The sequence below is a fragment of the Artemia sp. Qi Xiang Cuo genome, chromosome 7, assembly GCF_049724085.1.
Source record: "Artemia sp. Qi Xiang Cuo chromosome 7, ASM4972408v1, whole genome shotgun sequence".
NCBI lineage: Eukaryota > Metazoa > Arthropoda > Branchiopoda > Anostraca > Artemiidae > Artemia > Artemia sp. Qi Xiang Cuo.
Genome location: NC_142800.1, coordinates 37,359,291 through 37,647,648, shown reverse-complemented (window position 1 = coordinate 37,647,648; position 288,358 = coordinate 37,359,291). Strand labels below are relative to the sequence as shown.

At 35.2% G+C, this 288,358-nt stretch overlaps 3 protein-coding genes and 1 pseudogene across 7 annotated transcripts in view; 3 read left to right on the top strand and 1 right to left on the bottom strand.

Annotated features, from left to right (window-relative positions):
- Positions 1-109,577, bottom strand: part of LOC148950238 (cullin-5-like) — a 141,334-nt gene extending 31,757 nt beyond the window's left edge. The window contains exons 1-11 of the mRNA XM_089091519.1: positions 109,442-109,577; positions 88,029-88,267; positions 80,433-80,624; positions 65,722-65,863; positions 56,937-57,148; positions 48,221-48,445; positions 39,890-40,057; positions 35,695-35,951; positions 34,251-34,363; positions 18,938-19,131; positions 8,921-9,082 (exon numbers count right to left, since the gene is read on the bottom strand). Coding sequence (XP_088947645.1) covers positions 8,921-9,082; positions 18,938-19,131; positions 34,251-34,363; positions 35,695-35,951; positions 39,890-40,057; positions 48,221-48,445; positions 56,937-57,148; positions 65,722-65,863; positions 80,433-80,624; positions 88,029-88,267; positions 109,442-109,469 — 1,932 coding nt within the window. The 5' untranslated portion in view covers positions 109,470-109,577. The remainder of the gene's footprint in view (positions 1-8,920; positions 9,083-18,937; positions 19,132-34,250; positions 34,364-35,694; positions 35,952-39,889; positions 40,058-48,220; positions 48,446-56,936; positions 57,149-65,721; positions 65,864-80,432; positions 80,625-88,028; positions 88,268-109,441) is intronic.
- Positions 109,578-124,385: 14,808 nt separating this feature from the next.
- On the top strand, positions 124,386-270,401 carry LOC148950237 (DNA repair protein RAD51 homolog A-like). Of its 5 annotated transcripts, none has more exons than XM_089092254.1 (7): positions 124,386-124,427; positions 243,064-243,201; positions 246,939-247,148; positions 256,319-256,527; positions 258,699-258,828; positions 263,708-263,829; positions 270,179-270,401. In XM_089092254.1, exons 1-7 carry the CDS (start codon positions 124,401-124,403, stop codon positions 270,300-270,302), a joined length of 960 nt encoding a protein of 319 aa, XP_088948380.1. In that variant the 5' UTR covers positions 124,386-124,400; the 3' UTR covers positions 270,303-270,401. The 5 variants fall into 5 exon arrangements, with proteins under 5 accessions (XP_088948380.1, XP_088948384.1, XP_088948383.1 ...); XM_089092258.1 differs by lacking the exon at positions 124,386-124,427 and adding an exon at positions 232,417-232,435; XM_089092257.1 differs by lacking the exon at positions 124,386-124,427 and adding an exon at positions 238,224-238,351.
- Positions 270,402-287,350: 16,949 nt separating this feature from the next.
- Positions 287,351-287,878, top strand: LOC148950236 (NEDD8-conjugating enzyme Ubc12 pseudogene; annotated as a pseudogene).
- Positions 287,879-288,065: 187 nt separating this feature from the next.
- LOC148950235 (uncharacterized) overlaps positions 288,066-288,358 on the top strand; it is a 10,482-nt gene continuing 10,189 nt past the window's right edge. The window contains exon 1 of the mRNA XM_089091810.1: positions 288,066-288,155. Within this exon, the coding sequence (XP_088947936.1) occupies positions 288,066-288,155 (90 nt within the window). The remainder of the gene's footprint in view (positions 288,156-288,358) is intronic.

The window sequence follows — 288,358 nt, the reverse complement described above, 5'->3', positions numbered from 1 at the left end:
CTCTCTCTCTCTCTCTCTACCTCTCTTTCTCTGTACCTATATGTCTGAGCGGCTGTTTGCTTGTCTCTCTCTCTGTACCTATGTGTCTGAGTATGTGTTTGCTTGTCTCATTCTTTGTGTGTTTGTGTGTCTAACTTTGTGTGTTTGTAGGTGGTTTCTGTCTCTCCCTCTGTCTGTACCAGTGTGTCTGAGTTGATGTTTTGCTTATTTCTCTCATTCTTTGCCTTTGTGTCTGAACAAGTATTTCCTTGTCTCTGTGTCTGTCTTTGTGTGTTTGTACGTGTTTTCGACTCTCACTCTATCTGTGCCTGTTTGTCTGAGCGGTTGTTTGCTTGTCTCTCTCTCTCTCTGTGCGTCTGAGTGGGTGCCTGCTTGTCTCTGTGTGTTTGTATGTCTGACTCTGTGTGTTTGTATGTGTTTTTGTCTATCTCTCTCTATGCTTATGTGTCTGAGTCGCTGTTTGCTTGTCTCTCTTTCTCTCTGTACTTGTGTGTCTGAGCGGGTGTTTGCTTGTCTCTGTGTCTGTCTTTGTTTGTTTGTGTGTCTGACTTTGTGTGTTTGTAGGTGTCTTGTCTCTCTCTCTCTTTCTTTAAATGCCTGTGTGTCTGAGCGAATGTTTGCTTGTCTCTCTCTCTATGCCTGTGTGTCTAATCGGGTGCTTCCTTGTCTCTGTGTCTGTCTGACTCGGTGTGTTTGTATACGTTTTTTGAGTCTCTCTCTCTGCTTGTGTGTTTGAGCAGCTGTTTGCTTCTCTCTCTCTCTATCTCTGTGCCTGTGTGTCTGAGCGGCTGTTTGCTAGTCTCTCTCTCTCTTTGTGCCTGTGTGTCAGAGCGGGATGTTTGCTTGTCTTTGTGTGTTTGTATCTCTCTCTTTACCCATGTGTCTGAGCGGATGTTTGCTTGTCTCTCCCTCTGTACCTATGTGTCTGAACAGGTGTTTGCTTGTCTCTTTCTTTGGGTGTTTGTGCGTCTGACTCTGTGTTTGTATTTGTTTCTCTCTCTCTCTGTACCTGTGTGTCTGAGTGGGTGTTTGCTTGTCTCTATGTCTGTCTTTGTATGGGTTTTTTGCCTCAGTATCTTTCTCTGTGCCTGGGTTTCCTGGCGGATGTTTGATTGTCTCTCTCTCTTTCTGTGTATCTGAGCGGGTATTTGCTTGTCTCTGTCTTTGTGTGTCTGACTGTGTATTTGTAGATGTTTCTCTCTTTCTCTCTCTCTAGAGGGAGAGCCTGTGTGTCTGAACGACTATTTGGTTGTCGCTCTCTGTGCCTGAGTGTCTGAGCGGGTTTTCGCTTGTCTCTGTGTGTTTGTGAATTTGACTATATGTTTGTAACGTGATTTGTTTCTCTCTCTCTCTCTCTCTCTCTCTCTCTCTCTGTCTCTGTCTCTCTCTCTCTCTCTCTCTCTCTCTCTCTCTCTCTCTCTCTCTCTCTCTCTCTCTCTCTCTCTCTCTGTTTGTCTGAGCGGGTATTTGCTTGTCTCTCTCTCTCTCTGTGCGTCTGAGTGGGTGCTTGCTTGTCTCTGTGTGTTTTTATGTCCTACTCTTTGTGTTTGTATGTGTTTTTCCTCTATCTCTCACTGTGCTTGTGTGCCTGAGCCGCTGTTTGTTTGCCTCTCTCTGTCGGTACTTGTGTGTCTGAGCGGGTGTTTGCTTGTCTCTGTGTCTTTCTTTGTGTGTCTGACTCTGTGTGTGTATGTATTTTTGTCTCTCTCTCTCTTATTCTGTACCTGTGTGGCTGGGTAGATATTTGCTGTCCCCGTGTCTCTCTTTGCGTGTTTGTGTGACACTTGTAGGTCTCTCTCTCTCTCTCTCTCTCTCTCTCTCTCTCTATGCCTGTTTATCTGACCGGCTGTTTGCCTGTCTCTCTCTCTCTGTACCTGTGTGTCTGAGCGGGTGTTTGCTTGTCTCTGTGTCTTTCTTTGTGTGTCTGACTCTGTGGGTCTGTATGTGTTTTTTTTTCTCTCTCTCTCACTCTGTACCTGTGTGACTGGGTAGATATTTGCTGTCACTGTGTCTCTCTTTGCGTGTTTGTGTGTCTAGCTCTGTGTGTTTGCAGGTGTATTTGTCGTTCTCGATCTCTCCCTTTCTTTGCCTATGTGTCTGAATCTTTGGGTTTGCATGTGTTTTGTCTTTCTCACTCTTGTGTTTGAGTCTCTGACTCTGTGTTTGTAGGTGTATTCTGTTTTCCCCTCTTTCTGTGCGTGTTTGTCTGAGTTGATGTTTTCTTATCTATCTCATTCTGTGCCTGTGTGTCTGAGCAGGTATATCCTTGTCTCTGTCTTTGTGAGTCTGACTCTGTGTGTTTGTATGTGTTTTTTACTCTCTTTCTCTCTGTACCTGTGTGCTTGAGCGGATGTTTGTTTGTTTCTGCGTCTGTCTTTGTGTGTTTGTATGTCTGACTGTGCGTTTGTATGTCTTTTTTTTTCTCTCTTTTTCTCTCTTTCTACCTGTATATCTGAGGGGCTGTTTGCTTGTCTCTCTCTCTCTGTACCTGTGTGTCTGAGCGGGTGCTTGCTTGTCTCTGTGTCTGTCTTTGTGTGTGTTTGAATGTGTTTTTGTCTCTCTCACTCTCTCTGTACCTGTGTGACTGAGCAGATATTTGCCTGTCCCCGTGTCAATATTTGCGTGTTTGACTCTGTGTGTTTGTAGGTGTATTTGTCTCTCTCTCTCTCTCTCTCTCTGGGCCTGTGTGTCTGAGCGGGTGTTTGCTTGTCTCTCCCTCTGTACCTGTGTTTCTGAGCGGGTGTTTGCTTGTCTCTGTGTCTTTCTTTGTGTGCCTGACTCTGTGTTTGTATGTGTTTTTGTCTCTCTCTCACTCTGTACCTGTTTGACTGGGCAGATATTTGCTGTCCCAGTGTCTCTCTTTGCGTGTGTCTGACTCTGTGTGTTTGTAGGTGTATTTGTCTTTCTCTCTCCCTCTCTTTGCCTATGTGTCTGAGCAGGTGTTTGCTTGTCTCCATGTCTGTCTTTGTGTGTTTATGTTTCATAATCTTTGGGTTTGTACACGTTTTGTCTTTCTCACTCGTGTGTTTGTGTGTCTGACTCTGTGTTTGTAGGTGTTTTCTGTCTCTCCCTCTTTCTATGCGTGTGTGTCTGAGTTGAAGTTTGCTTATCACTCTCATTCTGTGCCTGCGTGTCTGAGCGGTTATTTCTTTGTCTCTGTCTTTGTGTGTATGACTCTGTGTGTTTGTATGTGTTTTGACTCTCTCTCTCTCTGTGCCTGTGTGTCTGAGCGGCTGTTTGCTTGCATTTCTCTTTCTCTCTATGTATCTGTGTGTCTGACCGGGATGTATGCTTATCTCTGTATCTGTCTTTGTGTGGTTGTTTGTATTTCTCTCTCTCTGTCTCTCTCTATGTACCTCTGTGCCTGAGGGATATGTTTGCTTATCTCTGTATCTGTCTTTGTGTGTTTGTATCTCTCTCTGTACCCATGTGTCTGAGCGTACGTTTGCTCGTCTCTCTCTCTCTCTACCTGTGTATCTGAGAAGGTGATTGCTTGTATCTTTCTTTGTTTTTCACAAAACAAGCTTTCCAAAGGAAAGCAAAGAGCTCCATTAAACCAAAAATAAGCAGAAATAAAGTCAAATCATCTTCCAAACATAAAACTACCACAAATCACTATTAATAAATAAATGGAAGCAGCACCAAAAAAGATTACAATAAGTAAACGAGTCAAAGTCAAAACGAGCAAAAATTAACATGAGAAGGGCTGACAGCTCCCATGCCTTCTGGGGTATTGACAAACCGAATATCTCAAGAGTCACATTTACTGGACCGTTCTACTTATCTAAAAAAAAAAATGCTTGATTAACAATTTTGACTGGATATGTTTGGAAAATGAATGGACTTGGAAGGAGAGCTGGGTGCCCTTCAATATTTTTTTACTCTTAAAAAGGGCACCAGAACGTTTATTTTCCAATCGAATAATCTCCTTTAAAAGTTTCAATGATATTTTTAGCTATTTTATAGAGCGGCGCTGCCTATGATATTGGTTATATGCCCTTTTGAAAACCTGTATGCAGATTATTTTGTCGTTTAATTGAAGCTTCCCCTAAACGTTCCCTAAAAGTTTTACCGCACCACTCTTAGCGTCATTAGTTACAATAACTGTAGTGGTAGCATTATAAGTATACACATAGTGCCTTCTGGCTAGTTCAAAATCCGGCACAACTTACCCTTAAGGGTTTAACTTAATACTGTAAGCGGTACTTGAGATATTTCTTTGTCTCCTTTTGGAAATTTACATGCTTATAGATCATTTTGATTTAGTTTAACATCCGCCATAATATTCTTTGGCAGAATCATCTCAAGATTCTTATCTTGCATAGTAGCAATAGTTTTAGTAGCATTAGTAGCAGTATGCACATACTACCTTTTGTTTTTTCAACATCCCCTCCAACATTCACTGAAAGTTTTAACTTTATTCTATCAACAGTTCCTGAAACATTTCTGATACGTCCTCTTGACAACCTGTCTGGGCATAGTGTGTTTCAATTTAGTTTCATAGAGTTTCAAGATTTCCCAAATTTTTCACTTTAATACCCTTAGTTTTAGTAGAAGTAGTAGCAGAAGATTTAATAGTAGTAGCCTTAGCTTTAGTGGCAGTAGTAGCAGTAGAAGTAGCAATAATAGTATGTGTAGAAGCAGTAGCATTAGGATGAAAATATTTTCTTTAGGTTACTTAGATATCCTCCACAACAAGCCCTTTTATTTTCAACTTCAAGCACCAAACTGTTCAGAAGTTATTGCTGTTACGTCTTTTTTACAAACCTCATACGGACAGTGTGTTATGAATCAGTTCACCTTCATCCCTCAAAATTCCATGAAAATTTTGACTTGATACCCTCAGGCCTAGTTGTAATAGTAGTCAAAGTAGCAGTATTGGTATTACTAGATAATTTCAAAACCACTCTGCTTTTCTATGACGATAAATAAAAGTTCAAATAGGGATAAATCATTTTAATAGACAGTGATAAATTTATCACTGTCTATTAAAAGGATTTATCCCTATTTGAAACTTTTCATTTATGGTATTACTAGTAGTAGTATTAACAGTAATATTGGTAGTACTAATAGAAGCAGTAGAATTAATACATTCCCTTGTGATTTAGTTCAAATTTCCCCTTAATATTGTAAATGGAGTAGTGTGGTAGAAGAAGTAGCGGTAGTTGTAGCAGTAGTGGTAGCATGCAAATATTGCCTTTTTGATCATCTCTCTCATCATTTCCTGAAAGTACCAAATTAATACAGCCTTTCAAAAATCCAAATACAAAACCTTTTGAAAATCCAAATGCACGCAACGTGTTTTGATTTAGTTAAACAATCCCCTCAACATTCTCTGAAGTCTCACCTGAATGCCCTTCGTCTTTTTTGAAAGTAAAGTTCAAATATTCATAGCTTTTTAAAAAAACATATACTATGCAAACAATTAAACAATTAGTTAACTTACACCCCTTGCCCTGAGGACTGTGGGGAGGTTGACATCCCCACAGACATAATTAATCGACCTTTCAACAATAGCTCTTTCAAATAGCTCTTTTAAAATTTTAATCGGATCTGTTTAGGAAATAAAAGACTTGGGGAGGGGGCTGGTTGCCCACCATTCATTTTTACTCTTAAAAAGGGCGTAAAACCTAGAACTTCCGACTTCTATTCAATTGAGCCCCATCCGATCCAAAGTTTATTGCGACCACCCTTTCCATAGAATTTTGTAAGCCCCAAGGCATAATTTACAACCCTTGCCCCTGGGCTCTGTGGGGTTGTGCACACCCTGATGGCATTGTTATATGCTCTTTGGAATAATGTGAATAGAATGGCTACATCACAATTTCGATCAGATATGGTTGGGGGAAAAAGGGTGCCAGGACGGGGGAAAGGGCTTTTGCCGTCTATCACCTGTGACTCTTAAAAGGCAGCTATAACTTTATATTTCCAATTAAATGAGCCTCTTCTAAAGTTCACATGACGACATCTTCAATAAAAACCTTACATGCCCCAGGGCGTAACTTACAACCCTTGCTCCCTGACTCTGTGGGGTTGTGTCAACCCTGAAGGCCTTTCAATATAATCTTTCAAACTATTTTTTTTTATCAAATGGCTATCTGAAATTTCTATCGGCAACAATTGAGGAAAAAAGGACGTGACCGGGGGGAGGGGGGTAGTTGCCGTCCAATCACTTTGACTCTTGAAAAGGGAATTTGAACTTCTGATTCCCAAACTAATGAGCCCCCTCCAAAGTTTATACGAACACTCTTTCCATAAAAACTTATATGCCTCTGAGACATAACTTACAACCCTTGCTCTGCGGGCTGTGGGGGTGGGGGTGGTTGTCATCCTCAAAGACGTAATTAATGGACATTTCAACTACGTTGGACAAAATGGCTATCTAAAAATTTTGATTGGAAGTGTTTAGAGAAATGATTGGCGTAGGGGGCCTGGTTGCCCTCGAATAACTATTGACTGTTAAAAAGGGCACTAAAACTCGCATTTTCCAATCGAATGAGTCCCTTTTGAAGTTTTTACGGCAATTCCTTCTAAACGAAGTGCGCTGGTCTGAAAAGAACTTAAAAAGCCATAAAAAAATGAAATAAAAATAATACATTGTGCCCAATTCGCTCTTTACTTAGGCAGTGCTATTGCCCTGCCTATGATAAAGCTAAGAATTGAAACTTTAAATCTCTGACAATAAACTTCCTGAAATCTATACCCTTTTTTAAGTCACTATCAAACCCATTATGCTAGTTGAACATGTTACAATGCTTGGTGTCACAATCTCCAATATTTTTAAGTACAAAATGCATGCTTCCGTCAATAGTCTTAAGCCTGCACTCATTGTTTACTGCTATCTCATTGCTTAAAGATACTGCTATCATTGCTTAAAAATTATGTATAGATTTGATTGCCCAAGGATGTATTCCCTCCGCCCTTACTTATCCTTTGTTGGGTCCTTATCAGGAAATGGATGCACAGCTTGAAAGTCGCATCTCTCCAGTAGCTTCTGGTCAATCAAGAAGTACTTGCTTAGGATCATTTACAAAGAGAGTAGAATCTCATACCCTTTATTCCTTAATTACGCACACTTTACAACCTTAAAAAAAGGATGCACTGTAATTGTTTGCGCGGTGCTAAGTCCACCACGTCTATCACCTACACTGCTGGCCTTTCGCCTAGTTTTAAAGGCTCTGTCTCACCCGTTTAGCCTCCCCTTTCCCAACATGGTGACCAAACCATCCTGTTTCCGAGAGGTCTCAAATGAGTTTCATCCCCTTTATCACATTCTGAAACGTGGGTACAAGTCAAAACTTAGCTTTACATTCACATTGGAGGATTTTTTCAAAAGTTATTTCTATATTTTTCAAAAATAAACATTTTTTTAAACAAAGCGTCGTCATTCAATTTTATTTTAGTGTAATATATTTTGACAAAACATAATTTAAAAGTAATTTAAATGAAACAATCAGGTCATTAGAACAATCAACGAGGAATAAAAAAGAAATAAAAGGTCTTACAAACAATAGGTCTGAGTCGATCACAAGAATACTACTATGTTTAAAGTTGCAATACAGAATTACAGTCTAGAAATAGGAAAATTAGGTCTACCTCTTAACCCCGACGTTAGAAAGAAAACGGTTGCCACGACAAATGTAATTTTCAAGCTTTTAAATCAGAACATCGACGAACAATGTAATGTGAAGAAAATATTTGGTTTCCAGTACGAGAAACCAAATTGTTTCAAACAGTCATACACAGGAATCGACATTACAGGAAAAGATTTTGAGAGACTAAATAGATGGATTTTCGGAGGCGTCCACCACTACTGAGAAGCACCAACCTTCTACACTAAAGTGCCAGAACTCACTAGAAATTTAGTTGGCAGATATCTAAGTTCAAGGAGACAATAATCATGAAATTCAGACTAGACCTTTACAGCCCAGGCGCTTGCAGGATTCCAAGCTTTATTGTTCGGGGATTTTTTTTCAATCATAAGAAGAACGTTCTTCGTCCCCTACGCGGAAGAAGAAAGCTTAAGGATCATGTAAAAAGTGTTTATGAGTAAGTGTTTTTTCAGCGATGAACCTAAATTCTGCAGCATTCAATAAATTGAATATAGAAGCACTCAGAAAACCGTGACCTTAGGAGCTCCTTGAACAGTCAGGTTTTGATGTAATCAGATTATTTTCTATAAAGACCAGCATATTTTCTGCTTTTCTAGTGGATGTTGTTCAAACACATATTGTGGGGAATTCTATAGCCCCCTGACTGGAGTGGGCCAAATCAAATAATTATTTCAATTTGATAACTAATTAATTCATTTCGTAAATAGAAAATTAGACTTTATGCTTGATTACCAACCATAAGCATAACCACAAATTTCCATCATATATTTATAAAAAAAAAAAGAAAAAAAAGAAAAAAAAAGAAAAAAAAAGAAGAAACAATACCAACAGAAAAAATCTATATAAATGAAAGAGAATATCTATATAAATCTATATAAAGTTTTATTATATAAATCTATCTAAATCCATCTATATAAATTAAAGGGAATGGAAAGTATGTCATTTTCTAACATCAACCTAGAATTCCATGCACCCCTCCTTGTGCAAAAGGTATTTTTCCAAAAGATTATTTTCAAATCTAGTTAATAACGAGAAAAGTTAATAATACTAATCTAGTTAATAATAAAGTAGCATTCCAGTCTATTTTTAAAGAGGGACAAAGACCATGTTACAAAATTCAAAAAGACACACAAAAAAAAACACAAACGTACCGATCTACGTGCTAAAAGTCTACTTTGCTAGCTGGCCATTATAACTTTCTGTTTAAAAAGAAATTCTAGTATAGTATAAATTTCTGTTTTTTCCAGATCCAATTTTTGATGGCACAGATGGAAATATTAAAAAAGGAAGAAAAAGTAGATTATTACCCATAAAGTTTTCCGCAATTCAGCATTAGTTAATCCTGTTATAGATTGCAGGGTTCCAAAGGATACATTTTTTTCCTGTGTTTCATTCCAAGCAGATAACACTACCATTTGAAACGTAGTTACATCCAAGTCATACTCGCCAGTTTCATTAGTAAAACGTATCTGAAAGAAATAAACTGCTATTTTTTTCTATAAAGTCACACATTACGGAATAAATAAAAACACATCGATCTCGCCAATGAAAAATTCTATGTGTCATGCCGTCAAGACACAAATACATTGAAAAACGAGAGAGCCAGTTTTCCTAGTTAGTTGCTGACAAGACCACCATTTTATCATTAATCATCAATATACCGACAGAGGTTAGCCGCAATTTGAAAATTTAATTCACGTATTTTAATTATTATTTTCTGTCTCCCTTCAGATGGCAGCAAAGAGAAAAAGAACATACCAAGACGAATTCCTTAATTACGGTTTTACACAAATGGAAGACAATAGTACAATAAAACCACAGTGTGTTGTATGTATGAAGAAACTGACTTCAGAATCTTTCAAGAAAAGTCAGTTGAAGAAACATTTAGATAATTTGCATTCACACCTGTCTTCCAAACCGCGAGAATACTTTGCAAATTTAGAAATATCTGTTAAAGGACAAAGATTGAATAGCAACTTGTTTGGTATATTTTGATCAGCGTTCAGCATCAAGGGCTAGCTTTGAAGTAGCTTTGAAGGTTGATTGTTCGAAATAAGAAACCATTCACTATTGGTAAAGATTTGGTTATACCAGCTGCTGTAAAAATGGCAGAGATTATGTGTGGTCAAAAAGAAGTGAAGAAACTGAATTCAGTGCCCTTGTCTTCGAGAATTGTGAAAGAAAAAATTTCTATATTAGCAGAAAATGTGAAGGAACAGGTTATTTTCGCATTAAAATAGGCTAGATATTTTGCTATTCAGCTTGATGAGACAACTGATTTTAGTAGCAATTCGCAGCTAATGGTATATGTTCGTAACAAAGGTGCAGATAATTTTGAAGAGGAATTGCTGTTTTGTTCTCCTTTCGAGTTGCGATCTCGTGGAATTGATGTCTATAATAAAGTAAATGAATACTTCAATGCGCAAAGTTTAAAATGGGAAAACTGTATTTCTGTATCTTTGGATGGAGCTCCGGCTATGCCGGGTCATATAATTTTTCAGTTTTCATAAAAGAAAAATAACGCAAATATTGAAGTTACTCACTGTATGATCCATCGCCGGGCCTTAATGGTCAAATATTTAGAACATACACTAGAAGCCGTCATGCATGATGTCATCAAGATTGTAAATTTTATCAAGGGACATGCACTAAACACGCGGCTATTTCGTGGATTATGTCAGGACGGCGAAGCCGAATATACGGACTTACTATATTATACAGAAGTTAAGTGGCTCTCTCGCCGAATTGTACTAAATCGAGTATGGACTCTCAAAACAGAAGTCAAAATTTTATGGTTGATCAAAAAAATATTCTCGCAGATAAGTCTTTAAAAACTTTTCCTGGGTTGCATATTTCGCATATTTTTAAAGGTATAAATATATTAAACAAAGAACTGCGATGAAAGAATATTAATATCATTTCAGCGAGAAAAATAGTGTCAGCGTTTCGATTAAAGCTGCAGCATTGGAGACAGAAAGTAGAACAGAACAAGATAGCTTCCTTTCCAAGGTTAGCTTTGTTTTTGGAAGACTGCGACAACATTAATTTTGCTGACATCAAGGATACAATCGTATGACATCTTATTGAAAACAGAAAGCAGAATTCAGATTACTTTCCAGATCTTGATACACGTACAGTCAGTTGGATTGTAGATCCTTTTAAATGTGAAATTGCTTTGATACTAGAAAAACCTTCGGATTTGGCTGACGCAATACTTGAACTTCGATCCTGTAGTCTTTTTGAATGTCAAAAGTGGCAAAGGTTTTCAAAATTGAACATGAAGAGGCGGTTAAAAAATTGCTGCCAATTGGGACAAAATATTTGTGCGAACAAGGCTTTTCCAACCTAATGAACATAAACATCTGAAGTTTCTGAACATCTGAGTTACTTGTCTTTTCGAGCAAAAATTACTATATATTTACTTCGAATGATAAAATTAAAAATTTTATCAAAAAAAATCAACATTTGAAAAAGTAGAGTAGAAAAAAACTAGTTTGAAAGGTTCCCAGTGTCGACAAATTTACAATCGAGAGAAATTATTGCATAACTTTTATTATAAAATCTACTGTAGATCACCTAAAAACACTAGAAAAACAGTTTCATACACTTTATATCAAAATATTGATTTCAAAAAGGCAGCTTGGATTCAAAGTTCGTTTAGGATTATATATATATATATATATATATATATATATATATATATATATATATATATATATATATATATATATATATATATATATATATATATATATATATATATATATACATATATTATATATATATATATTATATATATACATATATATATATATATATATATATATATATATATATATATATATATATATATATATATATATATATATATATATATATATATATATATATATATATATATATATATATATATATATATATATATATATATATATATATATATATATATATATATATATATATATATATATATATATATATATATATATATATATGTTTAATGTTATCTAATAAATAAATCCTCAAAAGATATTCATTTATCTTTCATTTAAATTTATATGGGGTCGCTAGGAAACTCGCAATCATAAATGAAAAAAGTTTAAGAAGCCCTGACCTAGACAAGAAAACGTGACAAGACCAACCCTATTAGCTAAGTTATGAAGAACAAATATATAAAGTAGAATACTTTCGTCAGCAACAATTACGACGAGTCGAAAAAAAATAAAAGAATAAAGAAATATATGGTTTGAAGATAAGCGGTAGCAAGAAATAAAACTACTCAAAAACAAGGATGGAGAACAAAGAAATATACGGCTAAAAGATCTGCCCCACAGCAAGAACAAAAAAATATGAGGTTAAAAGATAAGCGGCAGTGAGAATTACAAGCAGTTGCGAGAAAGCGAGAATCAGACCGTGTCAAAAATGTAGTGAAAAACAAAGAATTTTTCCACTTCCGATTTAGACTTACAGTTCCAGATGACATTCGATGGTGCCAATGGAGCTTACGCTTAGGGTCTCTTAGGTGAAAAAAATCTTCTACTTTAGGCAAAACTCTGTCTAGTTCTTGGGGGATAGATAGAGGAACTCTCACCCCTGTCCAATATTCTCGGTAGATTCGGTCATCCCAAGCAACTGGATTCAAAATACAGTATAGCACACATTTAGCACACTACTACTGCACTGCACTACATTCTAGTGTACATTATAGCACACATTTAGCACACTACTACTGCACTGCACTACATTTTGGTGTACATTATAGCACACATTTATATCATGTACATCATCAGTACATCATGACCTCATGACCGTACATCATGACCTAATGATCGTACATCATGACCTCATGATCGTACATCATGACCTCATGATCGTACATCATAACCTCATGATCGTACATCATGACCTCATGATCGTACATCATGACCTCATGATCGTACATCATGACCTCATGACCGTACATCATGACCTCATGATCATACACCATGACCTCATGATCGTACATCATGACCTCATGATCGTACATCATGACCTCATGATCTTACATCATGACCTCATGATCGTACATCATGACCTCATGATCGTACCTAAGACCTTAGGTCCTCCTGTGCTCCTAGAGGCACATGGGACCTCCAAGAAGAGTCACTAGTCTGTCCTCAAGTACGCCACAGCGCACAAGTCTTCCCAAATCGGGTTGTCTTTCCAATCAAATGAGCCTGTTTTGAAGTTTCTACGACAACGCCTTCTATAAAAACCTTATATGCCCCCAGGGCATAACTTAAAACCCTTGTCCTGAGGGGTGTGGGGGAGTGTCCTCCTCAAAAACATATTTTCTATCTGGAAATCAACTACGCTGAACAAAATGGCTATCTCAAAATGTTGATTGGATGTATTTTGGGAAATAATGAGCGTGGGGGGGGGGGGGTGGCTAGTTGACCTCCAGCCACTTTCAACTATTGAAAAGGGCACTAGAACTCTCGATTTCCAATCGAATGAGCCACCTTTGAAGTTTCTACAACGACCCCTTCCATATGAAGTGCCTCTGGAAAAAATAAATAAATAATAAAACATTGGAGCCGTATGGCCTTTACTATAGGCAACGCTACAGCGTTGCCTCTGATCTCAAGGTTCTTAGGACTGCAACACCAATAGCAACTTTTTGACTGAGATGTTTGATGGTAAAACACCAAGACTGTCGTTTCCAAGGTATTATTTATGGTGAAAAGACGTTAAAAAATGCATTAAAAATGTCCTTTTAGTAACCTTTTAACCTTTTCCATCAAAATCTGTGTCTATTGAAAAACCTTTTATATTTCACAAAAAACCTGGGATGGTGACAACAGTGTCAGCCAATCTAATGTGCAATCGAAAAGCCTCACCACAGGTGCCTCCAGTGTTGCCGGAAGGTTATACAAAAATAAGCCAGAGCGTTTGAAAAATAAGCCAAAAATAAGTCAGAGCCTTTGAAAACACAAACAAAATAAACCAGACAGATTTCTGCCCCAATAAGCCAGAAACAATATCAATAAGCGAGAAATCAACCCAGAGCCCTTGAAATAACAAGCCAAAAATAAGCCAGACAACGTTTTGCCCCAAATCAAATACTATTTTACCCTGCTATGCTTTGACGTAAAAAGAACCATTTTGTGTGATCCACCGAATTAGAAAGCAGATCAAATCTTTCGTTTATTTGCACATAAAGTTATATTTACTCTGTTTGCATATGTAACAGTGTATCATCTGTTTTTTTTCTATTGAATATTTACAAAAAAACCTTGAAAATTCAAACAATAAACTATCAAAAAAGTAAATGGGTTGTATTATCTAGAGCTGAACTGAAAGAGAGGCTGAGATAGCTAGAGCATGTTTTGTGGACAATAGACAAACAAAGATTATCATCTGAGGCAAGAAGAAAAACAGGTCATCTATTAATGAGATTAATTGAAAAAAAATTCCACAAAATAAGTTCTTCAAAGAAAAGTAATGGTCTCCATTAAACCAAAAATGAGCAAAAACAGAATGTGTAAAAATACATATGAATGTCCATTGTCAGTGTAATATACATGAGCTGATATTTATTCCTTAAAATCTTAATAATGTTTGATTTATTGAAGTTATAAAGTGAAAACAAAAGAAAAAAAAATCAGCAAAGTGTAAATTATGCTCTGGCCTTGGGAAGGCATAGGGGTTTTGAGCCGTACTAATGTTAATTTCTGATCTTTTTCAGTTTGACTCGGTTATTTATTGTAATTTCTGTTTGCTTTGGTTTCATTTATTTAGTTTTTTCAGAAAAAAAAAATAGTTTAAATCTTTTAAGTTTTTCTTTAAGAATTTAAAGTTTGGTCTGCTATTTTTATGCTGAAGAAAATTTTTCAACAATTTTGATACAACATCAGATGTTTTAATTCTTGCTATAGATTTTGAAAAATCTGGACACAAATAATAGTGTTTAATTTAGTTTTATATTTCCTCTAGTTGACCTGAAAAATAAAACTTGATACTATTCGCAAAAAATCTATCTATGCTCTTTGAAAGCTTGGATACACTTACATTCTTTTGATTTAGTTAAATGTTAAGAGCAGAATTAGTAAAGGAAGTAGCCCCGAAATTTTGAACATAATATCCTTAGTCGTTCTTGGGATACTGCTGAGATATCTTATTAGCAATCAGCATACGCAGAGTGCTTTTTTATTTAATCTTTAGGCAGCATTTAGTTTTTAAACACAATTGGCAAATTACATGACTGTGGGGGGTTGACCTACCCAATGGCCCTAGACATACAGTTACAAAACCGTTCCGCTATTCTGAACAAAATGGCTGTCTTAAATTTTGATTGGAAGGGTTTGGAAAATTATGAGCTAAAGAGGAGGGCTGATTGCCCTCCAGTCACTTTTGACTCTTAAAAAGGGCACTATAACTTTGAATTTCCATCAAATTAGCTCATTTAAAATATCAATGTTATCACTTTCTATGATAGAGCACCACTTCCTATGATATTGATTATATGCTCTTTTAATACTTGCATGCGTATATTTTTTTTGTTTAATTGAAACTCCCCCTGAACTGTGTGTGTGGCTGTGTGTGTGGGGGGGGGGGGGTCATCTTTCAGGACCTAATTTCCAAAACTTTCCACTACATTGAATAAAATGGCTATCTAAAAATGATGATTGGATGTGTTTGGAGAAAAGGTCGGCGTGAGAGGGGGGTTAGTTGCCCTCAAATCACTTTCGAATATTAAAAAAGGCACTAGCTCTTTGAATTTCCAATCGGAAGAGCTCTTTTACAAGTTTCTACGACAAAGATTTTAATAAAAACTTATATGCCCCCATGGCATAAGTTATTACCCTTGCCCTGAAGACTGTGGGAGGACTATCCTGCTTCAAAGGTATAGTCCTGAACTATAAACTGCGTGAAACAAAATGGCTATCTCAAAATTTTGATTGGATGTGTTTAGGGAAATGGTGGTCGTGGAAGGGGTGTTAGTTGCCTTCAATTCAGTTTCAAATATTAAAAAGGCCACTAGCCATTTCAATTATAGAATCGAATGGGCCTTTTTTGAAGTTTCTACGACAACGCGTTCTATAAAAACCTCATATTCCTCTAGGGTATAACTTACAACCCTTGCCCAGAGGGATGTGGGGGGGGGGGGGTTGTTGTCATCATCAAAGACCTAATCTCCAGAACTTTCAACTACGTTGAACAAAATGCCTATTTTAAAATTTTTATTGGATGTTTGGGGGAAAGGTGGGCGTGAGGGGGGGGGGGGGTTATTTACCCGCCAATCACTTTCGACTAAAAAAAAGGGCACTAGCCCTTTTAATTTCCAAACGAATGAGCCTTTTTTGAAGTTTCTACGGCAATGCTTTCTATAAAAAACCTTATAAGCCCCCAGGGCATAACTTATAACCCTTCCCCTGAGGGCTTGGGGGGGGGGGGGCTCCTCCAAAACATAATTCCTATCTGAGAATCAAGCATGCTGAACAAAATTGCTATTAAAAATTTTGATTGGATGTGTTTGGGAAAAAGATGGGCGTGAGAAGGGGGTTTAGTTGCCCTCCAATCACTTTCGACCATTAAAAAGGGCACTAGCCCTTTGAATTTTCAAACGAATGAGCCTTTTTTGAAGTGCCTACGACAACGCTTTCTATGAAAACCTTAAATGCCCCCCCCCCCCCCAGGGCAGAACTTACAACCCTTGCCCTGAGGGCTGTTGGGGGGGGGGGTTCTCCTCAAAAACATGATTCCTATCTGGGAATCAACTACGCTAAACAAAATGGCTATCTAAAAATTTAGATAGCCATTTAAAACATCAAAATACGCAAAGAATATGTAATCAATCAATTTTTTTTTGTCAATCCAAATTATTGTGTTGCTACACATTTTTCCCCTTGATCATCCTTACTTGTAATCATTTGTTTATTAGATGATATATTTTTCTATCTTTCTTTTTTCCCTTTTGCTTTTATTTGGCCTTTTTCAGGGTGCAAATGGCATGATTGTTTTGAGACCCTTAAAACTTTTAATATTGAAAACCGAGTGCAGCCATCAACCTTCAACCATCAACCTTCCTTTCCCTTACTTTGAAAACTAATGTGAAAATTTGTACTCTTTAATATGTTATGAGTATTTGACAATCAATAATAAAATATGTGACAATTAAACTAAAACAAAATTAAAACAGTCATAACATCATTATTGAAGGAAGTTCAGTAAAGATTTAAAAATATAACAGACAAAAAACAAGTTCAATTGATTCTGAAAAAAAAAAAAAAAAATAGGAGCCTGTTGTTAATGCAAGTCGCTTTTTTTTAAAAGCTAAACCAAAAGGTATTTTTACAAAAGTTCATTGGAATTAAATATTTGTTTTTTTGCTGTTATATTTCATATCATTTTTACTTAAATTTGTGTTTAATGTGATTAGTAGGTATTCTCCTAAATCTCTATTTAAAGAAGTATAATTATTTAACTTAAGTCTTATTATGTTGCCTCTCAAACATAATAAAAAGGTTTAAACAATTCTTTATCATTTCAGAATAAAACACAGCTTGACTGAACATATTTTACATATTCGTGTTTTTTTCATTCTGCTGCTAGTTTCTAACACTCCCTTATGAAAGGTATTTTCTGTCCTGATTTTCTCTGTTATAAGATAATTTGGTCATATCTTCCAAGGAACCTGATTTACATCTTCAGCTGCAAGATGCTTGTTTAATTTATCCATATTTTGCATAAATCAGTTAATTTGAATATTTTTGAATTCCAGAATGGGAATCATCAAACCATTTTGGGTTTTAAATTTTGCTCCCTAGGAGCTGACTGTGGGATCTAAGATCATTGCTGTTACTGAAAACTCCTTGCACTGCTGCACACATCCTGGAAGAACGAAATTCCCCAAAATTCTGAAACTTCCCATAAACTCTAAAGCTCCTTCTGGAAAATTTCCCATCCTTTTTGAAGTTTCTGCTTTCTCCACCTCTCAGCCTCCAGTAAAAAGTATTTTAGGTCACTTTGTAACCCTTTTATTGCCTTTTCAATGACAAACTACTTTTCTCTTTCTCACTTATTGTAGTCCTCTACAACTGTTCTAAAAAGACTCTGGTGCTGCCTGAAGGCATGTCGAAGCTATCTGAGAATAATTTCATTGTTGACACACCTAAGGGGGCTCCAAATATTCTTTTTTAAAGATCAGTGATTGAAATCTCATCATTCTTGATAAGTTTTGATAAGCATTATACCCAGGCCGCATAAAGTATTGCAGCAACTGTGACCATTGGTCACAGCTGTGATCAACCAGTGTTACAGTATATCAGAGGGGGAAAATTTTATCAAAAAAAATCAATATTTGAAAAAGTAGAGTAGAAAAAAACTAGTTTGAAAGGTTCCCAGTGTCGACAAATTTACAATCGAGAGAAATTATTGCATAACTTTTATTATAAAATCTACTGTAGATCACCTAAAAACACTAGAAAAACAGTTTCATACACTTTATATCAAAATATTGATTTCAAAAAGGCAGCTTGGATTCAAAGTTCGTTTAGGATTATATATATATATATATATATATATATATATATATATATATATATATATATATATATATATATATATATATATATATATATATATATATATATATATATATATATATATATATATATATATATATATATATATATATATATATATATATATATATATATACATATATTATATATATATATATACATATATATATATATATATATATATATATATATATATATATATATATATATATATATATATATATATATATATATATATATATATATATATATATATATATATATATATATATATATATATATATATGTTTAATGTTATCTAATAAATAAATCCTCAAAAGATATTCATTTATCTTTCATTTAAATTTATATGGGGTCGCCAGGAAACTCGCAATCATAAATGAAAAAAGTTTAAGAAGCCCTGACCTAGACAAGAAAACGTGACAAGACCAACCCTATTAGCTAAGTTATGAAGAACAAATATATAAAGTAGAATACTTTCGTCAGCAACAATTACGACGAGTCGAAAAAAAAATAAAAGAATAAAGAAATATATGGTTTGAAGATAAGCGGTAGCAAGAAATAAAACTACTCAAAAACAAGGATGGAGAACAAAGAAATATACGGCTAAAAGATCTGCCCCACAGCAAGAACAAAAAATATGAGGTTAAAAGATAAGCGGCAGTGAGAATTACAAGCAGTTGCGAGAAAGCGAGAATCAGACCGTGTCAAAAATGTAGTGAAAAACAAAGAATTTTTCCACTTCCGATTTAGACTTACAGTTCCAGATGACATTCGATGGTGCCAATGGAGCTTACGCTTAGGGTCTCTTAGGTGAAAAAAATCTTCTACTTTAGGCAAAACTCTGTCTAGTTCTTGGGGGATAGATAGAGGAACTCTCACCCCTGTCCAATATTCTCGGTAGATTCGGTCATCCCAAGCAACTGGATTCAAAATTTTCACATTGATCATACCTAACAAAAAGGATAAAAGATGAAACTAAGGACATATGTCATTAAATACCTGAGGTCGTTCCGGTTTGTATTTATTTGAAAATCAGGGAGTGGTATATCCCACCCAGAAAATTGCTTACGCTGTCTTCTAGAATAAATATGAAGGACAAAAAATATAGCTATTTTTTTCCAATTTATCAAAAATCTGGCAAGATGTATCTTATGTGTAAAGACAAATTCTAAAAATATAAGTGGTTGGGTAAAGTGAAAAACATTTAAAAAAAAACAGCGATCAAAATTGAACTTTTTCACCTAAATTTATAAAACATTACAGAACATAGAAAAACATCAGATATCGGCAAACGTCATTTAAGCTAAACACAATTAAATACTACCCAGGCCATTAAACAAAACGTCATTTAAAATAAACATTCCTAAGGTTACTCAGGAGTCTAAAATTTAGCAAATACATATTTTAAATAATACAGTGAGACTTTCTGACATCATAGATTATTAACTTACTAACTGTTACAAATTCCACTGATCACTACTCACAGTATAAAAAAAAACTCTCTTGCTGATTTTTTTTTTATTCCAGCAGTGTCAACATCAATACTACACATAGTAACAGGGGTCGAAGAGACAAAACGTAATGAAAGTAGGGATTTTTAAAATTAGAGTATTGTATGGACTTCTTGTGAGGTCAGAAAAGGGGCTATATTAGGGAGCAATTTTAATACAATATAACACCCACCAATGAGCACCACCTCCGTTCTAACGAGGTGGGATAAATCTTCCCCTACACTGCCCGTCATTTCTTCCTTAGTTATCAGACATAATTTCGATGAAAGCAATGAGCAAACATTTCTATATCTGAATCTAACCAGATATATCTGCTGTGGCTTATAATGTACATTGTTATACATGGTAAGATTTCAATCTAGCAAAACCACTTCCACGCCTAAAAAAAAGCACTTTGGAGGTAGTTCGGTCGTGTGGTTGTCCTTTAAGTCTCAACTAGATCTCGATATCGCTCTAAAGCATGGCATCAAAATTGATTATTCGCTTTTCCGGGTGTCAACTCCCCTAAACTGACCCAAGCAGTGCTATAAATGCCAAGGCTTTGAACATTTTGCGCGTGAATGTATGAACGATCTTAAATGTGGTAAATGTGCCGGGCCCCATATTAATAGCCATGATAATGCATGCTCAGCCTCTATTGTGAAATGCGCAAATTGTGGTGGAAATCACAGAAGCAACAGCTTCTCCTATGCCATTCTGAAGAGCCGTATGCCTGTCGGTGTTTCGAGCACTCAAGCTTGAGGCTGATACCCCCCCCCCCCACAGATATGAACCTTTGCACCGAACTTTACAGTGTAAACCTGTATTTTCAGAACATAAATGAAGCAAGAGATCAGTTAATAATTCTATCCGAAATATTAAAGTCATTCAAAATAGTGTGTATAGTAGAGCACCAGTTAAGTGGCGTTAATAGTAATCAATTGGAAGTTTCTTGTGAACACGAGTTCTTCATCCGTCCTGCGAAAATCACAGGAAATCACTAGTTTACCATGGTCCCAGATCTTATTATCATCACTTCCGAAAGATCTAACTGTGGCAACGAATAGCAGAAATTACATTTATGTTCATAATTCAGGTAGTGTGGCAAATTTGGACTTTATAATCTCAGATATTGAATCATTAAAAAAGTCTCTTGTTAAAGTATCGGATGAAATGTTGATTAGTGATCATTCTTACCTTGAAGTGTTTGTTGTTTTAATTGTTTTTTGTCATATGCGTTGTAGTCCGAAATGGTTTCAGAAACAGCTATGGGATATAATAGACGTAAACTTATGTCAATGCGTATTAGATGATATTCTCAGTAGAATTAGAATTTCTTTTCACCTCCTATCAGTCTCAAAAATTTCATTCGTTGGAACTAGATATGTATTATGCTGAAATAGTTCATGCTATGAAAGTTACGGCTTCCGTTGCGGTTCCTGTTATTAGAGTTCGTAAAAATACACAAAAGAAGGGATGGTCTGTTATACCTGGGTTGAATGAAGTAAAAGAGAAATATCGGCTATGGTATCATATTTAGGATCAGTGCGACCGACCGAGAAATGGACCCCTTTTCCAAATAGTTAAATCAACAAAAAAGAAGTGTCTAATGTTAGTGGCAACATGGAAGAAACAACAAGTAAAAGATATATCAACCAAAATTAGCAATAATCCAAAGTTACTTTTTAAAGAGGTTAATAGATTAACGCAATCACCAGCTGATTTATCCGGCCAAATTTCACTGGACCAATAGTATGGACATTTTATTTCAGTATTTTCGTCCAACCCATCATCAAATGAATTGAGTTATCGTGAATTGTTATATAAGCATTTTTCTCCGTTGAACCCATATAAAAACATAGTTTGCTTTTCCCCATCTTCGGTTTTGATTCAAATAAGATCACTAAAATGTGGGAAGTCCCCAGTTCCAGATGGTTTGTTATCAGAGGACCTTTTGTATGGTACTACAAAACTACTAGAACATCTTATGTTATTATATCAAGTAATTGTAATCCAGCATTATGTCCCTTCTTTGATGGGAGAAGGTAAAGTACTTTGTATATGCAAGAAGGGTAAGGATCCTTCACAATGTTCATCATATAACACTTTGCTCTGATATTAGTAAATTATTTGAAAATATTTTACTCCCATATTTATCAACAAAATATGATGTGGGGGACCATCAGTTGGGTTTTCGAAGTGGCGTAGGGTTCAAAATGCACACGCAATATTTCTAGAAATATTGGAACACCATCATAATTTAAAAAACAACTATTTGTGTGCAGAGTTGATATTTCAAAAGCATTTGATAGTATGTTGCATAACCACGCTTTTTTATTACAGTTGCGTAATGGAGTGAACCCATTTATAAGCCAGTGTTTGACGGGATGGTATGGTAATTCATCTGTGAGAATTTTTTTGGGAGGGCAACTTTCAGACCGTATTTCTTTACGTCGTGGAGTAAAACAAGGGTCACTTCCTAGCCCCGTTATATTTAATAACGAATTTAGAATAGCCACACTGTACCTACCCCTATATGTGATTGACAGTATCAACATTAGCCACTTGTCGTATGCTCATGATATTTTGTTATTTTTGGACAATTTCATATCACTACAGAATGCAATTAATATATTACCTTCACATCTATGGGAGACAGGATTAGAGATTTAACCTACTAAAACAGAATTCCTAATGGCAGATAATAACAGTGATTTCCAGCATCATTCAATTGGGGTGGGATCTATTAATATCTTTAATAATGATTCCATTAAATACCTTGGCTTGCCTTTTGGCCCAACAATTAAAGCTATGCGGGAGTTGGAGTTATCGTCTGTACTGGGAAAACTTGTGGCCTGCTAGTCAGGGTGAAAGGTCGTTTTGATAAACAAACACTTGCTATAATTTATAATTCAATGTTTGCACCTCGTGTATTTTTCATTGTTTCATTTTTGAAGTTTTTAAGTAAAAGTGATAAAAAGCATATCTGCATTTACTTTTTCCAGTTCTGTAAATATTTTCTTGGAATTCCACCATGGTTCAAAAATAGGTATATTATTCGAAAATTCGGAATATTTGATATTACTGTTAAAATGGATCAACAATACAACTGATTTCTTAGACGATCTAGAGAAAATAGAATAAATTTCCCCCCTTAATTGTCTCGTTTAATGGAAAAATAGTTCTGTCGAGATTGCATTTAATAAAACAGCTATTTATGTGTTATGTATTATGAGTGTTTTTAGTGTTATGGACTAATGAGCTATCATAAGCTATTTATTATATATTCATGAGTTATTGAGTATTATGAGCTACTTTTTGTCGTCCTTTTTGTTAGAAGTGTAATTTTATATTTTCAGTTTTCTTTTCATTTATTTCCTATACTCCTCTGTGTACATCATGTATGTATAGAGGGCATAAATAAATTATTATTATTATTATTATTATAGCTACTTCAGATATAATATAAATTAAGAGAAAATAGAGTATATGAGGGGGCAGTATATTAGCCCAATAGTTAAGCTGCCTCTTTGGTAAATTCTTTAAAGCATTCTATATCTACTCTTTTTTCTTTTACAGTTGCTATAACTTTCCAAACAGTTGCTTTCAGGCCTTTATACTTTTCACATTCAGCTTTTATAGCATTTAGTTACCTGTTACCTGAGTTACCTGTTAGCATTCAGACAGTGGAGGTCTCCGGGTGTGAAATGAATTTGGATTAGCTACGTCACTTGCCCAAAGAACGCTGCTTGGATAAACAATTTGGATAATAAGTTTTGACTAATTGTGACTGCTTAAAGTGGGCCCTAAGTAATATCTGGATATTATAAATTACGGTCCCTTGCGAGTAAGTCTCCTTTCATGACTTTTTAAGGATTTTCAAAATTATGTGGCATTATTATTGAAAAATCAGAGATGGGTACATCACTAGCAAAACAGCATGTTGACCGGCGAATGGATGAGTTAACTGCTACGATTTCGATGCTAAAACATCGAAACCTTATTTTTTATGAAAATAAGGTGTTAAAATAAGGTGTTGAAGACAGAAAATAAGCTGTTAAAATTGGAACTGATTAAGGTGAAATCGTCTGCACTTCGAGTGGATTTACAAACACGGAGAAACAATATTCTGCCTCACGGGATCGATACGCCAAATGAATCTGAAAATCTTCGTGATACAGTAAAAAATTTCTTCGGAAAAAACTCGGGATTGCAGATCCTGATCAAATAGGTATCAGTGTTGCGTATAGTGTCAAAAAATTCACCGCGTCTGATGATGGTGTTGGCCCTAGTCTGCGGAGCGGTAGGAAAAATACAATTGAGCCTATTTTCGTGCAGCTCAAGAATTATGATCACTCATTGATTCTTAAAGAATGTGGTAAACTAAAGAAAACGGGCTATAGCGTGCCAACTGACTTACCTGCTGAATTAGGAAAGCGAAGAAAGGAATTATTGGCTCTCGGTTACAAGCTAAAAAATGCAAAGGGAGCAGAGAAGGTCAGTGAGACTCGTGAGGTCCAGCGTAACGTGAAACTCTGGCTGGAGACAAAAAAGTCAAAAAGCTCACAGCAGTGGTTTAAATACGATGATGACTGTTTCAATCCGATAAAACTGTTTGCCAAAAACGACCCAGAGGAGGTTGTCTCTGACAAGCAGTTTTGTCATTTTATTGTTTTTTTCCGATATTTAATTTTTATGTACATGATATCGTGAGAAGTTTTTTGAATTATTGTTGAAGCCGCACAGTAATTCTGTTTTAAGTTGTATGACAGTGAAGGATGTAAAGCGAAAATTTTGTTTTCTTCTTTTTTTGTTTCATATTTGTTCAATTTTCTTTTCTCTTTTTTCATGTTCCCAAAATTCAAGGTATCTAGTTGGTTTTTGTTTCCTTTCAGTGTTCCATAAAGAAGTTCAATTGGGTATGTTCATTGTTTTTGACTCCTTGCTCTTCTGGAATTTTCATGACAGACCGTCGATTGCAGTAGGTAAGAGATGACTCTTTCTTCAGCTTCATCCCCGAGAGGTATCAGAGATTTTGATATAGATAGACTAAAGACTTTAGAAGAGTCTTATTTAAATCTCAAGCTTACTTTTGATCAAGAAATTAGTCAAGAAAATGATTTCCATTTGTTTGATGATAAAATTTTCCTAAAAGTAAATATGTAATTTCTAATTTAATTACTGGGAGGTCTTCCGATTCTCAACTTTCGGTATTTCATTTAAACTGCCAAGGACTGTATTCCTCATTTTCTGATCTAGAGTCGACATGTCGGGAGATTAGACCAGATTGTATAGGTCTATGTGAAACATTTATTACACAAAAAACCGAAAGCCTTTTGGATATTCCAGGCTACACTAGCCATTTTCTCCACAGAAAACAGATGAAAAGGGGTGGTATAGCAATTTATATCCGTGACACACACACGGTTCAAATTAGGCAAGACCTTACGCGAAATACTGAAGTAATTTTCGAGTCGTTGTTCCTAGAAGTATGGCTGTCCCCAAATAAAAAATTTATTGTGGGTGAAATTTATCGTTCTCCGTCAGGGTCAACGTCTCAGTTTATGGAACATATGGCTCGAGTTCTGGAGCTAGCAAAGTGTCAAACAAATGAGCTTATTCTCATGGGATATTTTAATATTAACCTCAGTATTCCGCTAACGGCCGAAGGAGCAGATTTTCTAAATAATATGGCAGGTTCAGGCCTATATCCTGCTTTTACGATCCCGACACGGGCTACTGAGAGTACGTATTCACTTATCGACAACATATTCAGCTCCTTGCTCACAGAGTCGGTGGCAGTCCTCGTCAGCGACACATCAGACCACTTCCCCATTCATGCAACACTCGGCTTTTCAGAACCAGCTAAAATAAGGTCCCGAATCAACCCTATGTTACCGATTATATGTTTAACAGAGAAAAACTTGAAGAATTTAAAACAGGAACTAGAGCAATTAAACTGGGATAACGTAATGGAGATTCAAGATGTAAACGAAGCATTTGGGTCATTTCACTCGACGTTCTTGGATGTATACAGTAGATGTTGCGTGACAAACCCGAGAACTAATAAACGAAAAAAAGACCAGCCAATTAGCCCCTGGATGACGGATGGTCTTCTAGCCTGTGTGAATAAGACAAACCACCTTTGGGGAGAGTAGAGACGCTTTCCAAGCTTAGCGCGGCTAGAGGAGTATGAGCAATACAGGAAAGTCCTTCGGACTGTGTTACAAAGAGCAAAGCGTGGCTACCTGCACCAAAAGCTGACAGAAAGTGGGAAGGATGGTTGAAAAGTTTGGCAAATTGTCAACTCGGTTCTACAGCCAACCACAAAGTCTTCCACATTGCCAGCGAAATTGGTCATGAATGATGAAGAAATTACTGAACCTGCACAGGTTGCCGCATCGCTGAGTACATTTTTCGCAAATATCGGCGATACCACAGCAAATTCCGTCGGGATACCATCTAAACCATACAAAGAATACCTTGGCCCGAAGCGTATGAAATCAATGGCAGTGAGTCCTGTAACACTAGGTGAGCTCGAATTACTTATAAAAAATTTGAAGGGCTCTTCTGCTTCAGGTTTCGACCTGGTCCACACAAAGGCACTGAAAGCAGTAGTGACGACCATTGCTGAGTCACTAACTTACCTTGTAAATCTTTCATTAGATAAAGGTGTCTTTCCTGAAATGTTAAAAAAGGCAAAAATAATACCTCTTCACAAAGTTGGAAATCATAGAGACACATAAAATTGTAGACCAATCTAAATCTTATCTGTTTTCTCGAAAGTCTTTGAAACGCCAATGAAAAACCAGCTTTACCAATATTTAGAGGCCAAAGGCTTTTTTAACACCCGCCAATTCGGGTTTAGGGCTGGCCATTCAACCGAAGATGCCCTTACTTCACTAAGTTTATTCGTAAACAGAATCCTAGATTCGGGTGCTTTACCTGCAGCAGTGCTTCTAGATATTAAGAAAGTGTTTGATAGCATGCACCACGAAATATTACTAGGAAAGCTGGATCATATTGGAGTTCGTGGCCAAGTCCTAGATTGGTTTAAGTCTTACCTAGAAAATCGTCGAATGTACACAGGAAATGACCATACAAATGATGTCGTAGTTAACTGCGGGGTGCCACAGGACTCTAAATTGGGACCGGTATTGTTTCTTGCTCATGTAAATGATCTTCAGCAAGTACTGACTCTTGCAAGTCGTAGCCCTTATTGCTGCAAACTATGTCACCCACAAACGACACCGGGGTCTATAATAGAAGCCGAGGACGAACTAACGGCATTTGCGGATGATTCACTTATGGCAAGCTCAGAATGGAACATCAAGTCTTTCAAAACGAAGCTACAAGAAATTCTTGAAGAAACGTACCTGTGGATGGACGCAAATCGTCTGGTCATCAACATTGACAAATCGAGTGTTTTATTTTTTTCACGTATAGATTCGCTGGCTCCTGATGTGATTGGTATTGAAACCTCTCATGGACTTATCAAGAGACCAGAAAAAGGACACGTTCGTTACCGAGGGGTTTAAATCGACGAAAACCTCTCGTTCAGACACCACATAGCAAGTGTCGAGACGATGCTTTCAAGGAACCTTGGAATCTTGACAAAACTCAGTCACCATTTCCCTAAAAAAATACTGATCCTGATTTACAATACAGTTATCAAGCCTCACATTCAATATTGCTCTACGGTTTGGCAATCTAATTTCAAGACACATTTACAGAGACTAAACTCAGTTCAAAATAAAGCTCTTCAAATTTTAGGCCCAGCACCGAACAGACTATCAATGGCATCACTTTACAGACTATCTTGCACCGTTTTTTGTTTTAAATATTTTTCAGGAACACTTCCATCATCATTTAAAGGCTTATTCACACTAGCATCACAAATCCATAGTTTAAATACACGATCTTCATCGTGTATTTATATACCCCCGACACCGACAGCTAGGTCAGAATTTTCTCCTAGAATTGCGTGTGCTAGAGAGTGGAATGCACTTCCGCAAGAGCTGAAGTCATATAGATCTCTCGGCTCCTTTAAAAAGAATGTGAAAAAATATCTAAAAGATTAAATATTTATTTACTAGATTTATTTTATTATTATTATGTTTAGAATTTTTTGATATTGTTATTATTTATCATATTTTAGTTTGATACTTCAAGGGGTGTGAGCGGAGGAGAAGTTGTATTAAATTTATAGTTTTTTTTTATGGTGGTTCGGGGTGGAAATTGGAGAGGACAGGAGGCCACGCTGTATTTAGAGTGTGCAATTATTACGGGCCCAAACGTGCATCAATGCACAAGGAACTGAGTTAACTGTATTTTTATATATTTTTTTAAAAACCCATATTGAACTTGAACTTTGCTACCCGTGCTCCAGCCAAGTCTTTTGACTTCAATGTGATCTAGTTTATTAGTCGCTTCTTCCAAAAGTTGTCTGAAACTTGTTTTCGGTACTTACAGTTCTACATTTATTTCTATCCGCATCGCTTTCCAGTGTAGCTACATATTCTTTTTCATATTAGAGTTGTTTTTTTTAAATGAACGACATACTTCTTCTTCACGCCACTTCTTTCTCTTTTCCTCATTGGGCAGTTCAACTTTCTTGGTAACTAAACTTTCCAGCTATTTCTCATCTACTGATTCAGCAAACCTTGTATGATAAATAATCTCAGAAGAGATGGTATACAATTGAGCTTTCCCTCGTTACAGCATCTTTGTATTTTGAAGGTCAGTTTGGCATTCAGAGTTCTCTTCAGCCTCAACATCTGATACTGGTTAAGTGCATGTTTTGATTCGAAGAAACCACATTCTACAGTTAAACTTCCATGTAAAATAATGGAACAAGCATATATGACACAGGTAATTCACCTTGAATGTTTCACCCTTACTCACATTTCTTAGCTATTTCATTATGGTTCAATGTTCCACATTCAAAACATTTAGACACAGACAGACAATCATAGGCAGCACAATCACACTCCCTAAGGAAACAACGATGTTGACACAAAGTATTATTTTTTTTTTAGTTTTAGACCAGGGTACTTCGTATAGAAGGAGTTGTCATAAAAACTTCAAAAAGGGCTCATTCGATTGGAAATTAGAGTGGCTAGTGCCCTTTCTAATAGTCGAAAGTGAATGGAAGGCTACTAACACCCCTTCCACGCCCACCATTTATAAGTTATGCAGGGTTATAAGTTATGCCCTGGGGGCATATAAGGTTTTCATAGAAAGCGTTGCCGTAGAAACTTCAAAAGGGGCTCATTCGATTGGAATTTGAGATGGCTAGTGCCCTTTTTAATAGTCGAAAGTGATTGGAAGGCAACTAAAACCCCTTCCACGCCCACCATTTATCCAAATACATCCACTCAAAATTTTGAGATAGCCATTTTATTCAAAATAATTGAAAGTTCTGGAAATTAGGTCTTTGAGGATGATAGCCCTCTCAGAGCCCTCAGGGCAAAGGTTGTAAGTTATACCCTGGGGGCTTGTTTTTTTTTTTACAGAAAGTGTTGTCGTAGAAACTTTAAAAAGGGCTGATTTGATTGGAAATTGAAAGGGATAGTGCCCTTTTTAATAGCCGAAAGTGAATGGAAAGCAACTAACCCCATCTCACGACCACCATTTCCCCAAACAGATTCAATTAAAATTTTGAGATAGTCATTTTGTTCAACGTAGTAGAAAGTTTTGGAAATTAGATTGTTAAGGATGCCCTCAGGGCAAGGGTTATAAGTTATACCCTGGGGCCATATAAGATTTTTAATGAAAGCTTTGTCATAGAAACTTGAAAAAGAGCGTATTCGATTGTAAATTCAAAGGGCTAGTGCCCCTTGTAATAGCCGAAAGTGTTTGGAAGGCACCAAACCCCCCTCTCACGCCGACCTCTTCCCCAAACACATACAATCAAAATTTATAGATATCCATTTTGTTCAACGTAGTAGAAAGTTTTGGAAATTAGGTTGTTAAGGGTTAAAATCCCCCCCCCACAGCCCTCAGGGCAAAGATTGTGAGTTACACCCTGGGGGCTTATAAGGTTTTTTTTCATAGAAAGTGTTGTCGTAGAAACTTGAAAAAGGCTGATTGGATTGGAAATTGAAAGGACTAGTGCTCTTTTTAATAGTCAAAAGTGAATGGAGAGCAACTAACCCTCTCTCAAGCCCACCATTTCCCCAAACACATTCAATTGAAATTTTGAGATAGCCATTTTGTTAAACATAGTTGAAAGTTCTGGAAATTATGATTTTGAGGATGAAAACCCCCCCAAACCCCTAAGGGCAAGGGTTGTAAGTTATGCCCTGGGAGCATATAAGGTTTTTATAGAAAGCATTTTCGTAGAGACTTCAAAAAGGGCTCAATCGATTGGAAATTGATAGAGCTAGTGCCCTTTTTAATAGTCGAAAGTGATTGGAGGGCAACTAAACCCCTCTTAAGCTCACCATTTCCCCAAACACATACATTCAAAATTTTGAGATAGCCATTTTGTTCAACGTAGATGAAAGCTCTGGAAATCAGGTCTTTGAGGATGACACTTCCCCCATAGCCCTCTGGGCTAATGTTGCATGTTATATCCTGGGGGTATATAAGTTTGTTTTCTTATAAAAAAATGTTGTCGCAGAAACTTCAAAAAAGGCTCATTGAATCGGAAATTGAAAGGGCGAGTGCCCTTTTCAACATGGCAATTAGATACTTATTGGACGGCAGATAACCTCCCTCTCACGCTCACCATTTTCCAAAACACATCCAATCAAAATTTTGAGATAGTCATTTTTTACAACATAGTTGAAAATTCTCGATATTACGTCTTTGAGGATGATCAACCCCCCCCCCGCACACACCCCTCAAGGCAAGGGTTGTAAGTTACACCCTGGGGGCATATAAGGTTTTTATAGAGCGTTGTCATAGAAAATTTGGAAACTTCGAAGGGCTAGTACCCTTTTTATTAGTCAAAAGTGATGGGAGGAAAACTAACACCCCTCCCACGCCCACCATTTCCCCAAAAACATCCAATAAAATTTTGAGATAGCCGTTCAACGTAGTTGAAAAATCTGAAAATTATGTCTTTGAGGATGACACTCCCCCCACAACCCTCAGCGCAAGGGTTGTAAGTTATGCCCTAGGGGCATATAAGGTTTTATAGAAAGCGTTGTCGTAGAAACTTCAAAAAAGGGCTCATTCAATTGGAAATTGAAAGTGCAAGTGCCCTATTTAATGGTCGAAAGTGTTTGGAGGGCAAATAACGCCCCTCTCAAGCCTACCGTTTCCCCAAACACATCCATCAAAATTTTAAGATAGACATTTTGTTCAACGTAGTTGAAAGTTCTTGAAATTAGGTCTTTGCCCTCGTTGTCATGGAACTTCAAAAAGGACTCATTCAATTGGTAATTGAGAGGGCTAGTGCCCTTATTAATAGTCAAAAGCGATCGGAGGGTGGATGCCCCCCCCGTACCCATCACTTCCTCGAACACTTCCGATCAACATTTTGACAGACCAATTTTGTCTAACGTAGTTGCAGGGTCTAGAAGTTATGTGTTGGAGGATGACAACCCCCCAGAGCCCCCAAGGCTAAGGTTACCTTTTATGACCTGGAGGCATATGTTGTCTCATAGAAAGTATTCTTGTAAAAACTTCAAAAAGGGCTCTTTTGATTGGAAATTGAGAGGGATATTGCCCTTTTTAATAGTTGAAAGTAATCAGAAGGAGAATCGCTCCCCCCCCCCCAAAACCCATCATTTCCCCAAAAATTTCCGATCAACATCTTGATATATCCATTTTGTTTAACATAGTGGAAAGGTCTGGAAATTATGTCTTTGAGGATGACAACCCTCCCCCCATAGCCCTCATGACACGGGTAATAAGTTATACCCTTGAGGCATATAACGTTTTTATAGAAAGTACTGTCGTAAAAGCTTCAAAAAGGGCTCATTCGATTGGAAATTGAGAGGACTAGTGCCCTTTTTATTAGTCGAAAGTGATCAGAGGGCAAATGTCAAAAACACTCCCTAAACCCTTCTAATCAAAATTTTGATATAGCCATTTTGTGAAGCCTATCAGCAAGGCCTGGAAATTATGTCTTTGAGGATAACAAATTTCCCCAATATTCAGACCCAGTGTTGTGATTAGTGCCCTGGGGACACATAAGGTTTTTATTCAAAACGAGCTTATATGGATTTTGTAGGTGGCTTGTCCAATTGTAAGTCACATTATTTATAGCTCTTCTTATGATTCTACGGGACCGCAAGATAGCCACCCTCTCACCCCTATACACACGTTTTTATTGTCCCGAAATGCGTCTAATAGAAATTTTGAGATAGCCATTCTATTCAAATAGTCTAAATATCATATAACAAGGCTTTTGGGTTTTAAAACAAACCCCAGAGATTAGGGGCAAGGTTTGTAAGTTAGGCCAAGGGGGTATTAAAGGTTTTTATGGAAGGGATGGTTGTTTAACTTCAGAAGAGGTTCAGTCTTTCTCCCTGAAAAAGACTATGTCAATATAAAACGAACAGAAATTAAACAAAAAAACTTTTTGCCCAAAATAAGTTTTTAAAAAAAAAGTAAAGACTCTATTAAACCAAAAATGAACAAAAATAGAATAAAATAATCTACCAAGCATACAACTACCACAAATCAGTATCAATAAATAAATGAAACCCAAAACAAACAGAAATTAAAATAAGTCAAAATCAAAACGAGCAGAAATTAATCTGAGTAGGGTTCTAAATCCTATGCTTTCTAAAAGCCAGAATATAATTTGTACTTCACTGAATTCTTTTAAATGTTTTCACTTATAACTTTAAGAAAACAAAAAGTAATCAAGATTTTGAGAAATAAATATCAGCATATGTATATTTGATTGACAATGCACATTTTTTTCAGTAAATTCAATTGAATTTTTTTCAGTAAAGTACAAATTATATTCTGCTTTTAGAAATCATAAGGTTTAGAACCCTACTCAGATTAATTTCTGTTCGTTTTGAGTTTGATTTATTTTAATTTCTGTTTGTTTTAGGTTTTATTTATTTATTGATACTGATTTGTGGTAGTTGTATGCTTGGTAGATTATTTGTTTCTATTTTCGTTCATTTTTGGTTTAATGGAGTTCTTTACTTTTTTTTTGAAAAACTTATTTTGTGGAAAAAGTTTTTTTGATTAATAGCAGAATAAAAGGATATTCGAGACACAAAAACCACCACCTAAGCAAATTACTTCATAATACGAGAACGATGGCATTTTGGGTAGTTACGAACCAATCAAATAGCAATAAAAACTACAAACCAAGAATGTAAAGTATTGGCACAGTGAAAATAAGGACTTTAAGGGCTTAATTCAGAAACAGACAGTTTTAAGGAAAAGTGGGACTTTCGGGACCATTATACATACCATGTAATAGCAACGATAAGCTTATCTTAAGCCTAATAGCGCAAAATAACAACAGGCAAGACTTTCTTGCCTAGACAAACAGGTGGCTTCCAATCACAAGCAAAAATTGCGTTCACCCACTACGATTCAAGTAAAGCATATAGGCCAGTTTCATGCCCGAATCCAAAATATCAGTTGCCCACTCCAAGTGCAGTGAACATATGGCTATAATTTTTTGGCCCAAACTCTTCTTGCGAAGACAGATAGGTGATTTCCTATATTCAGCCAAAATCTCTGTCGCCCACTGCAATTCCAGTGGACTTTCGTCCAAAACTCCTTTGCCTAAGTATATAAGCCTCTTTTTAGCATTCAATAATACATATACAAACAAATAAAATTTGTGTTAATCTTCACCCCCCCCCCCTACCAAAAAAAAGTTAGATTATTAGCCTTTTTTCACCACTTCATCAACATGTTTACAAACCTGATCAATTTTCTCAAATTGTCAGGTCCACTGATCAAATTGTAGGTCCACATTATCAAAGGAACTAACTTATAATTTGGCTAATTGATGAAGTGTACAAATGATTTGACCAGGAACTGCCAAATACATTGGTTTTATTAAACTTTAAATACATTTAAGGGTTTGTAACCTGTAAAAAATCAAAATTGTAAGGAACTTCTCAATTTAACTGACTTAAAGTTCTGTTTAAAGTGCTTTTGTGTAAAGAGCCTTTTGTTTACAGTTCTACAGCTTTTGAAAATTGTATTTTTCCTCATTAGTGTTAATTTAATTTCATTCTTAATCACCGTTTTTTGAATTTAATGATAGTTAAACAAATTTCCTAAATATATGATAGAAATTTATTTATCTTGTGAGTACATCCTTGCTCAAAAGAAAATAAGATAAAAATAAAAACGCTCTAATTTGCTCTACTAATCTAGACGTTATTTATGCCACACACTGTGTTTCTCTTCCTTTTTTTTAAGCCGTAGCTTCATTTTGTCACTCCGAATTTCTAATTTAGTTCATTGATGAAATAGGCTTACAATCTGATCAAGTTTTAAAACATAGTAAAAGCTGCTTACAAGAAACGCGAGAAAGCACTGAAAGACACACGCTTGCATGGGATCTTAGGGATGATTAAAAACTAAATTTCTTCCCATTTCAAATCAAATACACAAAACAGTTTGATAGAAACTTAACTTACCAGTGGCAACCACGTCCTTGAATTTGTCATTCAAAGTGCAAGAAACTTTGATGTCTTGTATCATCCCAGTACACTCATTAAAAAAATATGCAGGTATATCTGCTTCTTTTAACCTACAAACAATATACCCTTAGTCAAATATTAAATCAGAAAGTAATTTTTACAAAAATACAAATAATACAAGTTTGGTGTCTGATTACTCAGTCCTTTAGTGTTCAATAAACCTTACCAGTGTCAATACTACAAAAATAAAAAGAGAGAGAGAAATCAAAATGAGCATAGCGATGACCTGTTGATTACAAAGACTTGGCTCACAAGGAAACTAGAACAACACCATATTTCTTAACTAGGCATAATCTAAAATTATTTATAACTAAAGAATTCAATTTTTGAAGGAAAAGACCTCCACATACAGTTATGCAGTTTCCTGTAGTAGCAGGTACTAAATAAAAAAAAAAGAAAGCGAGTAGACAATCAGTTGGAAAAAAGCTAAATGAAAAGAGCTTAAAAAGTGTAGCTTTCTGTTGATATTTTATTTGTCTTTGGGAATTAACGAATCGTTAATGTTTAAATTTTAAGACAAGAAAATGTTGCATAATCTAAATATTGATCATTGCTTGTTTACTTCCAGCGCAGTATCACAGATGAAAATGTTATTAAACTCTCAAAAATGTGTGATTTCCCTTAAGTCTTCGTAATTTTGAAACAGCCAAAGAGAAAGTGGAAAAAAAAGTTTTCAGAATGAACAGATCTAAGATGAGTCCAAATTGGAAAAAAGTCCCTAGTACTCTAAAGTAAATTTTGAGTAAATTCAATCCATCTTGGCAAATTATTCTTGTGCAAACATAGCCATTAATGTTACTCAGAGCTGAGAATGAATAACGGTATATAAAGCTAACTTAGGTAGATAATTTATACGAAGAACAAGTAGCAATTTAGACCTTGTCTTAGAACTTAGTTCCAGTGGTTTCACCAAAAAAAAGTGCTTTGTCATCCCTCTTTCTCGCTTTCAGAAAGATTACAAAAACGGAACTAATTAATATTATAATTGTTTTTAGAATATATTTGGCAACTCGAAAAAAAAAACCAATGCCAAAAACTAATAATAGAATTAGAACTTGCCAAATCAGAAAAAGCTATAGCTTTACGCAATGTCCCAAGGATCACCAAAAAAAGCGAACAGAATAAAAGAAAAACATAGAGCCATAAACTACAAGCACACCTATAATAAGCAAACACACTTAATATCAAAATACCAACCCAAACCTATAAATAAGCAAAAGAAGAGAAAAATTACTACCTTTCCCCAAAATATTAGAGTTAAATTTTTTCAGAGTTTTGTTTAACGAAAATATCACCCTCTTTTACTGAAATTCTTGATGACAGTGATAATCTTAGTTTATTAAAAATAGCAATGCAGTCCCATATACATAATACAACTCACCACTTAACCATATTTTCCTCTTTATCAGAGTCTGCAGAAGTATCCAACACGAGTCTCCTCGTTAAATATGCTCTATAATAACCCATAAAAACATCTCGATTCTGTGAATACTTCAGTACGAGTAGAACATCTTTGAGCCGGCTATCAACTTCATCTGAGGTAAGCCTCTTGCTAAGTGGGGTTTTTCTTAGTAACATATCACAATAATCTGCTAGAAGCTCTGGACAACGAAATGCAGGCAACCTTGTTGTTGCTCCCTATGATAGCACATAAATTATTGAGTTTTGGATGCTCAGAGTGGAATTAAGCTAATTTTTGAAAATAACTTAGAAATAAGAATTTTAGACGCAAAGATGCACCAGCTCAGGTACTGAAGGCCCAATTGTAGTCAGACCCAAACAAAGCAAATTTATTTTCTATTATACCAGAATAAAACTACTATACCAAAGTAAATATAGCTATTTCCACAAGGCGTCATAAAGAGACGTTTATAACAGTATCTTTGGCGTTCTAAAAATACTGTTTAGCGCCTCTTAGAGCGCTGTTATATTGAATGTTTCAGCAATATTTTGCCTGAAGCATAATCTATTTTGCTTGCAATTTTTCAACACTAGGATTAGCCAAATAAAAGCTCTACATTTAACTTTCAACATTAAAAAAAAACAACAAAAAACCAAGGAATATCAAGACTGGTTTGCACACATATTGCCAACTAATGTGCCACCTTATTGTAAAACACTGTAATTAATTCTTTCCTTCTCAACATTATTATTTATTTATTTATTTTTTCTTATAGGATATAAGATCTTTTCTCCTTTTTTCTTTCGTGCTGTTTTTATTTCTTTTCAATGTTAAATATTTCTTTTCAAATTATACATAAGGTTTTGGAGGGAAACTGTATTTTTGTTTATTTTTTCAATTTTTTTTTCTGCGCTAGTATAAACAGTAGATATATTTAGCATAGCGGTGGCGTAGGGCCTTGGAATGTTCCTTTACCATTTTGTCTATTCGACTTACCTGTACTAATCTAATCTTAGACTAGACGAGAGGGTGATTTTGAGGCTCAATAAGCATAAGCATTGTCATTGACTGACAATAGAAATGGGGCAACATCATCAATACTGTGTTTCGTAAATGGATACACTGTCTTATTTTTGTCCTAATGCGGGATTTTATTCTATGTAAACAAGCATAAAAGTTTTCATACATTGTCTTTGCTTTACATTTGCAGGGCTAAAAAACAGCCATGGTTTAAAATTAAACCCTGGAATCTCTTCTGATGCATCATATGCGGTTAATTAAGTTACATCTGAACCCTTTCTGACAAACCTGTTGTGTCTGGTTCAGTTGGAGACCTTTCCTTAAGGAATGGAGGGCCTTTCCATGCCTATTCTTGTACCTCTATTCTCCGCAATCATCGGTGCTTCGTGCGCCGTATTTCGCGAACTCTGCTCAAGTTACTATCTTCAGTCAACCGGGTAACATTTGTGGCTACACCTTTCACCTTCAGTGACTCCTGTTGAGTGTCTTCATTTTATCTATTATGTTGTTCTTTTTCTGTCCAACCCTCTCGTCAAGTGCTTTAGTCACAAACTTTAGTTCTTTGTCTTTCCTTTGCTTGTGATGCTGCACAACTACCTTAGTATTCGGGTTGGATTTAACAAGGGTAATTTATTCCTTATTGGGTCCCATAAAATGTCATATTCTCAAAGCGTGTCACTTCTAAATCAAACAAGATTGGTAGCTTCTTACACACAATTGTCCTGAAAAAAATTTCTGTGTTCCCAAGACTAAATTGGGCGGGAGGGGGGGGGGCATTATCCTAAAATAAAATGTTCTTGTTCCTACCCACGTCTCTACGGTCAGTTAAGACTTTCATTTATGTATTGTTTCCTATTTGATTATTATGGTATAAATTCTCGAATTTTTAGTGATATATGTTTATTAGTACTACTAGCACTACAAATATTACTAACACTTATGATAACTAACACCACTAGTGTTACCACTAACGCCATTAATGATACACTTAATTTAGTTCTAATTACTAAATACTGTTTCTTAGTTTTAAAATTAATGGTTGAACCATTTTCTCATTTTCTCTAGTTTTAATAGACAAAATTCAATAGAAAATACTAAAACTCTTACTAATTTGAAAACACGCTTTAAGCAAAATTTTGATTTTCTCCTCTGCCAACCCATTTTGAATTTGATTTAAAACCTTATCTTATCTACTCAACTCAGTTTTTGTCTGCCATCATGTGTAATAAAGTAAATATGGTTATAACCACTAGGCGTGATAAAAGGGACCTTTGCAAGGGGTGAGACTTGGGACCTCTGTCGTCGCCCAAGGTTAGGTAGTTAATAACTATGGGTAGCACTTAAGTAGAAAGGTAGCCAAACTAACTAATACGTCTCTACTGAGCTTAGAGAGGACAGATATTAAATATTGATTACTTTTAGTTGATTCTAGACAGCCTTACAGAGTAAAGGGCACAGTGACCCAACAGATTATCACGACAATACATACTAGTAAACAATATAATGATGTACACTTACATTAACCCAAAGCAATCCAAAAATCTAGTGGTGATCAAAATTTAAAAGACCCAACAGTTAAAGATCCCACTTATCAGTAAGTCAGGCTTATATACTATATCCCTGAGCCAAGTATCCTGTTTCAAGCAGGAAAGTAGGTATTTAAAAATTCAATAACTTCCTGATATATCCTGAAAGCTTTTGGTTAATATGATTATTTCACAAATCTTTATTTTAGTAAACATAATTATTGGACAGCTTTATAATATGCATTTGTAGTCTATTAATTTATTTCATTAAAATCAACTTCTTACTCGATATGGTCAACCCACGACAAAACTTTCCAAGTTAATGTTGATTTCTTGATTATAACAAGGCATTTTTTTTCTAAGTAATACTTTCAAATCTTAGGATATATATTAAATACTCATAAGCTACATCTAAATCTTTAATAAATAGACAACCATATGGCTTTCTCCTGTGATGAATAAAATAAATGAATAGTAAATAGTAAAAACACCATAAACTATTGGTAATTTAGAAAAATGTTGGCAAAGCAAGCACATAATATTTTAGGATGATTTACTCCTTACGATGCATCAGGCACCTTTGACATTCCTGGCAATACTAAGCATTATATATGAAATTGTAATAAGTCCCATCACATTCTGAACAAAAGGCAAAACATGCTGAAAAAAAGAGACGTAGTTAGGTTTCAGTACCAAGAGAAAATGTCTCTTCCCCACTCCCCATCCACCACAATCCCTACCATAGTGTAGGTAAAGTAAAGCTCAAGTTTACCAACCCTTACCCCCGAATATTGGCTGCGTCCAGGAACAATCGTATCCCCTTGTCTCTCTCTGGCTACGTCATTAAGAGAATTATTAGATTTTTTTTCAGTGAAATACAATATTATCTTTTTACGATTTCACAGTTTCCACTGATTTGGAATATTTTAAGACAATTGGAAACAATTTCTACTTTATTGATTAGAGGCCGAGTTCACAAGACAGCCATAATGTATTGATACGTTTTAGAATTACCACAATTGTTATGCCAAGAACGCAAAAAACCTAATAATAAAACAACCACAATATAACATTATGAATAAAGCATAATGATGTGCACCCGATACCACAATTAATCTATTAAAACACAAAACCGACGCTTTCAAAAGGAGACTAGCACGGATATTACTTGATGACATCAAAACTTTCAATCGTAATACCATCCAAAGCAAAGTAGAAAGTGGTTAACTTGAAGCACAAACGCACATATTCATTACTTCAGCTGTATAAAGAAAAAAAATTATCTAGTAAATAAAAAAAAACAAAAAAATAAATTATATACCAAATAAGTCTCCAAAAAAACAAAACAAAATTACATACACTTTTCTTTAGCAAGGAACGGAGGGGGGAGTGGATAAGCAAGAGGGGGATCACAAACCAGTTTATGTACATTCCTGACCAAGGATATTTTTCCTTTCCATTTCTTTTAACATACTCCTTTGAGTAGATATAGAATTGTTCACCTTTGAGGACCTAAATCTTTAGCAGCATTCACACCCACCGAAGAAATTAGACAGGGCATTCTAAAAGAATTTTGAAAATGTTGAGGCAGTCACAATCCTAATCACTCCGGTTCAAAATTCACTTACTTGTGAAGAAGGAAGATCAAAGGAAAATAAAGAAGTATCATTCACAACTTTCTTAAAAGCTTTGTCTCTTGTAGTTAAAATTCTTGGATTTCCATTAAAAGCATCATTCAAAAGCTTACTGAATCGACGAAATAGAAAAAGAAGTAGTTCCACAAATTTTTCGGGGTCCTGAAAACAAAATAAAAATTCCTAAAGTCAAATATAGTTGCAGCTTTCAAATAATATTAATTAAGCGTCACTTCAATACACACCTCTGATATTGCTTTTTAAGCAGCCAGATTAAACAGAATGAATAAAATAATAATTTTACTTCTGTGGTATTTCGATTGAGAAAAAATAAAAAAGTCTTTCTCGGTGCGATTTCTAACAAGGGTGGAATGACAAGCATAGGTTTCATTTCTAAATTCGTATTTAATTCAAAATAAAAAAAATTAACAAACAAAGTATTTTGGCTTGTTCAAAAGTTTTTTTAACACGTTATCATATGGTCACCTGAACAATGAAACTTTTAAACTTAAAACCAACTAATCCAGAAAATTCTTTTACTACTACCCTTGTCTATTTCACAACCAATCGTACGAATTAAATGACAAAACACAGATGAAAAACAAAACAAACAACAACAACAATAAAGCAGAAAGGTAATGTCGATATTTAACCCAATAACCATGACAGGCAGCCATGAAAGGGAATAACAATGACGGTAACACGAAACACAATTATGCTCATAGAAGCGCAAAGATTTCCCCACAGCTTCTGTTAGGTGACAGATCAACCCACAAAAAAAATTATAGTAAATACAATTAAAAATGAACAGGAAAAAATACTAATAAAGGCAGTGGCCATTAAATAAAAAAAAGAAGAAAGCACATAACTGGATGGAGACTACATATAGATTGGCCCCGCGAAAAATACCCCCCCCCCCGTGCGGAAAACAACCCCCGCGCGGCTGGTTGGTCTCCAGTCCCTCTGTACTTTGAAAAAAGGACTAGAACTCTCAATTTCTGATCTAATGAGCACGCTCTGAGGTTTCTGCGACCTTGAGGTGAAGGTCTGGATGAGGAAGGAGCTGTAAGGAATAAGTTCTGCTCATTTCGGGGTTTAATGTTATTCTTTATTTTCATAAACAGCGGAGACCAGAAATATTCCCAGAAATAATAAGGGAGTAGATATCAATTTCACGTTTATATGCGTTTTTAAAAGTTTCTTTTGTATCCCCCCCCCAAAAAAAACCTTTACTGGAAAATACCCTTTTTCTGGCTGAAAATACCCCCCCCCCCTCCTCGGGGGAAATACCCCGAAGAAGTTTTTTAGAACAACTCCTTCTATACGAAGTGCCCTGGTCTGAAAAAAAAACTATTTTTTTTTTCTATGAAAAAGACTATGTTAATAAAAAATAAACAGAAATTAATTTAAAAAAACTTTTTTCACGAAACAAGTTTGTCAAAGAAGAGTAAAGAGCTCCATTAGGGCAAAAATGAGTAGAAATAAATTCAAATAATTCTTTAAGCGTAAAACTACCGCAAATCGCCATCAATAAATAAATTAAACCCAAAACGAACAGATATTTCAATAAATACCGAGTCAAACTGAAGCAAAAATGAGAGCAAAAATTAACATGAGTAGGGCTGACGACCCCCACGCCTTCTAAAGACCAGAACATAATATGCAAAGCCAAATATGCTTTCAAAGGAATGCTAAACATTCTAAAACTTTTTGGTGTCATATGTTTTTAGCTGAATTTGGATGAATTTTTGCCTACATTGTTTTCGAATTCTTTTGTTTTAGGAGGTCTGAATTGATCGGAAGCCATGCATACAATTCCCGAAGCTCTAGAATATGCTGCCCAACGATATAATAGTCAAATACTGTACTGGCTTGTTAATAAAATGAGGGGGAACAGTCAATTTGGAATTGGCCGAGTTAGATAGGTATGGGGCCAAGTCCAAGATAGGTTAGATAGTTATGATAAGGAAAGAATTAATGAGAGATGGGTATATCATCTTGAGAATGTCCTAAGCCGTGATAAAGTAATAGGGAAAGATATAGAAAAGAATGAAAAACATTGTGATACTTTGGTTGTGCAGGAAGATCTATTTAGCGAGGAAGAATTAGTAACAACATTAAAAAGATAAAAAAAACAAGGCCCAAGGTGCTGATAGTGTGGTAAATAAGTTTTTTAAATTAATATCGTGGTTATGAGGTTAGAAATAACCTCAGCTCCCGAAGTTAGAAGCATCTAGTGATTTTAGGAAAACTATAACTAAACCCTTTAATAAGAAAAGAGATATGAGTGAGTATGGTAACTATTGACGAATTAGCCTGGCTTCTGTAGGTAGCAAATTATTTAGTAATATGATGTAGATAAAGTTTTAAGAGATGAACAGTGTGGTATTAGGAAGGGTAGAGGATGTGTCGATTAAATTTTCACTCTAAGATTAATAATTGAGAAGTGCCAGAAAGGTAACTCTGCCAATGACAGAAGTGCCAATGAGCAACCTCCCAAGTTTGTGCAACCACCCACTCCCTAAAAATCCTATATGTTAATAATGGGTAACTAGTATAATTTATAGCCCTTGTCTTGAAAGCTGTTATAAGGTTGGGGAGGTTGTCGTCCACAAAGCTGAAATTAATGGACCTTTCAACTATGCTGCACAAAATGACTATCTCAAGTTTTTGATAGGATGTGTTTGGGGAAATGATAAGGGTGGGGTAGGGAGCTGGTTGCCCTTAAATTACTTTTGCCTCTTGAAAAGAACACTAGAACTTTCAAGGTCAAATCGAATGAGCCCTTTTCGAAGTTTCTACGACAACTCCTTCTATGCGAAAGGCCCTGGTCAGAAGCCCAAGAAGAAAAAAATATACTATAAGACAACATCGTGCCAACTATTGCACTGCCTATGATTATTTTGATAGACTTGGTTCTAAGGAGCAAAGGAAATGCAATGGAATAACGCGAAATTAATTGGGAAGTAAAACTCTCCTAGATTTTGATTTTGGTGATGATCTAAGCATCCTAGATAAAAATATTGGCAAAATAAAAAAAACTTGAAAGTTTAGAGGGTTAAGAATGAGAAAATAGGTTTGAAAATCAATGTTGATGTGGTAAAGCGGTTTTATGGTTACGAGTTTAAGGTGAAGCTGTGGTTGATACCTTTATTTCTCCCTTTGTAGGGGAGATAAACTATTTCCTTAAGGTATTTACACTTTGTTAGTGGGCCAGATGCTATGATCTAAATAAGGGAATGTATCAGCTGGATATCTTTAAATGATTTTGCTAAGTTTGCAAGGAGGATGGCTATAGCACAGTATTTTCATTCAGTCGACATGCGCTAGTATGGGTTTTGATAATATATATTTTTTGCTGGGACTGGTAGTCCCAGGGAGACAACAAGTATCAAAAATCTAATATAAGATATAATTCAATAAGATACTTAGACACTTACAATAATCCGACAATATTCCAAGGTATTTCTAAATCAACGGACCAGAGATTAGTCTGGCATAAAATTAATCTGTCAGATCACGTTCCCATAAAATATTTCTCTTATACATTTTGTCAACCACACCTTATCAGGTCCAACTGACGCACATAGCTAAGAAGTGGTGATTTCTCAATTTCCTATTAAGCATACACCTGCCAGGATATGTTCCTTATCTTAATAAAAAGTGGTATTTCTAAACTTTGTATGTCCGTCTTAATATTTTACTTAATTCCAAATTGACTTAATTAGAAAGCGTCCCCACATTAAGAAGACTAAGTCGCTAAGAATAGGAATAAATGACCGTGAAGAGGTGATGTTGGAAAACAAGAAGATCGATGAAGTGAACACCTGACTTACCTGACTTAGCTAGTACTATTAGTAAAGAGAGATGGTAAATTGAAGACATCAAGAGCAGAATAGCCAAGGCCTAGGGTGTTTTTTGTGTTTTTTTTTTTTTTTACTGAAAAAGTTTGGAAAAATAAGTTTGTAAACAAATATTAAAACTTGGGACTCTTGGGACCTTTGAATCCTTTTTATCAGATAGATTACCTTTAATTTCAATATTTCAACCACGAGCTCAGCTATTATCATGAAACGCCTGGAAAAAATTGCTAACTAATCCAGGTTTGAATAATATACAGGCTACCTGTGACTCATAAGAGTGAAGCTTAGGCTTCAAAGGATACCGGGAACATTTTAAATGTAAATTTAAGTCCTCCCTTCATTGTGCCATTGGTTGGAGCAAGAGGTAGGCAAAGACCTCCGCGTGGGAGGAAGACACCCTGTGTTTTTGTTTCATTTTAATTTTCAGTTCTTGCTATGAGTTCACTGTAGATTTCTGTCTACTGTGCTATGAGTTTTGATATGATTTGTAAGCTTTGTTTTATTTTCTACAACTGACTTCTTTTTGATTAGCCTAGGTAAATACTAGAGTCTAGAGAATGACTAAGATTAAATAACCTAGGTAAATACTAGAGTCTAGAGAATGACTAAGATTAAATAAGTTCGGCATAGAAAAGGAGGCCTATGCCAAGCGAGATATCTTTCCTAAAAGAAAGTATGAGGATTTTTGTATCTTTACGCCTGTTGCCCTTAGCGTGGCGTCTTGGGCAAATTATCGTGGGGCTTACATACAACGAGAGGTAAACTTCCCAAATCCCAACCGGTTGTCAGAAAATGGCAAGGGCAGAACGATTAGATTTCCGTGGGGTGTTAAAATTGATAGCGGAAGCTTATTGTCTAACCAAGGCCAGTAGTGGCATCAATTTGACTCTGACACATGCTGGTACCACCAGATTACCCTGGTGGCGATAGATATCTCCAATTGGAGGAGGAGCAAAAGAACACCTCCCCAATAGAGACACTATAGTAGTAGAGGTGATAGGCGTCTCCCCAGAAAATCCCCCATATTTACCCTGGATAACTTCAGATGTTCGTTAGAAGGGAAATTGAAAGTTTTACTTACCTGTTTAAGCCTGAGGCAATGCTAAAGCTTTGTCTATAGTATAGAGGCATAAGGCTTCAATTTTTTATTATTTATTATTTCTCTAGAGACACTTCATATGGGATATTCAAAGAAACTTGGGGAGGAAGGGGGCGGGCTCATTCGATTGCAGACTGAAAGTTCTAGTAACCTTTTTAGAAGTTCGAAATGATTGAAGAACCTTTTTTTTTCAAAGCAGTTAAAAAGTCAAATAATCATACCTTTGGTTGAGACCCCCACCCCAGCCCTGGGACAAAAGCTGTACGTTATGCAAGTTTCTCATTGTTACTATGTAAGGTTTTTATGAAAAGGGCGGTCATATAAACTTTGTTGAGGCTAATTCAATTAGAAATTGAAAGTTCCAGTGCCCTTTTTAAGATTCAAAAGTGATTGGAGAGTAACCATTCCCCCTCTCCAATGTCCTTTTCCCCAAACGCATTCGATAATTATTTTTTTGACACTCAGTTTATTCTAAATACTTCTAAGGCCACATAACCAGGGCTCCCGGGTTGAAACCTCCATCTCCCGCAGCCCCTGGTGCAAGGGCAGAGGGTATTACGATAAAAATTTCAGGACATGAAGAGGGGGGGGAGTATTTTAAAGTGGATGGAGATCAGCCAGTTTCTCTCCAATGCACACTTTAACTGTCTTTCCTCCAAAAAATTCGATCAAAATTTTGAAATAGTAATCTTGTTCAAAATAGTCAAATAACTATGCCTCTAGTGATAGCATAATAGTCCCCAGCTTTGGAGAGGAATGGCAAACACAATCAAAACATACTATTTGCATCTAGTTACCAAAAGAGCATATCAGCAATATCTAAGGAACGGTTGAGGGTATTAAGTTTATACGAACACGTTGAGCCTTCAGATAAATACATAACTAGTTTTAAGGAGGTGAAGGTAGAAATTGATATTCAATTGCTCTTGATTTCCGAGAATATTTTGTGTCCATACTTTTATTGTGAAAGTAAAAAGCAGCATTGAACTCCAAAATGAGCAAGATTTATTCTGTATGAGGGCGGCTGCCCCAAACCCATCCCTAACCTCCCCTTATGGTCGTAGGAACCTCGAAGAATGCTCTTTCGACTGGAAATTGAGAGTGCTAGTCATTTTTTGTAAGTCAAAAGAGCAATGATGCATATCAGCTCCTGTCCTAAGACTGTTTTCAATATTTGGCTCTTTTTTTTGCCCCTTAGGAGATCTGATCGACGTTTTAAGACACCTAATTTGTAATTTTTCTAGGGTTGCTCAATTTTGCGTGTGTGAAAATTTTCCAGGAGGCTAATTCTGCAGGATAAGATTTACAATATGTAAAATTTTATGCGAGGGCGGGGGGAATTTATCGTGCGATAAATTTTACGCAGGAGGATTTTCTGCAGGAAAAATTTTCTGGGGGGGGGGGCACCGGCTACCAGTGGTAAGAGGGCTATGTATGGTTCTAAATAGTGGGTACTAGGAAAGACGGATGAGGATTTGTTACACATTATCCAGAGAAATTTTCACGGATTGTTTGGGGTATTTGAGTTACTGTATCTCTGACACTAAGCTGTACAACAAAAATATGGTTCCATCCGTCTTTATAGAGCTATAGTTCGAGAAAGGTTGAGATGGTTTGAACACATTCTGCAAATGAAGGATGACATATACCCAAAGATTGTCCTCTTCGGCCAACAGTCTAGAACACAACGAAAAGCAACCTCCCAACCCACCATGGGTTGGGGAGGATGTCATAAGGATAAATTTAACGGAAATGGGAGCTTCTTGGAACAGTGTAAAGTAAGAAGCACTGAATAAATTGGGATGGAGGAGTGTGTGTACGTATGCTGGCAACAGGCAGCTTGGTTCTACAGTGAGTTGGTAGAAGAACTAGAAATCAGATTAGAAAAGTGAATTAAAGAGTCAAATGACTTTAAGTAGGTCATTTAATACTACGTAATTGAAATTGAGATAGCAATGACAAGAATTTCACAAAATTGCCAGGTTATTTAATCTGTTTGCAATCGGTTAAATATGTCACATACCAACGCTATACAGACTGATTCTATCATCACGTTTCTCTATTGCTATTATAAATCACACTATTTATACATAAAAGAAGATAAGATTGATAATTCAACCACCTAATCCAGATAGCTCAGTTGTTTAATGGGAATTGAATTAAGTCAACTTTGTAATAATTCAAAAATTTTCTAAAGTAACTATAAACTTTACGTTATATCTTATTTAGTATAAACACTTTTTTAACATAGGCTTACTGCTATCATTCGATCACCACAGAAAATAAAAGATATATGTATAAATGAATGAATAACCCAGTATAAATGAATAGATGTATAAATGAATAACCCAGTCCTTCTTATATGGTAAATTAGTATAAAAAAGAAGTTTATCGTCGGTGCACTGAAATGTATCCGGGCGTAGACAAACCAAAGAAAACCACAGGGATAAGAATCCCACAGTTGAAATCACTGGGAATAAACCAGGGTATTTCAGTTTAATTTTGCTCACGAAAATAACCTCCAAGAAGCAAGTCGAGTTTATCCGCAGGAGAATGATCCATAGAATAAAAAATAGCATAAAAAATATGTTCCAGGTTTTAAAATATAGCTCTTTTAAATCAAAATATAAAGAGTTGGAAATTTTCTTCTCAAAGAGGGAAGTACTGCAGTAAGATGACAATTCTATTTAAAATTTGATTTTAATAAAAATAAATTAAAAGAAAAAAACACAAGATACTAAGTTTTAACCACTTACTAAGATAAGAAGCTTCTGAAAAGATCCACAAAAATAGCCATATATCCTGGGCTCCAGGCTATGTGCAGGGTGGAAAAGGAAATTTAAAAATACCATCTCCTTGCTGTAGCACAGGTGTGGCTGGGCATATCATATAGAGGCAATTTTTGAATCCAGCTGTGGCGCTTGTTTTTCTTGAGATACTTTTGACTGCTGATATGTAAAAAATCTTTGTATTACTTTGAGCAATGTATGTGTCTGTATTTTCTTGGGGTTTTAAGTTCTATTAGGAAAATATTCCCGGTTCCAAGTTTTGTCAAACACTCGTATCTTGTACCATTGTTGTTTAAGTCCATTAAACGTAATCAATAATGGATGTCCCGTCTTCTTGTGTAGCCCAGAAAGAACCGTCTCTTTTAATTAGTTCAGGCCAACCAAAAATTAGGATGCTACCATAGTTATAAGTCACCCTATCGAATCAACCCAGTTATCCGCTTACCCCCTCTGGGGGCTATGGTATCTACTTCACCTTACCACACAGGACCCTCCTCTGTAATTATTAAATACACCAATTTCCATTTACTTATTTAAGGAATAATAACAGTAAACTATGGATTAACTTAGATACCTGATTCATTTCGCTTGCATTTTTCTTCATCCATAAAAGCCCAGATTTCAACATATGATCTTCTAAGTCTGGTAGCATATGGTCCGTTCCTCTAAGTTCATGTTTGCTAAGCAAGAAGAGTAATCGAAATTCTTCCGTTTCAATGTGGCTTGATAGATATTGGCATTCAGATGAAATCGTTCCTTTAAATGGACTTACTAATACATCCATGCAACAATTATGAAGCTAGAAATCAAAATCAATATAAATTATATTGATTAACAAAACCATTTACAAGTTTCACACAACACATTCAAGCATTTGTTTAAATGATAATAATAATAGACACAATAACACTATTAAATAAAACTATAATAAACAAAACACGAATAAAATATTAATCTTCATCTAAGTAAAGAACGACGTGGTCGGTCACAATGTTGTTTTTTTTTTCTTTTTTTTTTTTTGTATAGACACGGGCGCTTAGAAGGAGTTGTCGTATAAACTTAAAAAAGAAATCATTCGATCGGAAATTGAGAGGCTAGTGCATATAGGCTACTTATAGAAATGGTGGTCGTATAAACTTCGGAAGGGGCTCATTGGATTGGTAATAAGAAGTTTTAGTACCCCATTTAAGAGTCGAAATGATTGGAGGGTAGATACCTCCCCCACACACACGCGTCCCATTTTCACAAAATACATCGGATGAAAATTTCAGATGGCCATTTGTTGTCGTAGAAACTTCGAAATGGGCTTGTTCGATTGGAAATTGAGGGCTAGTGCCCTCTTTAATAGTCAAGTGACTGGAGGCCCTCCCACACCCATCATTTCCCCAAACACATCCAATCATTTGAGATAGTCTTTTGGTTCAGCGTAGTTGAATGGTCCGAAAATGGCGTTTTGAGGATGACGACCCCCCCCCCACCCCCACAAAGCCCCCAGGGCAAGGGTTATAAGCTATGCACCTAGGGCATATAAGGTTCTGATGGAAAGGTTCATTGTACGAAATTCGGAGGGGGCTCATTGGATTAGAAATCAGAAGTTCTAGTGCTCTTTTAAAGAGTCAAAGTGATATGAGGGCAGCTAACACCCCTCCCCCCACACATCGTATTTTCCCCAAATGCATCTGATAGGAATTTTGAGATAGGTGTTTGTTCAAAAATAGTACAAAGATCAACTAACAGGGCCTTTGGAATTGACCAAGCCACCAGAATCTGGGGGTAAGGGTTGCGAGCTATACACTGGGGGCATATAAGGTTTTTATAGAAAGGGTGATCGCATGAACTTTAAAGGAGGCTCATTTAATTGCAAATGCATAATTCTAATTCCCTTTTAAGAGTCAAACGTGATGGAGGGAAACTAGCCCCTCCCCTCCCTGACATTCTGTATTCCCCAAAACGCATTCGATCTAAATTGAGATACCCACTTTCTTACAAATAGTACAAAGTGCATATAATAATGTTTTCAGGCTGGACACAGCCCCAAGAGCCGAGCGGAATGGGTTGTAAGTTATGATCAGGGGCATATAAGATTTGAATGAAACGGGTGGTCGTATAAACGTTGGATCAGATGGGGTACATTTGATTAGAAGTTGAAAGTTTTAGTGCCCTTTTCAAGAATCAAAAATGCATGGAGGACAATCAACCTCCCTCAACCCTATCATCATAGGCAGCGCAATAGCGCTGCCAAAGTAAAGAACGATGTTGGCACATTGTATTGTTTTCCTTTTTAAACCAGGGCACTTCGTATCGAAGGAGTTATCGTAGAAAATTATAAAAGGGCTCATTCCATTGGAAAATTTAAAGGGCTAGTGCTCTTTTTAACAGTCAAAAGTTATTGAAGGGCAACTAGGCGCCCTCCTACGCCCACCATTTCCCCATAACACATAAAATAAAAATTTTGAGATAGCCATTTTATTCAACATAGTTTAAAGGTTTGTAGATTATGCCTTTGAGGATGACAACCCCCCACAGCCCTCGAGGCAAAAGTTGTAATTTATGCCCTGGGTGACTATAAGGTTTTATAGAGAGTTGTCGAAGAAACTTCAAACATTCGATTGGCTCATTCGATTGGGAAATTGAGAGGGCTAGTGCCCTTTGTAATAGTCGAAAGTGATTGGAAGGCAACTAATCCCCCTCCCACGTCCACCCTTTCCCCAAACAAATCCAATCAAAATTTGAAATAGCCATATTGTGAAACGTAGTTGAAAGGCCCAGAATATATGTCTTTGAGGATGACCCCCCCCACCCACAGCCCTCAGGGCAAAGGTTGTAATTTATGCTCTGGAGGCATATAGGGTTTTTATATAAAGCGTTGTCGTAGAAACTTCAAAATGGCTCATTTGATTGGAAATTGATAGGGCTAGTACCCTCTGCATTATTAATAGCCGAAGGCGATTGGAAGGAGAATCCCCCCCCCCTACCACCATATTTCAAAACATTTTTGATCAATATTTTGTCATTGCCATTTTGTTTAAAGTAGTTAAAAAGGTTTGGAGATTATGTCTTTAAGGAAGACATCCCCCCCCCCACAGCCCTCAAAACAACGGTTGTAAGTTATGCTCTTGGGGCATATAAGGTTTTTATAGAAAACACTGTCGTAGAAACTTCAAAAAGTCCTCATTCAATTGAAAATTGAAAGGGGTAGTGCCTCTTTTAATAGTCAAAAGCGATTGGAGAGCAACTAAAACCCGTACTATGGCCAACATTTCCCCATGCACTTGCAATGAAAATTTCGAGATAGCCATTTTGTTCAACGTATCCGAGAGGTCCGGAAATTATGTCTTTGAGGATAACAAAAACCCCCAGCCCTTAGGGCAAAGGTTATAAGTTATGTCTGGGGGGTATATAAGGTTTTTATAGAAAGCCTGGTCATATAAACTTCGGAAGGGGCTCATTTGATTGGTTATCAAAAGCTCTATTCCTTTTTTTAGCAGTCGAAGTAATCAGAGGGAAATATTTGTTTCAGCGGTAAAAGTAAAGAGAAGAAAAAGAGAGAAAAGAGATATTAAACGGAGCTACAATGAAGTAATGCAGTCAAAGATGGTGGACACTGGAGTCTAAATCAGATTTAACGATGAGTTATGATTTTGCGCGAACGAAAAAATTGAGAAAAGTGAAAAAAACAAATAAATGCAAAAAGAGACAAAATTTGGAAATTCAACATGCAGTGGCGAAAAATAAAAAAATTTTGGATGGGCTGTGCCTTAATCACATAAATAAAATGGAGAAAAATAAAATGTTTGATGGGCTATTCCTTGATAAAATAAATAATAGGGGGAAAAAAGAAGTCAAAGACCCATAGGGAATAAAACAAGATGGTTATAAAAAAGAGAGGAATGACCTACAACGGGTTGGGGGACAGTTGAAAGATATTGAATGTCGAATCGGATTGGAAAAACTTAAGGAATCTGAGATTAGTATTATCAATCCAAAAGATATGTCAATCCTTTATGAGGGGGAGGAATTCCTTGGGGAAGATCCCCTGCGGGAAGTCACGAAAGATAGCCCTTTTCCTCAATGCACAACTGGCGGACAAGTTGTGATCCCTTTACCGAGGTTTTGCCTCTCTAATTTGGAGTCCCTAGGGGATATTCTCTCCCAGTCGTTTCATACTTCACCCAAAACTTTGTCCAGTAGCCCAATTCATAGTTTTTACTCTTCATGGGAATTGACAATTATTTCCGGCAAACCATATTCACTATCTAAGTTTCATCTTCAATTAGCATCAACGCATATTCTTCATTTAATTATCCCAGGGGAGGGAACCCAGAAAAAAGGCAATTCATGGTTCGCTCAAAATTTTACTTCATTCCCAGTACCCTTATCTTTTTCACAGGCCTGTATATTTTCGGCCTTAGATTATTTGAAATTATGCCAAGGGGCTTTTTTTAATTTACTTTTTTAGTGAGATGTGGGGTTGTTTCTAAATATGGAAATTAAGAGCCTAATGCAGCCAACTTTTCACGGTGGCTGGCATCATCAAATGTACCGGAAACTGACTCTCGGCTGCTCTCAAATGCGATTTTATGACATCGAGACAATTTTTGTTTTTGTTTGGGCCGCGCATATCGAATTTCTATAAACCGGGGGAGCTTCTACTTTCAAAACCTAATGCGGATGTTATACAATCTAGACGTTTGTGGTTCTACACTAGAGATATGTTGATGACGACTGATCCAGAGACAAGCAGTGAAAGTAGTAGCACAGACACTGGTAGAAGAGAGAAGGCAAATGGATTTTGTGAAGTTGAAGTTATGTGTTTATGTTTGTAAGGGTGGACCAAGGTAGCGCGTGGGCGGTCATTTATCTTGCAGGGGGAGGTGTTGGGGTTCCACCTCTGTTTATTTTCTTTTAAGATAAATGACCTGGTTTTGTTCCGTAATTACATTTGCTTAGATTTACCTATAACACAAAACGAGCAGAAATTAATATGAGTAGGATTCTAAACCCCAAGCTTTCTAAAAGCCAGAGGTATAATGTACTTTATTGAAAAAAATTCAAACGAATTTACTGAAAAAAATCTGCATTGTCAGTGTCATTTATCAAAAAATGAAAAAATATTTGCAGAAAAAAATCTGCAAATATCATATGAGAATATTTATTCCTTAAAATCTTAATTGATTTTTGATTTCTTAAGTTAGAAAAGTGTAAAAATTTATAAAAAAAGGTCAATAAAGTACCAATTATATTCTGGCTTTTAGAAAGCATGGGGTTTAGAACCCTACTCGTATTAATTTCTGCTTGTTTTGAGTTTGACTCTTATTTATTTTAATTTCTGTTTGTTTTGGGTTTCCTTTATCTATTGATACTGATCTGTGGTAGTTGTATTCTTGGTAGATTATTTGATTTTTTTTTTTGTTCATTTTGGTTTAATATGGTTCTTTATTTAAAAAAAAAAAACTTATTTTGCTGAAACAGTTTTTTTAATTAATTTCTATTCGTTTTATATTGACTTAGTTTTTTTCAGGAAGAAAGACTGAACCTCTTCTAAAATTAAACAGCCATCACTTCAATAAAAACCTTAAATACCCTCTGGGCATAGCTTACAACCCTTGATCCTAATCTCTAGGAATTGTTTCAACCCCAAAAGACTTGTTATATGATATTTACACCATTTTAATAGAATAGCTATCTCAAAATTTCTATTAGATACATTTCGGGACAATACGACGTGTGTGTTTAGGGGGAGAGGGGTAGCTACCTTCCGATCACTTTGACTCTTAAAAAAAAACTAGAGCGTTCGATTACCAATCCAATGAGCCCCCTCCGAAGTTTATAAGACCAAGCTTTCTATAAAAAACCTTATATGTCCCGCGGAATAACTTACAACCCTTACCCTGAGGACTGAGGGCATTGTTATCCTCAAAGATATAATTTTCAGACCGTTCTGATAAGGTTTGGGGAAATTATGGGCGTGAGGAGGGGGGGAGGGAATTTGCCCTTTGATTACTTTCGACTAATAAAAAAGGCACTAGTTATCTCAATTTTCAATCAAATGAGTCTTTTTTGAAGCTTCTACGACAAAATTTTCTATAAAAACATTACATGCCCTAAGGGCATAACTTACGACCCTTGTCCTGAGGGCTATAGGGAAAGGATTGTCATCCTCAAAGAAATAATTTCCAGACCTTTCAACTACGTTGACAAAATGGCCATATCAAAATGTTGGGCGGAAATATTTGGAGAAATGAGGGAGGTGGGGGGGGGGATTCTCCCTCCGAATACTTTCAACTATTAAAAAGGGTAATAGCCCTTTTAATTTCCAATCGAATGAGCCCATTAGACAAAGCTTTCTGTAAAAACATTATATACCTCTAGGGCAAAACTTACAACCTTAGCCCTGAGGGCTGCGGGGGGGGGGGGTTGTCATAATCAAAGAAATAATTTCTATAACGTTCAACTACTTTCAACACAATGGCTATCTCGAAATTTTGATTGGACCTGTTTGGGAAATGGCGGGGGTGAGACGGGGGTTATTCACCCTCCAATCACTTTTGACTATTAAAAAGGGCACTAGTCCTCTCTATTTCCAATTGAATGAGCCCCTTTAAAGTTTCTACGACAAAGCTATCTATAAAAACCTTATAAGCCCCAGGACAGAACTTACAACCTTTGCCCTGGGGGCTCTGAGGGGTTTGTCATCCTCAAACACATAATTTCTAGAACTTTCAACTACGTTGAACAAAATGTCTATCTCAAACAACCTTTGCCCTGAGGGCTCTGGGGGGGGGGGGGTTGTCATCCTCAAAAACCAAGTTTCCAAACGTTAAACTACATTGAACAAAATGGCTATCTAAAAATTTTGATTGGATGTGTTCAGGAAAAGGTGGGCGTGAGAGGAGGGTTAGTTACCCTCCAATCACTTTCGACTATTAAAATGGGCACTAGCCCTTTGAATTTCAAATCAAATGAGCCCTTTTTCAACTTTCCACGACAAAGCTTTCAATAAAAACTTATATGCGCCCGGGCATATTTTATACATCTTGCCACGAAGACTGTGGGGGGAGTATCCAGCTCAAAGATGTAATTTCCAGAACTTTCAACTAGTTTGAGCAAAATGGCTGTCTCAAACTTTTAATTGGATGTGTTTGGGGAAAAGGTGGGGGTAAGATGGGGGTTAGTTGCCCTCCAATCACTTTTGGTTATCAAAAAGGGCACTAGCCCTTTGAATTTCCAATTGAAAGAGCCCTTTTTCAAGTTTCTACGACAAACCTTTTAATTAAAACCTTATATCCCCCCTATGGCATAATTTAAAACCTTAGACCTGAGGGTTCTGGGAGATTATCATCCTCAAAGACCTAATTTCCAGAACTTATAACTATGTTGAACAAAATGGCTATCTGAAACTTTTGATTGGATATATTCGGGGAAATGGTGGATGTGAGGGGGGGTTACTTGCCCTCTAATCACTTTTGACTATAAAAAAGGGCACTAGCCCTATAAGCTTCCAACCGAATGAGTCTTTTTTCAAGTTTCTATGACAAAATTTTCAATAAAAACCTTATATGCCCCCAGAGCATAACTTATAACCGTTGCCCTGAAGACTGTGGGGGAAGTGTCCTGCTCAAAGGTACAATTTCCAGAACTTTCAACAAAATAGCTATCTCAAAATTTTGATTGAATGTGTTTGGAGAAATGGTTGATGTGGAAGAGGTTTTAGTTACCTTCCAATCCCTTTCGACTATTATAAAGGGCACTAGCCCTTTCAATTTCCAATCGAATGGGCCATTTTTGAAGTTTCTATGACAAAACTTTCTACAAAAACCTGATTTACTCCCAGAGCATAACTTACAACCCTTGCTTTGAGGGCTGTGGGTGGGGGGTTACCGTCGTCAAAAACCTAATTTCTAGAACTTTCAACCTCGTTGAACAAAATGGCTATCTTAAAATTTTTAATGATTGTGTTTGGGGAAAAATTGGGCATGAGAGGGGGGTTAGTTGCCCTCCAATCACCAACCACCTTCGACTATTAAAAAGGGCACTGACCCATTGAATTTCCAATCCAATGAGCCATTTTTGAAGTTTCTACGACACAGCTTTCTATAAAACCTTATATGCCCCCAGGCCAAAACTTACATCCCTTACCCTGAGGGCTGTGGGGAGTGTCCTCCTCAAAAATATAATTTCCATCTGGAAATCAACTACGTTGAACAAAACGGCTATCTCAAAATTTTGATTGGAGGAGTTTGGGGAAATGGTGGGCGTGGAAGGGGTGTTAGTTGCCTCCCAATCACGTTTGACTATAAAAAGGGCACTAGCCACTCCAATTTCCAATCGAATGAGCCCTTTTTGAAGTATCTACGATAACTCCTTCGATACGAAGTGCCCTGGTCTAAACGAAAAAAAAAATACATTGGGCCAACATCGTTCTTTACTTAGGCAGCGCTACTGCGGTGCCTATGAAAATAGTTTTTAAATTGAGAATTTTAAGCAATATGGCTACAAATGTTTGAATTCTTTTGAAGAAGATTCCATCGCTTTAGCCAGGAACCAATCATTTCAAACTGGTATTTGGATAGCTTTAAACGTCGTATGAGATTTTTAAGACCTTCTTGAAACAATAAATGAGGATCAGCGAAGAACTTAACTGAAAAAATTGTTTCATCAAAATCTTTTTTTTTTTTTACTAACTTCCATCAGAATCTGAGTTCTCTTCCTCTAATATCTCATATGGCTTTGGCATAAATACTTCATAGTTTAAAACTGGTTTCATTGTAGACTGCAAACTAGGGTACGCCACTTTATGTCCTTGCGTAATCCCTTTAATGCTTGTTCAGCAGAAGTAAGAATCAGAGGATTAATCTTTGGGTTCCCTCTAAATTATAAGGATAGCAAATAGTAAGTGATATCCATGAGGTGAGAAGCCCACTACACGTTAAAATCAAACCATATAAGGGGCCAAAGCCCTTGTTTGGTACCCCACTTTACACCCAAAATAAATTATATAGCAAATATTTACTAATAGAGTGAGGGTTTCACATTTGAAACATTAACACCACTTCACTACATACACAACAAAAGTTGTTAGGGGAATTTAAGCATATTCTAGGCATTTTTTCAACTAACATGGAATTAAAAGAAATGAATTTTTAAATATATAGTATTCTATGATCCAAATATAAAGCACTCAAAATTACGTGTTTACTGGTTTATTGTTATCTCACTAACTGATATCGTTCTAATTAGCGCACGCTACCCAAAATATCAAGAGGCAAAAACATGTTGACCAGCATTACCTTCATCTGGCTCACAGGTTCCAAGTATTTGCTTGCTCTCTGCTCTTCTTCTTTGAGTTTGGTGTATGCATACTTAATATATTCTCGGCTTCCATTCTCTGAAAGGTAGCTTCCAGCCTGCCGTAGGTAAAAGCTTCGAGTAGAGTCAATATAGGCTTTTTCGAAATGTCTGTAGAGTTGAAGCTGATCACGAGCGTTTAAACACAAATTTACTAAAATAAATTCAATCAATAAATCACAGAACCTTAAGGCTGTTTGGTATGGACTACCAATATTATATATAAAAACAAACATATTATATATATATATATATATATATATATATATATATATATATATATATATATATATATACATATTTATATACATATATATATATATATATATATATATATATATATATATATATATATATATATATATATATATATATATATATATATATATATATATATATATATATATATATATATATATATATATATATATATATATATATATATATATATATAAAAATAACGATATATAAGCCCTTTTAGCCTTTTTCTATTGAGATCAAATAGGTATGAGGCTCTGAAATGGAACTGTTAAGGCATCAGCCATTTTTTCAAGTCTTTTTGACATTGAACAATAATTTACAGACCCCTTTCATCTTCTCCCATCGAGATTGAATTGGTACGAGCCTCTGAAATGGAACTACTAGGACATTAACCATTCCTCTAAGTCTTACTGACGAGTCCTTTTGGTGGATATTCTGTTAACTTGCACCTAGAGTTATCAAGTCGTGGTAACGAACTGTTTGATAACCGGCTCAATGGTAACCGAAACTCTAAAAAACGGAATTTTGATACCAATAGATACATCAAAAGAATCAAATTTTAATTCTGATTTCAAACAAATAAGTTTCATCAAGTTTAATCTTACCCATCAAAAGTTACGCGCCTAAGAAAATTTGGCTGATTTTAGAAAAAAGGGGGAAAGACCCCCTAAAAGTTATAAAACCTTAATGAAAATCACACCATCATCTTCAGCGTATCAGAAAACCCTACTGTAGAGGTTTCTAGCTCCTATCTACAAAAATGTGGAATTTCAATTCGCTCTTTACGCTAAAGTTTTTTATTGTTTTAAAAAATTAAGTTGTGAGACAGAGTCAAACTTTAGCGTAAAGAGCGAGGCGTTGAGGAGGGGACAGCCCCTTTCATATACGGAATAATTTCTGTTTGTTTTAAGTTTTAATCTCGCTCCTTTAAGGGTCCTCTGATGAAAACTTATTTGTCAAGTTTACACTTACTTTCTCGACAATGAGAGCTTTTCATGGTTATTATTTGTAATGGTATTTCACATGAAAAAAACATTAAAAAAAAAGTTGTTTTTTTTAATCGTAGTTTTACTAATTTGATGCTAGATTTTTCCATCATCTGAGGAGCCGCCCCTTGGCCTCGTGCTATTTTCATATTTTTAAGCATTTGAATTGGTTGATTCCAACACCCTAATTCATTTATCACTGAATAAATTTGAAGTAGACCCTATCTTAGGAAATTTTATATATGTTTTTCTTTCAAATAGATCCCAAGCAGTAAAATACAAAATATTCTCCCTGAACCCTTCCATAATTAGCGTGGAATTTCTCAAGGAACCTTGGTAGGACTACTCTTATATGTAGTATTGATTTGGTAGGATTCCCTCAAAGGTGTTAATTTGTGGATGACCTGCTGATCTTTGAAGTCTGTCATAGAACTATCAAAAATGCCCCATCAAAATCCTACCCATGTTTTGGATAAAGCTAAGAATTTACATATGAAAGTAAATCCCCCTAAATCAAATATAATGACAATAAAGTTATTAAAATTCTTAAAATCCCCTCCCATTTTCTTAGACCCTATCCCACCCAAAATGCTAATGAAACATGCTTAACTCCTCGGTGTCTCAAACTTCTAACAATCTTAAGTAGGACATGCATATTTCAAGAATTCTGGACTCTCCAGGCAAAGGATAGTCACAATTAAATATTTTTTTAAGTGAATTAAACTGGTAGATTAACTTTGAAATAGCCAAATGTTGACAACATTTTCACTGTGAACAAAAAAGAAATCTTTGCTGGGCCATTAAAGCTGAGAGAAAGTGGGCCATTCCAGATAGCGTTTATAGAGAGACCATATCATACATTATATTATAGAGACCTAGGTCACACGATTACACTCCATATGATCATCCAATTTTGTCCCTATGCTTTAGGCAATTTTCCAGTTTTTTGCTTGCATTAGCTGGATAGTGTTTTATACATTTAAAAAAGTTGAAGAGAAATGAAGAAATAAAGAAAAAGAATAGGAATTTCGAGTCCACCAGGATCCGCCCACAAGTATTCCCCAAGTATTTCGATACGTGTCGAATTGGGTCCTGACTTACGTCGAAAAAGGAAACTTTTTTTCTGTCGAACTTGTAGGTGAAGACGCTCCAGTTTAAGAAAATCGGATTTTTGTACCCTTTTCTGATAAAACTTCAAACTTCTAATCAAACAGTTAGATTTGCAGATGTTTTTCCTACATATTGAAACCCTTTTCAAACCATAAGTCTTTAAATTAAGCCTTCTGGAATAGAAAGTGTTTTTTTTTTGTCAAAAAATGTCGAATCATCGGTACCTTCACCCTCTTGAGAGGAGAGGATGAGGTTTAAAATAGTAAAACTAGAAATCATCATCAACCGTAAATTTATGTAGAGAAATTTACTAAAAATAGGTGATATACTGCCACCAGTCGACTCAAAAAGCTGAATAGTAAATTTTTGTTTAACTAATGAACTATATAAATAGCTTAGATTGAAGGTTTAATTTATCCAATTTGGCTTTCTTTATATTTGAAAGAAAAACAGATTGAAAAAGAAGTAACCATTGATGAAAACGTATCACATTACAGGTAAACAAAACTGAATTCATAGTTACAAATAAACAGATATTGAAAAACCCTATTTCATTAAGTTTAAAGTAGCATTGAATTTTTAAAAGTTGCAATGAAAAAAGAAAAAAAATCGATATGAAAGTTAATCTTTTTTAATTTCTACAAAATGGTAGACAAAATGTGTCAACAATAAAAAGAGAAGGAAGATTGCAAATTCATGGACGATTAAAGATCGCATTGATCTAATGCCATACATATATTTCGACAGTTGTTGCATAACTCTGATTTCAACAAGTTGCTATATGTCTTACAGAAGACATGTACCACTGAGATCCCTGTTTTCTATCAGTTATTTGTATAGTTTGGGCTCATACCTCTGGGGCTGCACTTATCATGTCACCCCCAGAAGCTTTTTGGGTATTTCAACAATTTTGATTAAAATCAGTATGTAAAAATTTTAGTCTAGGGCCATTTGGGATAGAAAAGGAGGCGTGTTGAAAGGGTGGTAGAGTACATAATTTCATCTACATCCTGAGGGGGGGAGGGGGAGGGGGGGGGGCATTTTCTCAAATCAAGTGAAAATGACAGAAAAAACTGCGACATGAGCGATAAAGTACCACAAAGGTAAAGATATACTGAAGAAAACTGGCCCATTTCTGTGGATGCTTGAATCATGCAGACTTATCTTAGTTTTGGCAAATTTTTCGAAGAAACTCAATTTCAGCTAAAGGGGGGGGGGGCAATCTGAGGTCTGGAAGGGTCAGTCCCTCCTCCTTCTCCATAGCAAATTACGCCCCTGGTGGTAGACTCTCCTTCAATTAGTTTCTATCCTAGGACTCTGGAACACTAGGACTCTTGGTTAGGGTCAAAAAATCCCTGCTCGTTTTAGGATTTGTCTATTACCTTAAATGAGGAAATTTTGATTCAAATGGGTACGTACAAATTTTAGTCTAAGGCCATGTGGGGAAGGAAACGAGGAGCGTTGAACGGGTGGCAGACTCCCCTTCCATTAGTTTCAATCTCCAAGAAGAACACTAGAACTCTTGGTTAGAGTAAAATATGCCTTCCTCCAAGTTTTTACGACCATATCCATTCTGTAGGGCAAGACTGGAGAAAAATAAGCATAAATTACTGCAAAACGAGTTTGGTAACTGAACACTCCTTTCTCACCCATAAGTCTTCTTACGCCCATTTAAGAGATTTCGGTAAAGAAAACATTGAATTACAAAGCTTTCCAGGATTTAACCATAGGGAGCACAATAGCGCTGCCTAAGTAAAGAGCGATGTAGGCACAATGCATTGTTGTTGTTTGTTTTTTTTGTAGACCATGGCACTTTGCATAGAAGGAGTTGTCGTTCAAACTTCACGCCCTTTGCATCTGACCGAAATTTTGACAGCCATATATGAGCATAAAATTCGGATTTGGCTCATTCATTTGGAAATGAGAAGTCCTAATGTGCTTTTTAAAAGTCAAAAGTGATAGGAGGGCAACAAGCCCCAACTTGGGTCTTTTTTCCCCAAATACATCCTATAGAAATTTTGAAAATAATTTTGTTCAAAATAGTCTAAATGTCGTATAACAAGGCCTTCGGAGTTGGAACAACCCCTCAAAATCTGGGGGCAAGGGTTTTAAGTTATGCCCCAAAAGCACATAAGGTTTTTACGCAAGGCATGGTCCTATAAGCTTTAGAGGAGGCTCATTTAATTGAAAATAGAAAGGTTTAGGTTTCTTTTAATAGTCAAAAGTGATAGAGGACAACTAGCCCCCCCCCCTCACCCCTGAGAGCCTCTTTTACCAAAATGTATCTTATTGAAATTATGAGATAACCATTTTTTAAAAATGGTCCAAAGATCATATAACAAAGACTCGAGGGTTGAGACAACCCACCAGAGCCCAGAGGCAAGGGTTGTATGTTATGCCCGGGAAGCATACAAAATTTTTATTGAATCGGTGGTCGTAATAAACTTTGGATAAGCCTCATTTGATTGGATATTGGAAGTTATAGAGCTCTTTTCAAGACTCAAAAGGGAAATGAAGGCGACCACCCCCCACCCCCCTCACGCCCATTATTTTCCAAAACAAACATCCTATTAAAATTTTCCAGACATCTATTTTCTTCGGCATTGTTAAAAGATTAGCAATTAGGTCTTTGGGGAAGTTAACCCCTTCACAGCGCAGAAGGCAAGGGCTATAAGTTTGGCAATTCGTTCACTGTTTACATATAGTATTAAAAGATTAGCAATTAGGTCTTTGGGGAAGTTAACCCCTTCACAGCGCAGGAGGCAAGGGCTATAAGTTTGGCAATTCGTTCACTGTTTACATATAGTATATGTTATTGAGAAAGGTGTGCATGTTTGGCCTTTACTTTCCAAAAAGACAAGGGCAGTCAGTTGAGCCTTTCAGATAAATATCATTGAAACCTTTAAAGGAGGTAATTCCATTCAAAATGAAAAGTTCTGGTGTCGTTTTTAAGAGTAAACAGAGATTGGAGGGCAAGAAGCCCTCCTTCCAAGCCCATCCATTTTCCAAACACATCCAGTCAAAATTTTGAGACAGCCATTTTGTTCAGTAGAGTAGAATGGTTCAGCAGCTATGTCTCTAGGGATATTGGGTATGCCAACGCCCCGCAATTATGCAATTGACCCATTATTCTTTAAGATTAAAATATTGCCATATAGAATAACCATATTGCTTTAAAATATTAATTTAAAAACTTTTCCACAAAAAAAAGGTTTTCCATTAATCCATAAGTGAGCAGAAATAAAGGCAAATAATCTTCCAAAAGTAAAACTACCAAACATCACCATCAATAAATAAATGAAACTGAAAACGAACAGAAATTACAATAAATGGCCCAGTCAAACTCAAAACGAGAAAAAGTTAACATGAGTAGGGCTGACAATCTCCATCCCTTCTCAAGACCAGACCAAAACATAATTTTCATTTTGCTGAGAAAAAAATTACACTACAGTCATTTTTACTTTTTTTACTTCAATAAATGAAAAATTATTAAAACTTTAAGGAATAAATGTCTATATGTATATTAAACTGAAAATCCACGGTCATTTTCTTTTCATTTTTCAGTAAGTTCAAATTATGATCTGGTCTTGAGAAGAGATGGGGGTTGGCAGCTCTACTCATGTTAAGTTTTACTCGTTTTGAGTTTGACTCTGTCATTTATTGTAATTTCTGTTCGTTTTGAATTTCATTTATTTATTGATGGTGATTTTTGATAATTTTACGCTTGGAAAATTATTTGACTTTATTTCTGCTCATTTATGTCTTAATTATGGCTCGTGGCGTTTATGGCTCTTTACTTTTCCTTGAAAAACTTGTTGTGTAGAAAGGTTTTAAAACTAATATTTTGATAAAAAAAATATTCAGTTTTTTTCATTAATTATTTCGTCTTCTTAATCAAAGCAGCATTCAGGATTTTGTTCAGGAAGGGAAAGGCATTATTATAGTGGGAAAGGGATGGGTCAAGCCTGCTACCCCTTTCCCCTGTACACGGCCTTCATATTGATTATTATAGTAATTCCATATTATTTTTACTTTTTGACGATGTTTTGAGAAACTAAGTCCATTTTTCAAAGTATATATAGTTTTTAATCATACAAAAACAACACATTCTCCTCGAAAATGCTACAGGCGGTGAAAAGAGGCGGGGGAATGCAAAACTTTTTTTGTAGAAATTTCTGTTTGTTTGAAGCTTGACTTAGTGTACATTTTAACTTCTACTCGCTTTAGGATTTATTCATTTACTTAAATAAGTATATGTTATCTTTCTGTTTGATGTTATTTTTAATTTTAGTTTAAGTCTGTTTTTGTTTTAATTTTGAATGAGTGTGGGATTTAATTTCTGCTCAGCTAAGTTTTAATAAAGGACATTTACAGTTTTTTGAAGAAATTTCACAGTAATTTTTGGTTTAAAATTAATTTTCGTTCGCTTCCTATAGCTATACTATGGAATTCTGCTTTCGATAGATATATTATGAAATTTCTGCTTTATGAAATTGCTTTCTATTAATATATTATAAAATAAATTGTCTTATATAAAAACTCTGAATTTTGGTAATAAACGCTAACTCTCTATTATGTCTCTGCCTGACGAGTTTGATTTGGTTTCACTTCACCCTAGTACAGAAAATGCCATAAAGGCGACAATTGAATAACAAACTGAGAAGAAAATAATATTCACAAATTCGAATCGATGAATGATGGAAATCCTAACAACCCAGAAAACTGGCAAAAATCCCTAGAAAAAACCCCAAAACCTTGAATAAAAGTTTACCTCTAGAAACCTTCAAAACCCCATTATAGGCAGGAAAACTCTAAAGTGGAGGCACTGGCTAAGACGGACAATTTTTTATTGATTCATGCAGTTTAAACGAAAAAAATTGGAACAATTTATCATCCTTTGGCGGCTTGCTTGTATGCTTTTTGGATAAGAGTTCATTTTGATTCGCTACTGATTTTATTCTATAATGTATTTAATCATTCTTTGTAATTAAATTTGTGCACATGAGGTTAAGTATATAGTCAACCAAGTTCATGTTTAAAAATACATTATTGTTAGAATTTCCTTTAATTTTTAATACTTCACGGACAATTTGTTTAATTTCTAGGTCAGTGCCAATTAAAACTGTTTCGACATATAATACAGAATGGAGGGCGTTATCAAAACGAAATTGCGCAGAGCTGAATAAAAAAATATTCGACTATTATCAGACTTATAATGCTTTTGTTTAATTTCTTAGTAAATATTCATGTGTTTTACCAACGTAATAATTTCTGTAATTACCCGGCATTTCATGTGCCCCACTTTGATGAGTAGCTGGTGATAATCCTTACTAGATTGAAGGATATCCTTAATAATTGAATTGTTTTTTTAAATAGCAGAAAAATTCATTTCTATGCAAACTATTTTCACTTTTGTAGTAATACTTGGTGTTTAAGGATGGTAAACAGTGTTTGTGAGTTAATCGAATCTTCTAAAGATAAAAGACTTATAGGACTTTCTGGGAATATCTATCTAAGCTTTGGGCAATTACAGTACTGACGAGAGAGATAGGTAGCCATTTCCAAAAATATGCTATAACGAAATTCAAACATTCCTTTCGAGCAATGATCAGATTAGGTATTAAAAATTCGATTCACAAAGAATATTACCACATCTCTTTTAACCGTGTATCATGGTTAGACTTGAAGTGATATCTATTAATCTGTGTAAGTTTTCTGTAAACTGTAAAATCAAGCTTAATGACGCTACATATAATAAAAATTTCTAGAAATGGTACTTTAATTTCATTTCTGTCTCTACAAGAAATCTTTGGTTTCTATCGTAAGTGTTCAGATGATATAGAAAACCTTTCAGCTTATCTTCAGCATAATTCTAAACTGTGTGACATAGTTCATGCAACGTCCCAAAAACACATGCTTAAGAAAATACGAATTAGGTGTCCAATTTTCAAGATCTTGGAAGAAAATATTTATACAAGCAAACCTAATAGAGGGACTCCCATAGAAAGATCCTGAATTTGTTGTTAATAATAATCTTGAAACATGGTATATTTGTAACATACTTTAATCAAGTTCATTAGAACATCAATGTCTAGCCCTAGTGCTGACTCTTAGATGAGACAGCCTGCTAATTAATTTCAAGTTTATGTTGCAATAAGCGCTCCGGTTCAGAAACATCAATGTGTATATTATGTAGATATAATTATGTCAAAGTGAAAACAATATGCAAATAAGATACGTCAATAAAATGGCTTTGGAGCTTCCTAATCCTAACTGTACCGGGTTTTACTTTGATGCAACATATTAAATCTGACTTAAACCAAATTACTGGATAAAAGTAACCAGATGAAGAGAGATCAAAATCACTTACCAAAAGATTCCCGAACTGCAATAACTAGACTAGAGCTAAACTTCTCATTGCATCGTTCCTTATAGACTATATCCATAGCTGCATCTAGTAATTCCTGTTTCATTGATGAAAAAATTATTTCCTTCCAAGTACATAATAGCAACTGAAAAATAGAAGCAATAAATTACAAGACTAGTGAAACTAGTACCATGTTCAAGAAAATTTGCTTCAGAATCTATGGTTGTTACAAAGTAAAAATGCATATCTGATTCTAAAACCCTTAAGGTAGAAAAGCATATACTACCTTTCGAAGCCATTCAAGACCTACTTTTCCATAGACGGTTCATCAAGTGAGTTAGACTGAGTGTTTTTACAAGCTAGTAACGAGCCAATTCAAACAGATTTTTTTGCGTTGAAACAAGAGGAGGACAGTTATCGTCAATTTCAGAAGAAACTGAGGAATTTCTGAAAACTATTTGAGGTATGAAGATCTATCGCTTCTAAAAGGTTTGAATCTCACTGTGAAATCGTGGGAGTTACACTTAGTTCTGCAGTCGTTTTGTTGAGAAATTTGATAAAAGTGGATCCAAAGACTTATTTTGAACATTTTGTGAACCTGATATACATGTAAGAAAAGAAGAAAACGTCCGATTGTCATCTATGTCCAAAAATTCTAGAGTGAATCTTCAGCTGATCAAGTCAGAGCAGCACCCCAACGCTATGGGTAGACTCTGAGCAAGCATAAAGCAATTTTTAAAGGGAATGATTTTATCAAGGTAGGCAAAAGCTGAGCGTAAGCACTTGTGCCGTCAAAACCCACATCCAACAAGCGGTTATGACAAACAAAAAAAAGAAGCTTTTTGTCTCCAATAATGGCGACTCATTTTTATTTTATCACAATGATAACCATGCCGCTTCAAACTTTCCAAGAAAAATTCAAACGACGAAGACGGCAGAAAGTAAATGGAGGAGCCTCGACCAACAAATAGTCACAGACACCATCTCCAGGCATCAGCTTGCAGAAAAGGCAAGAAAAAAGAAGACGAAACGTGAAAGACACAGTATATAGATTTCTTGCAAGATCTGTTTGAGTCAAAAAGCAAGTAGAAAGAGAAAAGGAGATAAAGTGATTAGAAAAAAAGTAATTAATGCAGCAAAGGACAAAATGATCTTAAGAAAATACTGCTTTCAAAATAGGAAGTCTAAATGTAAATTGTCTAAAGCAAGAGAGTCGGCAAAAAATGTTGCTAGATTTTCTAAAACAAGTAACCTGGACATTTTGTGCATCTAGGGGAGGCACAAAAAGGGACTACGAATGTGAAGCTACTTTAAGAGAAAGGTTATCAGTTGTATCAGTAGACCTGGGACTTCACAACGATTTTGTTCTTCGAAGAAGAAGAAGTGCTTAAAGAATAAATAAAATGAGCTTAAAGTGTGAAACAGATGGGGAAGTGGGTAATCACACTGGTAAAAATACAGGTATCATTTAGAAATTTAAACAAATGAAAATATAGCAAAACACGGGTAATATTTTTAAAAAGACAGCAGATAAAAACGCAAGCTTTAATAATGAAAAATCCAATTATTTCAGCGTCATATCTGGAAAACCTTTAACACAAAAAAAGTGAGAAGAAACTATCCTGCACTAAACATAATAAAAACATAGATAATAGTGCAAACGCTATACAAAAGGGAAAGTAACAAAGAAAAATCACACTATTTTGGTCTTTTAGTACGGTATAAAAGTTTTTCGCTACATTATGGCACAATTATTTTGAAAAACGTTAAAAAGTGCTCAAAAGGGTGAACCTAGAAGGATACCTTGAACTATCGAACATCTCACTGCAGAATCAGTAATGGTATTGGTGATATCGACTGTGCATTACAGAAGAAAGACGTCAAATACAAAAGCAAGAGAGAAGAAAAAAGGGGCATCATACATGTGTATTGAGGCCAGAGGGCCAAGCAGTATATTTAGGATTTACTGCAACCTAGATCTAATAAAAATGTGTCAAAGCTTAAATTGGTCCTCTCAAATTTGAGCCAGAAAGCGTCGTTCCCTGAACCCCCCAAAAACAAGCGTCTTGGATATGAAATCCAAATCGGCTGTGATAAATAAAAGTAAGACATACACCATTTTTGTAACTTTTCAGGAGAGCCAAAAAACAGAAAAAAGTTTGTTGGTTGTGGTCACTTTTAAGGATGAAACTAATGGTGACAAAGGGAACATATTCTAAACCAAATTTTTATGTCCTTTTCAGTGGTATAAATTCAATTGAAATATTCCTAGCGAATTCAAATTTATTCCATTTTATGACGTATATCCTCTTTTTCCTATAGAGTAAGTTATTCTTCTTCTGTCAAAGCATTCTGAGTGAATTCAAAATTAATTCATTTTTGGCGTATGTCTCCTTTTTTCTTGACAAGAAAGAAGACAAATGCCATAATAGCTTCATAAGATAATCCTCTTCAAACAACACTGCGGTATGTCTCTATTTTATTTTTGTAACAGTACAAGATAGTACAATTCTAACTACACCATTCGATTCCTCGTTCTAAGTTTACCCACGACACGTACATAAATCATTTCCCACCAAAATGACATATATCGCATTTTTAATTATCACAGCCAAAATATATTACATGAGGAACAGATTAGAGGAAAAATTTAAAGCATAGTAAAAGAACTGCATGAATCGGGGGAAGCTTGCGTGGAAAGAACAGACGCAGGTCAGTTCTGGACTCAGTTTATTTTTTTCTTTTTTAAAGGTATTTTATTAGAAATCTTTAAAAGCAACAGAAAATGGATAAAAAAAACCCTCAAAAACTCTACCTATGCTGGGTGTTATCGGGTCTAAGGGAGGAAATGAATCATGGCCCAAGTATCTGACACGAATATGATGAAGTCAAACGTTCAAAAGAAGAATAGAAGTTGAAAACTTGCAACATTACAAGAGTTAGGAACAGACAGTGGTTTCATAAGTCAGTTTTTCGTACATAACCCAATTTGCAATTGAAATTTACCCGAAGGAGAATTAAAACTTGGCAAAAATTTATTTTTGGATTCAATATAAAAGACTGATATTTATTTTAGCGAAGATATTTATATTCGGGGAAAATTTCTCTCGATTTTGGTTATGGTTCATTGGAATACTTAAAACTTAATTTCTAACATAACTACTTTCTTTTCAAAACACAAGACTTAAATGAGATATTGCGGAATGGGTAATTGTTGTTTGCATTAATAATTTGCTTTTGTTCCATGAGGTTGTACAATCATGCAAGGACACTCTTTCATTCGCTCCACTACACGTCTTTTGCAACATTAATACAGGAATTAATTCTCTCCTTTTTAGCGGTATTTTTTATTATTCAAATAGCTTGCTATTTCCTATCATTATTAACTTTTTCACTCTTAAATATTTAATATTGGTTGAAATATATATCTTAAATTAGCTTCTGGTGAATGGTCTATCAATCAGAATCTTTTTCGTAGATTATTTTATTTTTATTTTCATTACCTGACCACAAGAACTGGTTGTGTCAATAGCCCCAGAGCTATACAAAAGTCACGCTGGTCGACGAAAACAGAGTTACTGAAATTCCAGAAATAGCCACAAACCAAGAGCAAACACTACAAGAAACTGTTTCCATTAATAAGAGTCTAAAGAACTCCTACTAGGATATACAACAGCAAATTACTTCAGTTTCTAGGCTACAAAACAGGCTACAGAAAAAAATATACCCGACAATAAGTAAAAAAATCGTTAGAGATGAAGCAGAAGCGACATACCCACTAAAAACAACAACAAAGCGTTGGCAGGGGTCCTTGGGTTTAACTATGAATATTAAAAGCTTAAGTGGAGTGAAATCAGGGTCGTACCCAGGAGATGGGAGGTTCAGGGGTTTGAACCCCCCCCCCCCCCAAAAAAAAATGTTTGTCCAACTAGTAAGATCAAATATGATCAAAATGAAAAGTGTACCATTGGAACAGCATGGTCAAAAGCTTCTTTTTTGACCTTGAAAGGGAAATTACAGTCCCCCTCCTTGAAAAACAAGGAAAATCACTTTTTTTGCATCGGTAGCACTGATCCGTCTCCTTTTTTTCTGTTTTTTTCCAGGCCTAGCGGGTTACCAGAACATCATAGAGAGATGCTTAATGGCTCATTCAAAAGTTATTTCTAATATCTACGTGCTTTTTATGAATTCCACCATGTGCAAGTGCCATATGGCACTTTTTGTACCATTTCTCAAGAGGTGGCATTAGCAGGTTACCAGAACATCATAGAGAGATGCTTAAATGGCTCATTCAAAATCTATTTCTAATATCTACGTGCTTTTTATGAATTCCACCATGTGCAAGTGCCATATGGCACTAAAATGGCGCTTTTTGTACCATTTCTCAAGGGTTGTTATTAGCAGGTTACCAGAACATCGTAGACATATTTTTTATAGCTCATATAAAAGATATTGCTCATATTTACGTTCTTCCCATGAAATCCACCATCTGCAAGTTCCAAATGGCACTTTTTGTGCAATGTCTCAAGTGAAAAAACTGGGGCTATTAGGCTAGCAGAACTTATAAGAGTTTATATTTAATGGCTTATTTGAAGCTATTGTTCATATCTACGTGCTTTTTTTTATCAATTCTACCATTCGTAATTGTGATATAGCACTGAAAACAACACTTTTGGTGCCACTGCTTAAGTGGAAAAGCTCTGAAGTACAAAACAGGCGCTATTGTAATAGTTATGTTCCAGAACCCTTAACTGGAGGCTTACAAGAACCCCTCCCGTACACTCCCTCTCCCAGCACCCTTAGTAAATTTTATAAATCTTCTGCTCATCAGTAAGCTACTGAAACATTAGCAGGTTACTAAACCATCGTAGATAGATGTTTAATGGCTCAATTAAAAGCTATTGCTTATATTTACTAGGTTTTTACAAATTCTACAATCTATTAGATTTCAATGTTAACAAGTTTCTGGGGAGAATTTGCAATAGACCCTGTGTCATGGTTGAAGCATTAGCTGCAACCTAGTAAAAAGTGAACCACAGCCCACAGCAACTACAAGTTAAAAAACATTAAAACGGTCTTTTTCTTTCTTTTTTTTCCAGGCCTAGCGGGTTACTAGATCATCATAGAGAGAAGCTTAAGAGCTCGTTCAAAAGCTATTTCTCATATATACGTGGTTTATATAAATTCCGCCATCTGCATTTGCCATATGGCACGAAAACGACGCTTTTTTTGCCGTTTCTCAAGGGGTGGGGCTTACCAGAACATCATAGATAGATTTTTGATAGTTTATATAAGAAATATATTTACGTTCTTTCTATAAATTCCACCATCTGAAAGTTTCAAATGGCACTAAAAACGGCACTTTTAGTCCCATGTCTCAAGTGGAAAAGCTGGGACTAGTGGGCTACCAGAACTTTTTAGAGTGATGTTTAATGGCTCATTTGAAAACTTTTATTCATATTTACGCGCTTTTTATTAATTCTACCATTCGTAAGTAGTGAGCACTGACAACAACACTTTGGTGCCACTTCTTAAATGGAAAATCTTGGAAGTATACAACAGTACCATTGTAATAATTATGGTCCAAAACCCTTAACTGGAGGTTTGCAAGATCACCTCCCGCATGTTCTTCCTCCAGGCCCCCTTAATAAGCTACGCAATTAAAGTCCTACAAACACTAATATATTCAATTACATTATTAGAGGCGTGGATCACTTAGTGCAGCGTTGGACTTCAGATTAGATTATCATGCGTTCGATTTCAGGTTGGATTTTTTTTTTTTCAATCATGGTTTGTCCCTTCTTTTTATTACTTTTCAGATAATCCACTATTTTTGCAAATGGTATGCACTCATTTCTTAAAGCATATCCCGGGAAGGTTTATTTTATACCTATTAATCATATCTACGTGCTTTTTATCAATATTATCATCCATAAGTGCCATATAGCACTAAAAATGGCATTTTTGGTGCCACTTCTTAAGTGGAAGAGTTTGGAAGCATAAAACGGCACTATTGCAATAATTTTGGTCTAAAGCTCTTAACTCCAGTACCCTCTTAGTAAGTTTTATAAATCACCTACTTATCTTAAAAGTAAAAGATTATTGCAAAAACAAATGAACTAAAACTAAAAACTTTTCAACTAGAAATTAAACAAAAATTTAGCTTGAATGATCAACAGTTTTGAATTGAACCTTCAAACTTCAATCTGCGATGAAGCCTGTGCGCTAGTTTTGATGGCAGTAACTGAGGGGAAAAATCGTCCTTGCCCCCTTTGTTTTATGGTCCTTGCTAAGTTTTGAAAAACACCCATTTTTGGTCATTTCATTGGAAAAGGTAAATTTTTCCTTTGAAAAAAATGGGGGAAACAACCGAAAAAGCACTTTGTGGGAATGTGCTATCAAGTCAAATTTATAAAAAGAGATTAGGTATAAATATAAGCTTTTAAATGAGCCCTTAAAAAGCATTCTTTTGTTACAGTAGCTTTCTAGTTTCTGCTAGTCAGTAGGCGATTCATAAAGCCGTCTTCATTATGGCTTTTTCAGGCAAAGTCAGCCGAGTAAAAGTAGCTTTTGATCATCAAAAAACAAACTTTCCCGAAAAACATGTATTGTTTTGTGAAGTTTGGATAATGTACTTTATGTTATAGACTGAAAATTTTTCGTAGCTGTCAAGATTGTTACAGTATTTTCTAGAGGTGTCTTATCTTCTCTAGATCGGTAATTTAAAAATTATTTTAAAATAAGTTTTCAACTGAAACTAAGGAGTGACATTAAAACTTAAAACAAGCATACATTACTCCGTATAAATAAAAAAGATGATAGCAGCGTTGTTTCTACATTAAATTTTAATCAAAAACGGAGAAAGATTAATTTAAAAAAAACTAAGTTTTTCTGAGGGACGTAAAGAGCAAAGTTGAAGCTTGAAACAAACAAAAATTATTACTTCACAGCCTATCTAATGTATATCAATAAAACTAATACAGATAAACAAACTAATTATGTTTCCCTATGTTTCTAGGATTATAGAAAATTAGCACTTTACTGAAAACACAAAATAACATAGAAGTTTTGGTACAATGAAAGCAAACCAATTAAAGATACTTTTTACAGAATAAAAATATTATCAATCTCTTTTAAGATAAAGCAACAATCAATTTTAGGATTACTGTTTTATTTTATTTTTTCCGTTTAATATGGTATCATTTCTGCACAATGGCTCAGTTCAATGGCTAGCTCTGGTTTTGGTTCTGAAAAGGACAAGTCCTGATTAGTTTGTACACAAGTTCGAAGTAAAACCATCTTGATAGTATTAGGACTATAGACTAGTTTTAGAATTTGTATCATAGTTTGAAATTCACTGCTGTATAGGAGAAATAACCAGATTTCCAGAGTTCATATCATGTCTTATTTGATCCTCTTTTCAAGTAATACTAAAGCATATTTATTACAATTTAAGATTGTATATTACTCACTGTTAGTATTAAAGGTTGCGAGACGAAAATACAGCCTGATAAATCAGTCAACCATTTCTGTATGCTGTTGAGTTAATTTATGGCTATCAAAAAAATATTTAATTTTACACAAATATTTTTAAGCTGATTTTAGTTGTATACTGAAAGTTACTGATGTCACAACTGGTGTAAGACTATGGAAAGCTTTACAGTTTAGTTTATTGTTGTCAGGCTACGTACTCACTTTTGACTCCAAAGCCAATATTCCTGTTTCTTATACTTCGACTTTTGTGTTTTCAGTAAAGCGCTAGTTTTCTATTATCCTAGAAACATAGAGAAACATAATGTGTTTGTTTATCTGTGTTAGTTTTATTGATATACATTAGATAGGCTGTGAAGTAATAATTTGTGTCTGTTTTTAAGTTTCAACTTCGCACTTTACTTCCCTCGGAAAAACTTATTTTTTTAAAATTAATAAGTATCAGCGTATGGTCTAAAGATCCGGAAAAACAGTGCAGCAAAAAGAATGACGGAAAACCAGTAGGGAGAACAAAAAGAGGGAAAGACAATCAATTCTTGACGCTTCTCAGAGCTTCCATCCTTAGCAAAAAAGAACAATTGAAAATGTATTAGATTGAAATCTACATGCCCTATTTTGCGTACACATAGTGAAGCGATATGACTCCCTAATATCATTGATTTTGTGGACATTAGAGCGATGTTCAGTCAATAATTACTCAGCCCAGAAAAAGTATTTTTTTAAAAAGATTTCGGAAAAGTTGTATATGTCAATACAAATTGTGTGACGCTGTTATTTTACATTGTTTCTATTGTCAAATTACATAAAAACCTTAGCCAATACATCAATAGAGCTATGCGGAGATTTGTTTGAACAAAGAGACTTCAAAGTTAAAGTCCAAAATACAATATTTCCCTGTCAAGCCTGGTGGAGTCTAGGTGCCACACTCCAGAGTAATATGCATGTCACTCTTCCTCAGAAATATTGGTGAAATTGTGTAAAAATAGGAAAAAAAGTAGACAAAAATCTAAGCCTTCTGTGGTGGATAGTCAGCCCTGAGGCACACAAGAGAGTTGGGAAGACTGAGAAGCAAATTCGGAAAAGGAAAACTAAAGAAAGTATCGAAAATCGTTTTCAAAAGTTACGAACAACTATATCATAGGGCAAGAGAAAAGAAAACGTTCCTTGATAAACAGATGCCTTTAAAAAAAATCCAGTGAGTTGCTATTTAGTTACAAACAAAAGGAGTTTGTGTAATGTAGGGTTCATGAAATCCCATGCTTTAGTAAAACAATTAGTCACTTATTGGAAACATAAACGTAGCCTTGTTTAGACCCCGGGACCGCGCCGGTGGATCGACTGAACGCCGCCGACGTGCGGTCGGGTCTAACACCGCCGATGTGTCGTAACACCACCCACGCGCCGCAGGCGCGCCGCCACTTGCAGAGGCGGTGGCGTTCGGTCGACTTTAAATTGATTTTGAAGCAATTCTTTATTGCGTCAACCACAAAGTCGGAGCTTTTCCTTCTCGTGTGGTTTGTATTTCGATTTTCCTGATTAGAAATCTAGCAGGGCTTGTACTATCCCCGAATTTTTGGGTATTTCCCCAAAAGTCTATGCGTCACCAGGAAAAAAAAATTGGTTCCCCGAAAATCACGCAATCACGGTGCCACCCCAAGCGATTTATCACCAGTGACTTTCCCTGCCAAATATTACTTTGCATACCATAATTCTTCACTACTCTCTTGTCCATTTATTACTTTGCGTCTCTTTTGTTACTTTGCGTAAAAACCAAACAGATGCAATATGCAATTGCAAATATTGCAATATACACAGTTCTTCATATGTTGACAAAAAAAAGTATCGTCTTTATGAAATGAGTTTAAATCATTCCGAATGCAATTTCCCAATCGCTATTTCTTACATCATTCGTAGTCAAGAAATTTATTTTCAAGTTGAATAGAATTATAGAACGCATTCACTACTATACAGCTTCAGCCTTCAGTTGTATTTTGAAATTGACAGCCGACAAATTGTTTCTACAGATGAATTGTAAGTTTGCAGATTTTTTTTTTTTGCTATTTTTATATAAGATTTTATTAATTTTTAATTCTCAATTGTTGAACGCCTTATAGAAAATCAAATCTTCTTTCTAAAACATTTTTACTCCCCCCCCCCAAAAAAAAAACCTTCTATTGAGACAAAATTTATCTATAGCCTAAGCTATTTACAAGGTTGGAGAATTAAAGATTGAACCGGAAGTTACCCCAAACATATGAGTCATAAATAAATTGTAAATTATTGCCAATAGGGGGCTATCATTTTTAAATGATAAAACCTCATTTTTTTTTATTTAAAGTAGGGATACAAAAAAGATAATTATTTTTTTCATTTAAAGTGGAGACAGAAGAAAATGATATCAAGCTCCCTGGGAAACCATTGAAATATTTTGATAGACCCAGGGCCCTCCATTAGGACTTGTTCATTATCTTGGGTATTTTGCGATTTCTCATAGGCTTCTGGCCTAATTTGGCTTTTGTGTGTGCTCCCTTTTAATCAGATTCTTTGGATCTTATTGAATGCCACGGTGAATCTATGACTCAGTTTTCCAATAATTTGAAGTATATCTGAATAATTTCGACATCTTATTGTTGTCTATGTACCCCTTTACTCATACCCTCAATTTTTTCAATTTTTTTTTTTTTTATTGAAAGCAGGGATGCCAAAAAGTTGAAAAGTTGACAAAAATTAACAAGATTTTCGTGAGTTATACTTGATACGGCACTTGCACGGTTTTATCGTCCAAAGGGAGAGGGACATATGTGTCCAACCCGTTTTTTCTTTTTGATGAAACGGTTTTACTTTGAAAATATTCATTCATAAGTACCAGGCAGATCCATACTAAAACGAATTCGTGTGACGAGAGCGATATCGATATCCCACCTAACTTTGCGCTCGAGTGACAATGGCGCCTTTGGTCCAGTGCCCAAGTTACATTAAAAGGCCAGGTCATAATAAAAGCTTTCAATTTCGGAGGTTCAAGGAGGAGTCTTTGACAGTCTTATGACCTCAGGGTACTAGATGTTGCAACGTTCTTACGCATCTACAGTGGTTTAAAAAATTCGATCACCCCACAAATGATTACCAAAAATATGCACAAATACAACAAATATAACATTTGGAATACACTTTTTTCAAAGCTTTGAAGAAAAGCAAAAAAGGCTAAATAGCCCTAACTACACTTGAAAGCTATTTTAAAATGAAACTATTTGGGGATTTCCATGGAAATGACCATAGCAGAAGCTTGGAGCCTGGGTGGGGATCAAAGAGGAGTCTTTCAGTATTTTGACCACAGGTGACTTATTGTTGCGACTTTCTCAAATTTGGTAATTTTTGTGAGCATTTGGAAATCAAAGCTTAAACTCAATAACTGATACTAAGTGTCCTAACATTTTGCTTGGATTAAAAGTGACGAACTAGGACGAAAACCTCAACATCTTTCTGGATCTACTTCAGTCTGCGTATTATTTCATTTAATTCCATTTAAAACGGACGAGCTTTTCATTTTTTACCTAAGAAAATAGCTGGCACTTCATTTTTCTTCATACCGAATAAACCATTAAGTGGTTTTTGCTTCATTGTAATTGAAGTGTTCTCATGTGAAGTGTTGATCATGTATTTTTCAATTTGATAAATTTACTCCTTTTAGATATAGTTTATAATTTGACTGATATTAGGTATTTATCAGTTTATAATTTGGAATGAATCCCCAAAAGAAAAAATAAATAATATCCAAAAGAGCAGCCAAAACCAATAAAAAAGCAGCAGTTCAGCGTTAGCCTACATGACATATATTCTATAAAGAAGCCAAAAAAAACTTTAAAATGTATTTTTTTAATTGTTATTAAAAACCAGTTTTTAATACAAGAAGGCTTTTCAGAATCCAAAAGAGCAAAAAAAAAAAAAAAAAAACAATCAGTCGCCCATTTCAACTTTTTAAAGGTGATAAAACAGATATAGGCAAAGGGCATTATGAAAAAATTAAGCTTCTAAGCTCAAAGTTACATTCAAAATTTTTACCCAGATAGGCTAACTGACGAATTTTGTGATACGGTATTTGAAGTTTTGTAGGCAGTAATGCTCGATGAAAAAAACTACTAATTTTGATAATTAGTTATGTTAAGAATACATAGCTAATAGATACTTCAACTACTCGTATTATGCAAGGGTTCTGAAACGCCACAGCCATTTCGTTTCTACCAGATTTCTTCTTCTCTTGATGAATAACGAAGAAGACCAGTTTCCAGCCAGCGACTTGTGAATTTTTGAACTCACGAATAGGCTCGAATCTGTTGTAAATTTAAGCTGTGATTTGAGAAAGACTGATAAAAACATTAGTGTTTGCGGTCAACATTAATCGCACCGGCGGCGTGCCGCCGACATCTTACCGGTGGCGCGGCGCGCTGTTTTTGGCTCCGCCGCCGGTCTTCCCTCATCGGCGCGGCACCGGGGTCTAGTCTTGTTCAATGTTTGCAGATGGAGTGATTGACGGACTGATACACGAGTTGATTCATCACTGCTCGAACAGCAGATTAACTATGAGACAATTAGAAATACCAGAAAGTGAGGGAGTGAATACGAGGTCTGTAGAAGAAATGAAGACACCTCTATAGCCATTTTTCTTTGTCAAAGACAAATCAAAAGAGAATGCGTTGTGTTTATAAGTGACAAATGTTAACATACATGTGTAAAAAATACCTAAACAAAAAAAGGGGAATGAAGATTCCTTCGGCGAACGCTTGGATTGAAAGTTGTGTGGAAGATTTGAGGAAGAGTTTAATATGAAGAGAGAGACGTGGAAAGAATGAGTAAAATTGTTTTTTACAACGGAAATATTAAAATAAGGATTACAACTTGTAAATAGTAACATAATACAGGCATTGAGATAAACTTGAAAAAAAAGGATTGCTTTAAAAATTTTTATCGTTGTTGCTTATTCTTTGAACTTCGTATAGCCAAAAAGTACTAAGAAGAATTTGACAATCTAATTATAAGTAATTCAAAAGAGGAACATAATGGATCGTCTAGGATATTGCAAAGGTGCAAAATTCTACCACGCTTAGTTTTGATAAGGGTTGTGAGAAGATTGGATGGATGATTGATGTTGTATAGTTGATGGAGAAAAATTAGGCCTTAAAAAAATAAATTAGTTTTCATATACTATGGAAATACGTTCATGGTGAGAGAGGTGCCCAATAGCGTAAATTGAAGTAGCATAGTTTACCATGTTTTAGCTAATTATTTTTGGAAACCAAAACTTTAATAAAAATTAACTGAACATTTGATGTTAGTTTAGGAGACATTAAAATTAACATAAATTGAAGCAAAACGTATTATTATGTCACCAAGTGGCGAGAAGGTGTTGTTTTTAATCTAAACGAATATTTTAGAAAATAAAACTTCAAATGCTCGAATGCAGATCATTAGGATGGTTGGCTACCTTTCACAAGGATAAGCACTATCAATCGTTTGCAATTTTTCGTTGAATTTTTTGTTGTAGCTGCTGCTAGTTATAACAATTTATTTTTTGTTTGACTTGTAAAAACTCAGGAAGGGGTTTAACTTTTAAAATGCCGCGAGTTTGGAAAGCATTGAAGATACCGTGAGTTTGATTCAACAAAGTCCCACAATACATCTGAATTTCAGATGACATGAGAGGCGGAATAATGTCCATTCTTATGCAGCAAGTTCAAGTTAAATTCATAATTCTTAACTTTGAGCGAAAGGACTAAATGGTAGTCCATATACCCTTACATAAATTTTAGAACTGGAACTTTGTACAGAAGATCAGAAAAAAATCATGTGAGTGATCTTATATTTATGAGCAAACTTCAACAGCATAAATTAACATTAGGGCACATTTCAAGAGCATAGATCAACAATTCCAGAAAATTAACAAAATAAACCATCAAATGAGACAAGATCAAGAAGGCAACCTGAAAATGTATATTCACGATGGGTGAAAATAAACAACCTAGACCGTCAAAAGTAACCAGACAAACCCAAGCAGCTAAAGCAAAGGACATTGAAAACATATTTGAAGTAATGATAAACAAAAATGAAAAACAAAAAAATTTACAGTTAGAATACTCGCAAAAACGACAATTACAACAAGTTAAAACAAAAGTGAAGAACGAAGAAATATACGATTACAAGAAATGTGATAGGCAGGATGAGAACGAATCAAAAATCAAACTAAAGAACAAAGAAGGCCTTTTTAGGAGTTTCATAGTACCTAGAGAACAAAAACGTTACATAACCATTGCTCAAAATGAATAAACTGACCCATCAAATGAGACAAGATCAAGAGGACGACCTGAGAAATATAAATTCACTGGTAAAAATGAACAACCTAGATCATCAAATGTGACAAGACCAATCTGAGCAGCTAAGGTACAGGGCATTGAAAAACGTCTGAAGAAATGATAAACGATAACACATAATGAAAAACAAAGAACTATGTGATTAGAATACTTAAGAAAACGACAATTACAACGAGTCAGAAACGAAACTGAATAACAAAGAAATATACCGATAAATGATAAGTGGCAGTAAAATTACCACGAGTCAAAAACAAAAGTTTAGGACAAGAAAAAATGCGGTAACAATACATGCCACAACGAGGATCAGATCGAATAAAATATGAAAATGAAGAAAAAAGAAATATATGGTTAGAAGACACGTAACAGCAAGGACAAAGAAATGTGCACTTAGAAGATAAGCTGCAGCGATAATTACAAGCGACAGTGAGGATCAGAATATGTTAAAATGAAGGTGAAGAACAAAGAATGGGGTAGTTAGCAGAAAACGAAAGTGAGTACCGTATTGGAACTTTTCAAAGATAAAAGGAAAGAACAAGGAATTGTGTTTTTAGAAGACAAGCGAAAGCGAGGGGCGAAAAATTGATAACACAACTAGAAATTAATTGACACATAAGTAAGAGACGTTGTGATTGATTTTGTACAAATAAATTGTGAGACATTGATTTTATTTCTCCGTTTATCGGGTTCTTTTCATTTTAAAAAATACAAAATCAAATTGAATTTTTATTTTTCCTTATTTCACATTATCATATAATAGTCAAGGATAAATCTCCCGAACGGCCATATTTCTATAGTAAATTATTTACTTAAAATAAAAGAACTTTATATAACGTAACTGATAGATTGATCTCCAGTACTTACTCTTTTCACCATACCTGACGGGAAAGGTTGTTCTTTTTGAGAATTAGTATTTCTTTGTTTACTCAAGGTAAGTAAAAACGTATCCAGTCCGTCAAAAGAAAGTTGTAAATAATAGCATTGTGTCCAAAATCTTGTCCATTCACAGGTGTAAGAATTTAAAAGATCTTCCTCATCCTGATGCTGAAGTATCCTCTACAAATAAAAATTTATACGAGAGAGATATAGATTTTTTCTTAGTAGGAGGGGGGGGGGGAGAAAAATGTATATTTTGCCAACCTCCGACACACTGTGAGCATTACAATTTCCGTTTAGAAAGAAAGGTGAATTCATTTTCCTATATAATAACAATAACCATTTCTATTACATTTATAGCATTTACTAAAAAGGCTGTTTTTATCAACTCAAAATTTACTTCCCGAACTTTTGAAAGATGCAAGATATTAAAAATTGAAAAAGAACTTAACTCTTTCAAATATGGCCAATGCCCTAAGCCTAGTTGAATGGAAGAGGGTAAATATAATAGAACGTGAGTAGTGGCGGGAAAATTTACACAGAAGTGGCACCTGAGGCTCTGTTTGCATATACCCTAAACCTCATTTACATATTCCATAAACCTTATTTACATATACCATAAACCTCATTTCCTGTCAGGACAGGAAATGAGTCTTTGTACTCATTTCCTGTCAGGACATGATTAACATATATTCGACCTTCACTGAATAAGAGAAATGACCAGTTATTATAATACCTAATATTCAGTAATCACATGACAATTATATAAATTACTTTTTATTTGGGCTGAATGAAAGTGGTCTTATGACACGCGGTTGGGTAAAGTAAACCGGACACATTTTATAATATGAACCAAATATTAATAAATCAAAACGCGACAAATCTGCTACCCCTTGTTCATGACAAGCGCTTCGGTAAAGTAAACCGGCGAACTTATGTTCCCCAATGAATCAATTGCTATGGCATTTTTTGGAGGAAACTTATGGTCATTCATGTCCCACCTCCATGGGACCCCAAATATGCCTCCCCATCTTCCCTATTTTTTACTTAGAATTTGTTTTGGGACTTAAAATTTTTTCGGGGACTCAGAATTCTTTGGACTTAGAACTTTTTGGAACTCTGAATTTTTTTTTTAGACTTAAAATTTTGGGAATTAGATTTTTGGATAAAAAAAACATAAGAAAAAAAGGGATATCAGATTTGTCGCTTTTTGATTAATTAACATGCGGTTCGTATTTTAAAATAAGTCTGGTTTACTTTAACCAAGTGCGTGTCATAAGACCAGTTTCATTCAACCAAAAAAAAAAAATTATTCATATAATTCTGATGGGATTACTGAGCAATAATATTATAATAATCAGTCATTCCTCTTATTCAGTGAAGGTAGAATATATGTTAATCATGTCCTAAACGGAATATGATGCTAATGAGGTTTATGGTATATGCAAACGAGGTTTAGGGTATATGCAAATAGAGCCTCAGGCACCCCTTCTGTGTAAATTAACCCACCGCTACTACCGTGAACCATAAAGTTTACAAGATATTTACGAATATTACAATTACAATATAAAACACAAGAATAAAATCAGAAAGGGCAAAATCAGAAATGGATTTATCATTCTTTCTTACAAAATAGTGTTCTTTTCAGGAATGAAGAAGGATACAAAGACTATTTGAATTGGTGTTTTTTTCCTTAAAGTACGACTTTTCTAGGTTTTCTTTTGGCCGACTGGTTACCCACTCTCACAAATCATGCACACCCAATAGCACGTTCCAAGCTTGGCGGAACTGTGCCAAGCGTGATGGAACTAATTCCAGAATTTTACGTTGATTTTCGTCCATGAAATTCTCCCAATTTGAAAATGTTAGTAAATTTCCCTAAAGTTAAACTTCGCAAAGCTTGCCAGAACTTTTTTTTCCACATTGCCTCGCTGTTAACATTAAGAGGTAAAACGAAGACCAGAGGAGTTTTTGAGAATTTTCATAGATCATTTTTTTCTGAATGATATTCTAATGCCATTGGAAAGAACGACCATTGAATGCCTAGGTGTTTAGACTAAGATGTGGAGCCAAGACCAAAGGAGTTTTTTTTTAGATTTTTCTTAAGCCAGAGTTTATTTTTTTTTAATGAAATTCTAATAGCATGGGAAAGAACAACTATTGATTGCCTTGTTGTTTACGCTTATAGGTGAAACCAAGACCAGAGAGGTGAAAGCAAGACCAGGAGTTTTTTATTGAAATTCTTCATAGGGTAACAGATACAGTTAAAACTTGTGTATGACCCCTAGATCGAATAAGCGCCAGTCAGACAAATAAACGCACAAAGATAGACACAGAGACAAGTAAAGACCCACTCAGACTCACAGGCACAGAAAGAGACAAAAACAAATACAAACACACAGAGTCAGACGCACAGAAAAAGACACAGAGAGAAGCAAACACCCACCCAGAAACAGGGGCAGAGAGAGAGACACGAGCAAATAGTCACTCAGACAAACAGAGCAAACAGAGAGAGAAAAAGAGAGAGAGAGAGAGAAAGAGATAGATACGACCACTTGATCCATAAACCCTTATATGCCCCCTGGAAATAACTTACAACTTTTGAGCCCAGGATCGGGGGACTGTGACAACTCTAGAGGCATTGTTATATCATACATAAACAATTTTCAACAAAAAGGTTATCTCAAAATTTTAATCGAATTTATTTGGGGGAAAAGGGTCTCCTCCGAAGTTTAAGGAAGTACCCAATCAAAAGTCTTGGAATAAATACCTAATTTCCCAGGAACATTACTTACAACGCTTGCCCCCAGGTTCTGGCGAATTCTGTCAACTCCAGTTTAGATCTTTGATCTCTTATGAACAAAATGGCCATCTTAAAAAATCGATCGGATACATTTGGGGAAAAGAAGGCGTGAGCGGGAGGGGGGTAATTTTCTTCCGATAACTTTTGACTCTTAAAAAGGGAACTAAAACGGTCAATTTCTAATGATTTGAGTCTCCTCCGAAGTTTGTACGACCTTCGGAGGGTTCAATGCTTTATTATTCATTTATTATTTTTACCCAGAGGCACTCCGTATAGAAGGAGTTTATTTTTTTCCCGGACGCACTTCGTATGGAAGGTGTATGACCTTCGGGTTCCATAAAAACTTTAAAAGTCCCCGAGGCATAACTTGCCCCAAAGCTCTGGGGGTTGTGTCAGCCCTTAAGTTTTCGTTATCTGATCTTTGAGCTATTTTTAACAAAAAGACTATTTCAAAACTTTGATCAGATACATTTGCGGGAAAGAGGCAAGAGGGAGGGGGGACTAGTAGCCATCTGATTACTTTCAACTCTTAAAAAGGAAATCCACTAGAACTTCCAATGGAATGTGCCCCCTCCAAAGTTTAAACGACTACCCCTTCCATACAACGGGCCTCTGGAGAAAAAATTGTAAATAAATAAATAATAAGGAATTGAAGCCTTATGGCCTTTATTAACGTTGCCTCTGATCTTTAAACAAGCAACTGTGTATGTATCCATGCATAAATTTTTCCTTGCAAACGGTTCCATGTTTTCCCACCAATATTAATGGGGATTCTGTATGATGTATTGACGCTATCAAAGATTCATCATCACCTTGGGAAAAAATAATTTCCCCCCAAGCCACGCCCAATCTCAATCGGTTTTTTTTTGTACCAGAAAACTGTTATTCAGCTGTTTTAGTATATATATATATATATAGAGAGAGAGAGAAAAAAAAAAAAAAAAAAAAAAAAAAAAAAAAATCAAAAAAAAAAGAGATTAAAAGAGGAAAATAAATAATGAAAAAAAGAGAGAGAGAGAGAGAGAGAGAGAGAGAGAGAGACACACACACACACACACACACACACACACAACACACACACACACACACACACACACACACACACACACACACACACACACACACACACACACACACACACACACACACACACACACATATATATATATATAGTACCCAGAGCCCGATGGCTTCGCCACCAGGCCCCGGCACTCGGCAGGCTTTAATATAGATTCTCACAGTCGCTTGTCTTCTAAACGCACACATTTTGAGCCTTTACTTCATGTCAGGATGTCCAAAAGGACCTTAAACTAGAAGTGGTGCATTTGTAAAAATGTATTTTTTTTTTTTTTTATTAGACCTTTAACTTTTGCCTCGGCTTGTCTTTTGTCATCATGAAAGACATATCGCCGAACCTTTGTTTCTTTCAATTGCTCAGATGGTGGGACAAAAACTTCTTTTTCTTCCAACGATTTATCTAGTCAAGGTTTTTGATTTTCAAAGGCATGGAAGGCATCGACGACCACCTTTGTTTCTTCTAATTGTTCAGGTGGTGGGACAAAAACTTCGTGTTTTGTCTTGGCTTGTCTTTTGTCATTATGAAAAACGTATCACCGAACCTTTTGTTTCTTTTAATTGTTCAGTTGGTGGGACAAAACTTCTTTTTCTTCCAGTGATTTATCTAGTCCATATTTTGATTTTCAAACGTAGAGTAGGTATTGATGACCTTATCTATATTAAAATCCAAAACCCAATCATCATTGCTATCATTTTCAATTTGTTTGGTTCATTACACCTTGGCTTATCTTTTGTCATTATGAAATACGTGTTGTCGAACCTTTGTTTTCTAACAAAGCTATGGAGCACACAGCAGGCTTCTATACATAGATTATCACTGTCGGTTGTCTTCTAAATGCAGACAATTTGAGCCTTTTCTTGCTGTCATGACGTCCAAATGGACCTTAAACTTTTGTCTCAGCTTGTCTTTTGTCATTATGAAAGACATATCGCCGAACCTTTGTTTCTTTTAATTGTTCAGGTGGTGGTACAAAAAATTCTTCTTTTGCTTTGGCTTGTCTTTTGTCATTATGAAAGAAATATCGCCGAACCTTTCTTTCTTTTAATTGTTCAGTCGATAGGTAAAAACACTTTTTTCCAATGATTTTTATAGTCCAGGTTTTTGATTTTACAAGGTATGGAAGGTATCGACGACCACCTTTGTTTCTTTTAATTGTTCAAGTGGTGAGACAAAAACTTCTTCTTTTGCTTTGGTCTGTGTTTTGTCATTATGAAAGACATATCACCGAACCTTTGTTTCTTGTAATTGTTCAGACGGTGGGAAAAAACTCTTTTCTTCCAACAATTTATCCAGTCCATATTTTTGATTTTCAAAGCTATGGTAGGTATTGATTACCTTATCCATGACAAAATCCAAAACCCAACCATCATTGCTATCATTTTCAATTTGATTGCTTGGTTACAAATCGGCTTATTTTTCCTCATTATGAAATACATATCGCCGAACGTTAGTTTTTATTTAACAAAGGTACGATAGCCATTAATAACCTTATCCATGTCAAAACCTCAAACCAAATCATCATCGCTTTCATTTTTAATTTTGACACGTTTTGATTTTCACTGTCCAGGTTGATTGACATTGACTCCTGCTCTTCATTTTCATTTTTGACTCCCTCACTTGTTCGGTATCGTATGGCTTCTAACCGCATGTGTCTTTGCCCATCATTTTCATTTTTAACACAAACTCTAATTGTCGTTTTCGCATATCTTCTAACCGCTCGTGTCTTAGCTCTTCATTTTCATTTTTGACACATTTTTGGATAATGATTACTTCAGAAAATTTAGCAATGGCATTTGCTTTAGCTGCCCGTATTGGTGTTGTCGTAATTGATTGTCCAGGTTGTCAAATTTCACATCTTATCATGTTTGATAGTTCAGTTTTTGGTTCCAAAGAATCATCATTTATAGTAACTGCAACTGCAAATTTTCGTTTTTTGGGCCTTTCAACAGACATCATATTATATAAATAACTGTTGCATTGGACACTCAACAATCTTTTTTATGCTATGCATGACATCATATGCGAAAATACTTATATGATGTCATAAGAAATTGCTTATATGATGTAATAACATAGTACATGACGTCATTTGCCAAAAACCAAAATTAAGGATATTAACGATTTTTCTCAGACTTCTGACCTATCTAGATCAGTTTTTTATGCAAGAATACCCCAAGATGCCAATTTCCCGAAAAATATGGAGCTGTTTTTGATGACATACATACATAACCACTTGTCTTTTGTCATTATAAAATACATATTACCGAAACTTTTTTTTTTTTAAACAAAGGTATGGTAGGCGTTGATAACCTTATCCATGTCAAAATCCCAAACCCAATCCTCATCACTATCATTTTGAATTTTGTCATGTTTTGATACTTCTTGTCCAGGTTGGTCTTCATTTTCATTTTTGAATTTCTCAAATGCTCGGTGTCGCATGTCTTCTAACCGCCTGTACCTTTGCTTTTCATGTTTTACTCGCTCTCATGCTCGGTGTCGAATACCTTCTAACCGCGTATGTCTTTGTCTTTTCATTTTCATTTTTTAAACGCTCTAATTGTCGTTTTCGCGAATCTTCTAATCGCCCGTGTTTTTGCTCTTCATTTTCATTTTTAACACATTTTTTGTTTTTGATTACTTCAGACAATTTAGCAATGGCCTATGCTTAAGCTGCCGGTAAGGTGTTGTCGCAATTGCTGGTCCAAGTATTCATTTTTAGGCCTTCTTAACAGCTTTATTTAGTGGGTTACGTTCAAACCTATAAGCCTTATTCATGTATCGAGTTATTTTTATAAAAAACAAAAACAAAAAAACAAACTAATTTCAAAATTGTGAGGTATTTTACTAGTTTGAATTAAAACATGAAAATTGTAGCTCAGACACCATAAATATTTTTGCCAAACTTTCGCATGCATGAAAATCTCCTATTTTTCCACATAAGTGCGACTAGTGTGAATGACGTCATTCACATAAATATCTACCCCCCTAAATTAAGGCTCTTAACGAATTTTCTCAGACTTCTGACCTATCTAGATCGTTTTTTTAATGCCAGAATATCCCAAGATACCAATTTTCTTGGAAAAATATGGAGCTGTTTTTGAGAACATCGATATATATATATATACACACACACACACACACACACACACACACACACACACACACACACACACACACACACACACACACACACACACACACACACACACACACACACACACACACACACACACACACACACACACACACACACACACACACACACACACACACACACACACACACACACACACACACACACACACACACACACACACACACACACACACACACACACACACACACACACACACACACACACACACACACACACACACACACACACACACACACACACACACACACACACACACACACACACACACACACACACACACACACACACACACACACACACACACACACACACACACACACACACACACACACACACACACACACACACACACACAATTGCTCACTTATAAAGATAGTATTCATTTAGACACACAAGTATTGCTCGTTTAATTGACAGGAAAGTTGAATTATAATAATTACCACAAGTTCGGTGGGGACCGTTCAATACTTCGTTCCATACAAATTAATATATCCTATGTACCTTTATACAGGATATACTTGCACAAGATATTAAATATATTCATACCTTTTCTGCCTCTCTAATAAATAGAATGAATTCTTCTTGAAGAGAAGTGTACATTTTATCTGTAAAATTTTTCATTTCATCAACGTCAGCAACTAGTTTATACCATTCTGGTTCTGATACACTTTCTTGTCTAAGAAGCTTTGAGACTGTAGGCTGCATTTCTTCAAGCCACCTTTTTTTAAAAAGCAATGCCTCGGCTTGAGCATTTCCGGTGATCATTTTTGCCATGGGTATACTCCCTGTAAAATAATTAAAAATAAATACCAAAGCTATTCTATCCTGTTGTAGGATTGTAAATTTCTTTCAGATACATTTCGAGAAAATACGATGCGAGTGTGTGTGGGGAGAGAGGCTACCTGCCCTTCGATCACTTTGACTCTTAAAAAGAGCAAAATAACTTCTGATTACCAATCAAATGAGCCCCCTCCAAAATTATATACGACCACCCCTTCTATAAAAATAACTTATATGCCCCAGGGCATAGCTTACAACCCTTGTCCTAAGGGCTAAGAGGGTTGTCATCCTCAAAAACATAATTTCTGGACCTTTCAACTACCCTGAACAAAATGGCTATGTCAAAATTTTGATCAGACGTGCTTGGGGAAATGATTGGTATGGGGAGGACTGGTTGCCTTCCAATTACTTTTGACTGTTAAAAAGGGCACTAGAACTTTTATTACCGATACAATGAGCTTCCTCCAAGGTTTATACGACCACCCTTTCTATAAGAACCATACATGCCCCCAAGGCATAACTTACAACCCTTGCCCTGAGGGCTGTTGGGGTTGTCATCCTTAAATATATAATTTCCTGACCTTTAAACTACGCTGAACAAAATGGATATCTCAAAATTTTGATTGGATGTGTTAGTGGAAATGATTGGCGTGAAGGTGGGGGTTGGTGGCCCTCTAGTTACTTTTGACTATTTGAGGGCATTAGCCTTCTCAATTTCCAATCAAATGAGCTCTTTTCGAAGTTTCTGCAAAAACTTCTACAGTAAGAAAGTTCCCTGGTCTAAAACACACACATACAAACAACACAAATATAGTACATTGACCCCACATCGCTCTTTACTTAGGTAGCGCTATTGCGCTACAAGCCAACTGCCTATGATAAAGTTCAAACACGCATACCTTTCTCAATAACAGATACTATATGTGAGTAGAGAACGAATTGCCTTACTTACTTACCTGAGAACTGTGAGGAGGTTGACATCCCCAAAGACATAATTACTGGACCTTTCAATATTGCTGAACAAAATTTTTCTTTTAAAATTTTGATTGGGATTGTTTTGGGGAATGATAGGCTTGTAGAGGAGGGGCTGGCTGACCTTCATTCACTTTTAACTCATAAAAAAGGGCACTAGATCTTCCGACATCCAACGAATGAGACCAATCCGATCCGAGGTTTATGCGACCCGCTGTTCCATAAAAACAATCTATATCGGGGGAATAACTTACAACCCATGCCTCCGGGGCTCTTGAGGGTTTTGTCGACTCTGAAGCCATTGTTATATGCTCTTTAGACTATTGTGAACAAAATGGCAATCTCAAAATTTTGATCGGATGCGTTTGGGGAAAAGAGTGTGTCAGGAAAGGGGGGGGGGTAGTTGCCCTTCGTCAGTTTCGACTCTTAAAAGGGAACTAGAACTATACATTACCAATCAAACGAACTTCCTCTAAAGTTCACACAACCATAAAAAGCTTATATGTCCCCGGGGCATAACGAACAATTCTTGCCCCCAGACTCTGGGGGGGGGGGGTTGTGTCAAACCAAAGGTCTTGTTATGTGATATTTGGACTGCCATTGAACAAACAAATATCTCAAAATTTCCATCGGATGCATTTGGGGAAAATAGACCATAAGGGGGGGGGGTCTAGTTGCCCTCCGATCATTTTCACTCTTAAAAAGGGTACTAAAATTTCTCAGCTCCAATCCTGTGAGCCCCTAACGAAGTTTATACCACCACCCTTTCCATTTAAACCTAATATGTCTCAAGGACATAATTTAGAACCCTTGCCCTGAAAGCTGCGAGAGAGAGGGTTGCAATCTCCAAATACACAATTAATGGACCTTTACACTACGCTGATCAAAATGGCTATCTGAAAGTTATTGGTTAAGTTTGAGGGAATGATTGGCATGGGAAAAAGATGGGTAGCTGCCATCAGATCACTTTGACTCTTAAAAAGGGCACTTTAACTTCTGATTACCAATCCAATAAGCCCCCTCCTAAGCTTGTACGAGTAAAACTAATGCCCACAGGGCATAACTTACAACCCTTGCCGAGAGGGTTGTGGGGGGAGGGGGTTGATCCACAGAGACATAATTTTCAGACCTTTTAACTACAATAAAAACAATAGTTATCTCAAAATTCTTATTGGATATATCTGGGAGAATGATAGGCGTGAGGGGGGTAGCCTCCCTCCAATCCCTTTGACTATTAAAAAGGGCACTAAAACTTCTGATTTCCAATTGAATGAGCCCCCTTCGAAGCTTATATGACGACCCTTACTGTAAAAACCTTATTTACTCCCAGGGTATAAGTAGTGGCCCAGGTTCTGCTCCGGGACGAGATCGTATAAAGCGACCAGAACAAGATATCTAGTACCCCAGAGCTTACAAGACCTGCCAGACAGGTTTCTGGGGGCCAGCTACACCCTTTTCTGGACCAACTTAGACAGGTTTCTGGAGTCGACACTCAAGTCGGTCAAATTTCTGCCTTAATATATACAAACTGTACACCACTTAGGCTAAGTTCGATATCCTATAAAAAAAAAAAAAATGTCTATCTTGGCTAAGGGATAATATATTCAATATTTTAGTATACAATACAGGTACAAATTACAATTTTGTACAGATGAAAAAAACTCTTTTAACGAGTCAAATAGATTATTTGCTTTTTGATTAATTATTTGCACTGATAGTGATATGGAGAATTCGAAGAGAATGCTTGTGAGTAAATGTTTTCTTACGTTATAATAAAAAAAAAAAAACATTCTGTGATGCTATTAAGGCATGTCTCAATGCCTTGAAACGAACAAAAATCACCACAAACAAGAGTTTGGGTATGACCTCCTACTCTCACTGCAAGAGTCTAAAACCTACTGCGTCATTGGCGCTTTACTGAAAACCAATTTTACGACAAATATTTTCTTTTATGCTTCATATTGAAATTAAACATTAAAATTATAGTAGCATTTTGAACTGATGAGGTTTCAGCAATTAAAATCATTATGAATCAAATATTCAGTTTAATTTATTAGCTCTTTTCAAAGTTGATAAAGACGAATATAGTTTCTCTACAAACACGTGTTTGGATACTGCTCCTTTCCTAACTGTAAATAAAAACCAAAGGCCTACTGCGTAATGGCGCTTAACTGAAAAAGGGATTATATTACAAATATTTTCTTTTTCAGTTCTTACAGTATTGAAAGTAAAAATACAATTACAGTGAAATAAATTCTTGAACTGATGGATCTTTCAACAATTAATATCATTATACATCAAATATTTAATTTGATGTTGATTATACTTTCCAAGACTGTTCAAGACGCAAATAGTTTACAGTAAAGCGCCAATGACGCAGTAGATTTTAGACTTTTACAGTGAGAGAAAGAGGTCATATCCAAACTCTTGTTTGTGGTGATTTTTGTTAAATTCAAGCTTGATTTGCATATTCAATTTAAGTTTGGCTCGTTTTAAGATTTATTTATTAATTTACATTAATATCTATTGTATATTTGTTTGCACTGATTGTTTATTTAATTTCTGTTTGTTTTAAGTTTCATTTATACTTCAATAGGAAATATTTTTTTTCGTTTTAAGCTTGATATTTATATTCAATCTAAGCATTACTCGCTTTAAGATCTATTTATTCATTTATATTATTACTTGCTGTATGTTTTTGTTATCATTGTTTATCATTTTGCTATCTAATTTCTCTTCGTTTTGGTTTTCATATATTCATTAATAGTAATTTCTGGCCGTTTTGAGTTTGAATTTTAAAAGGTATTTGTATCTGCTGAGATTAAGTTTAAAATGGCTTTTACTTTTCTTTGAAACACTTATTTTTCGGAAAGTTTTTTTTTAATTAATTTTTGTACGTTTTTGATTGCAAAAAATTCCAAGTTTTTAAAAATTCTTTACCTCAAAATCAAACTTTAAAAAAAAAATCAAATATTCATCAAAGTAACAAAATTGATATCAAAGTAACAATATCAAAGTGAAAAAATGGGTTTGTGTCAACCTTGGGTTTTTATTATCTGATGTTTGAACTATTTTTAACAAAATTGCTAGCTCAAAATTTTTATCGGATGGATTTGGAAAAAAAGAGGCTTGGGGGGACTAGATTACGCTTCGGTCTCTTTTGACTCTTTAAAAGTGAACTAGAACTTTCTATTTACAATCAAATGAGCCCTCTATGAAGTTTATACGAGCATCCCTTCTATAAGAACCATATATATCCCCAGAGTATAACTTACAACGCCTATCCCTGGATCCTGGGGAGTTGTGTCGACCCTGGAGTTTTAATATCTTATGGTTGAACTATTTTTAAGAAAATGGTCACCTGAAATTTTTATCAGATGGGTTTATCCATCCGATATACCCAAAGGCATGGAGAGCGGGAGGGGCTAGTTGTCCTCTGATCTTTTTTCACTCTGAGAAAATGAACTAACACTTTTAATTTCCATTCAAATGAACCCTCTCTGAAGTTTATACGAGCATACCTTCCATAAGAACATATATACCCCCAGAACAAAACTTTAGCTTAAAGAGCGAGGTATTGACTAGAGGGCGAACCCCCTAATATACGTATTAAAAATATATGGATATAGAAGTTTGTTACGTAAGTTAATTCGTAAGCAACGTATAATAAAAATGTTCGCAAATAAAATTAAACAACTTTCGAGAAAGCCATTTAACCAAATAAAAGTAAAATTAATATACAATTTGTTTTTAATTATTCATGTACGGTGAGCCAAAATCAAAACCTCCAATAATGCAAAAACGTTCAAAAATTAAATAAAAAAAAACAAGTCTTTTTTTTACTGAAAGTAAGGAGCAAAATTAAAACTTAAAACGAACAGAAATTATTCCATATATGAAAAGGGCTGTCCCCTCTTCAACGCCTTGCTCTTTCCGCTAAAGTTAGACTATTTCTCACAACTCTATTTTTTAAAAAAATAAAAAACTCTAGCGTAAAGAGCGAGGCGTTGAGGAGGGGACAGCCCCTTTCATATACAGAATAATTTCTGTTCGTTTTAAGTTTTAATGTTGCTCCTTACTTTCAGTTAAAAAAGTTTTTTTTTTTTTAATTTAATTTTTACAAAGAGTGACTACATTGACCTAGTTGTTCACTTTGAAAAAGCTTCAATTTGTATGGTTAAGAAATAAAAAGCTGTCAAATCTGTATTTGGTATTCAAAATTAAATTTAAATATCAACATTATTCAGGAATATTCAGAACTTACAAACTTTTTCAATAACGGCCGGAGCTAGAAATTTTTATTTGCATTTCTTAATCTTAGTTTTTATGCTTTTCTTTAAACTTGGCTTCAATACTTTTCTTTGAAAATGCTTTAATTTAAATGCAAAATGATGATAGTGTTAAATAATGTCCATCTACAATTCAGCATTGCTATACAGAAATACATGCTAGGGATTCCTATTTTTTAAGTACGGTATGCTGCTTTTGTGTCTTTTTCTGTAATTACTTTATTTTTCTTCATATTTATATACTTTTACTGTACATGACATACTTTTTCATTACTTTTCAGAAAATATTTTTCTCTAAGCATTGCAACCCATCAAAATCAGACAGAGGGTAGTAAAATATTGACTTGTTTTTCATTTCATGAGATGTAATTAAACAAATAAAAATATGTTCATACTAAAAGTAGAGAGCAACTTTAAAACCTAAAACAAACTGAAATTATCCTGTATAAAAAACAGTCCCTTCCTCAACTCCTTTCTCATTATGCTTAAGTTTTTTAAGTTTTTAAGTTTTTTCTTAAGTGCTTTGAAGAACCTTCTTTTTCCAATTCAATGACCCTTTTGTTTCAGTAAGCGTTCCATCATAATTGCTATTGCTTTTAGGTTTCAAATCTGCTCCTTACTTTTACTTGAAAAAATTGTTTCATTTAGTACTACCCAACTTTTCCAGTTTTCCAGCTCAAAAATTAAATTGTTGGATTGCAATTTAAATTTTGGACAAAATTTTTTGCACCAGAATTTTGGGTGGACAAAGAGGTATTATTGTTCATATGGATGGATATTCTGCGTGATTCTTGATGTTCCGTGTGACTGAAGCCATCACAACCTTTAAAATAGGATTCACTGATCAATAAATACATTAAATACATACGTTTAAATAGGCCTACATAGGAATACTTCATATAAATAGAAAAAAATAAATACTACCATTTAAAGTTCGTAAAAACATAAAAACGTAAAATTTTATGCTACATAGAGAAATATATTCTAACTCCCTCCCCCTACTTTGTGCTACATTTTGGGTGTTAAGATCTGCTCTGTTAGGCATCTTCCCTCACCACCTAAAAAATTACTGATACACCCCCCCCCCCTCATGATAGCTTATCTGCAATTACAAATCACTAAACCAAATTTTATTAAAAAAAAAAAATGTGAATCAACTTTGTTTCCATTAGGGCCTACTCCCACCATGCAGCCTCTGCAACTTGGAAGCACAAAATATTTTTATTTGTGTTTGGTTTTAAATCAATTGACTTAACAAAATTTCAAATTGATTGCAAATTTGTCCTCTTTGGGGAAAAGTTGCAGTTTGGTGTCATAAAATGGCAGGAAACAACACTTTCCCATGGCAAAATTTTTATGGTTACTTAAAGAGGAACTTTTCATTTATGTTTGAATAAGCTCTCTCCCATTTTTCTAGGACCTTTGATTTCATACAATCATCCCTGGGTAATACAAAAACAAATAAACCTGCAATCACAATTTGTCTTCTTAAAAAAAATTAAAAAAATGCAAAATTCCGCACTTCGTAGAGTGCAGTTTGAAAGCAGGGTTTTATGATGTAATAAATCTAATAAAGTATTTTCACTAAGATTACTTACCTTTACAAATACCCCAAGGAATACAATAAAAATAAGTAAACGTGTATCCGCAATCTTTCTTCTGAATTTTTTTTTTTTATTATAAAATTTCACATTTTGTGGATTGAGGCCTCTATGGTAGGGTTCTCTGATACGATGAATCTATTGAAGCAATGTTAACTATTTGTTTTATTTTTCTAGGGATGATTGTACCAAATCAAAGGTTCTTGACTCGATACAATCATCCAATTTGTAGATTAAAGCTTGAAACCTCTATGGCAGGGTTCTTTTATATGATGAATCTATTAAAGCAATTTTCACTAAGACTTCTTGCTTTTTAGGGGCTGATTTGCTCCTTTTTTTGAAAATCAGGCAAATTTTCTGAGATTTGCAGCTTATGGCAGGTAAAAAGAATTGAATGAATTTGATGTATTTAGAATCAGCATAAAAAGCCAATTCTGTTGAGCCAAATGTCATAAAAATTTATTTTACCTTTGGTAAATAATGACCCTAACTGCCCCTTATTTGCAATTTGTTATAACAGACAGTTTGATTAGATTATCATGTGATAAACAGTTTTATTTGAACCTATTCATTTCATTCAGTTGAATTTGAGTATTGAAAGAAAGAAGATCAATTTGACAGCTGAGTGATAAGTTCATAGGCTACTTAGTTTTTCTTTTGTTATTCTCTAAATTGTTTTCCAATGTCCGAAGATATAAGGGCTTTCAGCTTAAAGGAGAGGATTGTCCTGCTATAAAAGAGGTATATTTTACATGACCATTATAAATTCAAAAGATGGTATCTATGCAGGCAGGGTGATTTTTGAGTATGGGCCCTTATGAATGTGGAGGTCTCGGCAAAATTGCTCTCTAAGAGATTTTCAGATCTTTGAAATCATTTAATCAAATGAAGATAAATAAAACTTCCATGAATGAAAGCAGAGCCTAAACTAAGCCATTAGAAGCCATTTTTAAGTTCATATATCCATTTCTTCTGTAGCCAATTCTAAAACTTACGAAATTGCATAAAGACTAGTCTACACCCGTTTTAATCTTGCGAAACAATAAATCTTTCCATAATTATGGTATGAGTCTGATTTTCTTGTACTCTAGGGTTTGGACATAATGGATTAAGATTAAATGCATAATAATTAAATATACTGTTAATTAAATGAATTGATCCATTTGCCAGGAATCCCCACCTTTTAAAATTTTGCTGAGTTGTGTTCTGTTTTGTATGTAAATTTAGGTATTTTTTTTTTAGAATTTTTTCAAATGTATTTAACAACAAACTTAATAAAAAAAAAAGAAATGCATTCTAAAATATACCCTACTCAAATGCCCCCCACCCATTACTGCTTTCTGGTGTCTTGCCCACTCCCAGAAAATTTTTCTGCAGGCATCGTTGGCCTCTACATTCAATAGCTACTTTTGGGATCAATTCCATTTTGAGCCTTTAAAGGGGCTAAAACTGCCAATAGTGACCAAAAGTTAAAAAAATGATTAAAAAAAAAATGCTATCTATCAAGAAAAAATTGTCAATTCTAGCTGATTCAGGAAAGGTGATTATTATTTTCATTAGTATTAATAGTAAAATGCTATTTTTATAACAAGTTTAATTGAATTTTTAAAAAGAGACAGAACCCCTTGAAAAAGATATCACAGCAAAACAAAAAGTAAACTGCTGGAATCAACCTAGCTGAAAACCTTGAATAGGAAACTAACAGCCCACACATTGAACAAAAAAGAAAATCCCATTCTTTAAAAGGGTAGCACTGATATATCCTTTTTTCTGCTGCTAACAGGGCACTGAAACATCATAGAGGGCTGTTTAAGGCCTTGTTTAAATGTTAATTTTTATGATAAATATTTATATTAACAGGGTATTCAGATAGCTAAGACAGAAACATAGAGTCGTTTTGAGTCAGAATTTCATCTTGAATCCAAATACAACATGCATTTCTGTTTCAAATTCAATTTTAAGCCCTTATGGACCCTCATATATGATACCTTTTTATTTCATTTTAGATACAGCTTATATACCAGTGTTAGTGGAAATCTTATAAAAACTGGTTTACGTGTAAATTGTATTGATGGTGACAAAATCAAAAATCAATAAATGCATGGGAAATACGTAATATGTGCTATAAAGTTGGGCAAGGTTATAAAGGATAGGTCAAGTTACGTAACTGTTATCCCCACTTAGAAATGAGTCCTCACCCTTTCATGATTGCTGATCTTCAATTGCACATAATTAAACTTAATTTTATCATAGGCAGCGTGCTAGCGCTGTCTAAGTAAAGAACAATGTGGCCAAAATGTGTTTTTTTTTTCTTCTTCGAAAGGCACTTCGTATCGAAGGAGTTGTCATAGAAACATCGAAAAGGGCTCATTCGATTGGAAATTGGAGTGGCTAGCGCCCTTTTTAATAGTCAAAAGTGATTAGAAGGCAATTAGACCCCCCCCCACACCCATCACTCCCCCAAACACATCCAAGCAAAATTTTGAGATAGCCCTTTTGTTCAGCGTAGTTGATTTCCAGATAGAAAATATGTTTTTGAGGAGGAAACTCCCCCAAAACCCCCGGGCAAGGGTTTTAAGTTATTCCCTGAAGGCATTTAAGAACGATGTTGGCACAATGTACTATGTATTATTTTTTTTTCTTTAGAGAAGGGCACTTCATATGGAAGGGGTCGTCGTAGAAACTTCAAAAGGAGCTCATTCGATTGGAAATTGAGAGTTCTAGTGCCCTTTTCAATAGTCGAAAGTGATTGGAGGGCAACTAGCCCCCCCCCCCATCATTCCCCCAAACACATCCAATGAAAATTTTGACAAACAACAAAAGTACGAAGAACAATAGGGAAATCTTTTTGCAAGACAGTGGAGATAATTTGAATGAATATTTCGGCCCTATGTCCAAGAGCCGTCCTCAGCAAGACAAAAATATATGAAAGAAAAAAGACTCACAACAACATGCAACCAATAAAACCAAAAATCAAAAAATTTTCAAAGCAGTCCTAGCATCCTTACTTCAGCGAAGTTCAACCAGGACTCTTTTAGTCCTGTTTTTTTCTAGAGTTTTCTAGAGCCAGAACAAAATTTGCACTTTACTGAAAAAATACAAACGAATGCCCATTGTCAGTTTAATATAGATATACTGATATTTAGTAATCAAAATGTTAATATTATTTGATTTATTAAAGTTAAAGTAAAAACATTTATATTTTTTCAGTAAAGTGCAAATTTTGTTCTGGCCTTGGGAAGCCATAGGGGTTTTGTGACCAACTTATGTTAATTTATGCTCGTTTTGAGTTTGACTCGGTTGATTATTGTAATTTCTGTTTGTTTTGGGTTTTATTTATTTATCGATGCTGATTTGTGGTTGTTTCATGCTTGGTAGAATATTTGATTTTATTTTTGCTCATGTTTTGTTTAATAGAGTTCTTTACTTTTCTTTGAAAAACTTATTTTGTGGAAATTTTTTTGAATTAATCAAACACAATGAGAATCAACTTCGTTAAATCCAGTACTGCCAGCATGCAGCATTACTGCCTCTGTAAATGGGAAGCACAAAATAAAGTTTTTTTGGTGCTTTTAAATCAATTAACTTTTCAGAATTTTTAAATTGATTGCAAATGTATCCTCTTTGGGGCAAACTTGCAGTTTGGTGCCATAAAATGACAGAAAACAACATTTTCCCAAGGCAAAATATTCATGGTCGCTTAAAAGAGGTTTTAGTTCATGTTGGAATAAGCTCTTTCCCAATTACCCAGGATTTTTGACCTTATACAATACCCATGCAAAAATAAACAAAAAACATAGAATAACAATCTGCCTCCTTGAAAAAAAAACAAGGAAAATACAACTTTTTGTACATTGCAGCTTGAAACATCTTTAGCAGGGTTTGTTGATGTGATGAATTAAATAAAACAAGTTTCACAAGATTACCTGCTTTTACGAAAACCCTTACCTAGGAATAAAACAAAATCAAACAAACATCCATCCACAATCTTTTTTCTGAAAAAAAAAATCCACATTTTGTAAAGTGGAACTTAAAACCTCTTAGGTAAAATTCTCTGATATGATGAATCTAATAAAGAAATATCACTAATTCATTTATTAGCAATATCTAATAAATAAATCACTAAGCAATCTTAGTGGAAATTTCCACTAAGATTGCTTGTTTTGGGGTGGGGGGAGGTTGTTTTGCAGTAGTTTTTTTTCAGGCAAAGTTTCAAAGATTTGTGGCTTTTCATAGGTAACAATGAATTGAATGGATAATATATATTTGTAATCAGCCCAAAAAGCCAATTCTGTTGATGTGTCAATTGTCATCGAAATTCTGTTTTTAGTTTTGGTGAATAATGACCCTAATTACCCCTTATTTGTAGTTTGCTATAACAGACTATTTGATTAGATTATCTTGTGAGAAACAGTTTTATTTGAAACTATGCATTTCATTCACTTGAATTTGAGTACTGAAAAAAAGAGGGTCAACTTGAAAGCTAAATTGTTGATTTCAATTTAGTTTTCTTTTGCTATTCTGTAACTTTTTCTCCAAATATTCAAAGCTATAAAGGATTTCAGTTCAAGAGGGAGAATTATCTGATTATAAAAGAGGCATATTTTACATGGCCATTATAAAATCAACACATGGTATATATATACAGGCAGGGTGATTTTTAAGTATGTGCTTTAGGAATGTGAAGATCTTGGCAAAATTTCACTTTAAGGGCTTTTGAGATCCTAGAATTCAGTTGATCAAAGGAAGATAAATGAAACTTCTAGCGATGAAAAAAGAGCCTAAAATATCCCATTGGAAGCCAATTTAAAGTTCATATCTCTACTCCTTCTGTATCCAATTCTAAGGCTAAGAAAATTGCATAGAGACCCATCTACATTTTTTGCATCTTGGGCATCAATAAAACTTTTAATAATTTTTGTTTGAGTCTGATTTACTTTTACTCTAGGGCTTGGGCAGAGTGGATTATGATTCAATGCACAATAATTAAATATAGGGTAAAGGCACCAATGAATTGAGAGTGCAATTTTGGAACCACTGTAAAAAAAATTCCTCCAAAACAGGATAACTCTGCTTGGTCATAACTTGGAACACCTTCTCTTGTAGTTGTTGTTACATTTTGACAATACAAAACGTGGAGACTATATCCAATACATCCATATAACAAAAGAATATTCAATTCAATCAATTCCTTGTTTTTGACACAAAATGAGCTCCTAACAATTTTTTAGCTATGCAATGTTCTAACTGTCATTACTTGGTTATTTCTTTGTAAAAACAAAGTAGAGATCAGCACCAATGCATCAAGATACATCTGATCTTCTCTAAAATGTAGGCACATTGGCCTTTTCTTGATATTCAATAAAAAAACAGGTTTTTTTTAACTGAAAGTTAGGAATGACGTTAAAACTTAAAACGAACAGAAATTATTCCTTATATGAAAGGGGCTGTCCCCTCCTTAACGCCTCGCTCTTTACGCTAGAGTATTTTATTGTTTAAAAAATAGAGTTGTGAGAAAGTCAAACTTTAGCGTAAAGACCGAGGCGTTAAGGAGGGGACAGCCCCTTTCATATAAGAAATAATTTCTGTTCGTTTTAAGTTTTAACGTTGTTCCTTACTTTCAGTTAAAAAACTTATTTTTTTTTATTTAATTTTGGAACGTTTTTGAATAAATGCAGCTTTTGATCTTGGCTCACCGTACATGAATAATTAAACTAAAATTTGAATATTAATTTACTTTTATTTGGTTAAATGGCTTTCTCGAAACTTGTTTAATTTTATTTACAAACGTTTTTATTAGTAATAAATATACATAACTTACGAATCAACTTACATGACGAACTTCTATCTTCATATATTTTTAATACGTATATTAGGAGGTTCGCCCCCTAGTCAATACCTTGCTATTTAAGCTAGAGTTCGAGTTTTATTCCAATTCTTTAAAAATGACCGCTTAATCAGAAAGGCCGTTAATTAGAATAAATAGCTCTTATGAAAGTACTAAAAAATCTTTGGCTTAAAGAGCAAGGTATTGACTAGGGGGTGAACCCAATCATATATGTAATATTTTCTGTTTGTTTAAAGTTTTGATGATGCTGCTGTTGTAGCTGAAAAACTTGTTTTTTTATATTTAATTTCTGATCTTTTTTAAATAATGCTGGTAAGTCCAGCGTCCCCTTCATAGCAATGTGCCTTCCCCCATGAAAAGATCCTCCCATATAACCCCGACCAACCCCCCCCCCCACTACCAGAAAAAATTTCCCATGAAAACATCGGTATACTTCCCAATAACCAATACTATATGTTAAAATTGGGTAAAGTTCATAACTTTCTGCCCTCCCCCCAAGAACTTCGGAGTATTAAGTCATCCTAAAAGACATACTTATAATATTTTCGAACATGCTGAACAAAATGGCTATCTCAAAATTTTGATCAGATGACTTTGGGAAAAATATGAGCATGGGAGAGGGCCTAGTAGCCCTCCATTTTTTTGGTCTCTTAAAAAGGGCACTAGAACTTTTAATTCCATTCCAATGGGCCCTCTTACGATATTCTAGGACCACTGGGTTGATACAATCACCCCTGGGAAAAAAAACAACAAATAAACATGCACCTGTGATCTTTCTTCTGGCTAAAAAGGCAAAATTCCACATTTTTGTAGATAGGAGCTTGAAACCTCTACAGTAAGGTTCTCTGATATGCTGAATATGATGGTGTGATTTTCATTCAGGTTCTATAGCTTTTAGGAGGTCTTTCCCCCTTTTTCGAAAGTCAGCCAAATTTTCTTAGGTGCGTAACTTTTGATGGGTCAAACTAAATCTGACGAAACTTGTATATTTGAAATCAGCATTAAAATCTAATTCTTTTGATGTATCTATTTGTATCAAAATACCGTTTTCTAGTGTTTCAGTTACCATTGAGCTCGGTTGCTGCTTACTTACAGTTTGTTACCACAAACTGTTTGAAAAATTAAGTTAAAATGGCAGCTAATATTATAGGGCTGTTTTTTAGCACTAAAATTTTGCCTTTCTGCAAAGATTATTGTTTTTCAACTCATCTTTGTTTTAAGATATTACAGCTCACTGATGTTGGCAAAAAGTGTGAAGAACACCAATTTTCTGCCATATAGAACAATGATGAGAGAACTTTGAGGATATACTTATCATTGTTATCAGACCACTGATCAGAGCAGAATGATGAACGACGTTTGCATAAAAACAGCAAAAGATAAAAGATTTTCATTCAAAGATTTCACTTTTTAGCATTTTATGACAAAAGACATAAAATCTTAGCACATTGATGAGTGAAAAAACGGCCCTTATATTGACAAAACCATGTTCCAAGTATCGAAAATTCTTGTATGATGAAGTGGAATACCAGACCAAGTAAAAATGTTCCTTTATCAAAATTTAACTGTAGATATTGGCTTCTATTATCAGATTAATTTCTTTTGAAAATATCTTGTAGTAACCTTGTTGAAATTTTTGATAGACAGCAACAGACCCTGTCAAAATACAGGTGACTCCATCAAAACTTCACTAAACATTTAAAACAGATGAGAAACAATTGGTGTTGAAATTCAAGGGTCATATGAGGAACTGCTGCTTAGCCTCATATTATGTTCATATTTTTAAGCATTTGACTTGGTTGATCAAAACACCCTAATTCATATATCACTGATTAAATTTGAAGTAGACCCTCTCTTAGTAAATTTTATAAATGTTTTCTTTCAAATAGATCCCAAGCTGTAAAATACAAAATATTCTCTCCAAACCTCTCCATAATTAGCATAGAATTTTTCAAGGAACCTTGTTAGGACCACTTGTATATGTAGTATTGATTGATAAAATTGGTAAGATACCGTCAAAGGTGTTAATATGTAGGCGACCTGCTGACCCTTGAAGTATGTCATAGAACTATCAAAAATGACCCTGTCAAAATTCAATGTATGTGCTCAAACTACTCAGGGAAATGGATCCAAACAAATAGATCCAAAACCCGATGGTATAGCAGCCAGGTGGCTGAAGATTGCTGCTGAAGAACTTGCAGAGCCACTTACTCCCCTGTTTTATACATCCCTACAGCACGGTATAGTCCCAGTTAAATGGAAACAAGGTAATGTTGTGCCCATACATAAGAACGGGGACAAATGCAGTGCCTCTAACTACAGGCCAATAAACCTAACTTCCCAGCTCTCCAAGATTATGGAAAAATTAGTCCACAACAAGATATGAATTTTGTACCTGAAAATCAATTGATTGGTGCAGCACAGTTTGGCTTCATGCCAAGAAGCAACTGCACAAATCAGCTCCTGGAAGTTTTGGATATGTGGACAACAGCCCTGGAAAGTGGTCTGAGTATTCTGGTGGTTCTGTTTGATGTTGAAAAGGCCGTTGACAAAGTCCCCCATAGCACCCTACTCTCACGACTTCATACCTTTGGTAAACGTGAGCAGATGATTTTGCGGATATCTTCCTTTCTACTTGATCATAGCCAGATTGTTAAAGTGGAAGACACATTGTCACCAAAAGCTAGTATACCAAGTGGCATCGTCCAGGGGAGCGTAATAGGGCCACTACTCTTCATCCTCCACATAAATAACATAACTGAAGGTATCATCAGCCGCATCAAGCTCTTTGCAGACAACACAAGGTTTTTCAGGCCAGTGGCAAAACAAGAAGATGTAACCATCCTGTAGAGTGACATTAAAATGTTGAATAGGAAACTTGAGAGCCTACGATTAAGCTTCAATGCTAAAAAGTGCAAGACATCATGGATTGGGCCCAAGCCAAAAAACATTGATGACACCCTTACATTAGCAAAAACAAACACTGTCTCAGTCATATCAAACACTGATTGTGAAAGAGAGTTGGGGATCTTTATAGACTCAGGGCTGAAATTCCACCAACACACAGATCTCATTACAAATAAGGCAAACAGGCTGGTTGGTCTAATCAGGCAGTCTTTCAGGCATTTAGACACTAAAACCTTCACCAGACTCTACAAAGCCCTTGTGCAATCAACCATTGAGTATGGAAACATACTCTGGAGCCCCATATACATTAGAAATGCTATCAAAATCAAGGTGCAGAGGCATGCCTCCAAACAACTCCCTGGACTAAAAGAAATGCCATATGAAGAGTGCCTGAAACAAATGAAGCAGCCAAGCCTAAACTATAGAAGAAAAAGAGGGTACCTGATCCAGATTTACAAATCAAGAAAGGACCTAGATAGAACAAAGCAAATTCTTCTGTAGTCAGACTAATGTCTATACTAGGGGTAATTCTCCAAAAATCCAGAAACAAACAGCATCAACTAGACAGAGATCTTCTTTCTGGTCAGTTAGAGCAGTTAAAGACTGAAACTTGTTACCCAAAGAAGCAGTGTCAGCACCAACTCTAAACAGCTTCAAAAACCATCTTGACAAGCATCTACAGAAAGAAGTGTTTATTCATAATACATAACATATAAAAGGGATATGACTTTGTGCACTACGTTGAGCCAAGATTAGAGAGTGCCACAGCTGGATATGATATCCTAGTAAGAGGCACCATTCCTGTAAGTTATCCAATGGTCAAATATTGACAACACTTTCATTATGAACAACAAAGAAAACTTTGCTGTGCAAAAAAAGCTGAGAGGAAGTAGGCCATTCCAGATAGCATTTACAAGAGACCTATATCACACTATTATATCACACATTATATTATAGAGACCCAGGTCACACAATTACACTCCATAAGATCATCCAATTTTGTCCCAATACTTGAGGCAATTTTTCATTTGTTTGCTTCCACTACCTGACTAGTGCACAAGGATCTGCCCACAAGTATTCCCCAAGTATTTTGACACAGGTCAAATTGGGTTCCAACTTACATCAAAAACAGGTAGCTTTTTTGTTATGTCAACTTTGTAGGTAAAAATGCTCCAATTTAAGAAAATCAGAGTTTTGTACCCTTTTCTGATAAAACTTCAAACTTCTAATCAAACAGTTAGATTTGTGGATGTTTTTCTACATACTGAAACCCTTTTCAAGCCAAATCTTTAAATTAAGCCTTCCAGAGTAGAAAAAGTATTTTTTCTATAAAAACTGTGGAATGATTGGTACCTATACCCTATTATATATTAAATGTAACAAAGTTACTCCTAAGAAATATATTCCTATATCCCTCATCCATCACTGTTATTCTGGAGTCTGCCCCCTCCCACTCCCTGGCAATTTTTCTGCAGACACCTATAGCCAGGAAAAAAGTAGATACATCACTTGGATCTTTTTTATAATGTTTCTAAATTCAATAGTAACTCTTTGGGCAAGTTCTATTAAGTGGCTGATCCAGGGGAGCAAGGGGGGCACACGCCCCCCTAGCGTAGTCTAAAGTAGTGTAATTTACTTAGTTAACTCAAGTTTGCGTTAATTAAACTTGCTCCTAACGCAAGTTTATTGGATCAACCTATTTTGCGCCCCTCCCCCTATGATTTTTTTTGAATCAACCTATTTTGTGCCCCCCCCCCCTAAATAAAATCCTGGATCCTTCCCTGGTTGTATTTTGAGCTCTTAGTGGGGCTAAAAAAAAGCCATAGCAAACAAAAGTTAAAAAACAATTCAGCAAGAAAAAACTCAAGCTAATTCAGGAGTGGTGATAATTGTTTCATTAGTATAAATAATAAAATGTTATTTTTAGAACTAATTTAAGGGAATTTTTTAAAAGAGACTTAAACCCCTTGTAAAAGGTATTGCAAAAACAAACCTTGGTTAGCAAAACAAAATGATCACAGTTCAAATCACCCTTGATAAAAACCTTGAACTGGAAACTAACAGCCCTCACCTTGAAGAAAAAGGAAAATCCTTTTTTTGAATGGGCAGCACTGATACATCCTCTTTTTTGTTGAAAACCAGGCACTAAAACATCATAGAGGGCTGTTTAAGGCCTTGTTTAAATAACAATTTTTATGATAAATATTTGTTTGAACAGAGCATTCATACAGCAAAGAATCAAACATACCTGTAGAATCAAAATATCATCCTGAATGCAAATATAACATTCATTTCTGTTGCAAAAACAATTTTAAGTCCTAAGGAGCCCCCTCAAAGATGATAACTTTTTACCTCTAAACTGAATTGACAGTGATGAAATCATGAATCAATAAATGCATGGTAAATATATAATATGGGCTATAAATTTTGGTAAGATTATAAAGGGTTGGTTAAGTTAGTTTAAAATTGAATTTGCAATGGAAACAGATGTCATGTTTGGATTCAGGATAAATTCTGATTCTATAGGTGAGTTTATTTCCTAGGAGTTTGAATACTTCATTAATATTTAGGTTAGTCTTATTAAGATACTTATATGTTATAGCAACCAAACTCAAGAAGTTTTATCTGTTTAAAACTGGTTTCTCTGTGTGTACTTGGAGATAGTCAGCTTAGCCTGAGCAAAATATATTACTAGAATTGTAGGCATCAGACTTTGGCTGCACTACCATGACTTTTGTCTTCTTCCAGTTAATGGATACAAATACATTTGGTAAAATTCTACTTTAGCTAATTTTTGCTATCTTTGAAAGGGGTTAGGTTATGAAACTAAAACTATCAGGGATGGGTCTAAAAACTACAGTATGTTCCTGGGAAGTATTTTGAAGTACCTATTTCCACTCCTTCTCTCTCTTGAGGGAAGTGACCTTTGACAATCTTTGTGTTATGAAAGTGAAACCTTGCAAAACAGATCTTCTGCTTAAATGAAGCACAAGAAAACTGTTTTCAGCTTCACAACTTTGCTCAGTCCCAATTTATGAGGTTTCAAAGATATGCAAATACATTTCCTAAATTTTGAGAAAAAAACACATTGATATAACTTAAGATTCTACTCAAATAACAAGAATTGAATTTTCAAAACTGAAACCAGAGAAAAAGAAAATGATAACTGAAACTTAATGTTAAATTTTGTTGTATCAAAATTTTAATAGGTATAGACCAGTCAAGTAGGCAAATTTGTAAAACTTGGAGATCAAAAGAAGGTTGGTAATGTTTATGTTAATGGACTATTCATGTAACTAAGAAACAAACTTACCTTTACAGTCAGAAGTGCATCCTGAATCCAATTTTAACATTCATCTTCCTTGGAAATGAACCTTTCCCCAACCATATACTGTATATACCAATTCAAGGCATATATTTGTACATTAGAAAGGGGGCAGTAAAGTTCATTTCTGATGCAAATGAATCTTAAATCTGGATTCACAATGCAATTTTGACTATGGAGGTAAGTTTGAACTGTACCCACACCACCTCTCTTTAATGTGCAAATATATACCCTGAATTGGTATATATAAGGGTGGTGGTAAGATTCATTGCCAATGCAAATGCACATTAAACTTGGATTCAGGATGCAATTCTGACTATAGAGGTAAGTCTATTTCTTAGCTACCTGAATAGTCCTTTAATATAAACATTACGTACCCAAGGAGGTTAATATGGAGGCTTGGTAATACCTTCCCACAGTATGTTTTTGGCCCTGGATTCATTACTGAATGTTTCATTTTTGTAACCTAACCTCTTTCCAAGATAGCAAAAAGTAGCTAAACTACAATTTGACCATACAATTTAATATAGGCCTATACCAATATAGTTGGTTGGGTTTTTAAAATAATATATTCTGGGCAGCCTGCCTTCTAAAATTCTCTGTTGTATTTTCCATAGTTTTATTACTAAAGTAGGCTATTTTATTTTCATCATGTATTTCAGACTTCACTTCTTTGGTGTGGTTGCTATGACAGGTAAGCACCCTTATTAATCTTTTAGTCTAAATCAAAGTTTTGACTTTAAAACAAAGTCTAAAAACTAGGCTACAGACAAGGTAAAAAGTTTCCTTTTGAGGCATCATTAAAGGCTCTACATTGAATTTGCCACAGAAGCAATTACTGAATCTGGAAAGACCATAAAAAGGTACCACTTTGCTCCTAGCTAAATTATACAAATAGGTAAATTTTTACCAAATCAGATTATTGAGTTACAAATAAACTGAATACACCACTTGAAGCCTTTTTTATGCTCTTTACAAATATAATAATTGTTTTTGTTAGAAATAAATTTTGGTCCCCACCCCTATATAGAGGCCTACCAATTCAGGGTGTATATTTGCATGGTAAAATTATACTTTAGCTACTTTTGGCTATATTGGAAACGGGTTAGGTTAGGGACATAAAAATTACTAAAACTTTCAGGGATGGGTCTACAGGCTGAAATGTGTCCTGGGAAGGTATTTTGAAGTACCTACCTCCACTCCTTCTCTCTCTAGAGGGCCTTGACCTTTGATGACCTTTAAGAATCTGTATTATAAAAGTGGAACCTTGCAAAATAGATCTACCACAAAAATGAGTAGTGCAACCAAGTTGTTTTCAGCTTTACAACTTTGCTCAATCCCAATTCATAAGTTTTTAAAGATAGCCTATGCAAATACATTTCCTAAATAAAAAAAAACAACAAAAAAACCATTGAAATGGTTTAAATTCTACTCAAATAACAGGAATTATAGCCTATTTTCAGAACTAAAACCAGAGAAAAAGAAACAGATAACTCAAAATTAAGGTAAAATATTGTTTTGTCAAAATTTCAATAGGTAGCCTATAGACCTGTTATGTAGGCAAATTTCAGGACCCTCTAGAGGGAGAAGGAGTGGAGGTAGGTACTTCAAAATACCTTCCCGGGACATACTTTAACCTGTAGACCCATCCCTGAAAGTTTTATTTTTTTAACCTAACCCCTTTCCAAGATAGCCAAAAGTAGCTAAAGTAGAATTTTACCATTTGCACATTAGGGGGCTAGGGGAAAGTTTAAACTTACCTCTCATTTGCATCAGAAATAAAATTTACCCATACCCCCCTAATGTGCAAATATATACCCTGAATTGTATAAATAAGGGTGGGGGTAAAATTCATTTATGACAAAAATGATCAGGGTAAGAGACCCAGTAGTTGGCCACCTGCCTATTCTCTGACAGAATGTAACTAACAGGGAACCTACCTCTAGGCTAATGTGCTTAGAAAGTTTTTAGAAGGCAGGTGTCTAGTGTAATAGGCAGGTGTCTAGAGGTAGGTTCCCTGTTAGTTACATTCTGTCAGAGAATAGGCAGGTGGCCAACTAGCCTACTGGGTGTCTTACCCTATTATATTTGTAAAGAGCATAAACAAAGGAGTTGAGTGGTATATTCACTTTATTTGTAACTCAATAATTTGGTAAAAATTTACCAATAGGCCAATATAGGCTAGGCTACATATTTTTTCTGAGCAAGCCTATAATAGGCTAGGCTATAGGCCTAACCTTGTCCTCTTGTATCTATATATGCCATGAACCACCAAAATTAGATACGTAAGGAGCAGTTGAATTCTGCTTATTTTGCTAGCCTGGATTTATAGATATATCCTTTGAAGTTAGAAATATAGTCAATATAGGCCAGTTCCAATAGCCGACCATTTAAATTTAAAAAACTTTAAATTTTTAGCTCAAATTACGGTTGCCAATAGCTGCGTTCGTTTTCGTCGTTCTATGGAAATCTAATCTTCGGTTTTACAATTAAGCCGTTTGTTTTCGCCGTTCATTGAAATGTCTCGCTTATAAGCCGTTCTTTGAAATGCCGTTCTTTGAAATGCCGTTCTTCGTTCTTAGTACCGTCGTTCTTAGAATGACGAACTGAGCCTCATACTCCGTTCAACAACTTTAGTTTTACTTTTGGGCGCCAAGTTTTAAGATAAAAAAAACATGACAGAAAACATGTTTATTGATATTTAATTTTGTAGATTTTGTTGATATTTAATAATCAAAGAAATGGCTTAGGCAGGTGTCCACTCTCCTAGATTTTCACCCTCCATGATTTCGAACCATAATTTTTATAATTTTCGCTGTATTCAGTCGAAAAATAGCTTTTCTTTATTTTCATTAAGAAATGTCCTTTTTGTATTTTCATAGAAAAAAAAATCTAAAACAAACAATGTTCACCCTATAGATGTTTACAAAACACTCTATGCCTCCCGCTCCCCAAAAAAATGCTCGTGAATTCTCCACAATCTAAATTTTGTTTATTAAAAGGATCTGTCAGTAGAAAGGGGGTCCGACTCGTGACAGCACACCATATATGGACATAGAGTCCCTAGGGAGAACACTAACTCGTGACATGACCACGTGGTTTATTGTTTTCTCACTGAGAATGAAAAAACAGAATTTTTCTCACTTGAAAAAACAAGAATTTTCTCACATTTATGGTTGTTTCTTGGATGGTTATGTGTGTTGGTCAATTTATTTGATGTTTTTCTCTGATGTCAACATCAATTCATGTATGTTTAATGGTTTTTGTCAGTGAGAATGAAAAAAAAGGAACTTTCTCACTTTGATGAATGTTTTCTGGATTATTGAGACTAACGGGTATCAGAGTCAATGACTTCTTCTTTCAAAATCCTGTGTTGTCGTTGTTTTGACCAAGTGCATGGTCGAATGTTATGCCGTCCAGGAATTAGGAAACAGTTAGATCACGTGTTTCCTTCTCAGCCAATCAGCAACTCGGATACACCTCCTTTCTCAACCAATCAGAGCCTCGCTTACATATGGTTTTCCCCGTTACATAACAATTCACCTTTGAAATTTCGTATATAACGGACATGCATTGTTATTAAATTATCAGAAATTATTGTGATACAGTTGAAAGAACAAGAATGGATATTATTGATGAGCTTGAAACCTTGACAGCCACAATTTACAAGGTAAGTTCTGTTTTAGTACATTTTTATTTCCAAAATAAAATTATTTTACATGGTCACCCTCCAGTATATCTAAGTCCCCCCCCCCAAAAAAATAAATTCTTTATACATTGCTTGAAAATATACACTTTTTTTCCATTACGTAAACTTGATCCTCCCTCCTTCCCCCCCCTCCCACCATTCATCACCATTTCATTCTTTCAATTGAAGTTACTGCTCAAAATTGTCTTTTCTCCTTGATATGTTTAATATTATCAAAATGAGCTGGCTCTCTTTTGTGGTATAGACAAGGCCGTGTTTGAATTCCTAACAAGAGGGGAGATTTCATAAGCAACATTCGTGTGGAAAGATTGTTGTTAATTAAGCTTGTGAGGATTCAATGCTTTGCGTATTTCAATGATGTCTGAAAGAGGGGAACGAATTGTCTACAAAATTAAAGAGATTATTTTAGGACATGAAAATTATGTTAAAGGCGAGGGGGGGGGGGTTGATGCTAACAGTTCCTTTAGAGTGCATATTATTCCTTTTTCTAGCTTTCTTTCGATAAAGTGTCTTTTATATTCTCAGGGGGAGAGGGGGTGAAAACTATGGTTTTTAACTTTGATAGTACTGGGCTAGATGGGGGGTCAATTTTGTATCCAGGATTATTGTTGGGGAAGGGATTAGCGCTTTTATTAGTGACAAAATAGAAATGAAAAGAAAGTTGTTTTGGGCTTCAGTGTCTAACCATTTCTCTTTGACATTTTAGCGATTTTATCTATAGCATTTGAATAAAAGGCAGTAAGATATATTCTTTATTGATCTGCATTGCACTTGAATAAATCGCAAGATTAACTCAATGAGAGGGTAAACCTAGGGTGGCTTAATTCTCCGAAATTTAGGGGGAGGTCGATTTTAACTATAGCATTTGAATAAAAGGCAGTAAGATATATTCTTTATTGATCTGCATTGCGCTTGAATAAATCGCAAGATTAACTCAATGAGAGGGTAAACCTAGGGTGGCTTAATTCTCCAAAATTTAGGGGGGGGGGTTAATTTTGTGTCCTGGATTGTTGTTGGGGAAGGGGTTAGCGCTTTTATTAGTGACAAAATAGAAATGAAAAGATAATTGTTTTTACCATAATATTTTTCTTCCTTTAAGGACAATGGTGAAGAATGTGTGCCACCTCCCACTAAGAGAGCACGGGTTCAAGGTAAAACCCCTACGAAGGCAATAGTTGTTCAATATGGTCGTTGGCCGAAACACCCCCAGCTCCATGCTGCCTGCCCAAGTCTCATCTGTGCAGGCAACAATGCAGCCTGGCAGAAAATTAAAGAGAGAGTGGGCGGCTGCTATCCATAGACCCTTAATACCTGTCCCGTCTACACAAGAGCGTGATGTTACCGCACCGTTCATCCTCCAACACGTGCTACCCGGGCCATCTGGCACTCAGGTGCAGCCAGGATTTGCAAATGTGAGCATTTTTACCTCTACTTATAAAAATATATATCTATTTTCTTCCAATGTTTTTTTTTAGTCTTTTCTTTTTCACTATTTTTCAACACTGTTTAAACGTGTCTCTCAGAGATATTTAAAAAATTTTATTTTCTCTATAGTCCTACACCCCTTGTTTTAATTTTCTCTGCTCCCCCCTCCCTCGGAGATATCTAAATATAATGTTGTTTTTTTTTGCAAAGAAACCGCTCTTTTTCTAATCTTTCCAATTTTCTCTTTTCCCCCCATTGTAGGCATCTTCACTATTTTCAACCTTATAATAATATTTTTAGCTAATTTTCTAGTTTACTGCTAATGCTCACCATTTGAAACTCAAAATGCTATTTTTCCCTGAAGAATATTAGTTTTAATTTTTGGCATACGTGTTCCGCACAAGCATATATCTGTCCACTCTTTATAGATCTGTTTCACCCTTTTCCTGTTTTGTTCTATCATTAGCGACGGTTAGTGGTTAGGCCGCCAAGTCTAGGCTTTCAATGCTTTTTACGTAATACTGTTGTTTGGCCAAGAAAATAGCGGATTGCGTCGCGGGACCCGGGAAGCGCTGCGCTGCGGGCCCAAGAAGCGCTGCGGGGACTGGGGGAAGTGCCACGGGAAGCGCCGCAGGAAGTGCCGAGGGAAGCGCCATGGTGGCCGGATTGGAGGGGCCGGTGGGCCCGGGAAGTGCTGCAGGGTGCCGCGGGAAGTGCCGCGGTGGCCGGCTCGGAGGGGGAGTATTAAAAGTGGAAATTTGGAGGGGAGTTGTTTGAAGAAAATCAAATTTTGTTCCTTCTATGTAAAGCGACGTTTTAGATTGTAAATATTTTATATTAAGTTGGAAATTGGAACTTTCAGAATATCAGTGGAGAGGGAACAGTGAATTAACCAAATGCTACTATGTGCATACTGCTACTACTACTACTACTTCTAAGTGCTGCCTTTAAATAATATGTAAACAATAATCCAAATTTAAAAACAGTAGGGATGATTTGAACACTTTGAAAATAAGCTATTTTTCATTTATAGGTTGGACCATTGGTCCCATATTCCTTGTCACCGTCCTCATAAGTTGGAGGAGAGGACGCACCGGTGGACTTCCACAACAATTCACCATTGAGTGATAATTCATTAGAAATACCGTCGTTTAATATTGATGAGTTTTTAAATTATTTTCTTTTAAATGTAGATAATAGCACAGTTGAGCAGGGGGACTTGAGTCAAAACACACTACATCTTTTAAATGATTTTATAAATGAATTAACTGGGAACCCTCCTCCTCCTCTAGCCTCCGATACCCTAACGAATCCACTTCAAACAACTGAAGTGGAGCATTCGCATACCCTAAATATTCAACACAGTGGGAGTGGGGGAGGGGGTGTTGATGATATACAAGAGGGGGAGGGAGGTAATGTCCAATTTACAACATTTCCAGACTTTCAGCTGTCAAATTCGATATTAAATGCAATAATTGTCTACACTGCAACATTTGGGGATCAATTTAATTCACTTATGGGGGGAAATTTTGGGTTTGACCCCATAGATATTTTGCATGAATATGTAGATAAAATTCTTGCACTGCTGGAGAACCAAATTCAATTGCGGGGGAGGGAATCAATTAAGGTTTCTATTGTTTTAAAGGTGTTTTATTTAAATGAGAGGAAAAGCGAAGTTTACCACCATTATATACATTCCGAGATGCGTTTGATCTATCCGAATTTAGAAAATTTTGAGGGTGTTTTTTGCGAGTGGATAGGCCAAATTATTGTGCATCTTGAGAACTTTAACGAAAATGGGAGCGGCTCTGTAATTCTTTATGTTAAAAATTTAAGTGTGAATATTTGTAAATTTAAGAAAGATTTTATTTTAAGAGGGGATGGTGGGTCTGATAGGGATACAGTTTTAAAATATAATCCAGATTTAGTAGGTTGTCGTGGTGTCCAGCAGATTTGTTTTGAAACAACTCAAAAATGTTTCAAGTACGCTTTCCTCATATCAACATTTCAGCCTCTAGCAGATAACGCTACCAAGACGAATTTAGACGATTGGGCTGTACTTGGGAAGGAAGGGTCCAATTTTCCCATAGTAGATTTCACTTGTTTAGAAGAAAAATACCCAGTAACGCTAATATCCATTGATATTTTTGAAAAGACTAATGCCCATTTAAATATCGGCGTTACTGTGGTTCAGTATGAAACTGAATTTGAAGATGGGGTTCGTTTAAAAAAGAAGGGGGTGGTTTTCCCTGTAAGAGGCCCGTCAATTGATTTGGTCAAACACTGGGTTTGGTTGTTTACACACCACCATCTAGTGACTTTGCCAATTCAATTGGCCATTTTAACCCGATCACAGACATCAGTAGAGTTCTGGGGGGTGGTGGGGATCTAGGGGTACGTTACTACTGTCCAACATGCCTATCACAATTCCGTAGTGATATAAAACTACGGGATCATATGAAGCACTGTAGACGGCATGGCTATCAGACAGTGGAAACGGTTTCAGGGGATAGGGCCATTTTACGTTTCAAAAATTTTCAAACCACCCTCCTCCAGTGCAAGAAAATATTTTTGGACTGTGAAGCTAAGCTGGTGGAGGTGAACGTTCCTCGATTTACAAACCGAATCAAAGAAAACTAGGTTATTGTAGTGTCATATGATCATGCGAAAAAAGACAGTTCTAACGCCATGCAGTTGTTAGAAATAGTAGAAACATTGGATGAGGAGGTGGATGAGTGCATCGTCAAGGCACTGACAAAACTAATTGGCACAGCTAATGGTGCTATTTCTCGTTTGAGAAATACCCATTATCCAATGGTGTTCTCTGCAGAGGATCGTCTCGCGATTAAAAATAAAAAAATATGTTGGGGGTGTAAGGGGGAGTTTGTTGAGGGGGATAAGGGGACTAAAGGGAAAAGAGGCGGTGGGAGGGGGAAAGTCAGAGATCATAATCACTAGTGGCAGGATATATCTTCTGGGGGTAGTAATTTTAGAGGGGTAGCGCATCAATCGTGTGACTTAAATGTTAGCCAACAGTTTTTTATTCCAGTTTTTATTCACAACTCAAATTACGACTTAAAATTTATTTTACCGGCACTGGCACGTATGCCCAAGGAGGGAGGGGGAGTAGACAGTCCATGGGTAAACAGTTCATTTACCTATAACATTATTCCCAAATCGGCCGAGAAGCTGTTGCTTCTCGAGCTGAAATGGCAGGCAGTGAATAATGGGCATACGTGTTGGAATAAAATCAGGTTTTTAGATTCTTTTAGTTTTTTTCCCAAGGCATTGAGTCAATTGATTTAAGTGCAGAAAAGCGACAATTTTGATTGCTTTCCCTTGCTTAAACAGCACTTTTCAGACAGTGAAATATATGACCTATTGACCTGCAAAGGTGTATACGAATACGACTATTACTGTTCTGGCGCTCGCTTAAGCGAGGTGAAACTACCTCCAATTGAAGCTTTTTACAATTCACTGACCAGTATTGAATGCACAGCCGAGGACTATGAGTTTGCCAAGAAGGTGTGGGCTAAGGGTAATTGTAAAAATGGGTGGGATTATTGTAGACTGTACTTGGCCAGTCACGTTTTAACTCTGTTGGATATAGTCTGTAAGAACACAGACCAAATCTATTCAGAGTTCGGGTTAGGTATAGGTTATTATTTTTCCACACCACATTTGGTGATGGATTTGAATTTAAAAATTAGTAGGGAGGAAATAGGCCTAATCACCGATGTAGATCAGCACCTTTTTGCAGAGCGTTCAATGAGGGAAGGGTATGTTTTTCATGGGGACCGCGTCTTGTCAACTGATCCGAGCGGACAAAACACCGGTGCAAAGTTAAATGCAGTGTTCTTGGACATGAACTCATTGTACCCCTCGGCAATGTCTCACTACTCTTTGCCGTGTGGGAACTATCAATGGCTTGAGAATCCTTGTGAGTTCCCCGACATTACCACCATCGAGGACAATGGACCACAAGGATGGATCTTTGAAATTGACGGGCACATTCCGCTAGCGCTTCACGATTCAGTCAGACATTTTGTTTTTCCCGTGAGCAATCGGCCCGTGAGCAGGGACTCACTGAGACCCTACAATCGATCATTGGTCGAGGATATGGGGATGCACTGGACTCCCTCTAAGCAAAAACTGATTGCTGATTTGGACCCTAAGGAGAATGTCGTTGTTCACCATGTGCTTTTGCACTGGATCGTGAGCAATGGTTTCAAGATCATCAAAACACATAGGGGCCTGCAGATCAATCAGCGACCATATTTAAATACTTTTATCGACACTTTTGTCGATAAAAGCTCTAGGGCAAACTCCAGAGTAGAGAAGGAATGTACAAACTGATTCTAAATTCAGTGTTTGGCAAAATGTGTGAAAGCGTATGTAATAGATCTCGCTGCAACGTCGTGACTGACCCTCTAGAGTGTGCACGAATTATTGGCAACCCAAATTTTACATCGTTCACGAGCATAGAGACTGGCATGGTTCTTCTACACAGGCAAAAGCGAAATGTGGTACTGAACAAGAATATAGCAGGCGGCAGTTCAGTACCAGAAATTTCCAAAAAGCTCATCTTGTCGTTTTTTTACAATGTGTGCAAGGTGCAATGGCCACGGGAGGGGGAGGTTCAAGTTTACTATGGGCATAAAGATTCTCTGCTGTTAAAGGTAAATGGGATCGAAGATTTATTGGGTGATCTAGAAAAGGGGGAACACATCAGCTCGCAGATGGATTTCACCAACTGGAATCCGTCCCTCTACCCCGAATTGGTGAAACGTCAAGCCCCCAACCAACTATTAATGTTAAAATCAGAGACGGGGAGTGATTTGATATCCAGGGAGGTGTTCCCGGGTCCTAAAGTTTATTGCATTAAAACTCATAGTGGGGATGAAAAGCAGGCGTGTAAAGGGGTGCCAACACACTTTGTAAAGAGTAATTTCAACATGAGCGTGTACAGAGACTGTTTAGAAAGTAGCCTAGTGCCGAGAGCACAAGTGCTTGCAATTCGCTCTCTAAAGTATAGAAATTATGCTGTAAGAGTGGAAAAAATGCAATATCGTTTATATCCGACAAAGTCTATGTGCTCGAGAATAGTGTGAGTGTCCTACCTCATGGCCACTACCGTATTTCAGACCAAGTTGAATGCATAGACTATCGTAATCAACTTGGTCTGGATAAACTAACCTAACCCAACTAACAACCCAGCCCGTTCATAAATTAACCAACTAACCCAACCCGTTCATAAATTAACCACCTTGACCCAATCTAACCACCTTAATCCAACCTAACCTATAGCAGCAGCAGTGACGACAACTATTGTACAGTTTTTTTCCATCGCGGCTCCCGGGGGGGAAGTCCCACCCGCGGCCGCCCAGGGGGGTGGGGAGTCCCGCCCGCGGCCGGCCTTCGGCCCCGCGACCCTGGGGGGAGGGGGGTCTCCCCATTTAAATTCATAATGTTCAACTGTGCTATGCAGAATTTTCTGTTTAGTTTTTTTCTGTTGTTTTCAAGTGCTCTTGTTGTTGTTATTGTACAGAGAAGTGTGTGTGTTTGCTACTAATGTACATAAAGTGTTTAAAGACAATAAGTGCAATGTTCTTGCTGTTGATGGACAAAAAGGGTTTTTTTCATGTTGTACATAAAGTGTCATTTTTATCGTTGTCGTTGTTCATGTTGAACAAATAGAGTTTTCATGCAGTGCAAATAAATGCTGCCATGAAATTTTGTCAACTGTTCTTGTTGAACAAGTGTCATTCTAATCGTTGTTCATGATGAACAAATCAGCGTTTTTCTGTTGCCGAAATAAATGCTGCCATGAAATAATTTTGTTTTTTGTTGTTGTTCTTGTCCACATACTAGATAGATCTATGGGAAAATTATTATTACTACTACTACTACTTATTCATTGGACACGTATGATTTACAGTTAGTTATAGTCCAACTGTTGTCAGCAGCAGCAGCATGTATCAATTTAAAACACCCTTCAGATCGTTTCTGTGTGGGCCGTCAATGGCAGGCAAAACAACTCTTTTAGGTGAAATAATTAAAAATTGTCAGAAAATGTTTTTGGAAAAGCCGAAAAAAATCTACTATTGCTATAGTATTTGTCAGGTGTCTTACTATCAAATAAAAGCTATTGCCACAACCATACCAATAAAATTCATACGAGGACTTAATGTTTTCAATAGTATTGAATCGAACTCGTGGCTGATTATTGATGATTTGGCTGAATCCATTGAACAGTTCTCACAGGAAATGTTACAACTATTCACTGTTCAATCCCACCATGAACACATTTCCATAACCCGAGTTCTACACAATCTCTTTCATCAGAGCAAATGCATGCGAACCCTTGCTTTGAATTGCACCATCTATGTTATCTATCGAGTTGTTCGTGATTCTAGCTCGCTAATAACTCTCAATAAACATATATACCCCGGCGCCCCTAAATTTCTGTTGTCAGCATACACTCAGGCAACTAACAAGCCCTACGGTTACATTTTGCTGGATCTTAATCAGAGCACGCCCGAGGATCTACGTGTAGTCACCGACATTTGCAACAATGAAATTACAGTATATCTTCCAGTGAAGAGTAGAAAAGGTTATTAGTTGGCGTTATGACACTAAAGAAATTACACGAACAATGGCATTTATTTTCCGTTTCAAGCACTTCAAAACCCTTGCTTAGGAAGGCCATACTCAAACATGGTATTGACAATGATTTCATTAATCTAATATCTGAACTTTGTTTAAATTTAACTGAGGGCAATGTTCAACTGCCAGAAGGTGTTAGACAACAGACAAAGCAACATCGTTCCACTGTACGCGCCTTGGCTTGTAAAAACAAGGGAAAAAAATTAAAAACAAAACGTCTCCTTCAAGCGGGCGGTAGCTTTTTCACACTTTTACTGCCAATAATTGCAGGACTTGTAAACAGTTTTATCTAGAGAGAGAATGGCAAAACCCTATAAATTGACACCATTTGAACTTGTCCTCTCGCCCGTCGAACATTTTGAAGACAATCTAAGCAAATTCATTAATGATGAGAATATTGCAGATGACAAAAAATTGCTTTTACTTCAAGATGCATTGCGACGTGGGGACAAACATAAACCTTATCGTGAGGGACCCACCGCTGCTGCCACTGTCGCCAATCCCTCTAAGCAGGAAACATCTCAAGATTCTGCACAATCAAAGGAGAAGGAATTGAATTGAATTGTATTGAAAATTGGAAACCTATTGCCACTGACCTATCGAGAACAGAGTAAAAGAGTATTATCATATCTCAAGTTGGAAACTGGTGGTAATCAAGTTCAAGTCGACAGCACAGGGAAACGAATTATAATTAATGGGAAGAGTTAATATCTAGTTGATTTAATTTGTTATATGGTGACGAATCGTAAAGGACTTTTATTATCTGACAATAATCTATACACTTTTCTAAGTTTATCAAACTTCCCCAAAAGTATTATTGCCAATAGGCAAATTCTGAAGAAACTAAAAGAATATAGTCCTCCAAAAACGCCTATACCGACTCCATTTAAAAAAGGAAAAGATTTAGTATTTGAAAATACTAGCAGCAGCAACAGCAGCGATGATTTTACGACAACTACGGCTGGTAGTAAAAAGCGAAGACAAATTGATTTATCCTCCAGTGTGCAATAGGGGAGTGGACATTACAATACGTCTTTGCGTTCAAAATGGATGACGTTCTGAAAGGTGTCTATGAAAATATTGGTGAAGCGGGAAGTTTAATTTCCCCCAAAACGCTTTCTAAAGTTGTCTCCGGTAGCACATTCAAAAAAGCAAAAGAGTATCTAGAGAATGAACCGAGTTACACACTGCACCGGAATCACAGGCTTCTTAGCAAACAATATCGACAAACTAAAGCCTTTTTCCCTCTGCATATAATGCAAGCGGATCTTTTAACTTTAGACGCAATTCAACGGCGTCATAATGCACCATACAAATATATGCTGGTGGCAATCAGTGTCTTTAGTCGCTAAGCCTATGCCATTCCATTACGGTCATAGAGAGGTGTTGAAGTTGCTCGGGCCATTGAAAGTATTCTTAAACAGGATTTGTATAGAAAAATTCAATCGGATCGTGGCAGTGAATTTGTTAATCCCCATGTGCAAAAGGTTCTATTGAAATATAATACAACACTTTATCATAGTCACAGTCCGATAAAGGCTGCATTGGCTGAACGTTTAATAAGAACGATTCGTCTATTAATTTCAAGATATTGCATCCTGAAAAACACACCGGCTTTTATTCATGATTTAGATAAAATCATGCAGATATACAACCATCGACCCCATCGATCTCTGTCCAACTCAAGCCCTCGGGATGTTCACTGCAGTGAAAATACATTTGATGTTTTTCTAAAGCAATATTCCAATGGTGAAAAAGAAAAAAAATGTGAAAAATAAATTCAATGTTGGTGATATTGTTCGAATTAATAGAACCAGCGATATTTTGAAAAAGGGAATTATTTATAGATCACCGAACTTTTTAAAGTGTCCAAAATCTTGTACACCAAACCCACTAAATATCGTCTGCGAGATACCAAAGCTGGTGAGATTCTTAACAGTTTTTATGAATATAAACTACAAAAAGTTAGAAACACGAGTGAAATTTATCAAATTGAAAAGATATTTAAGAGTCGTACTCGTAGGGGCAAGAGACAGTTGCTTGTTCGCTGGCTAGGATACAACTCTGATTTTGATTCTTTGGTCAGTGCTGAAGATATTAACAATGCCCAATGATTTCTTTTTGACTTTCTTGTCCAATGTTTCTGATCCTCTCTACAATGATCTGAATAGAACAAGTGATTTTTGGACGTAACTCTCCCCAACCATCAAATTTGACGATGGAAGGTATGAAATGGCTCCTTTCAACTGTATTCTCAAAAATACCTATGGCATCTTGAGAAAAGAATTGTAAATTTTAAATAAGTATTGTACATTATGACTTGCTACCACCCCTTTCAGGCGATGAGGAATAAATTCCAAAAATCAAAAAGATGAACCATCCATATATTGAATTACCCTACGAAGAACTCACCTGTATGAATGATCTATGTCGTTCAATAAATAAAAGAATTTCCGCTCGTAAAAAAGGAGCTTTTCATTTCAACAATTCAAAGGAGGAGGGCAAGATCTACAGTAGTTCACCTATTGCAAGCGAAAAGGTTATTCTCAATGATAATCTAAAGGATGTTCTTGGCTTTAAGCTCAATATAATCAATGGTAAAAGTGCCGGAAACACTAATTTCATTCTTGCTGACTACCCGCCTGCCTTCTCCACGGACACTTGTATATTTCTCTACGCTTCATTTGTGGAAACATCTCGGGTTGGTAATTCAAATGTTCCCCTCCAACGAGTTCTTGAACGAAAAACCAATCAAGAACATATTCACCACTACAATATAAAGCATCTTCAGTATATTCCCGTAAACACTTCCTAATTGAACTCTGTCAGTTAACACTAAGAACTGAATTGGGTGATCCCATAGCAATTTCAAAAGGTTTGGCTGTGATTACATGCCATTTTCGTCCCATCGTTCAAATTCAACAAGATGTCACATAGAAAACTGGTATTCGCTTATCCTGATATTAACTGCTATTTTAATGCTCTTCACCCAAGATAAGAGAGAAATGGAATGGATTGTTACAGGAGTTGCTCGTCACTGTCTGGCGATGGTCTTGGCAGTTGTTTTTCTAAGCTGTTTCTCTCTTCACTACCACTGGCTAGAAAATATCTTGTACCGGCTGCGACAGATTTTATATTCTTTACACTATACGATAGGGGCTCTGACAAAGATTTAAAAAAAAACGCTTCGGAAAATTCTTATGTCCAGTGCGTGAACCCTTGGCGAGAAATTAAAACAAAATGGTAAAGGCTTCAAAAGGTTGAGAAACAATGCATCACTCATCAGTCTCCACGCAGGTCGGAAACGAAAGACATCATCCCTCTTGTCAAAGAAAAGAAGGAAAAAGCCTACACGTGCTGTAAACAGAAGAAGAAGCCCCAGGAAGAAAATTGTTAGATCGAAACTGGATTTCTTCTCTTAAGATGTCCTACCTACCGCATAAGGATTCTCAACCTTCAATCACCGCATCAGTGAATCTATTCAATGCTGAAAATGTTGATGTGAGTGTCAAGCATGGATACTATGAACAATTTTATCCTCAACAACCCCTCTCCGATAATATCCACGTTCAAATTTATTCCAATGAAGACTACTTTATGGACATGTCTTCAACATTTATAGATTTCCAAATGAAAGTCCGGAAATCCGATAATACAATGCCAATTCGGGCCGATGGAATATCCTATGAAAATTGTATACTACAAAATTTATCTCGTCAAATTAGTGTCTACATCAATGGCACGCTGGTGAGTACAAGCAACAATCTCTCAAATTATACAAGCTATACACAATTCAGATTGATAACATCCATGTAATGTAAGGAATCGAGAGGCACCTCCAATGGCAATGAATATATTAGAGATACTATTAGTATGGACGCGGTTAAAAATGCTACAACAAGTGATTTATGTCTAGTCGGAAATATGTATAATGATATATTTAATATACCCCAATAGCTTCCGCCCAATGTTAAAGTGGATATAAAATTGACACTTGCACCCTCCAATTTCATATTGAGAAAAGAACTTGCTGCCAATCCTGATGTAAGTCTCTCCCTTACCTCGGCAATACTTCATGTACGCAAACAACAGGTCATGAGTTCTGTTGCTCTGGCAGTGGAAAAACTGAGAGCCAATGGAAATAATATTAAACTACTTGTTCCTCATACAATCACCAATCAACGTCATATTGCTATGGGCTCACGCACCTTCACTCTTTATCAATGGTGAAATTCCGTCAAAACTTGCTTTGGCATTTGTAAAAAGCGCCAGTGCAATAGGATCGTGGACTGAATGCCCACATAAATTCGAGATGTTTGGACTTTCATCTCTTGTGTGCAAAGTAAACGGCATCCCACTCTACAATCTATCTTTTGATAAATCCTAAAGAACATTGTATGAGTTGACCATGCAAACCCTAGATCATGACTCGCAACTATTTGAAAATGGTATAACCGAAGATATGTTTGCTAAAACACATGGTATCATTGTTCTGGATTTGTCTGGCACACAGGATATGAGTATAGTATGTACGGGGAGTTTGCGTTTAGAGCGTATATTTTCCGACCCATTTGCTGAGAGTATTGCACTAATCTCACTAAATCAATATGAAACCTATTGGGAAATCACTCCCAAAGGCAGTGTTCTACTAGACTTGGCGCCATGAACACCAGTCAAATAATCATTGTATTTAATATGGACCCCTAAATGTCCCAGTACAAATCATATTGTCTGCCCTTGGACTTTCTTGGAAAAATTCAAAGTTTCAACAATACCTTGATTATTGTTAATAGCAGTCCGTCGACTGTGCTGACGGGTCATTGGCTTTGCATCTTTCAAACAATGAAGACGATTGAATTTTTTGATCCTCTTGGTCTACCCTATACATTCTACACACCGCACATCAGCAACTATATTGAGAGCAGTGGGAAAACTATTATTCAAAATCGGAAGAGGGTGCAGGATCTAACGACTAAAAGCTGCGGCTTCCATGCACTACTATATTTTGTGTTCCGATGTCGCGGCTATATTCACAAGCAGTTTCTCCACATTTATGTTGACAATCCCCTTGGGAATAACTGCCTAGTGGAGAACCTCCTCTCAGACATATATAATATTTATTTCAATACCTTAAGAGTAAAGTGCCTAAGATATGCTTGTAAATTTGTTTATTAATAAAATGCATATATATATATATATATATATATACAACAACGTCTTCTTCTTCTTCTATTTAACAGCAGGCGGGCTTTTCAGTAACACTATTTAGCCCTTTTCCTTTTGCTTCACTCTGTGGGCTACAGAGCTACTGGCTTGATTGCCTCATATTTATTAGATATATTCAGATATCTTTCAGCAGATCTTTCGACTCTAGGAGTTCAAATATAAGATGATAGATGTCGATTTCTATACTCTGTGTGCAGGTATAGTTGGCTAGGCTCTTGGCTGATAGTGGGATTTTGTGGTGTTTGAAGTATTTTAACAGTTTAGAAAGCAAGGTATGTTGTGCAGACGTCAGCATATTACATTCAAATAGGCAATGGTCAATTGTCTTTAAATCTTCACTTTAGATTTCTTCTTCTTCTTCTTCGGTGTATGGGCAACTGTCGTGAACCACTAATGCTGGTAAATAACTTGGATTCACTTTATATTGATCTTGATTGACTGCAAAGTCAGGGTCACATTTCTTCAGTACAATGTAACTTCACTCTTGTCATATCTTTTTGTATAGTCATGATACTATTTGCATTCATATTATGAAATTCACGAATTTCAATCTGTCTATTTGAGGCAATATCACATACAGTGTTTTCAAATGGTGAATCACATTCGGTAACTGCCAAATAAAAATCACTTGGTTTATAGTCATAGTAGGCAGTGTCGTCACAGCGATGACGTAGAAACCAAATTGTCTTGTTACCCCAACAGTTGAATCGTAGACCAGATTCCTCTTCCCAGAATAATTTAAATCCACGACGATACCAATCTTTTAGAAATAAACTAAAATCACATTTGGGATTCTTTCCAATCATAGCAGGGTAAGTATTCTCCCACTGACCACATTTATCATAGTGACAATCGGTGCATAGGAGCCTCTAAGGTGAGAGTCACAAACATCTTCAAGACATGAATTATATCCTTTAATTTGTACTGCATAGCCTCTATGTAATTTACAAGGATTACTTAATTTGCACTTTTCACTATAGTCATCAATAATTGTACAATTCCCCCATTGAGTCCAACTGCCAAGAGTGTACATGCACAATGGACATGTATAGAACATTTTTTTTCTGGTTTCCGATGTCAACTCTCTCACAGCTAAAACGAAACTGATCATCCTCGCTCGATAAATTCAGTGACGGAAATGGAGAGAGGAGAAACTCTGTGACGTTACCTCTTTCGAATGGCGGGGGAGCCATCTACATTGAATCCATTGGCAATGTTTTCAAAAGTATATTCACGATATGATTCTGCTTTGTTCTAATTAATATATCAATAAATTGACTATAAGCACTTGAGTCACATTTTAAAAGTTTCATACAATAGTCCAATGGGGGAAAAACACTCCTCGTTATATTGTCATGTGTTCCCTGACGAGAGAATATTCTGCGTTGAAGTGATAACTTGAGAAAATTATCATCCAAAATCAAATGTTTTTCAATAAACACTAGATTTTATCTAATTGTCTTTTTCTCAAATTTATTCATTTTTCAATCCTTTCACTCTGACTGCTGACTCTAGACTGACCCTGATTCGTTAGCCCTAACCTAACCTAACCAGAAAGACTAACATTTTCGATTTCGAAACAATTTTATTGAATAATTACAACAACAACAATAATAGCAAGCATGTACAATTAGCGATAGAGTTTATTGTCTTCGATATGTTTCACTAATGCACTTAAAGCACATTGAAGTCTATTCACATGTGAAATATCAACTTTTGCAGCGAAACATAATTGATCCTCCATTTTAAATTTGTTCAAGGATATCACATATCTTGCATATACTACATCCCATTCCAGACAAAGCCGTGATCCCTTCGTGATTTCCGCCGCAATGTTTGGTGCTCTTGTATTATTACCTTCAACTCCACTATCAACTTCTAAGAAGGTAAACATTCCACTCGCCATCACAAATATATATCAAAATGAGTAAAGTCAATTCTGTTCTTCTCACTCCTTTGAATATTATTCACAGACTAATAAAACTATAGCAAAAACCCTTTCCTTATATTTTTGCAAACCTCCGCCGCTAATATGTCAGCAAGCCTCTGATTGGCTGAGAAAGGAGATGTAACCGACTCGCTGATTGGCTAAGAAGGATCATAACATTCGTCCCCTAGCATGCACTTGGCCAAAACAACAACAACGAAAAGATCTTGAAAGAAGAGGTCATTGACTCCGGTAGAAGTTAGACTCAATAATCCAGAAAACATCCATCAAAGTGAGAAAGTTCCTGTTTTTCCATAAACCATAAAACAGACATGAATTACTGTTGACATCCGAGAAAATCATCAAATAAATTGACCAACACACATAACCATCCAAGAAACAACCATAAATGTGAGAAAATTCCTGTTTTTTTTAAGTGAGAAAAATTCTGTTTTTTCATTCTCAGTGAGAAAACCATAAACCACGTGGTGCTGTCAGCGTTAAACTAAATTGTAGATGGCAGCAGGGGTGTCGCGTGGGGCTGGTACCCTCCTTTATACTTCTGTCATATTCTTCTTTTTATTACCTTATTTTTATATGATAAATTTGATTATTTGGCAGATGGGATTGATCCTCAGGCCAAGTATTGTCAATCCATGATCAATCAACGGCACTGTGACAAGTCACACGGAAAACATAATAATCATAATAATCATTTTTCTGTTGGTGTAATTTAGTATCCTTCCACATACGTATATACTTTATTGTAAACCAAAAAAATACTTTAATAATATATTGTGAACCAAATTATATAAATACTTTACGGGACCGATGCTGGCATCATACTCAACACTGATGGGACATGGGACATGGGAAATTTTTTGAGAATTATAAGGGTTATATGTGGCAACAAGACGATTATCATGAGTAACTCTGTGATTATTGGAGTTATCGATAAACAACAAGGTCATGTAAAAATTCTTCTTTGTTAATTTAGTCTAATTTGGGATTATATTGACGCCAATACTTTCGTTTTTCATCTAATGCTAGAGATGTCACTGAATTGTATTGCATTGGAAAAACGAAGCGGCACTGAAATTTTCCATTTTATTAATCATACAACTCTCATTTGGGGTTTACCCAAATGAGAGTTGTAGTTTTCCCCAAATCTCCTTCCTTCAATTAAACCAAGTGGAAAATAGCCAAGGATATTTCGTTGGGAACATCTCCACATGCAAAATAGAGAAAAAAAATGCAAAATTTGAATAGAATTTCATATAAAAATTTTGTTAAATACCCGCAGTGAAAACATTTTCAACGGACAATTCATCCCCACCTCCGGAAATTTCCCTCCCCAAGGATGATTCTCTCAATGAAAATAAGGCTCAAATAAAAAATCCCCCCCCCCGAGAAATGCCTGTATACTTCCCAATAACAAATTCTATACGTAAACAATTGGCAAACTTCACGACTTTTAAGCCTCTCCCCAGTAGTATCCCCCCATTCTATTCTATGAGCCCAAAAGGAAAATTAACACAAGCAAATTAACAAGTAAAGTTCCTAGCCCCTAGAACCGGTTTCTGTCTGGTAAGATTCCCATCCTTGGTAAGAGTTCAATGTTCTCCGTCCTGGGCAATTTCGGTTAGTTTAGGATAATAGGTGAATCTCTGTGACAGCCCTCTGACGTCACCGTATTTATGCAAGATTCCCATTCTTGGCAAGATTCCAGGGATAATTTCTTGAAGTATGGTTGAGACAATACACAAGTTTAAATAATATGGGGAACCCTCGCACCTGTTTCTATCTTGCAAAATTCCCATCCTTGGCAAGATTCCAGAGATAATTACTTGGAGTGTTGTCGGGATAATGAGGAAATTAGCAGTGGGAGCTCTTAACCCCTCGTGCCTGCAGAGCGCAGTCACCTATTCTGTTCAAGGGAACACACTCGGCAAGAAGCGATGACACACCCCTTTGAATTCCTTGGAATATATATAGTTTTTTGTAGTGTTGTAGTTTACCTTGTAACTGTTACAAGCAAAAGGGTAAGAGAGACATGCAAAAAGTTAGGTTAATTTAAGATCACTCAACGTCGACAATAAGGGATCTTAAATTAACATAACTTTTTGCATGTCTCTCTTAACCTTTTGCTTGTAATAATGACAAAGTAAACTACAACACTACGAAAAAAATATTATGTGTGTGTTTTCTGTGTGTGTGTGTTTGTTTGTGTGTGTGTGTATGTTTTTATTTTTGTGAGTGTGTTTTTGTGTGGGTGTGTATGTTCTTGTGTGTGTTTTGTGTGTGTTTTGTGTGTGTGTGTTTTTGTGTTTGTGTGAGTGTTTTTTTTTTGTTTTTTTTGTGTATGGATGTGTTTTTTTGTGTTTGTGTTTGTTTTTTTTTTGTTTGTTTTTGTTTGTTTGTGTGTGTGTTTGTTTGTGTGTTTTTGTGTTTGTGTTTGTGTATGTTTGTGTGTGTGTGTGTTTGTGTGTGTTTGTGTGTTGTGTGTGTGTGTTTGTGTGTGTGTTTTTTTGTGTGTTTTTGTGGTGCTGTTTGTTTGTTTGTGTGTTTGTGTTTGTGTTTTTTTGTTTGTGTGTGTGTGTGTGTGTGTGTGTGTGTGTGTGTGTGTGTGTGTGTGTGTGTGTGTGTGTGTGTGTGTGTGTGTGTGTGTGTGTGTGTGTGTGTGTGTGTGTGTGTGTGTGTGTGTGTGTGTGTGTGTGTGTGTGTGTGTGTGTGTGTGTGTGTGTGTGTGTGTGTGTGTGTGTGTGTGTGTGTGTGTGTGTGTGTGTGTGTGTGTGTGTGTGTGTGTGTGTGTGTGTGTGTGTGTGTGTGTGTGTGTGTGTGTGTGTGTGTGTGTGTGTGTGTGTGTGTGTGTGTGTGTGTGTGTGTGTGTGTGTGTGTGTGTGTGTGTGTGTGTGTGTGTGTGTGTGTGTGTGTGTGTGTGTGTGTGTGTGTGTGTGTGTGTGTGTGTGTGTATGTGTGTGTATGTGTGTGTGTGTGTTTGTGTGTGTGTGTGTGTGTGTGTGTGTGTTTGTGTGTATGTGAGTGTTTGTGTGTGTTTGTTTGTGTTTGTGTGTGTGTTTGTCTTTGTGTTTGTCTTTTAGTGTGGGTGTTTGGTTGTGTGCGTGTTTGGGTGTGTGTTTGTGTGTGTGGGTGATTGTTTGAGGGTGAGTGTGTTTGTGTGTTTGTGTGTTTGTGTGTGTGTGTGTGTATGTTCGTGAGTATGTGTGTGTCTGTATGTGTATATATGTGTGTGTGTTTATGTTTGTGTTTTTCAAAACGTTAGAAGATGCTTACAATGATAATGACAGGTGTCGTAGGGATGCTAGAGAGTAGTTCTAGTGTGGTACTGTGGTGTGAATTGCTTACGAAAACCCCAATGAATGAGTTGAAGTAAAACTTTTAAGAAGAAATGTCTGAAAAGTGTTTTGGCGGCGATGGGGCGATGATGGAGGGGTATCATAGAGCAATTATAGTGTGGTACGCGGTGTAAATTGCTTACGAAAACCCCAATGAATGACTGGAAGTAAAAATTTAAGGAAAATGTTTAAATGTTTTGGGGGGATGGGGCGATGACAGATGGGTTTCAAAGAGCATTTATAGTGTGGTACTGTTGTGTCAGTGCTTTTAGATGTCAGGACTCCCATTAGGTGTCCCATTAGGTGTCTAAAGATCTCTAACTAAAGACTCTGCCGCCACCGTTATTGTGCAGCATCCACGTGTGTACCTTGCTCGGGGAATTCCCCAGGGAGTCCTTTTAGTATAGTTTGTGAGGTACAATGGCGTCGTTCATTTTAGACCTGGTCATGGAAATCCTGGGGATCTTCCAGAAAAAAATATACTAAAAAATGGCAAGGAATCATTCCTATATAGAAGAAATAATAGATAGCCTGGAACCCCAGGAAGCCTGAGAGGGTTGGGAATTTGCCAGGGATGCTATGACGTTAGAGGGGGAGGGCATGTCCTAGAAATTCTATGGTAATTTCCCTATTATTACTACTTTTTAAATTATTTGAGGAATCTTGCCTGGTTGGTAATCTTACCATGGAAGGAATCTTGCCAGCTGACTGCTAGAAACAGGGATGATGTTATATCAGAGGCGGTTATATCTTAGAAATTCTATGATAATTTCCTTATAAATACTACTTTTTAAATTATCTTGAGCAAGAGCATTTTTTTTAACCTCCTTTATCGCCTAGCCTAAGTCCAGATTCCATCCACTTGGAACGAGTCAAAATTGCGTAAACTCATCGTGTGGGATGACCAAATTCCATTCCTGGAATGAGTAGACACGGATCAAACTTTCCCACGGCGCGCGGGATGGGTGGAAACAAGAATTTCCGCCTTTGCACGTTTTGATATTTTCGCTGAAAATTGTCTCCCTGTGGTTGCGTCAGGGCTGAGACAACCCTTTCAGGGGGGGGGGGGGACTGGAAAGTTACTCAGAAGTGGTCAGCAAATGGGCCGGTACCCTAGTGGAGGGAGAGGTGCTAACAATAAATAAGAAAACATTTAAAAATTAAACACATGGAAATTACTGCTTTTTGTAACAAAAAAAAATATATGAATAAAAAGGCAATGTTGAGCTGGCGAGCGAAAACGCCCCTCTTCCCCTCACAGAGGGCCTTTCCTCCCCTGGAGTCCTCTCCCCTCGTCTTTCCTTAAATTACGCGTGTTATTGTTTATATTTTGTTCATCTGTATGCCACAATAATGCCTAAAAATTACGTCTATTATCAAGGCACCCTCTGAAAATGAATGCTGCTAGGAGGGTTGAACCTATTGTTAGGATAATGTTAAATATTCATAATTTTAGTTCAATAGAAAAGGGATATTTTCCTTTAAAGCTCTTATAAGACTTTAAACCCATGTCTAATATCACTCCCCCGTCCTCTACCCTCCGGGGTTGCATGCAAGGAGTCCCTATTTTCTACCATACACGTTTTTAGTGTATATTATGATATGGCTTTTTCACCTTTAATTTTTTGTTGTGTTTTTTTTTAGCTGTCTTTTTTCTATGTTTTATTGCTTGTCAATTTGTTTGAAATAATAAAACCTTTTATTTACAATGTCTGTATTTTTAAGATCAAACAAACACAACTTAAAAACAATAAGGAAATTTTTTCCAAGACAGTGCAATTTAAATCGGTGAATATTTCGGCCCTATATCCAAGGGCCGTCTTCAGCACAACATTAAAGATAAAATATATATAAAAACAAACTTACATTAAAATACGAAGTTTAAAACTAAAAATGCTTTTAAAAAATGCTTTTAAAAAACCTTTAGAAAAGCCCCAGTATCCTTACTTCAACAAAGTCCAACCAGGACTGATTAATAAAATGATGAGAGAGAATGAATTCATTTCAAACAAAATAAAATGAAATTATTAACTACAAGTTTTCTAAGCTAATCTTGCTTTTTTAAGCAGCTAGTCTTAAAAGCCTTTTTGTAAAGGATTCAATACTATTGTCACTTGGTTTAATAAAATATTTTGTTAGATCATTTTTGATTAAATTTGAGTATAAAGAATTCAGTGAATATTCTCCAAAGTCCCTATTTAAGGAAGTATTTTTATTTATTTTGAGCTTAATTTTGATTGATTCCTGGACCACCTGTTTTATCCCCAAATCACTACTAATGAGAGAAGATTTTTCAAAAAGTATTGTGTGGCTGGGATTATCAAATATATGGCTAGCTATAGCAGAATCAAAGGAGTTATTAGAATTATTAGCAATTAACGCTTTGTCTTTGTCTTCTTTATGCTGGTGTATCCGTTTTTCTAGATTCTGATGAGTTCTGCCAACGTGGTAATTGCCACAATCGCATGGTATTTGATAAACCCCTCTTTGGCGAGTAACTTGGGTTTTATGTTTACCGGAGTTTAAGAAATTTGTGATTTTAAAACTATTGGTGAAAACTAAATACAGATTGTTTTTTGTGCAAATATTTTTTATTTTTGTGGTGATTCTTGGGATGTACGGAAGATAGATTATATTAGAGGTTTCTTCCGGAGCCTCACATTGTGAAATATTATTGATTTTACAAAAATGTCTTTTTAGTCTATGGTTAATCGTATTATTGACAAAAGGAATGGGGTATCCATTGCCAAAAAGAATATCTCTGATAAAATTTATTTCTGTTTTTATGTATGAATTGGAGCAAATGTTCAGGGCACGGTCAATGAGAGAAGTTACAACTGCTCCTTTAACTTGTGGGGGGTGATTTGTATTAAAATGAAGATATCTATTGTTTTGTGTTGGTTTTCCATAGATAGTGAAGTCAAAATTATTAGCATTACGGATAATTAGCACATCTAAAAATGGTAGTTTATTTTCAAATTCAATTTCTAGGGTAAACTGTAAATTTCTATCATAAGTATTAAGATGATCTAGGAAACCCCGAAGTTCAGTTTCCCCATAATTCCAAAGTGAAATTACGTCATCCATGTAACAACCCCAATATACATGTTTTAAAAAATAAGAATTTAATGCCCAATTTTCAAGGTTCTTGACATAAATATTAGCCAGTAGGCCTGATAGAGCTGCTCCCATTGGTAACCCATTTATTTGTTGATAAAAAGAATCACAAAACTGAAAATACATTGAAAACTTATTACAGATTTTAACAAGATTAAATAAAACTTCACCATCAATCCCTGTTGCTGAGTCTTTGATTAAGCGATAATTTTCTTCTATTTTGGTTTTTAATAATTGCTCAGAAGTAGCCACATCCATATTCGTGTACATGGAAACAATATCAAAACTACTAATTATTGTGTTTTCTGAAATACTTGTGTTATTAATTTTTTTAACCAAATCTGACGAATTACTGATGTAGGAATTTTGTGAATCAAACAGTTCGTGGTAACGAACTGTAAGTAAGGAGCGACCCGGCTCAATGGTAACCGAAACTCTAGAAAACGGGTTTTTGATACCAATAGATATATCAAAAGAATCAGATTTCAATGCTGATTTCAAATATATAACTTTCATCAAGTTTAGTGCTACCCATCAAAAGTTACGCACCTGAGAAAGTTTGTCTGATTTTCAAAAAAAGGGGGAAAGACCCCCTAAAAGTTATAGAACCTTAATGAAAATCACACCGTCATATTCAGCGTATAAGAGAACCCTACTGTAGAGGTTTCAAGCTCCTATCTACAAAAATGTGGAATTTTATATTTTTTGCCAGAAGAAAGATCACGGATGCGTGTTTATTTGTTTGTTTATTTGTTTGTTTGTTTGTTGTTTTTTTTTCCCCAGGGGTGATCGTATCGACCCAGTGGTCCTAAAATATCGTGGGAGGGCTCATTCGAACGGAAATTAAAAGTTCTAGTTCCCTTTTAAAGTGACAAAAAAACTGGAGGGCAACTACCCCCCCTCCAACGCTTATTTTTTTCCCAAAGTCACCCGATCAAAATTTTGAGATAGCCATTTTGTTCAACATGGTCAAAAATATGATAAATATGTCTTTTGGTATGAATCCCCCGAAGTACCCAGAGGGAGGGCTAAAAGATATGTACTTTACCCAATGTTAACATATAGTATTGGTTATTCGGAAGTATACAGAAGTTTTCAGGAGGTTTTTTTTCTGGTTGGGGGAGGGATGGGTGGGTCGGGGGGTACGTTGGAGGATCTGTTCATGAAGGAAGTTTTCATGGGGGTAGGGAAATTGCCATGAAGGGGGCGCCGGACTTGCCAGCATTATTTATTGGTTATTGGGAAGTATACAACCATTTTCAGGAAGGATTTTTTCTGGAGGGGGGCTAGAGGAGGGAGTTACTCTGGAGAATAGTTCCGTGGAGGATGTTTCTTTGGGGTAAGGGACATTTCTATGAAGGGGGCGCCGGATTTCCAAGCATTATTTAAAAAACGATCAGAAATTAAATAAAAAAAAACCAAGTTTTTTCAACTGAAATGTAAGAAGGAATATTAGAACTTAAAACGAACAGAAATTATAACGTATGTGAGGGGTTCTCCCCAAAGTCAATACCTCGCTCTTTACGCTACAGTTTTTTTTTAGTGCTTTCAAAAGTGCTTTCAGTGCCTTTGTGATTCAGGGGTTTGTGAATAAAATTTTTTTATAACTTTTAACGTAAAGAGCGTGGTATTGACTAAGGGGAGAACCCCCTCATATACGTAATAACATATACGTAATAAAAAAAAACAAAAAAAAACAAGCGATACGGCTCAATAGTAATCGAAACTTTTAAAAACGGAATTTTAATGTCAATAAATGTATCAAAAGAATGTGTTTATAATGCTGATTCTAAATATATAAATTTTATTAAGTTTAGTATTACTCATCAAAGGCTATGATCCTGAGAAAATTTAATCGATTTTTTAAAGAGGATGGAAACATCCACTGAAAGTGAAAGAATTTTAATGAAAAGCACACCGTCACATTCACCGTATCAGAAAACCCTATTATATAGGTTTCAAGCTCGTATCTGCAAAAATCTGCAACTTTGTATTTTTTGCCAGAAGAAAAATATACGAATATAGAAGTTAGTTACGTAAGTTAATTTGTAAAGACATCCATTTAGCAAAAGGAAAGTAAAATTTGTATGCAAATAAAAGCTGCATTAACTAAAAAACGATCAGAAATTAAATAAAAAAAAACAACTTTTTTAAACTGAAAGTAAGGAGCGACATTAAAACTTAAACCCCACAGAAATTATTCTGTATATGTATGGGACTTTCCCTTTATCAACAAATTACAGTATACGGAAAATGTTTTAAGTTTCTCGAAACTTTATTTTTTTAATCAATAAAAAACTTTATCTAAAATAGTGTGTAGGGTTGAAATGGAAAGTCCTTGGCATCTAACTCCTAAATTATGTTCGTGTTATTCTTTAATGTCGCTCCTTACTTTCAGTTTAAAAAACTTGTTTTTTTTTTATTTAATACAGTAAAGGTTTGAAAGCTGTGCAAAGCCATTTTCCAATATTGGAAGCGGGGGCCTTAGTACATGCTACGATAGGTCTTAAGGGAATACCTTGTTTATGCAGTTTTAGTAAGCCGCAAAATCTTGGACAGAAACTACCACTGGGGTAAAATATATTGTATAATTGTGGGGTGATTTTACCATTCTGTTTTAGCTGCTTTAATTCATTTATAATATTATTAATAAATTGATCAATAGGATCATGAGTGATCGATTTATATGTACTTGTGTCTTTTAAAAGTGAAAAGATTTTGTTGTCATAGTCTGCCGTATCCAACACAACGAGTGAGTTGCTTTTGTCTGCTTTGGTTATTATAATAGATGGGTCTTTGCGGAGGTTAGATAATATTTTTTATGTCGTGCAATTTTTTTTTTTCGTGTGAAAGTGGTAGAAGACTTTTTTGGCTTTTATAAAGGGTATTTATGAGACAAGACCTAACTTCATCAGTATTTGTAACAGATGGGTAGTATTTATGCAAAGCGGACTCTAAAGAGGAGACTATATCTGCCACGGGAACCTGTTTTGGCAGAAAAGAGAATTTTGGGCCTTTTTCCAGTGTTTCAATTTCCTGGGTTTCAAATGTTCTAGAAGAGAGGTTAACCATACCGGGTCCAGGAGTGAATCTTGGAGAATAAATACGGTTTCTCATCGAAGATTCCTCTCTCAATTTTTCCAATTTTGTATAAAGTCGTTCCTTTGACAAGCGAAAGCGAAACAAATTCCTTTCTAATCTAACAACTTTAGAAAAATCAACAGTGGACAGGTTTTCAAACAAAAAATTTTTCGAGAGACTTTTTCAATATTTATTTTTAAGGTGTAGTTGTTAGCACAAATAAAACACCCATTCCCCTTGCTTAATATCTTGAGAGTAAATGTCCCCCCCCGGAGCTTGTCAAATTGGGAGAATAATAAGTCATTCTAGTATTTGCCAGAAATGGGGAATCTTAGCTTCATGCAGTAGGTTAATTTTAGAATATGGTTCCAATACTTTTGCTTTTTATCTTCTGCTAGAGATGTCACTGAATTGTATTGCATTGGAAAACTGAAGCGGCACTGAAATCTTCCATTTTATTCAGCATACAACTCTCATTTGGGTTTAAATCCCCCCCCCCATGGATTTTGAAACATCTAATTTAAGACTCATTCTCTTAATAAAAGATCGTCGGTATTTAGAATTTCAGCCGAAATAAGATCATCAAATTCGATTCAATGACAAGGACTCATGATCAATAGCAAACTCTTGTGTGGTAGTGCATATTTTTGATATTCAATCGTATACTCATATGCTGCTATCTTTCCAAATATGTGTCTCTTATTAAATACTAATATTAAATACAAAAACAAGTTTTTTAAACTGAAAGTAAGGAGAGACATTCAAACTAAAAACGAACAGAAATTATTCTTTATATAGAAGGGGCTGTCCCTTCCTCAGCACTTCTCTCTTTACGTTAAAGTTATACTCTTTCTCACAACTCAATTTGTTAAAACAATAAAAAACTTTAGCGTAAAGAGCAAGGCGTTGAGGAGGAGATAGCCCCTTCCATATACGGAATAATTTCTGTTTGTTTTAAGTTTTAATGTCGATCCTTACTTTCAGTTAAAAAAACTTTTTTTTTAATTTAATTTCTGAAAGCTTTTAAATTAATACAGCTTTGATTTTGTCTCACCCGTACATGAATAATTAAAATGAAATTCATACATTAATATTACTCTTTTTTGGGTAAATGGCTTTCTCGAAATTTTGATCTGACGTAACTTACGAAATAACTTACTTAACGAACTTCTAAATTCGTATATTTTTATTACGTAAATGAGGGATTTTCCCCCTAGTCATAACCTCGCTCTTTACGCTAAAGTTCGAATTATGCTTTAATTCTTTAAGAATTACCCCTGAATCACAAAGGCCGTTTAATAAGAATAGAGAGCTTTAATCAAAGTACTAAAAACAACTTTAGCGTAAAGAACGAGATGTTAACTAGGGGGAAAACCCCTCAAATATGTAATATTTTCAGTTCTTTTTAAGTTTTAATGTTGCTCCTTACTTTCAGTTAAAAGAGCTTATTTTTTATTTAATTTCTGATCATTTTTATAAACATTGCTGCGAAATCTGGTGGCCCCCGTCATATAATTGTCCCTTCCCCAATGACAATATCCTCGATGGGAAGATCCTCCCAAATAGCCTCCTCCTCTGATCCCCCTCCACACCAGAAGAAATCCCTTCTGAAAACGTCTGCATACTTCCAGGTAACCAATACTATATGTAAACAATGGGCAAAGTTCATAACTTCAAGCCCCTCCCCCAGGGACTGTGGGGGATTAAGTCATCCTCAAAGACATATTTATTAGGTGTTTGACTATGCTGAACCAAATGGCTATCTCAAATTTTGATCGTGTGACTTTGGGAAAAAGTAAGCGTGGAAGGGGGCCTAGTTGCCCTCCAATTTACGCCCCAAAAACCCTAATACGCCCCCAGGGCATAGCTTAGAACCCTTGGATTGTGAAATTCCTCAATCCCTGAGGATTGTGGGGGAAGTGTCATCCCCAAAGACATAATTTCCAGACTTTTACACTACATTGAACAAAATGAGTATCTCAAAATTTTGATTGGATGTGCTTGGGGAAATGGTGGGCATTAGAGGGTGATTAGGTGCCCTCCAATTACTTTCAACTATTAAATTTTGAAACGAATGAGCCCTTTTTGAAAATTTTACGACAACGCTTTCTATAAATACCTCATAATCCCCAAGGGCATAACTTAAAACCCTTGCCCTGAGTGCTGTGGGGGAAGTATCATCCTCAAAGACATAATTTCGGGACCTTTCAACTACGTTGAAAAAATGTCTATCTCAAAATTTTGATTGGATATGTTTTGGGAAATGGTGGGTATGAGAGAAGTTAGTTGAAAGGTCAAATGAACCCTTTTTGAAGTTTCTAAGACAGTACTTTCTTTGAAAACCTTATATAACCCCATGTCAAAACATACAAAACCTGTCCCTAAGGATTTTAGGGGGAGGGGGCTCCCATCCTCAAAAATATAGTTTCTAAAATTTTCAGCTACTTTGAACAAAATGGCTGTCTCAAAATTTTGATTGGATGTGTTTGGGGAAATGGTGGGTGCTAGAGGGTGGCTAGTGCTATAAATCATAGGAAGTGCTATTGCACTCCCTGTGATTTTTTTTGTTTTTTAAGAAATATTTTTGTTTTGTAACAAGTATTTTGTATTTTGTAAGAACAGTTTGTGATTGTTTAGGATGTATTTATATTTTATAAGAATATTTTTTTTTGTTTCCTAAGAAGTTGTTTGTATTTTGTAATAAGAATTTGTGATTTCTTAGGATATATATTTGTTTTGTAAGAATTTTGTAAGAATGTTTGCTTTGTAAGTGTTATTTTTTGTTTTGTAAGAAATATTTTTGGTTTTGTAAGAAGTATTTGTATTTTTTAAGAATAATCTCTGATTTCTTAGGATGTATTTTGTTTTCTAAGAATTATTTTTTTATTTTGTAAAAATTACTTCTGGTTTTGTAACAGGTATTTTGTATTTGGAAAAAACAGTTTTTGATTGCTTAGGATATATTTTCGTTCTGTAAGAATTATTTTTTCTTTCGTAAGAACTATATTTTATTTTATAATAAGAATATGTGGTTTCTTATGATGTAGTTTTGTTTTGTAAGATTGTTTTTTTTTTGTATCTTAAGAAGTATTTTTTGTTTTGTGTGAAGAATTTGTGATTTTATAGGATGTATGTTTTGTAAGAATTATTTTATGTTTTGTAAGAAGTATTTTGTATTTTGTAATCAGAATTTGTGATTTCTTAGGAAGTATTTTTGTTTTGTAAGAATTGTTTTTTGTTTTGTATGAAGTGTTTTTCATTTTTCAACAAGTATTTTGTATTTTGTAATTAACAGTTTGTGATTGTTTAGGATGTATTTTTGTTTTGTAAGAATTATATTTTGTTTTGTAAGAAGTACTTTATTTTTCTGAATGAGGTGTTTTGAATTCTCAGGATGTATTTTTTGTTTTGTAAGAATTATCTCTTGCTTTTTGTTTTGTAAGAATTATTTTCTCTTTTTTTTAAGAAATATTTTGTAAAAAGAATTTGCAATTGTTTAAAATGTATTTTTTTGTAAGAATTATTTTTGCTTTGTAAGAAGTATTTTTTTTTGTTTTGTGAGAAGTATTTTTTTGTTCTGTAACAAGCATTTCGTATTTTGTTTCTACAGTTTCTGATATTTTAGGACACATTTTGTTTCATAAGAATAATCTTTTGTTTCGTAATTTCGATTTTATATTTGTAATAAAAATATGTAATTTCTTACGATGTATTTTTATTTTGTAAGAATCGTTTTTTGCTTTGTAAGAAGTTTTTTTTTGTTTTGTAAGAAGATTTTGTATTTTGTAAGAACAATTTGTGATTGTTTAGGATGTATTTTTGTTTATACACAAGGGCCGTTTGATTAGAACAATAAGACGCATTTTCAAAAGTACTAAAAAAAACTTTAGCGTAAAGAGCGAGGTATTGATGGGGGGCACCCCCCTTTATTTGCTTACTAATTTCTATTCGTTTTAAGTTTTAATGTTTTTCCTTACTTTCAGTTGAAAAAACTTGTTTTTTTAAATTTAATAATAATGAATCATTGAAGCCGTATGGCCTTTAGTATAGGCAACGCTACAGCGTTCCCCCTGATAAGTAGCTCTGATGAAAGTACAAAAAAACTCAAGCGTAAAGAGCGAGGTAATGACTAGGGGGTGAAACAAATCATATAAGTAATAATTTATATTCGTTTTAAGTTTTGATGTTGCTCCTTACTTTCAGTTGATTTTTTCTTTTATTTAAGTTGTGATCGTTTTTTTAACAAGGCTGGGAAATCCGGCGCCCCCTTCATAACAATTTTCCCTCCCCCCTGAAAACATCATCAATGGAAAGATAATCCCACTTAAATCCGACCCCCCCCCCCCCCAAACTACCAGAATAAATTCCCCCTGAAAACTTCTGTATACTTCCCAATGACCTATATGTAAACATTGGGCCAAGTTCATAACTTGCAGACCCTCCCCCGGGGACTCTGGGGGATCAAGTTATCCTCAAAGACACAGTTATTGCATTTTTTCGATCTTTCTGAATAAAATGGGTATCTCAAGTTTTTATCGGGTGACTTAGGGACAAAATGAGAGTGGGAGGGGGCATAGTTGTCCTCCATTTTTATGGTCACTTAAAAAGAGCACTAAAACTTTTAATTTTTGTTCGAATAAACTCTTTTGCAATATTCTTGGACCACTGGGTTGATACGATCACCCCTGGGGAAAAAAAACACGCAACCATGATCTTTCTTCTGGCAAAAGATGCAAAATTCTACATTTTTGCAGATAGAAGCTTGAAACTTCTGTAGTAGGGTTCTCCGATACGCTGAATTTGCTGGTGTGACTTTCATTAAAGTTCTATGACCTTTAGGGGGTGTTCCTCCCTTTTTTCAAAAATAAGGCAGGACTAAACTTGAAGAAACTTATATATTTGAAATCAGCATAAAAATCTGATTCTTTTGATGTATCTATTGGTATCAAATTCCATTTTTTAGAGTTTCGGTTACTATTGAACTGGGTCGCTCCTTAAATACAGTTCATTACCACGAACAGTCTGACTTACTGAAATTACCACAAGGTAAATTTTCAGGTTCATTACTGTTCTAGCCTTGATAGCAAATGCCACGGTGAAGAAAAGACTCAGAAGAATCTTTTCTTCACCGTGACATTTGCCACCGTGAAGAACGTTTGACCTCAATTAAAATTTTGGAAAGTAAAAGTAAGCGTGTTATGGCCTTCAGGGCAAATACTTGATTGAGTATACATAACAGAAGAGCGTTTCTCAGTTCTTTTTATACGACCTCGACAAAAACAAAAAACTTGGTTAGAGGTAAAAGCTTGTTTTGTTTCGGTGTCTCGACCCAATTCTGCCTGTGTGGGTAATGTGTAAACAGGGGAGGGAGAGGCAGTCTTCTTAGATATCATATGCCTTCTGACCTCTAGGGAGGTAGGGGTTCCTAAACTCTTGTTATCAGGACTTATCCAGATGGGGTCGTTGAATCTTAACTATACTTTATGACGTGAAATAGCTAGTTTCCCAGTTATTTCTTTCAAGGATGCATCAATCCTTTCTTTTATTTAGGGTGGGGGACAAAATACCACTACCAGAAGAAAATATCTGATTTAGAATAATTGTAGACAGAATCGTTAATTTTCTAGTTGTGAGGTTTATAGCATATTAATCTTCTAGCCTATAGCATATAGGGTATTTGCAGAAAAAAGCAAGTGCCACAAGGGCACTATTTCCTATTTTGGTTTAGGTGTGTCTTGACGTTTTTAAGCAAACCATTTTATGAATGATCAATAGTCACAGGAAATCACTCAGATCTTCCAAATGAAATTCTTCAACAACAGTTTTTCCGTGCATCCGTTTTAGCGTCACACGTATTACTAATTTGCTGAGTCAATATGTGTTCTATTTGCATAAAACAAAAAATTCTGCTGTTCTAAAGGGAACATCGAACTTCCCTTGTCCAACAAGGACTTCCAAACAAGTCCAAACAAAGACTTCCCTTGAGGTGTACTCCCATGCGATGCTCAACAACTATGACATATCGGTAATAGGTTACAGTTGTTTCAACATTTCACGGGTCTTGACACAAAAGGCCTAGTTTTTTGTTTTTTCTGTTATGGCATGTCTACATTTCTCACTTAAGTTTAAAATACAAAGTGTCACCAATTAGAAAGCAGGAAAAATACAAAAGGCAACTTCAAACAGAAACTCTTTGCATAGGATTTCATTCCATCAGCCCTCTTTAATATAAAATAGGATTTTCTAATAGGGAATTTGGAACCAATAAATAGATAATAGGACATCTTCGGGGGACTTCAGAATTACATTACATAGGCAAGCAGGCGTGAGTCACAAGATCCCTTAGGAGAGGTCTTCACCCCCTCTAAAAGAAAGTTTACCCCCTGGGATGATTCTTATGTGTAAGCAAGAAAAGCTAGCGCCTGGGGTGAAGTGATATAAAAGCTTTGGGCATCTGCCCAAAGCTTTTTTATTTATTTTTATATCTTTCTTTAGAAAATAACAAAACGACAGATAAGTTTTACTATGTTACACCTAATTCAGTTAGCGTATGATGAATTACAGATACAAGAATGAACTGAAGGAATATGGATTAAAACGGGCCAAATCGAGAAGAAATAAGTTTCAAATATTTGTTTCTAAATTTTTGGGAGGCTGAGTTGAATCCGTTGCTTTCGATGCAATTTTATAACATCACTCGAAAACCCGGAAAACCAGCGTGTTTTGATATTGACACACGCACAAAAAATAATTCTGTTGATAAAGTCACACTTGTATCTCGTATGGAGGGGGAAAACAGAAATAAATAGGTGTAATGTATGAATTGTGTAATGTAATGTATAAATCAAAGATAAATACTAATACAAATTCTGAAAAAATATAGTTAAGGAGGGGGAGGTCGGTGTCTAGTCCCCTTCCCTTATATTGTGTGTCTCACTGGTATTGTGACTTTTCATTGACAGAATAGGAAAAATAAGCGAGCAATGGGACAAATTTAATGCGGGACTCGATCTCCACAGAAGCTATGACAGGAATTACAGTACTTTAAGAGCTCTTCAGCCACTACCGACAGATTCTGCAAAATGCGGAAATTAAAAATTAGTTCATGAATGCGTGGAAAAATTTTATGCACAGTTTTTGCTTTGTTAGTATATATCCGTAAAATTGCCATGTCCCCCCTCAGGATATTTTTCAGGGAGAGGGGGGACCAGAATGGCAGTGATGAGTGGAGGCAGGAGAATATATTTTAGGATGTTTTCATAGAAAGTAAGTTTGTCTTTTAATAAATTAACAAAAAATTCTAAAATGAAAACAGTAACTATTTTTACATGCAAAATTAAACAAAACTCAGAATAAAATTTAATCGACTATGATTCCTAGCAAAGGGATCAGTCCATTTAATTTCTTATATATTTTGTTATTATGCATTATTAGGTATTTATTGTAAATCCGTTATGTCCCAAACCTTGAGTAAAAAATCAGACTCAAAGCGAAATTATGGAAAGATGGATTGTTTCCCAAAATTGAACCAGGTGTAGATTTAGGTAGAAATCTAAAGAAACCTAAGGAAACCTAGACCTAAGAAACTTAAAGAAAACCTAGACCTAAGAAACCTAAATAAACCTAAAGAATCTACACCTGTCCTTGTGCAATTTCTTAAGCCTTGTAGTTTGCTGCATAAGGTGTAGAAATAAGAACCTAAAAAAGCTTTCAAGGGATATTTTAGGGTCTGACTTCATTCCCGATAGCTTCATTTACCTGTCCTAGATCAACCGCTTCCCAAGATCTCAAAAGCCTTTAAAGTAGGGTTTTGCCAAGAACTTCATATTTCCAAGGGCAAATACTCAAAACTCCTCCTCCCTGTGTAGATACCGTGTTTTGATTTTATAATGACAGTAGAAAGGGGTCAGGAGGTCCCACGCCCACAATACCCCTCCGAATCCCGATCCGGACACTTTTTTTTAAAAACTCCCACGCCCACACCATATATGGGCATAGAGTCCCTAGGGAGAACACGTGGTTAATCGAAGTGGGTCAATGACCTAAATTTCCAAAGGTCGATTTATTTGCTGTTGTTGTTGTTTTGACCAAGTGCACGCTCGAGGCGAATGTCAAGGTGTCCAGGAATAAGAAACAGTTAGATCACGTGTTTCCTTCTCAGCCAATCAGCGAGTCGGATACATATCCCTTCTCAGCCAATCAGAGGCTCGCGTATATATGATTTTCCCCGTTACATAAGAATTCACTCTTGAGATTTCGTATATAACAGGTATGGAATGTGATTAAATTATCAGACAGTATTTTGACACAGTTCAAACAACTAGAATTGATAATATTGATGAATTAGAGGCCTTGGCAACTTCAATTTACCATGTAAGTTCTGATTTAGTACATTTTTTATTTTCAAAATAAAATTATTTTCCTTGGTCACCCTCCAGTATATTCAGGTAAATCCCCTCCCCCCTCCCACTCTAATACAAACATCACTATACAATCTTTATACTCGATAGAAAACGTAAAATATGTTTTTTACCCTCAAAACCTAACCCATCCCCCATTGTTTTTACAATCAAAATTCTCGCAAATAGAAATAATTATCTTTTCGATAAATTTAGCTTTTTTCTATTGTGATTTAAAGTGTCCACTGACTTCTGCCAATTCTTAATGCAATATGCCGCTCTGGTTTGACATAATGAGTTTTGTCCCCCTTTTCCTGTGTGTTTACGAACGCGGTGCCAAGTCAAAGGAACTTTTTCTCCGTTAAATTTAAAACATATTTTTCAGACTATTGCAAAAATTGATCATAGTCATATGCAATGCTCTATTTCGGTGAAGTGACACGGATTATTTTCAAAGATATTGGAGACCATTCTGCTGCATGGGATGATATCATTCAGGGGGAAGGGGATATTTTTCCATGTCTTTTCTCAGGACTATTTTCCGTGGGGATCATTTTCCTCTGGCTGTTTTTTCTGGGGGTGGGGGTAAATACCAGCTACCGAAAAAGGATAAGGAAAGATAAAAAAATAGCGCTAATACTTTAAATGCATCAAACAAGGCATGCTCAATGCAGATTAAAACCAGAAAAGAACAGAAACGCCTAAAAATAAGAAATTCTTCAAACAGCCTAGAAACAAACTAGGCCGACTTTTATTGGCTGAATTTTAAACGGCTCAGTGAGCCGTAATTCATCTTTCTCAGATTCAAAAGGATGCGACTAGTATATTTCGAGAATTTTTTTACGTTTTCCTTTACTGAAATAATATAAATGCTTTTCTATACAAAATTATGGTTAGTGGGGGGATGGGGGCACTAATTTTCCTTCTGTAAAAAAAGGAGGAATTATCCCTTATTTGAAATTTTATTTAGCCCTCATTCATATAAGGATTAATTTCTGTTCGTATTAAATTTTATTGGCACTCCTTACTTTCAGTTAGAAAAAAATTGTTTTTATTTATTGGATAACTGAAAAAGAACCATAGCTTAGATCAATGCTTCGATTTTTGGCTAAATAATTATAGACTAAATATTCAAATTTTAAACGTTTAATATTAAGTAGATTTTCTTCAAACAGCTTATAAAAAAACTAGGCTGACTTTTATTGGCTGAATTTTAAAAGGCTCAGTGAACCATAATTCATCTTTCTCAGATTCAAATGGATGCGACTAGTATATTTCATGAAATTTTTTTACTTTTTGCTTTACTGAAATGAGATAAATGCTTTTCTAGACAAGTGATTATGGTTAGTGGGGGGGGGGGAGGGAAGGGGGTACTAATTTTCCTTCTGTAAAAAAGGGTGAAATTATTTTCCATACTAACTTTTTTCTCTTCTTTTTTTAAGGACAATTATGAAGAATGTATGGCGTCTCCCACTAAGAAAGCGAGAGAGGATGAGGCAGCTCCCCAACTGAGACCATCCATTATTATGTATGCTGGCCCGACCCCAAAACAAGTGTTGACTGCCCAAGTGCTACCATCTGTGCAGGCTGCAATGCAACCAGGTCAAAAACTAAAGAGTAAATGGGCAGCTGCTTTCAAAGGACCTCCTGTCCCGTCTACACAAGGTCCGCCGATGGTACAACATGCTTCACCTGAGCCTTCGGGCATTCAAATACAGCAGCTATCTGAATACCCTGTTAATATAAATATTTACCATAAAAATTGACATTTAAACAAGGCCTTAAACAGCCCTCTATGATGTTTCAGTGCCCTGTTAGCAGCAGAGAAAAGGATATATCAGTGCTACCCTTTTAAAAAATGGGATTTTCTTTTTTGTTCAATGTGTGGGCTGTTAGTTTCCTATTCAAGGTTTTCAGCTAGGTTGATTCCAGCAGTTTACTTTTTGTTTTGCTGTGATATCTTTTTCAAAGGGTTCTGTCTCTTTTTAAAAATTCAATTAAATTTGTTATAAAAATAGCATTTTACTATTAATACTAATGAAAATAATAATCACCTTTCCTGAATCAGCTAGAATTGACAATTTTTTCTTGATAGATAGCATTTTTTTAATCATTTTTTTTAACTTTTGGTCACTATTGGCAGTTTTAGCCCCTTTAAAGGCTCAAAATGGAATTGATCCCAAAAGTAGCTATTGAATGTAGAGGCCAACGATGCCTGCAGAAAAATTTTCTGGGAGTGGGCAAGACACCAGAAAGCAGTAATGGGTGGGGGACATTTCAGTAGGGTATATTTTAGAATGAATTTCTTTTTTTTTATTAAGTTTGCTGTTAAATACATTTGAAAAAATTCTAAAAAAAAAATACCTAAATTTACATACAAAACAGAACACAACTCAGCAAAATTTTAAAAGGTGGGGATTCCTGGCAAATGGATCAATTCATTTAATTTATAATATATTTAATTATTATGCATTGAATCTTAACCCATTATGTTCAAACCCTAGGGTACAAGAAAGTCAGACTCAAACCAAAATTATTGAAAGATTTATTGTTGCCCAAGATTACAACAGGCGTAGACTGGTCTTTATGCAATTTCGTAAGTTTTAGAATTGGCTACAGAAGAAATGGATATATGAACTTAAAAATGGCTTCTAATGGCTTAGTTTAGGCTCTGCTTTCATTCATGGAAGTTTTATTTATCTTCATTTGATTAAATTATTTCAAAGATCTGAAAATCTCTAAGAGAGCAATTTTGCCGAGACCTCCACATTCATAAGGGCCCAAACTCAAAAATCAACCTGCCTGCATAGATACCATCTTTTGAATTTATAATGGTCATGTAAAATATACCTCTTTTATAGCAGGATAATTCTCTCCCTTAAGCTGAAAGCCCTTATATCTTCGGACATTGGAAAACAATTTAGAGAATAACAAAAGAAAAACTAAGTAGCCTATGAACTTATCACTCAGCTGTCAAATTGATCTTCTTTCTTTCAATACTCAAATTCAACTGAATGAAATGAATAGGTTCAAATAAAACTGTTTATCACATGATAATCTAATCAAACTGTCTATTATAACAAATTGCAAATAAGGGGCAGTTAGGGTCATTATTTACCAAAAGTAAAATAAATTTTTATGACATTTGGCTCAACAGAATTGGCTTTTTATGTTGATTCTAAATACATCAAATTCATTCAATTCTTTTTACCTGCCATAAGCTGCAAATCTCAGAAAATTTGCCTGATTTTCAAAAAAAGGAGCAAATCAGCCCCTAAAAAGCAAGAAGTCTTAGTGAAAATTGCTTTAATAAATTCATCATATAAAAGAACCCTGCCATAGAGGTTTCAAGCTTTAATCTACAAATTGGATGATTGTATCGAGTCAAGAACCTTTGATTTGGTACAATCATCCCTAGAAAAATAAAACAAATAGTTAACATTGTTTCAATAGATTCATCGTATCAGAGAACCCTACCATAGAGGCCTCCATCCACAAAATGTGAAATTTTATAAAAAAAAATAATTCAGAAGAAAGATTGCGGATACACGTTTACTTATTTTTATTGTATTCCTTGGGGTATTTGTAAAGGTAAGTAATCTTAGTGAAAATACTTTATTAGATTTATTACATCAGAAAACCCTGCTTTCAAGCTGCACTCTACGAAGTGCGAAATTTTGCATTTTTTTAATTTCTTTTAAGAAGACAAATTGTGATTGCAGGTTTATTTGTTTTTGTATTACCCAGGGATGATTGTATGAAATCAAAGGTCCTAGAAAAATGGAAGAGAGCTTATTCAAACATAAATGAAAAGTTCCTCTTTAAGTAACCATAAAAATTTTGCCATGGGAAAGTGTTGTTTCCTGCCATTTTATGACACCAAACTGCAACTTTGCCCTAAAGAAGACAAATTTGCAATCAATTTGAAATTTTGTTAAGTTTCAATTGATTTAAAACCAAACACAAATAAAAATATTTTATGCTTCCAAGTTGCAGAGGCTGCATGGTGGGAGTAGGCCCTACTGGAAACAAAGTTGATTCACATTATTTTTTTTAAATAAAATTTGGTTTAGTGATTTGTAATTGCAGATAAGCTATCATGAGGGGGGGGGTGTATCAGTAATTTTTAGGTGGTGAGGGAAGATGCCTAACAGAGAAAATCTTAACACTCAAAATGTAGCACAAAGTAGGGGGAGGGAGTTAGAATATATTTCTCTATGTAGCATAAAATTTTACGTTTTTATGTTTTTACCAACTTTAAATGGTAGTATTTATTTTTTTCTATTTATATGAAATATATCTATGTAGGCCTATTTAAACGTATGTATTTAATGTATTTATTGATCAGTGAATCCTATTTTAAAGGTTGTGATGGCTTCAGTCACACGGAACATCAAGAATCACGCAGAATATCCATCCATATGAACAATAATACCTCTTTGTCCACCCAAAATTCTGGTGCAAAAAAATTTTGTCCAAAATTTAAATTGCAATCCAACAATTTAATTTTTGAGCTGGAAAACTGGAAAAGTTGGGTAGTACTAAATGAAACAATTTTTTCAAGTAAAAGTAAGGAGCAGATTTGAAACCTAAAAGCAATAGCAATTATGATGGAACGCTTACTGAAACAAAAGGGTCATTGAATTGGAAAAAGAAGGTTCTTCAAAGCACTAAAAAACTTAAGCATAATGAGAAAGGAGTGGAGGAAGGGACTGTTTTTTATACAGGATAATTTCAGTTTGTTTTAGGTTTTAAAGTTGCTCTCTACTTTTAGTATGAACATATTTTTATTTGTTTAATTACATCTCATGAAATGAAAAATAAGTCAATATTTTACTACCCTCTGTCTGATTTTGATGGGTTGCAATGCTTAGAGAAAAATATTTTCTGAAAAGTAATGAAAAAGTATATCATGTACAGTAAAAGTATATAAATATGAAGAAAAATAAAGTAATTACAGAAAAAGACACAAAAGCAGCATACTTAAAAAATAGGAATCCCTAGCATGTATTTCTGTATAGCAATGCTGAATTGTAGATGGACATAATTTAACACTATCATCATTTTTGCATTTAAATTAAAGCATTTTCAAAGAAAAGTATTGAAGCCAAGTTTAAAGAAAAGCATAAAAACTAAGATTAAGAAAAGCAAATAAAAATTTATAGCTCCGGGCGTTATTGAAAAAGTTTGTAAGTTCTGAACATTCCTGAATAATGTTGATATTTAAATTTAATTTTGAATACCAAAAACAGATTTGACAGCTTTTTATTTCTTAACCATACAAATTGAAGCTTTTTCAAAGTGAACAACTAGGTCAATGTAGTCACTCTTTGTAAAAATTAAATTAAAAAAAAACAATTTTTTTAACTGAAAGTAAGGAGCAACATTAAAACTTAAAACGACCAGAAATTATTCTGTATATGAAAGGGGCTGTCCCCTCCTCAACGCCTCGCTCTTTACGCTAGAGTTTTTTATTGTTTTAAAAAATAGAGTTGTGAGAAATAGTCTAACTTTAGCGGAAAGAGCAAGGCGTTAAAGAGGGGATAGCCCTTTTCATATATGGAATAATTTCTGTTCGTTTTAAGTTTTAATTTTGCTCCTTACTTTCAGTAAAAAAAGACTTGTTTTTTTTTTAATTTTTGAACGTTTTTGCATTATTGGAGGTTTTGATTTTGGCTCACCGTACATGAATAATTAAAAACAAATTGCATATTAATTTTACTTTTATTAGGTTAAATGGCTTTCTCGAGAGTTGTTTAATTTTATTTGCGAACATTTTTATTAGTAATAAATATACGTTGCTTACGAATTAACTTACGAAACAAACTTCTATATCCATATATTTTTAATACGTATATTAGGGGGTTCGCCCTCTAGTCAATACCTCGCTCTTTAAGCTAAAGTTTTGTTCTGGGGGTATATATGTTCTTATGGAAGGTATGCTCGTATAAACTTCAGAGAGGGTTCATTTGAATGGAAATTAAAAGTGTTAGTTCATTTTCTCAGAGTGAAAAAAGATCAGAGGACAACTAGCCCCTCCCGCTCTCCATGCCTTTGGGTATATCGGATGGATAAACCCATCTGATAAAAATTTCAGGTGACCATTTTCTTAAAAATAGTTCAACCATAAGATATTAAAACTCCAGGGTCGACACAACTCCCCAGGATCCAGGGAAAGGCGTTGTAAATTATACTCTTGGGGTATATATGGTTCTTATAGAAGGGATGCCCGTATAAACTTCAGAGAGTGCTCATTTGATTATAAATAGAAAGTTCTAGTTCACTTTTAAAGAGTCAAAAGAGATCGAAGCGTAATCTAGTCCCCCCAAGCCTCTTTTTTTCCAAATCCATCCGATAAAAATTTTGAGCTAGCAATTTTGTTAAAAATAGTTCAAACATCAGATAATAAAAACCCTAGGTTGACACAAACCCATTTTTTCACTTTGATATTGTTACTTTGATATCAATTTTGTTACTTTGATGAATATTTGATTTTTTTTTAAAGTTTGATTTTGAGATAAAGAATTTTTAAAAACTTGGAATTTTTTGCAATCAAAAACGTACAAAAATTAATTAAAAAAAAACTTTCCAAAAAATAAGTGTTTCAAAGAAAAGTAAAAGCCATTTTAAACTTAATCTCAGCGGATACAAATACCTTTTAAAATTCAAACTCAAAACGGCCAGAAATTACTATTAAAGAATATATGAAACCCAAAACGAAGAGAAATTAGATAGTAAAATGATAAACTATGATATCAAAAACATACAACAAGTATTAATATAAATGAATAAAAAGACTTTAAAGTGATTAATGGTAGTATTTAATATTAAAATCACGGCATACACAAAAAAAAATATTTTCCTAATCAAGCAATAATGCAGCCAAAAACGAACAGAGAATAAATAAACCATCAGTGCAAAGCAGCCTAAACAAATGCTAGGGTAAGTTAATAAGTAAGTCTTAAAACGAGCCAAACTTAAATTGAATATGCAAATCAAGCTTGAATTTAACAAAAATCACCCCAAACAAGAGTTTGGATATGACCTCTTTCTCTCACTGTAAAAGTCTAAAATCTACTGCGTCATTGGCGCTTTACTCTAAACTATATGCGTCTTGAACAGTCTTGGAAAGTATAAACAACATCAAATTGAATAATTGATGCATAATGGTATTAATTGTTGAAAAATCCATCAGTTCAAGAATTTGTTTCACTGTAATTGTATTTTTATTTTCAATACTGTAAGAACTGGAAAAGAAAATATTTGTAATATAATCAATTTTCAGTTAAGCGCCAATACGCAGTAGGCCTTTGGTTGTTATTTACAGTTAGGAAAGGAGGCAGTATCCAAGCACGTGTTTGTAGAGAAACTCTATTCGTCTTTAACAACTTTGAAAAGAGCTAATAAATTAAACTGAATATTTGATGCATAATGATTTTAATTGCTGAAACCTCATCAGTTCAAAATGCTACTATAATTTTAATGTTTAATTTCAATATGAAGCATAAAAGAAAATATTTGTCGTAAAATTGGTTTTCAGTAAAGCGCCAATGACGCAGTAGGTTTTAGACTCTTGCAGTGAGAGTAGGAGGTCATACCCAAACTCTTGTTTGTGGTGATTTTTGTTCGTTTCAAGGCATTGAGACATGCCTTAATAGCATCACAAAATGTTTTTTTTTTTATTATAACGTAAGAAAACATTTACTCACAAGCATTCTCTTCGAATTCTCCATATCACTATCAGTGCAAATAATTAATCAAAAAGCAAATAATCTATTTGACTCGTTAAAAGAGTTTTTTTCATCTGTACAAAATTGTAATTTGTACCTGTATTGTATACTAAAATATTGAATATATTATCCCTTAGCCAAGATAGACATTTTATTTTTTTTTTTTTATATAGGATATTGAACTTAGCCTAAGTGGTGTACAGTTTGTATATATTAGTAGATTGTACATATGGAATTTTCTTGCTGCCATAGCAATTTCTATACTATTTGCCGGGATGTATACACCTTTTCAAAGAGAGTGAGTATCCTCTCACATGGCCTTATACTTTGCGTAATGCCCCTAGGAATCTCTATGTTATTTGCGTACGCCTCTACACCTTTTCAAAGAGATTCAGAACTCCCTCAAATGGCCTTATACTTTGCTTGCTACCCTAGGAATTTCTATGTTATTTGCGTACTGCCATAGGACCATGTTATTTGCTGTGCTATTTGGGTCATTAACTTACCAAGGTCAACCAGACAGGTTTCTGGTGGGTATTGTCTGGTTTGGTGGGTATAGTCTGGTTTGGTGGGTATAGTCTTGTTGGTTAGGTATAATAGGGTTTGGAGGGTATAATAAGCTTTGGTTTGTATAGTCTGGTTTGGTTTTTCAAAGAGAGTGAGTGGAATATTAATGTTTTGAATAATAGGAGTGTGATTGATTTTAATTAGTGATTGGAAAATTTTTTAACATGAAATCTCTGAATAAAATATTTTTTGGGAGAGATGGGTTGATTGTGTACTGTATAATAAACAAGTGATGTTTGAACAGTGTTGTCAATTTAAAATAGGGTCTAACGTTTTAGTATACTAAAAAGTTGATACTAAGAGGGATGTAGATGGTAAGAAAAGAAGTTCAATAATGAAACTCAGAACAAACCTTAGAAATCCTTGCAAATCAAGTAGTAGGGTGTATGTGAGTACGAACCATCAAGGATAACAACCACAAGCCACACTAACCAGCAGATACATTAACTCCCCAAAGGTCCCTTACCCCCCCCCTAGTGGTGAGCCTCCTCTCTCCCAGTTTTTGCCCCCCCCCTCCTCCCCATTTATTTATTTTTTTTTTTACATGCTATATTTTTTTAAAATTTTTTTTTTGCATGTCTTCGAATGAGATGAAAAAAATTTAAATTCAGTAGTGTTCTGTCGTTGTTTACCTTGTCACAGTTACATTATCTTAACTTTTCAAAGTTCATTTTGAATTTCTTTCGTTGAAATGCAAAAGTTGGAATATTTCAGTGGTGTCTTGTTGTGCTTTACCATGTCACACTTACATTCTCTTGATTTTTCAAAGTTCGTTTTGGATTTCTTTTGTTGAAATGCAAGAGTTGGAATATTTCAGTAGTGTTTTGTTGTGCTTTACCTTGTCACAGTTACATTCTCCTGATTTTTCAAGGTTAATTTTGAATTTCTTTTGTTGAAATGCCTGAGTTGGAATATTTCAGTAGTGTTTTTTTGGGCTTTACCTTGTCAAAATTACATTCTCCTGGTTTTTCAAAGTCCATTTTGGATTTCTTTCGTTGAAATGCAAGAGTTTGAAAATTTCAATAGTGTTTTGTCGTGGTTTACTATTTCACAGTTACATTCTCTTAATTTTTCAAAGTTCATTTTGAATTTCTGTCGTTGAAATGCAAGACTTGGAATATTTAAGTAGTGTCTTGTAGTGCTTTACCTTGTCACAGTTACATTTCTTGATTTTTCAAAGTTCATTTTGGATTTCTTTCGTTATAATGCTAGATTTGGAATACTTCAGTAGTGTTTTATTGTGCTTTACAAGGTCACAGTTATATTCTCTCGATTTGTCAAAGTTCATTTTGTATTTCTTTCGTTGAAAGGCAAAATTTGGAATATTTCAATACTGGTTTGTCGTGGTTTACAGTGTCAAAATTAAATTCTCTTAATTTTTAAAAGTTCATTTTGAATTTCTTTAGTGAAATACAAGAGTTGGAATATTTCAGTAGTGTTTTGTCATGGTTTACGATGTCACAGTTACATTCTCTCGATTTTTTAAAGTTCATTTTGAATTTCTTTCGTGAAATGCAAGAGTTGGAATATTTCAGTAGTGTTTTGTCGTGGTTTACCTTGTCACAGTTACATTATCTTGATTTTTCAAAGTTCATTTTGGATTTCTTTTGTTGAAATGCAGGAGTTGGAATATTTCAGAACTGTCTTGTTATGCTTCACCTTGTCACAGTTGCATTCTCTTGATTTTTCAAAGTTCATTTTGGATTTCTTCTGTTGAAATGCGAGAGTTGGAATATTTCAGTAGTGTTTTGTTGTGCTTTACCTTGTCACAGTTACATTCTCTTGATTTTTCAAAGTTCATTTTGAATTTTTTTCGTGAAATGCAAGAGTTGGAATATTTCAGTAGTGTTTTGTCGTTGAATGTCCCTCCCCCCATGAAAAATTCCTTCCTGGAATCCTCCCACATAACCCCCAACCCACCCACCCCCTTACTACCAGAAAAAATCCCCCCTGAAAACGTCTGTATACTTCCTAATAACCAATACTATGTTAACATTGTGCAAAGTTCATAACTTTCAGCCCTCTCCCCGGGTACTTTGGGGGATTAAGTCATCCTAAAGGACATATTTATCATATTTTCAACCATGCTGAACAAAATGGCTATCTCAAAATTTTGATCAGGTGACTTTCAGAAAAAAATGAGTGTGGGAGGGTGCCTAGTTGCCCTCCAGTTTTTGGTCATTTATAAGGGCACTAGAACTTTTAATTTCCAATCCAATGAGTCCTCCCACGATATTCTAGGACCACTGGTTTGATACGATCACCCCTGGAAAAAAAAAACAAATAAACAAATAAACACGCATCCGTGATCTTTCTTCTGGCAAGAAATGCAAAATTCCACATTTTCGTAGATAGGAGCTTGAAACCTCTACAGTAGGGTTCTCTGTTACACTGAATATGATGGTGTGATTTCCATAAAGGTTCTGTAGCTTTTAGGGGGTCTTTCCTTTTTTTCGAAAATCAGGCAAATTTTCTCAGGCGCTTAACTTTTAATGGGTTAAATTAAACTTGATGAAAGTTATATATTTGAAATCAGCATTGAAATCTGATTCTTTTGATGTATCTATTGGTATCAAAAACCCGTTTTCTAGAGTTTCGGTGACAATTGAGCCGGGTCGCTCCTCACTTACAGTTCGTTACCACGAACTGTGTGAAAGAGTTTGGAAAGAGTGCAAGTAACTAGTGTATTTTGTAAGAAGAATTTGTGATCTTTTAGGATGGCTTTTCGTTTTTTAGTAAGTTTTTTTTTGTTTTGTAAAAACAGTTTGTGACTGTCTAGGATGTATTTTCGTTTTGTAAGAATTATTTTTGGTTTGTAAGAAGTCTTTGGTATTTTTTAATAAGAATTTGAAATTTCTTACGATTTATTTTGTCTTAAAAGAATTAAATTTGCTTTTTAAGAAGTATTTTTTCTTTTGTAAGAAGTGTTTTGTAAAAACAATCTCTTAATTATTAGGATATATTTTTGGTTTTTGAGAAATATTTTTGTTTTGTAATAAAAAAAATTTATTTCTTAGAATACAATATTGTTTTGTAAAAACAGTTTGTGATTGATTAGGATGTATTTTCGTTTTGTAAGAATGTTTTTTTTTTGTAAGAATTATTTTGCAGTTTGTAAGAACAATTTCTGATTTTAATGTATGTATTTTTGTTTTGTGAGAAGTATTTTTTGTTTTGTAAGAAGTATTTTTGTTTTGTAATAAGAATTTATTATTTCTTAGGATGTATTTTCGTTTTGTAAAAACAATCTCTTAATTATTAGGATATATTTTTGTTTTTTGAGAAATATTTTTGGTTTTGTAATAAAAAAAAATATTTCTTAGAATATATTTGTGTTTTGTAAGAACAGTTTGTGATTGATTAAGATGTATTTTCGTTTCGTAAGAATTTTTTTTTGTAAGAATTATTCTGCATTTTATAAGAATAATCTCTGATTTTAGTGGAAGTATTTTTCTTTTGTAAAAAGTATTTTTTTTTGTAAAAAGCATTTGTGTTGTTTAGGACGTACTTTTGTTTGTAAGAATTATTTTGTTTTGTTAGAATTATTTTTGTTTTGTAAGAAGTATTACTTGTTTTGTAACAAGAATTTGTTATTTTTTAGGATGCATTTTGTTTTGTAAGAATTATTTTTTTTTGTAAGAAGTATGTTGTATTTTACAAGAAGAATGTGTTTCCTAAATGATCTTTTAGGAAGTATTTATGTTTTGTAAGAACAATTTTTTTGTTTTGTATGAAGTATATTTTGTTTTGTAACAAGTATTTTCTATATTGTAAGAACCCAAGCTCTGATTGCTCAGGATGTATTTTCGTTTTGTAAGAATTATTTTTTGTTTTGTAAGAAGCATTTTGTATTAGCAATTTGTGATTTCTTAGGATATATTTTATTTTGTAAAAATTATTTTTTTTTTGTGAGAAGTATTTTTTTGTTTTGTAACAAGTATTTCGTATATTTCGATTATAATTTGTGATTTCTTAGAATATATTTTTGCTTTGTAAGATTTCTTTGCTTTGTAACAAGTATTTTTGTTATGTAAGAAGTATTTACCCTTCCAAAAAATCTTAAATACCCCTTTGGCATAACTTACAGCCCTTGCCCCTAATCTTTGGGGTTTGTTTCAACCCTAACTGCCTTGTTATATGATATTTAAAATATTTTGATTAGAATGGCCATCCCAAAATTTCTATTAGATACATTTTGGGACAATACGACGTGATTTTTTTTTTGGGGGGGGGGGGGAGGGGGTAGCTTCCCTCCGATCACTTTGACTCTTAATAAAACCACTAGAGCGTCTGATTACCAATCCAATTAAGTCCCCCCCGAAGTTTATATGACCAAGCTTTCTATAAAGAACCTTATACTCCCCCAGGGCACAACTGACAACCCTTGCCCTGAGGACTGGGGAAATTGTTATCCTCAAAGACGTAATTTTTCAGACCTTTCGAATACCTTGAACGCAAATATTATCTTAAAATTTCAATTGGAAATGTTTGGGGAAATGATGGGCGAGGGGAGGGGCAATTCTCCCTCCGATTATATCCGACTATTAAAAAGGGCAATATCCCTCTCAATTTCCCATCCCATGAGTCCTTTTTGAAGTTTTTACGACAACGCTTTCTGTATATACCTTATGTGTCCCCAGGGCATAACTTACAACCCTTGTCCTGAGGGCTATGTGAGGAGGGGGTTGTCATCTTCAAAAACATAATTTCCGGACCTTTCAACATTTTTGAAAAAAATGACTATTTCAGAGTTTTGATTGAATGTGTTTGGAAAATGTTGGACTTGGGGGGGGGATTGTTAGTTTCCCTCTGATTACTTTCGACTATTAAAAATGGCACTAACCCTTTCATTTCCCAATTGAATGAGCCCCTTTTGAAGTTTCTACAACAACACTTTCTATAAAAAAAACCTTATATGTACCAAGGCATAACTTACAACCGTTGCCCTGAGGGGTTTCAGGGGTCGTCATCCTCAAAGATATAATTTCTAAGACTTTCAACTGCGTTGAACAAAATGGCTATACCAAAATTTTTATTAGATGGGTTTGGGAAAACGGTGGAAGTGAGAGGGGGGTTAGTTACCCTCCAATCACTTTTGACTCTTAAAAAAGTCACAAGCCCTTTCAATTTCCAATCAAATGAGTGCCTTTTGAAGTTTCTACGACAAAAATTTCTATAAAAACCTTATATGCCCCAAGGGAATAACTTAGAATCCTTGCCCTGTGGCAATAGGGAGTCAGGTATTACTCCGGAGGGGACATAATTTATGCATGTTTTTATGGTTTTTCTCACTGAGGATGTTTTTTCATGGTTTTTCTCACTTTGATGTTTTTTCATGGTTTTTCTCACTTTGATGTTTTTTCAACCCATTACAAACCCATTACACAAAAACCCATTACAAAAACCCATTACAAACCTACAGAGATTTTATAAACTAAGTAACTGCTGATTACAAATCATTTGGGCCCTTAAACGTTATATGTATTCCCTAGGAAGCCCTCGATTTTTCCTAGGAAAGAGTAGCAAATAAAAAGGCGATGTTCCTACTTACAACAAGAATCAGAATATACAAGCCTCCCGTTGTGTCCAATCGCTCCAATTGCCCTTTGTCCAGCCGAAATTCTAATTAAATAAATCCTTAATATAACAAAGTAAAACCAGAGAAATCGAGGAAACGTGAATCACTTATCCATATGTTTCTCGTTGGAAGCTTTTTAATCTACTACTTTCATAGGAAGCGCGCTAGCGCTGCCTAAGTAAAGAACGATGTGGCCACAATGTGTTTTTTTTGTTTTTTTTTGTTTTTTTCTCCATACCTGGGCACTTCGTGTCAAAGGAGTCGTCGCAGAAACTTCAAAAAGGACTCATTCAATTGGAAATTAGACTGGCTAGTGCCTTTTTTAATAGTCAAAAGTGATTGGAGGGCAACTAGCCCCTCCCCAACGCCCATCATTCCCCCATACACATCCAATCAAAATTATGAGATAGCCATTTTGTTCAGCGTAGTTGATTTCAAGATAGAAAATATGTTTTTGAGGAAGACATTCCCCCACAACCCTCGGAGCAAGGGTTTTAAGTTATGCCCTGGGGGCATATAAGTTTTTTATATAAGGTGTTGTCGTAGAAACTTCAAAATATGCTCATTCAATTGGAAATTCAAAGGGCTAGTACCTTTTTAATAGTCGAAAGTGATTGGAGGGCAACTAGCCCCCCCCCCCACGTCCATCATTCCCCCAAATACATCTAATCAAAATTTTGAGATTGCCATTTTGTTCAGCGTAGTTGATTTCCAGATAGAAAATATTTCTTTCTTCTCGCTGTGGCATATATTTCAGTCGCATATTTCTTTGCTCTTCACTTTGGTTTTGACTTATTTTAATTCTTGCTGCGACTCATCTTCGAAACAGATGTTTCTTTGTTCTTTACTTTTGTCTTGACTTGTTGTAAATTTCAGAGACGCAATGATCTGACTGTATATTTTTTCTTGTTCTTTATTTTGTTTATGATCACTTTAGACATTTTTCAATACCCTTTGCCTTAGCTATTCAGCTTAGTCAAATTTGGTCAAATCGGATTGGTCTTGTCACGTTGGATGGTCTAGGTTCTTAATATGTTCTCTTGGTATTATACTTGCTCTTTTACTTACTCTACTTACTCCAGGCATTATGAAACTGCTTAAAACCCCTTTTTTAAATAGACTAATTACTCTTAGAATTTTATAATTAACCTTCACGAGTAAAATTGTATGTACAAGTAAAATGCTAAATTGTATATAATAATGTATTTTAAATATAATATAGACGGAACTCAAGTTCGTTCTTTCCTTCTTCACTGCTAATGGGGCACTGGAAAATCATAAAGACTGTTTATGAAGCCATTTTAAAAGAAATTACTGTGTCCACGTGCTTTTGTAAAAAACAAACAAAACAACACAGCATCAGATTTAAAATAAAACTAATTTTAAAAAAAACTGTATTTTCGTATAACAGATGAAGAATGACGTCATAAATAAAGCATACAATCATCTATGACGCAAAAAGTAAAAATTATACAATGACACTGTACAATGACGTCAGTATATGATGACGTCATACATTCAATAAGAGAAAGACCTGCAAAGGTGTCCGTATCATTTGCTTACAAACAGCATTAAAGTGAGCATGTCAGAAAATCCGGGTACGTCTCATGACATACAGGAGAGATCAAAGCTTCACCTTGTTATGCAAATAAAGGAAAAGGCTGTTACTTCAACAAATAACACAACTACTTCGGAAGCAGAAAATGATGCTACCTTACAGATAAGTGATACGTTTGGAGTTTCTTACTTCAGTAAAAATTTCAGCCCGTCAATACCAGTCACGGCTGAATCTAATTCTGCCTTATTGCGTAATGAGTCAGGTACAAGCGCAGAAAATCTACCTGCAAAGCATATTCAACATATTGCCAAATTTTTGGATGTCAAGTCTGTTAACAGTTTAGCTCGTACCTCAAAATATGTGAATAAAGTATTAAATGACAACTCCTTATGGAAGTATATCTATTTCAGATACACAAGACAAATATTAAAACAATGTGAAACAGAGATGCAGCAAAAAAATAACTTTAGCGAATTGAAGGACATGCGGAATATGCTAAAATTAAGACTTAGATTTGCTAAAAGTAAACTCTTGGATAGACAACCCTCGAATTGGAAGAACCTCTATATTTCAGTGAATGAAGAAAACGAAGTATTTGCTAATATTCTAGTGGAAATTAATCCGTCTATTTACATAGACAATTTGTTTTATACAATTAAGTCAAGATCAGTGAAGGATGTAAGTCAAGTCATTGAGTCAAAACGGAAGAAGTGGATAGAAACGTATAAAAGGAAATGTATGGAAAGCAAACAAGAATGTATGAAAACAGAAGAAGCATACTTATGGAACAAGCACGTGCTTAGGAAACAAGAACGTATGGAACAAGCGGATCATCATATTTCCAACTTATGTGATGAACAAGGTGCAAACATTTCTAAACTTGAACTGCCAAGAAAAAGGCGTTTCGAAGATTTCAGCGACCAAGGCAACAAGGCTGTGAATAAAAAAAAGAGAAAAACTCGTGACTTGAACATTTCTAAACTTGAACTGTCATGAAAAAGGCGTTTCGAAGATTTCAGTGACCAAGGCAACAAGGCTGTGAATAAAAAAAAAGAGAAAAACTCGGTGACTTGAACATTTCTAAACTTGAACTGTCAAGAAAAAGGCCTTTCGAAGATTTCAGTGACCAAGGCAACAAGGCTGTGAATAAAAAAAAGAGAAAAACTCGCGACTTGAACATTTCTAAACTTGAACAGTCAAGAAAAAGGCCTTTCGAAGATTTCAGTGACCAAGGCAACAAGGCTGTGAATAAAAAAAAAGAGAAAAACTCGTGACTTGAACATTTCTAAACTTGAACTGTCAAGAAAAAGGCCTTTCGAAGATTTCAGTGACCAAGGCAACAAGGCTGTGAATAAAAAAAGAGAAAAACTCGTGACTTGAACAAATCAACAAAGCCAATAAGTGGGTCTGAAAGAATCTTAGTGTATTGTTTTATAGGTTTCAATAGTTAGATTAAAAAATTTCTTGTTAATTACATTTATTAATTCTTTTGTCTTACTGGTACACAAAATAGACCCCCTCCTCCCACTTCCCCCGAAAAAACAGCAAAAAAATAGAAGAGATGCTTGCTTAGGAGCAAAAAACTCCATGAGCGACCTAAATAAAGTTATGAGGCTCTTCATAGTTTTTCAATGGTCATAATATGTTATCCATCCTTATCCACCGGGGAGTGTTAAGGTGTAAATTTTACCAAAGATAGGAGAAGAGTTATCCCCGGGTTATTGAGGGTGAATAAATCTAGAGCCTTTCGCCTTCCACCAGAAAACATTTGACACGACCTTCGGTACTCTTCAAGTGGGACAAATGCTCATAGCTAATAATTTCGGAACTTTATTAAAAGAACAAAAAGTGGTCTTAGTTCCTCTCAGCGATCTTTTAATGCCTCCAAAGACCTAATTTAAGCCCACCAAATTAGAATATGTATCTTTAAGGTATTTGGAATCAATACAATTAGAATGCTTTTCTTAACTTTGGAAATTATCTTTTACATTGTTGCTTGTAACTTTAAACTGTGTTAAACAAAATAAACACGTTTTTTTTAACCAAAAGAGGAGTGACATTAAAACTTAAAAAGAATAGAAATTATTCCGCATATGAAAGGGGTTGTCTCCTCCTCAACACCTCGCTCTTTACGCTAAAGTTGGACTCTTTGTCCCAACTCTACTTTTTTAAAGAATAAAAAAAGTTTTGTTTCAAATGAAACCAGCTTATGAGAATTTTCCAGTCAGAATTGTCTGCAGGAAATTTTCTTGAGTTAATTTTCAGCGAGGATGAAATAGTCTGGGGAAAGTTTTCAGCGGGACATTTTGCACGGAAGAGACTTCTCGTAGACAATTTTTGTGGGGGGGGGGATTTACTATGGACAAAGGAGGAGTATTTCCAAGCATTATTTGAAAAATTATCAGAATTTAAATATAAAAAAAATAGCTGAAAGTACCTGCCTCCTCCTTATTACCACACTCTTTATTCTTCCCAATTCTTTAAGAAAGACTTCTAAAAACAACGGCTGTTTAATTACAATAAGACCTTTTTTTAAGTATTAAGAAACTTTAGTGAAGAGCGAGATATTGAGGAGAAGATAGTCCCCTCACACATGCAATAATTTTTGTTCGTTTTAAGTTTTAATGTCACTCCTTATTTTCAGTTAAAAAACTTAACAGTTTTTTAAAACAAATTTTAATGTTGTTCCCTTTGAAAAGCGTGTTATTTTTTTTTATTTAATAATCAAAGAAATGGCTTAGGCAGGTGTCCACTCTCCTAGATTTTCACCCTCCATGATTTCGAACCATAATTTTTTTAATTTTCGCTGTATTCAGTCGAAAAATAGCTTTTCTTTATTTTCATTAAGAAATGTCCTTTTTGTATTTTCATAGAAAAAAAAATCTAAAACAAACAATGTTCACCCTATAGATGTTTACAAAATACACTATGCCTCCCGCTCCCCAAAAAAGATGCTCCTGAACTCTCCACAATCTAAATTTTGTTTATTAAAAGGATCTGTCATATTCTTGTTTTTATTACCTTATTTTTATATGATAAATTTGATTATTTGGCTGATGGGATTGATCCTCAGGCCAAGTATTGTCAAGCCATGATGAATCCACGGCACTGTGACAGGTCACACGGAAAATATATTAATCATGCAAAAAACGATAAAAGTCTTAAGAAATCTGGGGGAGGGGAAGGAATGAATCAAATTTGATTTTGAATCATATTCTTGTGTAATCACCATCAGAAAATTGCTTATGCAAGTACGCGGGAAATTATTAGGCAAATAAGAAAAATCTCAGGATTTAGGAGAGGTGGGAATAGGCTCCGGTTCCCCCTGTATTATAGTAGATAGAAGAAAAGAGACTGCTCAGAGAAGCAATTACTTCAGTTTCGAAAACGTGACACTAATCAAAACTGAACTTTTAACTGAAAGATAACCCTTAGAATACTTTCATTTGAAAAAGACTTTGATACTCGATCACTCCAAAAATGCCCTCTTCCATGAATTTGTTTTCAGAAATCAAACCAAGTGGAATAATTTCATGTAGAAATTCTGTCAAATACCCTCAGTGTAAAATTTTCATTGGAGAATTCACCCCCCCCCCCGGAAATTTCCCGCCCAAAGGAAGATTCTTCCAAAGAAAATCTACCCCAGACAAAAATTCCCCCCCCCCTCCTCCCGAGAAATGTCCTTATGCTTCCCAATAACGAATTCTATACGTAAACAATTGGAAAATTTCACGATTTACAAGCCTCTCCCCATGGTTTGTCTGTATGTAATTTTACCCCTAAAGACATAGTTATCTGATCCTTAAATTCTACTGAACTAAAGCGCTATATCAAAATTTGATCAGATAACTGGGGGAATTAAATGGGTGTGGAAGGGGCCAGTCACCTTCCATTTTTTTTTCAATTATAAAGGGCACTAGAACTTCTAATTTTTCGACCTCTCAAAATTTACTGTTTGAATTCGGCCAATGACATGCAATCAACAGATTTGTGGTTCCTATGCACGAGTTTTTCCATTTGGTTTACAGTTCTTAGGCATTTCTCAATAATATAGATATTCTTTTTTGTTGGTTGTTTTCGTTTGCTTCAACGCCTTGTTGTGTCGAAAAGACGATTCCAACATTGAGCCCTCTTGTCCAATATGTACCAAATCTTCTTTTGGTTTTGCTGATAACTTGCAATTTGTATTGGCCAAATAGATGAATATTTAAACATTGAATGACATGACTCTTTTTTCTAATATCTTAACTAAATAGCCACCATGCTTCTGTTGGTGTAATTTAGTATCCTTCCACATACATATACGCTTTATTGTAAACCAAACAAATACTTTAATAATATATTGTGAACTAAATTATATAAAAACTTTACGGGACCGATGCTGGCATCATACTCAACACTGATGTGACATTGAAATTTTTTGAGAATTATAAGGGTTATATGTGGCAACAAGACGATTATCATGAGTAGCTCTGTGATTATTGGAGTTATCGATAAACAACAAGGTCATGTAAAAATTCTTCTTTGTTAATTTAGTCTAATTTGGGATTATATTGACGCCAATACTTTTGTTTTTCATCTAATGCTAGAGATGTCACTGAATTGTATTGCATTGGAAAACCGAAGCGGCACTGAAATTTTCCATTTTATTAATCATACAACTCTCATTTGGGGTTTACCCAAATGAGAGTTGTAGTTTTCCCCAAATCTCCTTCCTTAAATTTTTTTTTCAATTAAACCAAGTGGAAAATAGCCCCGGATATTTCCTTGGGAACATCTCCACATGCAAAATAGAGAAAAAAAATGCAAAATTTGAAAAGAATTTCATATAAAAATTTTGTCAAATACCCGCAGTGAAAATATTTTCGACGGAGAATTCATCCCCACCTCCGGAAATTTCCCTCCCCAAGGATGATTCTCTCAATGAAAATAAGGCTCAAATAAAAACCCCCCCCGAGAAATGCCTGTATACTTCCCAATAACAAATTCTATACGTAAACAATTGGCAAACTTCACGACTTTTAAGCCTCTCCCCAATAGTATCCCCCCATTCTATTCTATGAGCCCAAAAGGGAAATTAACACAAGCAAATTAACAAGTAAAGTTCCTAGCCCCTCGAACCGGTTTCCGTCTGGCAAGATTCCCATCCTTGGTAAGAGTTCAATGTCCTCCCGTCCTGGGCAAATTCGGTTAGGTTAGGATAATAGGTGAATCTCTGTGACAGCCCTCTGACGTCACCGTATTTATGCAAGATTCCCATTCTTGGCAAGATGCCAGAGATAATTTCTTGAAGTATGGTTGGGACATTACACAAGTTTAAATGATATGGGGAGCCCTCGCACCTGTTTCTAGCTTGCAAAATTCCCATCCTTGTCAAGATTCCAGAGATAATTACTTGGAGTGTTGTCGGGATAATGAGGAAATTAACAGTGGGAGTTCATAACCCCTCGCGCATGCAGAGCGCAGTCACCTATGCTGTTAAAGGGAACACACTTGGCAAGAAGCCATGACACACCCCTTTGAATTCCAATGACGTCATACGACTTACCTCATTTCAAACGGACAGGTCTAATAGGCTTGACGCAGTTTATGTAACTTTGCGACAGGAACCCATGGGGGAGTTCCCGCTTATAACGTAACGAGAGCACACACCTTACGTAATTATCATGCAACACTTTCATGTGGTACTTTTTTTTGCCCGGAATCCCCAAAGCGTTTTTTCTTCTTCACTAACTTAATGGTGACACACACTTTATGTAAGGTCAGCGCATCTTACACATAGACGGAGCATCCATCACTGCCAGATAATACTATTTTGACATTTTTCGCCGAAAAGCCTCAAGATATTTTCTTTTTTTGGTATTTCATTTTTCGTTCAAAACACCTTTCATATTTTTCTTTTTTCTATAGTTCTTGACCCTGCCAGGACTCGAAAGGTCATTCCCTTCCATTGGTTTTGTGCCTTAACTGGAAGGACTAAACTACTATTCACAGTATTTAGTATATGAAAACTTAATCTAAAATTAGCCTATTGCGATAGCTAATAATCCCTATTTCTGGCAAACACTAGAATGACGTATTATTCTAGCAATCTGACACTCTTCGGGGGGCATTTACTCTCAACCTTTTAATAAAGGGAAATGCGTGTCTTACTCGTTCCAAAGACTACATTTTAAAAACGCAGACATTGTAAATATAATGTTTTATTATTTCAAACAAATTGACAAGCAATAAAACATAGAAAAAAAACAGCTAAAAAAACACGACAAAAAATAAAAGGTGAAAAAGCTGTATCATAATATACGAAAAAGGAACCGTCTACTGTAGAAAATCAAGGCTCCTATCATGCAACTCAGGAGGGTAGGGGAGGGGGAGTGATATTAGACATCGGTTTAAAGTGTTTTCTGAGCTTTTAAGGAAAATATCCCTTTTTCATTGAACTAAATTTAAGAATATTTACCATTATCCTATGGATAGGTTCCACCTTCCTTGTAATATTCATTTTCAGAGGGCACCTTCATAATAGACGTAATTTGAAGCATTATTTTGGCATATATAAAAGAATAAAATATAAACAATAACATGCGTAATTTAAGGAAAGACGAAGGGAGAGGACTCCAGGGGAAGAGGGGTCCTCTGTGAGGGGAAGAGGGGCATTTTTCACTCACCAGCTCAACATTGCCTTTTTATTCATATATTTTTTTTGTTACAAAAAGCAGTAATTTTTATATGTTTGATTTTTAAATGTTTTCTTATTTATCGTTAGCACGCCTCTCTCCACTAGGGTACCGGCCCACTCGCTGGCTACCTCCGAGGAACTGTCCAGTCCACCCCCCTCCCCTCCCTCGAACGGTTTGTCTCAGCCCTAACGCAACCACGGGGAGACATTTTCTTAGCAAAAATATCAAAACGTGCAAAGGGGGAAATTCTTGTTCCCATCCACCCCGCGCGCTATGGGAGAATTTTGACCGTATCTACTCATTCTGGGGATGGATTCTGGCCATCCCCACGCGATACATGGGAGTTTACTCAATGTTGACTCCTTCCGAAGGAATGGAAGTCGGACTTAGGCTAGGCAATAAAGGAGGTTGAAATGCTCTTGCTCAATATAATTGAAAAAGTAGTATTAATAGAGAAATTATCATAAAATTTCTAGGATATGCCCGCTTCTGACATCACATCATCCCTGTTTATAGCAGTCAGCTGACAATATTCCCTCGATGGTAAGATTCCCGCCCTGGCAAGATTCCACACCCTTGCATGATTCCTGAGATAATTTAAATTCCTGGGATAATAGGGAAATTATCATAGATTGGCTAGAAAATTCCCCCCCCCCCCATCTATTGTCACAGCATCCCTTGAAAGATTCCCACCCCTCAAAGGCTTCGATGGATTCCAGTCATTCTATTATTTTTTCCATACTGGCATGATTCCTAGCCATTTTTTATTGTATTGTTTTTCTGGAAGATCTCCAAGATTTCCATGGCAGGTCTAATATGAACGACGCCATTGTATCTCACAAGCTATACTAAAAGTACCCCATGGGGGAATCCCCCAAGCACGGTACACACGCAGATTCTGCGTAATAATGGTGAGGGCGCTCATCTTAAGCAATGACACCTAATGGGAGAGGTTGGAAGATCATCTTGCAAAAAGGGAAGATACCCAAACCGTTAAAAAGTATACTTATACCCCAGAGCGGAATGGCAATGCCACACTGTTTTCACACCGCCATCAACCCCCCATATGAAACCAATTCTCACTCCCCTAAGACTTTTTCAACCTTTTTCGTTCCATAAATAAGCTAAAGAATCCCATTAAACATAACATCTTTGAAAACAGAGAAGCCCCCACTTTTTTTTGCTACTGTTTGATACTCTAAGTATTTCACCCCATTCTCCCAACACTATTTTTGCCCCCTGTGACACACCTCTGTTATCAGCCCATCTCCCCCTAAACACTTTTCAGACATTTGTTGTTATGAGTTTTACTTCAAGTAATTCATTCCGCTTTTCGTAAGCAATTCATGCCACAGTACCACACTACTACTGCCCCTACAACACCTCTCTGTCATCACCCCATTTCCCTCAAAACATTTTTCAGGCATTTCTTGTTAAAAGTTTTACATCAAGTTCTTCATTCGAGTTTTCGAAAGCAATTCACACGACAGTACCACGCTATAACCGCTCTATGACACCCCTCTGTCATCGCTCCATCTCCCTTAAAACACTTTTCAGACATTTCTTCCTGAAAGTTTTATTTCAACTCATTCATTGGGTTTTTTCTAGTAATTCACACCACAGAACCACACTGTAAATACTCTCTAGCATCCTTACGACAACGGTCATCATCATTTTAAGTGTCTTCTAACGTTTGAAACACACACAGAAACAGACACACACACACACGCACACAAAGACACACACAGACTCACACAAACAAACACATACAAAAACACACACACACACACACAAAGACAAACACAGTTATACGCTATCAAAGTTAACTTTGGATTTTCTCCTTGAAATGTAAGACTTGGAATATTTTTGTACTGGTTTAACTTGTCACTTTTAAATTCTGTAGATGTTTCAAAGTTCATTTTGGAATTTTTTCTTTGAAATGTAAGACTTGGAATATTTTTTTACCGTTGAATGGTGTTTTACCTTGTCAGTGTTACATTATGTCGATGTTTTAAAATCCATTATGGAATTTTTTCCTTGAAATGTAAGATTTGGAATATTTTGTAGTGTTCTACCTTGTCACTCTTACATTCTGTTAACATTTCATAGTTCATTTCGGGAGTTTTTCGTTGAAATGTAACACTTGGAATACTTGTGTAATGGTGTGTCTTGTCACTGTTACATTCTGTGGATGTTTCAAAGTACATTTTAGAATTTTTTCATTGAAATGTAAGACTTGGAATATTTTTGTAGTGTTATGTCATGTTTTACCTCGTCACAGTTAGACTCTTATGATGCTTCATAGTTCACTTAGGAATTTTTTTGCTGAAATGTAACTTGGAATATATATATAGTTTTTTGTAGTGTTGTAGTTTACCTTGTAAGTCTTACAAGCAAAAGGGTAAGAGAGACATGCAAAAAGTTAGGTTAATTTAAGATCACTTAATGTCGACAATAAGGGATCTTAAATTAACATAACTTTTTGCATGTCTCTCTTAACCTTTTGCTTGTAATAATGACAAAGTAAACTACAACACTACGAAAAAAAATATTATGTGTGTGTGTTTTTGTCAGTGTGTGTTTTTGTGTGTGTGTTTTCTGTGTGTGTGTTTGTTTGTGTGTGTGTGTATGTGTTTGTTTTTGTAAGTGTGTTTTTGGGTGGGTGTGTATGTTCTTGTGTGTGTTTTGTGTGTGTGGGTGTTTTTGTGTGTGTGTTGTTTGTTTGTTGTGTGTGATATGTGTGTGTGTGTTTGTGTGTTTGTTTGTGTGTTTTTGTTTTTTTGTTGTGTGTGTGTGTTTTTTGTGTGTGTGTTTGTGTTTTTTTTTTTTTGTTTTTTTTTTTTTGTGTTTTTTTTTGTTTTTTTGTTTGTTTGTTTTTGTTTATTTTTTTGTTTTTGTGTTTTTGTTTTTTTTTTTTTTTTTTTATTTTTTTTTTTTTGTGTGTTTGTTTTTGTTTGTTTATCTTTGTTTGTGTGTTTGTGTTTGTGTATTTATGTGTGTGTGTGTGTGTGTCTGTGTGTGTGTGTGTGTGTGTGTGTGTGTGTGTGTGTGTGTGTGTGTGTGTGTGTGTGTGTGTGTGTGTGTGTGTGTGTGTGTGTGTGTGTGTGTGTGTGTGTGTGTGTGTGTGTGTGTGTGTGTGTGTGTGTGTGTGTGTGTGTGTGTGTGTGTGTGTGTGTGTGTGTGTGTGTGTGTGTGTGTGTGTGTGTGTGTGTGTGTGTGTGTGTGTGTGTGTGTGTGTGTGTGTGTGTGTGTGTGTGTGTGTGTGTGTGTGTGTGTGTGTGTGTGTGTGTGTGTGTGTGTGTGTGTGTGTGTGTGTGTGTGTGTGTGTGTGTGTGTGTGTGTGTGTGTGTGTGTGTGTGTGTGTGTGTGTGTGTGTGTGTGTGTGTGTGTGTGTGTGTGTGTGTGTGTGTGTGTGTGTGTGTGTGTGTGTGTGTGTGTGTGTGTGTGTGTGTGTGTGTGTGTGTGTGTGTGTGTGTGTGTGTGTGTGTGTGTGTGTGTGTGTGTGTGTGTGTGTGTGTGTGTGTGTGTGTGTGTGTGTGTGTGTGTGTGTGTGTGTGTGTGTGTGTGTGTGTGTGTGTGTGTGTGTGTGTGTGTGTGTGTGTGTGTGTGTGTGTGTGTGTGTGTGTATGTGTATGTGTGTGTGTGTGTGTGTGTGTGTGTGATAGCGAGAGAGAGAGCGTGAGTGTGAGAGTGTGTGTGTGTGTGTGTGTGTCTGTGTGTGTGTGTTTATGTTTGTGTTTTTCAAAACGTTAGAAGATGCTTACAATGATAATGACAGGTGTCGTAGGGATGCTACAGATGTCGTAATGGCGTAGGGACAGGTATGTGTGTGAGTGTGTGTCTGTGTGTGTGTTTGTGTGTGTGTGTGTGTTTATGTTTGTGTTTTTCAAAACGTTAGAAGATGCTTACAATGATAATGACAGGTGTCGTAGGGATGCTAGAGAGTAGTTCTAGTGTGGTACTGTGGTGTGAATTGCTTACGAAAACCCCAATGAATGAGTTGAAGTAACACTTTTAAGAAGAAATGTCTGAAAAGTGTTTTGGCGGCGATGGGGCGATGATGGAAGGGTATCATAGAGCAATTATAGTGTGGTACGCGGTGTGAATTGCTTACGAAAACCCCAATGAATGAGTTGAAGTAAAAATTTAAGGAAAATGTTTAAATGTTTTGGGGGGATGGGGCGATGACAGTGGGGTTTCAAAGAGCAGTTATAGTGTGGTACTGGTGTGTCAGTGCTTTTAGATGTCAGGACTCCCATTAGGTGTCATTACTAAAGATGTGTGCCGCCACCGTTATTGTGCAGCATCCACGTGTGTACCTTGCTCGGGGAATTCCCCAGGGAGTTCTTTTAGTCTAGTTTGTGAGGTACAATGGCGTCGTTCATTTTAGACCTGGTCATGGAAATCCTGGGGATCTTCCAGAAAAAAAAATACTAAAAAATGGCAAGGAATCATTCCCATATAGAAGAAAAAATAGATAGCCTGGAACCCCAGGAAGCCTGAGAGGGGTGGAAATTTGCCAGGGATGCTGTGACGTTAGAGGGGAGGGCATGTCCTAGAAATTCTATGGTAATTTCCCTATTATTACTACGTTTTAAATTATTTCAGGAATCTTGCCAGGATGGGGAATCTTGCCTGGGTGGTAATCTTACCATGGAAGGAATCTTGCCAGCTGACTGCTAGAAACAGGGATGATGTTATATCAGAGGCGGGTATATCTTATAAATTCTATGATAATTTCCCTATAAATACTAGTTTTTAAATTATCTCGAGCAAGAGCATTTTTTTAACCTCCTTTATCGCCTAGCCTAAGTCCAGATTCCATCCACTTGGAACGAGTCAACATTGCGTAAACTCTCTTGCATCGCGTGGGATCACCAAATTCCATTCCTGGAATGAGTAGACACGGATCAAACTCTCCCACAGCGCGCGGGATGGGTGGAAACAAGAATTTCCGCCTTTGCACGTTTTGATATTTTCGCTGAAAATTATCTTCCTGTGGTTGCGTAAGGGCTGAGAGAACCCTTTCAAGGGAGGGGGACTGTACAGTTACTCAGAAGTGGTCAGAAAATGGTCCGGTACCCTAGTGGAGGGAGAGGTGCTAACAATAAATAAGAAAACATTTAAAAATTAAACACATGGAAATTACTGCTTTTTGTAAAAAAAAAAAAATATATGAATAAAAAGGCAATGTTGAGCTGGCGAGCGAAAACGCCCCTCTTCCCCTCACAGAGGGCCCCTCCTCCCTTGGAGTCCTCTCCCCTCGTCTTTCCTTAAATTACGCGTGTTATTGTTTATATTTTGTTCATCTGTATGCCACAATAATGCCTAAAAATTACGTCTATTACCAAGGCACCCTCTGAAAATGAATGCTTCTAGGAGGGTGGAACTTATTGTTAGGATAATGTTAAATATTCATAATTTTAGTTCAATAGAAAAGGGATATTTTCCTTTAAAGCTCTGATAAGACTTTAAATCCATGTCTAATATCACTCCCCCGTCCACTACCCTCCGAGGTTGCATGCTAGGAGTCCCGATTTTCTACCATACACGTTTTTTTGCGTAAATTATGATATGGCTTTTTAACCTTTAATTTTTTGTTGTGTTTTTTTAGCTCTCTTTTTTCTATGTTTTATTACTAGTCAATTTGTTTGAAATAATAAAAACTTTTATTTACAATGTCTTTGTTTTTAAGATGTAGTTGTTAGCACAAATAAGAAACGCATTCCCCTTTCTTAATATCTTGAGAGTAAATGCCCCTCCCCCCGGAGCGTGTCAAATTGGGAGAATAATAAGTCATTCTAGTATTTGTCAGAAATGGGGAATATTAGCTTAATGAAGTAGGTTAATTTTAGAATATGGTTCCAATACTTTTGCTTTTCATCTTCTGCTAGAGATGTCACTGAATTGTATTGCATTGGAAAACTGAAGCGGCACTGAAATCTTCCATTTTATACAGCATACAACTCTCATTTGGGTTTAAATCCCCCCCCCATGGATTTTGAAACATCTAATTTAAGACTCATTCTCTTAATAAAAGATCGTCGGTATTTAGAATTTCAGCCGAAATAAGATCATCAAATTCGATCCAATGACAAGGACTCATGATCAATAGCAAACTCTCATATGCTGCTATCTTTCCAAATATGTGTCTCTTATTAAATACTAATATTAAATACAAAAACAAGTTTTTTAAACTGAAAGTAAGGAGAGACATTCAAACTAAAAACGAACAGAAATTATTCTTTATATAGAAGGGGCTGTCCCTTCCTCAGCACTTCTCTCTTTACGTTAAAGTTATACTCTTTCTCACAACTCAATTTGTTAAAAGAATAAAAAACTTTAGCGTAAAGAGCAAGGCGTTGAGGAGGAGATAGCCCCTTCCATATACGGAATAATTTCTGTTTGTTTTAAGTTTTAATGTCGATCCTGACTTTCAGTAAAAAAAACTTTTTTTTTAAATTTAATTTCTGAAAGCTTTTAAATTAATGCAGCTTTGATTTTGTCTCACCGTATATGAATAATTAAAATGAAATTCGTATATTAATATTACTCTTTTTTGGGTAAATGGCTTTCTCGAAATTTTGATCTAACGTAACTTACGAAATAACTTACGTAACGAACTTCTATATTCGTTTATTTTTATTACGTAAATGAGGGATTCTCCCCCTAGTCATAACCTCGCTCTTTACGCTAAAGTTCGAATTATGCTCTAATTCTTTAAGAATTACCCCTGAATCACAGAGGCCGTTTATTAAGAATAGAGAGCTTTTATCAAAGTACTAAAAACAACTTTAGCGTAAAGAACGAGATGTTAACTAGGGGGAAAACCCCACAAATGTGTAATATTTTCAGTTCTTTTTAAGTTTTAATGTTGCTCCTTACTTTCAAAGAAATATTTATTAGGTGTTTGACTATGCTGAACCAAATGGCTATCTCAAATTTTGATCGTGTGACTTTGGGAAAAATTAAAAGTGGGAGGGGGCCTAGTTGCCCTCCAATTTACGCCCCAAAAAACCTAATACGCCCTTAGGGCATAGCTTAAAACCCTTGGATTGTGACATTCCTCAATCCTTGAGGATTGTGGGGGAAGTGTCATCCCCAAAGACATAATTTCTAGACTTTTACACTATATTGAACAAAATGAGTATCCCAAAATTTTGATTGGATGTGTTTGGGGGAATGTCGGGCATTAGAGGGTGATTAGGTGCCCTCCAATTACTTTCGACTATTAAATTTCGAAACGAATAAGCCCTTTTTGAAAATTTTACGACAACGCTTTCTATAAATACCTCATAATCCCCAAGGGCATAACTTAAAACCCTTGCCCTGAGTGCTGTGGGGGAAGTATCATCCTCAAAGACATAATTTCGGGACCTTTCAACTACGTTGAAAAAATGTCTATCTCAAAATTTTGATTGGATATGTTTTGGGAAATGGTGGGTATGAGAGAAGTTAGTTGAAAGGTCAAATGAACCCTTTTTGAAGTTTCTAAGACAGTACTTTCTTTGAAAACCTTATATAACCCCAGGTCAAAACATACAAACCTGTCCCTAAGGATTTTGGGGGGAGGGGGCTCCCATCCTCAAAAATATAGTTTCTAAAATTTTCAGCTACGTTGAACAAAATGGCTGTCTCAAAATTTTGATTGAGTGTGTTTGGGGAAATGGTGGGTGCTAGAGGGTGGCTAGTGCTATAAATCATAGGAAGTGCTAGTGCACTCCCTATGATTTTTTTTTGTTTTGTAAGAAGTATTTTTGTTTTGTAACCAGTATTTTTATTTTGTAAGAACAGTTTGTGATTGTGTATGATGTATTTATATTTTATAAGAATATTTTTTTTGTTTCCTAAGAAGTATTTTGTATTTTGTAATAAGAATTTGTGATTTCTTAGGATATATTTTTGTTTTGTAAGAATTTTGTAAGAATGTTTGCTTTGTAAGTATTATTTTTTGTTTTGTAAGAAATATTTTTGGTTTTGTAAGAAGTATTTGTATTTTATAAGAATAATCTCTGATTTCTTAGGATGTATTTTGTTTTGTAAGAATTATTTTTTTACTTTGTAAAAATTACTTCTGGTTTTGTAACAGGTATTTTGTATGTGGAAAAAACAGTTTTTGACTGCTTAGGATATATTTTCGTTTTGTAAGAATTATTTTTTCTTTCGTAAGAACTATATTTTATTTTATAATAAGAATATGTGGTTTCTTATGATGTAGTTTTGTTTTGTAAGATTGTTTTTTTTTGTATCTTAATTAGTATTTTTTGTTTTGTATGAAGAATTTTTGATTATTTAGGATGTATTTTTGTTTTGTAAGAATTATTTTATGTTTTGTAAGAAGCCTTTTGTTTTGTAATCAGAATTTGTGATTTCTTAGGAAGTATTTTTGTTTTTTAAGAATTGTTTTTTGTTTTTTAAGAAGTGTTTTTCATTTTTCAACAAGTATTTTGTATTTTGTAATTAACAGTTTGTGATTGTTTAGGATGTATTTTTGTTTTGTAAGAATTATATTTTGTTTCGTAAGAAGTACTTTATATTTTTGAATGAGATGTTTTGAATTCTCAGGATGTATTTTTTTGTTTTGTAAGAATTATCTCTTGCTTTGTACGAAGTACTTCTGTTTTTAAGAAGTATTTTGTAAGAACAATCCCTGATTTTTTAGGATGTGTTTTGTTTTGTAAGAATTATTTTCTCTTTTTTTTAAGAAATATTTTGTAAAAAGAATTTGCAATTGTTTAAAATGTATTTTTTTTGTAAGAATTATTTTTGCTTTGTAAGAATTATTTTTTTTGTTTTGTGAGAAGTATTTTTTGTTCTGTAACAAGTATTTCGTATTTTGTTTCTGCAGTTTCTGATATTTTAGGACACATTTTGTTTCGTAAGAATAATCTTTTGTTTCGTAATTTCAATTTTATATTTGTAATAAAAATATGTAATTTCTTACGATGTATTTTTATTTTGTAAGAATCGTTTTTTGCTTTGTAAGAAGTTTTTTTTTGTTTTGTAAGAAGTATTTTATATTTTTAAGAACAGTCTGTGATCGTTTAATCTATATTTATATCTTGTAAGAATTATTTTTGTTTTGTAAGAAGTATATTGTGTCTTGTAAGAAGAATTTTGTAATTGTTTGGGATGTATTTTGGTTTTGTAAGACTTGTTTTTCGTTTTGTAAGAAGTCTTTTGTATTTTGCGAGAAGAATTTGCGATTGTTTAGGATGTATTTTTGTTTTCTAAGAATTATTTTTTGTTAAAGAATTTTTTGTATAATAACATATATTTCGTATTTTGTAAGAACAGTTTGGGATTACTTAAGATGAATTTTCTTTGTTTTGTTTTGTTTTGTAAGAAGTATTTTGTATTTTGTAAGAAGATTTCTTAGGATTGAGATTTCTTAGGATGCATATTTATTTTTTTTAAATTATTTTTTGCTTTTTAAGAAGTTTTTTTGTTTTTTAAGAAGTATTTTGTAAGAACAATATTTGTGTTTTAGAATGTAGTTTTATTTTAAAAGAAGTATTTTTGTTTTTTAATGGGTATTTTTTTGTTTTGTAATAAAAATTTGTAATTTCTTAGGATTTATTTTTGTTTTGTAAGAATTAGTTCACATCAACAATTGATGAATGTTGGCATTTGGCTATTATTTGATGGTTATGAGTGTTGCTCAATTTATTTGTTATTTTATTGGATGTCAATATCAACTTGGATGTAGACATCTGTTTGTTGATGCTTGTTTGAAGGTGTGTTGGTCAATTTATTTGCTGTTTTCTTGGATGTCAACAAAAGTTCACGTCAACAATTTCTGGATTATCGAGTCTAACGCTGACAGGGCACAATTTATTCATGGATTATTGATCCACGAAGGGGAGAGAATTTCAGGAGAAAAATATATGCATAATCGAGGGGAACTAGATTTCTGAGAAATTGATTTGCATAATCGGCGGGTAATTATTGATCAACGAAGGGGAATTAAGGAACAATATGGCTACTTTGGTCCTTAGGTCTGAAAGATAAATGGTCTTTAGCGACAGAGATAAATTAATATTCTATTTTTAAATATGGCTTTTCTGGTCTTTAGGCTTAGTGATAAATTAGGCAATTAATATTCTATCAAAACGATAATAGTGTAAGCAGGAGAACCTTAGATATTTTTCAGAAATTTAAGACAGAGTGAATATATTTTACGCGGGAAATGGTTTCCTGGGAATTTCAAATGTGACAGCGCAGGGATGTCGAAACAAAGGAACACATAGAAATTACTTTTAAGGGATTATTTGGGCGAAACAGTTTGAGACATTTTAGAAGATGATTTGGGCGAAACAGTTTGAGATATTTTAGAAGATGATTTGGGGTGAAACTCTGTGGTCGTTATACAACACAAGTTCCTTTTGAACAGTGTTGTAAGGTCCCCAACCCAAGGGGCCCCCTACCCCCTATCCCCCAAAGGTCCCCCTGGGCCCCCTTCCCAAAGAGGGCCCCCTCCCCCCGGGACCCCCAAAGGGCTCCTTTCCCCCCGGGCACCCAAAGGGTTCCTTCCCCCTGGGCCCTCCAAAGGGCCCCCTCTTCCCAGGTCCCCCAAAGGGCCCCTAGGCCCCCAAAGAGCCCCCCTCCCTAGTTTAGAGTTTTAGTTTGATATTAGCTTACAGTTTTAGTTAGAGTTATAGTTTAGTTTAGTTGTAGTTCAGAGTCTAGAGTTTCAAGTTAGACTCTCAACACTTAGAATTTTAGTTAGAGTAATATTTTATTTTAGTTTTAGTTAAGTGTTCTTGGACTTGTGGTTTAGTTTTAGCTAAACGTTTTAATTTAGAATTTTATCCTAGGGATCTTAGCTTAGAGTTTTTCATTGCACTTTTAGTTTAGTTTAGTATTAGTTAAGAGTTTTAGTTTAGAGTTGTAGTCTAATTTTAGTAAAGAGTTTTAGTTTAGAGTTGTAGTTGAGTTTTAGTTAAGAGTTTTAGTTTAGAGTTTTAGCTTAGAGTTTTAGCTTAGAGTCTTTGCTTAGAGTTTTAGTTAGAGTTTTAGTTAGAGTTATAGTTTAGTTTAATTTTTTGTAAAGAGTTTTAGTTTAGACTTTAGAGTTTTTGTTTAGTATTTAGAGTTTTAGTTAGAGTTTTAGTTCGATTTAATTTTTTTAAGACTTTTAGTTTAAAATTATAGTTTAGTTTTAGTTAAGAGTTTTAGTTTAGGGTTTAGAGTTTTACTTTAGAGTCTTAGCTTAGAGTTTTAGTTAGAGTTATAGCTTAGTTTAGTTTTAGTTAAGAGTTTTTGTTTAGAGTTTAGAGTCTCAGCTTAGAGTTTAGTTACAGTTTAGAGTTTTAGTTTAGAGTCTTAGCTTAGAGTTTTAGTTCTATTTATAGTTTAGTATAGTTTTAGTTGAGAATTTAGAGTTTTAGTTTAGAGTCTTAGCTTAGAATTTTTGTTAGAGTTATAGTTTAGTTTAGTTTTAGTTAAGAGATTTAGTTTAGATCTCTAGTTTAGTTTTAGTAAAGAATTTTAGTTTAGAGTTGTAGTTTAGTTTTAGTTAAGAGTTTCAGTTTAGAGTTTTAGCTTAGAGTCTTAGCATAGAGTTTTAGTTAGAGTTATAGTTTAGTTTAATTTTAGTTAAGAGTTTTAGTTTAGACTTCAGAGTTTTAGTTTAGTGTTTAGAGTTTTAGTTAGAGTTATAGTTTAGTTTAATTTTTGTACCGAGTTTTAGTTTAGAGTTGTAGTTTAGCTTTAGTTAGAGTTATAGTTTAGTTTAGTTGTAGTTCAGAGTCTAGAGTTTCAAGTTAAACTCTCAGTACATAGATTTGTAGTTAGAGTTATATTTTATTTTATTTTTGGTTAAGTGTCTTTGGACTTGTAGTTTAGTTTTAGCTAAACCTTATAGTTTAGAGTTTTAGCCTAGAGTCATAGCTTAGAGTTTTTCTTTGCATTTTTAGTTTAGTTGAGTTTTAGATAAGAATTTTTGGTTTAGAGTTTCAGTTTGGTATTAGCTTACAGTTTTAGTCAGAGTTGTAGTAGTTAAGAGTTTTAGTTTAGAGTTTTAGTTTAGAGTCTTAGCTTAGAGTTTTAGTTAGAATTATGGTTTAGTTTAGTTTTAATTCAGAGTTTTAGTTTAGAGTCTTAGCTTAGAGTTCTAGTTAGAGTTATAGTTTGGTTTAGTTTTAGCTAAGAATTTTAATTTAGAGGTGTTGTTTAGTTTTAGATAAGAGTTTTAGTTTAGAATTTAGAGTTTTAGTTAGAATTGTAGTTTGGTTTAGTTTTAGTTTAGAGTCTAGAGTTTTAATTTAGAGTTTTAGTTAGAGTTATAGTTTCTTTTAGTTTTAGTTTAAAGTTATTTTAGTTTAGTTTAGTTAGGAGCCTTAGTTTAGATCTCTAGTTTAGTTTTACTTAAGAGTTTAGTTTAGAGTTTATAGTTTTAGTTTACAGTTTTACTTTAGAGTTTTAGTTAGAGTTTTAGTTTAGTTTCAGTTAAGAGTTTTAGTTTAGATATTGTTGTTTTAGTTTTGAGTCTTAGCTTAGAGTTTTAGTTAAAGTTATAGTTTAGTTTAGTTTTAATTCAGAGTTTTAGTTTAGAGTCTTAGCTTAGAGTTTCAGTTAGAGTTATAGTTTAGTTTAATTTTAGTTAAGAATTTGAGTTTGGAGGTGTTGTTTATTTTTATATAGGAGTTTTAGATTAGAGTTTAGAGTTGTAGTTAGAGTTATAGTTTACTTTAGTTTTCATTCAGAGTCTTAGTTTAGAATCTTAGCTTAGAATTTTAGTTAGAGTTATATTTTACTTTAGTTTTAGTTAAGAGTTTTAGTTTAGACTTATAGTTTAGTTTTAGTTAAGAGTTTTAGTTTACAGTTGTAGTTTAGTTTTAGTAAAGAGTTGTAGATTAGCTGTAGTTAACAGTTGTGGTTAAGAGTTTAGAATTTTAGTTTAGAGTCTTAGCTTAGAGTTTCAATTATAGTTATAGTGTAGCTTAATTTTAGTTCAGAGAACTAGTTTAGACTTTAGAGTTTTAGTTGGAGTTCAAGTTGGGTTGAGTTCTTTTAACAGTTTTAGTTTAGATTTACAGTTTAGTTTAGTTGTAGTTCAGAGTCTAGAGTTTCAAGTTAGACTCTCAGCACTTAGAGTTTTAGTTAGAGTTATATTTGATTTTAGTTTTAGTTAGGTGCTTTTGGACTTGTAGTTTAGTTTTAGCTAAACGCTTTAGTTTAGAGTTTTAGCCTAGAGTCATAGCTTAGAGTTTTCCTTTTAGTTAGAGTTATAGTAGTTAAGAGTTTTAGTGTAGAGTTTCGAGTTTTAGTTTAGAGTCTTAGCTTATAGTGTTTGTTAGAGGTATAGTTTAGTTTAGTTTTAGTTAAGAGTTTTAGTTTAGGGTTTTAGCTTAGAGTTCAAAGTTTTAGTTTAGAGTCCTAGCGTAGAGTTATAGTTAGAGTTATAGTTGTTTGTTTAGTTTTAGTTAAGAGTTTTAATTTAGAGTTATAGTTTAGTTAAGAGTTTTAGTTTAGAGTTTAGAGTTTTAGTTTAGAGTCTTAGCTTAGAGTTTTAGCTAGAAATATAGTTTAGTTTAATTTTAGTTAAGAGTTTTAGTTTAGAGATTGGAGTTTTAGTTTCGAGTCCTAGCTAAGAGTTTTAGTTAGAGTTATAGCTTAGTTTAGTTTTAATTCAGAGTTATAGTTTAGTTTAGTTTTCGTTAACAGTTTTAATTTAGAATTGTAGTTTATTTTAGTTAAGAAATTTAGTTTAGAGTTGTAGTTTAGTTTTAGTTAAGATTTTTAGTTTAGAATTTTAGATTAGAGTTTTAGTTAGAGTTATAGTTTTAGTTTAGTTTTACTAAGAAGTTTTAGTTTAGTTAAGAGTTTTAGATTAGCGTAAAGAGCTAGGTATTGAATACATTTTTTCATTGAAATGCTAGACTTGGATTATTTTTATTGCGGTTTACATACAAAAAAGTTAGGTTTCTCCACGTTTAAGTTAGGTTAGCTTAAATTATTATGAGCGCTCATGATAACACCTCTAAACTAAAATTCTTAACTAAAACTAAACCAAACTATAACTCTAACTAAAACTCTAAGCTAAGACTCTAAACTAAAACTCTTAATTAAAACTAAACTAAACTATAACTAAAACTAAAACTCTAAGCTAAGACTCTAAACTAAAACTCTAAACTCTAAACTAAAACTCTTAACTACTGTAACTCTAACTAAAACTGTAAGCTAATACCAAACTGAAACTCTAAACTAAAACTCTTATCTAAAACTAAACTAAACTAAAAGTGCAAGGAAAAACTCTAAGCTATGACTCTAGGCTAAAACTTTAAACTAAAACGTTTAGCTAAAACTAAACTACAAGCCCAAAAACACTTAACTAAAACTAAAATAAAATATAACTCTAACTAAAACTCTAAGTGCAGTGAGTATTACTTGAAAATCTAAACTCTGAAATACAACTAAACTAAACTATAACTCTAACTAAAACTAAACAACATCTCTAAACTGAAACTCTTAACTAAAATTAAACTAAACTAAAACTCTAACTAAAACTCTAAACTCTAAACTAAAACTCTGAAGTCTAAACTAAAACTCTTAACTAAAATTAAACTAAACTATAACTCTAACTAAAACTCTAAGCTAAGACTCTAAGCTAAAACTCTAAACTCTAAACTAAAACTCTTACCTAAAACTAAGCAACAACTCTAAACTAAAACTCTTAACTAAAACTAAAACTAAACTACAACTCTAAACTAAAACTCTTAACTAAAAATAAAGTCAACTATAAGTCTAACTAAAACTTTAAGCTAACACTATAAATTAAAACTTTAGACTCTAAACTAAAACTAAACTAAACTATATCTCACTTAAACTCTAAACGCTAAACTAAAACTCTTATCTAAAACTAAACAACATCTCTAAACTAAAATTCTTACCTAAAACTAAACTAAACTAAACTATAAATCTAAAACTCTAAGCTAAGAGTCTAAACTAAAACTCTGAATTAAAACTAAACTATGCTATACCTTTAACTAAAACTCTAAGGTAAGACTCAAAACTAAAACTCCAATATCTAAAATACTAAACTATAACTCTAACAAAAACTCTAAGCTAAGACTCTAAACTAAGTCCAAAGTCCAAAAACACTTAACTAAAACTAAAATAAAATACAACTCTAACTAAAACTGTAAGCTAAGATCAACCTAAAACTCTAAACTAAAATTCATATCTAAAACTAAACAACAACCCTAAACTAAAACTTATAACTAAAACTAAATTAAACTACAACTCTAAACTAAAACTCTTAACTAAAACTAAACAACAACTCTAAACTAAACTCTTAACTAAAACTAAAACTAAACTACAACTCTAAACTAAAACTCTTAACTAAAACTAAACTATAAATCTAAACTAAAACCTTTAACTAAAAATAAAGTAAACTATAACTCTAACTAAAACTCTAAGCTAACACTGTGAATTAAAATTCTAGACTCTAAACTAAAGCTAATCTAAACTATAACTCTAACTAAAACTCTAAACTCTAAACTAAAACTCTTATCTAAAACTAAACTACAACTCTAAACTAAAATTCTTAACTAAAACTAAACTAAACTATAACTCTAACTAAAACTCAAAGCTAAGACTCTAAACTAAAACTCTTAATTTTAAACTAAACTAAACTACAACCCTAACTAAAACTCTAAGCTAAGACTCAAAAACAATACTCTAATTAAGAAACTACAACTCTTAGCGAAAAATTAACCGAAACTACAACTCGAAATAAAAATAAGCTAAAGCTAAAGAAATTATACTAAAACCATTAAGCATACATGAATTATTGATATAAACTAAAGCACCGAACTATGACTATAACTATAACTCTAACAAAAACTATTAGTTAAGACTATACTAAAACTCTAAATTCTCAACTAAAACTAAACTAAACTATAAATAGAACTAAAACTCTAAGCTAAGACTCTAAACTAAAATTCTAAACTCTAACTAAATTTCTAAGCTAAGACTCTAAACTCTAAACAAAACTGTAAGCTAATATCAAACTGAAACTCTAAACTAAAACTCTTAACTAAACTAGAGATCTAAATTTTAGCTCCTAGCTAAATGTAAACTAAACTATAACTCTAGCAAAAACTCTAAGCTCTGACTCTAAACTAAAACTCTAAATTCTAAACTAAAACTAAACTAAACTATAAATAGAACTAAAACTCTAAAGCTAAGACTCTAAACTAAAACTCTAAAGTCTAACTAAGACTCTAAGCTAAGACTCTAAACTAAAACTCTAAACTCTAGAGTAAAACTCTTAACTACTTTAACTCTAACTAAAACTGTAAGCTAATACCCAACTGAAACTCTAAGCTAAAACTCTTAACTAAAACTAAACTAGAACTCTAAACAAAAATTCTTAACAAAAATTAAACTAAACTATAACTTTTACTAAAACTCTAAACTATAAACTAAAACTATAAAGTCTAAGATAAAACTCTAAACTACAACTAAACTAAACTGTAACTCTAAGTAAAACTATAAGCTAAGACTCTAAGCTCTAAACTAAAACTCGTAACTAAAACTAAACTATAACTCTAAACTAAAACTCTTTACTGCAACTAAACTACAATTCTAAACTAAAACTCTTAACTAAAGTTAAACTAATCTATAACTCTAACTAAAACTCATAGCTAAGACTCTAAGCTAAAACTCTAAACTCTAAACTAAAACTTTTAACTAAAAATTAAGTACAACTCTAAACTAAAACTCTTTACTAAAACGAAACTGCAACTCCAAACTAAAACTCTCAACTAATACTAAACTAAACTAAAAGTGCAACGAAAAAATCTAAGCCAAGACTCTAGGCTAAAATTCTAGACTAAAACGTTTAGCTAAAACTAAACTACAAGTCCAAAAGCACTTAACCAAACCTAAAATAAAATATAACTCTAATTAAAACTCAAAGTGCTGAGAGCCTAACTTGAAACTTTAGACTCTGAACTACAACTAAACTAAACTATAACTCTAACTAAAACTGTAAGCTAATATCAAACTTAAACTCTAAACCTAGGGAGGGGTCTCTTTGACGGCCCGGGTGCCTTTTGGGGGACCCGAGGGGAGGGAGCCCTTTGGGGGGCCCGGGGGAAGGGGCCCTTTGGGAGCCCCCCGGGGGGGGGGGCACTTTGGGGGCCCTGAGGGAGGGGGAACCAGAGGGAGGGCCCTTTGGGGGCCCAAGGGGACCTTTGGGGGCTCGGGGGTAGTGGAACCCTTTGGGTTCGGGTAGGGGACCTTACAACACTGTTAAAATAGAACTTATGTTTTATAACAACCAGAGATTTTCACCCCAAATCATCTTCTAAAATATATGATACTGTTTCGCCCAAATCATCTTCTAAAATGTCTCAAACCGTTTCGCCCAAATAAGCCCCTGAAAGTAATTTCTGTATGTTTCTTTGTTTTGGCATCCCTGCGCTGTCACATTTGAAATTCCCAGGAAACCATTTCCCGCGTAAAATATATTCACTCTGTCTTGAATTTCTGAAAAATATCTAAGGTGTTCCTACGTACACTATTATGGCATCGATTGAATACTAATTCCCGAATTTATCACTAAGCCAAAAGACCAGAGAAGCCATATTTAAAAATAGAATATTAATTTATCTCTGTCACTAAAGACCATTTATCTCTTAGACCTAAAGACCAAAGAAGCCATATTTTTTCTTAATTCCCCTTCGTTGATCAATAATTTCCCGCCGATTATGCACATCAATTTTTCAGAAATCTAGTTCTCCTCAATTGTGCAAATCAATTTCTCAGAAAATCTTTCCCCTTCGTGGATCAGTAATCCATGAATAAATTGTGTCCCGTCAGCGTTAGACTCGAAAATCCAGCAATTGTTGTCGTGAACTTTTGTTGACATCCAAGAAAACAACAAATAAATTAACCAAAAATAGCGACGAAGACCACACTGCCTTTCCATAACAAACAACAAAAGTATAAAGGGGTTAGTTACCCTCCAATCAAATGAGTGCCTTTTGAAGTTTCTACGACAAAACTTTCTATAAAAACCTTATATGCCCCAAGGGATTAACTTAGAATCCTGGCCCTGTGGCAGTAGGGAGTCAGGTATTACTCCAAATGGGACATGATTTATCCATGTTTTTATGGTTTTTCTCACTGAGGATGTCTTTTCATGGTTTTTCTCACTTTGATGTTTTTTCATGGTTTTTATCGCTTTGATGTTTTTTCATGGTTTTTCTCACTTCGATGTTTTTTCATGGTTTTTCTCACTGTTGATGGATGTAGACATCTGGTTTTTGGATGTTTCTTGGATGGTTATGAGTGTTAGTCAATTTGTTTGTTGTTTTCATGGATGTCAACATAAGTTCGCATCAACAATTGATGGATGTCGGCATCTGGTTATTGTTTGATGGTTATGAGTGTTGGTCAATTTATTTGTTGTTTTCTTGGATGTCAACATCAACTTGGATGTAGACATCTGTTTGTTGATGCTTGTTTGAAGGTTATGTGTGTTGGTTAATTTATTAAACAACAAAAGTACGAAGAACAATAGGGAAATCTTTTTGCAAGACAGTGGAGATAATTTAAATGAATATTTTGGCCTTATGTCCCAGGGCCGTCCTCAGCAAGACAAAAATATATGAAAGAAAAAAGATTCACAACAGCATGCGACCAATAAAACCAAAAAGGAAAATTTTTTTCAAAACAGTCCTAGCATCCTTACTTCAGCGAAGTTCAACCAGGACTGATAAAAAGTAAGGTAAAACAAGGTGATTCAATGAGATGAAAGAAAAATAAATTAAAAACACGTTCTTATTGCTAATCCAGCCTTTTTGGCAGCTAACCTCAAAGGTCTTTTTGTGACCGGTTCTGTGTTAATGTCTATCGGATCATTTTTAATTAAATTTGTGTATAGAGCATTTAGTGTATATTCCCCCAAGTCCCTATTTATGGAAATATTATTATTAATCTTAAGTCTGATTTCAATTGATTCTCGGACTACCTTCTTTATGCCTAGGTCATTGCTAATAAGGGCGGATTCATCAAAAAGTATATTGTGGTTAGGATTTTCAAAAATATGGCTGCCTAATGCAGAATCAAATGAAACAGTGGAAATATTAGAATTTAGAGGTTTGACAATATTATCTTGATGCTGCTGCATACGTTTGTCTAAATTCTGGTGAGTTCTACCTACATAGTATGTGCCCCAATCGTATGGTAATTGATAGACCCCTCTTTGGCAAGTCACTGGGGTTTTGCCTTTGCCAGAATTTAGAAAATCTATTATTTTGAAATTATTTTTGAAAACTATACACAGACTAATTTGTCTGCATACTTTTTAAAGATATGTAGTGATTTTTGGGATATAAGTGAGCTAAATTATGTTTAAGGGCTTGTCAGACATATCACATTGTAAACTATCATTAATTTTACGGGAATGTCTTTTCAGTCTACAGTTAATTACACTGTTAATAAATAAAATAGGATACCCATTTCCAAAAAGTATGTCCTTGATAAAGTTTAATTCTGCTGTGTTGTGGGAATCAGAACAAGTATTTAGGCCACGATCGACGAGGGATATAACGACTGCTCTTTTAACTTGTGGGGGGTGGTTTTCTATAAATAGTAAAATTGAGTTTATCGAAGCTCCGAATAACTAACACATCTAGGAATGGGATTTGATTTGCGATTTTGATTTCTAAAGTAAACTGTAAGTTTCTATCGTATGTATTAAGGTGATCTAAAAACCCTTAAGCTCATTTTCCCCATAGTTCCAGAGTGAAATTATGTCATCCATGTAGCGTCCCCAAAAGATATGTTTAAAAAAATACGAATCTAATGCCCAATTTTCAATATGTTCCACATAAATATTCTCCAGTAACCCGGAGAGGGGTGTGCCCATCCCTAAGCCATTAATTTGCTGGTAAAAAGAATTGGAAATACATTGAGTATTTGTTACAGAGTTTAACCAAGGTCATTAAGACATCACAATTTATTCCTGCTGCTGAAGCTTCTATTAAGTGATAATTTTCTTTGATTTTATTTTCTAATAACTGTTCAGATGCTGTGACATTAATATTTGTATACATTGAAACAATGTAAAAGCTACTTATAATTGTTTTTTTCTCAGATATTTACGTTTTTGACTTTTTCAACTAAATCTACACAATTACATATATATGATTTTTGAGAGTAAAGCAAAGGTTTAAAGGCTGTACATAACCATTTCCCAATATTGGATGTGGGGGCTTTCGTAGAAGCTACTATGGGCCTTAAAGGAATGCCTTACTTGAGTAATTTTGGTAGACCTTAAAACTTTGGGCAAAAGCAACCGCGGGGGAAAAATTTATTGTATAGCTGTAGAGTAATTTTACCATTTTGTTTTAAACTTTTTAATTCATTTATAATTTTGTTTGCAAATTGATCAGTATGATCGTGGGTTGTAGTTCTATATGTTGTCTCGTCATTTAGATGAGAATAAATCTTTGTATCGTAATCTGTCGTATCCATGACAACCAGAGAATTGCTTTTATCTGCTTTAGTTATAATAATGGATGATTACGGAGATTAGATAGTATTTTTAGGTCATACAAATTATCTGGTTTTTTATTGGCGGGAAAATTAATCTTTTTTTTATTGTTGTAAAAGGTATCTATAAGACTATCTCTGGCTTCATCTGTGTTGGGTATAAATGCATAAAATTTATGCACAGTGGACTCTAGAGAGGACATTAAATCTGCAACAGGAACATGTCTTGGAAGAAAAGAGAATTTTGGACCTTTTTCAAGAATTTGAATTTCCTTTGGTTCAAGCGTTCTAAAGGATAGATTAACAACAGCCGGTCCATGAGTGAATCTTGGTGTGTAAGTAGGGCTATTCCTCGAAAATTTATATCTGAGGTTTTCCAATTTCTTAATAAGTCGTTCCCTTGATAAGTGGAAATCATGACTAAACAAATTTCTTTCCAACCTAGCAGCCTGGCTAAAATCAACAGGGGAAAGATTTTCAAATTAAAAATTTTCTAAGGATTTCCTTTCATAGTAAATAGTATATCTTTTTTGTTTTTTGTCTTGAATGGTGTATTTTAATGTTTTAAAGTGTAGTGTGCGAGAAAGTTGTACTTTTTTCCGGGTATTTATGTGTAATCTGAATCTTAAAGACTTGTGAATGATACTTTGAATTTTGCAAGATTCCAAGAATTTCAGCTGGTTAATGATATTAACATGTTTTTTGCCTAAATTAATAAAGTAAAAGATATCATTGGTCAATTGCTCCCCATAAGCAAGAAGAATATAGCGATGAAGACCACACTGCTTTTCCATAACGAACAACAAAATTACGTAGATCAATAGGGAAATCTTTTTGCAAGACAGTGGAGATAATTTGAATGAATATTTCGGCCCTATGTCCAAGGGCCGTCCTCAGCAAGACAAAAATACATGAAAGAAAAAAGACTCACAACAATATGCGACCAATAAAACCAAAAAGTAAAAAAATTTTAAAAGCAGTCCTAGCATCCTTACTTCAGCGAAGTTCAAGCAGGACTGATAAAAAGTATGGTAAAACAAAGCGATTCAATGAGATGAAAGAAAAATAAATTAAAAAAACTAAAAACACGTTCTTATTGCTAATCCAGCCTTTTTGGCAGCTAACCTCAAAGGTGTTTTTGTGACCGGTTCTGTGTTAATGTCTATCGGTTTTTTAAAATATTTTGTAAGAACATTTTTAATTATATTTGTGTATAGAGCATTTAGTGTATATTCCCCCAAGTCCCTATTTAAGGAAATATTATTATTAATCTTAAGTCTGATTTCAAGTGATTTTCGTACTTCCTGTTTTATGCCTAGGTCATTTCTGATAAGGGCGGATTCATCAAAAAGTATATTGTGGTTAGGATTTTCAAAAATATGGCTGCCTAATGCAGAATCAGATGAAACAGTGGAAACATTAGAATTTAGAGCTTTGACAATATCATCTTTATGCTGTTGTATGTGCTTTTCTAAATTCTTGTGTGTTCTACCTATATAATATTTGCCACAATCGCATGGTATTTGATAGACCCCTCTTTGGCGAGTAACTGGGGTTTTATCTTTACCAGAATTTAGAAAATTTATGATTCTAAAAATTTTTGTGAATACTACATACAGATTATTTTTTGTGCAAACTTTTTTAAGATTTGTAGTGATTTTTGGGATATAGGGGAGATAAATTATGTTTAAGGGCTTGTGTGTCTTGGCATGTCTCTGTGCGTGTTTCGTCTCTGTGCATGTGTCGTCTCTGTGTGTGTTTGTCGTCTCTGTGTGTGTGTTGTCTCTGTGCATGTGTCGTAGCAATGTGTGTGTCGTGTCTGTGTGTGTGTGTGTGTGTGTGTATGTATCAGCATAAATTCCACTATTTAATGCCCCCTTCCGGCGCGCCGGAAGGGGGGCATTAAATAGTGGAATTTATGCTGATACATACACACACACACACAGAGACGACACACACATAGTGACGACACATGCACAGAGACAACACACACACAGAGACGACACACACACACACACAGAGACTACACATGCACAGAGACGACACATGCACAGAGACGACACACACACAGAGACGACACACACACACACACACGCACAGAGACGACACACACACACACAGAGAGACGACACACACACAAAGATGAAACAGACACACACAGAGACGAAACACACATAGAGACGACACACGCGCAGACACGATACACACACAGAGTCGACTCACACACAGAGAGGAAAAACATACAGAGACGAGAGACAAAAAGAGACGACTCACACGCAGAGAGGACAAACATACAGAAACGACACACGCACACAGAGACGACAAACACATAAAGCCAGCACAGACACAGAGACGACAGACATACAGAGAAGACACAAAAACAGAGACGACACACCCACAGAGACGACTCACACACACACACATACAGATACGAAACACACATAGAGACGAGACACACATGGAGACAGCACACACACAGAGAGAACACCCACACAGAGACGACACACACAGAGAGAGGACACACACACAGAGACGAAACACACATAAAGTGACGATTAACATTTTTTTCATAATTTCTTGAATGAAATTTCTGCTTTATGTATACAAGAGCTGACTTCAAGAAAGATTTTGTTACCTATTTACAATTTCTTCACAATTTCTTGAATGAAATATCCGTATTGTGTATCCAATAGATGAAAACAATAAATAGTTTATTACTTACTTACGATTTTATCATGATTTCTTGAATTAAATATCTGTATTGTGTCCAGGAAGCGAATACAAGAAAGCGATTGTTACTTACTTACAATTTCTTCATAATTTAATGAAATGAATAGAACTATTCTAAAGAACAAAGACGGGTTAAGCTTAAAGATATTTATTGCTTAAATGTATTAACAGATTTTTTTTTTAGAAAAAAACAACAACACATATTTACATAAAAATAGTACTTAGAGTTCACTCTTAAACGTCCAGAAACGATGGTCCCATGATATAGAATAGTTTTTACCATGTATTATGGATTTATCACGATCAGATATGTCCTTAGGTATCCACTGCGCGAAGAACCTAACCTCGTCTTCAGGACGGTGATAAGCCCCTTCAAATTTAGGACACTTAAACTCTTCTAGATTGAAAAGCGGAATCCTAGGGTCACACTTTTGAATTAAAATTTTATCTGTAGGTACATTACCCTTTACGTAGAGTGCTTCAACCCCGAAAGAGCTGCAAATTTCACTGACTTCCTCCTAAACATTTCTCAGTTCCTGACCAGTATTATTAAGTGGTGTAATCACTCTATCGTAGAATCCCAGTCTGTTTTTCTGGCGTAATGTAGTACTCCACAAGCTTTCATCATGCTCAAGCATATTATTGTTCACTTTCCAATGATAACAGTCAATCTCTTTGAGTTCCATAGAGAATAAAAAAAATGCAAATTCAAATATAACACCACAAGATGATTTTTTCAAACCGATAAATTCAGTGTCATACAGTCCTATCATCTTGGAAGCTATTAATGTAGTTGTTAAGTAGAGAAATACCTCATCAAACTTTTATACCTTCGCTCAAGGTTGGATGGAGTTATGGCTAGGGGGATGAGTCCTAAAACCATCTGAATTCATTGTGGGGAGGAGTCATAAAACACTTAGAAGTCATTGCGGGGAGGAGTCAGAGAACTCTCGGTATCTATTGCATGCAAATGAAGTCTGGAAATTACAATTTTTTTTTATAATATCTGTATTGTGTATCCATGAGTTGAATTTAAGAAAGAGTTCGCTACTTACTTACTAACAATTTTTTCATAATGAGGAATCCGACAATGGATGATGGTAGAGAATTAATTCATTCTAATAGATTGATTTTTTCAATGTTATCCGACGTATCAGACATATGATATCGATAAAGAATGTTAATAAAGAATTTGTTCAATTTGATACTTAAATTATGTCAGTGTTATCAAACGTATCTGTCAAAAGACATCGATAAAGAACTTATTCACTCTGATACTTTGATTTTGTCAATGCTATCCCAAGTATCTGTCAATAGATGTTGATAGACAATTTATTCATTCTTATACTTAGATTTTCTCTATGTTAACCTATCTATCCGATATATGATGTATGTAAATTCCTTTTCTTACAGCTCCGATGTTTTAATAGACATTCTAAACGTTCGATATGCTAGCTTACTCTAAAAATACTGAACACATAACAATGTAATGCATAATATATTTTTAATGAACTAATGTCATGTAGAATATTAATACAAAAAATATATATTATTATACATTATTAATATCAATGAACAACTTTTTGAATATGTTCCATAAAATGGTTCACCATGTTCTCTCTTGATACTATAGCTATTGTCTTCTCTTAGTTCGTAATCAGTAGAATAATAATTATTCCATTTTGACTCATACACAATTTTTATAGGTGTGTCGTCGACAGGCTCAATATGCTTTTCGTCTTTGGTATTATTTGATTCATTGACTGTTTGATCAATGACAGTAACGTTTGTTGGTGCTTTGTTTTTCATCGATTCATCTTTATATTCCTTAGTGACATTTTCTGCCAATGCCCTTTTTATTTTTCCAGCAATTTCACTGTCTATTATCACACCTTTTTTACACAGGTAAGAGTTCCGGCACGTAGACAGGATATGGTTTATGATATTATTAGAAGAGTAGGCCTTTCTTCTCGTCTTTGCTTTCATTTGAATGCTAATACCCGAAAGCTGACGATATGATTTAAAACTGGGTAACATGTTACCTCAAGCACTGGCAAGAAGATGTCCCTCTTCATCAACTATTATTTTTATGTTGGTATTTTCTTTGAGTGCTATCATCTCTGGATATCTCACTCTTGCATATCCACCATAAGAAGAGTTGAATTTTTTTGGTACTCCAAAGAAATTAAATTCCTTACTGTCTTGACAATGCACACATACATTTCAGATAGTGCTACCATTTTTACTTGTTTCATAGTTTAAATACTTCTCCTTGTCAGCATTCAATGCTACAATAACATTGACATGTGAACACACTTTATTAAAATGCTCCATCTTCACTTTTTAAAAAGATATGACTTATGTGTTTATCGTTCCACTGCATAAAAAATACTGATTTAATACATACAAAAGACTAGGTAGTGTCGATATCCGGACATAGAATACCAGTGGGAGAGCCACATTGTGTCTCTGATCAATCACAGAGTACAATTGTTAGAGCCGTAAGTATATTTTGTCATTTTAAGATATGTACAAAAAGAAAAAAAATAAATAAAGTTGAAAAATTTCGAAGTTTAAAAAAAATAGTTTTTTTTATGAAAAAAATATTGAATTATTAGTTCAGATTTTACGGATATAGTATTATTTTTCAACCCAAAAATATACTTAAGTTTCACACCTCTACCAGAGAATTGTATTTTCCATAATTTTCTTACAAAAAAAACAAAAAAAACTAGAGTTTATGGTCAAAACCCTTATTAGCTCAGATTTTACGGAAATAGTTTATTTTTATAGGTTTCAGACAACACAAGCCTATGAGAGACTAATAGCCATCTCCCCCAAAACATTTTTCAGCCATTTCTTATTAAAATTTTTTATTTCAAGTCATTCACACGGGTTTTTCGCTAGCATCTCGGCCCACAGTACAGCACTATAAGTACTCTAAGATACCCAGCTCCCATCCCTCCAAAAATATTTTATTCAGAGACTTCTTGTTAAAAAAATTATTTAATGAATCCTAAATCTTTAGAAACAGCCTCTATTTCTGCCCGTTTAAGTTTTGATGTTGCTCCTTACTTTCAGTTGAAGAAACTTTTATAATTCAATTTCTGATCGCGGGGGTTGGCCAAGGTTGAAGTTGTTTTCATGTAAAAATACCCTTCCCCTCTTCCATGGAAAATTCCCCCTCAAGACAATTCTTAATTTCTGATCGCGCTTTTCAGAAACTAGAAATATGGAGCATCGTTAAAAACTAAGACGAACGGAAATTATCCCGTATATGAAGTAAGCTACCCCCTCTGAAATACCTTGTTCTTTATGTTAGACTTTGACTTGTCATCCCAATTCAATTAAAAAATAAGCATTTTCAACTAGAAATACGGAGAATCGTTAAAAACTAAGACGAATGGAAATTATCCCGTATATGAAGTGAGCTACCCCCTCCGAAACACTTTGTTCTTTATGTTAGACTTTGACTTTTCATCCCAATTAAATTAGAAAATAAGCATTTTCAACTAGAAATAAGGAGCTTCGTTAAAAACTAAGACGAATGGAAATTATCCCGTATATGAAGTGAGCTACCCACTCCGAAATACCCTGTTTTTGAGTTTTCATCCAAATTAAATTAAAAAATAAGCATTTTAAACTAGAAATAATGAGCATCGTTAAAAACTAAGACGAATGGAAATTATCCCTTATACGAAGTGAGCTACAATCTCCGAAATCCCTTGTTCTTTATGTTAGACTTTGACTTTTCATCCCTATTAAATTAAAAAATAAGCATTTTCAACTAGAAATAAGGAGTATCGTTAAAACCTATGACGAACGGAAATTATCCCGTATATGAAGTGAGCTACCCCCTCTGAAATACCCTGTTCTTTATGTTAGACTGACTTTTCATCCCAATTAAATTAAAAAATAATCATTTTCAACTAGAAATAAGGAACATCGTTAAAAATTAAGACGAATGGAAATTATCCCGTATATGAAGTGAGCTACTCTCTCCGAAATACCTTGTTCTTTATGCTAGACTTTGACTTTTCATCCCAATTAAATTTAAAAAAAAGGATTTTCAACCAGAAATAAGGAGCATCGTTAAAAACTAAGACGAATGGAAATTATCCCGTATATGAAGTGAGCTACCCCCTCCAAAATACCTTGTTCTTTATGTTAGACTGACTTTTCATCCCAATTAAATTAAAAAATAAGCATTTTCAACTGGAAATAAGGAGCATCGTTAAAAACTAAGACGATGGAAATTATCCCGTATATGAAGTGAGCTACCCCCTCCGAAATACCTTGCTCTTTATGCTAGACTTTGACTTTTCATCCCAATTAAATTAAAAATAAGCATTTTCAACTAGAAATAAAGAGCATCGTTAAAAACTAAGACGAATTGAAATTATCCCGTATATAAAGTGAGCTACCCCCTCCGAAATACCTTGTTCTTTATGTTAGACTTTGACTTTTCATCCCAATTAAATTAAAAAATAAGCATTTTCAACTAGAAATAAGGAGCATCGTTAAAAATTAAGACGAATGGATATTATCCCGTATATGAAGTGAGTTGCCCCATTAAATTAAAAAATAAGGATTTTCAACTAGAAATAAAGAGCATCATTAAAAACTAAGACCTTTAAACTGACAACACTGTTCAAACGCCACTTGTGTATTATACAGAGCACAATCAACCCATCTCCCCCAAAACACTTTTCAGCCATTTCTTGTTAAATTTTTTTATTTCTAAACTATTTTAAATTGATAACACATCGAAGTATTCGCAAATGCTAAACCCTTTTCCTCTTTTTTTCTCCACCTTAATAGGACCAAATTCGCAAATGCTAAACCCTTTCTTTTTTTTCTAGAGCTATGATCGCAACGAATGGTACCTGTTATCAGAAAAAAATGCCAATTGCCCAAAAACGTCAAACGATACATTCATTGTGCAATTCTTATCAATAACAAAAACCTTGCCATGCTTTATAGAATGTTCACGTGTAAGTGTATTGTCACACGCGTGGGTTTTCTTGTGCAATTAAATGTATTTTTTCATGTATTTTTGAAACCAGCACCTAGGTTACTACTGACGAGATCGCCACTAAACATCGATATCCGTTGGCCAATCAGAGGCAACCCCCGTCAAAGGGAAGGTTACAAACTCGTTGCCTGTTGCATTTGGTGAGTTGTAATATGTTTGATTGCTCCTTAATACCATCACGGTGTTGTAAGCTTGCAATATAAGATGAATGGATTAATCTAATCGTCTGAACACCAACGTGAAAGGCTCCTAGAGAAACAGGACAAAAAAAAATCCTCTCAAAATACAATGCTCGAAACCGCATCCATTGTCTAAATGACAATGTTTGTGGATGAGGGGTTTATTTGTAATGTTGTTACCGGTACATTTGGCAAAGGCACTCAAAAGCAAAGGAAAAGAGCAAGGGATAAGAAAAGGCCTAGTCAGTTGGCTGGGGAAAAAGACAAGCTTTGCTGATGCTGCAAAACTTATCCCAATTAAGGTGAAAAGCAGACGTAGCAAAAGATTGGCAGAAGATAAACAGTGCGTTTTGATGCAGTAGACAACAAACTCTTGAGCCAGTTTTATTTTTTGTCCAAAATATTTCTCTATCAGACTAGAAGAGAAATTAATCAAGTTCAGAACATGATGTCAAGAAAAAAAAGGACAAATGGGTAAAGGGGGTTATAAATGATGCTAGTATACCTAGCCCTAGCAGCAGGAATTGCATCTTCCAAAAAATATTAATGCTCAAAAGACCTCGTTGAGGTACGCCAGAAAAAATAGTTGGCCTTGTGGTGCCCTGCAACGGGTTCCACATGTTAGAAAAAATAAGTATAACAAGGTCTCATGTCAAGGGAGATGTGAAATATACCCACTTAACTATTGACATAGACTTGGCGGAAGAAAATGAGGAGTGAAATTTGCGACTCCCATTTGGTATGAGGCGACACATGATTCTTAAATCTCTTTACAGTAGGATTCAAATCCATTCGATATAAAGAAAGATACAACCTTAACCCTAGATACAAAGATACAACCAAAGATACAACCGATACAACAATAAATGACAAACCGGTATCTTCATCACAACTCTAAGCTATTTCAGTACCACCAAATGAGGCAGACATTAGGTTGCTGGCAGGTGAATTGGCATCATTTTCAGGGTACTTCATATAATGTTGTGTGGCTGCAAGCAACGAGGCAAACACTAGCTGCGTTCGTTTTCACCGTTCGTCGTTCTTAGCACTAAATAGATTTTCTCGGTTTTACTCTTAAATTGCGTTTTATTTCGTCGTTCTAAAAACTTCGTTTTAACTGAAAAAACGGCTTATAAGAGCTTTCCTTAACCAGATAAAATTTCAAAGTCACAGATAAAATTTCAATCAACCAGTACAACAAAATGGAAAATATACTTGTGAATGTAGCAAAACAAGCAATAGAGTTACTAGAGGAAAGTGACTGTTGAGTGACTGTTGCACCGTTCTATAGAGTGCAAATGGGCACTCTTACTTTTGACTGCTTATGAATGGGTATAGACATTAGATTAGTTGAAATGGGGGTGCAATCCTAAATAGTAGACTCCACATAGGGACACATGTTAAGAAAATATTTTTTACTCCATAATATGGACAATACTCATAGTTGTGGCACTTAGCCTAACACTTAATCAGCCGAATTTCCTTTCTAAATTTTAAGCTTAAGACGTTTGAACAATTGAACCTATTCCTAAGGGTATTGAAACCTGGGGTTAGCTGGAGTTTCTTAGTATTAGTTGTAATCTAAGATATCTAGAAATTCCTCCCATGATGTTTCCAAGTGACCCCTAAGGAATTTTTGTAAGTTTGGAAAGCAATATATCCCAAAAAGGCTTCCAGAACTTTCTGAAGATTTCAAAACTGTGGCACATATACGAAAAACAAATCACTACAATTTTTTAGATGAAAGGCCCCACCAACAAAATCTACAAAATAAAATAAATCAATAGAATTGTTTTCTGTCATTTTTTTTTATTTTAAAATTTGGCGCCAAAAAGTAAAACTGATGTTTTTTAAGTAAGAATGTCGTTGTGTTCGTTGGGAAAATAACAACAGTACTAATAATAAAGTACGGCATTACAAAGGATTGCTTATAGGCAAAACATTTTATAGAGCGCCGAAAATGAGTGGCTTTATTTTAAAACCGAGGATTTGATTTCAATAGAACGACGAAAACGAACGCAGCTACTTATAGCGTTGGTGAAGCAATCTTGATTCTGTCAAATTCAGTAATGGACTTATAATTATTCCATTTGGACGTATGTATTACGTACACTTCATCTGTGTCTCTGTCTCTGGGGAAATTAAGTGATGCCAACCTTTTCATGCTTATACAGGCCACAGCACTGTCACTGTCCAACCTTCTTGTCTTCGGTCTGCACTCCCCTGGGCTCTCCCTAATATCACAGAAACGTTTCAGTCTTGCGTTTATACCACATACCAAATTTTAACAATTTCATTGAGTTGATATGTTTTATTGTTTTTATTTCAGAAAACGATCGATTTTTCAGTCCTTATATCTCGTATACAGAACTCAACAGTATAATTTAGGAAGTAAGAAATTCACTTTGGGAGGGGGGGATCGTCCCTATCAACTCCCCCTTGTATCCGTCCTTGATTGCAGGAGTAGTTTTTGTCTCTTCCGGAAGTGTATAATCTAGCTGCAGTTTGCATAAATTACTTATCTTTAGTTTTTAAAGGAGAAACTTTCCTTAAGAAATCTTAATTTTCCTTAAGAAATATTTTCAAAAGCTTATGGCTCTAACAAATCAAACACCATGCTAGGTGACACTTTATGTACGATTCTGTGCAGGAAAATTGTTTAGTTTAGCCAAGATATATGTATTTATGGAACTAAAAGCTAAAAGAGGACTTTTGACTCAGTTATGCATGCCAAATGTGCTTTTCTGGCCGGGTTTATCGCATAAAAATTATCTCGCGTTGTTTATTATTTAAAACTATTAAGAAAAAAAAACATTTTGGCCCTTTCTAGGGGCTTTTTCTTGAGCCTTGAAATTATATGAGCCTTTTCTTGTGCCATTTCATTGGGGGGGGGAGAACCAATTATGTGATGAACCAGGTGCAAACATTTCTAAACTTGAACTGTCAAAATAAAGGCCTTTCTAAGAAATCAGTGACCCAGGCAACAAGACTGTGAATAAAAAAAAAAAAAAAAAAAAACACCAAAAAACTCGTGACTCGAGCTTTGAAAATTGGAGCCCATCAGTACCAGTCATGGCTGAATCTATTTCCGCCTTATTACTTGATAAACCAGGTGCATACGTAAAAAATCTTCCCCCAGAGCTGATTCAATCATAGGATAGGATACCGTCTCTGCTTTAAATTTAAAAAAAAAAAATCTTTTTGGCATCCCTGCTTTCAATTAAAAAAAATCAAGATATTTTCATTTAAATGTAATACCTCCCTACCCCCCTCCCCGCTGGAGACCACCTACATAGGATACCATCTCAGCTTTAAATTGAAAAAAAAAATATTTACTTAATAATTAAATAGGTCACTGTATGGTTCAAACAAACTCGCAAAATAGCATTAAACAGCCTAGTGTTCCTTGAAAAAAAAATTGAGGGTATGAGTAAAGGTGTACAATTACAACAACAAAATTTTAGAAATTATTCATATATACCTAAAATTATTGGAAAAATTATTAATAGATTCTCCGTGGAATTCAATAGGATCCAAATAATCTAATTAAAATTGAGCACACAAATCAGCAAAATTAGGCCAGTAGCCTATGAGAGATTGCAAAATACCCAAGATAATGAACAAGTCCCAATTGGGGGCCCTGTGTCTGTCAACATATTTCAATGGTTTCCCAGGGAATTTGATATCATTTTCTTCCTTCTCCACTTTAAATGAAAAAAAATAATTATCTTTTTGGCATCCCTGCTTCCAGTTAAACAAAAAATTTGGCATTATCATTTCAAAATGATAGCCCCTATACCCCCCCCCTTTATAGGCAATAATTTACAATTTTCTTATGAATCATGTTTTTGGGGTAACTTCCGTTTCAATCTTTAATTCCTCAACCTTGTAGGTCTACATAGCTTAGTCTATAGCTAAATTTTGTCTCAATAGAAGGTTTTTTTGGGAGGGGGGTGGCAAAATTTTTTCAGAAAGAAGATTGTATTTTTTTTAATCTATCAGGCGTTCATCGATTGTGTATTAAACATTAAGAAAATCTTATCTAAAAACAGCAAAAGAAAACAAAATTTTGCATACTTACGATTCAGCTGTAGAAATAATCTGTCGACTATCAATTTTAAAATCTAACTGAAGCTGTATAGTAGTGAATGCGTCCTATTCAATTTAAAAGTAAAAATCTTGACTAAAAATGATGTAAGTAATAGCAATTGGGAAACTGCATTTGAAATTATTTAATCTCATTTCATAAAGACGATACTTTTTTTGTCAACATATGAAGAACTGTGTATATTGCAATTGCATCTGTCTGGTTTTTATGCAAAGTAACAAAAGAAACGAAAATCAACGAACAAGAGAGTTGTGAAGAATTATGGTATGCAAAGTAATATTTGGCAGGGAAAGTCACTGGGTATAAATCGCTAGGGGTGGCACCGTGATTGGGTTATTTTCGGGGATTCAGGGAACCAAATTTTTCGGGGTGACGCATAGATTTTCGGGGAAATCCCCGATAATTCGGGGATAGTACAAGCCCTGCTTGATTTCTCATCAGGAAAATCAAAATACTAAGCCACACGAGAAAGAAAAGCTCCGACTTTGCGGTTGACGCAATAAAGAATTACCGCAAAATTAATTCAAAGTCAGCCAAAAGCCGCCACCTCTGCCGGGGGTGTCGCGCCTGAGGCGCACCATCGGCGGTCCACCGGGCCTCTTGTTGACGGTGTTTGGTCGATCTGCCAACGTGGCACCAGGGTCTAAATAAGATTACATACTTAATACCTGCTATTCGTTGTAATGTAACGTTTTATTATTGTATACAAAGTTAATATCCGCCTAAATATTCTTTGAAAGCTTTACCTTAGCTTGCGTAGTAGCAATAGTTTAAGCAGCAGTAGTGGCATTAGTAGCAGCAGGCACAAAGCGCCTTTTATTTTCTTCAACACCCCTCAACATACGCTTAAAGTTTCAATTTAATACCTTTCATTACTCGGACAAAAAAGGGAAAAACAATAGCTTGAAATGAAAAGCAGATTATAGTGTAGAATAAGAGTCCCAAACTTATTGTGTTATGAAGTAACGATACTGCTTTTGCAGCTGTCTTTTTTCTAGTAGTCAGTGGTTTGTAATTCCAGAGTGGTGAGAAATGCAAACTCGAAATTTTTCTAGGGGGATCACAAAACGGAGCAGGAAAGTTTTAGTGAAATTTCTAAAACTTTCAACAGTTTTCCAGAAAAAAAGTTTTTTCCTCATGTTGTATATGGGGTAACAACAAAAATATCCCAGCTAGCAAAATAAACATTTCCAGAACATCTTCATGTTGTACTCCTGTAAAAAACATATCTTCCATATTTCTTGGAAATACATGTGGAAAAGTCGATTTCGAATGCCAAATTTTGATTCTTGGGGTTATTTTTGCGAAATGTTTTAATTTGACTCGTCTTGTGCTTTAATCCAGTAGTACTATGGAAAGTATGCTATATGGCACGAACCTTTTTATATAAAAAATTGCTTCGTTCACTTAGAAATAATTTAGAAAGTTATCATGACGTACCAAATATTTTAATATCCTAGAGGTAAATATTTTACTATACCAGAAGTAGTTTTTTCGGGTGCTCGACTCATATATTTTTTTTTCGTATTTCTTCCGTTTAGCTCGTTAAGTTGTCACGATTAGATTACATACTTAATACCTGCTATTCGTTGTAATATAACACCTATTTATATACTAATATTAGGTACTTATATTCTTTTATAATTATCGTGTCACAAGATAAGTCTGCATGCAACAAAGCACAATCAAACAAAAAGAAGATCAAGATTTAAATCAATATTGGAAAATACTAGCACACTTAGCAATTTTAGAAGTATTAGGAACAATTATGATGACACTCAAAACGATTTGAACACAATGGAAAGTCAAAATGCCTTGATGTAATATTCAACTCAACACCATTGCATTTGTCTAGTGTGCAAAGGAGCAATGGGCACATCAGTACGACTCTATGACATGAAAGTTAGACCCTAAGATCGGCCATATCCCAGCGATGAAGGAGTGCAACTTTTTGGCGATACCGAATACCCCTTTGCTGCTATACCCTACAAAGAATATGTTACCTTGAATATCTGTGTCAATAAATTATTAGAAGGGTATTCAGTCGCAAGACTAGTTCCTTCCAATTGAATTTTTTACCGAAATAGGGAAAATGTTTATTAGTTCCCTCATTGAGAATGAAAAAAATATTCTCAATAAGGATTTGAATGATGACCTAGGTTTTAAAAACAAATGCTAACACCAGGAGTGGGTTCGAAAAGAGTACTTCTAAAACTACCAAACTAAGTTTAAAACAATGTCCCCTACTCTTTTTCAAGAACACTACAACTCGATTTCAATTCTCTTCATTAGTTTGGTGCATGCAAAAACCCGCAGTTTTTCGGCTTTGATATCTGTCAATTTCGTCTAGGAATTTTTCAGAGTCTTTTGTTTCCAAAACAAAAGTTGTACAAAGCTCCATGAAGTGTTTCCGAATTAATCATCTCTGGTTTTAAAGGAACATTTGGCTGATAAATAAATGAGAGTGTAAGGCGGACTTTCATGCTTAATTAAGGGGGTTAATTACATCGGAAACGTATTTAGAATAAATTAAACTTTTTATTTTTTAAGGTAAAACGTTGTACGCGGTACATATCACCCATCCCAATTTTGAATAATGTCCCCTTATTAGTATTTGCTTGCCTTCGGGTTTTAATATATTTTGAAATTTGCTTGCTATTTGTTTCATACAATTTTAACTGATTTTGTGTTATAATAAGTCTAATTGCTCTTAAGTGATCGCAAAGGAGATATGTACCACGTACAATGTTTTACTTTAAAATATGAAAAGTTTACTTTATTCTAAATGCGCTTCCGATGTAAATCAAACCCCCTTAATTAAGCATGAAAATCTGCCTTAAACTCTCATTTATTTACCAGCCAAATATCCCTTTAAAACCAGAGATGATTAATTCAGAAATACTTCATGGAACTTTTTACAACTTTCGTTTTGGAAACAAAAGACTCTCAAACATTCCTAGACGAAATTGACAGATCTCAAAGCCGAAAAACTGCGGGTTTTTGCATGCACCAAACTAATGAAAAGAATTGAAAGCGAGTTGAAGTGTTCTTGAAAAAGAGTAGGGGACATTGTTTGAAACTTAGTTTGGTAGTTTTTAGAAGTACTCTCAGGAATGTGTATGCTTAATGATGAGAATTTTACAAATGAACTATTGGATAGTTTGTCAGCATAATAGTCTGATTTTGTCAGCATAAGCGTAAAGTGGCGGGCTCTCCGTGTGGAGATGAACCAATTGTAAAATAGTGATTATTGCTCAGAAGCAGAATTCGCGTTATGTGATAGCGAAGAAGTGTTTTTGGTATCACTGTATTATTGTCATTCCTGTATGGAACATTGCTGTATTTGCCTTTGCCTACTGAAGTTTGAAGCCGTATGTTTAATCATGTAAGTCTAATAAACCCATTACTTTTCTATTTTTACAGTTTTATTTTATATGTTCGTATCTAGATTTCAAGAGTAGCCCTCTAGTTCGTATGTTATCCATTGGTACGCTCCCAGGAATCTGATGACCTATGAAGAATGTTTACGGGACTTATTTGACTAGCTCCCTATTTCAAACTCCCCCATAACATCTGGTGCAGTTTAAATGCCACATTTGGCAGAGTCAAAAGGTAACATCTGGCAAGGTTGTAACTTCAGATTGAAGTCTCTTTAACCAAATTGGTCACTTCACACGGAAAATTACAGTTATTAACTAACCTGTTTTTATTCGTGCTAGTAGGGAGTGGCGCGATCCTTAACGCCACAGCTAATGCCACGGTTAACGCCACAGATGGCACAGCCTTAAACTTGGATGAAGTATACGAATTGATTAGGCTAAATATTTCTCAATATAAAATTTAAAATATTTACTAGATACAGACAATATTTACTAGATACAGACCTATAACAAAATTTTTTATTATTATATATGTCTAAACCTATTACCGCTAGGGTACAATAGGGACACCCTTTTAAATATCTCATAGGAGATAATAGATTTCCCCAAATAAGTTAAGCAAGTGATTTATTTAAGCGTATAATTCCACTAATAAAAAAAACGCAGGGATGGCGGAGGAATTAAGTGCATTATTAATTGCGCAAAAATTAGTCGCAAAAAATGTGGAATTAACCAAATCTATTCCACAATATGACGGGCAAACGGACGTTGATGAATTTAATATACAGCTAGCACAATTTGTAGAGTTAACTAGAACCGACCTGAAAACTTTAATAAGCATGATGCTTCTAAGGTTAAGAGGACAGGCATTAAATTTTGTAAAACAGATAGAACGGAGCGTTGGAGAAAACAATAAATCACAGATAAACACAATAGAAAAACTATTAAAGGTATTTAAGGACAGATTTGTTGAGATAAGCTCAACAAACCAACTTAAGCATGGAACGGTATGTTTTAATCATACACAGAACTTACAAGAATATCTAAATAACGTACGAATCTCAGTAGAAGCAAAGTATGGCAAAGGCTCAGGAGATTTATACGAAAAAATCATACTAAATGCGTTTTTGCAAGGACTTCCCCCAAAACTATATAGGATATTAATTTCGAAGAATATCCAAATTCTTCACCTTGCAGTACAGGAGGTAGGACGAATGATAGAAATTGATTTAATTGCAGAGAACCATAGTAAGACAAAAATAAATAACATAAACAAATTAAAGACAAACCTAACCTCCAAGGGTGATCAAAAACAACCGAATTTCTTTTCAAGGGATAAATCCCCAAGACCACAAAGAACGGGGACACAAGAAACCGCTAGGCAAAAAAAACAGTACGTTTTCAGCCTATAAAACCAAACAATTATGAAAGTAACCCAGTAATAAGATGTTACAACTTTAATCGAGTTGGCCATATTGCGAAAGAATGTCGTTTTAGAAATTGAATGGCGACATCATTTAATGGTCAAACAACCAGAAATACACGACATTATGGGAATGATTTTTTCGGGAGAACAAATTTTACTAACAGCGCCCCTGCTAGGTGTGCACAAGGGTACACACAGGACGCAATATTCCCACAATACCCTCAAGTCCGCCAACCAGCACCTAATAATGTAAACCGACTGAACTCATATAACTCACCCACCAGTAGACAAAATAATTATCAGCCGACGGCAAACCCAAATATTTCAAACCGACGGCAAATAGTTAACTGGCCCACGAGAAATGAAAATTTATCAAGCCGACAGCACTTGCAGCCAGCACCAACAGCCGGCACTAATGCCAGAAATACAAGTTATCGCAATAATACGTGGCAAAGGAGGACAGACGTGAATCAATTAGATGTACCTATGGAGCCTCACGTATCTTGAACCTCCGTCACAAGCACCTATATATAAAATAAATTCAGAGGGAAACACATTAGGCCCCTCAGAAGAATAAACTGGACCCAGATAGGGCGTCGAATATTTTACAGGTACAAACCCGTAGTAGTACCGTCCTTCAGTGATAAGAATAATAAGTTACCCATATTTAATGATTTTTGCTTGGCAAATATCTATTTTAAAGCCTTAGTTGACAGTGGCGCAACAGTCAACATTATAAGCTCAGGCATATTTAATATATTGCCTCCGCATATCAAGCGACAGAAAAATGTCAATAATTCAAACTTAACTAGTGTAACAGGGCACAAGTTGGACGCAAAAGGTTCAATTAGCCTTGACGTGAAAAGGGATAATGGGATTTTCCAGACAAATTTCATAATATGCAATAACTTCCCGTATGAAGCCATCATAGGCGCAAATTTCTTAAGGTCAAATAAAATATTGTTGACGTAGCAAACGAAAGGCTTGTATACCCGGCTAAGCCAGGGAGAGGAACCTCTGTATCAAGGAATATTAATCGAAATTACGAAGATGTAACGATTAATAAAATTTCAGACGGTATAGTGCCACAATCCTTTGAACGTTTTGTAGCGTAACATAAGGTAAATTCGCTACAAAGAGAACGGGAAATAATTGGAAATCCTCTTTATTATTCCGAGTGATATCGAACAGAGGAAGTACGTATAAATGATAAATTGATTGAATACGCAAAAATAAAAATAGGAGATATGCGACAGTATAGGTCAAAAGAAATCAAAGAGATAGTGGAATTGTGGAAAAAAGTAGGGAACCCTAACGGAGTTCAGGCGCAGCCAACGTTATTGTCGGATAGTACTAGTCTAAATTTAATAGACAATGAAAATAAAGAAAATTATTATGGATTTGCAATACGGAAAACAAGAATTCCTCCCAGGACAATGCAAAGGATCCAAATATCTCAAATGGTTGAACCGGTGGATAGCAAATCTGAAATATGGTTTGCCATCCCATCAAAAGAAATTCCCGAAAATTTGTTATGTGAAGAACAAATTATATCTTATGACAAAGGTGAAGGTTTTATTTGGGTGACTAATAACCATGAAAATGATACTATTACGATAAAAAAAGGAACATTTTTGGTTCAGATCCAAACTATTTCGGAAAATGACTTAAATAAGTGGGTAAATTCCAAAAGAAACCTAGTCAATAGCATTAAAACCTCAATTAACAAATACCCCCTGACTAAAGCGCAATTTATAAATAAGTTTGATATGGATTATACTACTGATTTAGAACTCAAAAAGAAATTATGTGAATTATTGTGGAATTTTAAAGATGTGTTTTCAACATCTGAAGATGATATAGGATTGATACCATTTTACCAACACTCTATTTTAACGACCGGGAACTCCGTCACGAAACAGCCGTATCGTGTACCGTATAAACACAAAGAATGGCTAAAAAATAAAATTCGTGAGTTAGAAAAAAATGAGATTATACGCCCCAGCATAAGTTCGTATTCAGCTCCAGTGATTTTAGTCCCAAAAAAGAATGGCGATATGAGACTCGTGGCAGATTATAGAGCTCTTAATAAGCAAGTAGTGAGTGATAAATTTCCCTTGCCGAGAATAGACGAGATTCTTGACTCTATATCAAGCAAGAACAAAATTTTTACTTCTTTGGACCTCACCCAAGGCTACCATCAAGTGAAAATAGCCGAAAAAGATGTCTATAAAACTGCATTCTGTACAAGCGAATCTGGTTCATATGAATATTTGAGAGTACCATTCGGACTTAAAACGAGTTCAAGCGCGTTATGTAGACCCTTATTGCATTTATTAAGAGGATTGAAGAATATTATTCATTTTGTTGATGATGTTATATGCGTGGAAGAAAATGTGGAGCAACATTTAGTAACATTGGTAAAAGTGTTTGAAAAATTCAGAGAAGACAATTTAAAATGCCGTCCTGAAAAGGATAATCTATTAAAAGAAAAAATTAAATTTTTAGGTAGGGTAGTGACGCAAGGAGAAATATCCCCGGACACAGATAAAATAAAATGCGTTGAAAGGCTCAAACCCCCTAAGACTATGAAGGAATTAAGAGAAATTTTGGGTCTTACTGGCTACTTTAGAAAATTTGTCCAAAATTATGCCCAAATTGCGAAACCACATCCAGAATTAACCAAAGGGAACTCCCAAAATATTGCCTGGTCCCAAGAAGCCCAAACTTCCTTAGACCATCTCAAAAAGGCACTCACCTCGGAACCCATATTAGCATTCCCAGATTTCGAGAACGGAAGGTTCGTACTTACGACTGATGCCAGTTCCAAGGGCATTGGCGCGATTCTTTCACAAATAATCCCAGTAGAAAACCCCAATTGTCTAGAGGAAGCGTCAAAACTATAAGTGATAGAAAAAGTTATATGTTATTCAAGCAGAAGATTAACAAAGGGTGAAAGTAATTATTCTGCCACCAATTTGGAACTGCTGTCTATAATCTATCACTTGGATAAATTTACAAACTATCTGATTTGTAGAAGATTCACACTACGTTCGGGCCATAAAATCGGATAGTACCGGAGGACATTTAACAACGCCTCGGAAAGTCTAGCCCGGTCTACAGCGAAAATCCAGTACCTTGATTATAAGTTCTAATATTTAAACTGTAAGCAGAACGCAGAGTGTGATTTTTTTAGAAGGTTTCTGGACGATGTGCCATCGGACAACGAACGAAAGAAAGTCAATGCTGTTAACACTTAAATTAAGAGTAAGAAAAGCTTAATTAAAGAATTAGCGAAAGAAAACAAGGTTAATTGCCACTCATTGTCTTTAGAAAATGTAAAAAGAAATAAAAAGAGATATGGAATGTGTTTAGCACTTATTAATTATTTTGTGAATGATATATTACCAGATGAATTCAAAATCCTTAGAAAAGAAATAGATAATTTTTACTATGATTTCGATGAAGAAATATTATGTAGAATCGTAACCACTGAGGCAAATAGAAACAAAACTTCAATAATACCTGTATTACCAGAAAAATTAACAATGCCTGCTTTTGAATATTTTCATTCGGATATTGGTGGACATTTGGGAGTAAAAAAGACCTTCCATAAATTAAAACAATATTTCTATGTGCCAACGGCTTTAACAAAACTTAAATAATATTTCAGTGTATGTGAAAAGTGTAACTTGAGGAAAAACCCCCAAGCTTACCCTAACCACCCTATGGGACGAGTTCCAGTAGCGAGATTCCCTTTCGAGTTCGTCTCGTTCGACTTATATGGGACTAGTGGTGGTTTACCTGTTTCTAACAGAGGCCATACTTTTACCTTCTTTCAGTCAAAGACCACTTTTCTGGATTTTCCGTTGCAAAGGCTTTAAAAAACCAAGGTACTTATGCCACGAGTAAGGCGTTGGCGAAATTATTTTTAAAATTTGGCATCCCACATAAGGTCATAAGTGACAATGGAAGTAACTTTGTTTCAAAAGTAACAAAAGACCTAATGAAATTTCTCAACATAGAAAAATTAGTAACGTCTCCTTATCATCCACAAGCTAATGGAAAAATAGAGAATAGACATAAAATATTTTCGAATGTACTAAGTATTTATACAAAAGACAACAGAAACGATTGGGACCAATTCTTACCCTATTTAACTAATATTATCAACACAGCATATTCTGAAAAAACTAAGAACAACCCTTTTTACTTGCTCTTTGGTCGCGATTTTAGAATACCGTATGAAGAAATTATCGAGTCTCAGCAATATTATAATAACTCAGAAGATTATAAGAAAAAATTCTTAAATAGGATGAGAAAAACTTATAAAATAGTAAGACAAGAGTTGGAAAAACGTAAAATAAGTCGGGAAATAAGAAACTTGCCCACCATCACGTTAAAAACAAATTTTGTAATACGAGATTCTGTGTACATAAAACATGAGGCAAAAAGAAAATGCACGAAAATGTATAACTCATAGTTTAGACCGTATATGATTGACAAGCGTTAAAATAACGACTTTAAGTTCATAATGGCGAGTTCAGACAATGGAAGGACTTATCAGATGCATGTTATCTGAATAAAAGGAGCCAAATTCCCGGAAAAATGGGTATCGCGTTCTTCATCTACTGAATCATCAGACGCAGAAGATGATCCACCTAAATCAAGATTAGCGGAGTTAAAACCCTTTAATTTCAAGCAAGATTATTTCGAAAATGAAAGTGATCAAGAGAACTTTGAAGAACTCTTAGCCATGAAAAACCTAGCTATTCCAAATAAGAATCTATAGTACCAGTGAGAGTAAAAACGCCAAAAACCCCAAATAGTTAATCATCAGAAAGCGCAGGAAAGCTAGACTATACGATATCTCCTAAAACACAATTTTTCCCTGATAAAACTTCGACTCCCTGTCCCCCAAAAGATTTCCAGACGATAAGGTTTCCCCAGCCACACCAATAGAGAGACCCCTGTCGCTACAAGAGGAACTGGACAGAGCAGTAGAAACCCCGGGTATCATTATCAAGAAAACTTCTCCTAAAGACTCAATTAAGACAAATCTGCGAGAAGCGATGGATCTAATAAATTTTCCCATAAAAACTAGGCAAAGTACATTGCCTTGGACTCAAACCCCCAAGGACGCCCAGGAAGGACAATATCATGATATAACCCTATCTAAAGTCAAACCCAAGAAATGGACCTCTGGGAGCGACACACTAATCCAAAGAATGCCCCATCCCCCTGAAGACATGGTATTTAAACAATGGAGAAACCCCGCAAAAAATTTCGATTCCTCTCAGAGTTCTCAAGAATCTTTCAAATCTCCCGATCTGAAAACACAAGGCGAAGACTTAGAGAATAAACCCTCTACTTCCAGAGGTTTAGAAATTTACGAAGGAAGGGCAGGTGATACCTCAAGAACACGAAGCGCCACCTTCGAAAGTTCTAATGTCGAGTCATCAGAATCAAGTTCCTAAGAATCGGACGGCGGATCAGACCATATGATAGTTAAAGAAACAGGAAAATAAAAACCAATTTCAGCGGCCGCACACCAAAAGAAACAAAATTGAAAGGTCAAGAATTTTTGAAAAAACAATATAAGAAATTTGACCTCATATCACTAGCTAAACCAAAAAAGAAAAAACCGCAAGAAGCAGAAGAAAAAGTAACAACACAGTCGGGTAGAACGGTCAAAAAACCTGATAGATGGAAGTACCCAATAATGTCAATTCAAGAATCCATGGAGTGAGGAGATCATGTCCACAACCTTCGATTAATTAGTTTCTTTATATTATTCGTCGATGGGGGCGGATTTCAAATTATTTATGGAGAACCAACTTGGTGTCATCATAGAACGTGTAATGTTCAAATAAAATTTAACTGAGCCGAAAGTGAAGGAAATACAATGTGCGGAAATAAATAATAATAACGCGAGTGTTTTTAAGGCACTGGTGATCAGGAAGAAAGAACTCAAGTGGGAAGCTCATGGTGGGTAGATGGTGACAAATAGTGTTTTTAGGTCCTATTTGGCACATTCTGCCTACCGGGTAGCTGCCTTACGAAAATAGACTATGCCCCTGCAAATGTTAATTAATCAATTGAATAACCAAAAATATAACCATTAATTACAATTGATGACAGACTCCATGTCGTGGGGAGTCCAGGCTCTGTTTCAACTACGAACGGTGTTTTATAAAAGCTCGTCGGCGAAACGGTGCCTATACTCCTCCGTGGAATTCAACTTATAATCCTACAAATTAGTGTGAAGTCAATATACCCAAGTTGTTAAAAGTACGCCCTCCAACAAACCAAACGCGGTCTCCTCCCCGAATTCCCTATCGAGGAAATTAACCCATGTCCCAACCGAGATTAATGTATCCAAAACAAAGAGATTACCAGTATAAAGAGTCTAATTACGGACTGAACATTTCTAGATCATGGCAACAGAATCAAAGCCCATATGTAAAGCGATAATAGATACGGAATTTATTACAATAATGAATGCGAAGGAGAACATTATAAATTTGGCACCCATGGTAGTTGTCAACGAACAAGGAAAAGAGATATATGCAAATGAATGGGATTTAACCTACAACCTTAAAGGGTATGCACCAAACCTTTATAAGTATTGGTTAGCAATCGCAGGCATTCCCAAATAATGTCCAGCTAGGGGAGAAGGTACAACAATGTCTAGAAAGAGAAGCATGGCACCCATCGGTTGTTTTACACTATTGATAAGGCGTTTGCAAAAGAATCTTATCATCACACATTTCTACTCGAAGTGAACCTCGCAAAAGGACCTTTTACTCCTTGATAAATGTAGAGCTTCAAAAATCTGTCATAGTATCGAAGAGTATCCCCAATGTGTTAAGTATGAAGGCATACATCATCCCCTATCAGAGATTCAATACTACAAACAATTTTTATTTGACCCGGAATCAAGGGAATACAAATTCCTAGGTATTAAACTATTTTTGAAACGTATGAAAACACATCAAAGAAAAAGAGACGCGTATAAAGATAACAGTAAGAAAATTAAAAGAAGAGACTAAACCGTAAATTTAACAAAAGAAAAGCATAATAACTATAATCCCCATAGTACCCTCAATTCGAGTGTTATTATAGTTTCACTCGTGAGGTATTATTCATCGAAATTAAAATCAAAAACTTCTTTATACATGATGACCTCGGATGATTACTCACGCATACAGCCTGATCAGAACCGACATAATACGGAACCAACGAATTCATCAGTCTCTTCGTCGGAAAATCAGAGAGATAACCTGAACGGAATGTTGCTAACCTCTTTAGGTAGATAATTAATTTATTAATAACATGAAGAAATTTTCCAGTTGCCCGCAATTAAATACACCACAATTAGCGTCAGAAACAGCACATCATATTTATCCACAGCGCCCCGCGTATAAAAAATGTCATAGTCTAAATAATGTAAATAAGTTATTAAGCGAATATGCATTAGTAAAAGCAGAAGAAGAATTAGACTTTGTCACGTTACATTTCCTTCTGAAACCACCTAGAAATTCCCTAGAGGATAGAGTAATCTTAAGAATAGTGGCAACTTTACTATATTGTTATTTCATTCCAAGGATAAGCCCCAAAACAATAGAAAGAACCAGATTGACGGCTATTAAGACATTTACAACTCTCTTAAATAAGATCCCAATGTTGAAATATCCCCTAATTGCTGAATTTATTGCAGAAAACCTGTGGCAAACCCAAGATGAAAGTGGTATCGCGACAATATGGCCACTTAAATTTCTCACATTACTAATCGATCGAGGGTATAACTTACTAAATGGAGGATAATTCCTCACAAGTTTGTATAAAAATTGCTGGAATTTTGACGGCGCAAACCCTAAAATAAAATCCAACACATTGGAAATTACCGCGCGAGATTATAATGACATAAAGAAAATTGCACTAAATCTTTTTGAAGAAGATGAAAATTTTGGATCCAAAGTATTTCCCAATTTTGATATTATTGTACGTGAACAAAAATGTTGTAATGCGTCACATATACAATTAATTTTTAGGGTAGTGAAAGTTATAAATGATAGACTTTCCCTAGCCGAACAATGTCTTAATGTAATTCGTGAAAATATGAATAAGAATAGAATAGCGAACACGTTGACCAATCTAGAACTCCCGAATGATCTGTTGGTCTATTTAATGCACATGGACACAAATGAAAACAATGAAAATAACACGGTATTTGAGTTTAAGTTTATAAGCACAAGTGTGCTATCATAGCAAGTTCATCACCTTAATAACATGCTAGCACGTTTAGAAACACAAAAAGAACTACCGAAAGATACGACAATCTTGAAATCGAATATGAATGAACATGGGAAAACTTATATTTGTAAATTGAATCAAAATGTCCTTGCAACAAGACGTGTTGTGAACCACACCATCTAAAAAGGTTACTCCCTTGATATTATATATATGTAATGTAAGTAAAAAAAATTAAGTAACTTGATGAATTAGGGTGTATCCTATGATAAGTTAAACCATACAATTACCTCAACGCACTCGTGTAAAAGAATACTTTTTGCATTAATGCAGAGCCTAATGATTTTACTTGTAAGAATGTCATAAAGTCTTTAAAATATTGATAACGATAGTAGGCTACCAGTTTATTTTTGTGTATGTTAACTGCTAACTTATTTATGTACCACTTACTAAATAAAAAAAAATATACGCCACTTGGCAATTGTTAACTAAGTGTTTGAAGTATATTTCGACTAGTCATAACAATATATCATCACCAGAGTAAAGACAGAATTTCCATAACATTGCTAATTTTGAGATGTCGTTCACCAACAAAAACTGTACTATGCTTATAAATCAGTCTTGTTTAGTTAATGATGTAAAAATAGTTTGAAAATTAAATCAACAAAAAATCATCATAAAACGGCCCAATTTAAAAATTATAAGGAAAAAAAAAGAAAAATAAGTAAAACAAATTTTCCAAAAATAGGTAAAATTAATAACAGATTAATTTTAGAAACAAGAAAAAAGATGAGGCGTAAGAACATCATCATAATCCTCGTTGTTCACGCAGCAGCCCAAGATATTGTAAAACATGGAGTTATATTTAGGCATGAAAATTCGCTCCTAGCCAGCCATAATGCATGGAAAATCTTTATGAAACTAGATCCCAAACCATTTGAAACCTTATTTCAGCAAGCGACGAGACTGGAGAAAAATACAAATGAACTCAAGGAATCCATATTTCAATTCCTGAGATCAGATAAGGGATTACAGGCCAGTAAAATGATGCATAGTAAAGACAACAAAGAATTCCAAGCTCCGACTCTCCCAAAATTAAAATCAAAATTTGTAATAGATGATTTTGACAAAAAAATGGCGGAAATAGACATGGCACTAGGAACCAGTACCACAAATAGAAAGAAAAGGTCAACGAATAACGTTGAGCGCTCATCGAAAGATCTTACCGCGATGAAACCCGTAGAAAATACCAAACCATTGACTCCAAACAAAGGAAAACTCTACGACGAAAATAACGCGATACTGAATGAATTACCGAGCCTATGGACTTTTCTCAAGGACTTATTGCAGAATCATGCTGAGAAAAATGTTACAAAGCAAATATTATCAAAACTCGCAAAGGAGAAAGACTACAAACAAGTTATTAACTTGAAAGAGTTGAAATTTTCAAATACACAGCAAGATAATAGAAACGAAAACCCTACCGAAAGAAAAGAAAAAGACACAAAAACAACCACGCCTGTTTATGAAGAATCATTAAGAGAAATACAATCTTCAATGTCAGAAACTACAACGAGCAGAGTCCCAGAAATAAGCGCATTTAGTAAACTTTCACCTAAAAGTTTTACCACACTGACCTATCTAAAACCAACAATAATAACAAAATGGACTTGGTCTATAGGGCCCATGTTTACGCGCATCCAGCCAAAGTTCATATTCACTATATGCATGAAGGCAGTAACTCCAATAAGACATACCGAAATACAAACAATAACAGTACAATTGGCTAAACCAAAAGAGAAGAAAAATTATTACAAGAAAAAAGAAGAAACTGACTATGTACCCAAGAAGTGTTGGACCATAGATGGCAAACGCACTTATACTAGTTTAGCAATGGCCGACGAGCCAGCAAATAAAGATATTGAACCATTACCTGATCTAAGCGAGAAAAACGCCCAAAAAATGTCAACTCACTAAGCCTATTTAATATTATACAGACAAAGAGTACAAGCTTTGTTTGAACTATTTAATACAGAAATACAAAAATTAAAACAAAGTACGACGCGAATTTTTGAAGTATTTTTTCGAAGAAGCAAATATCGGTTATCCACAAGCCTAGTTTCCATCATAGGAGAACTCACCTCCCGCCTTTTTGGTTTAACAACGGAAGCAGACCTGAATATCCTAAGGGAAAATGTGAAAAAGTTGAATAATGCCATGAATATAACGTTACACGTCCAGAGAATACAAGCAAGCATAGCTAACAAGCACAGCTACAAGCAACCAAAGAGATAAAGTCGAAATGATATCCAAGAAAATCTCAAAAACTGTAAATGTAATGAATTACTTAAGGAATGAAGTAGATCGTGTGGTGACAGATTCAAGCCTTACCATGGTGTCACTCGATATAATTACGATGTCATTATTAAATCTAGCAACTGACGTTAGTAAATTTGAGTTCGCATTATTTGCCCTCACGGGATGAACCTTGTCATACGACCTGGTAGACCCTTCCAACTTAAAAAGCATTTTAGATGAAATTAAAACACACCTAACGTTTGATTTACATTTACCTATAGAACCAGAAGTATCAAATTTATTCCTTTACTATACAAAGCTAAGAGTACACATCACGGAAATAAATGAACAATTATTTGCAGTAGTGACAATTCCATTGATAAACCAACAATCTATATACGACTTATACAAAATCTCGACCTTCCCCGCTAACATAAAGAGAACGAACTCATTTATGACTATCATACCTGAAGCTAACTATTTACTTCTTGATCAAGAGAGACGAAAATATGCCCTAGTAAACCCCCAAGAGCTAAAAGAGTGTGTGTCATTCAAAAACTTAGTCTGCCAACTTACGTTACCTATTTACAATGTCAAGTCTGGATCTTGTATGTTAGATATATTCTTAAAAGACACACAACAAGAAGAAATACCCAATTCGTGCGAAGCCTTAATAGGAAGTAATAAACGAGAAGTATTCGTACACCTTATGAAAGACCTTTGGTTATTTTCTGTTCCAAGAGAAACTGTTGGGACTTTATCTTGCTACAATAATACAGAGAAAATTGACCCAAGTTATAGGACCGAATTACTACTACAAGATGTGGTTACGATAACCATAGAACAAGGATGTCGACTCGCAACTAAAGAATCAACAGTTCAAACACCGTTAATTACCACGATTACTAATATAATAAGTCCTAAAATAATCAATTTTAAGGCAATCAACCTATCATATACTATTCCAAATATAGAAAGCGAGGAAATAAAAACCTCAATATGGTCAAAAATAGAAAATAATAAAGGAACGTTGACACTTACAAAAATAAAAGAAGCATTAGATTCCCAGATCCCCCTATTTACCAATGAAGACCAGAGATTAATGTACGTAGATGAGAGATACGGATTATTCTCAACCAATTTTTGGTGGAACATACTACTGACTGTGTGTGTCGTTTTCGCGATTTCCTTAACTATAAGGGCCTTACTGAATTTCAATTATGGAAGAATTTTAAGAATAAGAAGGCAAATCCCAAAGGAAGACCACGGAGAAGTGGCAGAAATGAAAAAGTTAAACCCAGAACCCCATGAAATCGCTTAAGCCAAGAAAAAGGGAAGACATTAGCAAACAAGTGGATATATTGAGGTCTCCATTCGTCCTTGATATGTCTATCTCCCTCCATGTAGTATCGTTTACGTAAAACCGTGTGGCTATGACGCTGCAACATGCGTTTCTTTTACAGCACGGACGTGCGTGAACAGTGCTGGCATGAAATGTGTTGTAGAGTCAGACCTCAAATTTAATGATGTAGCGTAAAAATTTGTTCAAATGATTACTATAAATTTATGTAAAAGTAATTAGATGTTAAGAGACATTTAAATAAAGTGTATGTGATAGTGTATGCTAAAGAGCATAATGAGAAACCTTGCTTCATAAGAATTAATCCCCTATATCATTATTATATCATGATAACATAGAAAAGATTTCTATGCTTTAGAAGTCCAAAGGAAAACATCATAAATGTTCCCATCAATGTAATAAAAAATATCATTCCGTTAAGAATCAATTTGCGTATAGAGTAGTACTAGTACATTTAAACTAACATTATCCTGAACTAAATTCAAGTACCCATTAGATACATGACTTATTTGTGGCATGACTACTCATTTTAAAGAACATGTGATCCTGCCGAGTTATTTTATTTCAGGCAATGGAACAGCATGTCAAATACTAATCAGGCCAATGCATAAACCAGTGCAAGCATATCCCAGTAGCACCTATTTTCATCACGTCTCAACCAACGAAGAGTACTCGCCATAAAGCCCAAGGAAACCTCATCCAAGCTTCGCACACCAAAGTAAGGATACATTTCGATCAATGAAACGATGATCGTTCAACGAAGAATAATTTCTTCAATTACAAATTGTATTATATATCAGGTAACAAGTCTCAAATATCCAGTACTTTATAAACATAACAAACCTGAGAATTCTATTATCTAACATAAGACGTAAAAGAATATATCATCTTTAATAATAAAATTGATGAACCCACTTTACCACGCAGAATGTGTTAAAGAATGAAAGTAAGAAAAGCATTACACAGCAACGATTTATACTTCAAGTCAACTTCAAATATTTCTCCATTTCGAAGTTACAGAGACATTAGATACGTTACCGTAAACGTTATGAAATAATTATTAACGTATGAACTCGAAAACCAAATCATAGAAATCAAAATAATTCTTGTTACAACCTCTCAATGACAATTTGCTCCCACCAGAAGATAAAAACAGTATGTTAAAGGAGTTACTAAAGTTTGATGTTGACCCACTCCAAATTCAAACATCATTCCCCCACGATTTACAAAGGAATCACCATATAAGTTAAGGGATACTAGCCATGCTCGAACAATTTCATGAACTACAATATTTAAGTGCACGAAGGAACAGTATTCCACGACAATTACATTCTCTACGTAATTGAAGATAACCCAAAGACAATACGCTATATCCCGTTGTCTTAAAATAACCAACATTTCTATCATCAGCATAATTCCAATGCTCAAGACTTTAACGACAAAGCACCCTACAAGACATTTAAAAACAACAGGTGAGAAAGAACCCTAATGGCGAAATTCTACGCACCTGCAATCAGAAATTTAATCATTTTGTCTGAGATGAACGCATCTATAATGTGACACTAACCTGTGAAGAAACTATGTATGAAGTATCTTTTCTGTTTCAACAATACTAGCGAAGGACCATAATTTACAGCAGAAAAGCGAGTACACTAAAGGACACGTATAGTGGTAAAATAGGTGTGAACTTATATCACGTTTTATTAACTTTGATAATTCAATGATATTGATATTATATAATTGGTGTTTACATAACAAAACCCAGTGAAATTACTTCCATTACCAGTGAAAAGGGTAATCCAATAGTGAATGTTATAAAGTAATCTTGTATGCATAACCATATTTATTTAGGTAGAATCAGGTGCAGTATTGTCATATTATTTGTTTAATTTAACATAAAATGGGGAACTTATTTACTCTGCAGCTAGTTTCAAATAGAAAAAATATAAAGGATAATATTGAAAAAAAAATTTTTTTAGTAGTAGTAGAATAAGATCAAGCTTACCAAATATTGTTAAAATTATAGGAATTATGAGTGTTAGATGTAGAAAAAAAAAACTTGGTGTAAGTAGCTATTTTAGTCCGATAGAGGAAACTTAGCAGACTATATGAATTAAAAAAGAAAAGTAATATAGAAAGAGTTTTAATCGCTTAAGATCAAATAGACTTATAATAACACAAAATCAGTTAAAATCGTATGGAGCAAATAGTAGGCAAATTTCAAAATAATTTAAAACCCGAAGGCAATCGAATAGTAATAACGGGACGTTATTCAAAATTGGGATGGGTGATATGTACCATATACAATGTTTTTACTTTAAAATATGAAAAGTTTACCTTATTCTAAATACGTTTCCGATGTAAATCAAACCCCCTTAATTAAGCATGAAAGTCTGCCTTAAACTCTCATTTATTTACCAGCCAAATATCCCTTTAAAACCAGAGATGATTAATTCAGAAATACTTCATGGAACTTTGTACAACTTTTGTTTTGGAAACAAAAGACTCTGAAAAATTCCTAGACGAAATTGACAGATATCAAAGCCGAAAAACTGCGGGTTTTTGCATGCACCAAACTAATGAAAAGAATTGAAAACAAGTTGAAGAGTTCTTGAAAAAGAGTAGGGGACATTGTTTTAAAGTTAGTTTGGTAGTTTTAGAAGTACTCTTAGGAATGTGTATGCTTAATGATGAGAATTTTACAAATAAACTATTGGATAGTTTGTCAGCATAATAGTCTGATTTTGCCAGCATAAGCGTAAAGTGGCGGGCTCTCCGTATGGAGATGAACCAATTGTAAAATAATGATTTTTGCTCAGAAGCAGAATTCGCGGTTATGTGATAGCGAAGAAGTGTTTTTGGTATCACTGTATTATTGTCATTCCTGTATGGAACATTGCTGTATTTGCCTTTGCCTACTGAAGTTTGAAGACGTATGTTTAATCATGTAAGTCTAAAAAACCTATTACTTTTCTATTTTTACAGTCTTAATTTATATATTCGTATCTAGATTTCAAGAGTAGCCCTCTAGTTCGTATATTATCTATTGCTGCGCTCCCTGGAATCTGGTGACCTATGAAAAATGTTTAAGGGACTTATTTGACAAGCTCCCTACTTCAAGCTCCCCCTATAACATCTGGTGTAGCTTAAATGCCACATTTGGCAGAGTCAAAAGGTAATATCTAGCACGGTTGTAACTTCGGATTGAAGCCTCCTTGATCAAGTTGGTCACTTCACAAGGAAAGTCAAATTCATTAATTAACCTATTTTTATTTCTCCTAATAGGGAGTGGCGAGATTCATAACGTCACAGATAACGCCACAGCTAACGCCACAGTACGACATATGCAATTTTTTTCCAAAATGAGTTATGTATGTTTCGTGGGTAAATTCAGCACGAGGAATCGAATGGTGCAGTAAGCATTGTCCTATTCTTTACCGTCACGAAGATAAACAAGTGATATACGCCAGTTTTGAGTAGGATCGACTCAATAGATACAAGCAGGGTATTATCCCGTTGCACTAGGACCAAATTGAGTTGGTAGCCCCTCAAGAAGTTTTCTGGTAGAAGTTCTCTTAAGATTTTTTCTTAAGACGTTTCTCAAGACGTTTCTTAATATTTATTTCTTAGTATGTTCCTCAAAACCTTTCTTGGGATGCCCTATAGGTATGGCCACTACAACGACGTCCATTGGAGAAGTACAAGAACCGATTGGAGTTGCTATCCCCATCTTCTTCCAAACTAGTTTCCTGCTAGCCAACGAATAATACTATTTTTTTGTCCATTTTGTTTTAGCGTTACTAAATCATTTTGCTTCCAAACCGGTTTTCCAGTAGTCAAAAGTTATTATAAATTTTTTTGTCCATTTTGTTTCTCCCATAAGCACCTCTGTCTCTCTTTAATTCCCCTGTCTTAAAAACTATAAAAATGCCTTCGCAGCTATGAAACGCATATAGCATTCATTTTATAATAAACGATGAAGCATCAACTTTCAAAAAGGATATGTTTCTCCAATATCCTGAGGTATGAATTTAATTTCTATGAGTAATAAAAAAACTATAGTACTCATAGGTGGAGGCTTCCTCCACACAGCAATAGTGTCCTTTCATCCATAATCATTCGAAAAGTGTTTTCCCTCCACAACTAACACAACTTCATTGATTTTCTTCCACGCCTTAATTAGTGGAGATGGACAACCCCTAATTTCAGATACCTTAATATAATTTGGGTAGAAACAATAGCAGGCTTCTGCCCCAGCCTTAGATCCATAGAATCCCTAAGAGTTGACTCAAACTTTACCTGTAAGGAATGCAGTAATATTCCGGTAATTCCGGTAAGGAATGCAGTAAAAGTTTGAGTCTAGAAAGTCAAACTTTGTACGCTCCTGTAATATTTGTATTTACTTTGAATTAGTTTTTTTTATGTTCTCAGACATAATTCTTTTTATTATTATAAATCTAAGTTGTAATGGGAATAGTTTTATAAAATACTGGTAAAATGTTAAAGCAGAATATGCAACTTTAGTGCAAACAAACAACAAAAACAAGTGACGGAAGGCTAAACATTGGTTTTTGTTTAGTGCCAGATCAGATTGATATAAAATGTTTAGAAAAAAATTCCAGAAGCAGTTTTTTCGATTTTATACCACAATTTCTCAGTGCAAGATTCTCCACTGTATGTTCATTCAATTATTATTGCTTACTTTCATAAGCAATTTATGATTATTTTCAACTTCCTTTGTGATACGAATTAAATGTAGGCACACTTTCTAAAGCTAAACGTTGTTTGATAAGGTAGAGAAGTCCCCTTCATATGATATTTCTATTAGGTATTATCATCCCATTATCGACCCCCACATAATCCAGTCAGTCGTTTTTTTCTATATGAAATTGTAAAATCATCTTTTAAATTTTCTACAAAAGCCAATATTATTTTGTTAAATTAACAAAGAATATTATTTATATATTTGTAACAATTCTGTACTTTAAAGGGAGTATGGTGGGATATTGGGGGCCGTGATGTTAGTTAATATTTTATTTATTCTTGAGTGAAGGAGAACCCAGCTCAGGAACTACCTCACTAAATAGGCAGAGGACAAGTGACAGCGAGGAGACGTCACCGGGGAATATTACGGAAACCCAAATGATGTATATTTTGGAGGGAGACGTGGAAATTCCTCTTGTAAGTAATTCATTATATTATATTCATAGTGATAAACACTCCCCGCATTAACCATAAGTCCATTGTTTTTTCTACTGTTGAGAGATAATATTCAATAATTTTAAAATTAACTGCCTGAGCTTTTAAATTGTGTCACCTTTACCTCAAACTCTAGACAGGTTGGAGGATCTATTATGCTTAGGCTATATTTCAGTTTCCAAAACCAGGTGACTTAACGATCAATCCTAGAACTGGTGGGCTCACCCCAGACACATGACTATCAGCACTCCTCAAAATTACACAAGCATTTGATTTAAGAGAGTCATAATTACCACAAGCCCCCCCCCCCTGATCACCCAAACGCTATGATAAAAAAATGTATTACTGAATATTACTGAAATCAAGAATATTAGTCTTCTTTTCAGAATATTCGACATGGTAACAATAAAAAAAAATTTTCACGTTAAAAAACCTAACCATTTCAAAAAAAATTATTATCATATTTAGGTTCTAGCTGTGTCACCATCGGAGGCAAGCCATAGTCTCTATGATGATATTGAATCATTCATGGAGACACAATCGTTCCCAATGAACAGTTTGAACAAGAGTGTGTTGATTTAGATTTATTTTGTGAGAGGGTGAAAGATGGTAGTGTAAATTTTATTCCCCATAATATTTCTTCATTAGAATAAGATGGTCTGGTGGCCAATCTTTGGCTTGATAGTGACTTTGATTGGATGACAATCCATTTTACATCCAATACAGTTAAAACTACTATCGATCCTGGAGGGATGCAGCCCCCATCTATTTCACTCTCATACAGTAAAGGCGAGGAGTAGGATAAAAGGGTAGAACAAAGTAGTCCGATAGGTCCACTCGAGGAGCAATATGTATCTGAGGACAGTTTTGCCTGGATCTACCAATTTTCACCCAATACAATCGAGGGTATACGATCTGGGCCGGAGAATCCTCTTATCCCGCCCATTTCCCTCCTCAGTCACAGTGACAACTGTAAACCATATACTTCCAGTAGAACTGAACGATTTTGCGGGTGTGTTTCTGGGGTTTATTGATGGTACGGTAACAAAATTATATAATATTAACGAGATTGGTAGTGGGAGGATAATTTTATTTGTTGAAAATTCAGATGTTAATGTGGGTAGATTTTAAAAGGAATTTGTTTTAAGAAGCGGGAGAAGGAGAAAGGATAATTTTTTAAATATAATTGTGATTAAAGGAGAGTAGGGGCGTGAAACACTTTTCTTTCGATAGAGGGCTTCAGAGTTTCAAATAGACATTTCTCAAGGGGCCACACAAACCCCTGCAAAAGGATACTAGTAAGACACATTTGGACGATTTGTAGTAAATAGGGATGGTGTTCCCTATTTGAGATTTTAAATACTTAAACGGTAAATATCTGATGACACTAAAAAAAATAATTATTTTTGAGCGTGCTAATGAACATTTGGAAATAGGTGTTACATTGTTGCAGCATGAAAAATAACTTTAGGAGGGGAAACAGATCAGAATTCAGAATTTTTTAATCACCAATATAAATGGAGGGCACCATCTGTTGAATCGGTCAAGCACAGGGTATGGCTTCTTTACGAGCCTGCCACAGAACATGATTCAACTAGCCTTTTTTTTAGTCAATTACAGACATTAGTCGGTTTTACATGAGGGGTAAAATTTTCGGGTGACATGCCGCTATTGTCTAATTTGTTTTTCAAGATTTCATAGCGAATAAAAATTAAAACATTATTTGAGGCAATCCAAGTGTCATGGTTATCAATCTGTGGAAACATTTTGAGAAGATGCAGCTATCTGAAGATTCAAAAACTTTCAAAATATTCTCTTGCAGAGTGGCAAGGTGGCACCGGACTGCGAAGCGAATCTCAGGAATGTGTAAAACCCCTCAAATCCAAATCTTGTTAAGGAACATGAAGCTATTGCAGTCTATTTTGCTCAAGTTCAAAGAGACTCGAGTAATAATATGCAATTGGTAGAAGCTTTTGAGTCATTGTGTGAGGAGGATTGTATTGGTACAGCCTTGACAGTACTTATTAAAACTGCTAATAAGTCAATTTCAAGGTTTCACAATACATGTTATCCAATGCCCCTTGTACCAGAGGTTGTAAGTAAGTAAGTATTACGGCGCTAGTTTATTAAGGTCACATTTTGATATGACCATTTTGTTCAACGTAGTTGGCAAGTCTGGAAATTATGTCTTTGAGGATGACACCCTCCTCCCATAGCCCTCGGGACAAGGGTCGTAAGTTATGCCCTTGGGGCATATAAGGTTCTTATAGAAAGTTTTGTCGCAGGAGCTTCAAACGGGGCTCATTCGATTGGAAATTGAGTGGACTAGTGCCTTTTTATTAGTTGAAAGTGAACAGAGTGCAAATGCCCCCTCCTCCCACACGCCCATTATTTCCCAAACACTTTCAATCGAAACCTGAGATAGCCATTCTGTTTCACGTATTTGAAAGGTCTGGAAATTATGTCTTTGAGGATAACAAACCCCCCCAGCTTTCAGGAAAAGGGTGGTATGTTATGCACTGGGGGTATATAAGGTGTTTATAGAAAGTATGGTCATTTAAACTTCGGAGGGGCTCATTGGATCGGTTATCAGACGCTCTAGTGCTCTTTTTCAAAGTGATCATAAGGCAGCTAGCCCCCCCCCTCCTCACACACACGTCGTATTATCCCGAAATGCATCTAATATAAATTTTTAGATAGCCATTCTATTCAAAATAGTCTAAATATCCTATAACAAGGCTTGTAAGTTATGCCCAGGAAGTATTTTAGGTTTTTATGGAAGGGATAGTTTTTTAACTTTAGAAGAGGTTCAGTCTTTTTCCCTGAAAATGTCAATATAAAACGAACAGAAATTAATTAAAAAAACTTTTTCCACAAATAAGTTTTTCAAAAAAAGAAAAGAACTCCATTAAAACAAAAATTAACAAAAATGGAATCAAATAATCTACCAATCACACAACTACCACAAATCAGCATCAAAGAGTTCAGGGTAACGAACATTAAGTAAGAAGGAACCCAGTTCAATAGTAACCGAAACTCTAAAAATGGAATTTTGATACCAATAGATACATCAAAAGAATCAGATTTTTATGCTGATTTCAAATATATAAGTTTCAAGTTTAACCCTACTCATCAAAAGTTACGTACCTGAGAAAATTTGCCTGATGTTCGAAAAAAGAGTTAAAAACCCCTTAAAAGCCATAGAACCTTGATGAAAATCACATCATCATATTCAAAGTATTAAAGAATCCTGCTGTAGAGGTTTCAAGCTCGTGTCTGCAAAAAACTGGAATTTTGTATTTTTTTGCCAGAAGAAAGATCAGGGTTGTGTGTTTATTTTTTCCCCAAGAGTGATCGTATCGACCCAGTTGTCCTAGAATATCGTAGGAGGCTGCATTCGAACGGATATCAAAAGTTCTAGTTCCCTTTTTAAGTACCCAAAAATGGAGGGCAACTAGGCGTCCTCCCACGCTAATTTTTTTCCCAAAGTCACCTGATCAAAATTTTGAGATAGCCATTTTGTTCAGCATGGTCAAAAAATATAAGAAATATGTCTTTGAGAATGACTTAATCCCCCATAGCCCCTGAGGAAGGGCTGCAAGTTATGAACTTCGCCCAATGTTTACATATAGTATTGGTTATTGGAAAGTATACAGACATTTTCAGGGGATATTTTTGCCGGTAGTGGGGGGGAGGGGTCGGGGGTTACGCGGAATAATCTTTCCATGGAGGAAGGGACATTGCTATGTAGGGGCACCGGATTTCCCAGCAGTATTTAAAATAAAACGATCAGAAATTAAATAAAAAAAAACAAGTTTTTCAACTTAAGGCAAGGAGCAACATCAAAACTTAAAACAAACATAAATTATTACGTATATGATTGGGTTCACTCCCTAGTCAATACCTCGCTCTTTACGCTAAAGTTTTTTAGTGCTTTCATAAGAGCTGTTTATTTTAATTAACGGCCTTTGTGATTAAGGGGTCATATTTATAGAATTAAAACAAAATTTTAACTTTAGCGTAAAGAGCGAAGTATTGACTAGGGGGCTAACCTCCTAATATCAGTATTAAAAATATATGAATATAGAAGCTAGTTAAGTAAGTTAATTCGTAAGTTACGTATATTTATTACTAATAAAAGCGTTCGTAAATAAAATTAAACAACTTTCGAGACAGTCATTTAACCAAAAAAGTAAAATTAATATACAAATTTCGTTTTAATTATTCATGTACGGTGAGCCAAAATCAAAACCTGCCTTAATTCAAAAACGTTAAGAAATTAAATGAAACAAAACAAGTTTTTTTAACTGAAAATAAGGAGTGACATTAAAACTTAAAACGAACAGAAATTATTCTGTATATGAAAGAGGCTGTCCCCTCCTCAACGCCTCACTCTTTACGCCAGCAGTGTATCCAGGGGGGAAGGAGGCCCCCCCCCAAAAAAAAAAATTCTTTTCTTCTTTTTTTAATTGCCAATATAGTAAGCTCCGAAATATTCACGCTTTTAAGTTATTTGCAAAACCCGTTCTTTTTTTCATTTTTTGTTAAATGGCTATCCATTTCTCCGGCGAGCTTATATCCTTATTTTATCATCAAACGTGCAATCGCCTCCTGTAATCAAACAAGATGTCAAGAAAATTTTTCTCACTATTTAACCCTCGGAGCTATAAGCAGTAGCTTCTCTGCAATGAAGGAATTGCGATAAGGAATCAGACTAAGAGGCGATAGTTTATTCAAACGGTGCTATAATTCTAGTGTAAGCTAAGCATTGAAACAGAAAGGTCGCGTGAGAGGAAAGAAAGAAAATGAAGCGACGCCAGCCCAGCATTTCTTAAAGCTTGCAAAAACCAGCAATGACGGTAAGGAGTTTACTACTATTCTGACGATAGTCTGTATTTAGTGGGTTTTCAAGCACGCATGTGTCACTTGTAATTAAATGCAATTCCCAATTTAGATTGAAGACGACCAAAGCTAAATTTGGAGATCTTCTCGTAATAATGTTTCTTAGCTATGATCAATTAAAGGAAACAGTAAAAATTATCATTATTTGGGTGGGATCAAACTTTTTTGAAAATTAATCTTTTTCTAGAGCCCAAAATGGGATTATTAATAGTTCATTCATTTTATATTCTATTTCTTGTGTAACTATGAGCATAATTAATGTTGAAATACCTTTATATTCCCGTATTTCCAGAAACAAAAAGTAGAATCCCACAAAAACGGTAATTTTACCGTGTGAATTGATCACTTAGACCCGTTCCAGAATTTTTAGCCGTGTCTCTAAAATTCAATACTTTTGAGGGGGTTTGGGCAAACGTTGACCTACCAAACAAGTCATGTACGTAAATAATTTAATTAACAAAAGTTAACTGTTTTCAGTTTTTACGAGTTTTACGAGGAAAACGAGTTTTTGCGACCATTAGTAAAATCGGGAGAAAAAATGTTCCGATTATGATTTAATTGCCAAAATTGATGTTTGTCCAGGAACAGCGAGACAAGTAATAAAATGAGTAATTTAACGACTCAAGGGCAATCTTTGAAGCCTTGGAACAGTCGGGTAGAGAGCATTTTCTTGGTACTTTAATGTTAAGGTCACACTACATGATGCTCCAACCGAGGGGGTAATAACTGACCGTCGCAGGTGTCCCTTTCTTCGTGCCTCCGGCTGTACCTCCGTGCCTCCAGCACACCTGAAACATCGTGTTACTGATGGCGAAGGAACACAGTTTTATCTTTGGCTTATGGAAAGCGTACGGCGCGTTTTTTACGACGGCAAACTTTCTCCTCTTGAGAGGTTATCTTTACTTGGTCGTGTTGTTTACTGCGTTCGATATTGAAAAAGATGCTTCTCATTCGTCGATTCAAACAGCTTGGGCTCGAACGTCTTTTCAAACTCTCTGACATGAATAGCCAACCGTGTGAAGATTTTTTTAGGAAGATGCGGTCTGAAACCAGCACTTACAGTACTGTAATAAACTTTTCGTTCCTCCAACTTCTACATCGAATTCGTCGATATGAAAGTATAACGGATTTTGAAGGTCAATATTCTAATGAACAGTTGTCCTTGCCCAAGGCCAAGTGAGTTAGATCCATTGGTGTTGTGTCTGTCAGTTATGATTTTTCTTTGCCCGGGGACGATGAAATCAAGCTCGAGCTAGGGTGAGCTCGTATTGAAAGCCAGCAAATAATGAAAGCCTTGATACCCGACGACGAAATTTCTGCTTTCGGTCACCAAGTACCGAATGTTCGTCTTTCTGTACTTCACGACCGTGACTCAGACGATGACTCAGAGGATAATACTCTGTCCGATAAGCAGGAAAAGGCTTCGGCGACTGACACTGAATCGGGCTCGGAAAGTGACGGCATCTTTGAAGATTTGCCAATGATTGCTTTATGTGTGAAACACCAAGTTGAGAAAAATTGGGTTAGTGAGCCTGTGACGAACATGAAGGATTCTAGGTTTTGTCTTGTCAAGACTTCTGACAGCTCCATAACCCCAATAAAAAAATCCACGCTGTTGTGGCTTCTGAGGGAAAGCTCTGAGAAGCTGAGTAGTGACCGATAAAAACAGCTGATGGTCCAGGGCCGACGAGTAGGACTACGTGAGTCGCCACAAACCAATGCAGAGGTCGGTGTGAAATTGGACAATAAATATCTGAGAAACTAGTTATTTTTTTTAGATGGTTGCTTTACTTAGCGCTTTTTACTAATAACTCGGTAGTAACAGTTTTTCTGACTGTTGCTTTACAGTTTTCTCTTCATTGCGTTCGGCTTAAAAATGGCGAAATTTGTGGGGGTTGGTTTTGATGGGGCCAGCAAAATGTCAGGCTGCTATTCTGGTGCACAGGCAGAAATTAGGAAAAAATATCCGCATGTGATCTACACCCACTGTGCATCTCACAGCTTAAATTTGGCTTTATGTAAAACTAGTAGGGTAGGACTTTTTAGGTCAACCTTTGCTACTATACAGCGGATTATATCACTTTTATCATCTTCACCAAAAAAAACGAATATGTTTGTAGAAGCGGTCTTTGTCGTTTGCCCTGATAGTCCCGTGACAAAGCTTGTGAAGTTGTGCGAAACGAGATGGGTGGAGCGTCACGATTCCATTTTAGTTTTTATGTCTTTGTATTGTGCGATTATTTCCGTACTTGAGGAAATAGTTGGTAGCATACGGTGCAATACGGAAGTTATTTCAAAAGCAACTGCGTTGGTTTCAGCAGCAACCGAATTTAGTTTTATGTTCATGTTGGCTATGCTAGAGTTTGTTAGTGCCATAATGCTCTCTGTCTCTAAGGCGCTGCAAGCCGAAGATTTAGACTTGGTTGAGTGCTGTCGGCATATTATGCTATGTCCTGATACTTTACTGCAGTCAAAACAAAATAATTTTGAAACAATTTTTCAGAAAGCCTATGAGCTTGCACAAGAGGTAAATGTGGCTCCGGCTGTTCCAAGGTCTATCCGCCGAACGTCCATCAACGATAATGAGTCCATCAAGGTTTCGTATCGCGAGTAATTGTTCGAACCTTACTTTGCTTCACTTATTGAAGAACTTGATCAAAGATTTTTGTGCCATCAGGAGGCATCTTTCAAAATCGGAAGGCTTTTGCCAGCTAACAACGGGTCATTAAATATTAATGAATTTGTGAACGCTGTTGCTGTTTACGAGGGATTTCACGGGGGTAGACGTGCGAGCGAATGTAAGTTAGTCCTTTGTAAACAGAAGTGGCTCGGAAAGTCTGAGAAACCATCAACTGTTGCTTCGACTCAAATTCAAATTAATTTAATTCAAAAACAAGACATAGCTCTCGTGGGCAAAGCCCAAATCGACTCTTGCGTCATGCGATGCAAGATTTGTCCCATGCATTCGAAGGCTTTTGACGATTTTTCAGACATTACCTGTGACTATCGCTTCTGCTGAGAGGAGCTTTAGCTGTCTTAAGCGATTAAAAACCTATCTGTGGAGCTCCAAGGACAAGGAGCGTCTGAACGGATTAGCTCACATGACCCTGAACCACGATATCCAGGTCGAAGCTGACCAAGTTTTGATCGATTTGCACCCAAAAAAGACTGGCGGCTATTACTGTGAGAGGTTAGGTCGTCTTTCCTTGCTCGTTTCTCTAAGTGCAGTTGATTCTATTTTTTAAATTTTAATTATGCTTTATCCTCAGTAAACAATGTTAATATCAATACGTTTCTTGCTTTCATAGCTGTTATAATAGGTAGACTGAGGCACCACCCCTCCGAAACCAAATTCTGGGCAATTGTCTATGATATAATATTATTTTTTATTTATTTGATTCTCTAAAACAAGGGTCCCATAGGCAAATATAAGGAATAATGCACTTCTTTATTTTATATTTTCTAAATTCTGCCGCCTCGTGGCAGTTCCAAAACAACTACTCGCCCAAAATAGAAACTCTCACTGCTTCTAACTTTTTTTTTAATTCTGGTTTTGAATCTCTCCAGAGAGACACATGAGCCAATTATACATAAGGTCATAAGCTACATCTGTGGGAAAAAGACTTCCCCCAACCCACTCCTGTATGAGCTTATACATAATAATACCCATTATGACAATGATAATGAAAAAGCTAAGCTATTTGCAACTCTATTTTTTAGTGAGCTAACATCAAATAATTGAAGCAAAATATCCCCACTTCCTATGAACCCAAGTTACCAACCACGCCCAGGATCCGAGTATATAACTAGTCCATTTTCAATACAGGAAATGAATAATGCAATACATCATATTAGGACCAAAAATAGCAGCAGCTATGACAATATACATCCTACATTGATAAAGAATCTTACCTCTTCATACAAACAGGAACTGCTAAACTGTTATAATCACTCTTGTCCATCTTCTATGTTCCCCAATATATGGAAATGTTCGTCCCTCCTACCAATCCTAAAGAAAAATAAACCCAAAGATAACCCTGAGTCTTATAGGCCCATAATGATTAATCCTGTGATGGGGAAAATAATAGAGAAAATGATCTATCACAGACTCCTCTGGTTTGTTGGAAAAAATAATATGACCCCTCACACTCAAACTGGATTCAGGAAACACCACTCCTCACCAGATGCCTTCATTTTGCTAACAAATGCAATGAATGAATCATTCTCAAAAAATAATGTCCTAGTTGCAGCTTTTCTAGATTTTGAAGGGGCATATGACAATGTGAACCACCAAACCCTTTTAAACAAACTTGCAAACCTTGGGCTACCCCCCAAGCTAGTATCTTTTATAAAATCGTTCATAGAAGTGCGAAGTTTCGTTGTTTGTGTTGGTTCAGCCTCTTCACCCCAAAAGACAATAACCAAAGGCCTACCTCAGGGATCAGTCCTCAGTAGCCTCCTTTTTGCCCTATATCTCTGGGACATGAACCTCCCCCACACGAATCTACAATATGCTGACGATCTGGTGCTATGGTCATCTGGCAAAAACTTTGAGATAGCACAGTCAAATCTGCAAAAGTCACTTTTCCAATTTGAAAAATTCTCTCAACATTCAGATTTACCCATTGCACCTACAAAGTCAAAAATAATCCAATTTCACCAAAAGCGGAACCATGCTAATGCAAAACTAACTCTAAATAAAACAACTATTCCAGAAGATAATCATATTAATTACCTGGGTCTCATGCTTGACCAAAAACTTAATTTCCACCTCCACATCACAAACACAATAAAAAAATGCTATAGAAAAACAAATGTACTAAAAAGACTTCTTTCCACACCCTGGGGCTGTAAGGAGAAAACCTTACTCCAGTTTTGCAAATCACATATAAGACCCCATATTGACTATGGGCTCATCGTTTATGGTGCATGTGCAAAGACCCAGATGCAAAAAATTGAAACAACACAAAATGATATAATACGTCTGATATTTGGTCTTAGGACACCCACAAGCACCAAGTTTCTGCTTATGGATAGTGGATTAACAACAATAAGGGAGAGATGTAGCTTTCTCTTGACAAAACATCTTACAAAAATTGAATCAAATAGCTCACAAACCCTACATAATTGGTTAAGAAATCCAGCCATGTATAGAGGCATTGCAGATGAGTATGCCAACGTTCAGAAGAAGTTCCCTGTGCCAGCAAAGTCTATTGCACCTACTTTCCCCCAATCCCCACTATGGAATGGGTCAATTCCCATAATAAATACTGATTTCTCAAAGTGGAATAAAGATCTAACCCCCATTGCTTTTGTCCATAAAAAATTTGCTGAATTTAATACAGTTACTTATAAAAACAACTTCCAAATATTTTTTGATGGGTCAAAAATTAATGAGAAGGTAGCAAGTGTTGTATTCCTTCCTCACCTGAAAATTGCAATGGGTGAGAGATTATATAATAATGTATCTATAATGTCTGCTGAGTTAAATGCTATAATCATGGCATTAGAACACCTTGAGGAAAACCAACGTTTGATTGCAAATTCAAGTAATATTATAGTATATTCTGACTCTTTATCAGCCCTTTAGTTGCTGGCCTCTGCTCTTCAGTATAAGTTGGACATCGACACTTATCATTGTCTAAGTATTATAGATAAAGTTGCTTCAAGTGGCATAAGAACTTATTTTCAGTATATTCCTAGGCACCCTGGCATAAGTGGTAATCATCAGGTTGATGAAATAGCAAAAAATGCTATAAATATTGACCAGCCAAGTTGCTAACCAATCCCGATTAGAGATATTTACCGATGGAGGCTGTCAAATATTAATTTTAATAAGAATAATCCTATCCTTTCTCCCTTTCCCAATAAGTATTTTTCTAAAATTTACCATAGAATTCGTTCTGGAACAAATGGACCAAATTTTCTTGCATTCTCGTATAAGTTTTTTAATTCGAGTGCTTCAATTCCCCTGTCCCCTCTTTGCAGGCATTGTAATATGAATAATGAAACAATTGACCATTGCCTATTTGAATGTAATATTCTGACGTCTGCACAACATGCCTTGCTTTGTAAAGTGTTAAAATGCTTCAAAAACCACAAAATCTCACTATCAGCCAAGAGCCTAGCCAACTATACCTGCACACAGATCATAGAAATCGACATCTACCATCTCATAATTGAACTCCTAGAGTCAAAAGATCTACTGAAAGATATATGAAAATATCCAGTAAATATGAGGCACTCAATCCAGTAGCCCTGTAGCCCACAGAGCGAAGCAAAAGGAAAAGGGTTAAATAGTACTACTGAAAAGCCCGTTTGCTGTTAAATAGATGAAGAGAAAATGCTAAATAGAAGAAGAAGACTTGACAACAGTTTAGTCAATAACAAATCTGACTGTAGGTGAATAAAAAGTCTGAAATATGATGATAGATGTAAATTACTATTATAGTATTATCTTTAACGTACAAAACATGGATTTTTTAAAATTTAAATCATCATTTAGCAGTTCAGCTTATTTGGGAGTCCTCCTAAATCATTATTTTAAACACATAAGACAAGTAAAAGCAATGTTGATAAGGTTCAGTGGCCATAAAAGGAGCTATATCCATTCCCAAATGAATTGGAAATGAACAGAAGAGGAGGAGGGGCACCTGCCGTAAATATTTTAAACTTCAGTGTTTTTGAGCAAAATTTTTCTTTCTGGGCAGTAGTCTTTATTCACTTCAAAGCATGGTAGTTAGCAAAAGTGAACAAAAGATGATACTGTAGAAGAAATAGATTTATGGTTGGATAATTTACAGTTTCCTAGAAGACTTCTTATCCAACTAGGTAGATATTCTCTCTGCCTAAGAGAATCAATTTATCTGGATAGTTGGATATTAACCCAAAACTGCTTATAGAATCTTCTTATCTGCCTAGTTGGATATATATCAGACACACTAAGCAACATTTTTATCAAAATAGGTAGGCCTAGATATTCTCTCTGCCTTAGAGAATCAATTTATCTGGATAGTTGGATATAAACCCCAAACTGCTTAGAGAATCTTCTTATCTGCCTAGTTGGATATATATCAGAAACACTAAGCAACACTATTATCAAACTAGGTAGATATTCTCTATGCCTTAGAGAAACAATTTATCCGGCTAGTTGGATATAAACCCCATAGAGAATCATCTTATCTGCCAAGTTAGATATGTTTCAGAATCACTAAGCAACATTATTATCCAAATAGGAAGATATAATCTGCTACTATGAGAATAACTATATCTGGATAGTTGTATATAAAACCCAAACTGCTGAGAGATTCTTATTATCTACCTAGTTGGATACTGCCATGTTTAGACTTGAAAATAACTTCACCAGTAGCCTATGATGTGAGCTTCTGAAGGCTAGGCCTATGCTAGATGTTCTTTATTTTGTAGACTACCAATGACTTTAAAGCCCAGAGCCCAAAGCACTCAAGTTCATAAATACTTTAGTACCCAGCACCTAGAACCCATAGCTTCCAACTTGAAAGATAAATAGCCTACAAGCAAACTCAATTATCAATTCATACAACTAAACATTAAGTCACTTCACCTATAATAGGCATTTTCTTCTTTGGTAAAACTCTAGTTTATCTGCTTTTTGCTATCATGGAAATGGGTTAGGTTAGGAAAATAAAACTTTCAGTGGTAAAATTCTACTTTAGCTACTTTTGACTATCTTGGAAAGGGGTTAGGTTAAGAAAATGAAACTTTCAGGGATGGGTCTACAGGCTAAAGTATGTCATGGGAAGATATTTTGAAGTACCCACATCCACTCCTCTCTCTGGTGGTCCTGACCTTTGATGACCTTTAAAAATATGTGAGTTATAGAAGTAAAACCTTGTGAAATAGATCTTTTGCTTAAATGAAATATAACAAAATTGTTTTCAGCTTCACAACTTTGCTTAATCCCAATTTATAAGGTTTTAAAGATATGAAAATACATTTCCTAAATTTTTGTAATAAACTATTTATATGTCTTAAAATTCTGCTCAAATAACTGGAATTGCATTTTCAGAACTAAAGCCAGAGAAAAAGAAACTGATAACTGAAAATTAATGTAGAATGTTATTTTGTCAAAATTTCAATGGGTATAGACCTGTCATGTAGGCAAATTTCACGACCCTCTAGAGGGAGAAGGAGTGAAGGTAGATACTTCAAAATACCTTCCTGGGCATACTTTAGCCTGTAGACCCATCCCTGAAAGTCTCATTTTCCTAACCTACCCCTTCCCAAGATCGCCAAAAGTAGCTAAAGTAGAATTTTACCTTTGACTATTTATGCAATATACAGAATATCTATCTAGTTGGATAATAACATAGCTTAGTGTTTTGGATATATATCCAAATAGGCAGATAAGAAGATTCTCTAAGCAGTTTAGGGTTAATATCCAACTAGCTAGATAAATTATTTCTCTTAGGCACAGAGAGAATATCTACATAGCTGGATAATAATGTAGCTTAGTGTTTCTGATATATATCCAACTAGTCAGATAAATTGTTTCCCTAAGGCACAGCAAGAATATCTAACTAGGTGGATAATAATTTAGCTTAGTGTTTCTTATATTACCTTAAATTACCTTAAATCACAGCTTGGAGTGAAATAAGGACTTTCGATCCTGTTGAATCACTCCTTATGATGACTGTTGTAGTTGGTTAAGTTCTGGTGGAAGATTCTGGTGCTTCCCAGTCAAACTTCCATGGTGTATCTTTCCACTCAGCATCCAGAAGGCGTTTGAAAGCATCTGCTGATTCAGCAGCCACAGTGTCCTCCTTGAGGTTGTTCCAGAGGTTCTCAATCTGATTTGAGAAGAAATTGCATCTTGCTCCAGTTGTAGCGTGATGTTTGCGGATTTGTCTAAGGTGTCCTCGTGTTTTGTGGGAGGTGTCGATCTCCAGGATCTCATTTTCTCGATTGGTTGAGAGGAGTTTGTGCGCCTGGATCATGTCTCCACGTTTCCGTCTGTATACTAAGGAGGGGAGGTTGAGTTCCTTCAGCCGTTCACTGTATGTCTTGTTTTCCATGCCCAACAATCATCTTAGTGGCCCTTCGTTGGATTTGCTCAAGAACTGCCTTGTCCTTTTTGAATCGAGGGGTGGCCAGTATTGTCCCCACCTCCAGTCTAGGTCTTACTAATCCTTTGTAGAGTTTGGTGATTACTTGTTTACTCCTACTGGTGATGCTGTGTTTGATGATGCCTAGGGCTCTACTAGCATTGGCTGAGATTTTTTGTGAGTGGGAGCTGAATTTCAACTGGGAGTCAACAATGACGCCAAGGTCACTCTCCTCCCGGACAGGCTCAATTGTGTGGTGACTTCCAGAATTTTGGTTCATGAGGTACTGATGTTTGGGGTTTTTGTGTCTGAAGTGTATGGCCTTGCATTTTTCTGCATTGAATTCCAGCAGCCATCTTTTGACCCAGGAGCACATGTGGTTGAGATCAGTTTGGAGGGATTGGATGGAAGAAGAGGAGTTGGCAGGACCTATGAGTTTCAAATCATCCGCATATAGGGTGGTTTTGTTGCTGGTGATGAGGGGTAGCTCATTTATGTAGATGTTAAACAGGGTGGGGCCCAGGACGCTGCCCTGGGGAACCCCACTAGTGACTTTGATTTCATCAGAAAGGACATGGCTATTTAGTCCAGTTATCACTTTCACTTGCTGTGTTCTGTCCCTCAGAAAGTCCTCTGTCCAACTGGCCACTTGTGGACTAACAGATAGAGTAAGTAGCCTGTGAATGAGGAATAAGTGACAAACCTTGTCAAATGCTTTGGCTAGGTCTAACAATATTATATCCACAGGTAATCCTCTCTCTAGTAGGTCAGTTACAAGACTATATTACCTTAAAAAATTACCTTAAATCGCACTTGCTAGCGATAGGACGAATCCTGTGTCCGCCAGCTTCAGTGTTGATAGTTAATCATCATTTGTGGCGTCCCAAATGGTGCACCACGGTTTGTTGAGCCACTCTCTATCCACTGATGACTTAAACGCATCCACGCTGGTAGAGGTTACTGTTTTTTCACTAAGGGAGTTCCACAAGCTGACAACTCTATTTGAGAAGAACTTGTTCCTTAGTCTGGTGTTGGCTCGTTTTCGGAATTGCTTTTGAGAATGACCACGAGTTCTGTTTGAATTGTCCGGTTGAAGAAGGCCAGGAATGGTATCCTCAGCATTTAGAAGCTTGTATGCTGTTATCACATTGCCTCGTTTGCAACGATATGTTAGATATGGTATTCTAAGCTTACGGAGACGGGATGGATAAGGGACATCATATAGGTCTCTAATACATTTCGTTTCCCTCCTCTGGAATGATTCTAGAGCTGCTTGGTCTGTCTTTTTGATTGGGCATGCGATACACATTCTAAACTCTAGCCTTGGTCAAACTAGACTCTTGTATAGCTTGGTCATAACAGTTGGAGATCTGCTAGTGAACGTTCTTTGATTAAGCTAAGAGTCTGATTAGCCTTCGCAATAGTTGCTTGTGCATGAATATGAAATTTCAATTTGTCGTCTACCATGACACCAAAATCTCTCTCCACGTGGCTGCTGGAAATGGCATTTTGGGACCCATCCCTACAATCCATATGGTACTGAGTGTGTGGGTTTTTCTTCCCAAGGTGGAGAGTCTTGCATTTTGATGCGTTGAATTCCGGCCTCCAAATATTAGTCCAGTGAGTGAATGTATCGAGGTCCAGTTGGATCGACTTAATATTCTCTGCTGTGTCTGCACGACCAATAAGTTTCAAGTCATCAGCGTAGAGGCTTACTTTGTTATTTAGGATTTTTGGCACGTCATTTATATATATATTAAATAAAGTCGGACCCAAAACCGTGCCCTGGGGGACACCACTTCCAACAGCGGCCACCTTGGAGAAAAACGTCCTTCCATCCTCGCCAAATACTTTAACCGTCTGTTTCCTATCTGTTAAGAACTGCATCACCCACTCAACCACACCACCACTCACCCCAATAGCTTGGAGCTTGATTTGAAGTCTTTTATGGCAGACTTTGTCAAACGCCTTTGCCAAATCGAGTAGTATGATGTCAACTGGGAACCCCTGGTCTAGAAGATCAGTGATATAATTATAAGAATCAATCAAGTTTGTTTCAACCGACCGACCAGACCTAAAGCCATGCTGACATGATGAGAATAGTTTATTGGTTGTCAAGTGTTTCAGGATTGCAGTGTTAACAATCGCTTCTAGTAGCTTCCCGACTGCAGAGGTGACACTGATTGGCCAGTAATTGTTTGCGTCCTCTTTGCTGCCACCCTTATGTATGGGGGTTATGTGGGCCGTGCGCCAATCCTGCGAGATACACTTTTCATCAAGGGATTTCTGAAAAAGGTGAGTGAGCAGGCCTGATAGTTCAACATGCAATTCTTTAAGAAGCCTTGGGTGTACACCATCAGGTCCCATCAACTTATTTGGATTCAACTTTTTTAGGTGTGCCTCTACATCTACCCTATTGACTGTAATCAGGGGCATAGGGGTTATGATGGTATAGGTGGGGGGGTCTGGAAGAGGGGCATTATCAGGTGGAGTAAATACAGATGTAAACTGCCTATATACGGCATTGGCAATTTCTATTGGGTCATCTATTATACGGTCGTTCTCTTTAAGTCGCATAACAGAGTGTCTACCAGGTTTACAGGCTGAGGCATAATTCCAAAAGTGTTTTGGATTTAACTTGCATGCTGCTGCTTCAGCCTCCTCATGCTGTTCAAATAAATTTCTGGATAGATTTCAGACTTGATTTCGTGTCTTGGTATATTTTGTGTAGTGGTTCTCATTGTGTATATTCTGTTTATATAGTCTCCAATACTTTTTCTTCTTATTTCTTGCTCTCTTCAATTCTTTGGTCATAAATGGTAGCGTTTTGGGTTTACGAGCCCATCTTACTGCAGTATTTTTCTCTGAGTCCTCTAGCAGTATTTTCTTCATCATATTCCACGATTTATCAACATCATTTTCAGTGATAAAGGACCGATCCTGCCCCACCAACTCTTGTTTCATCAGATGGCAATTTCTGTACACATGTTTGATAAAAACTGATTTTTCTGGATACAGTCTAAGGGAGCATTGTATGGCAGCGTGATCGCTTGCACCAAAGGGCGACTATGACTCAAGAAGGTTTGTGTCCACCGATCTCTTTGAGCGAAAACCATGCTGACTACTGCTGATAAGTGAGTTGGCCTCAAGATGGTTAATGATACGCTTGTTTATGATTCTTTCCATGACCTTGCATGCCACACATGTAAGGCTGATAGGTCTGTAGTTTGCTGCAGAAGTTTTGCTACCCTTCTTGTGAATTGGGATGACTATTCCCTTCTTCCAGTCCCCAGGAAGCTTTCCAAGTTGGATATATATATCCAACTAGGCAGATAAGAAGATTCTCTAAGCAGTTTGGGTTTAATATCCAACTAGCCAGATAAATTATTTCTCTTAGGCAGAGAGTAGCCTATATGTACCTAGTTGGGAAATAATGTAGCTTAGTGTTTTTGATATATATCCAACTGGATCTAACTAGACAGATAAATTGTTTCTCTTAAGCACAGCAAGAATATCTACCTAGTTGGATAATAATGTAGCTTAGTGTTTCTGATATATATACAACTAGGCAGATAAGAAGATTCTCTAAGCAGTTTGGGTTAATATCCAACTAGGCAGATAAGAAGATTCTCTAAGCAGTTTGGGTTAATATCCAACTAGCCAGGTAAATTGTTTCTCTTAGGCACAGAGAGAATATCTACCTAGTTGGATAATAATGTAGCTTAGTCTTTCGGATATGTATCTAATTAGGCATATAAGAAAACTCTCTAACCATCTAGAGGTTAATATACAACAAGCCAGATAATTTGTTTCTCTTAGGCATAAAGAGAATTTCTAAATAGATGTATAATAATTTAGCTTGGTGTTTCTGATATACATCAAATTAGGCAGATAAGGAGATTCTTTAAGCCGCTTAAGGTTAATATCCAACTAGCCAGATACATTGTTTCTCCTTGGCACAGAGAGAATATCTACCTAGTTGGATAATAATGTAGCTTATTGTTTCTGACATATATCCAACTTGGCAGATAAGAAGATTCTCTAAGCAGTGTGGGGTTAATATCCAACTAGCAAGACAATTTATTTCTCTTAGGCACAGCATGAACATCTAACTAGGTGGATAATACCAAGAAAATATGCCTACTTGACAGGTCTATTACCTATTGAAATTTTGACAAAATATTTTACCTTAATTTTCAGTTATCACTGTCTTTTTCTTTGGTTTTACTTCTGAAAATGCAATTCCTTTTATTTGAGTAGCATTTTAAACTATTTCAATGGATTTTTTCAAAATTTAGGAAATGTTCTTGCAGATTTTTGAAATCTCATAAATTAGGTTTGAGCAAAGCTGTAAAGCTTAAAATAGTTTTGTTGTACTTTATTTAAGCAGAAGACCTATTTTGCAAGGTTTCACTTTTATAACACAAAGATTTTTAAAGGTCATCAAAGGTCACTGCCCTCTAGAGAGAGAATGAGTAAAGCTAGGTACTTGAAAATACCTTCCCAGGACATACTTTAGTCTGTAGACCCATCCCTGAAAGTTCTATTTTCATAACTTAACCCCTTTTCAAGATAGCAAAAAAGTAGCTAAACTAGAATTTTACCTCTTCTTTAAATAGTGATTTCCTAAGTTAGGTTTGTAAAACACCAATAGAGTGGGCATACACAAAAGAATTCTTGTATTTCTTCTAGTTTCACTTTCCAAGTCGCAGAGACATTACATCAAGTAACATGAGGGTGGAATTGGGCTTCTTGGGCATTCACAAATATTTAAAATGTCATTCAACTCAATTTATTTTGGCAAACACAATTTCACAAAGATACATTATATCATGTTACAGGAGAAGAGAATTTGAGTTCTGTTTACAAACAGAATTTCACAGAAAAAATATATTTAGTTACAGGAGTAATTTGTAATCTTACAAGTTGGCAGCTCTGGGCACTAAAGTAAATGTTTTGGGTGATTAGGCATTATGGAAACTAAAGTATTGTTGGTTTGTAGACTTAAATCAATCAGCAGTATCAGTTTGCACTTGGGGCTACTGAGTAGGAAACACTACAAAAGTCTGAAAACAACTTTGAAAAATCTTAAAATGTTTACTTAGACTAGGCTGTATCATTCCTAAAAGCTCTTCACTTTACTTTCTTTACTTAACATTTCTAAGCTCTAATTCTATTTCTAATCTATTGACAATTTTTTAAATTAAAAACTTTTGCATTTTTGATGCCATCATACAATTAATACAACTGCTGACAAAAATGAAAAGGTGCAAAAATAATGCAAGTCAGCAGGATTTTACACACAGCCTAGGCCATATCTGGCCCCATTTGTAGCTTTTGAACATAGCAGCAATTATCATAGTAGCACCAATTATTAGTTATTGATATTGATTTATTATTAAGATATACCACCTAAGGCAAACAAATGCATCCAAGAGAACCCACAGAAAGGCAAAGATAGTTTTGCTGCTTTTGTGAGTCCTCATCTGAAATTGAATGTGACTCCTGCTGTAAGTGACTATTTGCATTGTATCTTAATTTAAATGATGATGAAGATGAACTCTGTAACAAGATGAACTTAAGAATAGGCTATCAATGGCATTATACTTTGTGTAAATTTAATAAAGAAGAGAAAACTACTAGAACCCCTGCTGCCACCATGGAGGATATATCTTAAATTGTTGAAAATGCCATGACAAAACTCCCAGCTAGTCTCATCCAGAGCATGTACTTGATGTATCAAGACTTGAAAAATAACCTGGATAATGTCAAGGAGCAAGTCATAAACATTGAAACAACTGTCCTATCAAAATCTGACATACCTCAAAATAAACAACTTATTTCTGAAATGTTAAAAGATCAGGTTCAGAATGAGGTCAAACAAGCCATTGGAACTGAAGTTTAGGATACTTTACACATTGAACTAGACAAATATAATGTAATTGCCTATGAACTAGAAGAATAATATAATTGCCACATAGAGTGCCCCATAGTAATAATGATGCAGCTTTTTAAGGCATCACCTTGCATCTGAAGATAAGCTGCCATAAATAACATTGACACAGGCCAAACAACTTCTTGCAAAATCCCCCATTGCTAATCTGGCTCACCAGCCTTTGCCTTTGCTATTTGAGTTGAGCCCATTTTTACAAAGTGAAATATTCTAAATAGTCATTTTAAAAAGAGAGTAACATTTGCTTTTTCAAAGATATGTCCAAGGAAGGGAGCTGCAGGCACAAAGCACTTGTCACAGAGTTGAAAAGCAGAGTGGCATGTGACAAGCACAATCTCTGCATTAGAAATATTCTGCTAAAAAAATGACAGAGATTGGCACCTAGAGAGTAGCAAAGGTGTCTCTTTTAGTAATATTGAAAGACCCAAATAATAGAGAATATACATTCTATGTCCATAACAGTGTTAATTTAATGTTTAATAAAGTGTCTACTTATGAATGTACACCTAGGGTATAACTTCTTACTCCTCATGATGTTTTATCAGTAAAAAATTTACCACCACTTAGTCATAGTGATCATGTGTGCATCCTTAGCACACATTGTTTGCTTCCATCTAGAAAACATAAATTTGTAAGACATGTGTTTGTTGACTACAATAAAGTAACTAACAAATTAGCAAATTCTGACTGGTTTTTCGTTGAAGAACAAGATCTTGTAAATGCATAGAGTAAAACAAGAATTGTATTGTAAGAAACAGTTGAAAAACATAAAACAGTGATATTTGTGGAAAAAAACCAGAACACTTCCATTTATCTCCCAAGAGGTACAAAAAGCTATTACAAAAAAAAAACAGAATATAGACTGTCTACAGAAACTCTTTATCCCCAGATAAACTAGAAAAGTTCAAACAAGATAGAAATCATCTCAGAAATTTGACAAAAAAAGTAACTGCAAAATATGAAGCATTTTTGGCAATTGGGGCAAAATAGAATAAAAAATAAAAAAAGACTGGAAATGGGCATTGTAGAAAAATCCAGGTAGACACTCAGTGACCCATTTAGCATCCCTAGGTCAGTTCATTACTGATCAGTTAATCCTATGCCAGAAAAGGCTGGATCATACTAAGTAAACAGGTTCTTAAGTCATTTCTCATAGACTTTTGAAAGGAGCATGTTCAGTTTTAGCTGAGCCACTAATTAAGCTATGCTATTGTTCACTTGACAGCTCAGTAGTACCAGATGACTGGAGACTGGCCTATTTTACAACTATTCCCAAAGGGGTTATTAAGGATGTGGCAAAGAACTACAGACCAATTAGTATAACATCAGCTGAGGATAAAGTATTGGAAACTCATTAAAACTGTTTCAGAACAGAGCCCAGATACATACAGCAAACCACTTCTTCTCCAATAGAAATTACTGGAATTCATTGACTGATGAAATGGTGACAGCCCCTATTACCAATGCATTCAAATATGGAGTTGGTTGTGACTGGCTGATTAAACCATGGAGAACAAATAGGGATACAGCCAATGTGAGTCATTGTCATCTATCACCAGCACCATCACAGGAATTACTGTAGTTGCAGGACAATGAGATTTAAAATAAGTTATGGTAATTATGTTTATAAACAGTGTTAATGGGGTGTTAGATGGTAGGCTACTTTTTTGATAATTATAACATTTAGTTCAGAAGAAGCTATTCGCAAGACTGTTGCCATAATTTTCGACAGATGATCTTATCAGCTGGCTTCACGTTTATCAAATATATTATGGCTGTTTTTTTTCTATTAAGATATTGCATTCATAAGAGATTAGCTGTCATAAGTTTTCTGAGAAAGATGTATCTCCGGCTGAAATGAACATGTGATGGTTTTGGAAAATGACATTTGGGCTAAAATTTGTAAGGAAGGTTGTTTTTGCCTTGTAAGGAAGGTTGTTTGGTAAATTTTTGGCAGTTCATATTATTGACTTAAGAATAAAGATAACATACCACTCAATGCCTTTATTTATGCTCTTTACGAATATAATAATCACTTCTATCAGAAATTCAGGTTAGGTGTTTTAGAGGCAAGAGATATTTTGTCTTACTGTTAGAGAGCCTCTCAGCCACCATTACCCCTTTCCTCCCTTTATTGCTTGATAAGTTCAATAAAAAAAAGACAAAAAAGAAGAAATGCTATTTAAATAATTTTTGAGTCTTTTCTTGTTGTACAAAAAGAAGTTATGCTTGAATTTTAAGTAGTAGTAAGAGGTAAGTTTGTTTTTTGTGTTTTTTTTTCTGGGAACATCAACTACTTTAAAAAAGGAATGCAGATATTTTGAAAAATTAAATGGAAAATCCTAGTAAGGTACAGCAATGTGACTATTTGTATTGAGTTGTGTGGCTATGCTTAAAAATTTACTAATCTTAATTCTTTTCAGGGATCTTGTGTAACCAGTGCTGATGTGAAAAAACTGGAAGAAGCAGGTTTTTTCACTGTTGAATCTGTTGCTTTTGCTCCAAAAAAACATTTAATTACTATTAAAGGAATATCAGAGCAAAAGGCTGAGAAAATATGTGTAAGTAGAAGTTTTTGTGGATCATCTTTCTGTTAGATTGGTAGCACTATTTTTTTACTATAGTGGTTTGATTGAAACTAAGACACTAATAGCATTGCTTTATTTATCCATTTGTCATATTTTGGTTCCCAAAGTCAAATTGTACATCTGATAGTGCCCAAAAGGGCCCTACAGAAATGAGAAATGTTCCTTTAGTGAGCCTTTATTTGCTGCTTAGTTTTTAGAGACATACTTGCTGTTTAGCTGTTTAGTTTTGTTTTTTGCTGCTTAGTTTTTAGAGACATATTTGCTCAATCAGAAGTTGGGAGGGACTATCCTTGAATGGGACAAAATAATTCAGTAATATACACATTTGGCATTTTTAAACAAATTTTTTACAATATAATCATGTCAGAAAATGAAGTTTGACTCTTTAATATTCTGTAACTTCTTCTTTTGATGCAAGGGCCTCCAAGTACTAACCCATTCTGTCCTATTCATTTTTGACATCCATTCAATGCTGGTAGAGGTGTCTACAAATGATGACTTCACAGAGGTTCAAGCAATGAAAGTGGCTTACAATGTGTCTAGCAGTCTGCAAGATTAAAGAAACCAAATAGGTCTAAGTAAATTTTCCTCTTGGTTTCTTGGCCCAACTCCATTTGCATGAACAATTGTGCTGCTGGTGGGATACCTACACCTCAAAATGCTCCCAGTAACTGTAGACAGCTGTTTGTTGGAGTTTATCACTGGAGCACTAGGGTTTGTCAGTAAGTGATCCACAGCCTCATCCCCATTCTGGCAGAATTGGTAGAGTGGTGATTTGGAAGGACATCTAGAAATTCTGGGTATCTTGCTGATGAAAGCATGGTGGTTAAGGCCTACTGCACTGCTTTGTATTTGATGGAATATGATGGTGTTACTTCTTGCCTTAAAGGGAGACATAGAACTTTGCTGTGTTGTGCAAAGAAAGCTTCTCAGTCTGAGTTGAAGAGTGTCCCTGAAGGGGATTGGTCTATGACTTATACTGGGCTGCCTCACCAACTGTAATATTATTGTTGATTCTAAGATGGCATGGAATGAACTGAAATTTTACAGTGGAGCCATTTTGTTGGAGTCTATTTAAGAGGCAATGTTCTATGTACTTGTTATAGTCCTCTATTTTGGCTTTTTGTTGCTTTAATAGCTGCAGTGCAGAGGGAGTCAGATTATATTATGATCTTAGACAAACAGTAAGCACCAAATAAAGTTGTTTCAAGGCCAACAATGATTGTTTCAGTCTTGGCAGAGAAGATGTTGAGCATTGATGGGAGTCTTTCAGCTGCTATGATATTCCATTTAGACAGAAAACTTGCAGAGCTTGTAGAGGTGTCTTATCCATCACCAAATGGCTAGTGACTGTTTGGATCCATGTAACTGATTTTTAATTGGTAATTCGTGTAAGGCTTATTAACCGTTTTATGCTCATTTTAATGATGCTGATTTTGTTTAACAGGCACTCATTTTATGACTAAAAAGTTCAGGGTACCAATCATAGTACTATATGCCTTGTCGAATCAACTGATGGAGATAGTAGTGACTCAGATGAATTTTACCCACAACTAGAGGAACAAATAGACAGGTCTCCCAGTTAGAAGTATGGTATCTTGTAAGGGAATTTGAATTTCAAGGTCAGTAGAAATAGGGATATCCTAGCCTAGGTAAGTTTGGTGTCGGAAAAGAAAAGAGTAATGATTTCAGACTGCTGCAATTTTGTAGGCATAACAATCTAGTTATAACCAACACAGCATTTGTTCATAAAATGACCAATAAGTTAAAATTGTATTCACATGATGGTAAGACAGCTAACCTTATTAATTTTGTTATTGTAAACCAAAGACTGGCAGGATTGATACAAGATACTAGGGTATATAGGAGTGCTGCTCTTGATGTTAAAAGTAAAGATCACTATCTAGTAGAGTCTAGAGTTAATTTCAAGCTGAAATATAGGAAGGATAACTACCTTTGGGGAAGTTATGATGTTGGTAGACTGTAGGATGAGATTTGAGAGAAACTTTCTAGGAACAGTTGACTGTTAAACTTTAGAGTTGAAAATTTGACAATGTAGAAGATGGATGGAATGAATTTAGGAAAATGATCTGTCAAGTTGCTAACGCTGTCTTAGGAAAGAAAGTTAGAAACATAGCTAGGAATATTAGTGAAAATACTTTATTTTTAATAGAGAGGAGGAGGAGAGGCCTGTACAAGAATTATTTGAATGATAGATGATCTGAAAAATCAGAGGAATGTAAAGAAATTGGAGAAAGTATTAAAGTGTGAATTAAGGAAGTGCATAGTAGAGGCCATGGATAAAATTGCCAAAGATCTGGAAGATGCAGCTAGACAGCATAATAGTAAAATATTGTACTGGCATGTTAATAAATTAAGACGGAGTGGTCAATTTGGATTTGTCCCAGTTAAAGATAGGAACAGGGCCGCAATTAGTGAGATGGAAAGAGTTAAAGAGAGATGGGCAGAACATTATAAGAAAGTGCTAGACTAAGATAGAGTAAGGCATTTTCGAAGACCACACTTCCTTTCCATGATGTACAAATAACAGTTCAAAAGGGATAAATCCTTTTATTAGACAGTGAAGTTAATGACAAAATCTTTGGATATTTTGGCCACATACAGAGTGACCATCCTCAGCAGATAAACGTTTTGGTCATCAGATCTGAGAGGACGATTCGTTTTGTAAGTAAGAATTAGTGGCAGTATTAAAAGCATAAAAATAATATGGCCTCAGGTTCTGATGGCGTGGTAAATGAGTTTTTTTTAAATATGATGGTTGTGAGGTCAACACAACCATCACTGTGGGGGATCAACAGTGTCCTCATTTACAACATCTCTCCTGTTGGTTTTACTTTTGTTTTTTAAACTAAAAAATTAAAAAGAAGAAAACTGTTAACATCTATTTGTTTTGACATAATTCTCAGGCCAACAGTAGGTATTTAATTTATTTATTAATAAAATTCTTTACATCTAAATTTTATCCAAGCTGCACCTACTTTTTTCAAGTCTAAAATATTTTTTGAAATCATCCCCCTCTCCCCCACTTTTCTGGTGAAATTACGCAAATTTAACTTTGCTCATAACTTTTGATTACGGACTTAGTATCAGTCTCCCCAGCCTTTTGTTAAGTACATATAACTTTGGAATAAACTTTTGTTATGTGTTTGATGATAAATCTACCAACAGTAGACTTATCATCCTGTCAATTAAGTCAATTTTTAGTTAAGATAGTGACAACTAATTGGTTTAATTAACCCATTGCTGTCTATACTTCTACCACTAACAACTCATTGCAGCACCAAGCTGTTTGAGGCCAACACAACTACGCACGCTCCTCCTCCATCCCAATGTATTTGAAGCCTCCCTTTTTACACCCCCCCCCCCAAGAAGTTCCCAGTTCCCTTAAATCTTTCTTTATAGTATCCTCCCACTATTTGGAGACGACCTGCTTTTCGTTTGGCCCTAGATGGTTGGCCGACAAGGGCGATCTTTGGTGATCTGTCATGTTTCATCTGCAGAACGTGTCCTAGCCATCTCAGCCTTTCTTTCATTATAGCCCTAGAAAGTGGGATTGAACTACACTTTTCGTACAACATTTGTTGTAGTCTATTAGTGGACATATCTCGTTTTTGGCAAGACACCACAAGTTGATTTTCTAGAAAAACAACTAGTTATGCTTTTGGTAATGTATCAAAATTTTTGTTCAGATGGAAGCTGCAAAACTGGTGCCCATGGGGTTTACTTCTGGGACAGATATGCTGCTGAAAAGATCAGACTTGGTTCTACTGAAGACAGGCTCAGAAGAACTTGACAAATTGTTGGGAGGAGGCATTGAAACGGGATCTATAACTGAAATGTTTGGTGAATTCAGAACTGGTAAAACACAACTATGTCATACCTTGGCTGTGACTTGCCAGGTAATGTATTGTAACTCTTACATTTTAATATACATATGTTTGAGAAGATATTGCTATTCTTGATGAAAATAGAACCTACAAATAGTTTCTTTTATTTAAACTGTTGTATTGAAAAAAACTATTTTAAAAGCATACACAAGATGTTAGAGAATGGTGAAGCAAGTAGAGATTATATTAAATATCTTAAGGACTTATTACTTATCGATTATTATATTACGTAGCTTAAGGTTGAAAATGAGGCAAATTACCTGTTGAAATCATGCTACCTTTTATCCAGTACTCTTATCAACATGCTACCAGGCTGTAAAGCCTTGTTTTTGTTTTTAGTGTTTCTTAGCAAAACTCTAAAGTTTTGTAGTTTTTTGGGTGGAGGGGGGATTCCAGTAAATGGTTCACTGATAATATCTACTTTAGGATGGTTAAACATTAGAAGGTAATACGTTTGTATGAGATTAGATCCTAAAACGTTCCTCGTCAGGTCTCTTGGGACAGATTGAACATTAATTGTAGTATTTTCTCATTATCTATTTTATGTTGTTTTGTTTCGTTTTAATAATATTTTTTTCTCTCTCTAAATTTTCACAATTTCCAGCGTGTGCACTTTCCAATGGTTGGTTTACACTTCTTGAAAGTTAGGAGACTGAGTCAGCCTATGATCATTGAAATCAAAATACTCCTTTTTTTACTGGCAAGCAGCTCATACATCTCCAGACATACATGCAATTGTTTTATTAATTAATTCTGTTTTGTTGAGGGAGGAGGGTGAATGGTTTGGCATTTCCGTCTGGGGGTTCTGTATTTTTTTAATATATTCCGTGTGGTTGAAAATCCCCCCTCCCCGTCTATTCCACATTTTTAAGAAAGAGATTACTTTAATATGCATTTCATAAAGCTACAGCCAATTGGCAACTTTGACTGTATATTCCAATCTTGCCTAAAACACCCCTCAAAATAAATATTGTTTTCAGAAAAGTGCTAATGACACTTCATCTTCTAGGAGTGAAAGTTCCACTTTTTTTTGTGGTAATTTCTGTTCCTTTCAAGTTTGGCCTTTAAGTATTACTTACCACAAATGTTTGTTTTGTGGCAGAAGATGGCTAAAATTGAAACCTTGCTGTGGTCTGATCTCTTTTGTTCTTAAAAGATTTATTAGTACTTCAAAACCTTCATTCAAATGAACTCTCTCCCAATATTCTACAGCTACTGGTTTGATATGACAGTTGCGGTTGTCAATAGCTGGTATTTTTTGCAGAATCCTACCTTTGCGACTGACCAACTCTCGCATCCTTTGCAAGAAAAATACGAAGAATCGTGTTTTGTACATATGAATTTTAAAACCTATGTTATAGGATTTTCAACATATCGAATTTGATGATAAAGTTTTCCATCATGCTGGAACCCTTTTTTGGGGCTGTCTTACCATTTTCATATACTAATAACTTTTTGTGGTAACTTTAAACTTAGAGTTAATTTTACATATATAGATTCAACATATTAAGAAGGTTTTTTTAATGTATATATTATTTTCAAAATACCTTCTTTTCGTTTTGGGCACTAGTTATGGATGGCTCTTTACTTATTGGTCATTACCATGAATGGTATGACGAAATTATAATTTAAATTTTTAAAGAACAAGGTTGTAATAGACTGTACCTAGCCTCATGAAAATGCTAAGGGGGCTCAGAGACAACTTAGATGGTATTTCCACAGCCACCCACCTTCATTAATCACTATACCTTCGCCTAGCAATTAGTTTCGAGCAGACACAACTATTAATTACCAATAGTAACGAGAAGTTTTCTGTGTTATCAAAGTTGTTGTAATCGGGTAGAGCTATTAAAGAGTGATGTGTTTCCAAGTTTTTTTTTTTTTTTTTTTTTTTTTTTTTTTTTTTTATATTGATCAAACGATGCCAGACTTTTCTTCGATTCTTCTTAGTGTTTTGATTGCGATGCAATTCCCGATTCAAAGAATTCCAATATTTTTTTTTTATGGTGACTATAACAATCATAACACATTAGGTAACCACAGGGCTGTCCTGTATGGGGGGGTGCCTCCCCCCGCCAAGGTTTTGGACACTTGGTAAAAAAAAATTAGTTGGTAAAATCGTGGTGTGAAGCGCTACGATTTTATTGACGCCGCCAAAATTGTTTGTTTGGTTAAATAAACACCACAAAAATACTGACATGTCATCTACAGAAACCTCGAACTTGGTTGGTAAACGCAGCAGTTTTACCGACACTTGTCGTGATTTTACAGATGGTGCTACAATTTTCTATTTGTTTAAGTAAAGAGCATGAGGCAGGCCAGGTGTAAATGGTTTTGAACCTTTAAACGGCTATATTTTTGGTAATTGTATCTTTTCAGTAAATTTACTTGCTTCTTGTGCTGAAACGAGCCATGCCTTCTGGCTGTGTCAATGGTTTTTTTGTGCATTTTTTTTTTAGTCGACAGCAGTAATCAATCCCAAGTACAAGATATTGAATAAGTTTAATACCAGACGGAGTGGAGCCCCCCCCCCCCCCTCAAAGACGAGCAAATCGTATAATAAATCACGAAACTATATTTATTAGTCTTAAAATAAGAATTCTTAATCGCCTTGTGTACCAGTCACAATCAGTGCCACAGTTGTACAATTCTTGAGAGCTCAGGAAGGCTAGTCCCAGACCACATCTCCTTTTTCGCATACCCTGAGTGTGTATTAATACCTTTATCTTTTGACGATTATTCAGTCTTATATTTTGCCTTTTGAAAGGAAAGGAGCTCGTTATTTTTTTGTTTTATTTGATGAATTAAAATTTTGTATTTCAATAAGAGCCCTCAAAAGCAAGCAACTATAAAAGTAAAACTTGCTATTGTAAGCACAGGGCTAGAAAGAAGGTCTCTTCAGTTGAATTTTTCATAATTCCAGGCCTCCTTGTACAAGGTCTAAATGCATTTTAAATCCAGTGATTTACCTATTGGATTGGTGCTTTAAAAGAATATACTAGTCTATTTATTAAAACAAATATACTAATTGGTCCTACAACCTCAGAATGCATAGGCTGCTGCCAAACATGCATGCAAGACGTTGTGGGCATAGCAGTTGCAGGCCTCCCTGCAAAAAGTGGGGCAGTAAAGTAGCAATGCTACTTGGCAGTTTTCAAATTTATTGGCAGATTTTGTCTGAATACACCATTTTTACATATAAAGATAATTTTTGCTCAAAGAAAAGCTGTCAAAACATAAGTTGTGCTTCGTCGTGCAAAAAGTCAGATAGCATAGTAACAATGCTACTTGGTAGTTTTCATAGCCTAGTAAAATTTGTTGGCAGATTTTGTCTGAAAATACCAGTGCTTCCACTATCCCTGAATTTTCGAGAATTTCTCCAAAAATCTATATTCTCGAAGAAAAATCGGCTCTCAAAAATTTCCTCTAGTTCAGGGTTACCACCCCTAGTGATTTATCACTAGTGGCAATCCACCTCTAGTAACTATCACTCTCATTTAACTTGAAACAATTTTTTCACTACTTTCCGAAATTTTGTCTCAATTATTTGTTACACATCAAAACCTAGACATAGATCATTGAATTACTGACCTTTCTTCCAATGCTAGTAAAACCATAATGTTTATAAGGCTATATGATTTCGTCAAAGATTATTTTGTGGTTCATGGTAAAGAATTTCATTTGAACACATTTACGTCCAGTGTAATTCTGAGCATCAATGCAAAGAGGGTTATTTTAGACAGCTGGGACATGAGTTTAAATTTTGTTTTCTTTTGCTATTCTGTTTAATTATCAAGGGTCTGAAAATATAAGAGAGGGATTGAAAAATTATTCTAAAATGAATAAGATGAAGGTTGGTACCTATGCAGAGAGTGGGGAGGAGATTTTGTGATAAATTTGGAGATATCGATCTATAAGTTAGATGAACATACCACTCGAAATTTTTTTTTATGCTCTTTCAAAATATAACCGTCGTTTTACTCAGAACATAGATGGACCTTTTAAAATGATACCCTTTTCTCATACTTTCTGCAATTTAGTTTGAGTCTTATTTTCTCCTACTCTAGATTTTTAGTATAATGTATTAATCTTATATACATAATAATTGAATGCGTGATAGATTAAAGGTTACTTATGTATTGCACTGCCAACACTCAAGTTTACCCTATGTAAAACTCGAGAACAAACCGATTTTATCTGTTCGTATTAAGAAACAATTAGCTTACGGTCAGTGGAAAACAAGTGGTGGGTGACAAAATACATTGGAATTATATAATTTGGGCTATATATTTGCACATTAATTAGGGGCTGGGGTTAGGTTAGATTAGATTACCCCTCTCCCCCCTAATGTGCAAATATATAGCCCAAATTTGTTTCTAAAGTATTATATTTTTATCATGGTATTTTTCATCAGGATTAACCTAGCTTCCTTTCTTGAGTGTTGGCGGTATGATACATGAGTAGCGATTAAAGGAATTGATGTTTTTACCAGGTATTTTCACAATTTGAAAATTTGTTGAATTTTGCTTCATTTGGTATGTAAAAATTAAGTACTTTTCTTTTTTCCTTGAAAATTTTATTTTGCATATAATCTTTTGTCTTCATATGTATTCCCTTCCTCCTCCTCCTCCCTTCACCATTGCTATTCTGTTGCCCTTACCCCTACAATATTTTTGGTGGGTGTCCATGCTTGATTGAGTGATTGAACTGCAGTCTAGGATCTTTTTACAGTCTAGGAAAGCTGTTAAGCAAGTGAATGAAATTTTACAGAATAGATATTCTGCTCAAACTAGGGCATTGGGAATTATTTAAATACCTGGGCCTACATCCACAATTTCTAATGCTTGAGCAATTATTAATCTTGTATGAAGGCTAATCATGAGATAAAAACAATAGAATTTAAAAAATTGTAGTAGAATCGGATTTGTCATTCAAAACTTTTCTTAAATATAATCTTCTTACCATAAAAAAATTGTAGCCCCTCCCTTCTGCCCCTCTTAATGAGAAGAAATTGAGCTATAGATTATATTCAAATTCAGGGAATAGTGCATTAAAACGGACGCGACCCCAAAACATGATTCATAAAAATTTTTATATTATAGCTGAAAGTAAAAATTCGGTTATTATTTCCAGATTCTTTCCTTGTAAAGTTTTATATTATTTTCAGACTTTTTTTTTTTTTACAAACGGTTGGTATTTATTCCTTACTCGGCTACCTGATATCTGTGTTTGAAGATTGGTCAAACAGCTCGTGGTAATGAACTGTAACTAACTCGACCCAACCAGGAACCAAAACTCTAAAAAAGAGCAACTACAAAACAAAAAAGAGCTTTTTTGTTTTTTGCATTTTTTTTTTTTTTTTTTACAAGATGATGTATCTCTTCTGAAATATTTCTTCTCATGAGATGTATGTAACTCTTCTCTTCTCCAAGAAGAGATGTAGCTCTTCTCATGTTGATGCTTTTTAAAACTTGTTCAAACTAAAAGCTCATTGAGTTTCTGTCGCTATGTGAAAATTAACTTTTAAGTCGTCGTCTGTCCTCCGTCCTTGTGGACAAGTTTTTACTTACTCTACTTCTATTGAACTGAAAACGAGTATTAGTCCAAATCTCACACAAATAGCAAAATTCTCTCAAAACTGTTTATTCTTCAGTTGAAAGAATCTTAAAAGGGCTTGTAGCTATCAAGGTATACATACAGTTAAAGCGTGTAATGGGAAAGCTGGTACTTGGAAGATTAGTAGCCTAAAACATCCACATTACAGTATAGCAACAATTCTCTATTTATTTTGGGGATTAGATTAGGGCAAAACTAATATCACAGCTTCATAATACATGTGACTTCCAGGCTGCCAATTCATATTGTTCTCCCAGACTCTCAAATGATGCTTGTTATAGTTGTAGCATAGTGATCAATGAGTATCAAGCATGCAGTTGGGTATGCATTATTTTTATAATACCAATAGCATTGGAGTGTACAACTCCATCCGTAGACTAACAGCAGTAAGCTATATACAGTACACTTCAGATTTTGAATACTATACTCCACTAGCAGTATAGAGTAAATATGATACAGTACTTTTGGTAAAATGGTACATATACAATTATGGAATATGATATTTATGGGTAGTATATGGCTTGACACTGAATTATATTACATTATTAATTGTGATTCAGAAAACTATTGATATTTCTAACTGCAAGCTACACTAAGTTACATTTGTTACTTCTCTGCAAATTTTACGTATAAAAAAATTTTTGCTCAAAGCAATGCTGTCAAAACATAAGTTGCGCTGCTAAAGTGTCGGCAGATTTTGGAATTCTACTATTGGTAGCTTTGGAACTTTTTGTACACCTGGTTGCGGGCATCAAGTCATGGCTAATTGTAGAAAAAGCCAAGACAGATAGTCCGGATGAGAGGCAAATCTGGCATAAGCCCTTTTTAGGATTGTATAAAAATGATGTTATTTCACTTGTTGATAGAGCTATCATCCATCGGTCTATACATCATTCCCAATTTTTAATTAGAATCAAGTAGTTTCGAACATCAAGCCATGACTAATTGTAAAAAAAAGCCAAGACAGACAGTCGAGGTGAGAGGCAAATCTGGCATAATCTCTTTTTAGGATTGTATAAAAATGAAGTCGTTTCAATTGTTGATATTTAAGTCTATCATCCATCAGGCCATACATCGTTCCTAGGGCAGAACTAAGGTAGATAGTCATAGAACTAAGGGATGAAAGATCGGATTGATTTACGTTGACTCATGACCGACAATGTCCACTGGACTTGTATGCAAAATGGGGGACTGAATTTGCTTGGACTCACGGGCGAAAAGTGACCTAAGCCTAATAGGCTTGGTCGCTTGTAGTCGCAGGGGGAATACCATGTCGTAGGATTGACACTTGATCAACAAGTCTCCTGGACTCGCAGGCGAACGGCGAAACTTGTATTCTGTACTTGAAAAATACAGGATAATGTAAATACATTAAAGAATTATAATCACTTTGAGGCTTACTAGGAACCCTGTTTGCCAAGGCTGCCCTGTGTGCGTCTGGTGTTAATTATATGATGATGAAAGAAAAAGATGAAGAGTTTGAGATAGATAGAATAATATCATATGTCTGTGTCACATGTTACGAAGTTTCACCCATAATTTAAATGAAATCAAACTCAAAAGAGCGTTTCCACATATATTGAAAGAACAAAATTCCCATAATTATTGCTGTAGTTGGATTGTCAATAAAATAAGAGAAGTTACTTCGGGCTTATTAATAGGGAATCAGGGACATATAAAGAGGAACACAAAGCTCAGGTAAATGGCACCAGACATTACTGCAGTTTTCCTTCAATACCTTATATTTTTCGAAGTTTTATCTCCTCTGAGATGGAATTCTGCGTACGGGGTTGTAGTCATGCTTTTTTTTGCTTTTTTTATTGATGTCAAAACAAACGAAGAGTGGGATCTGGATTCATTTGAAATATTAACTCAGTAAAAAAAAATATAACTGCAAAACTGAATAAAAGATATTACCCTAACTTTGTTGATGTATTGAGGAAAGGCTGCTTTCTTTACTAAGAAAAAGAAAAAAGAAAATACTGTAAAAAAAGAACCAGATCAAGCTAGTAATATGTTGAACACTAAACGTCATTGGTAATACTAATAAATAAGAATAGACCGACAAAAACAAGTAATGTCAGAAAATAGGGGCCCTTCTCTTATTATTCAATTGACCTGTTTCATAATAAGGGGGCTAATTAAGCAGTTCAGCCTCCGACAATTTAAGTAATAGCTTTATTCGAAAAAAGAGATATAGTATTTTTTCAGGAAAAGCTGAACTAAAATAGAATCGAGAAAACTAACCTGATTGTCGATTCAACTCTAATCCTTTGGAAAAGCACGATCTAGATTCTGATTCATCGTCACACCACCTTTTTTTATACTCAGTCTCATCATTTAGAATGAATACTCATAGAAATGTGAAACGGGATTCACTTGGTTGCTACGCAAGTGTAAAGACCCTCACCCGGCTACGTCATTGTATTACTGTAAAATTTAGGAACTATATATGTATTGGACTTTACTGGTAAGTACTTGGACTTACTAGTATAAGGTTGCAAAAGGCTAAAAGATGCTGGTACATACACCCACTTCTTATCTTATTTAATCATTACAGCAACCCCTGACATTTCCCAAAATATATTCGCCAGTGTGCTATATGGGTAGTTTGTTTTTTTGGTAGAACTTGCCCATCTGTGCTTGCGCAAAGACATGCAGGCTGAATTAAACAAGCGCCTACATAAAACAGGTATACATGGCTTCCTCTATTCAGATACAGCATCCACATACAGCATCCGCAAATGTTAACTTCTGCGAAATTATTAAACAAAAGCTTAAGAAATACGTAAACTTTCCTTCAGAAGTCTATCTTGTCTGGTGGAGCAGTATTAGGAGTAGTAATTGTACTAATTCTTAGTGGTTGTATGTATAATAATTTCAACAAGGAGGCAGGAAGTAATTTGTTCAAAGATCTTCTTGTTTTTACTGCTACTTTTGGTCTTTCACCTCCTTAATATAATTATTAGAGTACTCTAAGGCTTAGAGTATCAAGTTGAAACTTTCAGGGCATGTTGAGGGGATGTTCAACTAAACAAAGGGCACTGTGCGTATAGTAGTGCTATTTCTATTACTACTACTGCTTCTACGACTTCTACGATTACTAAGGCTAAGGGCAATAAGGTAAAAGTTTTTGGGAATGTTGAGGAGAATTTTGAACTAAATTGTAAGACGCTGTATGGGTGTATCTTATGAAAAAAGGCATAAGAGCTATATCCCAGGAACAGCTTAGAGTATTAAGTTGAAAATTTTAATGCATATTGAGGGCGATGTTGAATCAACCAAATGTGCTATACGTATACTACTACCACTACTACTGCTTCTACTGCTAAAGCTAAGAGTAGTCAGATGAAAATTTCCGAGAATGTTGAGGGGATGTTGACCGAAATAAAAACACACTTTGTGGATGCGTGTTGTCAAAAGGACGCATCAGCAATGCCCCAGGAACTACTTAGTCTAATAGATTACATGAAACCTTAGGGTGTAGAATTGTCTGGGATTGCTCGCATCTTTCCAGACTTTGCTGTATTTTTCAATGATCTGAATTTTCTAATTTTCAATTTTAGATGCCAATAGATCGTGGGGGTGGGGAAGGTAAATGTTTGTATATCGATACTGAAGGCACATTTCGTCCCGAAAGGGTAGAAGCTATTGCCAATCGGTATGAACTTGAAGGAAGACTTGTCCTAGATAATATTGCCTATGCCAGAGCTTATAACACAGACCATCAGACACAACTTCTCATTCAAGCCGAAGGAATGATGGCTGAATCAAGGTAGCTTTTCTTGATTTCTTCCCCCTCCTCCTTTTTTGGAAAACTATGGCTTCAAAGTTGACGTGTAAGCCTTCTTTGGTCTTTTTTTGTGGATATTGATATTTGGAACTAATCAAAATGACAATATTTCATTTTGTTTTCCTGTGTTTACTGTCTTTCGAAGATATACAATTCTTAATTTTCTTTTGCTTGCTAATATATAGGCTGCTTAGACATAAGTGCAAGTTTATTCCAAAGATTCCCTCTGCAGAGCATCTTGTAAAAAAAATATACAACTGAACTCGCATTTTCCCCGTCGTCTGACGTCCCTCCCCCTCCTTCTCTGGAAAAATAGCTTATAGACTCTGCCTGTCATTCCAAAGTCTGAACTTATCTGTGGCCATCGTATGGCTGATTATATAGTCTTAGCTCCTAAGTATCTCGAGAGTCTCATATTTTGCCTACCTATTGTTTTTTGTGTGTATTTTCTTCCTGCTAAAATTGCCAACAAGATTTAGGTAAGTTGTAATAATTAACGGAAAAAAAATCAAAGATTAATTTATCTAGTTTTTTAAGTTATAGGAAAAATAAATTTGCAAAAAAAGAAGTTGCTTACGAATATGTTTCGTTGTTTTAAACCAGTTACATTTTAGTCACTTTCCAGAAATTCTGCAACGAGTTCTAGCTCATAAGAAACGCATTTTCCCTCTCCCCACAAAGGATTTCGTATTTTTTACTCATAAATTATTTCATTTTTTGTTTGTTTAAGGCTTATCATTTTCATTGGTTGATTAAAAACTTGTTTATTTAAAAAAAGGTATTCTGGATGGGATTAGAAAAATGTATAGGGTCAATTGATTGTTGTTGTTGTTTTTTTACTAAAGTTTTATTTTTCAACCGATATTAATCTAGTTGTAGTGCGCACCGAAATTTTTCTTCGCTTAAAAATAATAAGGCCGAGTCCTTAAGCCCCGCAGTGAGAACAAGTGAGTATGGAGCCTCCATATAAATTTAATATAACAATTTTATATAGTTTCTGTGGTTCGAGAAATAATTGTTCCTTTATGTGTGCAATAATTTTTGGGAGTATGTGGGTTTGTGAAAATTTAAATTGTCGCATCAATAAAAACAGATGAAATGTGTAGAATTATTGGAAAACAAATAAAAGTGGACGGTATGTTTAGTGTGTTTGACCTGAATATCGTATTTTTGTGTCTTTTTTTCTGAATGTTCTTTCAAGGGAAAACTTTCCGACATAAATGTTTTTAGTAAGTGGTTTGTAATTAATTCACTTTGAAAAATTATTTCACTATGAAAAATTATTTCAATATTTTTTCACTATGAAAAATTATCACGCATTAAAGTGCATATGAGTTCATATATATTTATTTATTTACTAAATTGCCCAGTTTCTGTTGTTATTATTTATGGTTATTGGTAATATTATGTGTATTAAATCTATCGGTCAATAAGTTAGGGCATTAAGATATGCCTTAATTTTTCGTTCCATATGTTTTAAGAAAGACAGGCTCAAAGGGTGGTGGCAATATACTACATCCTCTCGAGCCTGTTGTAGAAAGTTTTTCTAGTTGCATGTTCAATATCCTACCTTATTCTAATTAAGTAATCCTGCATTATACAATCGAGAAAGGCAAAACTAGACATAAAAATGGATATGTGTCATCAAAGAGCATCTCTAGACTCTGACAGCGGTATTGGTTTTTCTTTCGATTTGTATAAGACTTTTTCATTTATTTTACTTACGTTAAAAGTTGACAAAACACAGTTCAAGCCTTAGACTAGGCTATTACGAGTATTGTATAGAATTCAATATCGTTGTAAATGGTAAATTTTTGGGGAAAGTGTAGAGAAAAGCCCCTCCAAATTAACAATTGGTCTAGTATTATGTATCATTGTTCTTAATCTATTGGGTACTACACTATTTCAGTTATATTAATTGTTTAGATCCGTTTAAAATTGATTGGCAAATTTAGCCAATTTTAGATTGCACATTATCGAAGTTTAAAGGCCATATTGCAGTGTTCTGTTTGAGTCTCCCTCTCACAGAAATGGTTTTAAAAGGCTTTTAGTGACGGATGATATTCAACAAAGTTACATCCGCTTAAAACATTTATATAGCATTACAAAGTAATGAATATGGCATTGACAATGATGAGACCATCCTTTTTCAGGTATGCATTGATTATAGTTGATTCTGCAACTGCATTATATAGAACAGATTATTCAGGTAGAGGGGAACTGTCAGCAAGGCAGATGCATCTTGCCCGATTTCTGAGGATGCTTTTAAGACTAGCCGATGAGGTAAGTGGGATCCACTATTCGGAATCATTTAACTCCTGTCAAATTATGTTTATGCGCTGTCAAAAATACATCTGGACGGTGGACAATAGAAACCTGATCCCCTGGAGTGTTTCTCATGTTTGCAAATCCAAGGTATTCGCAAACAAATCATACTTGGTAACGGAATCGGGAACCTTTTCACAGCGCTCTAAGCGATTTTATTCTACAATTTTATTTATTAAATTGAAGACAATTGTATCTGGTTTCTTTTTACTACACAAATGTACCTTTTACTTGGACTTTTTGTAATTCTCCGCTTAAGGAAATTCCCCTTTTACTTTTACTTTTTGCAATTCTCCGCTTAAGGAAAAGCACCTTTTACTTGGACTTTTTGCAATTCTCCGCTTAAGGGAATGCACCTTTTTCTTGGACTTTTGCAAGTCTGTACTTAAGGAAAAGCACACTTTGCTTGGACTTTTTGCAATTCTCATCTTAAGGGAATGTACCTTTTTCTTGGACTTTTTGCAATTCTCTACTTAGGGAAATGAACCTTTTACTTGGACTTTTTGCAATTCTCCAATTAAGGAAATGCACCTTTTACTTTTTTCAGGCCTCTGCTTGAGGAAATGAACCTTTTACTTGGATTTTTTTCAATTCTCCGCTTGAGGAAATGTACCTATTGCTTTTTGCAAGTCTCCACTTAAGAAACTGCACCTTTTACTTTTACTTTTTGCAATTCTCCGCTTAAGGAAATGCACCTTTTGCTTGGACTTGTTTCAATTTTCCGCTTGAGGAAATGCACCTTTTACTTTGATTTTTAGCAATTCTCCACTTGAGGAAATGCACCTTTTACCTTTACTTTTTGCGATTATCAGCTTGAGGAAATGCACCTTTTACTTGGACTTTTTGTAAGTCTCCGGTTGAGAAAAAGCACATTTTACTTTTTGAAAGTCTCCACTTAAGGAAATTCACCTTTTACTTTGACTTTTTTCAATTCTCCGATTGAGGAAATGCACATTTTACTTTGACTTTTTGCAATTCTCCGCTTAAGGAAATGCACCTTTTACTTGGACTTTTTGCGATCCTCTGCTTGAGGACATGAACCTTTTACTTGGACTTTTCGAAATTCTCCGCTTTAGAGAATGAACATATTGCTTTGTTAAAGTCTACGATTGATGAACTACGCCTTTTACTTGGTCTTTTTGCAGGTGTCAAATTAAGGATCTACACATGTTGCTTGGACTTTTTTCAGTCTTGCGCGTGAGTAAATGGGCACCTTGTGCTTGGATTTTTCTCAATTCTCCGCTTAAGGAAATGCCCCTTTTACTTTTACTTTTTGAAATTCTCCGCTTAAGGAAATGCACCTTTTACTTGGACTTTTTTCAATTCTCCGCTTGAGGAAATGCACCTTTTACTTGGACTTTTTGCAATTCTCCTCTTAAGGAACTGCACCTTTTACTTGGACTTTTTTCGATTCTCCGCTTGAGGAAATGCATCTTTTACTTGGACTTTTTGCAATTCTCCGCTTGAGGAAATGCACATATTGCTTTTTTCAATTCTCCAATTAAGGAACTGCACCTGTTACATTTACTTTTTTCAGTTCTGAGCTTGAGGAACTGGGCACATTTTACTTAGACTTATTGCAATCATGCTCGTCATGAAATGCGCCTTTTACTTGTACTATTTTCAAGTATCAGCTTGAGGACCTGCACATTTTACTTGTACTTTTTTAAATCCTGCGCTTGAGGAAATGCACCTTTTACTTGGACTTTTTTCAATTCTCCGCTTTAGGAAATGCACCTTTTACTTGGACTTTTTTCAATTCTCCGCTTGAGGAAATGCATCTTGTACTTGGACTTTTTTCAATTCTCCGCTTAAGGAAATGCCCCTTTTACTTTTTGCAATTCTCCGCTTAAGGAAATGAACCTTTTACTTGGACTTTTTGCAATTCTCCGCTTAAAGGTAAGGTTATTTCATCAAACAGTTCGTGGTAACGAACTGTAAGTAAGGAGCGACCCGGCTCAATGGTAACCGAAACTCTAAAAAACGGGATTTTGATACCAAAAGATACGTCAAAAGAATCAGATTTTAATTCTGATTTCAAATATATAAGTTTCATTAAGTTTAATCTTACCCATCAAAAGTTACGTGCCTGAGAAAATTTGGCTGATTTTCGAAAAAAGGGGGAAAGACCCCCTAAAAGTTATAGAACCTTAATGAAAATCACACCATCATATTCAGCGTATCAGATAACCCCACTGTATATGTTTAACACCCTTATATACAAAAATGGGTAATTTTAAATTTTTTGCCATAATAAATAAAACGGATGCGTGTTTATTTGTTTGTTTGTTTGTTTGTTTTTTTTTTTTGTTTTTTTTTTCCCCGGGGTGTTCGTTTAGAACCATTGGTACTATAAAGTATTTAGAGGGATCATTGGCACGGAAATTAAAATTTCTATTTCTCTTTTTATTTGACCAAAAAAAATGGAGAGCAACTAGGCCCCCTCCCACGCTCTTATTTCTCAAAGTCACCCGATCAAAATTTTGAGATATCCATTTTGTTCAACAGGGTAGAAAATATGATAAAAATGTCTTTTAGGATGACTTGATTCCCCAAAGTCCCCAGGGGAGGGCTGAAAGTTATGAACTTTACTCAATGTTAACATATAGTATTGGTTATTGGGAAGTATACAGACTTTTTCAGAGGAGATTTTTTCTGGTAGGTGGGGGAAGGAGAGGGTCGGGGGCTATATGGAAGGATCTTTCCATGACGGAAGTCTTCATGGGGGAAGGGACATTGCTATGAAGGGGGCGCCGGATTTCCCAGCATTATTAAAGAAAAAGATCAGGAATTAAATAAAAAAGAACAAGTTTTTCAACTGATCAACTGAGTGTGATTAAGAGGTCATTTTTAAAGAACTGGAAAAAAAATTCGAACTATAGTTTAAAGAGCAGGGTATTGACTAGGGGGCGAACCCCCTAATATACGTGTTAAAAATTTATGAATATAGAAGTTCGTTACGTAAGTTAATTCTAAGTTACGTATATTTATTACTAATAAAAACGTTCGTAAATAAAATTAAACAAGTTTCGAAAAAGCCATTTAACCAAATATAATATGCAAATTTTGTTTTAATTATTCATGTACGGTGAGCCAAAATCAAAACCTGCATTAATTCAAAAACGTTCAAAAATTAAATAAAAAAAACAAGTTTTTTAACTGAAAGTAAGGAACGACGTTAAAACTTAAAACGAACAGAAATTAGTCCGTATATGAAGGGGGCTGTCCCCCTCCTCAACGCCTCGCTCTTTACGCTAAAGTTTGACTTTCTCACAACTCTATTTTTTTAAACAATAAAAAAACTTTAGCGTAAAGAGCAAGGCGTTGAGGAGGGGGACAGCCCCCTTCATATACGGAATAATTTCTGTTCGTTTTAAGTTTTAACGTCGTTCCTTACTTTCAGTTAAAAAAACTTGTTTTTTTTATTTAATTACAATATTAAAAGTTAACTACTTTCTTTTTCATTATGAGGCAAACTATGTCTAAACTACCATAGTTTTATGCACTTGGAGAATTCCTCGCTATCTGTGCTGTTAAAGGTACAGTGTTGTGTTAATCGCTTTTGTTAAGTTCTAACACGAGGCACCACACCTTAGGGAGTTGGAGATGCGATGCGAGTTCGAAAAGACCTCAAAGGCCCGTTAAATTGAAAAAATCGAGGGCAGTCAAAAAGTCCTGACTGAGGGCTCAGGCTTGAAAGAACCCTGTGTATACCACCATACGAAAACAAGGAATATTTCTAGACTTAAGTCTTCTTACTTGGAATCCTTGCTCTAAGAAGATCTATATTAGAACGTGTCAAACATTCAGTCACACTTTTCACGACATTCTGTTGAGGAAGTTCAGCCCTGTTTTTATTATCTTGTATACTGTTTTGAACTGTTGCTTCAAAACTATGCATGACAATTAACTTCATCTTGCATGGGAGTCCAGCCCCGTTTATTTTTGATAACTACATCATGTTCCCAATTAAGTTGTGGTTTATAGTTGCTTTATAGTCTGACTTGGTGGCTTTAGATTTGGCGATTACGTCTTCTATCTTAATTTGAAATTTCGTTCCAACCAGTTCTTTCGATGTTTTACTTCAAGCCTCTTGAGTTTCTTTCTCCATTTATTTGTTTGTCTGGTGTGATCTGGTTTTTGTTACTTGGCTAGTTTAAATTTTTTCCTGTTTCTACATCTTTGCTGTTTTCCTTCTGCTGCTAAATTCATGTTTCTGTTTTTTCTTCCTCTCGACCTCGCAGCTTCTCTTTGATTTCTCTGTCCTCCTCCTCCCGTATTTTCCTCTCAATTTAGTATATTTAATTGAAGAGATAAATGGTTTTTGTATATCTGCCCCTAACTGTCATGATGTAGTGTTTTAAATGCTTTTAAATATGCATGTATTTGGTTGAAAAATAATGTCTAGAAAACAATTTAATGTCTAGTAATCTGCCGGGCGTCCCCTCAGTTGACAACATATTTCGGGGAAAATATAATCTCCTGAAAATTTGAATTTAAGAGTCAAATCAAGTTTTTTAACGCAGAATTTCATTGGTTTACTCTTTTTACGGTTACGCTTTAGTATTTTTTTTTAAGGATTTTTATGAATGAGGCATATTGCAGTTCATTATGGCACATCTTCAGCTATTTACGTTGTTTTTTTTTTTTTTTTTTTTTTACTGAAGTCGTCCCGCATTGATCAGTATTTAACGTAAATCTTGGACGGTTCTTATCTCTCTATCTTTCTCACTCATCGCCCTTGCTTTTCAGTTTTTAATTTGTTGTGAAAGCTAAAGTAAGAGAAAAAAATTTCCCTTCTTTTGACGTTTCTTTAGAAAAAAATTTCTTATTTTAGTTTGGTGTTGCTGTTGTCATTACGAATCAAGTGGTTGCCCAAGTAGATGGTGCTGCTGTATTTGCTGCTGATCCTAAAAAACCAATCGGAGGGAATATTATGGCTCATGCTTCTACAACAAGGTAACATATAACCTATTCTTTTTAACCTCTTTACTCATAGGAGAGAGGCATGTTAAAAACAGAACAGTAGATGGTGCTGCTGTATTTGCTGCGGATCCTAAAAGAACAATCAGAGGGAATATTATGGCTCATGCTTCTACAACAAGGTAACATATAACGTATTCTTCTTAACCTCTTCTGTATTCTTAAGAGAGAAGCATGTTGAATACAGCACTTTGATTATCTCGTAACTAGATTTTGCTTGCCTATTCTTATGTCTTGTCAAATGCACTGTAGAAATGTTTCCTGAGGGTTCTCCTTTGATAACATGGTGTCACCCCTGTTTTTGTTTTCTAAATGAAGTATTTAAATAGACAAACGTATATTAATAGGACAGTTCGTTGCTACCTTTTCACCAAGTTTTTATAGCTTGTTATCCATGGCATTTAAAGTAAGAGTTTTAATAATATATCAGTAAGAGTTTGGAATATTAAAAAAAAATAGTCAAATTGTATCCAGGTGTAATCAATGCTTGAATGTCAGTTGCAAGTCTTAATGAACCTTTCTCTAGAAATCATACGGAAAATTTATAAAAATATGATTAAACCATCACTATCTTCTTCCGAAGATTGAAGTTGAATGAATTTCATTGCTAATTGATTTCCTTACTACATAATGAAGACTCAAGAAGCTCCAAACGCTGATGATTTGAGAAAAAGCTATTCCTGGCACTAAAAAGGGGTCTATTTTGATGGACCCTTTTAGAGTGTTCACGAGTCCTTCATCGCTTCTAGATGCCGGAAATTAAGAAGATTAATAGGAAACAATAATTATTGAGGAACTGTTTGCCTACACAGTTGGAACATCGTAAGAGGAGATGTAGAAATTTTTGGCCGCTGTCCAATTAGTTTTTGGCTCAATTGTGTTGATTTTTTTGTGATGTATTGTATTTCTCCCAAAACTTTATGGAGGAAAGATCTTTGTTTTTAATGTCTGTTGTCAATTTGAGAAGAGGAGGGGAAGAGATTTTCGTCTTTTCCATGATTTTCTGATGTGTCGTATATTTTTGCCATGCCTCCATACAGAGAAGTTCGAGAGGGTCCTTCGTAAAGATTAGAAGTAATGACCGAAATTTTAGAAAATTTGGCTAATCAGAATTCTAGGAAAAAAGAATATATTCATTTTAAAGTGATAGGAAACAAAAAAGGGAAGAGTTTAAGAACAACTATAATAACATTTCATAGTTTATTTTAGCATGATGGATAATAAATTATTGCTATAGCCCAATAATAGAAGAGCCATAAATATTGAATTTTTTTTGGGGGGGCTATCAGTTGGAGATTGTAAAATCAAAGTTTGACATCAAATAAAACAAAAATAAAGCCTGATAGTTTATTTGTTTTTTTGCCAAGTTAAAATTGAACTCGTATTATTGACAAAGACACAATACTCAAAGTATTCAAGAATCCAAGTTGAAATAGTATTGAGTCAGTTAACATTTTCATAGACAGCTGTTGTCTTCTGGGTTCTTCTTAGATTACCAATTGGTTTGGCACCTTGTGCTCAGTAATCTTTTTGGTCTTGAGAGACTCGAAGGCCCTATTATTAGCGGTAATTTCGAAGATATAATCAAGTATGCTTTTCCTGTCGACGCTTACTATTTATGGCTTTACCAGCTTCACAAAGGCTGGGACTGTTAGGAGAGTTTATTATTAAACTGGTCAAATTCTTTTTTATTAAATTTTCAGTCAGTATTATTCAATCATGGCAGTATCCATGATTTTGTTCGGGGGGGGATGGGTTTAAAAATAAAAACTTTAGATATCGCATCAAATTTGTTTATATGCATTGGTGCTATGTTTTTACGACCAAAACTTGAAGGGAGCGGGGAGAATACAAACCTAACCCCCTTCCTGGATAGCCTTGTATTCAATTTATTTGTAATAGGGACGAGATGCTCTATTAATCGTTGAAAACAAGAGCGACAGAGAGAATAATTCACTACTTTGTTTTCCTTTATGAATCCCATTCGAGGAAAGAAGGGTCCCAAAATTATCAGTTTTGTTCTTAGTCGTATAACAGCAGTAGAGCTTCTATCTCCCACAGAAGTAATATCATACCATAATCCCCAAAACACATAACCAGTCCTCAATTACTTCGTATAATGATTGGTTCAGATCTAATAATATCTTCTGGTAGATGACCTGGTGACCAACATTTATTAGATGACATGCATTTTGTATCGAGGGGGGATTCTGTGATATCCATCCTTTAACTTTAGATGTATTCACTAAAAGGCGAAACTGTGATACGTTGTCTCTCACAACATCCAAAACTGTTGAAGTTTTGGTTTTTCTTCTCCTTGAAGACAGATATCATCTTCAAGTTCGATGTCTGCAATGCTTTTTCCCGTTCCACTTTCTCTGAATTCACGAAGGACATAATCTGGGCCAGAACAAAGAGTAAAGAGGGCAGAACACATCCTTATTTAACTCAAGAGATGGTCCTGAAAGACCCTGATTGGCTGGAGTGTTGGAGAGTTTTCTAGAGCGTATTCCAGTGAATGTGGTAAAACACCCATTCAAAGTATATGAACATCAAATACAATTTCTATCCCTCTTTTTCCTCTTCTAAAACCATTCATAATGTATAAATAAGATCCGTACAGAATGTGTTTGAACGAAAGCCATGCCTCTTACGTAATTGTCGACCATTTACTAAATGCGACTCAAAATAAAGACGGTGAAGCAGTTTACTCATTCCTTGCAAATTGATACACTGCACGTCGTCACCTTTTTGAGCAGTTTTGCAGAATAAGAGGTCAAACTTATCTTAAAAAATGATTATCACAAACCCAGGTGGGCCGAATTTGCATTGACTCGAACTTAAAACGACCAGAGCAAAAAAAAAACTGTCAAAATAGGTAAAAAAAAAGACAGAGAAATAAGTCAACATATCGGAAATATTAATAACTAGTAATTAATTTAAAGAAATTAAAACGGTCAATAAAAACGCAAAGAGGGCGAAAGGGCATAAATAGCAGTGATGGATAGACTTGAGATTGCCTATTAATTTGTCGGTAGTTCAGGTTCAGGATCTTGTATTTACAAACTAAATACAACTACAATATGGGTATGCCCGGCTGAGAGTCTAGCTTGTATAACCAGGCAACCAATAACAAATAAAAACAACAAAAACATAATATAAAGACAACAATATATGAACTTTCTTCATATCTTGATGTAAGGTAGTGAATTGGGGGCAATATGGGTGTGGATAGAGAAACAGCATGGGGCTGGTTGAATCTGGATGGTGAGCATCTTTCGGGAAAGATGTTTTTGTGTAATGTTTTAGAATTGCATTTCTTGAAAAACGGAGACACAACATAGATCTTTTTTGAATATTTGAAAATTAGATAAATACGGAAAATTTCACAAAAGTGAAAAATATTAGAGTTTGGGATTGCAGCATTGAGTTACTACTACTACTACTAACAACTCACCGCAGCGCCGATCCGCCTGATGCCAACACACGTACGTTCCTCCTCCACCCCAGTCTATTCAAAGCCTTCCTTTTTAAACCCGCCCACGAAATTCCTATTTCCTTTAAATCTTTTTTATGACGTCCTCTCATCCCAGGCGGGGACGACCTGCTTTCCGTTTAGCCCTAGACGGTTGGCCGAAAAGAACAATCTTCGGCAATCTGTCATCCTTCATCCACACAACGTGCCCTAACCACATCAACCTTTCTTTCATTATAGCCCTAGAGAGCGGTATTGAACCACATTTTTCGTATAGCCTATTGTTTGAAATACGGTCAGTCAGCCGGGTACCCAGAAAAATCCTTAAGCAATTTCTCTTGAAACATCTAGCAAATCTTCATCCACTTTTCGGAGCGTCTATGCTTCAGAACCATGTTTGACCACTGTCATCACTGTAGCTTCTAATATTCTAATCTTGGTTTGCAGACTTATCTTCCTATTCTTCCAAACCTTTTTCAACTGTAAAAAAACATCCTGAGTCTTGGCTATTCTACTTTTAATATCTTCACTGCTCCCACCGTATTTAATGATAATACTACTAAGGTAAGTGAAACTACTCGCCTGATCAATCTTTTCGTTACCCAACGTCACCTTTTTATTTTCACTTATTCCTAGCTTTAGTGACTTAGTCTTCTTAACATTAATTTTCAAACCAATTCTAGCACCCTAAACTAGCAAAACCTCTAAAACGTCATTCATTTTGCTCGCACTTTCATATAGGATGCTTAAATCATTAGCATAATCCAAGTCCAGGAGACTTTTACCTCCCCATTTGATTCCGTGGTCTCTCATTGCCTTTCCTGTGCTCCTTAAAACAAAGTCCATCAAAATAATCCATATAAAGGGGGATAGAACACAACCCTGCTTAACTCCTGATTTAATATAAAACCAGCTGCTAACCTCATTTCCTACCTTAACCGCAGCAGTGTTACTCTCGTACACTAATCACTTTAATATATTTGTCTGGTATACCATACAAGGATAAAACCTTTACTAAAGCTCGTCTATCAACAGAAATCAAACACTTGCTAATAATCTATAAAACTGAAGACCAGAGGTGTTTGAAAACTCAGGCACTTCTCAATTATTAGCCTAAGAGTGAAAATTTGGTCGACACATCCTCTACCTTTTCTAAAACCGCACTGTTCTTCTCTTAAAACTTTGTCTACAGCATCTCTCAGTCTAAAAGAATCATATTACTAAGTAATTTACTACCTACAGAGACCAGACTAATGCCTCGATAATTACCACATTCACTTTTATCACCTTTCTTATAAAGTGGTTTAATTAAGGTTTTCCTAAAATCGTTAGGTACTTCCCTTTTTTCAAAAATCATATTCATAATCTTCAGTAACTTATTTCTAACCTCAGAGCCACCATATTTAAGAAACTCATTTACCACACTATCTGGACCTGGAGCCTTATTATTTTTTAATCATTTTAGTACTGTCGCCAATTCTTCCTCACAAAACAAAACTTCCTTCACATCCAAGGTATCACAAACTTTTTAATTTTCCTCTATATCTTTTCCTGCAACTCTATCTCGGTTTAGCATATTCTCAAAATGTTCCGCCCATCTCTCTTTAGTTTTTTCCTTATCGATAATTGTCGCCTCAATCCTGTTTTAATTGGGACAAGTCCGGATTGACTACTCCCTCTCAATTTGCTAACATGTCTGTACAATATTTTACTATTATGCCTTCTAGCTGCATCTACCAGATCCTCGGCAATTTTATCGATGGCCTCCACTTTACACCTCATTAGTTTATATTTTCATGCTTTATCAATTTTCTTGACATTCTTTTTGTTTTCATATGATCTATCACTCTGATAATTCTTGTACAAGTCCTTTTTCCTTTCTATTAAATATAAAGCTTTTTCACTAATATGAGTAGCTCAGAATTATTTCTTGAAAGCCTAGAAGAGCCCCGCAGTTTGGTATCATGTTTTCAGGGAGATAATTTCAATTTCTAAATGAATCATACCTCGCACTTTACTTTAAGAACTAACATAGTTTTGTTTCTTATTCTTATTTGTACGATTTAGCAAGCTAGCAAAAAGATCTTGAAAAAATAAACGAAATGTTGTAAACTTCAGATAAGCTTTTCTTTACTTTTTCGAGATCCACATGCCAGAACAAATCTTGAAATTTTCATCTCTTTGGACTTTTTTTTAGCTATGGATCATTGAAAAAAAGAAGCTGTAATGCCACCCAACAACACAATTTGTGAATCTGGATTGTAATCTGAATTTTATTATCAATGAAAATATATTTTTCTTAACTCCTACCTACCTTCTGTTCAAATTGTTGCTATAATTATTAAACTTGTCCGCAAAAGAGAACTTGAAAAAAAAAACTTCAAAAAAGAAAAAATTAACAATAAAGACACGAGTCACTACCTAGAAAACCCCTCAATTCGCAAACTGTGCTCAAATTTGAGAACACAAAGCAGAATATTGCGAACTAAAGAAGTTGTAGATAAAAGCCCTTTTTGACACGATATCGCTATGTAACTATGTTAATATTTATGTTAGACTTTTTTGTCTCTGTGATTGTTTTGTCTTTGAGGTTTTTCTGTTTATTTTAACGTTGTTTTTAGGTTTATCATCGTATTCCAAATAACATCATTATTTCTATTACACATAAAGGAAAAAAGAAAGTAATATCCTACCCTACTGAAACATATTATTATTGTTTATAATGTTAGCATTTTCTCTCCATTTTTTCTACATAAACTTCTTAAGACATAAAGCAATATACGAACCAGCGTCGGATGTTACAGTCACGCACTTTGCCGCTGATTATAACTAAACCGGTTTCGATTTCAGGTTGTATCTTCGAAAGGGCCGTGGCGAAACAAGAATTTGTAAAATATACGATTCACCATGTCTCCCCGAGGCCGAAGCCATGTTTGCCATTACAGCAGGTGGTGTGGCAGATGCTAAGGAGTGATCATAAAGCTTTTTTCATTTTTCGTTTCATCGATGTTTTTCTTTTGGAAAGTTACTTTAGCTACACATATGAGTTCTATATTAAAAGATAATGCTCGACTATGCTTGTAGAGTTTGGAACTTAAAGGAGTGATATTTGAGTTTTTTTATCTTATATCCTTTTTTTATCTTCGTTTTTTGTAACATTGTAATTAGCAACAGACTTGTGCCAGTTTTTCATTAAAAGACCTTTGTAGCAAAATTTCGACATGATTCAGAAAAGGGGAACGAAAAATATCCTTAAGTTGCTGCGGTAAGCTTGTTTACATTTTATTAATTGTTGGGAGTTTTTGAAAGAAAATTAAGGACCGTTCTGGCTTACGCATAAAAAATTTAAACTTTACACGTATGATATTTATTCTCTGCGCCCGTTCTAGTGGGAAAAACTTGTATACCAAATGTTTTCTATTATCACGGCAAGTTTACGCGCAAAATTCAAACATAGCAAATGTGTGACTGTGATAAGCTTAAAGTTATTATGGCTTGCACAACTGTCACTTTGTTACGTAAGTATAGTCGGTTCTCTCTCTTTCTTATAATGTATCTATAAAAAAAACTCCCAAAATTCCGCTTATTTTCCTTTTGATTAACTCATTTTTGGCAAAATAAAATATTGGACTTTTCTTCTTTTCGTTCTTAAGTACACATATGATGTAAAAGTCGGCATACTATTGGCCCCGAATAGCTCACGTACAATTTTTGGTACAAAAAATTTTTTGGCACACCTTATTGACTAGCGTGGTCCTTTAGGGATCGCGTGTTTCTGTGTCCTTGTGAAAATACTATCATGCTATATATGGTAGCTCTTACTATATCACTGACTATGGGAACTTGTAGTTAGCGAGGTTTAGAAACAAGGAAATAGTCGGAGGCTAACACCCAAGATTATGAGGGCCTGACATGATTGTAGAACTAAGAAGTGTTCTCGGATAACACTGTCTAAACATGACAATAAAAAAAAATGTTGGACAGAAAATTAAACGAGAAAAAAAATGTGAGATGTGAAAGACTTATACTCCGAAGATGTATAATGTCCCAACGGAGCTTTTTACGTTCCATTGAGGCTTCGTTTAACTCTCTAAACGCCATAGTGGGGGCTAGCCTATCGATATCTCAGTATAGCTAGTATAGCGATATCTTAAGCAAGTATAAAGAATAACGTTTGTTCTTCAAGGCTTTTTATTCTTCCTTTTCGTTGTCATAACGAACGCTATAGTTCCCAAGAATCTGCTATCAATGACCGCACATAGAAATGCCTATAGGGGAGGAACGTACAGTGCAGTCTCCAATCATGAACAATCATGGTTTTCATAAAAATTACAGGCTATTCCTCGATGTTCATAAATATCCCGTAATCCTTGCGCAATTTGCCTATTTTAAATGTCTTTACAAGACTCCTCCTCCGAAATGAATGACCTCTCTAAAAAATTTAAAATTATTATTATTAGGTAGGGTGAACACACTATTAGTGGGTCGAGACTCAGGCTTTCAACGCCCATTGCCTCTACACCCCACCCTCTAACGACTTTCTACACCCTCTAAATTACTTTCTGGTTATGGGAATGACGAAGTCTCGTAGGTATTTTAATTTTGTTTTACGTTCACGTGTATCCTATTCCTATACCCGTATAATTATTTGCTTATAAGGAAAAGAAAGGTTTCGAATAAGGTAAACCAAGGGGATCCAATTGAATTTTTCTAAGGCTATAGAATGGTCTTCAACAATTTTTCAGGGAACGGAGGTCTAAAAACAGATTAAAGCTTCATTTTTTCTTGGTATGAAAAATTAGGCCACCGGGAGCTTAAGTCTCACTCCCTCTACCTCCAGAGCAAGTAAGAACAAATATTTATAATATGAATTCATGCATTCTTGCATAAATTAGTGTTTGCCACGTGAAAGATGCAAAGAATTAATCATGACTAAGTTGTGCTCAGTCCTTGAATGCATAAATAAATCCAAGACAGATACCTGTACAAAGATCACATCTTACAGATATGTATGCTAATTCCGTGATGGCAAGCCTGCATGGCAAAAATTGCTTGTTTTCCGAGTTATTTACTCTTTCTTATCGTTTTCATAACAAATAACAAAATCTCTAAGAAGTGTCATAGATTATATAGAAGAGGGTTACAGGGTCTAGTCCTTAATAGATAATCGTCCTTTTTTTTATAAATATTTAGATAATGTCCAAAAAATCTTAGGTAATTTACTTTTATGTGCGGGTTAAGTATCCCCCCCCCAAAAAAAAAATCTCCCTCAGATAGATTTTGACTTAATGGGCTGATAAAGTCCCGTGGGTGTTTTGTGGTTATGATTTCTGTCTTTGAGTTTGTTTTTATACTTTTTCAGTAGAAACAGGAAATTATTTTGCAACCTCCGGGGAGGTATGGTATTGATGTGGCAGGCTTTTGGATCCAGCCTCCTCCTTCAATCTCATGGGATTTTTTGTCTTGTCCATTATTTCATATTTACTTTATACAATTTCGCATTAATTGCTTCTTTTTCTTTATTTGCCCTTTGCCTTCTTTCCAGCCTCCTAAATAGATTCCTGTGACAGTCGGCCAAACTTGGATCTATGAAAATGCTTTAGATTACCCACGCAATAGATATTACGTTAGGATGCTTAGCTCATTGTTACCAAATTATTTATTTTCTTGGAAGGAAGCGAAAGGTTTGAAAACGTGAACGAAGTACCTGGTAAAATTTTTCCGTGGGAACGGATGGGCCTCCTACAAAGAGCGAGAGCCTGAAAAACAGGTCAAAGCTTTATGTCATTCTGAATATTGTACATTTAGCCGATGGGGACTTAAGCCCCTTCCTTCTATCTCTTCCATCCCCCATAGGTGCTCTTTGGGTGCTATGTTTAAGGATAATATCTCAATAGATAGGCTTAGAATTTGGCAGCGTGCGGCCGCCCTTTAAGGGGTCACCTTTTTGACATTAAACAGAAAACGAAGTTGGAGTTTAAACGTTATCTTCGTAAAGTAAGGCATAATGGCGTAGAATTTCTGAAGACCTCTAGTCAGTGGAAAAAAGTGATTAATGTTGCGAAATTTGATTCACCTCCTAATGCTGATCGGATCCCTAATGCCTCTTGAATTAATAATTATAAAAAGATTTTTAATATTATGAATTATGCGGTTCACTCTCAGTTTGTTAACCGCTGTTCTTATGTATTACCTGCGAAAATTTACCAAGGCCATATGCCTCCCGTTTCTGCTGACCGTGTGATTCGTTGTGTTAAGAATTTAAAATCTAAATCATGTGATATTGATGGTATTAGTGTTTTTAACCTTCATATTGATTCGAAAGAATTGATTTATCATTTGCAGTTATTATTTCAAATTTGTCTATGTACCTCTTTGGTGCCTGATTCTTTTTTGTGCGGGAGTGTCACTTCGATTCTTAAACGTGGGAAAGATCCGACTAATTGCGCATCATATAGACCTATTACGGTAGCTTGTTCGCTGAGAAAAGTTTTTGAATATGTCCTGCTTCCTGAAATTCTTCCAAATGTTGATTATGTGTCCAATCAATTTGGGTTTAAACCAAATATTGGATGCCAACATGCGCATCGAATTCTTACTTCTTTTTTAATTCAAGCACAAAAAGATGGATCTGAAGTTCATTTATACGCGTTAGATATTTCAAAAGTTTTTGATTCGGTTTGTCACAGCCAACTATGGTATTATCTTACCCAGCTAGGAGTGAATTCATCTGTTATGTGTCCTTCGTTTTTGGTATGCAAATTCATATGTTCGACTTCGGTCAGGAGAGATCTTTTTTGGTAATATTCCAATTCGGTCTGGACTGAGGCAGGGAGGGGTTCTGTCACCATACCTTTTTAATGCTTGTTTATACCCTGTGCTTTCTCGTATTTTTCCGTCGTGTTTTACGGGTCTAACCAATTTATCTTATATTGCTTATGCAGATGATTTATTACTTATTACCGTTCAAAATTCACCCTAGCTAAGTCTACCCAGTTTGTTTCTAAACTTTTGGAAAAAATTGGCCTCGTGCTTAATGCTGAAAAATGTGAATATTTAGTTTTCAATGCTAAAAACCCAAGTAGTAATTTGTTTTGTAGTTCTTTTTCAGTTAAGCTGCCTCCTGCGTTGCGTTGGCTCGGGATTAGTATCTGCTCTTCTATTTCAGCTATCCGTGCTAGTGCACTTGCAGATATTAAGAATAAGCTTAAAGCAGGTTATGCTAAAATTGTCCCAAATCGTGGCCGACATTCTCGTAAGGCATTGGCCAAACTCTATTCTACGTATTGTGACCATTCCATTCTTTTTCTATCAGGTTTGCGCCCATTTTTTAATAATAATGATATGCAGGATATTAGAGTTTTGTATTTCCGTTATTGTAAATATCTTTTAATGTAACTGATATATTGACGTCATATAACAAGTTGGACTCCAAGTTAAAAGATGAGGCCTGCAAGCGGTTGGGTCCTTTTCATCCTCTTGTGCGATTGTTTTGATTTGTATTTGTTGATTTTATATTGATATTGTTTTGCATGAGGTTTGTTTTTGTATGTCTTTACTTTTTATTTTCTTTTGTTACTCCACTTTTTTATAATTGTTAGTGGGTCAAAAATAAATTATTATTATTATAGTTTACCTGTTATATGAATTTCTGTCTCCACAGAGGAGCTATTGACCTTGTCTGGAAATATCTTTCTAAACGTTTCTGTTTGTAATTTTCTTACGTTTTCTAGTTCATACAAAAGAAGTCAAAACTAATTCTGAAATGAATTATCGTCATTTTTTGAAGGAAACTGTGTCGGGTGAATTTGAAAGAGAAAACTAAACAACAGTATAAGTAGGACTTTCATAAAACGAGTTTTTGTTGTGTGTTTTAGCTGTTTAGGATAGTTTTCTGCTGTTTTTTTCCGTTGAAAAGGCTTTCGGATGGTAAGCCAAAATAATTCTAGCGTTTTTAGATTACAAGTATAGTAAGTTGCAATCAAATTTACGACGTTTCTTGGCTACAACAACGTTTCTTAGACACACTACAACAGACTCTTGCACAGGCATTTATTTCAGGGGTGGGGGAGGAGGCAAAGTTTAGTAACACAGAAGAAACCGATGATAATACCCTGATAGTAACTCATGCATGTCAGTTATTTCACAACAATGGCTACTAAGATGAAACTTAAACTAAGATGATAAAAGATTAAGCTCATCGGCGTACCTTATACAAATAAATTCTCAAACTGTAGTTAGATTTACATTCCTGTGATTATTTTTTTTATCAGAGAATTGTTCACAATTTACGTGTGAGGGTGACTATTTTTTTTTCCGTTTTTGAGGTTCGTCTTTTTATTTTGTTCCATGGACTGCAGTCAGATCCGTTCCTGGGGTTGGTAGTTCCCGGGTAAAAAATTATTACGCCGCCCACTTCCGACTCAAACATAAATCATAAAAATCTGCGGCGCCCAGGGCAGCTTGCCCCGGTCGCCCTTTCCCTTTTTGAAAGGTCCTGACTACACTCTATTTTTGCTCTATTTGCACTGAGGACATATGTAGCGGTAGGATACAGCAAAGGCTACAGACTACCTAAGTAACTAAAGAACGGGTTAACGTTCAATGTTTCAATCGTATACTAAGAGCTTGAAACATTCTTAGTCTCCTTCTATCATGTGATGGGAAGTTATCATTGCTATCCACCCATCCCTTCTCCCATTTCTGAAGGTCCCACTGGACTATTGTTTCTGTTTAAAGCATTTTAATTAGTCAACAACTTTAAGGAAAAATGCTAATATTTGCCACTTTTTTTTACAACTTCTTTCATGCTTATACATGCATCTTGTCTAACAGCTGTGAATTTTTACTGTGAGCTGAAATAAGTCTAGGTAGAATATTTTCGAAGTAGAGGAAGAAATTTGCCATAGCTTTAGACAACTAGTCTTGTATGCTAACGAGCTACAACTGCCCATCTCCACTGCTCAGTCTCCGTCAAGTTTGCATGTAGGAATAGAAAAGCAAGAATCCAATGATCAAGCTACGGATAATATCAGAAAAACTTTTCAAAGCAAATTATGAAGTTTGGATTAATTAACACAAAGAGTCTGCCTTAGAAATTTTGCTTAAAAAGTAATTAATCTCCCAAATTCTTCTTATATTTTCTTCAATATCGGACTGAGAGCTTTACATCAAATTTTATTCAGAACCCAGAACCACTTTTATATTCATTAACGGCTAAAGGAACACCCACATTCAGAAACAAGAAACAATTCTGTATGATAGAAAAGCAAACAATATGGCCTTGAAATTGATTGGCTATGAACTGAGAAACTTAGTAATTTCTTTCTGTTGTGATGTTAAAGTTCGAGTGATTTGTCCTGGGGGTTAGCGCGCATGGATTTCTAGGAGACTTTGCTCTTCACTTCACCGCGGAAAAGCCAAAAAACTGTTCATAATAAACATAAGCTAAAGAAAAAAAATCTTGAATTTGCAGTTTTTGGAAGGGGCTTGCTGTTTTCACGGTGTGCGTGTAACTCAGCCCCTTTCGATTAACCACCATTCAATTGAACCTAACCTGTTGCAGAAGTTTGATTGAATTGGGGTTGAGTTGCATGACGGTTGAGTTGAATGGAAGTCAAGTTAAAGTGGGGGGGGCTGGTTTAAATGGTTTAGGGCCTTAATGTGAATTTACGCATAAAAATTTTGTATTTTCGAAAATGTCCTAATTTCAAAATGTCCAAAAAACCTGTTACCCACTTTTGACGTTGAATTTTGTTTACATCCTATGGATACAAAAAAGCTCAATGAAAAAAGCTACAGGGCTTGTGCTCTATTTAATAGCCGAACGTGATTGGAAGGCAACTAACACCCTTTGCCCGCCTACCATTTCCCCAAACACATCCAATCAAAATTTGAGATAGGCATTTTGTTCAACGCAGTTGAAAGATCTGGAAATTATGTCTTTGGGGAGGACATTCCTCCCATAGCCCTCAGGGCAAGTGTTGTAAGTTATGCCCTGGGGGACATAAGGTTTTTACAGAAAGTACTAGATAAGATAAGATAAGTTTTATTCTTCATTAAATACACATACAATATTACATGTTATTAATCCCTCAAAGGCTCATTGGCCTGTACAAAGAGGGAAGACATATGAATTACAAACTCAGAGATAAAAAACAAAAGAAAATTTAAAATGATCACTTACTCAAATATGAAGGAGAAGAAAAGAAAATATAGATAAAATAGAAACTATAGAAAAAATTAGAATTAATAAACTAAATTAATTAATTATATTAAATAGACTCAAAAAAAAAAAATATATATATAATTATTTCTATAAGCGAATTCCTATCGTTGCAACAGAATTATGTATATTGTCAGGTAGAACCAACATCATAATAGCTGTTACGATATTATTCATAGCTCTTATCCAAGATATTTAAATATAATAACTTAATCCATTTACAGCCATTTTAAGCTTGTATTTGAAGCTGTATAAATCCCAATTCAATCAGTTCTGCTTATTTCTGAGGCTAGGTACCAAAATTGACGTTGATGGGTTATATCAGTCATAAGGCTTATAATTATTGGACTGTAATAAAATGGTGCGAAAGCAATAAAATTTAACCCGTCTTCATGAATGCTACTCCTTAGTGAACTATACAACTTTCAGCAATAAATATTGATAATCATACCTTAGGCCTGGGGGTCATAGCGCAGAGAAGACCACCATAAAACATAACTAAACATTCAGGGGAAATCAACTCAACAAAAAAAAAAAAAAAAAAAAAAAAAAAAAAAATTATTCAGTTTGATTCTTTACTAAATGGTCCTTAAGAATCCTCTTGAAAGTGCCAAACGAGTGGCATTTCTGTACTGAAGAAGGCAGGGAGTTCCAAACCTGATGACAAGCGATGAGGGGATTGAAATCTGACCGCACAGTGGGAGTAGGATGAATGCAGATATTATGTGACGAACGAAGGTTATATGGACCTAAATCAGAAATAAACTGAGGAGTTTTTTTTAAGGGATTTTGGAAGATCACCGTTACTCTTATTAAAAAAAGAAGACGAAAAAGAAAGAAGTTATCATTAATGGTTTTTTATAAGTATACTTTTTGACTAACTTTGGGTGTTAATACTCATTTATAGAGCTTTGATTTACATAGCAAGACATGAATGTAGTGTAGAAGGAAAAGTATACATCAATGCAATTTGGTAATAAGAAACACGTTACTGGATAATGCAGAAAAAAAGAACCTTCAAGATGGATCCAGGAAAGGTGTGTTTGAGTTTTCGAATGACACCCAAACTCCGTGAGACCTTAACTATAATCATGGCTATATTGTGTCTAAACGAAAGGTTCTCATCAGGCAGGATACCAAGATACCGGACCAACCGATTCTTTGGTCTACACAAGGAGCCTTGTGACACCTGAAGCTGTGTCAGTTGAGGGAAAGCTACATCAATTCGAGAAAAATAAGAAAAATATGACTTGGTAACATTCAAGGCCAAGTAATTCGCCTCAAACCATGAAACTACTCTCTCAAATATTGCCACCAGATTAGACCTGACATCACATTCCGTCCTCCCTAGAGTCCCAAAAGTGCTGTCGTAAGCAAAAGCAACGAGGCAATCTTCATTAGAAGTAGCATTGGGACACGAAGGAACATCCGGATGACACAGATTGCAGCATACTAGAGGACTGGTGTTCTTGACTGCTGAAGCCAGATCATTGACATAAATCAGAAATAAAACGGGGCCAAGAACAGATCTCTGGGGGACACCATATTCTACTTCAGAAGGGCTCTGGAAAAGCGGATCAATTGAAATAAGTCTGCCAGAAAGATATGATTCAAACCAAGAGAAAACATTTGATCTTATACCAATATGTGATAATTTCCAAAGAAGAATCTGATGAGTCAAAGAATCAAAAGCTTTACGAACATCCAAAAATAAAGCTGCCGGGATAAGACCAAAATCTATTGCCGAATGAATGAAATTCAAGAGAGATGCGCAAGAATGCTCTGTAGAGTGATTCGCTCGGAATCCAAACTGGAAATCATGGAAAAATTTTTTGACATCCAGAAAACTAAGAAGCCTGGATAGCATAGCCTTGTCAAAAATTTTGCTGAAAACAAATAGAAGAAAAATTGGCCTATAATTAGCAGGATCACTCTGGGACCCACCTTTATACAGCACTATAACCTTAGCCGTCTTGAGTGATTCAGGGGAAATTCCATTCACGAAAGACAGATTGACAAGCTTAGTCAATGGTGACAGAATAGCAGGAAGAACGGCACGGATAACCCTTGTAGGAAGTCTGTCTGGCCCTGAAGACGATGAACCTTTAAGTGCATTTACGATCCGAGCTACCTCAATCTCAGAAACAGGGTTCAAGACCATTGACTTTAAACTTGGGGGTCCAAGATAGGTTCTGAAATTTCAAAGAGAAGTTCTATAGCTCGCATATCACGCACTCGCTTATCCGAACTGTGAAATAAAATAAGTAAGTTCTATCTGAACAATTTCATAACCTTTAAAACATTTAAAGCACAAAATAGGCGGTGGATGAAATTTAGCTGGTCGGGGCGTAGGTTTAAGTACAGAATTAATAATTTTCGATGTATTCCCAACATCCTTTCCACACTCAGAAAATTTCCTGTGATAATACTGAGACTTGGCCTTCCGACACAGAGAATTAAATATATTCTTATAGGCCTTGAACCGCTGATGATGAGAAGCAGATGACGAAGCCTTGTATAGTTTCCACAGATAATTTTTCCTTTTCCAGCTTTTATGGAGACCTGGAGTCATCCACGGATTCAGCAGTGCTATCCTTTTCGAGGTTTGAGGCTTTGGATTCTGGTGGCAAACTTCTAGGATACCTTCTTTTACTGAATCATAAAAGAAATCAAAAGAGCGGTTAAAATCCGATTCAGAATCCAAACTATCCCATGACTGATCAGTCAAACGAGATTTAGGTAGACTGATCTCACTGACACCAAAACGGAAAAATGGGAGATTAGATGGCGAAACTTTACGCTGCGATCGATTAGCAGTCCTATACCGTGAAATAGCAGGGAAATGATCAGAAATATCACTAATCATCACCGAATTATCTAAGACATCTAGTGACGAAAAAATATTATCAATAAGTGATGCATGCATCTCAGTAACTCGGGTTAGTATACAAACTGAAGGTAGAGCTCCCGCAGAAAGCATCATTGACAAAAAATGTTTAGCCGAAGCAGAATTTTGATCCAGCAGGTTAAGGTTGAAATCCCCCATAAGGATTAGTTCGCAAGGATGCTTTTGGAGTAAGTCCAAAACCTCTTCTAGAATTTTCATAAACGAAGGAATAGATCCACTAGGGGATCTGTAAACCAAACCGACAACTAAATTCTTACAACCTGACTTAATCTCAATAAAAAGGGATTCAAAGATTCCTTCCTCATTTCTACTCAAATCACTTCGGAAATTATATACAAGATGATCGGCAATATACAGGGCAAGGCCACCTTTCGCCATCTGTTTCCGGTTCATCCTCTCCATCCTAAATCTTTGGATATCTAAAAGCATATCCTTTTTTGAATCCAGGAAAGTTTCACACAATCCAATAACATCCGGAGTTCCACCACTGACGATCCGTTTCAGCTCATCAAAAGAGGAACAAAGTCCCTGAATGTTTATGTGAAGCTCAGAGAAAATACCATCTTGTTTAGAAGAGGCAGAACCACTTAATTGCGAAACATATTTACTTTCAATAACCGATTTAGGATCATTTTAATTCCTATTTCTACTTCCAACTGAATTATTAATTATACTTTCTATATCTAAAGGATTATTTTGTAACTCAACAAAACTTTCTCCCAAAGAGTTGACATCACCCTGGTCACTAAAAGAATTGACCATTTTACTTACGGTGGATACATGGCAAGACCTCCCTTAGCCATCTTGCAGCGGTTTATACGTTACATTTTGTAACCATGGATATCCAATAGCATTTCATTGCCAGAATCCAAAAACGTCTCTCATAAACCCACAACATCAGGCTGTCCATCAGAAACAATTTGTCTTAAATTATCTATTGACGAGGAGAGACCCTGAATGTTAAGCTTAAGTGCTGTCAGAGAATAATTTCCTTTGGTAACCTCCGCTCCCCCCCAAATCCGAAACATATTTACTATAACAAATAGGGTTTATATTAATCGGACTTTGATTAGCCTGACCCACATAATTATTTACGATACTAATTACATCGAAAGGATTATTTTCAAGCTCGCAAAGCCGACTCTCATGGCTTAAAAGATTCACAAAAGCAGGTTTTACTTGGAGTCTATTAAAGTCACCAGATGAACCAAAAAGAAATCTTTACTAAAATCAATTGCAAAAGAAAAACCTGTCAAAGGATTACAAACAAACAAATAAATAATTGGACAGCAGGTATTATCGGAATGAACTATTAGCACGGAAAGAGAAACAAAAATGAAAAAATAAATAAATAGAAATAAAGTAAAAAAATGAAGATTAACGACCTGAGGAAGCCATTTACAAATTAAGAAACATGCTAACAAGTCACATACTAATGCATTCATGCAAATAGTCTATTTTACGTATACGAGTTTCACCCGGAACTTTGGCTAGAACTTGTCCATGATCAGACCAAACACTTCTTGGACCAAAGATGCTGCGAGCCACGTTTAATAGATCGCGACGCTTATTAGTTAGGTTTTCAGACACAAATACACCTGACTTAACCAACTTACTTTTTGCTGCAAACACTTTTCGAGCAATATCCAAGTTTGAAAATTTTACCAGGATGGGGGCAATTTTCACATTCTCAGTTTGAGCAGCAGGCATACGGAATCGATTAGCTTTTAAGAGGTCCATTTTTTTGAAATCTTGCAAGCCCATTATTTTTGTTATCACTTCAATAAGATTATCCATCAATTCCACATTGGGGTTTGGTTTCACACCGTAGAAAATTAGGGTGTCAAGTAAGGTATCCTACTCAAGTTGGTCAACCCTGTCCTCTATTTTAGAAATTTTATTTTTAAGCAAGTTCATAGCATTATAAAGTCTTTGAAGGCTTGTTTAAATTTTTTCAAATTTAGCATTATATTCAAGGGAAATAGAATTGTAAACTTCGTTCACAATATCTTCACTGATAATTTCAGAAGCTCGGCGATCTTTCATTGTGTCTGATACGACACGAGAAATGTCATTCATTAGGTTGGACTTAGTGTCCATTAGTTCCTCTTGAGTTTCATTTATTATTTCCTTTAAAGTTGATGCTGATGCGGAAGTCGGAGTTGACGGCGGTAGGCTGGATTTTACTTTAGTTTTAGTGGGTAGAGACAAGTAGGTTTTACTCTTAGCCTTGAAAATATCATGGAATAGGCGCTCCTCTTCAAAAGCCTTATTTACATCTTTATCTGTTCTCGTATAAGCTTCTTTAAAGAGGTAATTCCAGCTGCAGGTATGTGCTTCAGCTTTGCTATGCACCTAGTTGGTACCGTGGAACAGGTCTAGATATATACCTATGTTTTTCTGATCTTTGGTGGTTAAAACCCCCGTTGGTGAACATAAGGGGTATCTTTGAACTGAAATAAGGATCAAATCAAGCTGTATGCACTTCTCCGTTTTACGATCTGCAGTCACGAGGGGGGGAGGAGGGGGCACTACAGGTAACAAACTTCAACAACTGAATGTTTCAATCTTCCACCCCAAAGTACTCACGCTTGTAATATGTGCTTAGTTCCTTACACAAGTTCAACAAATTTCAGCAAGGACTATATCCGATTCAATTGAAAACTTGTTTAGCTCTTCACTCGTTGAACTCTGACAATGAACTGTCGTAAAAACTTCAAAAAGAGCTCATTTGCTTGGAAATTGAAGGGGCTAGTTCCCTTTTTGATACTAAAAAGTGATTGGAGGGCAGCTAACCCCCCTCTCACGCCCACAATTTCCCCAATGCTCTGGGGGCATTTAAGGTTCTTATAGAAACGGTTGTCGTAGAAACTTCAATAAGGGCTCGTTCGATTGCGAATTGAAAGGGTTAGTGTCCTTTTCACTAGTAGAAAGTGATTGGAGGGCAAGTAACCCCCTCTCGCTTCCACCATTTCCTTAAACACATCCAATCAAAATTTTAAGATAGCCATTTTTTTCAACGTAGTTGAAACTTTTGGAAATTACCCTCAGACCCCTCAGGGCAAGAGTTACAAGTTATACCCTGAGGACATATAAAGTTTTCATAGAAAGAGTTGTCGTAGAAACTTAAAAAAGGGCTCATTCGATTGGAAACTGAAAGGTCTAGTGTACTTTTTCATAGTCGGAAGTGATTGGAGAGTAACTAACCCCCCTCTCACGCCCACCATTTCCCCAAACACATCCAATTAGAATTTTGAGACAGCGGTTTTGTTCAACGTAGTTGAAATATCTAGAAATTAGGTCTTTGAGGATGACAAACCCCCCACACACCTCAGGTCAAGGGTTGTAAGCTATGCCCTGGGGGCATATAAGGTTTGTATAGAAACGGTTGTCGTAGAAACTTAAAAAGGGCTCATTCGATTAAACATTGAAAGGGCTAGTGTCCTTTATAATAGTAGAAAGTGATTGGAGGACAGGTAACCCCCTCTCGTGCCTACCATTTCTACAAACACATCTAATCAAAATTTTGAGATAGCCACTTTTTTCAACGTAGTTGAAAGTTCTGGAAATTAGTTCTGAAGATGACAAACCCTCTGCAACCCCCAGGATAAGGTTATAAGTTATGCCCTGGGAACATATAAGGTTTTTATAGAAAGTGTTGTCGTAAAAACTTCAAAAAGGGCTCATTCTATTTGAAATTAAGTGTGCTATTGCCTTTTTAATAGTCGAAAGTAATCGGAAGAAGAATCAATCCCCCCCCCCCATGCCCATCATTTCCCCAAACAATTAGGCGAACAATTAGGGAGATCATTTATATATATATCAAAAATAGTAACGGTCCAAGTATAGACCCTTGGGGCACTCCAATAGCATCCAGAGAGTTAGGCTGAGACAGATGGCCTTGTAGGTCTACTTGGAATCGGCAATTTTGTAGATATGACTTAATTAAATCCAATGCGTTTCCACTAATTCCTCCTTCGCTAGGTGTTGTTTCGTTTCTTCAAGACTGTAAATCCCGTTTCCTCAAACATTACAGAAATGCTAATTGGTAACCAGGACTGATCCATCAAATTTGGCCTTGGCGCAAAGACGTGGACTGGGAAGCTGGGTGCGAGGACTTTCCCCTTGAACAATTTATACGATTTTTTTGCAGGCATGTGTAAAATTTTATTTGCTTCATTTACGTTAAATAGGGACGAAGACCACAGTGCCTTTCCGTCAAAAACAATAAGAAGAAACAACAGTAAAAACAGAAACTCACATTAAAATTCGATAGTTCGATAATTAGGTTTATGGATAGATTGGTCTTTCTTCTTAGGGCCATCTTCTTAGGGCCATCCTCAGCAAATCAAATCAAAGGGCCGTCCTCAGCAAAACACACGAAGAATAAAACAATGTAAAAGAAACACATTAAAATTCGATAATTAAAACTGAAAAAAGTTATTTAAAATTTAAAAAACAGTCCTAGCATCATTACTTAAAGGAAGTTCAGCCAGGACTTCCTTGAAGTAATGATGCTAGGGCTAATCAATATGCTTCTAGGGATGAATATATCTCAAACGGCAAGGAGTCTGGGTTATGCAAATGTGCTATTGTTCACATAGAGTTTTCACAGTTAATACAGTTGCGCTGACTTAGTGAAGAACAATGGACCTTCCACGTGTTTCTTTTGGCCATTTCTTATAGTACGGATATCCATAAAAGCTTAAGATCTGGATTTTTTGATTGAAAATTGGAAGTTAAAGTGCTCTTTTGAAGGATCAAAGCTTTCAAAATTAGTCAACCCCGTTTCTATCCTCTTTATGCTCTATGCATCCGACTGGCATTGATTCAACATTTCTAGATCTTCAACAGGCTCAAAATGCACTGAAGGGCAAAAGTGTAAGGCCTTGTAAATGTAGTATCAGGGGCAAGGTACTTAAATGTGTAAACAACTCTCTGTTCGAAAATTGGTAGAAATGGCTATCTTTATAATTTATTCTTGGATGTCTGATCTGCCTGAAACTATTACCGGTTGTTCCTTTGTTGAACAGGACCAATATATTGTTAGAGAAGGAAATACATTAAGGAGCCAAGGTATTTACTGATAACTCTGTTCTTCAATCAGTTTGATACATTTTAAACATCCTGGGCAAGAAGAACCCAATGTATAAAAACAAAAGGCAAAAGAAATTAGTTCTTCAAAAATGGATAAAATACTTTGAAAAAGCACGCAAAATGACGAAAATTAATCAAAACTGGTTTCAAGAAGATGCTAATATCAAAATAGATAGCTGGCAAGGATAGCTGTTTGTATATTTGTACATGTTTGTATATTTGGTCTGTAAAAAACATTCAAATTATCATTTTATTCCGAGATGCGCTTTTCATGTCTTATCGTAAGAATGAAAAACAATATATTTCCAAATAATTTCAAAAAACTTCCTTTCTTGTCTTTTTATTTCTGCAGTAAATCATAATATCGTTTGATTTGGCACAGTTTTTTCGACTGCAATACCATCTAGTTTCTTGTTTATAGGCTTTTGTCGACTGTCAGTCTAAAGCTATAAAGTAAAAAAATATTGGTGATTTAAGCAAAATTAAAAAAGAATTCATCTTAAAACATGAAGCAGCATTTTCATTATATATTTTCTAGCCATATATGCCGTACCGGTCGCTTGTCTTCGAACCACAGACAATTTGAGCTTATTCTTGATTTCATGACGTCACCAAAGGTTTGATACAGCCACCCTGTGAAAATGTGAATTCTTTATTAAAGAAAGCTGTTTCACCGCCAAGTCCCTGCCCTCAGAAAGTAGCAGGCTTCTATATAGGGATTCTCATTGTCGCTTGTCTCCTAACTGGAGAAATTTGGAGCATTTTCTTGATGTCATGACGTCACCAAAGGTTCGATACAGCCACTCCGTGAAAAATACGAACTCTCTCTTAAAGTCCTGAACTATTTATATCGTTTTGTGGCCAGTCATTGCTGTTCCTTGTTCTCCAACCCTGGATTTCATTGTCCATTTTTGTTCATCTTTACCTCAGAAAGTTTTGTTTTGTGGCCAGTCATCGCTGTTTCTTGTTTTCCAACCGCAGATTTCATTGTCCAATTTGTTTCATCTTTACCTCAGAAATGTTTTTCCGCGCCCCTTGTTTTAGTAGTTTATATTCATATATCCTGTTATTTAATTTCTTAATGCGTTACACATAGCAAATATGTCTTTTAGTTTCCAACCACAGATCACTCCTCAAAATTTCGTTTATAATTCAATTTTATTCTCACTTTCGTTTGTTCTGTGCCATTTTCTTTAGCTCTTGCGATTCTCAGCTTCACCAGTTTTCTAATCACATTCATCCGTGCTTCATTTTCATCAATCCATCCCTTAAACATTTTAATTGACCTTAAATTAGAATTAGCGTCTTTGTAAAGTTACGATTTTTTTTTGTTATTGGACTTAACTTTTGCCTTGGCTTGTCTTTTGTCATTATCAAAAACATAACACAAAAATTTGTTTTTAACAGAGGCTGATGCTATTTCAGGTTCAGATAAGATTGTCTACAGTAAAATGGGCACTGTCAACCCTCCTGATTTTACCTCAACAGTCTTTTTAAAACTTTATGTAAATTAAACCTGACCCAGGAGTAAATACGTCATTAGTTTTGTAAAGTAAGTATTCTAACGAAAATTCTTTTTGTGATTTTTTTTTTTAGAAAATGCTATTCTTATTATTTATCACCAAATGCATAAAAATTTATGTTTACATTAATTTCCTATACCATCCTCTTTTTGTATGAAAAGCTCTAAGCATATTTCTTGCTAGACAAAGAATATGGGGATGCCTTAATTGCTTGATGGTACATACAACTGAAGAAATCAAAATAAACAACCATAATTTAATTTATCAACATGATTAAACTTTTTACTAAGAAAAACCAAACGAGAGAAGGAGAGTTATTAAGAAATCTAACTCAAAGGAGAGCTTCAGTTGCTCATTTAAGAATTCAAAAAGATTTTGGAGAGTTAGACCTTGCAAAGACCTGCGCAATAGAGTTTCCTGACAAAGATGACCTGTTTAATTTTAAGCTTGTGATATGTACTGATGAGGGCTTCTACAGAGGTGGCAAATTTATTTTCAACTTCAAAATTGGTCAAGAATACCCTAATGAGGCACCAAAAGTGAAATACAAGACGGTGATATACCACCCTAATATTGATTTAGAGTGCAACGTCTGTTTAAACATCCTCAGAGAAGATTGGTAACCAGAACTTACTATAAAATCTGTTGCTTATGGCCTCTTACACCTCTTCTTATAACCAAATCCTGAAGATCCGTTGAACGAAGAAGCAGCAAATGTACTACAAACAGATAAACACATATTTGAGCAGAATGTTCAGCGATCCATGCGCGGTGGAACTATACCTAATGATTATTAGACTTGGAAGTTTACCGCTGTGAAGATACAGTTTCCTAATCTGAGTGCAAAACCTCGTATAATCAAGGAAGGGCTAAAAATTGGGCAGTGGATTTATTGGTGTTTCCGAGTTCACTGAAATTCCATGTAGCTGATTTAACTGTGTCTCCAAGTAATACAAAATCAGCTTGTACCAGGTCTACTCCAAAATGTGCCATTTATGCAAGGCCCCACATTTCAACCAAATAACCTTGTCATGGTTATCCTTGTCTATAACCTTGCTAATTGTGCAAATTGTGGTGAATGTCATGCCTCTTTCAGCCTTATCTCGTTAAACGAGGAATGATTGAAGATATAAGTATGAATTTATTTATATTTATTTTCTCGAAAACGGGTTCATATTTTTTTTGGAATATTGGGTTCCTGAGATTTCCCGACCTGAATTAGTGATCTAGATAGGTCACAACATTGATAAAATTAATTGAGAATCTTGATTTTGGAG

Bases quoted from the DNA above. Each gene is read 5' to 3' on its own strand.
- LOC148950237 (XM_089092254.1), top strand. From the start codon at position 124,401: ATGTCGATTTCTATACTCTGTGTGCAG. The intron at 243,202-246,938 runs GTAAGTAGAAGT...ATTTTTGTTCAG, and splicing joins AAAAGGCTGAGAAAATATGT to ATGGAAGCTGCAAAACTGGT. The intron at 263,830-270,178 runs GTAACATATAAC...TTTCGATTTCAG, and splicing joins GCTCATGCTTCTACAACAAG to GTTGTATCTTCGAAAGGGCC.